Source organism: Bos mutus, chromosome 2 (assembly GCF_027580195.1).
Source record: "Bos mutus isolate GX-2022 chromosome 2, NWIPB_WYAK_1.1, whole genome shotgun sequence".
NCBI lineage: Eukaryota > Metazoa > Chordata > Mammalia > Artiodactyla > Bovidae > Bos > Bos mutus.
The window spans coordinates 110,231,401-110,503,876 of record NC_091618.1 but is presented as its reverse complement, the minus strand read 5'-3'; the positions used below and the strand labels follow the sequence as shown (position 1 = coordinate 110,503,876).

At 41.5% G+C, this 272,476-nt stretch overlaps 3 protein-coding genes and 1 pseudogene across 15 annotated transcripts; all 4 read right to left on the bottom strand.

Annotated features, from left to right (window-relative positions):
• Positions 1–50,593: 50,593 nt before the first annotated feature.
• GORASP2 (golgi reassembly stacking protein 2) lies at positions 50,594–84,061 on the bottom strand. Of its 2 annotated transcripts, none has more exons than XM_070358287.1 (10): positions 83,803–84,061; positions 69,939–70,019; positions 68,256–68,459; positions 67,486–67,572; positions 66,479–66,609; positions 61,920–62,052; positions 60,129–60,252; positions 56,692–56,778; positions 53,481–53,591; positions 50,594–51,916 (listed from the first exon to the last, which is right to left on the bottom strand). In XM_070358287.1, the coding sequence occupies exons 1-10, from the start codon at positions 83,863–83,865 to the stop codon at positions 51,570–51,572; spliced, it is 1,368 nt and encodes a 455-aa protein (XP_070214388.1). In that variant the 5' UTR covers positions 83,866–84,061; the 3' UTR covers positions 50,594–51,569. The 2 variants fall into 2 exon arrangements, with proteins under 2 accessions (XP_070214388.1, XP_070214380.1); XM_070358279.1 differs by lacking the exon at positions 83,803–84,061 and adding an exon at positions 83,264–83,467.
• LOC102276596 (small integral membrane protein 10-like protein 1) lies at positions 53,706–56,685 on the bottom strand (annotated as a pseudogene).
• A 48,763-nt stretch (positions 84,062–132,824) lies between the features above and the next one.
• GAD1 (glutamate decarboxylase 1) lies at positions 132,825–168,927 on the bottom strand. 2 transcript variants are annotated; one of them, XM_005887585.3, is made up of 16 exons: positions 168,822–168,927; positions 165,502–165,564; positions 159,116–159,274; positions 157,538–157,780; positions 154,386–154,476; positions 147,528–147,640; positions 146,062–146,177; positions 145,898–145,977; positions 145,619–145,673; positions 143,939–144,055; positions 142,696–142,760; positions 139,619–139,697; positions 138,378–138,527; positions 135,940–136,047; positions 134,404–134,493; positions 132,825–132,998 (listed from the first exon to the last, which is right to left on the bottom strand). In XM_005887585.3, exons 1-16 carry the CDS (start codon positions 168,901–168,903, stop codon positions 132,825–132,827), a joined length of 1,785 nt encoding a protein of 594 aa, XP_005887647.1. In that variant the 5' UTR covers positions 168,904–168,927. The 2 variants fall into 2 exon arrangements, with proteins under 2 accessions (XP_005887647.1, XP_005887648.2); XM_005887586.2 differs by lacking the exons at positions 132,825–132,998; positions 134,404–134,493; positions 135,940–136,047; ... (6 more) ...; positions 146,062–146,177; positions 147,528–147,640 and adding an exon at positions 149,052–149,088 and having other exon boundaries at positions 168,822–168,903.
• A 15,378-nt stretch (positions 168,928–184,305) lies between these two features.
• LOC102271300 (glutamate-rich protein 2) lies at positions 184,306–266,183 on the bottom strand. 11 transcript variants are annotated; one of them, XM_070358246.1, is made up of 9 exons: positions 227,878–227,915; positions 212,369–212,399; positions 211,715–211,763; positions 211,454–211,490; positions 203,647–203,795; positions 199,572–199,756; positions 195,321–195,378; positions 188,745–188,816; positions 184,306–188,117 (listed from the first exon to the last, which is right to left on the bottom strand). In XM_070358246.1, exons 4-9 carry the CDS (start codon positions 211,480–211,482, stop codon positions 187,999–188,001), a joined length of 612 nt encoding a protein of 203 aa, XP_070214347.1. In that variant the 5' UTR covers positions 211,483–211,490; positions 211,715–211,763; positions 212,369–212,399; positions 227,878–227,915; the 3' UTR covers positions 184,306–187,998. The 11 variants fall into 11 exon arrangements, with proteins under 11 accessions (XP_070214347.1, XP_070214340.1, XP_070214363.1 ...); XM_070358234.1 differs by lacking the exon at positions 211,715–211,763 and having other exon boundaries at positions 184,311–187,356; positions 187,969–188,117; positions 227,878–228,179; XM_070358239.1 differs by lacking the exons at positions 211,715–211,763; positions 227,878–227,915 and adding an exon at positions 265,215–266,095.
• Between the last annotated feature and the right edge of the window lie 6,293 nt (positions 266,184–272,476).

Sequence of the window (272,476 nt, the reverse complement as noted above, 5' to 3'; positions counted from 1 at the left end):
ATGCAGGGCTAGATGAGTTACAAGCTGGACTCAAAACAGGTGGGAGAAACATCAACAACCTTAGATATGTGGATGACACCACTCTAATGGCAGAAAGTGAAGAGGAACTAAAGAACCTCTTGATGAGGGTGAAGAAGGAGAGTGAAAAAGCCAGCTTAAAACTAAAACTTAAAAAAAAAAATAAGATCATGGCATCTGGTCCCATTACTTCATGGCAAGTAGAAGGGGAAAAGTTGGAAGTGGTGAAAGATTTCCTCTTCATGGGCTCTAATATCACTGAAGATGATGACTGCAGCCATGAACTCAGAAGATGATTGCTTCTCAGCAGGAAAGCTATGACAAACATAGAGTGTGTGTTGAAAAGGAGAGACATCACTCTGCCGATAAAGGTCCACAGAGTCAAGGTTATGGTCCTTCCAGTGGTCACGTATGGTTGTGAGACCTGGACCATAAAGAAAGCAGAGCGCCAAAGTTTTGATGCCTTTGAACTGTGGTGCTGGAGAAGACTCCTGAGAGTCCCTAGGACAGCAAGATTAAACCAGTCAGTGTTAAAGGAAATCAACCATGAATACTCATTGGAAGGACTGATGCTGAAGCTGAAGTTCCAGTATTTTGGTCACCTGAGGCAAACAGTGACTCATTGGAAAAGTACCTGACACTGGGAAAGACTGAGGGCAGAAGAGAAGAGGGCATCAGAGGGTGAGATGGCTGGATGGCATGATCTATGCAATGGACATGAACTTGGGCAAACTCTGGAAGATGGTAAGGGACAGGGAGGCCTGGCATGCTGCAGTCCATAGGGGCGCAGAGAGTCTGACACGACTGGGTGACTGAAAAACATAATTAAAAAAAAAAAAACTCCAGAAACTGGGCAAAGAAGAAATCTTCCTAAACATAACAAAGGCCACATATGACAAACCCACAGATAATATCATACTCAAAAATGAAAAGTGAAAGTATTTCTTCTCAGATCAATTCAGTTCAGTTGCTCAGTCATGTTCAACTCTTTGTGACCTCATGGACTGCAGCATGCCAGGCTTCCCTGTCCATCAACAACTCCTGGAGCTTACTTAAACTCATGTCCATTGAGTCAGTGATGACATCCAATTATCTCATCCTCTGTCGTCGCCTTCTCCTCCCGCCTTCAATCTAGGTAAGTGATCACATCATCGTGGTTGTCTGGGTCATGAAGACCTTTTTTGTATAGTTCTTCTTGTGTATTCTTTCCACCTCTTCTTATTATCTTCTGCTTCTGTTAGGTCCATACCATTTCCGTCCTTTATTGTGCCCATCTTTGCATGGAACTTTCCCTTGGTATCTCTAATTTTCTTGAAGAGATCTCTAGTCTGTCCCATTCTATTGTATTCCTCTATTTCTTTGCACTGATCACTGAGGAAGGCTTTCTAATCTCTCCTTGCTATTCTTTGAAACTCAGCATTCAAATGGGTATATTTTTCCTTTCCTCCTTTGCCTTTAGCGTCTCTTCTTTTCTCAGCTATTTGTAAGGCTTCCTCAGACAGCCATTTTGCCTTTCTGCATTTCTTTTCCTTGGGGCTGGTCTTGATCACTGCCTCCTGTACAATGTCACGAACCTCCGTCCATAGTTCTTCAGGCACTCTATCAGATCTAATCCCTTGAATCTATTTGTCACTTCCACTGTACAATCATAAGGGATTTGATTTAGGTCATACCTGAATGGTCTAGTGGTTTTCCTTACTTTCTTCAATTTAAGTCTGAATTTGGCAATAAGGAGTTGATGATCTGAGCCACAGTCAGCTCCTGGTCTTATTTTTGCTGACTGTATAGAGCTTTTCCATCTTTGGCTACAAAGAATACAATCAGTCTGATTTCGGTATTGACCCATCTGGTGATGTCCATGTGTAGAGTCTTCTCTTGCATTGTTGGAAGAGGGTGTTTGCTGTAACCAGTGCATTCTCCTGGCAAAACTCTGTTAGCCCTTGCCCTGCTTCATTTTGTACTCCAAGGCCAAACTTGCCTGTTACTCCAGGTATCTCTTGACTTCCTACTTTTGCATTCCAGTCCCCTAAATGAAAAGGACATCTTTTTTCAGTTTGCTCTAGAAGTTCTTGTAAGTCTTCATAAAACCATTCAACTTCAGCTTCTTCAGCATTACTGGTTGGGGCATAGACTTGGATTACTGTGATACTGAATGGTTTGCCTTGGAAACAAACAGAGATCATTCTGTCATTTTTGAGATTGCAGTCAAGTACTGCATTTCAGACTCTCTTGTTGACTATGAGGGCTACTCCATTTCTTCTAAGGGATTCTTGCCCACAGTAGTAGATACAATGGTCATCTGAGTTAAATTCACCCAGTCCAGTCCATTTTAGTTCATTGATTCCTAAAATGTCGATGTTCACTCTTGCCATCTCCTGTTTGACCACTTGTAATTTACCTTGATTCACGGACCTAACATTCCAGGTTAGGAGGTACAGGTCAGCAGCATCAGACTTTACTTCCATCACCTGTCACATCCACAACTGGGTGTTGTTTTGCTTTGGCTCTGTCTCTATTATTTCTGGAGTTATTTCTCCACTGTTCGCCATATTGGAGAACATACCAGCATATTATGCACCTACCAACCTGGGGAGTTCATCTTTTAGTGTCTTATCTTTTTGCCTTTTCATACTGTTCATGGGGCTCTCAAGGCAAGAATACTGAAGTGGTTTGCCATGCCCTTCTCCAGTGGACCACGTTTTGTCAGAACTCTCCACCATAACCCATCCATCTTGGGTGGCCCTACATGGGATGGCTCACAGTTTCATTGAGTTAGACAAGGCTGTGATCCATGTGATCAGTTTGATTAGTTTTCTGTGACTGTGGTTTTCAGTCTGTCTGCCCTCTGATGGATAAGGATAAGAGGCTTATGGAAGATTCTGATGGGAGAGACTGACTGAGGGGGAAACTGGGTCTTGTTCTGATGGGCGGGGCCATGCTCAGTAAATCTTTAATCCAATTTTCTGTTGATGGGCAGGGCTGTACTCCCTTCCTGTTGTTTGACCTGAGGCCAAAATATGGTGTAAGTAATGAAGATAATGGTGATCTCCTTTCAAAAGGTCCCATGCATGCACTGCTTCACTCAGTGCCCCAGACCCTGCAGCAGGCCACCGCTGACCCATGCCTCCGCTGGAGACTCCTGGACACTCATGGCAAGTCTGGGTCAGGCTCTTGTAGGGTCACTGCTCCTTTCTCCTGGGTCCTGGTGTGCACAAGGTTCTCTTTGTGCCCTCTAAGAGTCTGTTTCCCAAATCCTGTGTAAGTTCTGTAGGCTCTATGGTGGGGTTAATGGTGACCTCCTCCAAGAGGGCTTATGCCATACCCAGGTCTGCTGTACCCAGAGACCCAGCAGCAGGCCACTGCTGACCTGTACTTCCGCAGGAGATACTCTAACACTCAAAGGCAGGTCTGGCTCAGTCTCTGTGGGGTCTAGGATCAGGAACAAGACAAATGTCCAATCTTGCCACTTTTATTCAACATCATCTTGGAAGTCCTAGCGATAGCAATCAAAGAAATAGAAGGAATCCAAATTGGAAATAGAGAAGTGAAACTGTCACTGTTTGCAGAAGACATGATACTATACATAGAAAATTTTAAAGATGTCATCAGAAAACTACCAGAGATAATCAATGCATTTGGTAAAGTTGAAGGGTACAGAATTAATGTACAGAAATCTCTTGCATTCCTATACACTAAAAATAAAAGATCAGAAAGAGAAATTAAGGAAACAATCCCATATGCCATAGCCAAAAAAGAAAAATAATAAAATAACTTAAGAATAAACCCATCTAAGAAGGGAAAGGACCTGTACTCAGAAAATTATAAAACACTGATGAAAGAAATCAATGATGATGCAAACAGAAGAGATATCATGTTCTTAGACTGAAAGAATCAACACTGGGAAAATGACTATACTATCCAAAGCAATCTACATATTCAATGTAATTCCTATCAAATTATCAATGCAGTCTTTACAAAATTAGAACAAAATTTATTTATAATGTGTATAGAAACACAAAAACCCTGAATAGCAAAAGCAACCTTGAGGAAGAAAGATGAAGCTGGAAGAATTAGGCTCTCTGGCTTCAAACTATACAACAAAGCTAAAGTGATCAAGACAGTATGGTATTGGTACAAAAACATCATTGGTACAGAATATAAATCCCAGAGATAAACCCACACGCCTATAGTCACCTTATCTTTGACAAAGAAGGCAAAAATATACAATGGAGAAACGACGGTTTATTTAATAAGCGGTGCTGGGAAAACTTGGACTGACTGAGCTTTTCACTTTCATGCATTGGAGAAGGAAGCAGCAACCCACTCCAGTGTTCTTGCCTGGAGAATCCCAGGGATGGGGGAGCCTGGTGGGCTGCCGTCTATGGGGTTGCACAGAGTCAGACATGACTGAAGCGACTTAGCAGCAGCAGCAGCAGCAGCTAGGAAAACTGGACAGCTACATGTAAAAAAATGAAATTAGAACAAAACCTAACATCATACACAAGAATAAACTCAAAATGGATTAAAGACCTAAGTGTAAGACCAGACACTGGAAAACTCTTAGAGGAAAACATAGGCAGAATATTCTTTGACATAAACTGAAGCAATAATTTTTTTTTCACTCATCAACTAGAGTAATGAAAATAAAAAAATAAACAAATGGGATCTTATTAAATTTAAAAGCTTTTGCAGAGCAAAAGATACCATCAACAACATGAAAAGCCAACCCTGAGAATGGGAGAAAATATTTGCAAATAAAAAAAGGATAAAAGATTAATTTCCAAAATATACAAACAGCTCAATGCATCTCAATATAAAACAAAAACAACCTACTCAAAAAATGGGTGGAAGATCTGGACATTTCTCCAAACAAGATACACAGATGGCCAAGAGGTACATGAAAAGATGCTCAACATCACTAATCATTAAGCAAATGCAAATCAAAATTACAATAAGTATCATTCTCAAAGTCAGAATGGACATCATTAAAAATCTATGAAAAATAAATGCTGTAGAGGGTGTGGAGAAAAGGGAACCCTCTTGCACAAATGTATGGAACATAAATTGGTACAGCCGCTGTGTAAAACAGTACAGAGGTTCCTTTAAAACCTGAAAATAGAACTACCATATGACCCAGCATTCCCACATTTGGGCATATATCCTGAGAAACTCGTAATTCAAAAAGACAGGAGCACCCCACAGTTCACTGCAGCACAATTCCGGTTATAGCCAGGACGTGGAAGCAACCTAAATGTCTGTTGACAGATGAATGAAAAAATACAAGGCATATATACACAATATCTTACTCAACCATAAAAAGGAATGAAACTGTATTTTTATGTTTCTACAAATTTTTATGCTTCTTCTATTTTTATGTCTCTACAAATTTGTAGAGACAGAAATGGACTCAGAGTCTGTCATAGAAATCCTGAGGTAAGTCAGAAATAGAAAAACAAACATCATATATTAATGCATATATGTGGACTCTGGAAAATGGTACAGATAAGCCTATTTTCAAGGCAGGAGTGTAGATGCAGACATACACAATGACATGTGGACACGAGGGAGCTGGGGTGGGATGAACTGAAGATTGGGACTGGCAGACACTAGCATGTGTAAAACAGATAGCTAGTGGGAAACTGCTATAGCAGAGAGGGCTCAGCTCAGCGCTTTGTGGTGGCCGAGATAGGTGAGATGGAGGTGGGTTGGACGAGGTCCAAGAGAAAAGGGATGTATAAATAAATATACAAGTGGCTGATTCATTTTGTTGTACAACAGAAATCAGTACAACACTGGAAAGCAACTATACCCCAATTTAAAATATAATCATCTCACTAGATACAGAAAGAGTGACTGATGATATGACATGCATTTATGATAAAAACTCTAGAGAAAGAGGCAAAGAGGGAACCTTCCTCAATACAATAGAGGCCATACATGACAGGCCACAGCTAACATCATATTCAACAGCAAAAAGGTTGAAAGCATTTCCTCTCAAGGAAGAAGACAAGAATGCATACTCTTACCACTTTCATTCAACTTAGTCTTGGAAGTCCTAGCCACAATAATCAAAGAAAAAGAAATAAAGGAATTCACATTGGAAAAGTAAAACTGTCACTGTTTGCAGATGACAGGAGACTACAGGATGGCGATATATATTATACTGTATATGACTAGGATGTTAGAAAATTCTAAAGATGATACCAGAAAGCCACTGATGGGCAGTGTGTGTTTCTCGACCTCATGGACTGTATGTAGCCTGTCAGGCTCCTCTGTCCATGGAATTCTCCAGCCTAGAATACTGCAGTGGGTAGCATTCCCTTCTCCAGGGGATCTTCCTGACCCATCTCTGGGGGATCTACCCTGCCCTTCTCTGAAGGATCTACCCAACCCATGGATCAAACTAGGGTCTCCTGCATTGCAGACAGATTCTTTATGACTGAGCCACCAGGGAAGCCTGAAAACCACTAGAGTTCATCAATAAATTTGGTAAAGTTACAGGAGAGAAAATTAACACACAGAAACCTGTTACACATCTATATACTAATAACGAAACATCTATACACTAATAACGAATGATCAAAAGGAAGAAATGAAGGAAATAATTCATTGACCATTGCAGCAAAAAGAATAAAATACTTAGGAATAAACCTACATACTTAAGGTGGCAAAAAGACCTATACTCTGAAAACTTTAAGACACTGATGAAAGAATTTGATGATACAAACAGATGGAAAGACAGATCAAGTTCATGGATTGGAAGAATCAATGTTATCAAAATGAATATACTACTCAACGCAATCTACATATTCAATGCAATTCTTATTGAATTATCAATGGCATTTTTCACAGAAAACAAAAAGTTTATAAATTGTATGGAAACACAAAAGACACCAAATAGACAAAGCACTCCTGAGAAAAAAAATGGAGCTGGAGGAATCCATGGCATTAAACTAATACAAAGCTACAGTAATCCAACAGTATGGAACTCACACAAAAATAGACATATAGATCAAATGTGACAGGACAGAAAACCCAGAGATAAACTCACACCCCTAAGATCAATTAACTACAACAAAGGAAGCAAGAATATACAATGTAGAAAAGATAGTCTCTACAAGAAGTGGTGCTCAGAAGACTGGACAGTTGTATATAAAACAACAAAAATAGAAAACTAAGAAACACCTTACACAAAAGTAAAGTTGAAATGGACCAAAGACCTAAATATAATGCTAGATACTATAAAACTCCTGGAGGAAAACATAGTCAGAACACTATTCCATGAACTGCAGCAATATCTTTTTGAATCCACCTCATTTTGCATAGCAAATGAAACCATAAACAAGATAAAAAGACAAGGCTCAGAATAGAAGAAAATATTTGCAACCGAAATGACTGACAAGGGATTAATTTCCAAAATATTCAAACAGTTCATGAAACTCAGTATTCAAAAAAATCAAACAACCCAATCAAAAAAAATGGGCAAAAGATCTATATAGACATATCTCTAAAGACGAAGTACAGATGGCCAAAAAACACATGAAAAGATGCTCAGCATTACTAATTACTACATAAAATGCAAATCAAATCTATTACAATTATCACCTTACACTAGTCAAAATGGCCAGTATCAAAAAGCTTACCAATAATAAAAGCAGGAGAAAAGTGAACCCTCTTGAACAGTGGGTGGGAATAAAAATTGCGACAGCCACTGTGGAGAACAGTATAGACGTTCCTTTGAAAACAGAAAATACAGCTATCATATGACCCAGCAATCCAACTACTGCATATATAACCTGAGAAAATCATGATTCAAAAAGACACAAGCACCCACAAAGGTCACTGTAGCAGTATTTACAACAGCCAGGATGGAAGCAACCTAAATGTCCATTGACAGGCAAAGGCATGAAAAACATGTGGTACATATATAAAAAATGATATATTACTCACCCAGCACCAGTGCTAAAGAACCTGTCAATGTAGAAGATGCATGAGATGCGGATTCAATCCCTGGGTCGGGAAGATCCCCTGGAGGAGGGCATTGCAATCCATTTCAGTATTCTTGCCTAAAGAATCCCATGGACTGAGGACCCTGGTGGGATACAGTTCATAGGGTCACAAAGAGTTGGACATGAGAGAAGCGATTTAGCATACACGCGAGGAGGAATGAAACTAGGTCATATGCAGAGATGTGGAAGGACCTAGAGTCTGGTATACATAGTAAAGTAACTCAAAAAGATAAAGACAAATATATATCACACATATGTGTGGATTCTAAAAAAATGGCACAGATAAACTTATTTCCAAGGCAGGGATAGCAATGCAGACCTAGACAATGGATATTTGGACATGAGGCTGGGAAGGAGGGTGGGGTGAACTCAAAGACTGGGATTGACATACAGTACCATTGGTGAAATAAACAGCTAGTGTGAACTGCTATGGCAAAGGGAGCTCAGCTCAATGGCCTGTCATGACCTAGATCAGTGGGATGGAGGGGCTTTGAAGGGTGGCCCACGAGGAAGGGGATATACATATACATATAGCTGATTCATTTCATTGTATAACAGAAACCAGTACAACATCATCAAGCAACTTTATCCCAACTTTAAAAAAAAAATTGTTGGGAATAGATACAGAAAGAACTCTTGACTACATTTCACATTCATTTATGATAAAAACTCTCAAGAAAGGGGGAAGGAGAAACCTTCCTCAGCATAATAAAGGCCATATATGAAAAACCCAAAGATAACATCAACTCAATGGTGAAAAGCTGAAAGCATCTCCCATATGATCAGGAACAAGACAGGAATGTTGACTCTTACCATTTTTATTCAACATAGTATTGAAATTCTAGTCACACTAATCAATGTAAAAGAAATAGAATTCAAACTGTAAAAGAAGTAAAACAGTCCCTGTTTGCAGATAACAAAATGCTATATGTAGAAACTCCTAAGGGTGCTACCAGAAAATCACTAGACGTCATCAATAAATTTGATAAGGTTGTAGGAGAGAAAATACACAGAAATCTGTTGCACATCTATACATGAATAACAACAGATCAAATGGAGAAATTAAAGAAACAACTCACTTATCATTGCATAAAAAAGAATAAAATACCAACGAATAAACCTATGTAGGAAGGGAAAAACCTATACTCTGAAAACGATAAGACACAGATGAAAGAACTTGAAGACAACACAGATGTATGGAAAGAGATCATATTCTTGGATTTCAAGATTCAATACTGTCAAAATGACTACTACATAAGGCAGTCAACATGTTCAGTTCAATTGCTACTGAATTACCAATGTCATTTTTTACAGAATTAAAGCATTTTAAAATTTTTATGGAAATACAGAAGATCAGAAAAAGTCAAAACAATCTGGAGAAAGAAAAATGGAGCTGGAAGAATCAGGCTCCCTGGCTTCAAACTATACTACAAAGCCACAGTAATCAAACAGTATGGTACAGGCACAAAAATAGACATATAGATCAAATGGGACAGGATAGAAAACCCAGAGATAAACCCACACCCCTATGATCAATTAATCTACAACAAAGGAGGCAAGAATATACAATGGAGAAAAGATACTCTCTTCAAAAGGTAGTGCCCAGAAGACTGGAGAGCTACATGTAAAAGAATGAAATTAGAACACTAACAAACACCATATGCAAAAGTAAACTCAAAATGAATTAAAAACTAGAATTATTGCTAGACACCATAAAACTCTCAAAAACATAGGCAGAACTCTTTGATATAAACTTCAGCAGTATCTTTTTGATCTACCTCCTACAGTAATAAAATTAAAACAAAAATAGACAAATGGGACTTATTGTTCTGTCACTCAATCATGTATCTTTGCGACCCCCATGGATTGCAGCATGCTAGGCTTCCATCCTTCATTATCTCCCAGAGTTTGCTCAAACTCATGTTCATTGAGTCGGTAATGCCATCCAATCATCTTGCCCTCTGTCGTCCCCTTTTCCTCCTGCCTTCCATCTTCCCCAGCATCAGGGTCTTTTCCAATCAGTCAACTCTTTACATCAGGTGGGCAAAGTATTGGAGCTTAAACTTCAGCATCAGTCCTTGCAATGAATATTCAAGGTTGATTTCCTTTATGACTGACTGGTTTAATCTCCTGGCAGTCCAAGGACTCTCAAGGGTCTTCAATAACACAGTTCAGAAGCATCAGTTCTTCAGTGCTCAGCCTTCTTTATGGTCCAACTCTCACATCCATACATGACTACTGGAAAAACCATAGCTTTGACTAGATGGACCTTTGTTGGCAAAGTAACGTCTCTGCTTTTTAATATGCTGCCTAGGTTGGTCATAGCTTTCCTTTTCTTAAGGAGCAAGCATCTCTTAATTTCATGGCTGCAGTCACCATCTGCCGTGACTTTGGAGCCCAAGAAAATAAAATCTGTCACTGTTTCCACTGTTTCCCCATCTATATGCCATTAAGTAATGGGACCAGATGCCATGATCTTTGTTTTTTGAATGTTGAGTTTTAAGTCAGCTTTTTCACTCTCTTCTTTTACCTTCATCAAAGAGGCGCTTTAGTTCCTCTTTGCTTTCTGCCCTAAGGGTGGAATCGTCTGCATATCTGAGGTGATTGGTATTTCTCTGGGCAATCTTGATTCTAACTTGTGCTTCATCCAGTCCAGCATTTCGCATAATGTACTCTGCATAAAAGTTAAACAACAGAGTGAGAATATGTAGCCTTGACATATTCCTTTCCCCATTTTGAACCAGTCTATTGTTCCATGCTTGGTTCTGTAGCTTCTTGACCTGCATACAGGTTTCTCAGGAGGCAAGAAGGTGGTCTGATATTCCCATCTCTTTAAGAATTTTCCACAGTTTGTTGTGATCCACACAGTCAAAGGCTTTAGCGTAGTCAACGAAGCAGATGTTTTTCTGGAATTTTCCTGTTTTTTCTATGATCCATCAGATGTTGGCAATTTGATTGCTGGTTCCCCTGCCTTTTCTAAATCCAGCTTGAACATCTGGAAGTTCTAGGTTCACATACTGTTGAAGCCTAGCTTGGAGGATTTTGAGCATGACTTTGTTAGCACGTGAAATGAGTGCAATTGTGCAACAGTTTGAACATTCTTTGGCACTGCCCTTCTTTGGGATTGGAGTGAAAACTGGCTTTTTCCAGTCTTGTGGCCACTGCTAAGTTTTCCAAATTTGCTGGCATATTGAATGCAGCACTTTCACAGCATCATCTTTCAGGATTTGAAACAGTTCAGCTGGAATTGCATCATCTCCACTAGCTTTGTTTTTAGCGATATTTCCTAAGGCCCACTGGATGTCACACTCCAGGATGTCTGGCTCTAGGTGAGTGATCACACCATCACAATTACATGGTCATTAAGAGCTTTTGTAACGGGAACTAATTAAATGTTAAAGTTTCTGCATAGCCCAGGAACCATAAACAAGACAAAAGACAACCCTCAAAGTAGGAAAAGTATCACCAAATGAAGTGACAACAAGGGATTAATCTCCAAAATATACAAACAGCTCATATAGCTCAGTATCAAAAAAAACTGAACAGTCCGATCAAAAAAATTGGCAGAATATCTACATAGACATTTTTCAAAGAATGTACAGATATCCAGAAACATCTGAAAAGATGGTCAACATTACTAATATTAGAGAAATGCAAATCAAACCTACAGTACAATCATCACTTCACACAGGTTAGAATGGCCATCATAAAAATTCCACAATAGCAAATGCAGGAGAGGGTGTAGAGAAAAGAGAACCCTCTTGGACTGTAGGTGAGAATGTAAATTGGTACAGCCACTGTGAAGAACAGTATGGATGTTCCCTTAAAAACTGAAAATACAATTATCATATAAACCAGTAATCCCACTATTGGTCATATAACCTGAGAAAATAATAATTCAAAAAGACACATACACCCTCAATGTTCACTACAGGAGTATTTACAACTGCCAGGACAAGGAAGAAACCTAAAAGTTCACTGAGAGATAAATGGATAAGGAAGATGTGGTACATACATATAATGGTATATTACCCACCCATAAAAATGAAACAAAATTGGGTCATTTGTAGAGATGTGGATGGACCTAGACCTAAAATATAGAGGGAAGTCAAGAAACAGAAAAACAAATATTGGTTATTAATGGATATATATGGTCTCTAGAAAAATGGTACAGATAAACCTATTTCCAGGGCAGGAATAGAGATGGAAACCTAGACAATGGATATGCGGGTAGAGGACAGGGGTTTGGCAGGGTGTGTGGAATGAATTAGAAGACTGGGACTGACATATACTTCCATGTGTAAAATAAAGAGCTAGTGGGAATCTGCTATAACACAGTGAGCTCACCTCAGTCCTCTGCGGTGACCCAGGTAGGTGAGCTGGAGGGTGGATGGAGAGAGGTCCAAGAGGGAGGGAATTCATAGAGCTGATTCACTCTGTTACACAACAGAAAGCACTACAACACATAAAGCAACTGTGCACCAATGAAGAAATATATGATCTCAACAGATGCATAATAAGCTTTTTACTAGACTTCACACCCATTTATGATAGAAACTCTCCAGAAAGGGGTAGAGAGGAAAGCTTCATCAACATTATAATGGCCATATACTGAAAAACCCATAGCTAACATCATACTCAATGGTGAAAAGCTGAAATCAAGAACAAGACAAGAATGTCTACTGTCACAACTTTTATTCAACATAATCCTGGAAGTCCTAATCACAGTAATCAAATTAAAAGAAATAAAGGAATTCAAATTGTGTAAGAAGAAGTAAAACTGTCACTGTTTGCAGTTGACCAGATACGATACACAGAAAATCCTAAGGATGCTACCAGAACATCACTAGAACTCATTAATAAATTGATAAGGTTATAGAAGAGAAAATTAATACATAAAAACCTGCTGCACTTCAAAAGACTAATATCAAAAGATGAAAAAGAAAGTAAGGAAAAAACTTATTTTATTCACCATTGCATCAAAAGAATAAAACACCTAGGAGCACACCTACATCAGTAGGCAAAAAATCTGTACTCTGAAAAGTATAAGACACTAATGAAAGGATTTGAAGATGACACAAATAGATGATCTTCTTGGATTAGAAGAATCAAAGTTGTCAAAATGACTATACTATCCAAGATAATCTACATATTCAATGCAATTTCTATTGAATTACCAATGGCATTTTTCACAGAACTGGAACAAAATTTTCAAAACTTGTATAAAAACACAAAAGACCGAAAATTGCCAAAGACATTCTGAGCAAGAAATATGGAGCTGGAGAAATCAGGCAGCCTGGCATCAAACAAATACAGAGTTACAATAATCTAAACAGTACAGAACTGGCACAAAAATAGACACACAGGTGAAATGGGACAGGACAGAAAAACCGGAGAACCACCCAAATCCCTGTGATAAATCAGCCTACAACAGAGGAGGCAACAATATACAATGGAAAAAAAAGTCTCTTCAAGAAGTGGTGCTCAGAAGACTGAACACCTAACATGTAAAACAAGGAAATTAGAAAACAAACAAAAATAAACTTGAAGTGGATAAAGACCTAAGTGTAATGCTGGACACTATAAAAATTTAGAGCAAAACATAAGCAGAACACTCTTTGACATAAACTCCAACAATACCTTTGTCAGCAGCATCTTTTTCAGCTGTTCTCCAGCTGTAAAGAACAATGTTGCATAGGAACCTGGAATGTTAGGTCCATGAATCAAGGCAAATTACAAGCGGTCAAACAGGAGATGGCAAAGTGAACATCGACATTTTAGGAATCAATGAACTAAAATGGACTGGAATGGGTGAATTTAACTCAGATGACCATTGTATCTACTACTGTGGGCAAGAATCCCTTAGAAGAACTGGAGTAGCCCTCGTGGTCAACAAGAGAGTCCGAAATGCAGTACTTGGATGCAATCTCAAAAACGACAGAATGATCTCTGTTCGTTTCCAAGGCAAACCATTCAATATCATAGCAATCCAACTCTATGCCCCAACCAGTAATGCTGAAGAAGCTGAAGTTGAACTGTTCTATGAAGACTTACAAGACCTTCTAGAAGTAACACTGAAAAAAGATGTCCTTTTCATCATAGGGGACTGGAATGCAAAAGTAGGAAGTCAAGAGATACCTGGAGTAACAGGCAAGTTTGGCCTTGGAATACAAAATGAAGCAGGGCAAAGGCTAACAGAGTTTTGCCAGGAGAATGCACTGGTCACAGCAAACACCATCTTCCAACAACACAAGAGAAGACTCTACACATGACATCACCAGATGGGGCAATACCGAAATCAGACTGATTGTATTCTTTGCAGCCAAAGATAGAGAAGCTCGATACAGTCAGCAAAAATAAGACCAGGAGCTGATTGTGGCTCAGATCATGAACTCCTTATTGCAAATTCAGACTTAAACTGAAGAAAGTAGGGAAAACCACTAGACCATTCAGGTATGACCTAAATCAAATCCCTTACGATTGTACAGTGGAAATGACAAATAGATTCAAGGGATTAGATCTGATAGAGTGCCTGAAGAACTATAGACGGAGGTTTGTGACACTGTACAGGAGGCAGTGATCAAGACCATCCCTAAGGAAAAGAAATGCAGAAAGGCAAAATGGTTGTCTGAGGAGGCCTTACAAATAGCTGAGAAAAGAAGAGAAGCTAAAGGCAAAGGAGAAAAGGAAAGATATACCCATTTGAATGCTGAGTTTCAAAGAATAGCAAGGAGAGATTAGAAAGCCTTCCTCAGTGATCAGTGCAAAGAAACAGAGGAAAATAATAGAATGGGAAAGACTAGAGATCTCTTCAAGAAAATTAGAGATGCCAAGGTAACATTTCATGCAAAGATGGACTCGATAAAGTACAAAAATGGTATGGACCTAACAGAAGCAGAAGAGATTAAGAAGAGGTAGCACAAATACACAGAAGAACTATACAAAAAAGATCTCATGACCCAGACAACCGTGATGGTGTGACCACTCACCTAGAGCCAGACATCCTGGAAAACGAAGTCAAGTGAGCCTTAGGAAGCATCACTACAAACAAAGCAGGTGGAGGTGATGAAATTCCAGTTGAGCTATTTCAAACCCTAAAAGATGATGCTGTGCAAGTGCTGCACTCAGTATGCCAGCAAAACCCAATAGTGGCCACAGGACTAGAAAAGGTCAGTGTTCATTCCAATCCCAAAGAAAGGCAATGCCAAAGAATGCTCAAACTACTGCACAATTGCACTCATTTCACACGCTAGCAAAGTAATGCTCAAAATTCTCCAAGCTAGGCTTCGACAGTATGTGAACCATGAACTTCCAGATGTTCAAGCTGGATTTAGAAAAGGCAGAGGAACCAGAGATCAAATTGCCAACATCTGTTGGATCATAGAAAAAGCAGTTTTTCTATGATAGAGAGTTTCAGAAAAACATCTACTTCTGCTTTACTGACTACGCCAATGCCTTTGACTGTGTGGATCACAACAAACTCTAGAAGATTCTTAAAGAGATGGGAATGCCAGACCACCTTACCTACCTCTTGAGAAATCTGTATGGAGGTCAAGAAGCAACAGTTACAACTGGACATGGAACAACAGATTAGTTCCAACCTGGGAAAGGCTGTATATTGTCACCCTTCTTATTTAACTTATATGCAGAATAGATCATGCGAAATGCTGGGCTGGATGAAGCACAAGCTGGAATCAAGATTGGTGGGAGAAATATCAATAACCTCACATACCCAGATGACACCACCCCTATGGCAAAAAGCAAAGAAGAACTAAAGAGCCTCTTGATGAAAGTGAAAGAGGAGAGTGAAAAAGTTGGCTTAAAATTCAACATTCAAAAACTAAGATCATGGCATCTGGTCTCATCACTTCATGGCAAATAGATGGGGAAACAATGGAAACAGGGAGAGACTTTATTTTCTCGGGCTCAAAAATTATTGCAGATGGTGACTGCAGCCATGAAATTAAAAATGCTTACTCCTTGGAAGAAAAGCTATAACCAACCTAGACAGCATATTAAAAAGCAGACATTACTTTGTCAACAAAGGTCCATCAGTCAAAGTGATGGTTTTTCCAGTAGTCATGTATGGAGGTGAGAGTCAGACTATAAAGAAAACTAAGCACTGAAGAATTGATGTATTTGAACTGTGGTGTGGGAGAAGACCCTTGAAAGTCTCTTGGACTGCAAGGAGATCAAACCAGTCTATCCTAATGAAATTAGTCCTGAATATTCATTAGAAGGACTGATAAACTCCAATACTTTGGCCACCTGATGCAAAGAATTGACTCATTGAAAAAGACCCTGATGCTGGGAAAGATAGAAGGCAGGAGGTGAAGGGGATGACAGAGGACCAGATGGTTGGATGACATCACTGACTTGATGGACATGAGTTTGAGTAAGCTCTGGGAATCGGTGATTGGACAGGGAAGCCTGGCATGCTGCAGTCCATGGGGTTGCAAAGAGTTGGGCACAACTGAGTGACTGAACTGAACAGAATTATCTTTTTAGATCCATCTCCTACAGTAATGAAAATAAAAAGAAAAATAAACACATTGGACCTAATAAACTTAAAAGCTTTTGCATAGCAAAGAAAATAAAAAAACAAGATGAAAAGACAACCCTTAGAATAGGGAAGAGTATTTGCAACTGAAGTGATCAACAAGGGATTAGTCTCCAAAATACACATACAGTTTCTGGCTTACTAGCCAAAAAAAAATCAAACAACCCTATCAAAAATATGGCATAAGAATTATACAGACATTTATTTCTCTAATATGAAATTCAGATGATGAAGAAACATGTGAAAAGATGCTCTACATCATTAAATATTAGAGATAGTCAAATCAAATCTACAATACAATTATCAATTCACAGTGGTTAAAATGGACATCACCAAAAAGTCCAAAAACAACAAATGCAGGAGAGGGTGTGGAGAAAACAGGACCTTCTAGGATTACTGGAGGGCATAGAAATTGGTATTGCCACTGTTGAGGTTTCCTTAAAACTGGAAATACAACTATCATATGACCCAGCAATCCAACTATTGCTCATATAATGTGAGAAAACCATAATGCAAAAAGATAATGTACCCACAGTTTTCACTGCAGCATTACTTACAAAGCTGAGACAAGGAAGCAAATATCCATCAATATATGAATGGATAAAGATGTGATCATATATACAATGGAATATTACTCAGCCATAAAAAGGAACTAAACTGGGTCATTTGTAGACAGCTGGAGGGATCTAAAATCTGGCAAACAGAATGAAAAAAGTCAGAAAGAGAAAAGCAAATGCCGTGTATTAATTCAAATACATGGACTCTAGAAAAATGGTACAAATTTCCAATGGTACTCTATTTCCACATCAGGAATAGAGATGCAGACCTAGAGAAAGGATATGTAGATACTGGGCAGGGGGGTGGGATTAACTAGAAAATTGGGATTGACATACACTACCAATAGTAAAATAAATAGCTAGTGGGAACCTGCTGCAGCTCAGGAAGTCCAGCTCAGTGCTCTGTGGTAACCTAGATCAGTGGGATCCAGGGGGTGCTGGAGAGAGTTACAAGAGGGAGGAGATATGTGTATACATATAGCTGATTAGCTGGTGGCTCAGATGGTAAAGAATCTGCCTGCAATGTAGGAGATCCAGTTTTGATCCATGGGTGGGGAAGATCCTCTGCAGAAGAGAAGGGCAACCCACTCCAGTACTCTTGCCTAGAGAATTCCATGAACAGAGGAGCCTGGCAGGCTACAGTCCTGGGGTTGCAAAGAGTCAGACATGACCAAGTAACTAACGCTTTCACGTATTTTCACTTTCATGGCTGATTCACTTCATTGTACAACAGAAACCAATACAACATTGGAAAGCAACTGTACCCTAATTGAAAAAAAATGATAATCTCATTAGATACATAAAGACCTTCTACTAGACTTTACACCATTTATGATGGAAACTCTCCAGAAAGAGGTACAGAGGGCACCTTCTTCAACATATTAAAGGTCACATATAACAAACCCATAGCTAACATCATACTCAATGGTGAAAAACTGAAGTCATTTCCTCTAAGATGAGGAACAAGACTAGAAGATCATATCTTACCACATATTCAACATAGCAATCAAGGAAAAGAAATACAGAAATTCCACTGGAAAAGAAAAACTGACACTGTTTGCAGTTGACAGGATACTATACATAGAAAATCCTAAAGATGCAACCGGATAACCACTAGAACTCACCAATAAATTTGATAAGGTTGTAGGAGAGAAAATTAATACACAGAAATCTGCTGCACTTCCACAGACTAATATCAAAGGACTAAAAGGAGGAATTAAGAAACAATTCATTTACCACTGCATTAAAAAGAATAAAATAATTAGGAACAAACCTATCTAAGGAGGCAAAAGACCTGTACTCTGAAAACTCTAAGACACTGATGAAAGAATCTGAAGATGACACAATGGAAGGGTAGATCATGTTTTTGGATGGGAGCAATCAACGCTGTTAAAATGACTATACCACCAATACAATCTACATACTCATGCAAATCCTACTGAATTACCAATGGCATTTTTCACAGAATTCTAACAAAAGCTGTATAAATTTGTATGGAAACACAAAAAACACCAAATAGACAAAGTAATTTGAGAGGAAAAAAATGGAGCTAAAGGAATCAGGGTCCCTGGCTTCAAACTAATACAAAGCTATAGTAATCAGAGATACACCCATCTGAATGCAGAGCTCCAAAGAATAGAAAAAAGAGAAGGGAAAGAGACACGTGTACCCCAATGTTCATCGCAGCAGTTTATAATAGCCAGGACATGGAAGCAACCTAGATGTCCATCAGCAGATGAATGGATAAGAAAGCTGTGGTACATATACACAATGAAGTATTACTCAGCCATTAAAAAGAATACATTTGAATCAGTTCTAATGAGGTGGATGAAACTGGAGCCTATTATACAGAGTGAAGTAAGCCAGAAGGAAAAACATAATTACAGTATACTAACGCATATATATGGAATTTAGAAAGATGGTAACAATAACCCGGTGTACGAGACAGCAAAAGAGACACTGATGTATAGAACAGTCTTATGGACTCTGTGGGAGAGGGAGAGGGTGGGAAGATTTGGGAGAATGGCATTGAAACATGTAAAATATCATGTAAGAAACGAGTTGCCAGTCCAGGTTCGATGCACGATACTGGATGCTTGGGGCTAGTGCACTGGGACGACCCAGAGGGATGGTATGGGGAGGGAGGAGGGAGGAGGGTTCAGGATGGGGAACACATGTATACCTGTGGTGGATTCATTTTGATATTTGGCAAAACTAATACAATTATGTAAAGTTTAAAAATAAAATAAAATTAGAAAAAAAAGAAAGTCTTTTTAAGGGAACAATGCAAAGAAATAGAGAAAAACAATAGAGTGGGAAAGACAAGACATCTCTTTGAGAAAACAAGGGATACCAGAGGATGAGATGGTTGGGTGACATCACCAACTCACTCAATGGGCATGAGTTTGAGCAAGACCTGGGAGATGGTGAAGGACAGGGAAGCCTGGCATGCTGCAGTCTATGGCGTTGCAAAGAGTTGGACACAACTGAGTGACTGTAACCCTTATGGCAGAAAGTGAAGAGGACGTAAAAAGCCTCTTGATGAAAGTGAAAGACGAGAGTGAAAAAGTTGGCTTAAAGCTCAACATTCAGAAAACTAAGATCATGGCATCTGGTCCCATCACTTCATGGGAAATAGATGGGGAAACAGTGTCAGACTTTATTTTTGGCGGCTCCAAAATCACTACAGATATTTCAGCCATGAAATTAAAAGACGCTTACTCCTTGGAAGGAAAGTTATGACCAACCTAGACAGCATATTAAAAAGCAGAGACATTACTTTGCCAACAAACGTCCGTCTAGTCAAGGCAATGGTTTTTCCAGTAGTCATGTATGGATGTGACAGTTGGACTATAAAGAAAGCTGAGTGCCGAAGAATTGATGCTTTTGAACTGTGGTGTTGGAGAAGACTCTTGAGAGTCCCTTGGACTGCAAGGAGATCCAACCAGTCCATCCTAAAGGAGATCAGTCCTGGGTGTTCACTGGAAGGATTGATGTTGAAGCTGAAACTCCAATACTTTGCCCACCTCGTGTGAAGAGTTGACTCATCGGAAAAGACCCTGATGCTGGGAGGGATTGGGGGCAGGAGAAGAGGTGACAGAGGATGAGATGGCTGGATGGCATCACTGACTCGATGGACATGAGTTTGGGTGAACTCCAGGAGTTGGTGATGGACAGGAAGGCCTGGCGTGCTGCAATTCATGGGCTCACAAAGAGTCGGACACGACTGAGCAACTGAACTGAACTGAGTGACTGAACAACAATAATAAAAGGGAATATTTCATGCAAAGATGGGCCAAATAAAGGACAGAAACAGTAAGGACCTAACAGAAGCAGAAGAGATTAAGAAGAGGTGGCAAGAATACACAGAAGACCTGTTTAAAAAAAAAAGTCTTAATGACCCGGATAACCACGATGGTGAGGTCACAAACCTAGAGCCAGACATCCTGGAGTGTGAAGTCAAGTGGGCCTCAGAAATCATTACTACAAACAAAGTTAGTGGAGGTGATGGAATTCAGATGAGATATTTAAAATCCTAAGAGATTAGGCTGTTAAAGTGCTGCACTCGATACGCTAGCAAATCTAGAAAACAGCAGTGTCCACAGGACTGGAAAAGCTCAAATTTCATTCCAATCCCAAGAAGGGCAATGCCAAAGAATGTTCAAACTATCCTACAATTACATTCATTTACATGCTAGCAAGCTTATGCTCAAAATCCTTCTAGTCAGGCTTCAACAGTATGTGAACTGAGAACTTTCAAATGTACAAACTCGATTTAGAAAAGTCAGAGGAACCAGAGATCAAACTGCCAACATCCATTGGATCAGAGAGACAGTAAGAGAATTCCAGGAAAACATCACTTCTGCTTCACTGACTATGCTAAATCCTTTTGACTGTGTAGATCACAACAGACTGTGAAAATGTTTCCAAAAGATGGGAATACCAAACCACTTTTCCTGCCTCCTCAGAAATCTGTATGCAGATTGAGAAGCAACAGTTAGAACTGGACATGGAATAATGGACTGGTTCCAAATTGGGAAAGGAGTACATCAAGGCTGTATACTGTCACCCTGTTTAATTAACTTATATGCAGAGCATATCATGTGAAATGCTGGGCTGGATGAATCACAAGATTGGCTGGTGAAACATCAATAACTTCAGATATTCAGATGACACCACCCTAATGGCAGAAAGCCAAGAGGAACTAAAGAGCCTGTTGATGAAGGTGAAAGAGCAAGTGAAAAAGCTGGCTTAAAACTCAACTTTCAAAATACTAAGACCATGGCATTGGGTCCTGTCACTTCATACAAATAGATGGGGAAAAAGTGGAAATAGTGGCCAATTTTATTTTCTTGGGCTCCAAAATCACTGCAGACAGGTATGCATCCATGAAATTAAAATACGCTTGCTCCTTGGAAGAAAAGCCATGACACACCTAGACAGCATATTAAAAAGCAGAGACATCACTGTGCCAACAATGGTCTGTATAGGCAAAGCTATGGTTTTTCCAGTAATCATGTTTGGATGTGAGTGAAAGTGAAACTCACTCAGTTGTGTCCGACCCTTTGCAACCTCATCAACTATACAGTCCATGGAATTCTCCAGGCCAGAATACTAGAGGGGGTAGCCTTTCCCTTCTCCAGGGGATCTTCCCAATCCAGGGATCGAACCCAGGTCTCCCACACTGCAGGCAGATTCTTTATCAGCTAAGCTATAGAGGAAGCCCAAGAATACTGGAGTGGGTAGCCTAATCCTTCTCCAGCAGATCATCCTGACCCAGGAATCGAACCAGGGTCTCCTACATTGCATGCGGATTCTTTACCAACTGAGCTATGTGGTTGGACTATAAGGAAGGTCGAGTGCCTAAAAATTGATGTTTGCAAACTGTGGCACTGGAGGAGTCTCTTGAGAATCACGTAGACAGCAAGGAGATCAAACCAGTCTATCCTAAAGGAAATCAACCCTGAATATTCATTGGAAGGACTGATGCTGAAACTCCAATACTTTGGCCACCTGATACGAAGAGCTGACTCATTGGAAAAGACCCTGATGCTGGGAAAGATTGAGGACAGGAGAAGAAGGGGGCCACAGATGATGAGATGGCTGCATGGCATCATCGACTCAGTGGACATGAGTTAGAGCTAAACTTAGGAGATAGTAAAGGACAGGGAAGCCTGGCATGCTGTAGTCCATGGGGCTGCAAAGAGTTGGACATGACTGAGTGACTGAACAACAAAACAACAGTAATCAAAACAGCATGGTATTGGTACAAAAACAGATATGTATCAAATGGGACAGGATAGAAAACCTTGAAATAAACCCACACCCCTGTGATCAATTAACCTGCAACAAAAGAAGCAAGAATATACAATGGAGAAAGGACAGTCTCTTCAAGAAGAAATGCTCAGAAGACTGGACAACTATATATTAAATAATGAAAATGGAATACTATCAAACACTATACACAAAAGTAAACTCAGGATGGATTAAAGACAAAAATGTGATGCTAGACACTATAAAATGCTTAGAGGAAAACGGAAAGAACATTCTTTGACATAAACTGCAGCAATATGTTTTTGGATCCATCTCCTATAGTACTGAAAAAAATAAATAAATAAACAAAAGGGGCCTAATTAAACTTAAAAGTTTTTGCACAGCAAAGGAAACCATAAACAAGACAAAGAGACAACCCTCAGAATAGGAGAAAGTTTTAGCAACTGAAGCAACCAACAAGGGATTCGTTTCCAAAACACACAGTTTACGTAGCTCAGGATTCAAAAAATCACACCCAATAAAACGGACAGAAGACGTATCTTTATAAACATTTCACTAAAGACAAAGTACAGATGACCAAAAAACATATGAAAAGATGCTCAACATCACTAATTATTACAGAAATGCAAGTCAAACCTACAGTACAATTATCACCTCACACCAGTCAGAATGCACATCATCAAAAATCTAAAAACAATAAAAGCAGGAGAGGACATGGAGAAAGGTAAACTCTCTTAGACTGTGGGTGGGAATAAAAATTGCTAAAGCCACTGTGGAGAACAGTATAGAGAGGGTCCTGTGAAAACTGAAAATACAACTATCATATTACTCAGTAATCCAAGCACCACACACATAATCTGAGAAAACCATGATTCAGCAAGACGCGTGCAGCTGCAAAGCCACTGCGGCAATATTTACAACAGCCAAGACATGAAGCAACCTAGATGCACATCGACAGATGAACAAATACAGAAGATGCGCCCATATCTATAATGGCATGTTACCCGTAAAAATGAACGAAACTGCGTCATATGCAGAGATTTGGCCCGACAGTCTAGCATACATAGTAAAGTAAGTCCAAAAGAGAAAATCAAGTATCGTATATTCACACATAGGACTCTAGAAAAACAGTACAGATAAATTTATTTCCAAGGCAGGAATAGAAATGCAAACCTAGAGAGTGGATATTTGGACATGAGGCTGGGAATGAGGGTGGGATGAATTGGAAGATTAGGACTGACATACACTGCTGCTGCTGCTAAGTCACTTCAGTCATGTCCGCCTGTGTGTGACCCCATGGACAGCAACACACTAGGCTTCTCTGACCACAGGATTCTCCAGGCAAGAATACTGGAATGGGTTGCCATTTCCTTCTCCATGACATACATTACCACGTGTAAAATAAATAGCTAGTGGATTCCTGCTGTAGCACAGGGAGCTCAGCTCAGTGCATGTTATGACCTAGATTGGCGAGATGGAGGGGCACTGGAGGATGGTCCATGAGGGAGGGAATATATTGTACATACAGCTGATCCACTTTGTTGTATAACAGAAACCGATACATTGTCAAGCAACTTTACTCCAATTAAAAAAAAAACACACACATAATCTTGGCAATAGATATAAAAATAACTTTTGACTAAATTTCACACTTATTTATGATAAAAAAAAACTCTCATGATAGGGGGATAGAGAAAATCTTCCTCAACATAATAAAGGCCTTATATGAAAAACCCGAAGATAACATCAACCCAATGGTGAAAAGCTGAAAACACTTCCTATAAGATCAGGATCAAGACAAGAATGTCTACTTTACCACTTTTATTCAACATAGTATTGGAAGTCCTATTCACAGCAATCAATGTAAAAGAAATAAATTCAAATTCTAAAAAAAGAAACAAAACAGTCACTGTTTGCAGGTGGCAGAATCCAATAAGTAGAAAAACTTACAGATGCTACCAGAAAATCACTAGACTCAACAATAAATTTGATAAGGTTGCAGTAGAGAAAATTAATACACAGAAATCTGTTGCATTTCTAGAGACTAACATAAAAAGATCAAAAAGAGAAATTAAGGAAACATCTCATTTACCACTGCATCAGAAAGAATAAAATACTAGAATAAATCTTCCCAGGGAGGCAAAAGAGCTATACTCTGAAAACCATAAGACACTGATGAAATAACTTGATGATACAAACACATGGAAAGATAGATCACATTCCTGAATTGGAAGACTCAATATTACTAAAATGACTATACTAACCAAGGCAACCTACATGTTCAGCGCAATTACTATTGAATTACCAATGACATTCTTTACAGAACTAGAACAAAAAATTTAAAAATTTGTTTGGAAACACAAAAGATGCCCAATAACCAAAGAAATTCAGAGAAAGAAAAATGGAGCTACAGGAAATCAGGCTCCTTGGCTTCAAACTATACTACAAAGCTACAGAAGTCAAAACAGTATGGTATTGGCATCAAATAGACATATAGATGGAATAGGATAGGAAACCCAGAGATAAACTCACAGCACTATAATCAATTAGCCTAGAACAAAGAGGGCAAGAATATACAATGGAGAAAAGACAGCCTCTTCAAAAAGTGGTGCTCAGAAGACCACACAACTACATATAAAGATTGAAACTAGAACAGTACAAAACACCATACACAAAAGTAAACTCAAAAAGGATTAAAGACCTAAATATAATGCTGCTGCTGTTCAGTTGCCCAGTCATCTCCAACTCTTTGTGACTCCATGGACTGTAGCACACCAGGCCTCCCTGTCCCTCACTATCTCCCGAAGTTTGCCCAAGTTCATGTCCATTGCATTGGTGATGTGCAAATATAATGCTAGAGATTATAAAATTGTCAGAGGAAAACAGGCAGGATACTGTCTGACATAAACTCCAGCAATATCTTTTGGATCTACCTCCTACAGTAATGAAATTAAAATAAACACAGACAAATGGGACCCAATTAAAATTAAAAGCTGTGGCACAGTGCAGGAACTATAAACAAGACAAAAAGACAACCCTCAGGTCAGGATCAGTTCAGTTCAGTTCAGTCACTCAGTTGTGTCTGACTCTTTGCAACCCCATGAATCGCAGCATGCCAGGCCTCCCTGTCCACCACCAACTCCCGGAGTTTACTCAAACTCATGTCCATTGAGTTGGTGATGCCATCCAGGCATCTCATCCTCTGTCGTCCCCTTCTCCTCCTGCCCCCAATCCTTCCCAGAATCAGAGTCTTTTCCAATGAGTCAACTCTTCACATGAGGTGGCCAAAGTACTGGAGTTTCACCTTTAGCACCAGTCCTTCCAATGATCAGGATAAATATTACCAAAAGAAGTGACTGACAAGGGATTAATCTCCAAAATATAAAAACATTTCACGTAGCTCAATATTCAAAAAAATCAAACAACCAAATCAAAAAAAGGGGCAGATGACATATCTCCAAAGACAATGTACAGATGGCCAGAAAACGTCTGAAAAGATGCTTAACATCACTAATATTAGAGATGCAAATTGAACCTACAGTACAATTTTTACTTCGCACTTGTTAAAATGGCCAACATCAAAATTCCACAAAAATAAATGCTGGAGAGGGTGAAGAGAAAAAAGAACCCTCTTGAACTTTTGGAAATGTAAAATGGTATAGGCACTGTGGAGAATAGCAAGGAAGTTCCCTTAAAAACTGAAAATACAATTATCATATAACCCAGTAATCCCACGACTGGTCACATATCCTGAGAAAATGATAATTCAAAAAGACACATACATCTCCAATGTACACTGCAGGACAAATGAGTAACAACAGTCAGGATAAGTAAGCAACCTAAATGTTCACTGACAGATGAATGGATAAAGTAATCGTGGTACATATATACAATGGTATATTACCCATAAAAAGGAACAAAACAGGGTCATTTGTAGAGATGTGGATGGATCTAGAGTCTGAAATACAGAGAGAAGTCAGAAAAAGAAAACCAAATGTCATATATTAATAGATATATGTAGTCTCCAGAAAAATGGTACAGATAAACCTATTTCCAAGCAGGAACAGAGACAGAGACCTAGAGAATGGATATGTGGACCCAGGGCAGGGGGTTGGAAAGGTGGGGTAGAATGAATTGGAAGACTGGGATTGACATATACTATAGTATGCAAAATAAGTATCTAGTGGGAACCTGCTATAGCAGAGATCTTAGCTCAGTGCTTTGCAGTGACCCGGGTGGGTGAGATGGAGGGTGCTTGAGGAAGGTCCAAAAGGGAAGGTATATACGTACACATATAGCCGATTCACTTTGTTATACAACAAAAACCAATACAACATAGTAAAGCAACTGGACTCCAAATAAAAAATTTTATGATCACGAGATATATAATAAGCTTTTTACCAGACTCTACATCCATATATGATACAAACTCTCCAGAAAGGGGTAAAGAGGGATGCCTCATCAATATAATAATGGCCATATATGAAAAACCCATAAATAACATCATATTCAATGGTGAAAAGCTGAAAGCATTTCCTCTAAAATCAAAAACAACCCAAAAATGTCTACTCTTACCACATTTATACAACATAATCTTGGAAATCCTAACCACAGTAATCAAAGTAAGAGAAATAAAGGAATTCAAATTGTAAAAGAAAAATTGTCACTGTTTGCAGCTGACCAGACACTATACATAGAAAATCCTAAAGATGAAAGCAGAAAACCACTAGAGCTCATCAATAAATCTGATAAGGTTGCAGGAAAGAAAATTAAAGCATAGAAATCTGCTGCACTTCAGTTGACTAATATCAAAAGATCAAAAGGAGGAATTAAAGAAATAACTCATTTACCATTGCATCAAAAAGCATAAAACAACAAGGAGTAAACACCTACCTAAGGAGGCAAAACACCTGTACTCTGAAAAGTATAAAATACTAATTAAAGAATGTGAAGATGACAGAAATAGATGGAAAAACAATCTTCTAGATTGGAAAAATCAATGTTGTCAAAATGACTATAGTATCCAAGGCAATCTACATATTCAGTGTAATTCCTATTGGATTACCAATGGCATTTTTTACAAAACTAGAACAAAATTTTTATAATTTGTATGAGAACACGAAAGACCCTGTAGTGCTAAAGCAATCCTAAGAAAAATTTGAGCTGGATGAATCAGGCACCTTGGCATCAAACTAATACAAAGCTATAGTAATTAAAACAGTATGGTACTGGTGTATGTGTGTATATATATCTCAAATACGACAGGATAGAAAACCCAGAGATAAACCCACATCCCTATGATCAATTAACCTACAACAAAAGAGGCAAGAATACACAATGGAGAAGAGAGTCTTTTCAAGAAATGGTGCTCAGAAGACTGGACAGCCATATATAAAACAATGAAATTAGCAAACCACCAAACACCACACACAAAAGTAAACTAAAACTGGTTTAAAGGCCTAACTGTAATACTAGACACTAAAAATCTATTAAAGGAAAACATAGGCAGAATACTCGGAGATAAACTGCAGCAATATCTTCTTGATCCATCTCCTACAGTAATGAAAATAAAAACAAACAAATGGGATCTAATTAAACGCTTTTTCATAACAAAGGAAACCATAAACAAGAAGAAAAGACAACCTTCATAACAGGAGAAAATATATGCAAACGAAACGACCGACAAGGGTTTAATCTCTGAAATATATAAACACTTCATGTAGCACAGTATCCAAAAAAAAAGGAACAACCCAGTAAAAAAGGGCAGAAGATAATATACTGATGGCCAAAAAAACACCTGGAAAGATGCTCGACATCACTAATTATTAGGAAATGCAAATCAAAACTACAGTACAATTACTATCTCACACAAGTCAGAATTCAGTTCAGTTCAGTTGCTCAGTCATGTCCGACTCTTTGCGACCCCATGGACTGTAGCACGCCAGGCCTCCCTGTCCATCACCAACTCCCAGAGTCCACCCAAACCCATGTCCATTGAGTCAGTGATGCCATCCAGCCATCTCATCCTCTGTCACCCGCTTCTCCTCCTGCCCTCAATCTTTCCCAGCATCAGGGTCTTTTCCAATGAGTCAGCTCTTCGCATCAGGTGGCGAAAGTAATGGAGTTTTAGCTTCAACATCAGTCCTTCCAATGAACACCCAGGACTGATCTCCTTTAGGATGGACTGGTTGGATCTCCTTGCAGTCCAAGGGACTCTCAAGAGTCTTCTCCAACACCACAGTTCAGAAGCATCAATTCTTCGGTGCTCAGCTTTCTTTATAGTCCAACTCTCACATCCATACATGACCACTGGAAAAAACGTAGCCTTGACTAGACAGACCTTTGTTGGCAAAGTAACGTCTCTGCTTTTTAATATGCTGTCTAGGTTGGTCATAACTTTCCTTCCAAGGAGTAAGCGTCTTTTAATTTCATGGCTGCATTCACCATCTGCAGTGATTTTTGGAGCCCCCAGAAATAAAGTCTGTCACTGTTTCCCCATCTATTTGCCATGAAGTGATGGGGACTGGATGCCATGATCTTAATTTTCTGAATGTTGAGCTTTAAGCCAACTTTTTCACTCTCCTCTTTCACTTTTCATCAACAGGCTCTTTAGTTCTTCTTCACTTTCTGCCATAAGGGTGGTATCATCTGCATATCTGAGGTTATTGATATTTCTCCCAGCAATCTTGATTCCAGCTTGTGCTTCCTCCAGCCCAGGATTTCTCACGATGTACTCTACATATAAGTTAAATAAGTAGTGTGACAATATACAGCCTTGATGTACTCCTTTTCCTATTTGGAATCAGTCTGTTGTTCCATGTCCAGTTCTAACTGTTGCTTCCTGACCTGCATATAGGTTTCTCAAGAGGCAGGTCAGGTGGTCTGGTATTCCCATCACTTTGGCCATCATCAAAACCTCTACAAACAGTAAATGCTGGAGAGGGTAAGGAGAAAAGGCAAACCTCCTTCTCTTTTTAAAAATTACTTTATTTTAATTGGAGACTAATTACAATATTGTGGTGGGTTTTGCCATACATCGACATGAATCAGCCATGGGTGTACATGTGTCCCACCATCCTGAACCCCCCTACCACTTCCCTCCCCAGCCCGCCCCTCTGGGTTGTCCCAGAGCACCAGCTTTGAGTGACCCACTTCATGCATGGAACCTGCACCGGTCATCCATTTTACATACGGTAATATGCATGTTTCAATGCTATTCTGTCAAATCATCCCACCCTTGCCTTCTCCCACATAGTCCAAAAGTCTGTTCTTTACATCTGTATCTCTTTTGCTGTCTTGCATATAGGGTCATTATTACCATCTTTCTAAATTCCATATATATATGTGTTAATATACTGTATTGGTATTTCTCTTTCTGGCTTACTTCTCTGTATAATAGGCTGCAGTTTCATCCACCTCATTAGAACTGATTCAAATGTGTTCTTTTTGATAGCTGAGTAATATTCCATTGTGTATATGTACCACCACTTACCCATTCAACTGCCGATGGACATAAGTTGCTTCTGTGTCCTGGCTATTGTAAACAGTGCTGCAGTGAACATTGGGGTGCATGTCTCTTTCAATTCTGGTTTCCTTAGTGTGTATGCCCAGCAGTGGGATTGCTGGGTTGTATGGCAGTTCTATTTCCAGTTTTTTAAGGAATCTCCACTCTGTTCTCCATAGTGACTGTACTAGTTTGCATTCCTACCAACAGTGTAAGAGGGTTCCCTTTTCTCCACACCCTCTCCAGCATTTATTGTTTGTAGACTTTTTAATTAAATTTATTTATTTTAGTTAGAGGCTAATTACAATATTGTATTGGTTTTGCCATACATCAACATGAATCCTCCACGGGTGTACACGTGTTCCCAATCCTGAACTCCCCTCCCACCTCCCTCCCTATACCATCCCTCTGGGCCATCCCAGGGCACCAGCCCCAAGCTTCCTGTATCCTGCATCAAACCTGGACTGGTGATTCATTTCTTATATGATATTATACATGTTTCAATGCCATTCTCCCAAATCATCCCACCCTCGCCCTCTCCCACAGAGTCCAAAAGACTGTTCTATACATCTGTGTCTCTTTTGCTGTCTCCCATACAGGGTTATCATTACCATCTTTCTAAATTCCATATATATGCGTTAGTATACTGTATTGGTGTTTTTCTTTCTGGCTTACTTCACTCTGTATAATCAGCTCCAGTTTAATCCACCTCATTAGAACTGATTCAAATGAATTCTTTTTAATGGCTGAGTAATACTCCATTGTGTATATGTACCACAGCTTTCTTATCCATTCATCTGCTGATGGACATCTAGGTTGTTTCCATGTCCTGGCTATTATAAACAGTGCTGCGATGAACACTGGGGTACACGTGTCTCTTTCAATTCTGGTTTTCTCAGTGTGTATGCCCAGCAGTGGGATTGCTGGGTCATAAGGCAGTTCTATTTCCAGTTTTTTAAGGAATCTCCACACTGTTCTCCATAGTGGCTGTACTAGTTCGCATTCCCACCAACAGTGTAAGAGGGTTCTCTTTTCTCCACAACCTCTCCAGCATTTATTGCTTGTAGACTTTTTGATGGTAGCCATTCTGACTAGTGTGAGATGGTACCTCATTGTGGTTCTGATTTGCATTTCTCTGATAATGAGTGATGCTGAGCATCTTTTCATGTGTTTGTTAGCCATCTGTATGTCTTCTCTAGAGAAATGTCTGTTTAGTTCTTTGGCCAACTTTTTGATTGGGCCATTTATTTTTCTGGTATTGAGCTGCTTGTATATTTTGGAAATCAATTCTTTGTCAGTTGTTTCATTTGCTATTATTTTCTCCTGTTCTGAAGGCTGCCTTTTCACCTTGGTTATAGTTTCCTTCGCTGTGCAAAACTTTTACTTTTAATTACGTCCCATTTGTTTATTTTTGCTTTTATTTCCTTTACTCTGGGAGGTGGGTCATAGAGGATCCTGCTGTGATTTATGTCACAGAGTGTTCTGCCTATGTTTTCCTCTAGGAGTTTTATAGTTTCTGGTCTTACATTTAGATCTGTAATCCATTTTGAGCTTATTTGTGTGTGTGGTGTTAGAAAGTGTTCTAGTTTCATTCTTTTACAAATGGCGACCAGTCGTCCCAGCACCACTTGTTAAAGAGATTATCTTTTCTCCATTGTATATTATTGCCTCCTTTGTCAAAGATAAGTTGTCCATAGGTGCATGGATTCATCTCTAGGCTTTATATATTGTTCAATTGATCTATATTTCTGTCTTTGTGCCAGTACTATACTGTCTTAATGACTGTAGTGTTGTACTATAGTCTGAATTCAGGCAGGTTGATTCCTCTAGTTTCATTCTTCTTTCTCAAGATTGCTTTGCCTATTCGAGGTTTTTTGTGTTTCCATACAAATAGTGAAATTATTTGTTCTAGTTTTGTGAAAAATACCATTGGTAGCTTAATAGGGACTGCACTGAATCTATAGATTGCTTTGGGTAGTATACTAATTTTCACTATATTGATTCTTCTGATCCATGAACACAGTATATTTCTCCATCTATTTGTGTCATCTTTGATATCTTTCATCAGTGTTTCATAGTTTTCTATATATAGGTCTTTTGTTTATTTAGGTAAATTCATTCCTAAGTATTTTATTCTTTTCATTGCAATGGTGAATGGGATTGTTTCCTTAATTTCTCTTTCTGTTTTCTCATTGTTAGTGTATAGGAATTCAAGGGATTTATCCGTGTTAATTTTATATCCTGCAACTTCACTATATTCACTGATTATCTCTAGTAATTTTCTGGTGGTGTCTTTAGGATTTTCTATGTAGAGGATCATGTCCAAGGCAAACCTCTTGGACCATTGGTGGGATTTAAATTGGTACAGCCCCTGTGGAGAACAGTATAAATATTGAAAATTTAACTGCCATATGACCCAGAAATGCCACCACTGCACACATAACCTGAAAAAACAATTCAAAATGACACATGCATGCCCCCACCCCAATGGTCACTGCAGCACTATTTATAATAGCCAGGACATGGAAGCAACCTAAATGTCCATTGAGAGATGAATGGATAAAGAAGATACAGTACATATATACAATGGAACATTACTTAGCCATAAGAAGGAACAAAACTGGTTCACTGTAGAATCTGGCAGACAGAGTGAACTATGTCAGAAAGAGAAAAACAAATATTGAATATTAACATATGTATGTGGACTCTAGGAAAGTAGCACAGATAAACCTATTTCCAAGGCAAGAACAGAGATACAGAAGTGGTTACTGGAAATGTGGACATGGGGATGAGGGTGGAAAGGGGGTTGGGATTAACTGAAAGATTGGGATTGACATATACTACCATGTGTAAAATAAATCACTAGTAGGAATCTGATACAGCACAGAAGTTCAGTTCAGTGCTCTGTGGTGACCTAAATCAGTGAGATGGAAGGGGCTGGAGGAAGGTCCAAGAGGGAGGTGATATATGTACACATATGGCTGATTGACTTCCTTGTACAACAGAAACCAATACAACATTGTAAGGCAACAGTACCCCAGTTAAAAAAACCAAACACACACATGATCATCTCAGTAGACACAAAGATTTTTTTTTTTTTACCAGACTTCACATCTATTTATGATAAAAACTCTCCAGAAGGGGACAAAGACAGAAACTTGCTCAACATAATAAAGGCTATATATGAAAAACCTAGAGCTAACACCATACTGAAAGCATTTCCTCTAAGATCAGGAACAAGATGAGAACGTCTATTCTTATCACTTTTCAACATAGTCTTGGAAGTCTAACTATTGCAATCAAAGGAAAAGAAATAAAGAAATTCAAATTGGAAGAGAAGTAAACCTCTCACTGTTCTCAGATGACATGATACTATACATAGAAAACCCTAAAGATGCTATCAGAAAACCACTGGAGCTCTTCAATAAATTTGGTAAGGTTACAGGTGAGAAAATGAACATACAGAAATCTGCTGCACTTCTATATGCTAATAACAAAATATCAAAGGGAGAAATTAAGGAAATAACTCTTTAACCATTTCATCAAAAAGAATAAAATGCCTAGAAATAAACCTACCTAAGAAGGCAAATCAAGACTGCAAATCAAGATTGCCAGGAGAAATATCAATAACCTCAGATATGCAGATGACACCACTCTTATGGCAGAAAATGAAGAACTAAAGAGCCTCTTGATGAAAAGTGAAAGAGGACAGTGAAAAAGTTGGCTTAAGGCTCAATATTTAGAAAACGAAGATCATGGCATCTGGTCCCATCACTTCATGGCAAATAGATGGGGAAATAGTGGCAGACTTTATTTTTTGGGCTCCAAAAATCACTGCATATGGTGACTGCAGCGTGAAATTAAAAGACGCTTGCTCCTTGGAAGAAAAGTTATGACCAACGGAGACAGCATATTAAAAAGCAGAGACATTGCTTTGCCAACAAAGGTCCGTCTAGTCAAGGCTATGGTTTTTCCAGTGGTCATGTATGGATGTGAGAGTTGGACTATAAAGAAAGCTGAGTGCTGAAGAATTGATGCTTTTGAACTGTGGTGCTGGAGAAGACTCTTGAAAGTCCCTTGGACTGCAAGGAGATCCAACCAGTCTAACCTAAAGGATATCAGTCCTGAGTGTTCATTGGAAGGACTGATGTTGAAGCTGAAACTTCAATACTTTCGCCACCTGATGGGAAGAGCTGACTCATTCAAAAAGACCCTGATGCTGGGAAAGATTGAAGGCCGGAAGAGAAGGTGACGACAGAAGATGAGATGGTTGGATGGCATCACTGACTCAATGGACATGAGTTTGAGTAAACTCTGGGAGTTGGTGATGGACAGGGTGGCCTGGTGTGCTGTAGTCCATGGGATCACAAAGAGTCAGACATGACTGAGCAACTGAACTGAACTGAAGAAGGCAAAAGACTCATACTCTGAAAACTATAAGATTCTGATTAAAGAATTTGAAGATGAAGAAATAGGTGGAAAGACACATCATGTTCTTGAATTAGAAAAATCAATTTTGTCAAAATGACTATACTACTCAAGCTGCTGCTAAGTAGCTTCAGTCGTGTCCAACTCTGTGAGACCCCATAGACGGCAGCCCACCAGGCTCCCCCATCCCTGGGATTCTCCAGGCAAGAACACTGGAGTGGGTAGCCATTTCCTCCTCTAATGCATGAAAGTGAAAAGTGAAAGTGAAGTCACTCAGTCGTGTCCGATTCCTAGTGACCCCATGGACCACAGCCCACCAGGCTCCTCTGTCCATGGGATTTTCCAGGCAAGTACTGGAGTGGGTTGCCATTGCCTTCTCCATACTACTCAAGATAACCTACATATTCAATGCAATTTCTATTGAATTAACAATGGCATTTTTCAAAGAACTAGAATATTTTAAAATTTTGGAATGGAATGGAACAGAAATTCAAAAGACCCCAAACTGCAAAAGCAATCCTGAGAAAGAAAAATGGAGCTGGAGGAATCAGGCTCTCTGGCTTTAAACTCTATTACAAAGCTACAATAATCAAACAGTATGGTACTGGCACAAAAATAGACATATGGATCAATGTGACAACATAGTAATCCCAGAGATAAACCTACACACCTATGATCAGTTCATCTTCAACAAAGGAGGCAAGAATATACAATGGAGAAAAGACAGTCTTTTCAATAAATGGTGCTCAGAAAACTGGACACATACATGTAAAAGAATGAAATTAGAATACTACCAAACACTATACAGAAAAGTAAACTCCAAATGGATTAAAGACCTAAATGTAATGCTTTGGCAGTACATAACTCTTAGAATAAAACATTGGCTGAAGATTCTTTGACATAAACTGCAGCAATATCTTTTTGGATCCACCCCCTACAGCAATGGAACTAAAAACAAACATAAACAAATAGAACCTAATTAAAGTTAAAAGCTTTTGCACAGCAAAGGAAACCATAAGCAAGATCAAAGACAACCCTCAGAACAGTAGGAAGTATTTTCAAATAAAGCAACTGACAAGGGAATAAACAGTTCATGTAGCTCAGTATCCAAAAAAAGCATTAAATCCAAACTAAAAATGGACAGAAGACCTATACAGACACTTCTCCAAAGACAACATACAGATGGCCAGTAAACACATAAATAGATGCTCAATACTGCCTATTATTAGAGACATGCAAATCAAAACTACAACAAGGTATCACCTCACAACAGTCAGAATGGCCATCATCAAAAAGAAAAAAAATCTACAAACAATAAATGTTGGCCAGGGTGTGGAGAAAAGAGAAACATCTTGCACTGTTGGTGGGAATGAAAACTGGTAGAGCCACTGTGGAGAACAGTACAATGGTTCCTTTAAAAATCAAGAATAGAACTACTATATGACCCAGAAATTCCAATGCTGGGCATATATTCTACAAAAACCACAATTCTAAAGACATCTGCACTCCAGTGTTCACTGTAGCACTATTTACAATAGCCAGGACATGGAAGTAACCTAAATGTCCATCGACAGATGAATGGATAAAGATGTTGTGTGCGGGTGTTGTATGCTCAGTCATGTCTGACTGTAGCCTGCCAAGCTCCTCCGTCCATGGCACTTTTCAGGCAAGAATACTGATGGATGGATAAAGAAGATGTGGTACACACATAAAATGGAATATTACTTGGCCACAACATGTGGAACAACATGGCTGGACCTAGAGATTCACACTAAGTGAAGTAAATTAGAGAAAAACAAATAATATGATACATATCAGGTGATAGATATGATATCACTTATATGTGAAAGCTGAAAAAGATACGAATGAACTTATTTACTAAGCAGAAACAAGACTCAGTTCACAAACAAACTTATGGTTATCAATGGGGAAAGGTGTGGCAGGAAAAATCAGGAGTTTGTGATTAACATACACACTGCTATATATAAAATAGACAGTCAACAATGACCTACTGTATACCATAGGGAACTCTACTCAATATAGTATAATAAGCTATATGGGAAAAGAATTTGAAAAAGATGGATATATGGATATGAATAACTGAATCACTATGCTGTACACCTGAAGCTAACACAATCTTGTAAATCAACTGCTAAGTCGCTTCAGCTGTGTCCGACTCTGTGCGACACCATAGACGGCAGCCCACCAGGCTCGCCCATCCCTGGGATTCTCCAGGCAAGAACACTGAAGTGGCTTGCCATTTCCTTCTCCAATGTATGAAAGTGAAACATGAAACTGAAGTCGCTCAGTTGTGCCCAACTCTTAGCGACCCCATGGACTGCAGCCTACCAGGTTCCTCCATCCATGGGATTTTCCAGGCAAGAGTACTGGAGTGGATTGCCATTGCCTTCTCCGGTAAATTAACTAGACTCTAATAAAATATAAAAAACCTTATGATCGTCTCAATACACATAAAAAACATTTGATAAAATACAATTTCCACTTATGATTAAAAAATCTCAACAAAGTGGCTTTCAGGGAACATATTTCAACATAATAAAGGCCATATATGAGAAGTCCATGGCTAACGTCATGCTCAACAGTGAAAACCTGAAAGCTTTTCCTCTAAAATTAGGCATAAGACAAGGATGCCCACTCTCACCACTTACTCAATGTAATTTTGGAAGGCCTAGGCTGAGCATTTAGCCAAGAAAAATAAAAGGCAGCTAAATTGAAAAGGAAGAAAACTCCCACTATTTGCAGATGACAGGATATATAGAAACCCCAAAGACTTCACAAAAACAAAATTGTTAGAATTACAAATTCAGTAAACTTACAGGATATGAAAACAATAAGCAAAAGTCTACTGTTTCTATTCAATAATAACAAACTATCAAAAAGAGAAATTAAGGAAACAAAACCATTTACAGTTGCATCAGAAAGAATAAAACATCTAGGAATAAATTTAACCAAAGAAATTAAAAACATGTACAGAAATCTACTTAAGACATTGATGAAAGAAACTGAAGGCGGCACAAATAAATGGAAAGATATTCCACATTCATGGACTGAAAGAATAGAGTTGAAATGTCCATACTATTCAAAGCAATCTAAAGATTCAATGAATCCCTATCAAAATTTCAATGGTATTTTTCATTAAAATAGAGGAAAAAAATCCTAAAATTCATATGGAAACAGAAAAGCCCCAGAGAACCAAAGCCATCTTGAGAAAGAACAAAGCTTAAGTCTTCATACTTTGTGACTCTAAGCTATATTTCAAAGCTCTAGTAATCAAAACAGTATGGCATTAGCATAAAACACACACCATAACAGAATATGGAGCCCATAAATAACCCCATGCATATATGATCAATTTATTTATGACAAAGGAGCCAGGAATATACAATGGGGAAAGAGTCATCTCTTCAATATATGATGTAGGGAAAACTAGACAGCCACACACACAAGAATGAAACTGGACCACTAATTTAGATCTTACACAAAAAGTAATTCAAAATGGATGACAGCCTTGAACATGCTTGAAATCATAAAACTCTCAGAAATAAACAGGTGATAAGCTTCTCAGCATAGGTCTTGGTGAGGACCTTTCTGTACTTGACAACACAAGTGAACAAGTGGGACTACATGTAATGAAAAAGCTCCTGCACAGCAAAGGAAACCATGAACAAAGCGAAAAGACAACCTACCAAGTGGGGAAAATATCTGCAGATGTCATATACCTCATTAGGGGTTAGTATCCAAAATATACAAAGAACTCAAAACTCAGCAGAAAAAAAAAATCCAGTTTAAAAAAAAATGTACAAATGATCTGAATAGACTTTTTTTTTCCCAAGGAAAACATTCAGATGGCCAACAAGTACATGAAAAGGTGCTCAACATCCCTAATCATTGGGAAAAGGAAATCAGAACTGCAGTATGACCTCATACCTCTAGAGTGTCAATTACAAAAAGACAGTAAGTGTGTCGGTGAGATGTAGAGAAGAGGAAACCTTCATGCCTGTTGGCGGGATTGCAAATTGGTGCAGCCACTATAGAAAACAGCATGGAGGTTCCTCCAAAAGTTAAAAAATTACTCTACTGTTATGATCCAGCAACTGTGCTTCTAGATATTTATCCAAAGGACATGAAAACACTAACTGGAAAAGGTATTTGCACCAAGATGTTTATTGCAGCATTATTTACAATACGTAAGACACAGAAGCAACCCAACTGAATGAAAGGATAAAGAAAATGTGATACATATATCTGTAACTGAATATTATGCAGCCATAAAAAGAATAATATCTTGCCAACTGCAACAAATAGATGGACCTTAGGGAATTATGGTTAACGAACTATTAATTGGAGAAGGAAATGGCAACCCACTCCAGTGTTCTTGGCTGGCAAATCCCATGGACAGAGGAGCCTGGTAGGCTGCAGTCCACGGGGTCGCTAGGAGTTGGACACGACTGAGCGACTTCACTTTGACTTTTCACTTTCATGCATTGGAGAAGGAAATGGCAACCCACTCCAATGTTCTTGCCTGGAGAATCCCAGGGACAGGGGAGCCTGGTGGGCTGCCGTCCATGGAGTCACACAGAGTCGGACACGACTGAAGCGACTTAGCAGCAGCATCAGCAGAACTATTAATAAGGCAGACAGAGAAAGACAAACACTGTATGACTTCATTTATGCACAGAATCTAAACCAATGAAGAAAAAACCATGCTCATAGATACTGAGAACTGGTGGTTGCCAAAGGTGTCTGGGTAAGGAGTGAATGAAGGTGTGAAGAGGGTCGAAATGTGTAAGTTTCAGTTTTTAAAAAAAATAAGGGGAGGTGACACCACAGCATGATGATTACAGCTGATACTATTGCATATCTGAAAGCTGCTAAGAGAGTACCTCTTGAAAGTTCTCATCAGAAGAAAAAAATTTCTAACTATGGTGTCAGATGTTAGCTAGACACTGGTGGTCACTCTGCAATATGTACAAATATGGAATCATTGTATTGTACATTTGTAACTAATATATCAACTGAATCTTAAATATTACCTTGCCCCAATTTTCATCTTCATATAAAGTCAAAGTGTCATATATTCTTTTCTTTAAGGCAAAAATGTTGCTTGGAAAAATCAGACAAGTTAACATATCTAGTTGGTTTCAGTCATGAGTGAATTCAAGTAAGTCAAACAAGGATTTGCAGCTTGTATCATTTACAAGGTATTTTAAATAAGTTATTTTTCTCTTTTATTTGTTAAATTGTGGAAATATGGTAACACATTTACAGGAGACTTGGAAAATACAAAACAAAGTTACATATAGTTCCACTACAATTATTTTAATGAAGTTTAGTTGGACTTTCATTATCCAACTCTCAAAAATTAATAGAATGATAGAAAAACAGGAAGATACAGTGGATACAGCAGAAGACCTAAAAGGCACAATGAACCAATTTAACACAATTAAGATTTATACAATCTTTACATAACAGCAGGATACAAATTCAAGTTCCCACAGACTTAAGCAAGGTGACACTGTAAACATAAAATAAAGTGAAACATTTAAAAAATATGTTTGATATTAATTTCTCATTTAAATGCTTTCTTCTCTGCAATTACCCTTTGTTTTTTCAGTCTTAACATTGGTGAGGCTTTCAATGGCTAAGCCAAAGATCTCTCTTGCTAAAAGTCACATTGCACTTGAAAATATGTGGATTATTTTCAAATATCTTTTTATATTGATTAAGAACATAATTCCACAGTGATAAGAGAACAGACTCTGTATGATTTCAAAACCTTTAGACCATAAAAATTTTATACCATGAAAAGATATCTCTCAAATGATATAAACCACTACATGAGAATCCCATCCTTTACAAATGCTTTTTGAGTATTTAGAAAATAACACAATTCAGTTCAGTTGATCAGTTGTGTCTGACTCTTTGCGACCCCATGAATCGCAGCATGCCAGGCCTCCCTGTCCATCATCAACTCCCGGAGTTTACTCAGACTCACGTCCATCGAGTCGGTGATGCCATCCAGCCATCTCATCCTCTGTTGTCCCCTTCTCCTCCTGCCCCCAATCCCTCCCAGCATCAGAGTCTTTTCCAGTGAGTCAACTCTTCGCATGAGGTGGCCAAAGTACTGGAGTTTCAGCTTTAGCATCATTCCTTCCAAAGAAATCCCAGGACTGATCTCCTTTAGGATGGACTGGTTGGATCTCCTTGCAGTCCAAGGGACTCTCAGGAGTCTTCTCCAACACCACAGTTCAGAAGCATCAGGGATGCTGCAAAATGGGTTCTTATCTAGCCTAGTCTAGAAATTCCTCAAAGACCTTTCTAATTCATTCAATAAGAATTTACAGAGCATACAGTGCATGTCAGACACTCTGGAGTCTGACAATACGGAAGAAAGCAAAGTGTCCTTCTGGAGCACAGAATCCAACAGAGGAAACACACTAGATCACACACACAAAAGTGCAACTCCATTGTGGTAAGATAATGTGATAAATGCTACTGAAAAAAATAAAAAGAAGTATGTAAAAAAGTCAAAGTCTATGCTACTCTAGTATAAAATAACTAAAATAACACTTTAAAAACTCTTCACTTTGGAGATGAAATACTGTGACAGAGTCATACCCCCCAAATTATCAAATGTACCAAAGCATACTTTGAGCTGAAAGCTGAGAATATTGACAATAATAGCTGGCAATACTCTGGGTGTTTAGGGAATTCTAATCTGAAGCAGCTCATAGATATAATGATATCCATTCTCCCTGACTCTTCACAAGAGAAACTTCTAAACAAATCTTAGTTGTGAAAAATTGGAAATCACTTAAGACAAAAATCTTTCCTGGTAATTCTCCAAAAAGGTACTCAAATAATTTGAGTCATTTTTATTACAAGTATGAACTTAAATCCCTCCATGATTATGTTATTGATACTTTTGCCAATATTCATCTGCTGCTGCTGCTGCTAAGTTGCTTCAGTTGTGTCCGACTCTGTGTGACCCCATAGATGGCAGCCCATCAGGCTCCACCATCCCTGGGATTCTCCAGGCAAGAACACTGGAGTGGGTGGCCATTTCCTTCTCCAATGCATGAAAGTGAAAAGTGAAAGTGAAGTCTCTCAGTCACGTCCGACTCTTAGCGACCCCATGGACTGCAGCCTACCAGGCTCCTCCATCCATGGGATTTTCCAGGCAAGAGTACTGGAGTGGGGTGCCATTGCCATCTAATGCATTTCTTTCCAGACACCACTCCATTCTCCTAAGCTAACAAAGAGCTACCAGTTTCTCACATGTACAGATACTTCAAGGTTTTTATTTTTCTCAGTGTTAAGACGTTTTATGAATTCTCCCAACCTGTTATAAGCAAAAGAATAAACCTCTGAGTATCACCTTCTGAAAGTGAGAATCCCATCAGACTTTCTTTAGATTTAATTCCTTCCCATAACTTACTGTTTCCTCTTGAGCAAAGAGCGAAGTCCCCTATTTTTCAGACAAGAATACTGGAGTGGGTTGCCATTTCCTTCTCCAGGGGATCTTCCTGACCCAGGAATCAAACCTGCGTCTCCTGCAGCTCCTGCATGGGCAGGTGGACTCTTTACAACTGAGCCACCTGGGAAGCCCCAATCATAAATCAAAACCAACCCACTGTTTTGAACTCTGCACCCCGCCCCCCATTAGACAGGAAATGAGAGACCACAGAACCTGTGACCTGGGTGTCAGGGCAGTGGAGAGCAGCTTCGCCCTTCTGTCGCCCTCGGCCACTAGAATAGCACACCTCCACCAGACCCTCCGCTTGTCCCCACTGGCAGCTCTCCCCCCGGAAGCAGGGAGGACTGTGGTCTTCACTGTAACCCCCATTCTGTTATTCCTCCAGGAAGGCGTGCCCTCACCTCACATTCCTGTTGAGGGTACCGGCCTGGGGTGGGTGCCCTCTGCTGCTCGTCCTGCTCTAATGTTCACCGCATGGACTCGCTCTCATCTGGGACCCGCAGCCAGACTCCGAGCTACATGAGGACACATCTTGATGGTAGCTCATTCAGCAGAGGTCAGGTGCCTGCTGTGAGCCAGTGATGTGCTAGGTGTTCCAGAGGCGATTGAACCAGATAGGGCGATTAAACCCTGCCACCAGTGTGCGACAACAGATGGTACAACCTCAGAGGCGGCCTCCCCGCCTCAAATGTCACACTGCTGCAGCACTTTCTCACAGGAATCATCCCCTCCACGTGCATTCACCCTCCAGTCTGCAGGGGTGGAAAGATGCCAGGACCCAGAGAGAGCAGCTGCCCAGGCATGTGGCTCCCCTCTAGTCCCAGAAGCTCCTCCAGGAGCCCGGGGTTAAATGGCCACCGATTGACTAGGCTGCTTCTAACTGGGTTCTTATCTCAACTAAGAGCCCTGATGACTACACTGTCTCATTGTTGACAAAATCACTGGCATTTTAAATTTGGATAAAAATGAGGGTACCGTTAGCTCTGGTGTGAGCTAAGAGCATCCCCTCTGTGCCAGCAGGGACCTTGAGTTTGCCCCCTCTACCCCAGCTCCCCTGCTGCCTCAAAAGGCTGGGAGCTGCCCCACCCACTCCATCCCCTCACCGCACAGATTGTGGCCCGGCTGGAAGAACAAATGAAAGATTCCTATTTTTGAGGCAGGAGGTAGATGCCCCCTGCCCCGACTCCAGAATAAGCAACTGGAGTTCATCTGTGGACAAACTCCAAAATATCAGTAGCATGACAATCAAGAGAGGATGTTGGGCCTTGCCCAGATAAGAAACCACATATTTTTCATTCTTGAAGTCCAGGAAACCTTCCCAACTAGAAAGCTCCTTGGAGGTCAGAAGGGGAATGGTGCGAAGTCTACCCGTAGGCCTTGAGATGCACACCCAGGCACCCATGGGAGGATCCTGAGATACACCAAATACCGGCTCAGAACCAGGCAAATCCGGATGACTGGCCAAAGGAAACCCAGAAGAAATGCCCCACAAAAGTGAATCAAACCACCTGAGGGAGCAGCTCTGAGTCCACCTGTGCAACTATCCACACATACTGTACTCTTTTTCCTTTTAATAAATACTGTCTTTGTAGGAATTGTTTTCTGCAAAGCAAAGGGGCTAGGACCTTATCACTGACCAGCGGTCTAGCGGTTAGGAGTCGGCTCTCACTGCCACGACTCAACCTCAGTCTCTGGCACGGAACTGAAGCCTTGCCTTTAGCCACTACAGGCCAAGACAACACAAGATTATTTCTGCCTGGGTACCAGGCCCAGCTTTCTACCATCTCTACAACTGTGAGCCTGAGGGAGAGTCATTAACCTCTCCGGATTTCAGGCTTTATCTGTAACATGAGGAACTGAGGAAGACGATCTCTGAGCCTCCCTGCCCAGGCTCTGGGCCATAGGCATACTGGTATTTTGTTTTTTAGGCACGCAGGGCTGAAAAGCACTGGTGGGGAACTGCTTTTCTGTGCCCAGGTGTAGAGGGTTGCCTTGCCTGGAGAGGGACTACAGAAGATGAAGATGCCTCACCCCGCTGGGCTTTCACCAGACCTCCACAAACCAGGAGACAGTGAGGGGACGCCCCAGCCGCTGGAGAGCAGGCGCTGGGGGTGGGAATGGGGTGGACTGGGAGGCAGGAGGCCCGGGCAGCACAGCACTTCTCTGGGCTTGAGTCTCTCTGTGGATAAGACGAAGTCTTAGTTTTCCCCTAGGCGGTGCAGCTCTGGGGGAGTTGGGGACCCTTTCCTCAGAGATGCCACCCACACCTTTCTCTCCTGCTCAGAGGGCAGCAACCAGCAGTTCCATCCCAATTTTTCGTTTTTAACTCTATGTTCCGCATATTTCATTTTTAAAAAGCTTGCTAAAAGGTAAGATTTTTAAACCTCTGATCCTTGTTAAGGGGCAAACTATTTACTTCCTTGCAAAAACAAAACAGCTTTTATCGACTCCCCAGTAATGTAGCCTGAACTCCTGGGTTCCCCAGGCCCTTTCTGCAGCCCCACCCGCACCTGCCGCCACTCCAGACATCGCCCTTCCCATTCCAGCCACCCGGCGCGACGTGCGGTTCCAGAACACCCTGAGTGCCACCTACCTTCACGTCACTGCGGGTGCTGCTGCCTCTGACGAAGCAGGCTTCCACTTGGCCCGGAGCTTCTCTCCTTCCTCCAAGGCGCAGAAGCACCTCCCCAGAAGCCAGCTCAGGCCTCGGTCTGCGGAGCTCCCGCCTGTGCGTGCTCCTTGTGCCTTATACACGCATCTCATTGCTCGTTGTCAGCAGCGTGGGGAGGGGGAGGCTTTTGAATTCAGACCACCTGGGCCCAACCTGGCTGCTCCACGAGGTGTGCCCGGGGCCTGTGAGGCAGGAACGTGTGCCTTCACAGAGTTCTGGGACGGATGAGCGGAGGCTTGTTGGACAAGGGGTTCACTCACTACCAGAGAGCCAGGCTCTAACCTCAGGGCGGGGAGCCTGGGGTTGGGGGTCGAGGGTAAGGGAGGATGTGTCTGGGAATGATGGAAGCAAGACCCGCCCCCACCCCCCAATCAGGATCTCGACTTTATGATGTTTTTGGAAGTTCACAGGGGTTCACTGTCACCTGTAGGGCTTTTCATTTCTATCTTAACAAGCCTCAGGCTGATGTATTTACTTTAAAATTGTGTTGCAAAGGGACTCCTTTTGGTGAATGCACCCAGGCTTTTCTGCATCCCTACCTAGCTACCTGTGCGGTGGAAGGGAAGTAAGGGACTAAGTCCCAGCTAGCCCTTTTCCAAAGGAAAAAAAACACGTCCCCACCCTCGCGGCCGCTCCTGCGACGTCCCAGCCCCGCCCAAGGGCCCTGCGAGGTTGGCCCGGAGACCCCGCGGCCTCCGACGGGGCGCGGCTTTCCCAGGCTCGCTGCGCCACCTGGTGGCCGCGGCGCGCGCTGCCGGCCGGGCTCCGGCTCCACGTGGCCTTGGAGACAACAGAAGTTACTGGACGAAAGTCAGTTTTGGGTTCTACGGCTCCTAATCGGTGTGTGGTAACAGAACTGAGACGTGGGAGGAGACAGACCTACAGCAGTCAGCTCCTATCCTAAAGCTTCCACTGTGTGAACTGGAAGTTACTTATTTGGTAAATGGAGATATCAGTACCACCTACTGGGAGGCCAGGGAAGATTGAAGAAAAAATTGCCCTGCTTGACACCTGCTGTCAACTCAGTACTTCTCTTTAACTTGATTCCTTTTTGTCAATAAAGTTGATAAAGGAAGCTACTTTAGCCTCATCCTACAAAGCAGATCTATTTTTTCAACACATGTTAAAATAAATATATAGGTAATAAAATTAGAAAACAAAAATGTCTTCCATGTACATTTGGCAACACCAGTCCATGGGATCAAGCCCAGAACCTGTGCTGCCCAGGGCCCCTCTTCTCTCTCTCTTCTGCCTCCTCCATGTCTACTGTCACCCCTCATCTGTCCTCTCCAGAAGACCCCCAGCTGGTGGGGTTTTCACCTCAGGTGACCCCATTTGCCTAGTAGAGATCTGAATTTGGAAAAATATATTTCACTATCTCTGAGGCTACATGCCCTTTTTATTTCTGGTCATTCCAGGAAAAGAAAAACAAAAACTTTGCAGAGACCAAGTTTGGCTTTGTTTATTAAAATCAGACTGAGCTCCGAGCCCCTCAATTTAGGCAATAGGAACCTGTTTCTCATTTTTATTCAGCTCCGCAACTAAAGACAGATGGAATTTGCTCTCACATTTATGTTCTCCACCACCCCAAAGCACACAGGTTGTTCAGTTGCTGATCTCAAATTAAACAATGTTAGAACTGCGAATAGTTCATGTACCTGACCGCTAACGTGATTTCCGGAGATCTAAATGCCAGAAGGGAGCCCTAGAGACGATGTGAACTCTTGCCATCGTGTCTGTGCTCAGTAGAGCTGTCTGAACCACACACGGACATTTCTGGCCAAACTGATTTACAAACACAAAATAATGTTGCAGATCATCAAAGTACAGGTCTACTAAAGCAAACATCACTAATAATTCTCACCTAGGGCCAGTGTTAGGGATTTCTTAGCAGGGAGCTTTTAAATGCCACTGGACAAGGCCAGCACCTTCCCCTCCCCCAGGCTAGGCAGTCCTGGCTCTTTTAAGTCCCATTTGTCCTTTACATGAAAAATAACCGTTGTTTTTGTTGACTGAAAAGTAATTCAAATACATTTTTAAAAATTATGCTGATATAAAAGTGCATAAGAAATGAGAAGTCCCCTCACCCGAGCCACTCTAATGCAGGCGTTCCCTGAAGATGCTTCCCCCACACACCCAACCTCAGGTGAACATTACTTGTTCCAGTCTCACACCGGGCCAGAGTGGCCAGAGCTGGACTCTAAGTGGCTTCCCTCTCACCGGGATTCGAGGCCACGGCATGGAGGGCAAGGAAGCCACTTGGGAATTCAGGCAGGGCCTCTCTTTACATACTCCTTGGTCCCTAAAAAAAGAGAACTGATGACATAATTCAATAGATTTGGTTGTCAAGGTAAATTCAACTAATGGGTTTTTGTCCCAGACTTGGCTTCTGGGAGAGGCTGGGGAAACCCAAATCCCTGTCATCATCTTGGTCACGGTCCAGAGACCTATTTCTCCCCAAGGTTTAGAGTTTAAGTGACTGCTTCAAATTCTGTCAACCTTAGCAACCATTTCACCATGATTCATGGGTCGAAAATAATGAAGTCCATGAAAATTCTTGTTTTCTGATCCTGGGTTCCCTACGTTCTGGACCCTCCAGCTTTTTGAAGCCCAGGCTTCCCACCCATCTCCACCAGGACAATACTTAATACATTGTGACTTCACATGCCTGTGGACCAGGCAAGTGGCAGAAACCAGCAGGCCAGGTGGCAACCTGGTGGTGTCGGCTCAAGGGGGCTTGCTTCCTTGTGGGGCTGAGGACCTAGCGTTGCCAGATAATGGGAAAGAGAAACCAGACATCTGGACTTCTGTGAAATTTTCTGGTTTGGGAATGTTGGCAATTAATTCACATTTAAAAAGGTACAGGGTGGCTCAAGGGTGTCTGCAGGAACTCAGTTTGCTACCTCTTGTTCCCTGGGTAGACTACCCTACAGAGGGCTTGGGACAGGGCTGGCTCAGCTCCCCGTTACAGTATTCACCCCACACGCCGGGGCCTGTTCCCATCCAGGAGTGCCAGGAAACATGGTGCAACCTTAACTCTGATAACACGAAGTCCCCGGGCCCACACGACGGCATGTGCTCTTGTTGTTTGCGCTGGCAAAGATGGCTGGCCAGAGGGCACTGTGCTTGTGTAACTCCCCGACCAGGCAGCTTTTCCTACACTGGTCAGTCCTGAACTGCTCTTTAATGGACAAGAACTCTGTCCCCAGCCCCATCCCTGAGAACATCTCTCCGTCCCTCTCCAGCTCCCAGAGCGCTGCAAGCCAGGAAGCAGTTTCACCTACCATTCCGCTGGCCTGTGGCTTTGGTGTTATTTCCCCATTCTTGTAGTTACTGGCTCATATGCAAGGAGCTTATAGAGGAACACACTTGGTTAGCAAGACCAGAAACTGTTCTTCCAAGATCCACTGCAAATGGTATCATTGATAAAAGACCCCTTTTCCAACGTGTGCACTTTGCTAGGTGGTGAAAATGTCTCAGTAGACAACGGACTTTCTATTGCCTTATTTCCCTTGGACTGCGAGGAAATCCAACCAGTCCATCTTAAAGGAGATTGGTCCTGTGTGTTCACTGCAAGGACTGATGCTGAAGCTGAAACTCCAATACTTTGGCCACCTGATGCGAAGAGCTGACTCATTTGAAAAAACCCTGATGCTGGGAAAGATTGAAGGCAGAAGGGAACGACAGAGGGTGAGATGGTTGGATGGCATCACCAACTTGATGGACATGGGTTTGGGTCGACTCCGGGAGTTGGTAATGGACAGGGAGGCCTGGTGTGCTGTGGTTCATGGGGTCGCAGAATCTGACACAACTGAGCGACTAAACTGAACTGATTGCCTTATTACTTCAGGTTACAGACCAGCCTGTCTCAATGATCACCTAGGATATGGTTCAGGGCCTGCTGCTAACTGGAGCTGGGCAGGGGCAGGTACAGTGAAGGAGACAAATGTCAGTGTGTAGTGATTCTCATCCCCTGGAAAGCTTTTCAGAACTCAGGGGCCCAGGAATCCATACTCTGAGAGGTGGTTCTAATTTGACCCCCTTGCTGGGTGGTCAGATAATTAAACAGGAGGCCTTTACCCTCAGGCCCAGGCAGAGCCATTTTACTTCAGCCTCACAAATGGGGAAGGTCTTTTTCAGTTTTTAGGAAATGATCTAAAGCTGACTGTTCTAAAGCAAGCAAATTTAGTAAGGGACTAAGCATAAAACAGGAACACAAGAAAGATACAGTCATCATCACAGCCTTACTGCCAGCTACCAACACGGCCTTCAGATGACACTGCCTCCTCAGTCTCCTCTGTCCGCTCATTTCAGGGCTGGCCGCCCCTCCATCCTCCACTACTAGAGAGGCTTCCTCAAATGCAGATGAGCTTGTCCTCAAGGAAATCCCCCAGTGACTCCTGTTTTTAAGACAAAGCCCCAACCCCCTAGGCTGGCACTCAGGACCCAGCCCCCGTGTGCTCCACTCCTCACCGTTCTTCTAGCCTCAAATGCTCTCTGCCCCTCCTTTGCCTGCACGGTTCTTCAAGTCACGTCCTCTCTCAGAAATCTCCCTGCTCCTGCCCAGCACCCTGGTAGAGTGCCTCCATCGAATCTTCAGCAAACGGTGGCACTGTGTGGGGGATGCGCATGGGGCCTCACTAGTCACTGCTTCCTCCTCAGTTCCTGCAGCACAGCCTTCACGCTTCAGCCTTTCAGCCATGTTACTCCACAATAGCCTGAAGAATGTAAGCCAAGGTGCTGCGTGAAATCTCTGAACTGTCCCCCAAAGAAGGGGGCTGGCCCTTTTCTTCTGGCTAGAAGGAGGAGGGGATGGCAGGGGTTCTGGCTGCCATCTGGGCCCATGTGATGACCGTGGAAATGAAAACCACGCTAAGCAGCACTACAGGACTGGAGCTGCAGTCTCTGACGTTACCAAAGGTCGGTCCTGCCTCAGCCTGACCATCTCCAACTCTGAACGAGAGCAATGGTCCTGGTGGTCCAGTAGTTAAGAATCTGCCTTCCAATGCAGGGGACATGGATTTGATCCCTGGTTGGGGAATTAAAATCCCACAGGGCAGCTAAGCCTCTGTGCCTCAACAGGAGACGCTTCCATGCTGCAACTGGAGAGAAGCACCCCGCTCACCCCCCTGCAACTAGAGAAAGACCATGCACCCTAACAAAGAACAACAAAAAAAAACACCAACAAAACCAACCATGGAAGAGAAGACAGACTTTGCTTAAGCCACTGTATTTTGAGAGTTGTTCTGATAACCGAGCCTATTCGAACCAGCATTCTCTGTTCTCCCCATTTCTGCCTCATGCCTCACACCCTGAGTGACCCAGGGGTTCAAAGATGATTCGACTGTCATCCTCACTGAGGGCTCATCTCAAGTGCCCAGAGGACTGACCGAGACACCATCCCCTCTAAAAGGTCACGGTGAGTGGTCTCATGGTAGCGACTCTCTTTCACATCTGTGTTTCTGGCCCCTGAAATAGAATACGCGGTGTAAAAAAAACACCCACAGCTGAAGGAAGAAGAGAATATCTAAAATAAGTGTTTTCCATCTCAGGAAGGCCCGATGAGCCTGTCTGGGCCAAGTCTGTGCCCATCTTCCAGGTGAACACTGAGAGTCCCCCTCTCCCCAAAGCTCAGTGTGCTTCCTGTGCTTAGAGACCCTGTCCTGGGAAGATGGTCCAGGGCTGCTGCCATCCTCAGATGACCTCACAAGAGTTCAGAATCGCTGCTCTGGAAAAACTACAGTTAAAAAATTTGTCTTTAAAGCTCAAAAATTACTTACTTGCTTCCCATTAAGGTAGCTCCTTAACATTTTTAAAACACAGGAATATCTTTTAAAAATAACAACTTGCTCAACTTTACCTGAGCTGGAGCCTTCTTTTGTCATTTACTGGAAATATAAACCTGGCCCTGGAGATGGATCTATCCTAAAAACTGGTGGTCACTGATAACTCTAGTTTCCAGGTGGGTTTTAGCAGCCCTGTTCTACTCGCTGCTCCTTGGCAACATTCATGCCAGTGCCAGGTCAATAACTGACGAATCGCTTTCATCTTATTTAAGAAGCAGAGACATAATATGCATTTAATTTCATTCAATAAATCAATGCCACATAACTTAACCATCTCTTAGAAAATTTAGGAGAAAGCAAAGGTCAGACATGGAATTACATGAATGCATTGTGATGCACTGGAGATTAATGACTGCGCCATGGCAATCAGGAGTTGTAATTTAAATGTACCACAAGAAGAAAAGCAAAAGTACTGTAATTTATTGCTGTGTCTATGCTTCCCAGTACAGCTGTAATATTGTAAGCAGCTACAAAGTGCCACCTTCTGGTTTAAAACTGTGTAACATCTCCTTTATTTCTTTTTAAATGCCATTTTTTAGTGGATGTATAAAGCAACAGCAGCAGTTATAAAATGTTGTCTGAGTACTTCTGAGAGCTCAAAACAAAGATCTGTGTATAGGCTGAATAAAAAGATGTTCAATTAATAGTGCACATTGTGTTAACTTTAATTAACATCTTCTGTTGGAATTTTCGTGTAAACCTTAATAGAGATGTGACTCACAGAGACCAAAAGTAAAATATCTTTTCGTTTCACGGCTTAGTGAGGTGGTCTGCATTCTTGCAAATGATTTACAAAATACAAGAAATGTTGCGAGTGGGTATTAGGCATAAAATATTACATTTCCTTACAGAAGGAGCAGCAGGAAGACAGGGAGCCTAGAGAACACCCTGTCACCACCTTTCCCAAAGAGCTACACCCCCAAGAATGGCAGTGGAAACCTGGCAGCAAGCCACCCTTACAATTCTTTTTGGTTGTTTTAAAATACAAGCACTTCCTGACGTTTCCCTCCCCGGCCTGTGAGCCGCACTCCCACTTGGCAGAATACAAGCCCACATCCTCTTGCTGAGTTTTCCCTTAGAATTATTTACAGGATGCCTACAGAAACGGTACAAACTAGTAAGAAATTAAAGAGAGTTTGCATTTCCAGACACGCTCCTGTGGTGAAACAAGCACACCACGCCAATTCTGAAGACCGGTCCAAAGCTAAGGTGACTCAGAAGCAGATGCATCTGTAACCGTAACCGCTGAGATGGGCTTCTCGCTGGCTGTGGCGGAGTCGCTGACTCTGTCCTCCACCGTGGCCGGGGCCTTGGGAGGGGGGGGTGTCACGTCCACAGTGAGTGCGGAGGCGGTGTCTGCCCGTGCAGTGGTCGGGACGGGGTCGGAGGGTGGGCTGCTGGCAGGTGGGACAGAGGACAGCAGGTCTGCGGAGCCTGCTGCGGGAGAGACCTCTGGAACCAGAGGGAATGACGGGAGGAACTCGGACGGCATGGGGAGAGGTGCAAGGCCTGGTAAATTTCGGGGAGGCAGGGAAGGAAGAGGTGGCAAACCTAGGACAAAAAGGCAGAGATCACACATCCTCCCGGCACAGAAGGGCAACAGCCACAGTCACACAATCATCTGCATTTGCCTTTCACTAAGGAAATGGAAGCTGAGGAGCAACAACACAAATCACCACCTCTGATTATCCTTGGCTGGAGGCTCGGACAGAGTTAAATATTCACCACAGGACCAGCTGGCCAGAGGAAAGGTTCCTTCATGTGACTCAGCCCAGCTCAGGGAAGAAATGATTCTCCCAGCCAGGATGGACAGGAACCCATCTGCCTGCAAGGCAACACACGGAGTGCTGAGCAGAACTCTGCTCTTCAAGCAAACTGTAGGTTGACTCTCAGCTGCACTCTGGACAGACAAGAGGAACAGGAGACACCGGGGCCAGGCCTGAAGCCTGAAGTACTCGGCCTTTTTTCAAGCCCTCTGATTGATAACTATTTATAGTATACTTGGTAGAGTTAAGAATTTTAAAATGCAGAATGAAGGGAGACTATTATATCTTCAAGAAACAAAAGGAAGGCAGGTTGTAAAACAGGTTTTGGGCAACCTGTGGCCCAGTCTGTCAACCTGGGGAAAGGGCAAAGCCGAAAGTCTAAGAATACAGGGCTACCCCCCCAAAAAGACAAAGGGAATGCTAAGACAGTAACATTAGCCTGAATTTACTGACTTCATTTGTTTTTTAACCCATTGTGCCAAAAAGCAAAAAACAGGTTAATGAGGACAAGTAATGAATAAATACAGATGATAAGTGTTACAACAGGGGCTGTTATGATCTAAACAGAAACATGACAATGTATACCATGATGTAATAAGATCATTCACTGACATCACTGATGGGCCCAATTCTTGAGAACAGCAATGAAAAGTCAACCCTGATGTGTGGCCATCTCAAAGCTAAAACTACTCTGGGTAATCATTAACCAGAAAAGCAGACTCGTGGGGACACTCTGCCGCTTCAGTTTCATCAGTGCATAAAATCTGACTGTAACTACTTTGAATATCTGTGAACTTAACTACTTGTAGCTAAAACTTTGCAGTTTTTATTATAAAAACATTAATAATGAATATTTCTATAAAGCAATTATCCTTCAATTTAAAAAATGAAGAATATTTATCAAGTAGCAAGCGCAGCAAGCCCAGCCAGCCTGAGCCACGCAAAACACAGGAACCACCAGTCCCTGGATGGCAGCTGCCCAAAATACAGGGAGAATCACAGGGAGTTCATTCACTGCCACCGGGCGAACTGCACACCTCCCATCCCACTCAGCTCAGCGAGGCCATACCGCTGCTCTTTATTTCTACAACTGGCCTTTACAGAGCCTGAGCTGTCAGGGGCAGGAGGGAGAGGAAGGGAGGGACAGGCAGCCAGGCAGAGGAGCATCACAAAGACATTTCTCCTCTTCTTTTTCAACCCTTTTAAATAAAAAAGATTAATTTATATCTGAAGCAGCTGAAGTTTGTTAAAGAATCTGCCCTTGCAAGAAAAAGACTGAAATAGAGGACTGCCTTTCCTGGATAAAACTTTTTATTAGACAGAGTCCTATGGCAAGATGGGCAACATACCCGGGTTCACGAGTTCTGGTAAGCTGACGCCTGGCACGACAGGCGGGGTGGGTAGGTTGAGATTGGGGAGGACAGGCAGGCTCGGGAGACCGGCTGGTAAAGGCATCAGACCTGAAGAGAAGGCAGAGAACAAAAGATAAAGTGCCAACGATAAACCCTTGCATATTGAAAAAAATACCACCCACTTCGAAGTGAAAATACCAGAAGTCCACTTACCCTGTGGCAGTTTTGTACCATAACTACAGTAACAACAATAACAAAAACCTCTCCCCAGTGAAGCATCTTTCTGTACCTAAGTGATTACATGGCTAAGCGAGTAAGGGTTAAAACAAACCTCTGAACCCAAGGGCAAGAATGATGCCGGCCCAAGTGTCTTAGAGAAGAAGCTGATTTATCTCAGCAAATATGGGACTGATTTTCTTTGATGGTTGAGGTTTACACTCTCTCAGCCTTTTTTTTTTCCTTTTCCCTTTTTATTTTTTTTTATCCATTGGGTATGTTTATTCTCATTTAATAGGTTTGAGAAAACAGGGATTTAGGCAGACTGTTGGGCTCATCTGGACCACAAAATTAGTTTGTATTTTAACAGAGGTGTGTCTGATATACACATACACACAGGGCTAAGAAAAAAACACTGTTACTGTTAGACCAGTAGTAAAACACAGCAATTCTCCACTTTTTCTCTGCCCATCCCTGATTTTCCTTCACCAGAGACTACCAATTTTAACTCTTCAGCTATTTGTTACTGTACTTCTTTCTAAGTGACAAGTTATACTGCTTTTTTTTTAAACCGACATTTCTGTATCAGATCTTGATGTATTCTCCATTACATATATACTCCTTTCCAATTCTGCTAGGGTTACCTAATAATTTGTTATTATTTGTATTCAGTGTTTACATAAATATGACTGACTTTATATGATGACTAACATTATTCACAGTTGACTTAATGCAGTGTAACTTCTGAAAACTTTTCTTTTTCCTGAGGCTCATAATTGCCTCAATTTTGCTTCCTTAATTAGAAAAAAAATATGCAGACCACTAATTCGTCTCCAGACTCTCTAACACCTAAAAACCTCTTGACCCTATATTTATAAATACATGACAATGTATCCATTTTCCTTTCTAAGACATTCCACCTGAACTATCATCTTTAGGCATTTCTTGTTGACCTCATGCTGTTCTCCCTTCTTCTCTGTTATATGGTTATATTTTAGAACTTTATCATCACTCTTTAAGTAAAATAAAATGACCTCTTCCCCCATCGACAACAGACTCTACCTGTCGACTTCCCACTTTAAAAGACACCATTACTTTTCCAGGCACCCGCCCTGCCATCCTACCTTGTAAATTGCACTTTTATGCCATCAAGGCTGATAATATTGACACTCAACTCTGTAACCGTAATTAAGCATTCTCTTAAAAAGATGAAAACCATAAACAGCATTTCCATTATGATTATTTAAATGTTATTCAATAAACCACCAAGCTTTGTGCTATGATTGATTTCTTTTTTTTTTGGCTCCAAGATTCTGAACCACAATGCGAATTAGAGCGACACTGAAATTGAGTCCACCTTCTTACACTCCAACCCTCGGTCAAAACCCTGCAGTATTTTACATTGTTTGGTTATCTGAAGGATGTGTTCCTCTTACAACGTTGTTTTTTTTTTTTTCACTTAAAGTTTCTGATCGTCATAGTTTTCTGTTGTGGAATGAAGAGATGTTTGCCTTCCACTGCATATCCTTAAGATCTTCAGCTTCTGACTGATCCTGTTTATAATCCAGTCTCATCTTCCCGAAATTTACTATTTATGAACACGGACCATGAGCTTGTACATTTCTGTCCTGAAAGTTTTGACAGCCTTCCCTTGTTATAATACATCCTGTTCGTCCCGTTTTTAAGGATGCACAGCTTCTTAAATATTGTAGTGGGTCTTCACTGAAGTTCTCGGTTCCCGGAATCGTGTATTTCCTCTTCCTACACTCAGGAGGTCTCGGTGCCAGTTCAGGGGATCGGAGGAGAGCAGACGGCGGAGAGGCCAGAGCGCAGCGGTGGAGGGAGACCAAGCACTCTCGCGAGAGAGCGGGACTGCTCGCCCCAAGCTCCATGGTGCCGCGGCGCCTCCTGGGAGTCGGCCATAATGCAGGCCCGGAACGCGGGCGGCATCCCCAGGGCTCTAAAAATGTACCTGCAAGCGGATGTTGAGAACGACGGAGCCCGCAATGTAGAAATACGGGAAGTTCATGCGCAGCTGCCAGGCCAGCTCGGAAGAAGGCGAGCAGGGTGCGGGAAAGCCCCTTGCAGAAGACCCCGTACGAGCTGGGGGTCACGGCCGGGCTCGAGGCCCTGAGGGCCAAAGATGACGGAGCCGCTGTGGTGGCCATGGACGCGATGTTGCCGCTAGCCCGGTGCGGTGCCTGGAACTGAGGGTGACCGCAGACCCCGCGGACCCCCAACTGATGGCGATGACCTGGAGGGGCCGGGGGCTTAGCGGCCTCCGGGCTAGCACTCCCGCCTCACGCAGACCCCTTTTCCCTTTTTAATTTCGGACTCACAGTTGCTAATAGAGAATCCCTATGTATGTTTGTCACTCAAATTTCTCAAATATTAACATTTTATCACACTTGCTTTATCATTTTGTGTGTGTTCACATTTGGTTAATGGCTTAGTATGTCTGTGTAACAGCATCTTTAGCCATACAATTAAAGGCTATCAGAAGCCAACTATACTTGATTACTGAAATAATATCTGATCCCTACCTGAGAGATAAAAGGACTTGGTCTTCACTGGGAACAATAAGCGAAATAAACAAAAATCTCACCTAACATTAGAGTTACTGAGGACCCAAGCAAGGAGTGCTCGTCTCTAAGATACAATGTCCTATTCATTAAGCACTGACCAGAATGCCCTAAGTAAGGAAGTGCTGATGAATGGAACATCTACACACTCCTTATTCTGGCCTCAGGCTGCTTGGACGCAAAGAGGATGGTGGGCTAGGTTTAAGGAGCCCAGGGCTCAGCAGCTGACTAGCTGGTGACTGCAGCTCATTGCCAATTGCTCTCACTTATCATGAACTTACAGTAGAGATAAAATGAGAATGAAACAAGTAAAAAGTCACCACATAGGGATAAATTTTTTTCATTGTTTCTAAGATGTAAAATACCAGTAAAGCTATTATTATGTTACATGTATGTCTCCTGCGGCTTACCTGGTAATGTAGTAGTTGGGTTCATTGGCGGCATAGATGTGAGGGACTGGTTTACTTGTGGTGGCAATAATGGTACCGTTGGTACACCTAAAATAAAAGCACAGCCTTTGAAACATTTCAGTTGATAAAGAACGAGCAGACCATCGTGGACAGTCTTCAGTCCCTTCCCTCCCACCACGGTCAGGTCTTCCCTCAGTGAGACTTCATTTAGTCAGCTGGTCTCTAGCTGTGTCACTCCACAGCTCATCCACCTGTTCTGCCCTCTGCTCTTTGCAAGGGCTGTTAGTAGAGCATGGGCCAAGGGGGCGGGGGGCTCTTTACAGAGCCCACCCCAGCTAAGTAACACCAGGTATGAGTTTCACCCCTGAGAAGGGCTGGATTGGAAAACTTTTGGAATTTTGGAAATGAGATACAAAGATTCCAGTCAATCTTTACTGGGCTCCTGACCTAAAAGGTCATGTAACCCTATATGCCCCATGAAACAGTGAATGCTGGTCTGTGAGAGAGAATGATGTAGATAGCCTGAAAGAGACAAGAGCATGTGGAGCTCCAGAGATGGGGAGAATGACCTTCCTGAACCTCCGTTTCCTTCTGGCCTTGGTTCTGTGACATGCCTTTGAAGCCTAGTACATTTCCATTTCTACTGATGTTAGCTTGAGGAGTTTATGTTCTTTATATTCAAGTACCTCTTAGGATACCACCTAATAAAGGCTATCTATTAACGCTTACCAGCTACTCAAGTGCGAAGTTTCACTGATATCCAAACAACAGTAATACTGCACATGGATTTTGATTTTGTCTTACAGAGATCTGCTTAAAGCCAGAATGAACTGTGCCTAAAAGTATGAAGCAACTATTTTCAGACAGTTTTATAAATTTAGTTAGTCACATATTTACTTTTCTGCGGAAACTGGAGGCATGAAAAATCCGAAGGGAGTTCTTTGTTTTATTTGATTCTCAAAGGTGTTGGATGGTTGGTTGGTATGTTTAAGTCTTTCAAGTTTGGGGGCAGGGTGGGCACCTGTTATATGTCAAGACATTGTTCTAGGCACCAAGGAACTTACAGAATAAAGAAAATAAAAAAATCACTACCCCCAGTAAATTTACATTCTGATGAAGTGCAGAAAAAGAAAGGGAGACAGGAAGTGTGAGGAGGTCATATCGATTAATGCCATTTCAAAATGATATATTCATTTTCTGAAAATCCAAATTTTTCAAATCCACAGTGAAGTTTTTTTTAAAAAACACATACTTTTATGTTTCTACAGTTACTGTTTGGGCTACTTTTCAGCAATATAATCAAAGCAAAGATTGAAAAATAAATACCTAACAAAAAGTGGTTTCTCATGTCACAATGCTAAATTTACTTACTCAAAGTGAAAATGCTGATTTCTTTCAATCTCCTTTAGGAATTTCTGATTTATTGATACCTCTTTTACTATTCAATAACCCATTTCTCTACAATGTAATAAGACCAGGAATCTCAGTACATGTGCTTATAAGACAACACAAGTGTAACTGTCATGTATGAGGGCAGATTTAAAATAGAAACTGCAACTTGAAGACACATCAGCTATCTCCTGAAGCCAGAAGCGCTCTCATGCGCACTGGAACCTCACTGTAAAGCCAGGTGAGAGCCATCAGACACAGACTTGGTTGCCGCCTTGGGAAGTCTATTCAAGAATAAACTAAAGGACCATTTCTTATATCTGATGGGATATAAGTGAAAAAACTCAATCTCACAAAAAGGACTCAAACATTACTTGATGAAATAAACTTTAAAATCTCTTCCAGATATATCTATGACATGATACTGATGACATTAATATTTAATTTCATTTAGGAAATATTCTAAAACTAGACTGTGGTGATACCTGCACAACTCCATAAATTTACTAAAAATCATTGAGTTCTATACTTTCAGTAAGTAAATTTTATAGTACACAAATTATACCTTGATAAAGCTGGGAAAAAATTCAGCAAAGAGTAGGGGGTAGGGATGAATGTCATCATACTGATAATTGGTGAAGGTGGGTGGTGGGGGTCTGTTGTACTTCTCTTTAAACAAATGAATATCTGTATTTATTAACATTCATCTATTTTTGAGTATGTTTCAACTTTTTAATTTTTTATAAAAAATAAAAATTCCAAACTTATCTTGGAAAACAAAGACTCTGAAAAGATTTGGGATTTCAACTGAGGGGACAAGCTCTAGGGACCATTGTTGACCTTAACTGCATCTTGATGGGTGGTTTTACGTCCATTTCAGAACAGAGTGGAATATGAGCAGATCTGGAGACAAATATTAAACAAAAGAGCTCAAGAATAAACGGATACTATAAAATAAAATGAAACCATGGCAGTGTTTTATCCACTTATTCAACACTGATTGAGTATACAATATACTCTTGGTATGATGAAGATATTTAAAAAAAGGAAAGGGAAAAATAAACTATGTCAACGTACCAAGTTAAGAACTGTATCATGTGACCAAGCAATTCTAATTTCTGGGTATATAATCAAGAAAAATGAAAACATATGTCTATGCAAAAACTTGTACACAAATGTTCATAGCTGCATTATTCAATAATAGCCAAAAAGCAGAAACCACCCAAATGTCCATCAACAAAATGTGGCATACCCATGCAATGGAACATTATTTAAACATAAAAAGATAAAGCATTAACATATGCTGTGACATCAATGAACTTGGAAAACAGAACACTATTCAAGGTAAAAGAAGCCACAGAGAAAGGTCACAGACGACCACACAAATTTTATGAACTATTTAGACTAGAAGGAGAAAGTAGATTAGCAAGTGCCTAGGCCTTGGGGGACTGGGGGAAACAAGTGACTGCGTACAGGATTTCCCTTGGGGCAGTGAAATGTTCTAAGCTAAGGTGATGGTTGCAAAACTCTGCAAATATATTCAAAACCCCACTAAATTGTACAGTTTGAAATGGGTAAACTACATGCTATGTGAATTACATCTCAATAAAGTTGTTGAAAAAAACCTAAAACATGCAAAAATGGAGTATAGCAGGTAGAACAAGGAGTACAGAAAAAGAAGAGACAGGAACATGTCCCCTGAGCAAGACTGAGCCCCTAGGAAGGGAATGGTAAACTGCTCACTTTTGTATCCCCAGGGTACACTAGTTAGGGGATATGCAATCGTCTGCTGAGTAAATAGAGCAATTAAACAGAATTTAAAGGTAGAACACGGAGAAGTCCAAGGTCTAAAACTGGCTGAGAAGAGGTTTAAACGCATGTGATAATTTAGTACCCACCAGCTTTCAGACAGGGCCTGTCAATGCACAGCATGGTTACAGTTTTCAAAGCCCACTGGAATTAATTTTTAAAATTCTACAGCTTGAGGCAGAAAAGAATATCATGTAAAACAAAGCAGACTGAAAACAGAAATCTTATTTTCTGCATACCTGTACTGAGAACATTACTGACAGCTGGTGGAGTTGAACTAATAGAAAGTCCAGACAGACTCTGTTCAATTTCTGTAGTTCCTGGTGGTGACAAAGACGGGGGATTAACTGAGGACAGCTGGACCTTCCAAAAAATAGAAAGAAAAAAGGAAAATTACTCAAGTTTACTTAAAATATACATATTGGCTCTCACTGGTCCTACTGATACTTTTTTGATCATGTACAAACCGTCAAAAGTTTTCACCTGGCACTTTGGCTTTCAGATACTCCTTCGTAATTTTGAAAGGCGCCGAGGATGTCACGCTGTAGACATCTCCCCATCCTGTCACTTCTGGTCTCTTAACACATAGCATCTAGCCTGTCACACACACTGTTTTAGCCACTTCAACACCAGGAGATTCTTTCTTCTCCTTCCTAGCCAAAATGATTACACTCAACCCTTAAAACACCACTTTTTTCTTCTTCTCTGATTTCTCAGCCAGATTTTAAATTTTCATTGTTCATGGAAGAAGTCAGCTGAAGTCTTAATACCATGAATGATTCCTCAGAAATTTCGTATGATGTCTAACGTCATGAGTCCCCCTTATCTTTTCTCATCAATGAATGAATGTGGGAACTAGATCTCTACCTTCGGGAGCATGGGGTAGGGGTATGAATGAATCTATATGGACTCTACAAACGGGTAGATGGGTGATTTTCAGATTTCACCCCTGAATCCTCCGTCTTCCTCCAGCTCCAGTGTCCTCCAGCACTTTTCAACACGACCTGTATTACGGTCCTTCTCCCCAGCTGCCATTTCACCATCTGGTTTCCTGACTGCCTGTGGAGCTTTACGGGGCAGAGAGCACTGACTGGGGCGGCATGTATGATGGTAGGAGTCTGAATATGTAACGACACTGGCTCTGGCCGTGAGCCAAGGGGTGGGGTGAGGAGAGGTTACACATTCCCACGGCTCCTTTTCACTTCCTCTAGAATTAGGGATGGCCCAACCATAAACCATAAAATGACAGCAGCCCTTTCTTTACAACCACAGCATCTTCTTTCTGATTGTTTGGTTTTTATTTAGTCATGCAGGCAAGAGTTAACTGTCCTGTAAGGCCTGCACAGGAAACATTTTAAAAGCCCCTAAGCCTGTACAAATACCTCTCGTACTCCTTAAATAGCCTTACGTTGATCATGTAATTGCTCCCATCCCCCTAGCTCTCCTTGCGTTCTCAATCAGGTCTCTTGAAATCGTAAGCACCACCTGTCATCACTGTATCCCGCAGCAGTCACCCTCTCTCACCAGCAGGTCGGCATCTGCATCCCTGCCCCAGCCCAGGACATGTTTGTTCACTCCTCCCCTCACCCGACTTCTCCGCAGTTCCTCACACAGCTGCCTGAGCCCGCTTTCCTGACGCTCTGCTTTCTCCCTTTGGGCGTCTCCTGACCATCCTTTGCTAAATCTCCTGTCTCTGTCTGTCCATTTAAATACTAGGAACAGTCAGGATTCCAGCCTTGTTCCTCTAACCCACCCAAGCCCAGTCCGTTGTTTGTTTTTTTTTTTGAATCAATGTCCATTGGGTAAATTACCCTCTCTATGTTGATGATTCCCAAATCTGTATCTCTAGCCCTGCCCTCTTTCCTGAAATCTAGAATCAGAGGATACCCATCTAGGTATCCTACAAGAACTTCAAATCCTACACGTCAGTATTTAACTCATCTGCCCAGTTTCAGTAAGTGCTATCACCACACACATCAACTCATCTCGGTGGAAAGTTATGACATAACCAGGCAGTAAAGTTACCTTACCTCTGTAAACCCATCTTTAAGAGGAGTAATCGGTGTACCGGTCATCTGTCCTGGAAGAGAAATTTTCTTTCCTTCTTCAAATGGGCGTGTAGGTATACGATGCAAATAACCATATCCAATGCCACATCCTAGGCTGAGAAAATAATTTTTTCTTTGAAGTTATTGTTATCAATCACAGCTTATGTTTCTTTAAGGTTTTGAAACAAAAAAACACATCTCCATTCTTTTAAATACTATCTCTTATCAGAGGTCTCATCTGACCACCCTTTATGAAAAGCACGCTTCCCTCTACCACAGAAACTAACTTTACTCTCCTTTATTTCCCTTCAAGTATTTATCTCTATCCAGCACACTGTATATTTATTTTCTGTCTCCCCCAGTAAAATGTTAAAGGGGCAGAGACCTTGTTATGTTTACTGTCTTAACGGTTCCTGGAACATGGCAGACACTTACTGATTATTTGCTGAATGAATGACATAGTCTTTCTATTCAAGAGCTCCAAACACTCGTGCATGCTAATGACATTCACACATCCCATAGGTCTACTTTAGAACCAACACACATCAATCCAAATGAATCCAGATTTCTTCTAATTCAGCACCCTAAGGCTGCCAGTGACATTTTTCTAACTAGATACAATCACAGTGCTTCTTTCCAATCCACTGATTCCCCCAATTCTTGCTTCCCTTTTCCCTTTGGAGAACTCCTCCCCAGTCACTGTGCAATGCTGGTGGGACCGTCGTCAATCAGCGCCTGTCCTGCCCCAAATTAGGCGTGTCTCATGACCAGAGCCAGGCCAATCTACCCATCTTGCTCAGGACCGCAAACCTTAGGAGTGACAGAAAAAACAAATGGCTATATCCCTTCACTAGAATACAGATGAAACTGCCAATTAGTTCTTCCTTTCTAAGGCCCTATTTAAGACTTTTCACAACTAGGTTTCAACTTATGTTTCCATCACAGTTGCTTATACTTTCCCAAGTACTTGTTCTGAGTAGGACATGTACAGATACCTCTGTGCCTATCCCATTAAGACATCTATTATTTCCATGGCTACTACCACCACCACCAAAAGCTGAGAGAGAAAGCAGTTTCTTATCTGAATCTGATTCCATAACAGTGCTTCACATTACAAAACTACTTGTTTCCTCACTTTGTCTCCCTTATACCATCAAGCTGCAATTTTTACTCAACTGGATCTCAGACTGATTTCGAAGAAAGAAAGATGAAATATACCGATCAATAAAAGCCTTTCAGAGGTAGATGCATTTAAAAACATTTAAAATGCATTTAAAATTTACTTATCAATCAAAAGAACTAAGTGGTGGTAGAGAAGGCACTTGAGGCAAGAGGGAGGCCCTCCAAAAATTTAAAGACAGCCGAAGAATGAAGCTAAGAAAAATTCTGTGCTGTAGTGAATGCAACATGGTCAGCCTCTGAGGAAGGAATGAAAACCAGAGACACACATATACCAAATGGTGGCAGACTGAGGAAGGAAGTGTATATGGGCCTGTCCTAAAGCTGATCAACGGCACAAAACCATGTCAAAAGGAGAAATGTCTTCCACAGAAAAAGAGAAACTGCTAGTCTAGAAAAGAAGGGTGCCAAGAACAAGCATGTAGCAGTATTTAGTCAGCATAACTAAAAATAAACAAACTAGTAATGTTTTTTGTTGTTGAACTTCATCTACAATCTCTTGCTTAGGACACGATTTCATGCACACCAAGCAAGGTGGAGGTAGTAATGGGATCTAAGAATTCTAACTGGAGAGGAGGCATTTTTCTATCATAAACTGAAAATCCACCATTTATAAATACAGAAGTTTATTTGCAAATTTAGTTTATATGATACAGTCCCTCTAGAATGAAATCAATTTGGAATACCTTGAGAAGATCACCTTTCTGACAAACCTGGACATTGGAACACCGTAACTTGATCAAGTATGGGCCCCAGACAGGCCAGATTCTCTGTTCCATTTTCTTAAATTGCAGTAAGTCAGCATTCTGGTGGCGGAATACATTCAGCTGGAGAATCTCAGGTTTGTGGGTTAGGGTACTGTGAGCAAATGGAGGCCTTCTCTGTCTGCATCAACTAAGGTCATCCTTTACCTGGCAAGTACTACAACTTTTACAAAACACTGAAGAAGTTGCCAAATCCTAGCCTTTCTTATAAATCTAGCTTATGCTCAACAACTCCTCAAATTTAAAAAGGTTCTTAGAACTTTCGAAATAATGAAAAATTTGTACAATTTAAACAATAAAAGACCTACAGATATAATATTAAGTAGGAATGCTGTGCTTTGACTTTTTGAAATTAGGAAACTGACTTGAAGAAAAGTCCCAGAAAACTGATTTTATAAAATTTGCTTTTCTGTTTGGCTTGACCCTCTTCTAAACTGCTTTTTGCTGTTTCAATTTTGTCTACATTTTAGTGGAAATTGGTCTGTTCATTTCTGAAAGCCAACAGTTTCCTCCAAGTGCTAAGAAATTTTCCCAGCAGCTAGAGAAAGTTACACTGTATTGTCCCACTGCTGAGGAGAGACCTGGGAAAATAAAACTGAAAACTATTTTACTAAAATAACAAAATGAAAAAGTTGGTTTGTGCTTCAGTTCAGTTCAGTTGCTCAGTCGTGTCCGACTCTTTGCGACCCCATGAATTGCAGCACACCAGGCCTCCCTGTCCATCACCAACTCCTGGAGTTTACTTAAACTCATGTCCATCGAGTCGGTGATGCCATCCAGCCATCTCATCCTCTGTCGTCCCCTTCTCCTCCTGCCCCCAATCCCTCCCAGTCTTTTCCAATGAGTCAGCTCTTCACATGAGGTGGCCAAAGTACTGGAGTTTCAGCTTTAGCATCATTCCTTCCAAAGAACACCCAGGACTGATCTCCTTTAGGATGGACTGGTTGGATCTCCTTGCAGTCCAAGGGACTCTCAAGAGTCTTCTCTAACAACACAGTTCAAAAGCATCAATTCTTCGGCGCTCAGCTTTCTTCACAGTCCAACTCTCACATCCATACATGTCCACTGGGAAAACCATAGCCTTGACTAGATGGACCTTTGTTGGCAAAATAATGTCTCTGCTTTTGAAGATGCTATCTAGGTTGGTCATAACTTTCCTTTCAAGGAGTAAGCATCTTTTAATTTCATGGCTGCAATCACCATCTGCAGTGATTTTGGAGCCCAAAAAAATAAAATCTGACACTGTTTCCACCGTTTCCCCATCTATTTCCCATGAAATGATGGGATTAGATGCCATGATCTTCGTTTTCTGAATGCTGAGCTTTAAGCCAACTTTTTCACTCTCCGCTTTCACTTTCATCAAGAGGCTCTTTAGTTCTTTGTCACTTTCTTCCATAAGGGTGGTGTCATCTGCATATCTGAGGTTATTGATATTTCTCCCGGCAATCTGGATTCCAGCTTGTGCTTCTTCCAGCCCAGTGTTTCTCATGATGTACTCTGCATATAAGGTAAATAAGCAGGGTGACAATACACAGCCTTGACGTACTCCTTTTCCTATTTGGAGCCAGTCTGTTGTTCCATGTCCAGTTCTAACTGTTGCTTCCTGACCTGCATATAGGTTTCTCAAGAGGCAGGTCAGGTGGTCTGGTATTCCCATCTCTTTCAGAATTTTCCACAGTTTATTGTGATCCGCACAGTCAAAGGCTTTGGCATAGTCAATAAAGCAGAAATAGATCTTTTTCTGGAATTCTGTTGCTTTTTCCATGATCCAGTGGATGTTGGCAATTTGATCTCTGGTTCCTCTGCCTTTTCTAAAACCAGCTTGAGCATCTGGAAGTTCACGGTTCATGTACTGCTGAAGCCTGGCTTGGAGAATTTTGAGCATTACTTTACTAGTGTGTGAGATGAGTGCAACTGTACGGTAGTTTGAGCATTCTCTGGCATTGCCTTTCTTTGGGATTGGAGTGAACACTGACCTTTTCCAGTCCTGTGGCCACTGTTGAGTTTTCCAAATTTGCTCACATGCTGAATGTAGTACTTTCACAGCATCATCTTTCAGGATTTGAAATAGCTCAACTGGATTCCATCACCTCCACTAGCTTTGTTCATAGTGATGCTTTCTAAGGCCCACTTGACTTCACATTCTAATATGTCTGGCTCTAGGTGAGTGATCACACCATCATGATTATATGGGTTGTGAGATCTTTTTTGTACAGTTCTTCTGTGTATTATTGCCACCTCTTCTTAATATCTTCTTCTTCTGTTAGGTCCATACCATTTCTGTCCTTTATGGAGCCCATCTTTGCATGAAATGTCCCCTTGGCATCTCTAATTTTCTTGAAGAGATCTCTAGTCTTTCCTATTCTGTGCTTATGAGTTAAAAAAAAAAAAAAAGGACTAGAGTTTGTGTACCATGCTCACTAAATTGTGCTTTAAAAAAATGAATTATTGGATCCAACATTCTAGGTTGGCTCTTTCCTTTTCTCGAGAAGTTTTACTATAAACCAGTAACTTATTTCAAACTAAAAACAATGCTTACAACATATCTGACTGGTAAATTTAAGCAGTTGTAACTTAGTCTAAAAAAAGTGACCTTACCTGCCTTCTCCACCCCATGCAGAATTTGGTGTAATAATCACTTCTCGACAGTTATCAGTGTCTGTATTATACACATAAAGTTTCAATGGTTTTGCTTCATGTGTTTCAATAAGGCTGAACAGATCTTCAGACTGCAAAAGCATTACAGAAGAAAAATGTTTTTGTTCCTGAATTTTTGAATAAGTAGGTCTCAAATAGTAGATATCAAACCTAGTTAATATTTAAAACAAACACACACACACTTAAAAGAACAACAACAAACTCAAACTCAAACTCAAACAACAGACTCAAACGTTCATCCCTGCAATGTGGGCTCAGAGGACACTCCACAAAGTCGGCAAATTAGAATTATCTGGGGAATTTTAAAACTGCTGACGCCCAGGCCATACCCCGGAACAGAACCTCGGGGTGGGACCCAGGGGATTCCACTGTGCACCCAAGAGTAAAAAAAAAAAAAAAAAGAACAACAACAACAAAACACACACAAAAACCAGATCCTGGGCCCCGCCCCTAGGCATAAAAAGCATTTCTTAAATCAGTATTATTAATGCCTACCTATACAATGCAAGGCCTCATGTTCAGTTCTGTAAGACCTAGTCAGTAATTGAGTAAAAGTTTTCCACACCCAAATTCAACATATTCTGCTTTCTTCCTATTATTAAGAGCTGGTTATCTGGGCACCTTTTTTTCCTGTCATTTGTAATTGAGTAATACATATTTCCATTAGCTAACAGACAAGGAAAAGGATCCAACTAATAGAGCTAAGCCAATTTTGCTACCTTAGAAAAAGAGAAAATGAAATCAATAATCAAAATGAGGATTTAATTTAATCTTGAGGTACAAGAGACATCTTCCATATTTCTGTTTAACACCCTGGAGCATAAGCTATCTTGATTAGCAAAGACCTAAATTTCAACTCTGAATGTAAAGTATGCAAATATACTTGAATTTATACATTAATGAGAAAATGTTAAATTATTTTTAGTATTAATAAACAAATTAATTACCTCATTCATGACTGTATCTGCTCCAATGATATAATCACTGTGAGGTCTAAGACCAGCCAGTGCTGCAGGAGAATTTGATTCCACTTCCTAGGATGAAGTGGAATAAAAACTGTTGTTATTGTTTAGTCACTAGGTCTTGTTCAACTCTTTTATGACCCCATGGACTGTAGCCGGACAGGCTCCTTTGTCCATGAGATTTGCTAGGCATGAATACTGGAGTGGGTTGCCATTTCCTCTTCCAGGGGATCTCCCTGACCCAGGGACCGAACCCATGTCCCCAGCATTGGCAGGAGGGTTCTTTATTGCTGAGCCACTAGCGAAACTTCCCCATTAAATTACTGTATATAAAATAACCTTCCAAACTGTATAGTTCAGTCCTTCATTAGAGTAATTTAAACTCTGTATTTGTCTTATTAGAGACAATGTCAGATCAGAAGCTATAGGATACACCTATTTAAATCTCCCAAACATAAAAAAAACCAACAATATTTTTATAAATATTTAAAATATTTCTGCAGCTATTTGCTTTAATTTAACTTCTTCTAATGGATAAATCATTAGAAAAAAATTTTAGGCATTATATTTGCTTTTCTTTCTCAAGCTGTTTTTCTTTTTTATTAAGACATATTTTAAAAGCAATTTTGATTTTCAGAAACTAAAAGTAGCCTAATAATAATAGCCCTACAGTCTCCCAAATTGGAAACAACCACTATTAAAACACCTTTCTACACTGTTTCTTAAACTGCTAACAGCTCACAGTTGATACATACCAACACATGCCAAACGTTTTCATTTGCCCCATCAAAGCTGCAGAAACGAATGCTGACTCCCAACAAGCCCTGGCCACCCCACATGTTACTTGGTGTAACTGAGGTCTCTCGCAGCTCCAGTGTTTTACTACTGTAGATAAGCATCTTCACAGGTTTTTCAACATTTGCTTTCAGTAGATCTTTAAGAGTATCATTGTCTTTATTCTGTAAACACAGAAATTTTTCTTAATAAATAAAAATCTAATGCTAATTAGCTTAAGCATACAATGGCCCTATTGGAGAAATAATAACTAATGTAAATAAAATATTCAATAAGTAGAGGTTTCATTAACACTCAAATATTCCTCAAAGTAAAAGAATGTCAAGAAATTAGGAACTTATGTTAGTGTAACCGAGTAGGACTCTACAGGGCCTCTGGACAGGCCTTCCTCCATATCCTCTGCTGTAGCTCCTCTCTCAAGTACCCAGATTATAGGATCTCATGCATATTTCCTAAGTTTTTCAGATGCTAAAAACTACCACCAAAAGCAAGAAACAACGACTTGAAGATTATAAGCAGGTAGCCACAGACCTTCAACCACCAACCAATCAGGGAACTGTGCATGAGTTGACCACAACCCTGGGATACCCCTCCCTCACCTTGACTTCAAAAATGCTTTGCTGAAACCCTTCAGGGAGTCTGGGTTTTTCTGAGCAGGAACCACCAGTTTTCCTTGCTTGGTCCTGGAATAAACCTTTCTTTGCTGTACACTCTTAACATTTCGGTGTTGTTTGGCCTCACTGTGTGTCAGGCCCACAAACTTGTGCTCAGTAACATTAGCAACAGCTTCTGACTTTTTTCTAATAGAATTATGGAATTTGCAGCCCAGCATTATTTGAAATGATCCAGGGCTTCAACGATAAAAAACTCTAAATACTCCACAAGAAGACATATTACTAACAGAGTTGGAGTGACTGATTTTAAAATCTAAAACATTGCTGGAGTTAAAGTTTAATTTTGGACTTTACTCCTCACATATACACTTAGTACAAACTGGTAGGAAATAGTATGTTAAATATTTCACTATGTAAATGAATAAAGGCCATTGTGTAAGAGATGTCAGTAAGTAATGAACAAAAACTTAGACTGTTGTGAAAAACCAACCAAATAGAATCTACTGTCATAAGAATCTACTGAAATTATAATACAGTTTCCTTCCTATTGGACTTTCCTACATGTAAACTAAAGCAACTTTTAAAACTGGTTTTAAGTCTGCACTTTTGGAACACATCTCTGTCTAGTTTTATAACACTATTTCTATATGAGGGGACTGAGTGACAAGAAAATTGGCAAGTTATTTGAGAATGAGTCTTTACTAAATCATTTGTCAATAACCTACAAAAGTCTGACATTTTTGAAAAAGCAACAAAATCACATCTTTCTGCTTAAAAAATAAATAAATAGAAGTCTCCAGTGTCTTTCTTCCTCCCCCTAAACTAATCACTGGAGTGTGAGGTGTAGTATTCTATCAATATATTTGACATTCTCACCTTTACTAACACATGGTTATTTTATTGATATCATACTCTATGTACTGTTTGTAACTAATGAATAAATAAATATCCATCTCAGATAATCTGAAAAACTCTATTTTCAAAAGATGACAAAATATCATAGGTGAAACTACAAAAAGCTGAACTTACTAATCTTGAACCATTAATAGAAACAATAAAATCAAAGAATGGCTCCAGTCCAGCTCTATGTCCTGGGGAATTTTCTTGTACCTGTGAAAACAAAAATGAAAAATGCAAAGCTTAATTATGAATTAAAAGCTAAAGTTTAATATCTATCACTTCAGTTAAAACAGATTAATCTCATTTAAGAGAAAATATAGGTACTCAGTAGTTTTCTCATTTCTCTTATCTTCCAGATAATGTCTCTGCAGCTCCCTAAATTCTACTCATTCTTTAAACTCATCTCATGTATGAGGTTTTCCCTCTGGTTCTATTTCACATACTTTCCACTTTTTAGGGGGTGGGAGGAGACAATGCTCCCAGCATTTAGCACACGACATAGCAGACAGTTAATCATCACAACCAAGTGGCAAATTCAAATTAATTTATTCTATTTATCGCATGACTACTACTAGCAAGGTACCATTTGGTTACAAAACTAATGTAGGAACACAGCTACTGTTAGGAAAACATTTATCTGCTGAGTAACAGGCAAGAAGAAGGGGAGACAGAGGACACAAGGACCTCTAATAACTAATACGAAAGCCAACAGGTTGAGAGTCACACGCACAAAGTTCTAAGGGAGAGATTAAATCTGAGTGAAGAAGTTTCCTAGGGAAAAAAATGACATTTGAATTGTGCTTTAAAAGGAGGGTAGAACTAAGGAAGGATAAGGGGGATGAGAAAAAACACCTGAAAGCTGAAAGAACAATATGAGTAAAAACCCAAAAGAAGAATGAAAAATGAGTATACTGTAAGCTAGCTGGAGACAACAAGGTGGGAGGGGACAGAAATGAACTATGTGCAACATTCTGTGCGAATCAGCAGTTTTCAGGCTTTCATCAGATTCTTAAAGGGTGTCTCCATGACCCAAATAAAGTGTTAAAACAATGGATTTTTGCAATTCTTTTATTTTACAGGTGAAGAAATCATTTTAGGACTTGCCTATGGACGGAGGAGCCTGGTAGGTTGCAGTCCATGCGGTCGCAAAGAGTCGGACACGACTAAGCGACTTCACTTTCCCTTTTCACTTTCATGCATTGGAGAAGGAAATGGCAACCCACTCCAGTGTTCTTGCCTGGAGAATCCCAGGGACAGGGGAGCCTGGTGGGCTGCCGTCTATGGGGTCGCACAGGGTCGGACATGACTGAAGCGACTTAGCAGCAGCAGCAGCAGCAGCAGCATGGTCTCAAAGTAGGGAAATGGTAGGGATGAAATTCAAAAGTTTATCTTATTAACCATTAGTCCAGTAAGAAGGATGGAAAGAAAGAATGGAGCTAGACTTACAGAGGATTTTACTTGGAAGATTAAGATTTACCTAGCTTCTCAACAACTCAAATGTTTAGCATCTCAAATTTGAAATGCATTAAAATAAACTATTAAACTTCCTAAATCCGCAATAACACAAATATCAGGAGCTAGTAATGGCAGTGATATGACAAAAGAGCAAAAACTTAATAGAAACAATTTTGCATTTCCTCTAAAATATTTTCAAAGTGTTTTAAGAATTTTTATTCTGCTTGATGTTACTAAATACTGTCAAAACTATCCCATGAAGAGAGTTTGCATTGATATTTGTAGGCTGATCCTCTGTAATAGCCCAGTTTTAATAATCAATTCTGAGGCTAATGCAAATAAAAGATTCACATCCATCCACACACAAATCGGCAGCTATTCACAGTAACAAATCATATGAATACTTTCAAAACAGAACCCAAGTTGTTCCCAGAATATGTTCTTCTAATACCAGACTTCACAAATGAGACTTAATCTTGAACTGATGATACATTCATTATTTTTGAATTAATACTACCTTTTATTCATTTAAAGCCAAATTATACTATTATTGCCTCCAAAGAAGTAAAAACTAGATTTTCTTCATTTGTCATAGTAAGGAATAGTTATAAAAATGGCTCAATGTTTAACTTACTAAAACTGATCTTGCTTTAAGTAAAATTTCCTGCAAATGTGGGACTAAAACCATTTTTGTAAATTAAACAAGTTAAATATCAAAAAGATTTATTATTTAAAGGTGTTGGTTCTAATAATCAGTACATACCTGCTAATTTTCTTTATACCCTTTTCTTAAATGGGGCTTATTTTATATTCCATATTTTATCAAGCAAAATGTCTAGAACCCAAAATGGCACACAGATTTCTCCTTAAATGGCAACTCAAAAAGGGAAAGGGTGGCTGCCTAGAGCTGCTATAAGAACCGAGAGGTTGAGTCACAGCTAGCTGGCAAAAGGTCACGATCCTCTAGGTGTAAAATGCCTGTCTGTTAGGTTCCTATCATTTAGGTGTGAAATGCCTGAGGTGTGAAAAGAAGATAGCTACTGTAGACCCTAGAAGCCCCCTCAGAGAGGAATTTCTCATGTAACAGGGTCCACATCTAATCAAATAATTCTCTGATTCAGAGTGTTTCCAAATTACCACTTTTTTTTTTTTTTAAAGAAACCAAATAGTCCGTTGATCAATTTCAGACTTCTCCGCTGAGGCTGCCAACAGTTTACCTTTACCAATACCTTTGTAATGTCATCAGCCTAGAAAGGTGATCCCACACACTGATTCTTATCATGCCACCCTCTAAGTATCAAGTTTTACCACTATCTGTTTGAAACAGAAAGTCTCCAATACCATTAGGATTATTCTTCCCCAGAATTCAAAAGATTCAATAGCTAAATTTGGATTCTAACATAAATAAACCAAGATAATCCTTTCTCTAGTTTTCATTTTCATCTACGACAAACATCAATCTGTTTCTAATGGACCTTGAAATTAATATCTTTCCTAAATTTATTTACATTGTTAGTACCAGTACAACTCTGGCAATGAGGTATTTTACTTAACTATGGCTAGGAAGCCAGCAGAGGGAGCCCTAGAAAATGCTCTCTTTGACCCTGTTTAAAGCAGAACTTCCTACATTTTATAGCATGGAAAATAAACTCTACAACACCGCAAATTAAACATCCACACAGGCAAGTTTCTCTGGCAATATTATCCACTGATGAGACTCTTTCAGGCATCTAATCTCTCAAGCATTAGATTATCACTCCACTACCTTGTCCCCTGTGAGAGATCTCTTGACTGTTGATTCATCGCCAGCTTCCTGAACCATCTTAATTACAAAAGAAAAAAGAAAAGAAAAAATACATATACCTGGCTCCATGGGCTAAATATCATGGGCCAAATATCATGCAAGTTTAAGATGGATAAATTAAATCTGAAAGTTTAATAATTAAGATTTTACATGACTTTGAAAAAATGTACAGTGAAAAGATAAAAGAGTTTTAGAACAAAAACCCTCTTGATTTTGAGTCATGGTTTGCCTACTTAATAGCTTTTTGAGCTGGGAAAAGTTTACCATCCTGGGTCTCAATTTCCTCATTTGCAAGGAAGAGAGAACAACATCTACTTTGGAAGAATAATGTAGAGATTGAGTGAGTTTAACTTCATGAAATGCCTAGTGAAGTCTCTGACATATGATAAGAGTCATACAAATCATAAGTTCAACTTCCTATCTCCACAAACTACCACCTGAGGGCAAATTTTTCTAAGCTATTAATTCCTGGACACTGCATTATTTTTCTGGCTATGTACTAATTCTCTCACTCCTTAAAAAAAAAAATAAAAAGAGGAAAAGACACAGAACATTAGTTAGCTAAGAGGAGACAAATCATCTTCTTAATGTTGTCTCTCAAAACTCAAATCCGTATGGATAGCAGATCTAAACATAAAAGGTAAAACAAAGAAGCTTTTAGAGAAAAACAAGAGAACATCTTTTGGATCATCAAGTATGAAGACTTCTTAAACCGAACACAAAAAGCTAACCATAATTTTTTTTTAAACTTGACAAACTTTACTGAAACTATGAACTTCTGCTCATCAAAGACACAATTAAGAGAGTGAAAAGATATGCTATGTATTCAACAAAGGAATTGCATTTAGAACAAATCCCAAACTACTACAAATCAAAAAGGAAGAGTGAAACCACAATAAGACACCACATCACGTTCACAAAAACTGCTAAAGTAAAAAGACAGTAACAAGGATTGGTAAGGATGTAGAGCAACTAGAATCCTCACACACTGATGGTAGAAATGTAAAATGGTGCAGCCTCTGTGGAAAACAGTTTTGCAGATCCTCAAAATGTTAAATACAGACTTATTGCGTGACCTAGCATTTTCATTTCTACGTATATAACCAGGAGAAATAAACATGTCTGTGTAAAAACCTGCACACAAATTTCATATCTGTGCTATTCATAATAGCCAGAAAGTGACAATAAGCCAAATGTCCTTCAACTGATGAATGAATAAACTAAATGTGGTACTTACAGAATGGAATATGATTTGGCAATAAAAAGAAATTAAGTATTAACACATGCTAAGACATGAGTGAACCTTGAAAACACTGTGCTAAGTGAAAGAAGCTAGTCACAAAGATCATATAATATGTAATTCCATTTATAAGAAATGTCCAGAATAGGCAAATCCACAGAAAGGAGATTACTAGTGACCAGGGGATGGGAGCAGGGGGAACAGAGAGCAGCTGCTAATGGGTATGGAGTTTCTTTCTGGGGTGATAAAAAGGTCCTGAATGAAGATACTAATGATGGTTGCACAACTCTGTGAATATACTAAACAACCACTGTACTGTAAAGTTTAAAACGTGATTTTAAAGGTATGTAAATTATAAGCTCAATAAATCTGTTTAATAAAGAAGACAGACAACTTAAAGAAATGGAGAAAAGGTTTTAGCAGATACTAAACAAAAGAACAATGGACTGGTTCAAAATTGGGAAAGGAGTACATCAAGGCTGTATATTGTCACCCTGCTTATTTAACTTACATGCAAAGTACATCATGCAAAATGCCCGGCCAGATTAATCACAACCTGGAATCAAGACAGCCAGGAGAAATAACAACTTCAGATATGCAGATGATACCACTTTAATGGTAGAAAGTGAAGAGGGAACTCTCATCTCTTTGTGAAGGTGAAAGAGGAGAGTAAAAAAGCTGGCTTAAAACTCAACATTCAAAAAACGAAGATCACAGCATCTGGTCCTATCACTTCATGGCAAACAGGTGGGGAGAATGTGGAAACAGTGTCAGATTTCATTTTCTTGGGCTCAAAATCACTGCAGATGGTGACTGCAGCCATGAAATTAAAAGACGCTTGCTCCTTGGAAGAAAAGTTATGGCCAACCCAGACAGCATATTAAAAAGCAGAGACATTACTTTGCCAACAAAGGTCCAACGACTCAAGGCTATGGTTTTTCCAGTAGTCATGTATGGATGTGAGAGTTGGACTATAAGGAAAGCTGAGCGCCGAAGAATTGATGCTTTTGAACTGTGGTGCTGGAGAAGACTCTTGAGAGTCCCTTGGACTGCAAGGAGATCCAACCAGTCCATCCTAAAGGAAATCAGTCCTGAACATTCATTGGAAGGACTGATGTTGAAGCTGAAACTTCAATACTTTGGCCACCTAATGCAAAGAACTGACTAATTTGAAAAGACCCTGATGCTGGGAGGGATTGGGGGCAGGAGGAGAAGGGGACAACAGAGGATGAGATGGTTGGATGGCACCACCGACTCAATGGACGTGACTTTGAGTAAACTCCGGGAGTTGGTGATGGACAGGGAGGCCTGGCGTGCTGTAGTCCATGGGGTCGCAAAGAGTAGGACGCGACTGAGCAACTGAACTGAACTGAACTGAAGGGTGTGACCAGAAAGGGAAAGAATGCTGGTTACATGAGTGTGTTGTTTCTGAAAAATTCATCAAGCAGTACACTTACGTATAAAAAGTCTTAAGATATGGTCCTTCTATCCAAAAAGTAGAAATGAAATCACAATCTTAAGCACATACACCTAACACCTCACCTACAAGGGACACAGTTTGAAAGCCAGCAATTAAGTCTAAAAGGACTGAGCCCAATGTAAAGGCCACAAAGTAACTTGCTCTAACACTCATTCTTTTTAACAACATAAAAAGAAACACTTCTCCATAAGCACTCTAGAAAAAACAGCTACAATAAGCAACATGGCATTTGCTACACATTTTATACTCTTCCAAGAAGCAAAACGTGAGTTTATGACAGAAACTGCATAGTGAAGGGGCAGCCATCTCTACTACATAAAAATAAATTAGCACCAGTGATTGGAAGCTGGATTCTGAATCACCAACTATACATAAATAATCCCTAATGTGGATTCACTCAATCACTACAGGCAGTTTCAGTGGATTCTGAGATCGATTTAGTGAATCATGACAGAACTGACAAATGTCAAAATAGAGAAGTACCCAAAACTCATGCCTTAGTAAGGGTCACCCCAGGAAGAGTCTGTACCCATTAAACAGCCGCTCCTCATCGCCCCAGACCCTGGTAACCACTATCCTAGTTCTTGTTTCTATGGATTTGCCTATTCCGGACATCTCATATAAAATCATTCAACATGTGATCTTTGTGACTGACTTCTTTGTGTACAGACCTAATCGTTCCACACTGGGTTGATTTCCAGTGAGGTATTCATCTCTTTACTTTGCACTTCCATCTAAAGGATCAGAACTAATACCTTAAAGCAAGGAAAGGAAACCACACACTACTTTCTGAACCCAGGATATTACCAGACGAGCTGTTTTATAAGCTTATATGCAAAGATATCCAAGCTTCTGGCTGGTATACAGGAGATGTGGGTTCGATCCCTGCATCAGGAAGATCCCCTGGAAGAGGGCATGGCAACCCCCACTCCAGTATTCTTGCCTGGAGAATTCCACGGCCAAAGGAGCCTGGTGGGCTGCAGTCCATGGGGTTGCAAGGAGTCAGACACGACTCAAGTGACTGAGCACCCATGCATGCACTCACAATTGTGTGGTAAATAATTTTGAAACAGACTAGAAGAGTTCAAGGCTCACCTGTTAAAATATTTCTTCTCACATGCTCTACCAAAATAACTCAAAAGATATTGCTCTCCTGATTCTGACCCTATAACTTGTAACATATAGAGCAATTGGAAATAAAATTCAGATAACTAAATGAAGTAAAAACCCATCACTATATAATAGCTTTCTAGAATAGATCTGTAGGTTAGAAAAACGATATTAAAAGAAATCAGTCTGCTCCAAAAGAAACTAAAACTCTGACAACATGCCACCTCCTTTTATACTCTTCAAATACCAACTCAGGTACTTGTCTCTTAGGGAAAGAAAACTTGCTTTGTGACCTCAGGCAATAATCTCTCCTGTTCCTTTTCTTTAGCTGTACAGTGAGGAGGCTGACTAGATAGTTTTTAAGATCTAATGACTCAGCAAGAAAGAAATCTCTTGCTAAGCTATCTACTGATTCTATAGTGTAGATCAAACTCAACAAGATCGTTTTAAATCATATAGACTTTTAGTCATTTTAGTTCACGTGTTCAGTAACAAAAATGGCAAAGCAATGAAAAGAACACTGGCACTCATCTGTCTTTTAACATACAGATATAAAATTTCCTCCAGAACGAGGGTCTTCAAAAATTAAGCACATTTATAAAAGAATGGGTCAGATCTGATCCAAAACTTAGAACAGCATTAAAGTACATGGTTAGGTACACGGACAAAAGTAGCTGCTGAGTGACTAAGTGGAAATACTATTTAAAATGTTTACAAGTTTAACAGTATTGTCACTACAGTAGTGGTTCTCAATGGGTGACAAAATACTGTAAATGCTCATAAAGGCACCAGCTAACATTTATTGAGTTTTAATCACATTCCAGACCCTATGTTAAGTGCTTTACATGGAATATGCCATTTAATCTCAAATTAACCAATGAGGTGGTGGACGGCACAGTTTTAATAAACAATGTGCTCAATGTTTTTCCAAAGTATTTTCATATACACTATTTGATGTGGTTTTTAGTTTTTTAAAAAAGGCATTACTACTGGAGGAGGCATTCCTACTCTCCCCACTTTTCAGATAAAAAGAACAAAGCTCAAAGAAGTTCAACGATTTGTCCAAGGAAAAACAATGAATTGGTGGAATGACACTAGAATCTAGTGATTCATGAGGGTGGTTTCAATGGTCGGTTAGGATAGTTTCTCAATGTATCCATCCATGTCCACAAGGTTCCTTGTTGCCGAAAATGGGCTTAAATGCCTTCTCACTAGTGCTTAAAAAAAACAAACACAAGCAAAACCCAAAGAACCCCAGCACCATTCTCTTCATGCTGTAGTAAATTTATATGCAATGTCAAAAGGAAGTACAGTCTCCCAAAGTAAGTCCTTTAGCTTTGCATATATTGTGTAGAAAAAAATGATCTTACTTGATAATCTACAGCTCGCAAGGCAAGCTACAGTCAGATTCTAAAGCACATGTCAAATCTTTATGGATATTTTCTACTTAGATTGTTACCTGATATTTTACTAGTGTTATCAAGCAATATAATTAACCATTTTGGTAGAATATTAAAGCCAACAAAATGAATATACTGATGTTAGTGGTTTTTCTAAGTTCAATTCTTATGAAAACTTCACGGTAATTATTTAAAAGCCCTGTCAATATTTGACCCAGAAAGCCACTAAAGCCAGTTCTGTGTACTTTACTACTTAATGTCCAGAGCCAGAAACCATAATCACCCACCAAGAATAGGTCTCTCCAAACGAGGATCCTTAAGTCCATATGTAAGAATACTCTTCATCATAAAAAATATATAAGGGTATACAAACAACATGACGGTATTAATTTGTTTGAGGCTTTTTAATATTGGAAAAAGTTTATGTTCAATGATACTGACAACTCCTAAAAGTGTCCTAAGGTTCACCTACACTGTATTTCTTATAATGAACAAAACACTCCTGTGTGCCTGTGCTCAGTCACTCAGTTGTGTCTGACTCTCTGTGGCCCCATAAACTGCAGCCCGCCAGGCTCCTCTGGCCATGGAATTTCCCAGGCAGGAATACTGGAGTGGGCTGCCATTTCCTTCTTCAGAGGATCTTCCTGACCCAGGATCGAACCAGCATCTCTTATGTCAGGTTCCTTACCACTAGCGTCACCAAAGCTTAAGTAAAACATTCAGGGAGGAGCCAAGATGACAGAGGAGTAGGACGGGGAGAACACTTTCTCCCCCACAAATTCATCAAAAGAGCATTTAAATGTAGAGTAAATTCCACAAAACAACTCCTGAATGCCGGCAGAGGACATCAGGCACCCAGAAAAGCAACCCAACTCTTCGAAAGGAGATAGGAAAAAATATAAAAGTCAAGTAAAACATTCGTAATAAATGAAGTATTCTGATTCTACATTTGAAAGCAAAATATGTTTATGAAACAATTCATAGCCTTTTACTAGCAGAGGTCAATTTGGGGAGCAGGTTAAAATCTTTAAATGGTGCTTATAAAACTTTTTTCATTATAAGATCATATTTGGAAAATATCAAATAACCCACTGTTTTCTTTTTGCACCCATTGTTTTTAGAGTGAGTGAAAAGAGAAGGGGCTAATAGTGAGATTTTTATGTTTTTCAAATGGGGGTATGAGTTAAAAAAGTTAAATACCGTGTTAGAATAAAAAAAATTATGACTATGAAATAATGGGATTTCATTTTCTCAAAATAAGAATGAAGTTGAAATCTTGCAGGATGTAATGTAGATTACTTAGGTACCATTAAGAAAGAGCACATCTATATAACAGTAGATATGGTCTTGGTATTGTTTTCTATAGAAATAATTTCACTTACTGTCCCTTTATCCTCTAAGGAGAATACCTAATACTGCCTAGTATCCAGCAAATGGCTCAGAAGATAGAGGCCTGTTATTACACTGGAGCCGCAATTCATCTCAATGGCCTTTCCTTCAAAACTTCCATCATCTCAAAATCTCTCTCGGAGGAAATTATAAGGAATAGTGAACATGACATTTTCCATGTCCCCATACTGTTGTGAACATCGGCTCCAGAATGTCCTCAGATATCCCCCATTTCAAAGAGCATGAAGTGCAGAGTAGAATTAATTTGAATATTTTAATTTAGAAACATCTTACAAGGGGCACCCATAAGGCAACTCCAAAAATTCTGAAAATGGCCTTGACGGTTTCACTTGATAACAGAAAATCTAGGCAAGAATTCTCTATTAAATACAGTTACTTCAACTGTAGTAACTTCTAACAAGGCTGAGAAGTCCTGGCTAACATTTCTCCTGCTTTATGTTAGGATTAGAGAATGGGAATAAAAGTGGTATGCATGGTGAACACAGAATCAGACCCAATCCATATGGAAATCCAAAATATAATGTTATTTTTCTTTTCTTTTTCTTTTGGGCTTACCACGCGGCTTATGGAGTCTGCCAGGAAATTTCCTATAACGGTATTTTTAAAAGGAAGCTTCTCACCAAATTTTAAAATCTTATACTAGTAGTCCACTTTAAAAAATAATTTTTATAACTATATTTTTAAAAAATATATAAATATTTCAGTCACTGTGAACATGTTGGGAAAATAAAAGAATAAAAATGTTGCCATCCACCAATTATCCTTTTAATATCCTGGCTTTTTAGCTTTCCATTTTCCTGGGCACTTGAATGTATATGCACATACACATACATGAAGGCACATCTATGAACTCACAGTGTTTTGAAACATAGTTTTCACTGAATGCATAGCATTCCAATTTGCAGTTAGGCCCTAATTTATTTAACAGTTCCTCAGCTGTTGGATAAGTTGTAAAGCTAACATCCTATGATAACTTTTGGCCATACTGTAATATACTTAAATATGTTAAATTACTCAAAATCTTTGTGAAACATGGCTAAGGGGCAATGTTAGTCACAGGAAAAAAAAAAAGGATGGGAAAAAATTTTAACAGTAGTTACCTTTAGATGGTAAGATTACAGGTAATTGAGGTTCTTTGTTAAACTTTTTGAACTTATCCAAATGATTTCTAATAAACATGCTGATAATCAGAAAACAATGTAGCAATTTACTAAAATGGAGACCAATGTTTATATAACTAGACATTAGAATTCACTAATATGGGGAAATACAATTCAGTGAAGATAAAAGGTAGCATTTAAGGTTGTAGATAAATACCTGTAACAACAAAAGACTAGAAAAACTAAGTGTCTAACACCAGGGGGTGGTGCTTAACCAAACTATATTACAACAGATTCACTAAGGGGCTAAGAGAAAGTGAGAAGCCAATCTCTGTGTGCTGCTACAGAAAGACAGAGACGATGCTCTTCCACATTAAGAAGACCAGGATGTTTAACAGTATGTATCATGTGATTCCAACAGTTATAAAAGAAAACAGAGTTACAAGTTGGGGATGGGGTGTTGATTGTTTTACATGCATAAAGCACTTTTGAAAGGATACATAAACTGTATCGGTCACTTCTAGGTTAAGTATGGAGAGTTGGGTATGTAATACGATCACAACATGAAAATGTGCATTAATACATAAAAGATAAAAAGTAAATTATTCATAGCAGAAAATCTGGAATCACTTCAAAGTTGTCTCCTAAGTACTTTTTTAAAGCAGAATCTAACAACAGATCTAGAAAAATAATGGAAAAAACAGAAAGTTCAATCTATGAATTGTAGGAATACAATTTAAAAATAACATAATAACTAGCAATGGATATGTGTGCACTATAAACTGGTATTTCAAAACACACTTACACAAGTTTTTATCACTAGCAAGGAAACAGCCAAAGAATTACTAAAGAAAACTAGCTTTTAATTAAACCATTCTAGAACTTATTAAACATGGGTGATTTTATTCCATGATTATCCTGTCATATTTACTCTGGTTTACAAGCTCACTAATCCAGAGACAGAATATACAACCACAATTTAGGCAATAACAAATGGAAATAAGATTTTTATATGTTGAGATTTAACATAGTACTTTCCTCCTCTAAAAACAAAGATAAAGAAACCAATTACAGAATAGGGCAGAGTGGGTTAGGAACTCTGAAACATTTAAAAAAATTCTAAAGTAGATGATCATTACTATTTTTAAAGCTCCCTCTAATAAAACTCAAATGAAAGAAGAATTACTTCATCTTTTGCAACATTTATGCTCCAGATGTGGACTGGAAACTAAGGTTGTCCTTACTAATTCTAAAAACCATATTTATAGATTAATAATATCTGCAGTACTGAATACGAATGCTGATTTACTGAGGTGCACCTATGTAAAAAAAAAAGAAGAAAAAAAAAAAATACTCCAACTTGTTTAGCATCCCACAGTCATTAACAGAAGTCACCGAACTGGAATCCTTTTGATGTGTACAGCTTTCATACAGACTTTTAAGATTCATTAATACTGTGCTTTACCTAGAACACGTTATCATAAAAATATCATGAATCCCCAAAGATTCACGGCCACAATCAGCTCGTAATACTGGATAACAAACCCCACAGCAGAGAGCTGGGAATCAAACCAGAGAATACAAAGAAAAATACTGCCACTAACTTTCACTTCACATCTGGGATCTGACAATTCTCCTTCCATTTCCCCCATCAGTGTGGCACCTGGGGATTGGCTTAGCTAAAGGGAACAGGAAGGTATTATGATTTATATATAGATTCCCCTTATTTTCTGGGAAAATTATCCTTTCCACACACCCAGAGTGTGGCTTCAAGAGGAATTTTTAGCAGAATGGAGGGACAACTAGCTGTGATAATCCTGAAGATCAGAGAGGTGACCGATCACAGCCCCATTAAGCAGATGTCTGGTAATTTAGTTTAAGAGATGTTCTCTCACCTGAAACATGGGACCCAAGGCAGAAGATGAGAGCAGCAATAGGAAGTGCACTTTCCCACTTTCAGTAAAAACGCTCTTGTGAGAAGCTGAGGAACTAGTATCTATTTACACTCTATTATGTCCTGAAATAGCACCATGGATCGGGGCCACTTTGTTAACAGTCCATCATGTTATCACTCACGCAGGTGTCACAGCACACAACCAACACTGCCACTTCCTTGAGGAAAGGACTTCCAATTCCTTGAGGAAAGGATCAGCTCTGTACAACCCAGGCTGTTCATAGCTGGGCCTGAGCAAACGCCTTTCGAAATACTGTTTCTCTGCATCCTGGTGACTGCACTTGCTTTCCTTTACTTACCTGGATTTTTTTAAGTTCCTTTCCATTACCTTTTACACTGTGGATCTAAATCTTAAAATCCACTGAGCAGCCTTAGGAAAAAGGAGAACGGAAGTTGCCCCCGCCAGGAAATGTGGAAAAGGAGGGTTGGGAAGGTCAACAGCGGCACAGGAGACAGAGAAATCCAGTGAAATTCAAGTAGGTTTAAGTCCGTTAAACCTACTTCTAGGCAATTCGTTTCGTTGCCTAACTGGCTTTTCCGGACATCCAGGCAGCGCCGAAGTGAATTAACTCGAGCCGTCTCAGCCCCCGCCTCTAGTCTGCGGGTTCCAGGTTTCCTTTTCTTGGAAAATTCAAATGCTACCTTCACCATCACCTCTTTTGCAGACTTTGCTCCTCCCACCCCCTCCCCGAGCCTTCCCTAACTTTGAGAGCTAAAATAAAGGGGAGGGGGCTGAGAAGGCCGCGAAGAGAAAAAGGAGTCAGGGTTGCCCTCTCGCCTGGGCCACCCCCGGCCAAGTCGCCTGCTGCCTCCTCGGTTTCTAGCCCGTCCTCCCAAAGCGGCGGACCCCGGGCGCTCCAGGGAGGCAGGATACGAGCGGCCTCCCGAGCCGGCCTTGTCCAACGATGCGCCCTAGACCGCCGCTCCTTCGCGGGGTCGGGCCTGGCTGCCCCGGGAAGAAGTCCGTCGGGGCCTCCGCCTCCCCACGGCCGGGCCCCGCCTCCCGCCCGCGGCCCCCGGGCCGCTGTCGAAGCCCTTACCCGCAGGACGTGGTAGCCTTCTGTGCCCCCGCCTGGGATCTCGACGCTCTGCGAGGAGCCCATGGCGGCGGGCGATCAGTGTGATCGGGCTGGGTTCCGCGCTGCTCCCCGCCCCCCGCGCGCCGTCCGCTCCGCTCCTCCGCGTAGCACTTGGGACGTGGCACTCACTGCCTCCGGAGAGCCGGGCCGCACTGCCCGCTGGGAGATGGTCACCGCGGCAGCCAGGGCCGCTGCGACGCCGCAGACAGCGCCACCTGCCGCGAGTCACCGGGAGGGGTCTGAGGCGCCACGCGGGCCAGGAAGGAGGGAAGCCTGGAGCGGAGGGCGGGGTGAGGCCTACTTATGCTCGCGAGAGAGCAGAAATACGGTTCATCCGGCCTTGGTACCTTGCTACGGGTCCCTTGGCTTGACAAGATTCATCTAGACGCGTTCCCGCTGTTCCTGAAGAACGGTTGCTCGACTGTAGCTCCCCCTGGTGGCCAGAGGCCGGAAAGGGGCTCCTGCTGAAAAGAATAGCTGCTGCTACTGCTAAGTCACTTCAGTCATGTCCGACTGTGTGTGACCCCATAGACAGCAGCCCACCAGGCTCCCCCGTCCCTGGGATTCTCCAGGCAAGAATACTGGAGTGGGTTGCCATTTCCTTCTCCAATGCATGAAAGTGAAAAGTGAAAGTGAAGTCGCTCAGTCGTATCCGACTCTTAGCGACCCCATGGACTGCAGCCTACCAGGCTCCTACGTCCATGGGATTTTCCAGGCAAGAGTACTGGAATGGGTTGCTATTGCCTTCTCCGAAAAGAATAGGCCCGATGCAAACACAAGGAGCTCCCTATTCTCGGGGTTTCTAAACTTGTATGTAGGTCACGTCTCCGGGTTATACAGAGGATCCTGGTAGTGGCTCTCCGTGAGTGGACTACCGCGTCCGCTTAGCTCAGCTCAGTTTTATAAAGGAGAATGTTCCCTTTATAAAACACCTGTCCTAGAGAGTCATGGAGGACCCGTCAAAGTTCTCTTTTTGTTTTTTGCCTTCCCTCATTGTGAAAATAAGATCAGTTGGTCACAACCTGAGCGATGCCAGTGTGGGAAATCCAGTTGGATGACCTTGGCGTTGCACTGCCGACTGAGTTCCCCATTCCACTTCCTTTAGGTTGTTGTAGTCACACTTTTCCTATTCTGTTCCTCCTTTTATCCCTTCCCCCCGCCCCAAATCCCCAGTTACTGCCCACGGGCCAATTTGACCATCAGCGACGAAAGATCAACCAAGTATCAGAACAAATGTATTCTAATATGAAGCAACGTTAAGTACCCATGAAGTATTCCAGCTCAAAAGGTTTACTTGCTCCTCTCACGCCTTTAGTTAGATGTTCCTGTTTCTGTTTACAGGAATATAAAGAATAGAAGAACAAGTAAAATGACTTCACAAGGAAGGAAGCACGCAAAAAAAAAGAAAGAAAGAAAGAAAAAAAGAAACTGGCTATTCTCTAGAACAGCTAGCCAGTTCTTTTCATCAAGTCAGAATAATAAGAAAGAGTTTAGACTTCCCTGAGGGTCCACTGGTTAAGAATCCACCTGCCAATGCAGAGGACATGGGTTCCATCCCTGGTCCAGGAAGATTCCACATGCCTTCGGGCAATTAAGCCCATGTGCCACAACTACCAAAGCCCCATGACCTACAGCCCATGCTCCGCAAGGAGAGAAGCCACTGTAATGATAAGCCTGTGCACTGCAGCTAGAGAGTAGCCCGTTTCCAGCAACTAGAGAAAGCCTTCACACAGCAATGAAGACCCAGCACAGCCAAAACAAATTAATAAATTTTTTTAAAAAAAAGAAAGGGTTTATACTGGGTTAAGAGATATGAAGGAAATAACCAGGACATGCAGTGAAAGGTGCTGAGTTGGAGAAATCTGCTGTAAAAGACATTTTGGGCTTAATTGGGAAAATGTGAATACTGTTTGAAGAAAAGCATTTACTGTCATGGAAAAGTGGAAATTATTGACTGAAAAAAACAGGTTATAAGACAGAATATGCCTATAAACAATATGAAACATTTTTGTAAATAAAATACATGTTAATATATAATATCCATATAAAATTGTGGCATGATACCAACCAAGGGTAAGAGTGGTGATCTCTGGGCAGTGACAGAGATGTTTTCTTTTTTGTTTTGGCCAGTTTTACATTCTAAAATGCTCGTAGATTGCTTTTGTAACAAAAGTATTTCAAATAGAAAAACAAAATATTTCTTTCTTTGCTGTCAATAGACCAATACCAGGTTTTTAGGAAACCAGTACATACACAAAGAAATGAAATCTCCAGTTATTAGGCTCCTCAAGGACAGGAAAGCTAGTCAAGTCAGCTCTGTGTTCCTAATATTCAGCAGAGTGTTTGTCAGCTAATTCAGCAAATTAATGAAACTAATGCAAAGGAGTAAGTATAAGAACTATATTTGATGATTATTTTCTTGTTCTGCTTGGCAATTATAATCCTCTTCGTGGTGAGGTCGTAAGTTATTGCTATGTTCAACGGTCAAAATTTTTGTTTCCCAGATGTCCAGCATGAAGCCATGGTTCGTGGAGACCCAAGGTAGCCCATGAGCAAATTCCACCCTTCCTTAAAGCTGTAATATGTCTCAGCACTACGAGTGACTACCTGCTATTTCCCATACAGACCATTTAGTGTTTTACCTTCTTGACTTTATTGAAGCTCATCCATACATCTGAGATGCTGTTTTCCACATTTTCTATTTCAAAAAATTCTAACTAATTCCTTAAGACCCATCTCAAATGTCACTTATTTACCCTTAAATTCAGTATGACTCTCTCCGTGCTCTGAGTTCCTGGAGTAATTACTCCCTTCATTTCTGGTAGCATCATAACACGACCCCGCTATCTTCCACCATTTATAGTCTATTCACTCAGACTGCAGATCATATTTTTCCCTTTTAGATTCCCAGTTCTTGTTTGAGCGTTGGGAACATGGTAGTAATGTTCATTGATTTGAATGTGTGTGATGAAGAGTTTCCAAACCTTTCCTTTTCAGGATCAATTAATAAGTTACCTCTGCTCTTCCTGTTTGTGCCTCATCAAACCCTGTGTTATTTCTTTAGTGGCAACTGGTAGACGGTGAAGTGCAAGGCTCACCCAATTTGGACCTGAGAATATGTGATAACCGTTGCTCCTATTTTCCTAGTGCCATTCATTTTCCTCTTTTACTTGGGGAAATATGTTGAGAGGGCAGAGAATAAAATCCCAAGGATGTTGCCAAAGCTAATATAAATTGATGTCATGATGGAAGGGAACACTTGGGAGATTATTGTCCAAATCAGTCTCAATTGAAGTAGGAATCTGCTGCAGGCAAGTTGGTATTTTGAAACATCACAGGCAACAGAAAAATAAAGCCCAACAAAAGCAAATATCTATAGACTAAAAGAAATCAAATAAGATGAAATCTATTTTTCTGGAAGAAAAAGCATCTGAGATACAATTTGTATGTCTATTCTGGATTTCATTAATTCTGAGTTTCCATAAATAAGCAGTTCATGATAGAAGGGTTATTTGTGACATATTGGCTAGTACAGCCTAATATTTTTGCCTCCAGACTATTCTGGGAAAGGTTGGCTCCTAGGGCATTTGGAGGGCAACCACTCTGCATAGTCAAATAGCAGGGCCTCCATCTCTAACCCTTTCCTGACCTGGATTGTTTTGTTCAGGAGGGGTCATGTTATATGCCTTAGAACCCCAGTCATAGCTAACTGGAGTAGAGAGGACCCCCTGACTTTTCAGCAACCAATACCTACACTAACCAATAACCTGTGGGGTGGCTATTAAGAAAAGCTCTGCCTCCACACACCCTACCCCAAAAAACAAACAACAATTGATGGTGACTAGCTAGGTCAATAGATTTTCTCTTTGGGCACTGGGAGCTGAGAAATATAAGCAGAGACCTTCTCTCAATATATGCTTATTTGCATATTAGAATGTAAACTCCATGAGGTCTTTGCCTTTGACAGTTTCAAAGAACACTGGTCAGGGACCTCCCAGTGGTCCAGGGGATGAGACTCCACACTCTCAATGCAGGAGGCCTAAGTTTGATCCCTGGTCAGGGAACCATATCCCATGTGCTGCAACTAATACTCCGAGTGCCACAACTAAAGATTCTGCATGCTGAAGTGAAGATGATAGTCCACATGCCACAACTAAGACCCAGTGCAGCAAAAAAAAAAAAAAAAAAGGGCATTAGTCAGGTACTTTGCAAAATATACATGCATTTGGGTGTCTCTAATGTTTTCTTTTTTTTTTTCTAATGTTTTCTTGAGCAAACTCCAGGAGACAGTGGAAGACATGGAACCGGAAGTGCTATAGTCCATGGGGCCACAAAGAGGCTCACACAGCTTAGCGACTGAACAACAATAATGTTTTTTTCATGATTAGACTTGGTTTATGGAATTTGGGGAGCAAGGCCAAGAGGTGAAGTGTGCCCTTTTAATTACATCATATCATTACATCATTGCATCATTCACTATAGCATGACATTACTGGTGATGTTAACTTTGATCCCTTTGTTAAGATGCTATCTGCCTTAAGAGTGAAGTTACTGTTTTTCCCTTTCCCCTGGAAGCAAGTTACTAAGTCTAGCTTACCCTTCAGTTCCACCTCCTAGATGGGGGAATATACAGAAATAATTTGGAATTCTTCTGTAAGAAATTTTGCCTTTTCTCTCCTATTTATTTATTTAATCATTTTACTTATATAAAATGATTAGGCTCATGTACATTTATTATTTGACTATAATCCAGTACCACGTTATTCAATGCTGGTAGGAAAGCAAAGTGGTGTATTTTGTTGTTCAAATTGTTTCAGCTTTGCTAATTGGGACTGCTTTTGGGTTGGCCTCTGTATCCCTTTGACAGGCTTTTGTGTGTGTGTTAAAATACAAATAACCTAAAATTTACCATCTTCAGCATTTCTAAGTGTGAACCTTAGTGGTATCAAGTACAGTCACATTGTTGTGCAGCCATTCTTTTGTTATTTGAGCATTTCTGTACTTTATGGCTCAAAGTGCTTTATGGCTTTATGGCTACAAAATGCTCCAGGCTTATCTTGTATTGTTCCTGTTTCAGTCCTAGTCTCAGCCATTCCTCCAAGGAGCTCTGATGCCTTTAAGTGGAAAATGGTATTTAGAAACTAAGATGTTGGTGCTGGGTATGCTGTTTGCTATTGAGGTGTCACCACTCTGATCTCCTCAGCAGACAGACCCAGAAAACATGTCACTATATACTGATCTAAGTATATACACATATTTATAACATTTCTGTATTTATCTGTGCATATTAAACTAACTATGAGTTCACACTGTCTCCAACTCGAATTGAGCACTACAGGATTCATTCTGGCATCTGCCCTATGTTTATTTGTAACTTCTGTCCCTGACAGCGAGAAGCCTATCTCCTATTACCTATCATTTATTTACTCTTTACTCACTTTTTCAACTCTTTACTCACTTTTTCAACTTGAGTACATACACAAGGTAGGTTCATAACTGTTAACATGGACTCCTGTGAGAAACTATTTATCGACTACAGTATTGTATTTACATACAGTTTTTTATCTTTTGCTTTACAGTTTCCAGTCAGAACACCATTTCCCAAAGTAGGTCAGCTCCTCTGCCCCCTGACCCCCTTCAACAAAGTGAAGATATATGGTAATCTTCACCTGTGCAATACAGTTAGATTCATTAGTCCCAGGCTGGGACCCTGGATCCATCAGGATTTTCTTTTCATTTGCACACAGTATAATTTGTTCTTTGTGATGTGTATTTCTATGAATTTTCACAAATGTGTGTATCCAACACCCTAATACCATATAGAACACTTCTATCACTTTAAAACTTCCCTTACATGACCCCTTTGTGATAAGCCATTCCCCCTTGGCAACCATTAATATGTTTTCCATCCTTACAGTTTTGCACTTCCCAGAATGGCATATGAATGGAATTACACAATATCTAGACTGTTGGGTCTAGTTTCATTCATTTAGAAAGATGCATTTAAGGGGACTTCCCTGGTGGTCCACTGGCTAAGATTCCATGCTCCCAATGCAAGGGGTGAGCACTGAATCCCTAGTCGGGGAACTAGATCCCACATGCTTCCCAGCTGGGCTTCCCAGCTGGGGCTAGTGGTAAAGAACCCACCTACCAATGCAGGAAACATAAGAGAAGTGGGTTCGATCCTTGGGTCAGGCAGATTCCCTGGAGGAGGGCATGGCGACCCACTCCAGTATTCTTGCCTGGAGAATCCCTTGGACAGAGGAGCCTTGCAGGCTACAGTCTACAGTCTTGCAAAGAGGTGGACACAACTGAAGCAACTTAGCACATATGCATGCTGTAATTAAGAGTCTGCATGCTGTAACTGAGAGCTTGTATGATGCAACTAAAGATCCCACATGCCACAAATAAGAAAGACTTGGTGCAGCCAAATAAACACATAAAAAATTTTTTTTAAAAGAAAAACTCATTTAATATTCATGCATGTAGCCTACTCCTTTTAATGATAGTATTTCATTGTATGGATGTACCATCATTCATTTTTCCATTTACCTGTCAAGAAACATTTTGGTTGGTTTCAGATTTTGGTGAGTATCAAAAAGCTGTTATGAACATTCATACGTAGGTTTTCTGTGAATACAAAATTTTAATTCACTTGAGGAAACACCTAGGAATTGATTTACTGGGTTGCATGGTAAATTTTTGTTTAACTTTATAAAAAACTGCCATATTGTTTTCCAAAATGTCTGCATTCCCACCAGCAGTGAATGTGCATTCCTATTGCTCTGCATTCATACCAGCATTTGGTATTGTCCACTTTGGGATTTTAACCATTCTCTTAGGTATATCGTGGTATCTGATTGTGGTTTTCACTAGCATTTCTCTAATGACAAATGCAACTGAACATCTTTCCATATACTTATATGCCACCCATATCTCTTTCTTGTCAAAGTGTTCAGATATTTTATCCATTTTTACATTGGGTTATTTATTTTCTTATCATTGAGCTTGAAGTGTTCTTTTGTCTTTTGGATTTGAAACCTTACAAAATATGTGACTTACACCCAGATTTGACTTGTCTTTTCATTCTCTTAACAGTTGTCTGTAAAAAAAAAAGGCAAACATTTTTAATTTTACAAAGTCCAGTTTATCCTTTTTTTCCACAGAGTTTGCTTTCAACATGGAAATGCAAGGTCACACAGACTTTCTCCTGTTTTCTTCTTGAAGTTTTATAGTTTTCCACCTTATAGTTAGGTTGATGATGCATTGTAAGTTAATTTTTGTATAAGGTGTGTGTTGAGGCTTATTTCTTTTGCTTAGGAATGTTCAATTGTCCCAGAACCATGTGTTAAAAAGAGAATCCTTTCTCCATCGAATTGTCTTTGCACCTTTGTCAAAGAAGAAACTTTAGAGCTGGATCTGATCTTCCCAGCAAACAATTTCAATAATAAGGCCCCAAATGAACTAAAGCTCTTGTATTTCTTTCACATTTCATCATCTTTTTATCACCACAAGTATTTTAAACTAATACCTCTATTACTTGAGATAACCTGCATATGTATGTGTGTGTGTGTGTTTTAACAGATAAATGAACTCGCTTAAAGCTTTCCCAGGTTACTTCTTTCAACTGTCTCCTCCATCTGAGTCCTTCTAGTAATTTTATGGGTGTCTAATTTTAGGGAATGAGTCCTTTGGTTAATTTTTACTTGTGGGCTCTTTGAAGATGAAAGGTGCTGGTAGGGCCAGTAATTAGTTCAATAAGAACAATATTGACCTCCTGATATCTGCCTTTCTTGCCAACATATACATGAAAAGGTACTCAACATCATTAATCATTAGAGAAATAGAAATCAAACTACAATGGGGTATAACCTCACACCAGTCAGAACGGTCATCATTAAAAAGTCTACAAACAATAAACACTAGAGAGGGGATGGAGAAAAGGGGACACTCCTACACCGTTTGTGGGAATGTAAATTGGTACAGCTACTATGGAGAACAGTAGGGAGATTCCTCAAAAAAATTAAAATAAAGTTGCCATATGATCCAGAAATTCCACTCCTGGAGGAAACTCTAATTCAAAAAGATATATGCATCCCTGTGTCTATAGCATCCCTCTTCACAATAGCTACGACATGGAAGCAACCTAAATGGCCATCAATAGAAGAATGGATGAAGAAACATGCAAAGACTACTACTTAACTACAAAAAGGCATGAAATAGTGCCACCTGCAGCAGCATGGATGGACCTAGATATTACCACACTGAGTGAAGTGAGTCAGAGAAAGACAAACATCGTATGTTATTGCTTATATGTGAAATCTAAAAATGATATAAGTGAACTTATTTATGAAATAGTAAGACTCATGGACATAGAAATTTGAAATAGATAAACAAGAACCTACTGTATAGCAAACTATATTCAATATCTTGTAATAAACTATAATGGAAAATAATCTGAAAAAGAATAATGTGTGTGTGTGTATGTATAGATATATATATATATATAGATATATATATATATATATATATATATATAGGATAGAGTCACTTTACTGTACACTTGACCTAACACAATGTTGTAAATTAACCATACTTCAATAAAAAAACTATTAAAAAAGCCAACAAACTTGCTGTACCATTTAACACTTCCAAAAAAGAAGTGATTACTAGCGGTATCTTACTCCTGGTTTAAATAGAAATGTATTTAATAATTTATTACTTAACATGATGTTTGCTTTCAGTTTTTGCTAACTAATCTTTCTAATGTTAAGATGGAATCTTCATAAGCCCGCTTTACTTCAAGGTTTTGTTAGGAAAAACTGCTGAATGTCAGCTTATATCAAATGCCTTTGGACATAATTCCACTTAATCCACGTTTTTTCTCATTTAACTTGTTATGGTTATAGGTTTTTTTTTTTAAATGTTGAAACATTTTACATTTCTGAAATAAGTAGTTTTTGGATATTGTATTATTTTTCACCATGCTACTGTATTCCATTTGTATTTTATTTATTTAGAAATTTAAAATCTATTCCTATAACTGAAATTGCTCTGTAGTTTTTTCTCTATTTATCAAGCCCTGTGCCTCTATAGCCTCTATAATTCTATCATAGAGCTTATTACCCTGATGCAAATTGTTTATCTAATTGTGTATGTGTCAACAAGTAGAGAGCAGGGACCAGGTCATATTCGATTTTCTGTTCTTTGTGTCAAGCATGATGCCTGGGACATGGTAGAGTCGCAATGAATCTGTGTTGAATGAAGGACGCAACGGTTTTTGGAAATATTTTCCTTTCATCTAATTGGTTCAGACAGTAAAAAATCTGCCTGCAATGCAGGAGCTGCAGGAGATGTAAATTCAATCCCTGGGTTGGAAAGATGCCCTGGAGGAGGGCATGGCAACCCACTCCAGTATTCTTGCCTGGAGAACCCCATGGACAGAGGAGCCTGGTGGGCTACAGTCCACGGGGTCACAAAGAGTGGGACGTGACTGAAGCGACTTAGCACATGATGGTTGTTAGCCATATATTATCTTTATATCTCTTTTTATCAATGCTATGTTTCTATCTTCAATTATTTGCTTACAGAAATACCATTAGGGAATGTAATACTGCAGTTAAAATGAATAACCCAGAGCCATGCGTATGGATATAGATGCACCTCAAAAGTATCAAGTTAAACAGAAAAGCAAGGATATGTACAGCGGGTCACTATCTACACAAAGGTTTTAAGATTGAAACAATATTGTGCACTTATGCTATTGAGTCTCAACCCCATCCCAGTTCTTCTATGCACCCTTATGTATGGCAAAGGGCTAGAAACCTGTGAACTATTAATACATGTCGCAGGTTCCCTTATCTACTGGCTCCTAGTTAGGTTGTGCAGGAGATTAGAAAACTGAAGGGAAACACAGTTTTCCTTTCCGTTCCTGGCAGTGCTTCCAGCCCTGGTGGCAGTAGCAGTAATAAGAGGTGGCTGAAAATAAGCATTTCAGTCACATCAGCGGCTGTACTAGTAGCAGTAGTGCCAACTTGTAGCATCCCTACAGGGAAAGCCAAGTAAGCAAACACACTGAGGTCATTTTCCTCTTCTGCCCTACTTCCTGCCAGCACTTTCCACCTGCCAAAACCAACCGGAAATCAGAGGTGAAAAGAATCCAGTGAGGCAGTCTGTACAGTTCAGCTTTCTGAGCTCAAAGAAAGGTACAGAATTGACTTGGAAGGGCGAATGGATGAAACTGGTCATAGCCTCCTCATCCTGTTTACATCTTCAGCCCTTCCTGAACCAATTCGCAGTATTAAATCTCCCTTGTGTCTAATACATAGAGTGGTTTCTGTTTTCCTGACTGCACAATGACTGATTGAGTATAGTTTATGGATATACAGATATGTAGCAAAGGAACAATAACTTGCACGGGAATGATAAACTCTTTGTTCAAGATAATGGCTCCCTCTAGATGGAAGAGAACAGAATGGAACAGGGGACAAGTACATAGGCATCATTTTCCTTATCTGAAATATTTAACTTCTTAAGCTGGAAAGTGAATATATGGATATTTTGTTGTTCTCTATGTTTGTTATATGATTCTCTATTTTTTCATATGCCAGACTATTTTAGTCATCCTCACAATTATCCATATGTTTATATATATATATATGTTCTTATATGGGCTTCTTTGACAGCTCAGTTGGTAAAGAATCTGCCTGCAATGCAGGGGACCCTGGTTTGATTCCTGGGTTGGGAAGATCCCCTGGAGAAGGGATAGGCTACCCACTCCAGTATTCTTGGGCTTCCCTTGTGGCTCAGCTGGTAAAGTGTTTATATATATTTATATATACATATTTTTATACATGTGTTTATATATATATCCAAACACATATGTATGTATGAACAAATGAATGAATGAAAATGAATGAGACCTGACTCTGAATTCTGTCAGTTATCTGAACTAAGTTAAGCTTCTTAAGTTCTCTCAGACTTTGCATCCTCACCCCTAGAATAAAGAATAAAGATAATAGTGTTTACCTTTCAAGACTATTGTGATGATTAAGTGGCATAATATGCAAAATGTCCCAGCATAGTGCCAAGAACATGGCCATAGTTTCCTTCCTCCTGAAACTTCAGGAAGAATAAGGACTTGACTTTGTGATAAACTTTAACTTCCAACAGTTGTGCTGTGTCTCAAGGAGGTGACTTGCTTTCTTTTATTTCTTTTTAAAACCCTTTAATGTTTCTTCTCTGAAGAAACAGAGTGATAGCTGTTCAGTGTAGAAAGTTTGAAAAATATAGAAACATACAGAGATGAAAATTAAAATACCATGGTAGTTCTTTCCCTCCTAAGTGCTTAAAAATTAGAACAACACTGTATAGGTCTCTGACAGTTCTTTAACTTCACAACACAAGGGAAACATTTTCCAGTCTCATATATTCTATGGTATCACTTCTGCTGGCTGTATAATATTCAGGTGGCTGGGATGGCTGGGTTTTTCTAATACTTCACAACTAAAATTACCACTGTAATAAACTTCTTTGTTGATAAGTCTTTGCCCACATTTCTTATTATTTCCTTGGACAAAATATTTGTGGGAATCTTGAAAGTTATGACCAACCTAGATAGCATATTGAAAAGCAGAGACATTACTTTGCCAACAAAGGTCCATCTACTCAAGGCTATGGTTTTTCCAGTGGTCATGTATGGATGCGAGAGTTGAAGTGTGATGAAAGCTGAGCGCTGAAGAATTGATGCTTTTGAACTGTGGTGTTGGAGAAGACTCTTGAGAGTCCCTTGGACTGCAAGGAGATCCAACCAGTCCATTCTAAAGGAGATCAGTCCTGCGTGTTCCTTGGAAGGAATGATGCTAAAGCTGAAACTCCAGTACTTCGGCCACCTCATGTGAAGAGTTAACTCATTGGAAAAGACTCTGATGCTGGGAGGGATTGGGGGCAGGAGGAGAACGGGACGACCCAGGGTGAGATGGCTGGATGCATCACCGACTCGATGGACATGAGTTTGAGTGAACTCTGGGAGTTGGTGATGGACAGGGAGGCCTGGTGTGCTGCAATTCATGGGGTCGCAAAGAGTCGGACACGACTGAGCGACTGAACTGAACTGAACTGGTCATACTGCATGTACATTTGATGGCATCTTATGCCTTTGGCTATCTCGCTTTCAAGAAAGATTGTACAAAAGAAAGAAAGTCTGTGCCAACTGATACGGCCTTTAGTAGTGTTGGAGTGTGCCACTTTACCACATCGGGAAGTTACTTTAAGAGAGAAATTAGACCAGGCATAGATTTAATAGAGGAATCTTCTACAATTGATTCTAACTAGTTTGCTGTTTAAAAAATAACAGCAAAGAGCCACATCTTCACAGAGCAGAGAACTTCCATAGGCCACTGAAATCCGGCACTAACAGGATGCTGTGCAGAGGGATTCCAGTGATGCTTTTAAGGGTTAACTTCTATTTGGAAACAACTAAACATTGACATAAGCTAAAGGTGGTTTGGGATCCCACTGACCTGCGGGTCCACTAAATGTGACTGATAGTGATATACTACTTGGAAAACAAGCCAAGTAGTCCATTCCTAGGTGAGGGCTGACACTTGGGTTTCCTGGGTCTTGAACATTCAGTTTCTAACTTTTCTCTCCGTCCGGATTGAAGGTCTTAGACCCACTCTAAACTGGTTAAATGGGGGGAAAAAAGGAAGATAGCAAAAAAAATTACAGCTAATAAGAGCTTTCATTCTTTGTTAATTAATTTCTGCTACTCTAACCCTCTGGCACCTGCCAGCCTCGGTGTATTGGAGCCAGTGATTTTCAAAAATAATTAGTTAACGAGCTGCTCTCTGTGACAGGATGCTGAAAACTTCACAGCCTCCCAGCCATAATTAGTAGCACACACAAAGTGGGAAAGTGTCACTTGCTGATAAACAGAATATCCTCATCTTGTTGACACAAGAATCCTGCCCATATGTGAAAGTGATGCTCTATTGAGTCAAAGAAGATGTATGACTAGGTTTACAAAATGGAAGTAAATTGAAGAACAAGTACCAATCTTGGAAATGATGTCCCTAGGCTAAAATCAGACCTCTGCTCAAAAGTCCCAAAATCATTGTGTTAAAATGTTGGTAAGGATTCATGGCAAAGTGTCAGGCAACCTTAGAGAGTCAGTCATTACAGCCAAAGTAGGGCATTGACTTTCCATCCTTTGATAATGATAATAAAAAGGAATTATGGGGAGTCAAACACTAAATTGGCAGCCACTCTCTCTGAGTTCAGATTGGGCAGGATTTTTCAGCATGGATTTCTTAAAGGAGATACAAATGAAGTCTGGAAATGGCTTAGTGGCTGTGAGGAAGTAAAATCACATATAAATGTGGGGTTTCCCTCAAGGGACCTTCATTCTATTTTAAGATGAATTTAAGTGATAAAAAGTCAAATGTGTTTTTTTCATTTTAATGTTTATAAATTTATTGTAAGTCATATTTAACCATTTGACTAGCAATCAAAACCTTCATTTTATATTTATAACAATAGTGTATGTTTTATTTCAAAATAATGCTTTTAGGTTTAAAAAAATGAGACCGAGTGTGAAAATTAATGAAATAGGAATTTAGGTGGAATGTGGTTCTGCCTCAAATTGAAAATTTGGAACGTTGGGGAAATTTTCAACATAACTATCTTCAGTTCAGTTCAGTTCAGTCTCTCAGTCGAGTCCGACTCTTTGCGACCCCATCAATCTCAGCACTCCAGGCCTCCCTGTCATCACCAACTCCCGGAGTTCACTCAGACTCACGTCCATCGAGTCAGTGATGCCATCCAGCCATCTCATCCTCTGTCGTCCCCTTCTCCGCCTGCCCCCAATCCCTCCCAGCATCAGGGTCTTTTCAAATGAGTCAGTTTTTTGCATCAGGTGGCAAAAGTATTGGAGTTTCAGCTTCAGCATCAGTCCTTCCAATGAATATTCAGGACTAATTTCCTTTAGGATGGACTAGTTGGATCTCCTTGCAGTCCAAGGGACTCTCAAGAGTCTTCTCCAACACCACAGTTCAAAAGCATCAATTCTTCAGTAGTCAGCTTTCTTTATAGTCCAACTCTCGGATCCATACATGACTACTGGAAAAACCATAGCCTTGACTAGATGGACTTTTGTTGGCAAAGTAATGTCTCTGTTTTTAAATATGCTGTCTAGGTTGGTCATAGCTTTTCTTCCAAGGAGCAAGCATCTTTTTATTTCATGGCTGCAGTCACCATCTGCAGTCATTTTGAAACTCCAGAAAATAAAGTATGTCACTGTTTCAATTGTTTCCCCATCTATTTGCCATGAAGTGATGAGACTGGATGCCATGATCTTAGTTTTTTGAATGTTGAATTTTAAGCCGACTTTTTCACTCTCCTCTTTCAATTTCATCAAGAGGCTCTTTAGTTCTTCGCTTTCTGCTATAAGGGTGGTGTCATCTGCATATCTGAAGTTATTGATAATTCTCCCGGCAATCCTGATTCCAGCTTGTGCTTCTTCCAGCCCAGCGTTTCTCATGATGTACTCTGCATATAAGTTAAATAAGCAGGGTGACAATACACAGCCTTGACATACTCCTTTTCCTATTTGGAGCCAGTCTGTTGTTCCATGTCCAGTTCTAACTGTTGCTTCCTGACCTGCATATAGGTTTCTCAAGAGGCAGGTCAGGTGGTCTGGTATTCCCATCTCTTTCAAAATTTTCCACAGTTTATTGTGATCCACACAGTCAAAGGCTTTGGCATAGTCAATAAAGCAGAAATAGATGTTTTTCTGGAACTCTCTTGCTTTTTCAGTGATCCAATGGATGTTGGCAATTTGATCTTTGGTTCCTCTGCCTTTTCTAAATCCAGCTTGAATATCTGGAAGTTCTCAGTTCACATACTGTTGAAGGCTGGCTTGGAGAATTTTGAGCATTACTTTGCTAGCGTGTGAGATGAGTGCAATTGTGCGGTAGTTTGAGCATTCTTTGGCATTGCCTTTCTTTGGAATTGGAATGAAAACTGACCCTTTCCAGTTCTGTGGCCACTGCTGAGTTTTCCAAATTTGCTGGCATATTGACTGCAGCACTTTCACAGCATCATCTTTCAGGATTTGAAATAGCTCAACTGGATTCTATCACCTCCACTAACTTTGTTCCTAGTGATGCTTCCTAAGGCCCGCTTGACTTCTCATTCCAGGATGTCTGGCTCTAGGTGAGTGATCACACCATCATGATTATCTGGGTCATGAAGATCTTTTTTGTATAGTTCTTCTGTGTATCCTTACCACCTCTTCTTAATATCTTCTGCTTCTGTTAGGTCCATACCATTTCTGTCCTTTATTGAGCCTATCTTTGCATGAAATGTTCCCTTGGTATCTCTAATTTTCTTGAAGAGATCTCTAGTTTTTCCCATTCTATTGTTTTCCTCTATTTCTTTGCATTGATCACTGAGGAAGACTTTCTTATCTCTCCTTGCTACTCTTTGGAACTCTGTATTGAAATGAGTATATCTTTCCTTTTCTCCTTTGCCTTTCTCTTCTCTTCTTTTCTCAGCTATTTGTAAGGCCTTCTCAGACAACCATTTGCCTTTTTGCATTTCTTTTTCTTGGGGATGGTCTTGATCATTGCCTCCTGTACAATGTCATGAACATCTGTCCATAGTTCTTCAGGCATTCTATCAGATCTAATCCCTTGAATCTATTTATCACTTTCACTGTATAATCGTAAAGGATTTGATTTAGGTAATAACTGAATGGTCTAGTGGTTTTCCCTACTTTCTTCAATTTAAGTCTGAATTTGGCAATAAGGAATTCATGGTCTGTGCCACAGTTAGCTCCTGGTCTTGGTATTGCTGACTATATAGAGTTTCTTCATCTTTGGCTGCAAAGAATATAATCAATCTGATTTTGGTATTGACCAGAGTCTTCTCTTGTGTTGTGGGAAGAAGGTGTTTGCTATGACCAGTGTGTTCTCTTTGCAAAACTGTGTTAGCCTTTGACCTGCTTTGTTTTGTACTCTAAGGCCAAACAGAGAATGTTGCTAACTAAACTATGGCCCTTGCTTTCCTAGCACTTAGAATTTGTTTTGTATTCAGTGAAAGCTCTCTTTTATTCTCCCTAGGTGCAATTTTAAAAATCATATATTACAGTACTCTGTTTCTGTGCCTTTCCATTTATACAGTAACTTTTAATCTAAATCATACTGTAATCTATTTGAAGGCATTTGAACAACGATAAATTTCATGTCTTATGGTACTGACAATGTACGTAAGTCAATTAAAGAGACAGCTGAGCTCTTCTGACCACGTTTGCTCACAAAAAGGCAACGGCAAAGCTTTCTAGCTGCATCGACTTCAGAAGCACAAAAAGGTTAAAAAAATAATGCTCGCCTTAGAATCTGTGACATACAATAACACCTTTTAAAGGTCAGTAGGAATTGTTTCTTTTCTTGTGCCCCAGGCCTTTTTTTTTCCCCCAAGAGCAGATATCACCAACAAAGGTGAGGTAATTTAGAAAGTCTTAAAGGAAATAGCAAGTTGGCTATCAGAGCCCTGTGACCCTTCACAGATGCACCAGGTCCTGACTGGCCCCAGCCTAGCTGGCGCAGCAGCGGGATTTCACACAGCGACGCATCACACAATTCTGATGTACGTGCAAAATCCCCAGCCACCTCGAGGGCAGAGTTTACGTAAGATTCACCTCTGTGGCTTCATCACTCACATCATACCTTGCACAAAACAAGTAATAGATGAATCATAGTTGACAGGACAATTAGTTGTAGACAATTTACAATCTCCTTTCTCAATGAAATACTGATCTTTCAGTAGTGATAGTCTTTAATAAATGCTCACTATGAGGAGTACTACGAAGGTATACTATAAGCCAGGGCACTATTCTAACTGCTTTACATTTGTCAGCTAAGTTACGAACAACCCCAAGGTAGATCCTGTCATTATTCCTATTTTATATATGGGGAAACTGAGGCACAGAGCAGTCAATTAACTTTCCCAGGATCACACACCCGTGAGATGTCAGAGCTATATTTGAACCCAGGCAATTTGATGTAGCATTCATGCACCAAGCCATTATAGTTTATTACCTCTACCATATAACACAGAAGAGCTATAATAAAAGAATAAAAATGCATATGATTGTCTAAATCCACAGCTACTCAGTAAATGTACAAAGCAAACCATGCTCCCTGGCTTCTCAATAAACATTTGTTTATTGGTATTCAAAGAGTGAGGCAAGAAGAAGTACCCTACAGTGTGTTAAAATGAACAACAACAAAACCCACGCTGGCAGCAAATGTGTTGGAGAGGGAAGGAAGACTGATCCTAAAGCTTTGACCATGAAATTGAGGCAAAATGTCAAACCAAAACAAAAAGTTTCAGGCTCTCCAAAATTCACTGACAAGGGAGTGCTTACATGAGCTCACCAAGGGTTAAGTCCAAGCCTGATCCTGTCCCCACAGCCCTGAGACAATGTTTAGAGAACTACAGCCGTGATTTACCTTGAACTGAAATCAAGTATTATGAAATCTCAAGTTAGGCATCTGGATTCTGGCAGGCGGTGGTGAATACTATGTTAGGGAAGTTAATTAAACTGAGGAATTGACTTTTTCTTTTTTTAAGAAATGGCCATTGGGTGTTAATCTGCTGTAAAGAAGAAAGCAGGAAGCCAAGGGAATCCATAAAAGAGCTTTGCCCTGTAAGCACAGTTGCCTCACCTCTGACCTCCATAACTGAGAACGATTTTGGCTCCTGCAATACTCTCTGTGAAGTTAGCAGCTTGAATCACTGTCACCAGCAAATGAGTTTTCTCTACCGAGAATGAATTCTCCTGAACTGCTGAAACAAAGGTCTATGTTCCTGAAAGGCAATTATTTATTTGGAAGATGGCTAGAGATACTGCAAAATCTGTTCCCCACCCCCACCTCCTGGCCTGGAAGGTGCTTGCTGTGGCATTCAGCCGCTGGCCCTGGTGGTTCAATGGTAAAAAAATCCACCTGCTAATGCAGGCGATGTGGGTTCAATCCCTGGGACTGGAAGATCCCCATGGAGGAGCAAATGGCAACCAACTTAAAAAACTCCATGGGTAGAAGAGCCTGGCGGGTTACAGTCCACAGAGTCACAGTCAGAAACAACCGACAACACACACACCCCTATATAGAATAAAACACACAGAAAGGAAGAACTGGCCTGGCAAGTGACAAGCCCAGGGTGAAAGGTGAAACCTGCCTTATAAACACAGGGACACATGAAATGTGGGACTTATTTATTGTACTGCTGCTGCTGCTAAGTCGCTTCAGTCGTGGCCGACTCTGTGCGACCCCATAGACGGTAGCCCACCAGGCTCCCCCGTCCCTGGCATTCTCCAGGCAAGAACACTGGAGTGGGTTGCCACTTCCTTCTCCACTACTCCATACCTTTGAGATACTCCGTGTAACTGAATTATTGTTTTTTTTTTTTTTGCACCAGGTATTTGGGGGCAGGCAAGAAAGAGGGACTGAACTGTACTGATTTTGAAATCTGAGTCCGCCATAGTGAATTACTGAACAGCTGCCACAAGGAGTATCCACAAGTTTCCATCTCTCTCATGTCAGTAGTCTGGAGATTTCACATTAAAAAGTTATAATGCACATCACTGTAAAAACCAATAGATGTTCCACAACCACTGCTAATACTATTTCTATCACCAGTCAGCACAAACTCTTGATAAGTTTGCCTTTTGCGAAAACATATTCCCCTCTGGCAAGTTGGCTGGGAATGGCAACCCACTCCAGTAATTCTTGCCTGGAGGATGCCATGGACAGAGAAGCCTGGCGAGCTACTTTCCATGGGGTCGCAAAGAGTCAGACACGACTGAGCAACCAACACTATACTAAGGGTAATATCACTTCCTCTGGCTCCAAGGAAACCATTGAAAGCATTGTTGCAAATCCTCCTGGCATCTCCAGGTCCTGTCTAATCACCTGGTTTTATACAAACAACATATCCTTTGGAGAAGGGGTCCCTCTCCATCCATTTCAGACCCTATTTCATTTACTGTTCTGATTATGGGTCCTATTTCAAACAAAATACTCCTAGTTTGCTGAATGCTGAAAATGGAATGCTTTTGAAGAAACAAAGACCAAACAGTTACATAAGTAATGATAGTTCTGCTGGACACTTATCTATTTTGGCAAGGGCAGTCCCTGGCTCAAAGGAAATGCTCAACAAACATTTATCAGATGACAAAAGCAGAAATGTATGGTGGATCTCAGTGATGCAGCTGGATACTTTGGAGACACCCAACCCCACGCCATTACTCATTGTTTCTTCTGATGACTTTTTCGCAAAGATGGCTCCTGAACTGCTCTGGGTCTTCCAGTGCCCTGACCCTGCTGTGACAGCCCAGGTTCCATTAGACACCTGGAAAACTGCTTCAGTTTCCCCCACATTTTTAGGGGCATTATTTGTGTATGCCCTCTCTGTGTTCTGGTGCGGGCTACCCAGTGGGTAAGAGCACAGGATGAGGTTTTGGGGAGCACAGGGGCCTATCCATTAGCTCCAAACCTCCCATGGTGACTCCCTCCTCTTCACCCCTTCACCTGTCATGTCTTATCCATCTGTCATGTTAAGGGGGCAGCAGTTATGCCTATGCATAAGAGAGTCCAGAGACAGTCTCAAGGGGAAAATGGACAAAGGACACAGAAAGGTTTCTAGGGAAAACACACAAATGTCCAAGAAAAATACACAAAAAGAGCAGATCCTATTGTTTATCAAAGAATGCTAAATTACCAGTAATAGGATGTACCTATGAAAGACAAGGGCTTCCCAGGTGGCGTTAGCGGTAAAGAACCCGCCTGCCTACACAGGAGACATAAGTGGTGTGGGTTCGATCCCTGGGTGGGGAAGATCCCCTGGAGAAGGGAATGGCAACCCACTCCAGTATTCTTTCCTGGAGAATCCCATGGACAGAGGAGCCAGGTGGGCTATAGTCCATAGGATTGCAAAGAGTTGGAACGACTAAAGCAACTTAAGCACAGCACAGCACAGCATGAAAGACAAAAAGTAAACAGAATGAGGGAAAGTGAATTCTTACTGTTTGAGGTATGTAAATTTATACAATTTACTAGAGGATAATTTTATGTATAAAATGTATAATGTATTTTATGTATAAAAATCCCTAAAAAGAAGTTTACTCTTAAACTCAGGGGTTTCACTCCTAGGAAATTTCCTAAGGAAAAAGAAATGAGACAAAGTGTATATCCATGGATGTTCAACACAACAGTATTTACAGTAGCAAAAAATGGGAATTTGGTTAAAATTTGCTACTTTTTTAGAATACTATGTGATCATTACCATATAAATATATATGTGTATATATTTGAGAAGTAAAGATGTTTTAAATATTGTCTTCAGTGAAAAAGTAGACCACTGATCAGATGTGATCTATCTGATCTAGACCACAGATCAGATTTTGCAAATATATTTCTAACATATTTATGCTTAGATAAAAGTCTATTAGCATATATACAAAATATTAAGAGTGGTGAGAATATGGAAGATTTACAGTTTAATCTTTCTGCTAATGTGTATGTGTTCTTTCTGGCAAAATATATACATTAATTAGTATTTAAATACTATTTAATTAAGAAACAGTGCTATTTAAGTAAGAAAAATAATTGGTCATGTGCAGTGAAAAAAAAATAGATGTTTTCATTTATAAAATAAATGAACATAAATAAAAATAAAATCTACTATAAAATACTATAAAATTAGTTTTTTAAATTAATTTTTATTGAAGGATAATTGCTTTACAGAATTTTGCTATTTTCTGTCAAACCTTGACATAAATCAGCCATGAGTATACATATATCCCCTCCCTTTTAAAGCTTGCTCCCATCTCCCTCCCCACCCAAGCCCCTCTAGGTTGATACAGAGCCCCTGTTTGAATTTCCTGAGCCATACAGAAAATTCCCGTTGGCTATCTATTTTACATATGGTAATATACATTTCCGTGTTCCTCTTTCCATGCATCTCACCCTCTCCTCCCCTCTCCCCGTGTCCATAGTCTATTCTCTATGTCTGTTTCTCCACTGCTGCCCTGTAAGTAACAGTATTTTAAAGCTGAAAGCTTTCTTAAATTTTCTTTTCTTATTTTACAAGTAAGTGGACTGAGGCCCTGCGATGTTAACTGACTTGCTCGAAAGTGAGGGGCAAGTCAGAGTGAGGGGCTGAAAAGGAAAAACCTACCCAATTTTCTGTCTCAGGAAAAACCCAGTTCTCCCCTACTCTTGTGTCTTTCTTTACTCTCCTGCCAATTTTCCCTGGTGGCTCAGGTGGTAAAGCGTCTAGCTATAATGCAGGTAGACCCAGGTTCAATCCCTGGGTCAGGAATATCCCCTGGAGAAGGAAATGATAACCCACTCCAGTACTCTTGCCTGGAAAAATCCCATGGACGGACGAGCCTGGCAGGCTACAGTCCATGGGGTTGCAATGAGTTGGACATGACTGAGCGACTTCACTTTCTTTCTTTTTTTTCTTACTCTTACACAGAACACTTCACTTCTGGTCCCCAAATTTGCGGAAGTTTTCCCCCACACCAAGCAATTCTCTGCAATGTGAGCCAGGAGTCCAGCAACTTAACCAAATTCTGAAACTATCCGCTGGAAACAGCATCAGTTCCCACTGGTTTTTAAGGGTGTGGTCCTGCGAGCCTGCTGCCACCCCACCTATCAACTGCAAGTAGTAGGTCCCCGGTTATTCACAACTTCTGTCCAGTTTGCCTACAAGTAAGTGGTTCCCATAACCCTCTCCTCAGCTTTGGTTAATTTGCTAGAGGCCCTCACAGAACTCAGGGAAACATGTTTACCATTTTCTTAAAGGAGATGATAAAGGATACAGTAGAATAGCCGGATGAAGAGATACATAAGTGTGGGGACTGGGGGGTTCCCACACACAGGAGTCTGTATCCCCATGGAGCTGCAGTGCATCAACTCTTTATGCGGATATGTTCACCAACCTGGAAACTCTATGAACTCGGTAGCATCATCACATAGGCATCCCTTTTGCTTCTCAAGAGAATGGGAGTGGGGGCTGATAATTCCAGGCTTCTAATCATGGCTTGGTCTGTCTAATAACCAGCATTCATCCAGGAGCCTATCCAGAGCTGCCTCACTGGAACAAAAGACACTCCTATTACCCAGGAAATTATAACGGTTTCAGGAGTACTGTGTCAGGAACCAGGGGCAGAGACCAACATAAATATTTCTTACTATACATCACAATATCACAGGGGCAGAGTTGGTCAGAATTTGAACCCGGGGCAGCAGCTTACTGCTCTTTTTAAAGCGACACGGGACCTCTGAAGGGGGCCCACTGCCACAGGAGGGCTGTGTGGCTTATGCAGCCGGGTCTGTGGGCACAGCCATTCACTGGCGCTCAGTAGATCTTGAAAATGACCCAGACCACAGCCTACTGAACAGCTGAAAGAAAACTCTCAGAGCATGAAAAAATGCCCCACCAGTCTGCCTGACAAGCTGTATTTTCCCATGCGGCAGATGAAATTCTCTCCAGAAAAATGCTGTACTATAAAGGACTCCTTTCTCTGAGGTGTCAGTGACATCTTTCATAGAGAATGCTCAAAGGTGATGAACTAGACAGCAAGAATAATTAAGCAAGCTCCTCAGCCACGAGGAGACTAAATGGACCAGTTTCCATTCAATGCAGGTTGGAACCAATGAATAGATCAGCCAAGATCAATAAAAGAAAAAAAGTAATTAGAGATTCTCAATGAGGTGTGTTGCCCTTGCCATGAGGTTAGTTCTCGAGGTGACATCGAGAGGCCTCACTAATTCAACTTTGGGATCGGGGTGACACTTTGAATTGATCCCTACATCTTCACATCTTTATATCTATATAGGGGGTAATTAGCCTACATGTGGCAGAGCTCTTAGGTGGTGCAGCCTCCCCTTGTCCCTCCACCCAGCCTCTTTCTATTACTCCCAGCCTCCCTTAAGCTTCCTCCAGGGACTTGGACCAGAATCCAGTCAGATTTAAAATCATCTTCTTCTGGTCAGGCAAAGGGCCATCTTAACATCTTTGCACTGGCTAGAGGAATATTTCAGCTCAATAACAATAAAATCTACTGAGTTGATCTGGCAGCTATATATTTTTCCTGAACTGGTCTTCTGTGCTTTTTCCTTGAATTGATCATTTTTCCTTGCTAGCCAAGGGACCTTGGGCTAGGAGGGCTCAAGGATGCCTGGGGAATTTATCCACATGGTGAACCCTACTTGCATTAGTTTGGATTAGATTAGGCTGCATATACAGAAGAATATGCATAGTATCTGGCTTAAATTGAGAACAGTTTCTCATCAGTGGTTCTCTATCCTGGCTCTACCTGACTGTTATCTGGGGGGCTTAAAACTACTGATGCTTGAACTTCAGCCACAGAGATTCTGATTCTGCAGGCCCTGGGTGTTAGATTTTTTAAAAAAAACAACCCACTATATTCAATTGCTTTTAACCTTGGTGACACATTAGAATTACCTGGGGGTGCTTAAAAAAGAAATGCCCTGCTGAGCTGATTCAATTGGCCTGTGGAGGGGCTCAAGCATGGGTAGTTTTAAAGCTATCTTGGGTGACCCTTATGTGCAGCCAGGGTTGAACTCCACTGACCTAGACACTCTGAGCCTGAATGACCTGACCCGGAGAAGTGCAAGAGTATTGAAAACACAAATGAAATCACTGAACCCCTCTGACCATCTTTAAGGAACTGTGAAGAATGTTTTGGAGGAATATTAGGGATGGTTTTGGAAAGGTCTGAGATGAGCAAATATGATTCCATTTTTCAAAAAGTCAAAAAAAAAAAGATGCTCTAATCTGTAGTCCTGGCATTTTGGCATTAAGCCTCAACAATATTTCTTTCTATTAAAATTATGGTTTATTGGAAGGTTCCAATATGTGCTTACACAGGTTCAGCAAGAAAATGATGCACCAAACTAATTCCTTATTGCAAAAGGGCTGCCTGATTTTCAGACAAAGGGTGTGTGTGTATGAGTTCATTAAATTTTAAAAGGCATATGGCAAAAGTGTGTGTGTGTGTGTTAAGGTAAGGATCCTCAGGTATGGAAGATCCATGTTTCTCAAGCTTTGTTGTGCAGTGAACTCCCTGAGGATCTTGCTAAAACACAGATTCTGAAGGTCTGGAGTGGCCTGAGAATCTGCATTTTCACGGGCTCCACTGTGGTGTCCAAGTCCTGACTCTACTTTTTAAGCAGCAAGGGTGCAGACTGCGAAATAGTATACTTTGTGGGTTAGTAAGCAATTAAATAACTGTCTCAAAAGAAGATTGGCCAATGGGTCATTGTCATTATGGGGGGAGTTTTCTGTGGTTAGGATCTTGTTTTATTTAAGAATATTAACAGTGGCTTAGACTTGGCTCAGATGGTAAAGCGTCTGCCTACAATGCAGGAGACCTGGGTTTGATCCCTGGGTCGGGAAGATCCCCTGAAGAAGGAAATGGCAACCCACTCCAGTATTCTTGTCTGGAAAATCCCATGGATGGAGGAGCCTGGTAGGGTACAGTCCATGGGGTTGCAAAGAGTTGGACTCGACTGAGCAACTTCACTTTTAGACATTTATAGGATGCTTATCAAATTTTCTAATGATATGAAACGAGAGAGCTAATGACTGAAGCCAAATAGCTTTAAACAGGGTCTTTTTCTCTGACCCAGCAAGGAGAGATGGCTCATATCACATTCTTTTAGAACCTACTTTCTGACTGGCCATATAACTAACTAGATAAGTGATCGTAGGCAAATCATTTACTCTCTTGGCTCCCAGTCTCCTCTGTAAAATGAATGCGATTATTAGTTTGAATTCTGTAACTTGCATGTGACAGGAAATTCAGCTCAAACTACAGTAGTCTCTCATCTCTGAGGGATATTAACACATTCCAAGAACCCCAGTGCATGCCTGAAACCACAGATAGTACCCAATCCTATATACAATACTATGTATTTCCCTATGTACACACACCAGTGATAAAGTTTAATTTATAAATTAGGTAGAGAGATTAATAACTAAATAAAAATAGAGCAATTACAATGATATACTGTAATAAAAGCTATGCAAATATGGTCTCTAAATATCTTACTGTATTAATTTAATGCCTTTCCCATTTTAACAACATTTATCATGCATGATGGCCATAACTTTTGCAATCTGAGGTATAACAGCAAAACCGCCTACATTTTTTCTCCCTTGTCATGATTTCATGGAGAAAAGGTTGGTTTTTACCTAGATCTTAGCAGCCTTAGCATATAATAATTTTTCTTCTTTCCTTATGAAGTGGATAATTTTCACCTTTTCACTTGAAGCACTTTGCAGGCTTTTCTTTGGCAGATCCAAACTGCTAGTATTACTACCCTTGTGCTTGGGAACTTATAAGTAAGTAAAATAAGAGTGACCTGAACATAGACACAGTGAAAACAAAGATGGCTAAGTGGCTACTGAGCAGGATACGCTGGAGAAAGGGAGAATTCCCACCCCAGGCAGATGGAGCAAGACAGCATGACTTCATCATACTACTCAGAAAGGCACACAACTTAAACCTTATGAATTGTTTATTTCTTGACTTTTCCATTTAATATTTTCAGACTGAGGTTGAACATGGGTAACTGAAACTGCAGACAGAGAAACTGTGGATAATGGAGTGGGGGTATGGTAGTTTGAGGGGAAAAAAGGAAAAAAGGCTTCTTTGGGCATAGTTAGATCCAGTAGGTCAAACTGTATTATTAAGGTTCTCCCTCCTTGTCTCCTTCTTCTTCCATCTCTGTGCTCTACAGCAGCTGTCCCCAACCTTTCTGGCACCAGGGATCAGTTTCATGGAAGACAATTTTTCCATGGATGGGGAGGGGGATGGTTTTGGAATGGTTCAAGTGCATTACATTCATTGCACATTTTATTATTATTATTGCATCAGCTCCACCTTAGATTATCAGACATTAGATCCCAGATGTTGGGGACCCCTGTTCTACAGGACCACCCTTGTCTTCAGCCCTGCAGTCTTTCTCATGCCATGGGGAAGAGGGCATCTGGCAGCCTCAGGGTTTGTTAGTTTAACAGGACATATCTATCAGAGAAAGGACTCTGAGTGGTCCTGCGGGGGTCGCTTATCCACCTCTGCACCAATCACTGAGGACAGGCTAGAATAGATTCAGTCACAACTGTATATTCACCTCTGAGGATGAAGGGACAGGTCACCAGAAGGGACACCCCAGTCCTGCACTGACTAGAAAAGGGTAGGTTTCCCCAAAGAAATGATGCTGAGTGACTCAACACATCCAGGTAGATAGCCAGCACATCCTCACAACTAAACCTCACAGAATGATGAGGGCACAGTTCTTCATAATACAGTGCTGTCAAACTGACATGAGATGAGTGAGGTTAGATATCCCTGGCCTCCAAAGTCCCATTTTGCTAGACACTAAACTGTGCTTGTGTAACACATCCTCCACTATCAGGATTTTTCTTTCTGGAGAAAATTCCCTGAATTCCAAAGATTGATGGGGTAGATATTTAGGCTGTTGGGTGACCCTCAAATCACACTTTTCCTCTTGAGAGGCAGGTCTTGGTGGAGAAATGACATTGAAGAAGGCCTGCCCACCCCTCACCCTTCTGGAAGAACACTTGCCCACAGCCTGCGGAGGACCCTGCCCCCAGCCCCTGATGGCCCCAGATGCCTCCGTGTGGAGATGATCCACTGCTCCCTGATTGGCATAACTTGGCTTGAAAATATGATCTGAATTCTCACACAAACTGTCTGGAAAACTAGAGCTGAAATGTCAGTGAGCTGTGGGTGCTGTGGTATTTGCTCCTGTAGAAATGAGGTACAGGCTGAGCCTTGTAGAACTTACGGAAACAGAGGAAGTTGGCTGAGAATGAAAAAGACAGACAGAGGAAGCATGAGACCAGTGGTCTTGGGAAAGTGGGGGGTAGAGAAAGACAGAGGATGAGGGGTAGCTGTGGCTATCTATTCATCCGCATACTCTATGGGGTCTGCCCATGAAGCGGCCACGCTTTTTGAGGTCATCCGTGTCCTCCTCGGGCTTAGGCCCTGCTGTATGTCCTGGCTGAAAGTGAAAGTGCTAGTCACTCAGCCATGTTCGACTCTTGGGACCCCATGAACTGTAGCCTGCCAGGCTCTTCTGTCCATGGGATTCTCCAGGTGAGAATACTGGAGTGGGTTGCCATTTCCTTCTCCAGGGGATCTTCCCAACCCAGGGATGGAACCAGGCAGATTCTTTACCATCTGAGCCACCAACTACTTGTGACGAAAAGCCACCTTACCTGTGGGTGACCCTAAAGATACTTACTGAAGCTGTAAATATCCTATTAGGTAAATAAGAGACATGAGATGGGAGTCTGTGGGCCAGTGCTATTGGCACTACTGAGTCTGAGAACACAGGAGAGTGAGGCCCCTGGGGAGGCTCTGCGTGACCTGGCCGGGAGGGGCTGGAATGAGAGGGACGAGGGAAGAGCGCCCTCCGGTGGCCTCAGGGAGCAAAGCAGGAGAGGGAAGAGCTAGGGAGCCTCATGCCAGGTGCAGAAATCGAGATCATTCTGACACTGGGATGAGCGTCAGACCTGTTGCTCTGAAAATGGCTGGAAAGCCAGATTTGCTGAGTCTATGGCAGAAAGAGGGAGCTGCCAGAGCATCCTGTCAGAGCTGGTGCTTTTGATTCTCAGAAAGAATCTTGCCAGTCTGTCCAATGCTTTTTATCTGTTTGGCCTCTGACAAGTAACTCCTTGGGCTTGTGGGCCCTCTTAGGTGATATCTACCTATCCTAAAGATATCTTGGGAGAGAGAAAATTTAAAAAACAGCCTGGATAGGGCATTTGGCTTTTTGAAAACAAGGAAACAGAATCTGGGTCCCCTGGCCCAGGGTTTATCTGTTGGGCCACTAGTAAGGCCTCCTTGTGGTGGTTTAGTTGCTAAGTCGTGTCTGACTCTTGCGACCCCATGGGTCACCAGGGTCCTCTGTCCATGGAATTCTCCGGGCAAGAATACTGGAGTGGGTTGGCATTTCCTTCTCTAGTCATAGTTAATGGAACCCATTTCACTTACAGTATTTATTTCACAAATACTGCTGAGAGTCTACTGTGTGCTTGGCCCTCTTACAGTGGAAAGACAAATATCAACAAGAAAACTCCAAATCAAATAAACACATAAGTTATAGTAAACATCTATGAACACAGAGAACAGAATATTGTGAGGGAATGGGATAGAAGGATAGTTTGGATAAGGTCTCAGTAAGGTTTCTTGGAGGCATTGTCATTTAAGCTAAGACCTAAAAGATGAGAAAGTGTTTTTGTGCGAAGAGGACTTCAGGCAATGGAAATACTAGGGTGAAGGTTGTAAGGAGGATATGTGGTTAGAGCACAGAAAGCAAGGTCAGCAGGGGCCAGAAAAGAGGTTTGAGAGGGATCCCAAATAGTGTGGGGCCTTGAAGGCTGCTGCATACAATTTACCCCAACCTTACTGGCTTAAAACAATAAACACTCACATCCTTACGGTTTCTGTGGGTCAAAGATTTGGAAGAAGCTTAGCTGGACAGTTCTGGCTAGGGAATCTCATGAGTTTTTATTTGAAGCATTGGCCAAGAATTGACTGGGACTAGAAGATCCACTTCCAAAGTGGCTCACTTAGATGGCAGGTGAGAAGAGCTAGTTGAGAGTGGGAGGCCTCAGTGCCTCTCAATTTGAGCCCCTCCATGAGCTGCTTGAGTGTCCTCAAGACTTGGCTCCTGGATCCTCCAGAGTGATCGAGACGCAAGACAGCAAAGTGGCAAGGCCCTGTGTGACTTGGTTTCGGAAGTCTTACACTCTCCATTCCACCCCATTCTCTCTGTTAGAAGTGAGTCACTATTTTGCAGCCCACATTTCAGGGGAGGAAATTTATCCTTCACCATGAGAAGGGAGGAGTAGCAAAGAAGTCGTGGATGCATTTTTAAAAGTACCACCTACACTATGATAAGAGGCCAGCTGAAGCAGAACTTAGGGCTTTGTTATAAGGCTGCAGGGGGAGTTCATGGAACCCTAGGGAAGTGAAGCAGAGCATCAGCCAGAGATGAGCTCAAGGGTTGGGACGCCCTGTTCACTTCATTCCCCTTTCTCTTCAGATTGGCTTTCCTGCTTCCGTTGTCCACAAGGTGGCAGGTAGCATGCACTTCCCACCCCAGCCCCTGCTCTTGAGATTGCAAAACATACACAGACCAACTAAGTGCTCAGGCTGAGTTCCAAATTCCTGGGACAGAGATCTGGATTGGTCTGACTTTGGTTAGATGCTCCCCTCAGGCCCAGGCAGCTGTGACAGATAGTGGGGAACTTGTAGTATAAACACGGCTGCCAGTACTCAGCTCTGTGAAAGGGGGTGAAGGAGTTTCCTGAGAGAAGGAGAGCTGGGTGGCACCCTAGTAGTGTGAAGCCTCAGCCTTTCTGTCATGTCATCCCACACAGGCAGGAGATTTTCTACAGACAGTGTTTCCTTCAACTGGAGCCTTCTAAAAGTAGATGAGTTTGATCACAAGAATTTTGAAAGGTATAATAGCTCTTGCTCATTAAAAAGGCCCCCCAAAAGGACTCATGAGGCATTTTATTGGGTACTTTTGGAGAATGTTAAATAAAATGGTTTAGTCATCAAACAGTTGGAGTTAATCAGTTGAATAAAAAATGTAAGAGGGCTGTTTCAGTGAGCTAGCTAGTATAAGTCTTATTAAAACTAGAAATGGGAGCCAATACCAGTAGCCACACAGCACATGAACAAAAATTGTAATAGATGTACTAAAGTGGTTCCCAGGGCAACCTATCAGTGAAAGGCAGGAGCTTTTATTTTGGAATAGCTGCTGTGGAAAATGAGGGCACCAAAGACTCAACCTGAATGCTGTCACTGGGGTGTTTTCAGGCAGGAACTTCCATTCTTCCAGCAGGGAAGTGAGGATGGTGGGCAGTTTCACTGGCTATACCAGAGTTGCAAAAAAGTAACTTGACATCAGATTTCAGAAGCTATGTGACTTCACCCTGATTGAGGTACTTGAAGATTGGGAGAGAATCTTTTATTCACTCCCTAGAAGTAAATTTTACAGGACAATTATCACTAGTAAAGATAGCACAGGGCCTGGCACCAGAGACGATCATAAAAGCAAGCTTTGCTCAGATGTGCCCTGAAGGTATAAAGGTGAGAGGAGTGGGAAGGCAGGAAAGAAAGTGAATGGGACTGAAAGCAAGCTTTGAATCCCTAACACTTCAACCCAGAGCCAGTTTTGGATGAGAAAAATGTTTTCCTGCATAAAAAATGTCTGGGAACAAAATAAACAACAAGGTCCTACTGTATAGCATAGGGAACTATTTTCAATATCTTATAATAACCTATCATGGGAAATAGTCTAAAAAAGAATAAATACATATGTGTATAACTGAGTCTTTTTGTTGTACATATGAAATACTGCAAATCAGCTACATGTCAATCAAAAAATGGAAAAAATATATACAATAAAAATATATTATATCCCAAATAAAAAATGAGGAAAGTCTACTACAGCTTGGTTTTAAAGGAGAAAAAACAGAGGAAAAATACTGGCTTTGGGTACTTACAAGCTAAAAATCTTTTAATGGGCTTCATCTATAGAAAGTCAGGATTTCTGAGATGTGGGCCGTAGTAATACATTCCGGTCCAGGTCAGATGACTGAAAGGAAATGGTGGTAGGTGTGGGCTCCATATTCAAGGAGCTGTGAAGGGAGGATAGAGCCAGGTTTGTTTCGGGTGAGGTAAGGGAAGCTGACACATTAATTGAGTCTTGGTGGCCTATTGTGCTTTCACACGATAAACAAAATCTCAGAAATCTTCCCTTTAATTTCACTGATTGTCTAATGCCATTCAAGAGTCAAGGCAATGCATCTAATTAAGTGTGCTTGTATAGGCAGGTGTTCCCATTAGAGAAATAAAGAACAATGCAAGAGCGTGTTAATTTTCACAGCCAACGATATTGGCCCACATTATTGGACGGTTATTATAGTTTGCTATCTATTTATGTGTTGGTTACTTTTTTTTTTAATGACACCATCAAGTATAATTATCAAGTAATCTTCAGGGCATAAAAGGAGCTTCATTCAACTTCTCAGTAATAACAGTCATTACTGTACTCTTCAAAAACAATTGGCTAGTTACTTTCAGCTTCCAAAAGGCTCCCAAATCTGAAAACTGCAAATTACATCATAATGATTACTGAGGTTCTGCGGTAACTTCTGTTATAATTTCAGTGTAATTGGTAGAGCACAAACGACTATGAATTATGTCACATATACAACCTATTTACAGGGAATTCCCATAATTATTTGTGGAATGAATAAAGGAGAGCTTAAACTGAATGTTAATTTTAATAAAAATCACTTTTAGACTTCATTTTCATTTGAATGGATCCATCTGTTTCAAGGTACTAGCAAGGAGCAAAGTAAAAATGAAAACTTCAAAACTACAACTATTTGTTGTTTCCCACCTTCTCAAACCTCATGCTGAAAGTCCATGAATGAAACAAGAGACATTGATCCAGTATCATTTTCCAGGGCAGGGGGTTATCGAAGACATCAACAGATGTCCATTTAGAATATTAGGACAACAACAACAACATCAACAAAAACAACCCAATCAGAAAACAGGCAGAAGGTCTTAAGAGACATTTTTCCAAAGTAGACACACAGATGGCCAGTAGGCACATGGAAAGATGCTCAACATCACTATTATTAGAAAAACGCAGATCAAAACTACAGTGAGGTACCACCTCACACCAGTCAGAATGGCCACCATTAACATCTATAAATAATAAATGCTGGAGAGGGTGTGGAGAAAAGGGATCTCGCCTACACTGTTGGTGGGAATGTAAATTTGGGCAGCCACTATGGACAACAGTGTGAAGGTTCCTCAGAAAACTAAAAACAGAAAGACCATATGGTCCAGCAATCCCACTACCGGGAATACAGCTGGACAAACTGTTATAAAAGATAGAAGCACCCCTATGAGAGTTCCAGAGAAAACATCTGTTTCTGCTTTCTTGACTATGCCAAAGCCTTTGACTATGTGGATCACCACAAACTGTGGAAAATTCTGAAAGAGATGGGAATACCAGACCACCTGACCTGCCTCTTGAGAAATCTGTATGCAGGAACCAGCCATGCAACAACAGACTGGTTTCAAATAGGAAAAGGAGTACGTCAAGGCTGTATACTGTCACCCTGCTTATTGAACTTATATGTAGAGTACATCATGAGAAACACCAGGCTGGATGAAGCACAAGCTGGAATCAAGATTGCCGGGAGAAATATCAATAACCTCAGATATGCAGATGATACCACCCTTATGGCAGAAAGTGAGGAACTAAAAAGCCTCTTGATGAAAGTGAAAGAGGAGAGTAAAAAAGTTGGCTTAAAACTTAACATTCAGAAAACCAGGATCACGGCATCTGGTCCAATCACTTCATGGGAAATAGGGAAACAGTGGAAACAGTGGCAGACTTTATTTTTGGGGCTCCAAAATCACTGCAGATGGTGACTGCAGCCATGAAATTAAAAGACGCTTGCTTCTTGGAAGAAAAGCAATGACCAACCTAGACAGCATATTAAAAAGCAGAGACATTACTTTGCCAACAAAGGTCCATCTCGTCAAAGCTATGGTTTTTCCAGTAGTTATGTATGGGTGTGAGAGTTGGACCATAAAGAAAGCTGAGCGTCGAAGAATTGATGCTTTTGAACTGTGGTGTTAGAGAAGACTCTTGAGAGTCCTTTGGACTGCAAGGAGATCCAACCAGTCCATCCTAAAGGAGATCAGTCCTGAGTATTCACTGGAAGGACTGATGTTGAAGCTGAAACTCCAATACTTTGGCCACCTGATGTGAAGAACTGACTCATTTGAAAAGACCCTGATGCTGGGAAAGATTGAAGGTGGGAGGAGAAGGGGACGACAGAGGATGAGATGGTTGGTGGCATCACCGACTCGATGGACATGAGTTTGAGTGAACTCTGGGAGTTGGTGATGGACAGGGAGGCCTGGCGTGCTGCAGTCCATGGGGTCGCAAGGAGTCGGACATGACTGAGCAACTGGACTGAACTGAATGTTCATAGCAGCGCTACTCACAAAGCCAAAACATAAAAACAACCTAAATGTCCATCAACAGATGAATGGATAATAAAGATGAGGTACATATATACAACAGAATACTACTCAGCCATAAAGAACAAAATGTCATTTGCAGCAACATGGATGCAACTAGAGATCATCATACTGATGAAATAAGTTAGAAAAACACAAATACTACATGATATCACTTATATGTGGAACCTAAAACATTGCACAAATGAGCCAACTACAAAATGAAGGGGTGGGAAAGGGAGAGTCTGGGAGTTTGGGATTAGCAGACGCAAACTATTACATATAAGATGGATAAACAGTGAGGTCCTACAGTAATTGCCTTGGGAGGCTGAACAAATCATAATATCCTTTTTTTTGAGGTATAATAGATTTACAGTGTTGTGCCAATCTCTGCTATATAGCAAAGTGACTCAGTTATATACATATATTCTTTTTTTAATATTCTTTTCCATTATGGTTTCAGACAGGATACTTAATACACTCTCCTGTGCTATACAATAGGATAGTTACTTAAATATCCTGTGATAAACCACAGTAGTAAAGAATATTAAAAAAGAATGTCTATATGTCTATAACTGAGTCACTCTGCTATACAACAGAGATTGGCAAATGTTATGAATCAAGTATACTTTAAAAAAAAAAGAATATTAGGACTTGTTCAGTCTCCCAAGGCAAAATAAGTAAAAACATAAATATACAAATGGCACCTAACAAACTTACAAGGTTTTGCACAGCAAGGGAAACCTTAAAACAAAACGAAAAACCCCAAAACGAAAGGTCAGCCTATAAAATGGTCAGCCTTGCAGACGATGTGTACAAGGGTTTAATTTCCAAAATATACAAACAGCATACACAACTCAACAACAGAAAAACAAATAACCAAACTGAAAAATGGGCAGAAGACCTAAATAGACATTTCTCCGAAGAAGAAATACAAATGGCTAATAGGCACAAGAAAAGATGCTCAATATCACTATTATGATCCAGCAACCCCACTCCTTTTTCCTGTGAACCAGTTAGAAGAGAACTCTGAGGCTACCAGAGAGGGTAATTATATGGAAGGAGCCTGGGATTCTGAGTTACCATGTAGAAAGCTGCCTACTACACATCATGTAGAATTGTAATATGAAAGAGAAATAATTAACACAGCACTGTAAGTCAGCCACACATCATAAAATTTTTTTTTACAGAAAGAGGAATAAGTATTCTTTGTGTTAAGTAACTGAAATTGAGAGTTATCTGTTACAGCAGTTAGCGATACCTTGTGTGTGCTTAGTCACTCAGTTGTGTCTGACTCTTTGCGATCCCATGGACTGTCGCCTGCCAGGCTCCTCTGTCCATACGGATTCTCCAGGCAAGAATACTGGAGTGGGTTGCCATGCCCTCTTCCAGGGCATCTTCCCAACCCAGGGATTGAACCAGGCCTCCCGCATTACAGACAGATTCTTTACTGGCTGAGCCACGGGGGAAAGCTGTACATCAGGGTCCCCCTTCCTGATCTGCACTGGCTGCCTGTGGGTAGACTATATCACTGTTTAGCAATATCTGGTTTCCTTCCCCAAGGAAGGATTATACTTTCCACCCCCTTGATTCCGGCCATGTGACCTGCTTTGGCCACTGAAATGCAAATACAACTGATATGCTTAATACGCAGATGGAAACTTTTTAAAAATCAAAGCATGATTTATCACCACAAAGGAAAAGATTACCAGCTGGCTTGAATCTATTCTCCTTCTGGGGATACCAACATGTAGCAGGGGGCAATTCAAAGAAATTATTCCTTATTAGTGTGCTATACACACCTCCTAATGGCAGATAATGGAGAGTCTTCATGTATAGAATGTTATTAACAAGAGGTACTTGGTCTGTTTGGTTGCTTATCATCAACAAATCTGGAATATATGCATTCATGGGGCATGGCCCAGTGGAAAACTGTCTATCAGCTATGTCATGACTGGAGTATAAGTTGGAGATATTTCTTAGTTGAAAGGCTCCTTTTTCCCAAGTGGTGCCCTTCTTAAAACCTAGATTTAGATTTTAAATCTAAACAAGAATATCCTCTAACCCAGAAAGAAAGGGAGAACTGTAGTGATAGTCCCAAATTCCTCCATGTTCACTTATATCTTAGAATCGCCTGTATCTTTTGAATTATTAATACATTTTAGTATCATGTAGGATCAATGATCCCTCTATGTTTGATCTGACAATTCAATCCCTTGTATTATGTCAGCCATTTTCTTGCTTTTGTTTCATTTTTTGTTTTGCAGTGACCAGCAATGCTATAAAATAAGTGACTACCCCTTCAACCTCTCCTGGATTGAGGACAACATAACATGACATGTTATGGACAGGGAGTGTGATCAGGAAACAAGCCCATGTTCCTCCCTCTGTTCCATGTTCTTTTAAGCCACTAATAATGTGGGTGTTATTCCTTAAGGTAGCATAACCTAACCTATCTTGACTGTCCTAGGATCAAGCACCTGGTCCTGGACAGCTCAGGGTTGGAACAACATGCTTAGATCCACATCTTCATCAAGATAGTCTAGACAGGACTGTCCCTGAGAAGGGGATTTGGGCAGGTAGATGTAGATCATGTTTACTGCTGCCTTACTGCCACTTTATTTCTGACCACTGGCCCTCTCCAAAGTCCTTTGCAATAAGACTGAGTAGATGTATTAGTTAGGATTCTTTTGATTGTGAGCACCAGAAACTCAATTCAAATGAAACTGGACCACTATCTTAGACCATACCCAAAAATTAACTCAAAATGGAATTTTAAAAAATGGAATCAATACTCAAATATAAGACCAGAAACCATGAAACTCCTGGATGAAAATATAGGTGGCAAACTCTTTGACACTGGTTTGGTGAGGATTTTTGGGATCTGACACCAAAAGCAAAGGCAACAAAATATTTGGGAAAATAAGTAAATGGGACTATATCAAACTAGAAGCTTCTGTGCAATAAAGGGAACCATCAACAAAGTGAACAAGAACCCTACTGAGTGGGAGAAAATATTTGCAAATAATATATCCGATAAGGAATTAATATCCAAAAAATATAAAGAAGGCATACAACTCAAGTGCAGAAAAGCAAGCAATTCAATTAAAAAATGGGCAGAAAATCTGAATAGACATTTTTCCAAAGAAGATACACAGATGATCAGTTAACACATGAAAATACCCTTAACATCACTCATCATCAGGGAAATGCAAATCAAGATCACAATGAGCTATTGCCTCATACCTGTTAGAATGGTTTTCATCAGAGATAAAAGTAACAAGTATTGGTGGGGAAATGACAAAAAGGGAACTCTTGTGTACTACTGGTGGGAATGTAAATAAAATGTAAATAGTGGCTGCACGCCACTATGGAAGGCAGCATGGAGGTTCCTCAAAAATTTAAAAATACAACTACCATATGATCCAGCAATTCCACTTCTGAGTATTTACCTGAAGAAAATAAAACTAACTCAAAAAGATAAATACACTCCCATGTTCATTGCAGCATTACAACAGCCAAGACATGGAAGCAACTTACATGTCCATTGATGGATGAGTGGATAAAGAAAATGTGATATATATACACACACACATATACTATATATATATAATAGACTATTATTTAGCAATAAAAAAGAAAATCTTACCATCTGCAACTACATGGATGGACATTATGCAACATGAGGGCACTATGCTAAGTGAAGTCAGTTAGAGAAAGACAAACATCATATTATCTCACTTATATGTGGACTCTAAAAAGCAAAAACAAAAATTCCTAACCTCACAGCTGCAGAGGACAGATTGGTGGTTGCTAGAGTTGGGGGTTGGGGAGTGAGAAAAATGGGTAAATGGGGTCACAAGTACAAACTTCCAGTTCTAGAAAAGTCATGAGGATATAACGTACAACATGGCAACTATAGTTAATAATACTGTGCTATTTGCAAGCTGCTAAGCGAGTAGATCTTAAAAGTCCTTATCAGTTTTTTTAAACTATCTATGATGATGCAAGTTAACTAAACGTATTGCAGTGATCGTTTCACAATAAATCCAAATTTTGAATCATTACGTTGTACACCTGAAACTAATATGTCGTATGTCAACTACAACTCAGGAAAAAGACACCTCAATTCACACTGGTTGAAACGTTCCTTAAGCCCATGCTCCTACGGGCCCCAGAAGTTCTCTCCAGGCCCAGGATGCACACGCAGTGGTATAAACTACAGAATGGGCCAGAGAACTGACGGTCCCTGGCTAGAATGAATCTCTTCACTGTATTTCTGCTGGCTGGTGCCACTGCCTTGAATAACAATGACCTTCTAAATGTCAGATCTCTGTCTTGAGGACCAATGAGTTCCAACCTGCCTCAGCAGGCACCCCAGGTTCCGGACCCTCAGCTTCCTGCTGCCCACAGCTAGCTGTAAGCCCTGGCCAGTCTTCAGCCTCTCTGGCTCCCAAGTCCTGTCTTGAGTCTGGCAGCCACCGAGGCCCCTGTGTCTACCCCAGCTCTCAGGGCTCTCTGGCTCTCTCGGGCCACTTTCTGCTAGCCTGAATCATCTGCTGCCTCTACCCAAGTAAGGGGCAGCTTTTGAGAGGCGAACACACCATTTACACCTCTGGATTTCGTAGGTGAAGCAAGGTAAACAGGAAATATCAAACCTGGGCTGGCCACGGTTGCCGGCTGAGTGCGAGTCTGCCATTTGCCCACTAGGTAGCGTCTACTGAGCTTGAGGCGAGAAGGAGAGCTTTTCTGTTAAACAGCACAAAGGAAGTGTTCTTTTGCTTTTCTTTTTTTCCACCACCACCATCGCCACCTCCAACCTAAAAATAACATTAACACAAGGCACCTTTCTACGTCTGCCTTCCGGGAGGACTCAGCTTCTCTGACTGCCCGGACTAGATTAACGCAAGAAGGCTGTTCTTTTATTAAGCCTGAAACGACTGCCCAATCAGTTTCGTTCTCTATTAGGTTGTAATTGGAGCCAGCTGAGCACCCGTAACCCTCACCCCGTCCCATTCCTTCCTTTCACCTTATTTTCTCCAAGGCTCAGGACTAAGTTTAGCCACAGATGTTACTTTTTAAATCTCTTCTCTCCCTCCAACCTTTCTTCCCCCACCCACCCCTCCCCCTTCTTTCTTGTCCCTTCTCTCCAGATATTTTGTTGTTTTCCTTCCAGGAAAGGGCAGGGCAGCTCGCCTACTCTCAGGAGAAAATACGATTCTTGGTACTTATTCTGCCATTATTGTAAATTAGTGGTGAACATTTTTGACAATCTTAACTCTGGGGTAAAACACGAACCCGCTTTATTTATCTTCCAATCTCTAGCCCCACAAACTGAAACTTTCTCACTATGTAGGGGGTCCTTGGCAATAGTTTAGATTCTGTTACTTCCTTGTCATTCTTGATTATTAAGACAATCCAGCTTTTCAAAGCTGTCCTCTCCCACTTTGGTGGCCTACCTGGAGGCTCACCGATCTGAGTGGGAGGGGCAGAGCAGAGAACCGCTGGTTCCTCTTCCTTTTGCCCTCTCCTCGGGTTCCATCCCTGGGTCTGGAAGATCTCCTGGAGGAGGAAATGGCAACCCACTCCAGTATTCTTGCCTGGGAACTCCCATGGACAGAGAACCCTGGCGGGTTACAGTCCATAGCGTCTCAAGAGTCAGACACGACTGAGTGACCAAACAGCAGCAGCAGTGTGGAGGAGCTTGCATCTCCTCTGGAAGGCCTCTTCCCTGTCAACCTCCAGGCTCCTACTGCTCCGGGGTGTTGGGTCTCAGCTCACAACCCTGCATCCCTTCCTCTCTGGAAAGGTGGTGGGCTTGGATGAACATAGTCTAAGCTTTCACATGGGGCCTCTGTTCCCTCTGTTGTGCCAAGGCCAAGATTGCTTAGACTTCTCACATGTTACTTCGCTGGTAGAGTTCTTGTTGACTAGAGCTTCATCACCTCACCTGTCAGCCTGTCCCGGGTCAAAAGGCCATCCCTGTAGCCAGGAGTGTACACTGATTGGCCACACTTAACTCAGAAGACCAGCTCTGGAATCAGAGGGTGGGCTTGTTTCTCCAATTACCTGGGGCAAGAATGAAGAAAGGATATTCTCTCAAAGCAAAATTGGAATGTTATGATCAGAAGAAGCAAGATTAGATGTCCGACAGGTAAAAACACAGATGTCCACTATGGACACTGAGGGAATCAGAAGGAGTTTTGAAGTGGTTTTATTGGAATAGTAAAGCAAACTTTGTATTATAAGAAATTCTAACCTTCAACCAAAAATAAAGTGAAATTCCCTTTGTTAAATTGCTTTGCGTCATTTGGTCAGATTAAAGGATTCTAAGATTCTTGCAGGTAAATTTGATGCATGTATCTAGTTTCTTTTATCTGTGAGACAACAGAATCCCCATCATGCCTAGAAGAAGGGTCCCTTGATGTGACGGGAACATTTCCTGTTTAACAAAGTCTGCCTTATCTAAGAGTTACCTTTTTCAGCTTCAAGGCAGCAAATAGCTTAAATAACTATGCTTTCAAACCAGCCTCACAAATGATGTCCAGGAACCAAAGTTAGAGAGTCTATTCTCAGAGAGGGGTTATTAATAAGCTTCAATAAAGAAAAGTTCAAACACATGCAGATCAAGGAGAAAGAAAATGCCACAAATGGAAGGTCTGGGATGTAAAAGGAATCATGCCTAGGGGGCTGGTAAACACGCAGGTGTATCTAAGCAAACATCGATTGAATACAACTATTAATAATGTATAAATTATAAAGTTAAAAAAGAGATCTAAAATACTGGATAACAATGGTATATGTATCAGGAAGAGGATGATCAGAGCAAAAGTATCTAAGGTTCTTTTGTAATTCATGAGAAGGGTAAAATTATTAACTTTTGAAGTGACACGCATGCCAATATCTTTAGGGTAGACATAGGGAGTATAATTTATGAGCAGTTATACTCTCATAAGTTAAAACTGAAAAATAACAGAAACAAAAAACAAACCTCAATCCAAATCTTTTACAAAAAAAGAGAAAAAAGAACAGAAAAGGTGAAACAAATGGATAGCACAAAATAAGGTGGTAGAATTAAATCTAAATATTCACTAATCACAATCAATAAAATCTTTCAGTTAAAAGACAAAGCTGCTCAGATGGAAAAGGTGTTGAAACCTAGCTGTTTATATGAGACACATCTAAAACATAAGGACACAGAAATATTATAGTTCAAAGAAGAGAAAATATATATTAGGCAAAGACTAAAGAGTGCAGTGTATCTGTATTAATATCAGACAAATAGATGAAAAGGAAAAAAAAAAGTGTGTCACTGCATAATAATAAAAGTTTTAGATCACCAGAAAAATATGACAATTAGAAATTTGTTTATATCCAATAACAGAGCATAAGTGAAACTACAAGGAAAAATAGACAAATACAATATATTTAGAATTGGATGATAACATTATTGTGTGCCAAAGCTTATAGTATATAGATGAGAGAGGATGCTTGTGGGAAAATATATATCCTTAGATGCTTCCATTAGAAAAGAACAAAAGCACAGAATTTGAGAAGTTAGAAAAACAAACAGCAGATAAACCTTAAAAAAGTAGAAGAAAGGAAGTAATAAACACAGAAGCGGAAATTAATGATGTAAAAAGCAGTTAAATGATTGAGAGTATTGACCAAAACAAATATTTTTCTGAACAGCTTAATGAAACTGACAAACTTCTGCTAAGATTAATCAATTAAAAACAAAGAAGATACAAATTACTCCTCTGGGGAAAAATGGAGACTATAAGTATAGATGCAACATATTTTTTAAAAAAGAAAATATCGTGGACAACTTTATAATAACTTGAAAACTTCAAAATATGTATAAATTCCTGAAAAAAATGCAACTTGCAAAAATAGACACAAGAAGATATGGAAAACTTTAGTATTTTATGAATAATAACACAAACTGAATATTCATTTATTATAGAAACTCTTAGCAAACTAGGAATAAAAGGAAACTTCTTTAACCCAATAAAGTGTATCTTAAACTTCTTTAACCCAATAAACAAAGCTATCATTATCCATAGATGGTATATTTCTGTATTTGGAAAACACTGAAGAACCAAAATTATGTTTCAATAAAGAAACATAAAACTTCATGGTGTCTGCTGAAAACATTCCCTCCGACATCTGGAATAAGGCAAGATGCCTGCTACCAACCCTTTATTTCCTCATTGTACTAGATATTCTGGCAGTGTAGTATACCAAAGGAAAGGGGGGAAAGGTATGAGGGTCAAAAGGATCAAAAGTATAAGGATCAAAAAGGAATAAACAGTCAGGAAGAGGAAGATAATATTATATATTAACATGTGTGTACGGAATCTAGAAAGATGGGTACTGATGAGCTTATTTCTGCAGGGCAACAATGGAGACATGAACAGAGAGAACAGACTGGGGACACAGTGGGGGAAGGACAGAGTGGGAGCAATTGAGAGAATAGCGCAAAAACATGTACATTGCCATATGTAAAAGAGATGGCAAGTGGGAATTTGCTGTGTGACAGAGGAAGCTCAACCCAGTGTTCTGTGACAATCTAGAGGGGTGGGATGGAGTGGGAGATGGGAGGGAGATTCAGGAGGAAGGGGACATGTGGAGACCCGTCGCTGATTCATGTTGATGTATGGCAGAGGCCAACACAATATTGTAAAGCAATTATCCTCCAATAAAAAAAAAAAAGAGAGAGGAATAAAAGGAATAAACAAAGCTCTCATTATCCATAGATGGTATATTTCTGTATTTGGAAAACACTGAAGAACCAAAATTAATTGACTTTTAGAAAGTTTTCTGGAGGCAAAATCATTACTGAGGAGTTACATTTCTATACATCAGCAACAATGAGTTAGAAAATGTAGTTTTAAAAAGATGCCATTAAAATAACTATAATATAAAGCACATAGGAATAAATCTATCAAAAGCTGTGCATGTCCATTATGAAACTTTACTGAAAGACATTAAAGCTGACCTAGTTAAATGGAGATATAAACTTTGTTTAAGGTTATTATATTCAATATTGAAAATATGTTAATATTCTTAAAATTGATTCACAGATTCAATGAAACTCCAATGAAAATCCCAACAAGACATTTTGGTGGAACTTGATGAATTAATTCTAAATTTATATGGAAGAGAAAAGGGCTAATAATAGCTCTTTCACTCTTGAGGAAGAGCTAAATACAAAAATCAATTCTAGGTGGATTGAAGACTTAAATGTGAAAGGTATAAAGCCATAAAACTTAGAAGTCAATATATACATGAGAATATCTTTATGACTTTGGTATAGGGAAGAATTTCTTAAAGAAGACAGACAAAAAAACAAAAACTAAAGAAATATGTTGCTAAATCCAACTACATTAAATGCATGTTTTCAAAAAAAGACCATTAGTTAAGTGAAAAGTCAAGCCCCAAATTAGGAGAAGATATTTATTAAACATACAATCAAAAGGAATTAGTGACTGGAATACATAGAAAGCTTCTAAAGACTATATGAGAAAGGCCAACATTTAAATTTAAAATTGGACAAAGAGTGTGATTTAGGCATTTCAAAGAAGAGAGAACACAAATGGTTCATAAAATGTGAAAAGATACCAACCTCATTGGTAATTAGGGAAGGACAAATTAAAACCACAAGGAGATACAATTTCATACCCACTAGACTGGCGAAAAATGTAGGCAAGTGATGGTGAGGTATGGACAATGTGCGCTGCTGGTGCAAGTGCAACTTGGTTTGCCCACTCTGCTTTACTCAGTTAAGTTCAACAAGTATCCTATGATCCAGCAATTTCACCTCTAAGCATTAAGCCTTAGAAAAGATTTTGCACATGAACACCAGGAAACAAGTGCAAGGAATGCTCCTTGTGGAAAATAGTATGGCGGTTCCTCAAAAAACTAAAAGTAGAGTTGCCATATGATCCTTCGATCTTACTCTTGGGCTATATCCAGAGAAAACTATGATTCAAAAAGATACATGCTCCGCAATGTTCACAGCAGCCCTATTCACAATAGCCAAGACACAGAAACAACCTAAACATCCATCAACAGAGGAATGGATAAGCAAAATATATCAAAGTCTATATATAAACAAAGGATATACAATAAACAGAGTATATATATTTTTATATATATATATACACACCATATTTTGTTTATATATAAATATAAATATATCTATATATACACACACACAATAGAATACTACTCACCCATAAAAAGAATGAAAAAATACCATTTGCTAACATGGATGGACCTAGAGATAATCATGCGAAGTGAAGTAAGTCAGAAAGAGAAAGACAAATACATAAAATACCACTTATATGTGGAACCTTAAATATGACACAGATGAACTTATGTATAAAACAGAAACAGTCTCACAGACACAGAGAACAGATTTGTGTTGCCAAGGGGAAGGAGATTGAGGGGAGTGTGGAGTGGGAGGTTGGGGTTGACAGATACAAACTATTAGATATAGAATGGATAAATGACAAGGTCCTACTGTGTAGCATAGGGATCTATATTCAATATCCTGTGATAAGCCATAATGACAAAGAATATGCATATATGCATATATATGTATATACATATATACACATACATATATATACATACATATATATGTATATGGACATACGTGTGTCACTTTGCTGTACAGTAGAAATTAATACAACATTGTAAATCAACTATTCATCAATAATTTTTTTTTAAAACTGAAGAAAAAACAAAAACAAGACTACCCATAGCAACATTGTCCCTAAAGGCAAAAACTGGGGGAAAAATCATATACTACCCTCCTAGAAGAAATAAACCAACTTAAGTATATTCATACCAGTGAAACAGCATTACAACCATAAAAATGAATGGATTATCACATCATCAAAAGTGAATCTCAAAAACATGAGGCTGCCACACAAGGCTGTGCTTGCAGGCTGTGGAGTAGGCTCAGTAGGTGCTAGAATCTATTATGTGCGCCACATGCCAAGCTGAACACAGTCGCACAGGGAAGTCTATCCCTGAAGGAAGGAGTGCCTTTAGGCTCTGTATGGGTGAGCATGGCCCTACAAAATCATAATGTTGAACAGATGGATAAGTCATAAGTGTATATATTCTGTAATATTTCATTTATATATAGTGCAAAGCCAAGTAAAACTAAACAATAATGATTTATATATATATATATTAAAACTATATAGAAAAACAAGAGAGTGATTAACACAGAGTTCAGAATAATGAATCTAGTTCTTGGGGAAAGGAGAGCATCTAGTTATGGAAGAGTTCATTATGGAGTTGGAGAGCTCTTAAGGTTCTGATGATGTTCTATTTCCTGGGCTGAGCAGGGAATACTCAAGTATTTTGTGATAGTCGTTCTTTATCCTGTATGTGTATATTTTAAAAGCTCTCCTTATGTAACCCACATAATTGATTTTAAATAAAAGAGATTCCACCGAAGAGTACTATCTAGAGACGGGGTACCAATATAAGGTCTGGACAGGGTGGATGGCCAAGGACCCAGGGCTGAGAGGCTGAGTCCTAAGTGGTTACAGGAGAGACTTTGATGCCTCATGGGCGATGAGGTGGAAGGACTCCAGTGGGATCTTTCAAAAGTGCCCCATAAAAAAGCAAATTAAAACCAAAGCAAGATACCACTATTAGTGTAAAAACAATACAAAACATAATGTCAGTACAAAAACCTGTACACAAATATTCATAGTGAAAGTGAAAGTGAAGTCGCTCAGTCGTGTCCGACTCTTTGCAACCCCATGGACTGTAGCCTGCCAGGCTCTTCCATCCATGGAATTTTCCAGGCAAGAGTACTAGAGTGGGTTGCCATTTCCTTCTCCAGGGGATCTTCCCAACCCAAGGATTGAACCCGGGTCTCCCGCATTGCAGGCAGATGCTTTACCATCTGAGCCAAACCGCAAAGCCTAGTATTATTTATAATAGTCAAAAAGTGGAAACAACCCTAATGTCTGTTAACTGATGAAGAGATAAAAAAAAAAAAGTAGTGTATCTGTGTGATAGGATATTATTCAGCAATAAAAGGAAAGAAGTAATGATGAATGCTATATCATGGATAAACCTTGAAAACACCTGAAGTCACATTTGGTCACAAAAGACTACACATACTGTGTGATTTCACTTATATGTGATGTCTAGAATAGACAAAAAGCCAGGTAGTGGAGTCCAGTGGCTGGAGAGGATACGTATATAGGAATGAGGAATGTCTGCTGATGGGTATGAGGTTTCTTTGTGGGATGATTAAAATGTTCTAAATTTGACTGGAGTGATGGCTTTAGAGCTGTGTGAATAGTTTACAAGCCAGGGAATTATATACTTTAAAATGAGTGAATTACATGGCATATGAATTACATTTCAATAAAGCTGTAGCAACAACAAAAGAATGGTTAAAATTTTAAAAAATCAACACCACCAGATGTCAGCAAAATATAGAGCAACTAGAAAATTTCTACAATGCTAGTGAGAATACAAAATGGTACAGCCACTTTGGAACTAGTTACCTCATAAACATACTCTTGCCATAGGATTAAGCAATCCTACACCTAGTTATTTACCCAAGTTAAATGATAACCTATGTTCACACAAAAATCTGTACCCTCCTGTTTATAGTGGCTTTATTTTAATTGCCCCAGGCTGCAAACAACCCAAATTTCCTTATATGAGAGAACAGATAAACTGTACATTCATACAAATGGAATACTACGCAGTACTAAAAGGAATGAACAAATGATACCGACAACAACATGGATGAATTCCAAATGCATGACGTTAAGAGAAAGAAGCCAGACCCAAAGGTTACATATTATATGATTCTATTTACAAAATGGGAGAAACAAAATTCTGCTGCTGCTGCTGCTGCTAAGTCACTTCAGTCGTGTCCGACTCTGTGAGACCCCATAGATGGCAGCCCACCAGGCTCCTCCGTCCCTGGGGTTCTCCAGGCAAGAACACTGGAGTGGGTTGCCATTTCCTTCTCCAATGCATGAAAATGAAGTGAAAGTGAAGTCGCTCAGTCATGTCCGACTCTTAGCGACGCCATGGACTGTAGCCTACCAGGCTCCTCCGTCCATGGGATTTTCCAGGCAAGAGTGCTGGAGTGGGGTGCCATGGCCGTCTCTGAAACAAAACTCTAGACACAGACAAATCAGAGGTTGCCAAGAATTAGGGGTTGAGAAGGTGCTGCTCACAAAAGGATGTGGGACAATGTATGGGTGTGATGGAACTGTTCTAGGTATTGTGATAGTTACATTATTGAATGGGTTTGTCAAAATTCATATTACACTATAAAGAGTGAATCTTACAGTATCTTAATTATATCTTAATTTAAAAATTTCTTCTCAAAATATTGTCCCATGAGAAAAAAAATGTCATAGACCAGGGGCCTGGAGGCCAACTGACAATTTAACAATTATCTAAAATTGTGCCTTTGTTACTCTGACCCCTTCTCTCCCTAGATCTGACTGTAGATGGGAAAATACAGTAGCTGAAAAGAGTAAAAAAAGAAGTTGACTGTATCTTGACCATCAGCCTTGCCACCCTGGACACACAAGGTACCCACCACCCCCAGTGGATTGCAGCCTGAAACAGTACCAGCAGGATCAAGGGAGGAACTCTATACTGGATACCAATTTGAGGTCCTGCTTATTACACAGAGTTGGACATTCAGTTTCTAAAATGAGGCTGTTCTGTGCCTGAGAGGCCAGGAAAGCTATGTGATTAGCCTGAACTCAAATAGAGGCATGGAAACAATCAACCCCTCCTTCAGAGGGGATCTGAAGGAACAGTTAGAGGAAAAAAGTGACTTTAAGATCACTTTCCTATGGAGTCTAGTTTGTTTAATACAATGGTTACTTGTGCAATTGATATGCTATTAAAAATGACATTTAATCCCTACAAGCGCCAGATAGGGAACTCCTTGTATTCCAAATGAATGAGATGGTATTATCATGGCTTAACAGAATATTCATAGAGAATGGTCTCTATTTCATAATGACCCAGCACCAAAATATATTTCTTGAGGAAGTGAACTGGGCCCACTGTACAAGCATAAGCAGCTGGAAGGCACAATTCTGTGCTCTTAGAGGTATTCAGATACTGTAGATACCAAGTGGTGGAAGATGCCCATGAGAAGCAAAATTTTTCAGCCATGCACACTTCTGCAATCCTAGTTCTAGAACAGTGCCTGTAACAGAAAAATAAAAATTTGAATGAATGAATGGAACTCCAAGATACAGATAGGAAAATGAAAAATAGGAATGATTTTTCTTTTTCCGAGTGTGAACCACAAATTTTATTTAATTAGAATCCCAATGATTTTTAGATAAGGGGCTTGGGAATCTTAAGACTGTGGATTGAGTCCCAACCTAATTAAGGTATTGACCATCACCTGAAGTCAGCTGGTGAGCATTAATGGGCTATGGTGATCCCAGCAACCATAACTGGAAACCTCTCTTTTCTGCATGAAACACATACTGAAAGAAAAATTTGTTCAAATTCTCCACAGAGAATATTTTTATTTATTTATAGTCTTCTTGCATACTCTAAAATGCACAGTGTGAATTTCCTTTCTTCAAAAACAGTTGTGAGCCTGGTCAGATTGAGATCTTCAGAGTCTTCGGAAACATTGCCTTAGGTTTGCGCTAAGGGAGTCACAGAGATTGGTCATGAACTACTACAAAATTACAGAAGACCTAGTTATTATCCAACAGTTACTAGAAAAGCATAGAGAACACCCAACATACAGCCAGACAGAGTAATAGAAGAGCAGATGCTATGTAAGTCTCGGGATTTCCATATATAGGATGTTATGTACAGTATCAGAATTCTTTTATAGATGGTAAAGTTATGCTTAAATCATTATTTTAAGGGCACTCTAATATAATACAAGTCTTACTAATTTCAGTCTTTTCTCTTTGGCTCACAAGTGCACGAAAATACCATAAACAATTTTCAGAACTTACTGCATTAATATATAAATAAGATACATTACAAATGAGAAGAAAATACAAGACACCTCTTTAACATGGTAAATCTCTGAATATAAATAAGCAAATATTTCATTTACCTACAAACAGTCATTGAGATCATTACATATATTCTTCCCCTCCCCCTCCTAAGGACAAACAACAGAAATATGCACAACCTACACAAATTAAACTCGAAATATACAGCAATAGCACACCTGGAACAACGACTCTGCTACTGTTTCCCCCTAACAGGATCCTAACGGGGAGGGCGGGACGCTTGTCACCCAGTGGCTCTTTTTCTCATCCATCATGACTTCAGACGGGAGAAATACTGACGGTGAGGTCGCCTGCCAACAGCATCTTCCTTGGTCCCCAACACACAGCATTTTGAAAAAAACATCTTTTCTGGGGCGGCTGGGCAAGCTGGTTTGCGGCATGTTTGGCCCCTCAGTTACTGAGGAAGAAGGTAAAATGGATTCTCTTGGAGCGGGAGACATGCTGTGATCTATTACCACACTCACTAGACAGACGTGTATTTATAGAGAGAGGTATATATAACTGTACATATATACTGTGTTCCTAATGTGCAACTTTTGAAAAAGAACATTATTTCCGGCTAACTCTAATAAGCTTAAGGAAGGTTTTAACAGTATTCTTCAAGATATTCTGTTTTCCCTCAATGAAATGGCCTATGTGTTTCAGCAACGTATAGAGGTTTGTTCTAGAGTGCGGAGGGGAAAGGGAAGTCCCAGAAACTGATGTACTGTGGGTGGCAGTTACAGATCCTGGCCCAGCCTCTCTATCTCCTCAATGAGGAAGTCAATATCAGATTGGGTAGCGGCTGGGTTGGAGATGACCATCCGGAAGAAGTTGGCCTTGTCCCCCTGAGGCTGGTAGCCAACCATGGTTGTGCCAGATTCCATCATCAGGGCTTTGATCTTTGGGGCCACCTTGTAAGGGAAAACACAAGACAAAACTCAAGGTCGATACGAACACCATGCTCTTTTTCATAATACAACCCATTTCTTAGTTGCAAAAAAAGAGCAACCTGCTTTTCATCATGTATTTACACTCACACAAAGGCAAAGAAGTATTTTACACCCAAGTTTCTTCAATGGCTAGTATCTAATGACTAATTTTTAAATTGACATAAACAGTTGATTTATAAAACTGTGATAGTTTCAGGTGGACAGAAAAGTGATTCAGGTATACACACACACACGTTATTTTTCAGACTCTTCTTCATTATAGATTATTACAAGCTATTGAATATAGCTCCCTGTGCTATACAGCCGGATCTTGTGTTTATTTTATATATAGTAGTGTGTATCTGCTAATCCTAAACTCCTCGTTTGTCTTTTCCGCCTACCCTCTTTCCTCTCTGGTAACCATAAGTTTGTTTTTTATGCTTGTGAGTCTGCTTCTATTTTGTAAGTTCATTTATATAATTTTTTAGATTCCACATATAAGTGATATCATGGGATATTTGCCTTTCTCTGTTTGACTTACCTCACTTAGTATGATAATCTCTAGGTTCATCCATGTGGCTGCAAATGGCATTATTTTATTCTTTTCATAGCTAACTTTCATACCGTTCTCCATAGTGGCTGCACCAATTTACATTTCCACAAACAGTATAGGAAGATTCCCTTTTGTTCACACCCTCTCCAGCACTTATTATTTGTAGGTTTTTTGATGATGGCCACTAATGACTATTTAAGTCTACCCAATCATACGTTCCTACAGAAAGCATTGTGCAACTGAATTTCAAAAGTCAGACACAGGACAATGATAATAAAGTCAAAAAAACAAAAATGAAAAATTCACAGGGGCAACAATACAAATTAAGACTTCCATACAGTAATCCAGCACCTGGAATATTGTCTGGCACATGAACTCTGCTCACCAAATATCTGTTGAATGATTAGATGAGTGAAATAGTACATAAGTTAAATACAAACAACTATAAGTAACATATAAACTAGATATAGAAACCAGTAACTAGAATGAATCAGCATTAGAGTTGACTCAAACTTAGTAAAAGATATTTTAATAGACATGGTTTGGTATGGAAGTTTCAAGGAATATGTATATTATTCAACTGCACAGCACATAACCCCTCTGATGACAAACACCAACCTAATGCAGGGATGCAGTCCCTAGAAATTCCCACTGCATCTGAACCACAGTGGGGACAATTCAGACCCAAGGAGAAGAATATAACAAGATGTCTCTGTATCATCCCAAACCTTTAGCTTTCATTTCTTTCTGTTCAGACAGACCCCTAGAATGAGGATGTTCTGACCAGCCAGAGAAACTGCAGAGGGTTAGAAGAGACAAGGAGAGATTCCATACCCTGTGTAGCTTTTCCCGTCGTTCGGGGCTATCTGGAACACCCCTGAGGCTTTGTGGAATATACCAGAAACAGACGTTCGTATGCTCAGGCTGTAGCGATTTTCACAAACAAGCATGCAAAAAACAAAACAGAAAATTAAGAGAACTTGAGAGAAAGCTGTTCTAACTCCCCACCCCATCCCTCAAAAAGGCTTCATGTTACTTCTATACTTGGGAGAACAAAGCCCGGTTTATCCCATCATATCTGGGAAGAGAGCTATTTCCCATAACCAATTTTCTCGATGATTAAAGTTACCCACCTTTGAACACCGAAATATTAAAAAAAAAAACTACATTTGGATCATTTCAATAAAGGGTATTATCCATCTTGCCATCTTGTAGTGCCTCATATATAGAAGATGCTCACAGCATTGTTAATTTTTTTGGTCCTGAATGTTTTGACTTTATTCTATCAATACTAAACCTTCTCCTGATTACTCAGGATTATCATAATGAACATTGATACTGGTTCTAAAATGTAAGACAGGGCTTACTGAGATGTACTGGATTGTTCAGTGGTCCTTCCCTAAGGACCCTCATGCTTTTTGAGTCCTTCTGCATTCTTGCTACAGTTTTCCAGTTTCCTTCCTAATTGCTGTCTGCCATCACTGTGCCTACCTTTCATGGGTTGGAGACATCACATTCGTCTTAACCTGCTAGTGGAACATTTAAAATAGTGTAAGTGATGAGTGTGAGGCCCCAGAGGTGAAACGCACGAGCACTGTATGATGGATTTGAACAGCTTAGGGCTCTTTCTTGTTCACTTGGCGACTCTCCAGAGTGTTACAAGTAGTTTAGGTGCCTGATAAATAGACTGACTTGAATGCAGGCAGTGTTTTATTACACTGGATTATGAGTGTAATTCCTTCTATTCAGCACTGGCTCCTATTCCAGCTTTCTTTATTCAGCTGTGAGCTCCAATAGGGGAGAGATGGTACCTGTTTTGGTCACTACTCTACAACCAAGCTCCCAGTCTGGGGCAAGACACACAACAGGCACTCAGCCAACAGCAGAATAACAAGCACCTGACTGCGTGCAGTGTGGATCTGAACTCAGGGCAGAGACCATTTTATCTTGCTCTCCTCATAACGAATCTATGTAAAGTACAACTTCATTTTAGGACCAGTCTTGGGAGACAAGGGTCTGGGATCAGTATACCCATCCCACAAGCTTCTTGGAACTGAAGAACACTTTCTCACGGAGGTACAACACCACAATAAGTTCCAAGAATGATACAGGATTCAGACCTGCCAAGGAAAGCCCTCTGGTCTATGAAGGACTGGCTGAGAACTACACCTTTCTGGAAGAGGCGAAGGGGAAAAGTTGTCCCAATGCTACTGGAAGAAACATTTGTGAACACAGAGGGAAGTAAACGAGAGTGCATAGAATGAAAATTCAGAAGCAGCTTCTGGTAATGTGGGACACTACAGCTTCAGAAGCTTCCCTCTGTAATCTTCCCTCAATAGATATTTGATATAGCTAGTCCAGACAGCTTACCTCACCATCAAAAACCATCTCAAATTCTTCTCTGTTTTTAATCTTGGCATAGAGGTATTCAGCCAGTTCCAAGCATTTGTTGATCTGATTTTCAAAGCCCACTGTACCCTGTTTTTTAAAAAAAAAGAAAAGAAAAAAAGAAAGAAAGTCATATTTGTTGGTGAGAATTTGCATTTCCCTGTGATGGCATTGAGAGGGCTTTGCTGTCTTTATCTATCAGAAATATACAGAAGAGTATTCTTGGAGATGGTTAGCAAGAACCATCTCATTGAATGTGTGTGGCTTTCTCACAGCTCTGTATGTGATAACATGTGCCAAATCTCTTTTGAAGGCATTCTAGTCTCTGGGCAGTTATCCTCAACAGGGCTTTTAGATTCTTGCTAGTAATTCACAGCCTGAGCCTGAAGCCCATTTTTGGTTTGCCTTAGGCTGCTGCCACCCAAACTGTCGTCTATGGACATACACTGTAACCAGTTCACGATGAGATGAGTTGAGAAACTGAGATTAAGCAATAAGAAACTTCTATGGCCGTTTGACAGAGTAATTTTACGTCTACTGAATCTCATTTTTAAAATTGATGTTTACATGTGTTCCCCCTCCTGAACCCTCCTCCCTGCTCCCTCACCAGGATCCCACCTTGGTAACCAATTCACTGTGAGCCAAACTTCCGGGAACACATGTATACCTGTGGCGGATTCATTTTGATATATGGCAAAACCAATACAATATTGTAAAGTTAAAAAATAAAATAAAATAAAAATTACTTCATGAAAACATAGACACTAAAAGGTTAAAAACTGATCAACACACCACTCAATAAAATTTTCATAACTTGTTTATAAAAAAATAAAATAAAACTGATGTTTATATTTCATATGGCTTTCTATTTCATTTTTCTAGCAATTCATCTTTATTGTATTGGTCTATGACAGGTTAAAGAAAAACCTAACTGGTTCTTCAGAGAGTTGGAGAAATAGTACTTTGGAACCTACCTTCCCCAGAAGGAAGTCCCGACCAAACACATCCCCCTCACTCCCAGACAGGCTCCCCTCCACATAACATCGTATTACCCCTTTGTGGTGACAGGCAGGCAGGCAGAAGGGGAAGCAGTGGTCTTAGGACATGCCCTGAGACGGCAGTAGCTCCAAGTATTGACAGACTGACTGAGCTTGAGTTTCCAGAGCTAGCGTGGCTGATTAGTGACAGCAGCGCGGGGGGTGTTGAGTGGGTCGGCGTCAACAAGGAGAGCAGATGCACAAGGCTTGTGGGTTGCTAATGCACCTGGGCCAAGCCAACACTGGCAAAGCAGCAGTCATCACAGAGCACGTGCCTGGGCCAGTCTGCCTTCCTCTTGGGAATGAAGCCCACACCAGGATCCCACCTTGGTAACCGAGTCACTGTGAGCCAAACTTCCGGCAGATGGTTCAAGGGGTTATTGTTAGGCAAAACCAAGGCACAAATTACTGAGACAGGCCATGTGGTTATTATATTTCTGAATCATAGGGCTCTTTCTTTTCCTACAATTCATGGCTATTTATATGCTTAAAATACCTGTGATTACTTTGTGGTAGAAATCAAATTCAGACTATTTCTATATCAAGACAAAATGACTTGGTGAGGAAAAACACTAATAATCCATCAAATCCTTCCTACAGAAGAACATTTAACTAGATGTTTGGCTGGAAAACTTTGTTGTTTTGGTATCAGTAGACCTAATCTTGAAACTTACTAAAATTAATTTACAGTAGATAAAGAAAAATGATGGTGGTGATCTAAAGCTGTGAAATCAAAATTGCCTTTACTTGACTACATAAAAATACTTTTGAAACAAATAGTCACATAGTATTCCTTTTCCTCATCCAAAATTTGAGGGAAATTCCAAATGCTTGCTTTTTTTCTTCTAGACATAGAAAAGCAGCCGTAAAGACTGATGAATACAGACACAGCATGCTTCGGTTTAGGATTTCTTAGAATCAAGTATGCATTTTCTAGAAGAGGGTATGAAATAGGTTGTTATTTATATAGAACTTAAAACTGGCATATACATCCCATCATTCGTGACCTCATAAAACAACTCAGGGTTCTGCACAGAAAAATGCAATAATTTTATCTTTATCTCTTTCTCAACATCTGCACTAATAATTTCAGTATCCCTAAGAACTGCTGTGGAAGCCCTTGGCAAAATTTTTAGTGCTTATAAGAGAAAGTTAAAGAAAATGTCATGCTAATTCAAATTGAGACTGAATGGAAAGAGAGAGAATTTGACATAAGGGATAAAGTTATTTCATTCACCAGCAAAGAAAATACAGTTAACTCAATTATCTAGATATTGATTACACACATAATGAATTATCTGTGATACAGCTTTGCCTCTCTTTTGCCAGCCAGCCTGTGCACATTACACTTCTGCTCTATTTGCTGAAGGCCACTCTTCATACCTTTGCTTTCCACATCAGCCAGAACTTGAAGATGTCTACGTGGCGGCCGCACTGAATGGCCTTGTCCCCAGTGTCATAGGAGACATCATACTGCTTGTCCGGCTGGAAGAGGTATCCCGCACACATCTGGTTGCATCCTTGGAGGATACCCTGCCATGAAAATCAACACATGGAAATCTGTATTCTCAGGACAGAAGTGTGGATGGCTTGGAAACAAGGCATGCTGGACTTGGGGTCACATACGACCTTTCTTCTAATATCTCATGAGGACTTGCACTTGTCCTGATGTCCTTCTCTAAAACCACCATTGGAAAAACCGTTGCCCCTTCTCCTCTGTCACTCTACTTGGAAAACTATCTTTTGTCTCAGATGCCAACCATGAGGGCCCACCCTATTGTCCCTCTAAGGGGCATTTGGAAATGTGTGTGACTGTTTCGGGTTATTTCACAGACTGGGAAGTGCTATGGCATTCAGTTGGCAGGAGTTGGGGATATAAACTTCCTATAGAGGGTGGGACGGTCTCATGTGTAGAAGAATCTTCCTTCCCAAAGTGCCCCCTAAAAGGTGTTCCAGTCCATTCCCAGATCATCTATGAAGTTAACAGGCACTCTACTTAGGAGTGGAGTAAGGAGCATCTGCATTTGTGGCTGCCACAGGACAGAGACAGGCTTTGTGAACGCTTCAGTGTGCAAAAGTTTTCCTGAAGGAACAAAACTCTCCAGGGCAGGGTTCCATTATTAGATTCTTAAAGAAGAGAACAGGCTACTAACTCACAGCTTTTTGGTCAACGTTCCTTGTTGCCCTGAGTTGACATTTGTAGTTGTGGTTCTGAGTAATTTGTTTCAGCTCTTGGGGCCACAGACTCACGCTCAGAACCTGAAGTATGTCCCCACCACCTCTTTTCATCCTAAGGTGAGAGGCGGCAGCTCAGCCAATCACTCTCACTTTTGAGAGAAGGAATGTGGGATGAAATAATGCCCTTGTGGTTTCCTCCACTGGCAGGGCCTTGAGCACTGAACAAGGAAGAAGGAATAGTGCAGCAGAGCAAGAGCCAAGGGAAGGTGCTGGGTTAGCTGAAGCCTAATAGACACAGGAGGGAAACAATAGCTGTGGCAGGCCTAGCCAGGCTGTCAGCCTTGTGAGTTCCTCAACAGGTACTGTAAGAAGACCTCCAAGCGTTCCCCTTCTCATGCCTTCTAAAAGGTGTGCAGGCCACTAGCTCATCTCTAGGAAGGACAGACCTTTTCTTTTACAAGAATGGCAGAGCACTGCAGCAGCACACCCATCATCTTGTGAGGGTTCCAGGTGACAGAGTTGGCCCTGAAAGAAGCATATGACACTCTGAGGAGAAGGTGCAGGGGTCAACAAGTGGCAACTGTCCGCTTGAGGAAACCATCACCCCCCACAACTCAAGTCAATGCACGTTTTCAATGCCCAGTCCCCTAAACTGACCTCATACTGGAGTGCATAGCCTTTCCCTTCTCTAGGGGATCTTCCCAACCCAGGGATCAAACCCAGGTCTTCTGCATTGCAGGCAGATTCTTTACCAGCTGAGCCACAAGGGAAGCCCCCTAAACTGATCAATAAGTGGTAAATAAATACTTTGTGGGCAGACTCAGAGTACTAAGTAGCAGACTGCCTCTTCTAAAAAACTGCTATTAATACTAGCTAACATTTATGAAGAGCATTTATTATGTTTCCTGTATACCAAGAGCATTACAGGCATTTTAACAGTGTGGTGTCATGGTTATGAACTCAAGCTTTGAAGCCAGATTACCCAGGTCTGAAACCTGGCTCTGACATTTGCTGGTTTGGGGAAGTTACACAACTCCTTTGTGCCTCAGTTTTCCTGACTGTAAAGTGGGGAGAATAACATCTACCACAACGAATTGAATAAAGTTAGTAAAATGAGTTAGTAGATACAGTGCTAATAACCATGCCTGAAATACTTAATTCTTACAACAACCCTATCATATAACGACTACTGCCACCTCTATTTTAGATGCAGAGAGTGAGGCACAAGAGGGTTCAATATATCACCCAAAGTCACACAGCTGGGAAGTGTTGGAGTCAAGATTCAAATTCAGGGAGTCTAACTGTCAGTCTACTGTTCATAACCTCTCTACTAGACTGCCTGCCTCTAGGCAACAGATTCAGGTTCTTTCTGCCTTCCTTTTCTTATAAATCGGACTGGTGATGCTGACCTACTTGCTTATAAGGTAGTATGAAGGCTGACACACAAAAGCAAGGATCAGCTGGACAATTCTGGACTTGGACTACTTAGTAGCATTGTTTAAATGCTAAATAAACATAATCTTGCCTGTTTAGTCTGCAGTGGTAGTTTAACAAGCATGGTCTCCTAGCAACCGCATCACTCCGTCAGACACAATTAAATGGTTAAGGAGCGCACTAGCTAGGACATTATAGAAACAAACAAGTGTAATGTATGACGATTAAAACTTGGGTAACTCCTTCCCAATGGCCTAGCCCACAGCTGGGCTCTGTGCTTTAATACCTGTGAAGAATGTTTTCCCCAGACATAGCAATTGGCTTGGAATTACACTGCCTCTGCTCTCCCCGGAGCTAAATTCCTGCTGAGAATTTTTAACCTCTTCATCTTGCTTAGATCCAATAGAGGGAAAACAATTTAGTGTATACTTGACTATGGAGTCTATACTGTTGTTCAAAGAGAGGAAAGGCTTGAAGTACCTTCCACCACATGAATAAAGAAAATCTTTATGAAAGAGACTTATGAAAAGTTGTAAGTTGACTCAATGTTATCTCATTAAAAAGCATCAGCATCAAGCCATATTTTACAAGGTAGTGAATTTAATCCATTTTCTCACAGTTATCATGCACTGAACCATTAAACAATTATACATAGATCTCACAAAATATCTGACATTTTTTTTGAATGTCCTAAGGGACTGACGTAAATCATTCTTCGGTGCTACAAGTGGAAAGTAGTAACATATGATGTAGATTCAGTTTCTTTCAGAAGACATACGTGCTTTAAAATGTTAGAAAAGGAAAAGTCTAGTGCAAAATGTTTCAAGTTTTCGCTTGACTCACAGATGGAAAATGGAAATTGCCTGAGAAATTTAAAGTACAGTTGGACCGGCCCATCTACATATAAGATCTTGTCCTCCAAGTTAAGGCTCATATAACTATGCTTCAGCAAGTTACGCTTCATCCACTCACTCAGATATTGGCCCCTCCAAGCTGAAAGGCAGGGGGTGAGGCACAGGAGAGGTAAGAACACTTGGCCCCCTGGAGCGCCTCCCTGACGTCTGCTGCCGGTCCGCCTCTCCACCCTCATCTGCTCTTGCTGCTCTCTCATTGCTCCAGCCACAGTGGCCTCGATGATGGTCCTTCCTCCAGCTTGCCATGAACATCCTTCTTCAGGGCCTTTGTATTTGCCCTTCCCACCACCTGGAACATTCTTCCTGTATTTGTCTTTCTATCTCCATTTATCCCAGAATCTGCTGAAACGCTACCACCCTAGAAGGGCCTCTGACTATCCTGTATAAAATACCACACCTTGGCAGATGAAACATCTCCTTGTTTATGTCCAGTCCACTGGACAGTAAGATTCGGGAGGGGAAATCTTTTCATTGACACCACCTTCCATATCTTGCCTTATTTTTTTTTTAATGTGCCAGGTACACATTTTTAGAAGAGTGCCTGGTGGTTGGGCTGAAGACAGGTACCTGGTTCATGACAGGTGCTCAGTAAATAGTTGCTGAACGAATCATTGAATCTATGTGAGTTCATTCCAGATCAACATTTAGGAGTTAGGTCAAAATCATATTTGGCTTAGAACACCCACTGAATGTGAATGGTAAACAAGAAAATAAGTAAGTAAGGCATGCTGAGTGTCCTGCCCTATCCTCAGTTTAGTGGGAAATGTAAGCTTAGTGAGAAAGAAGAATGAACTAAATCAGCACCTCTTCATGTGCCCTCAACAAACTCTCATTTAGCCTCCAAATGCCCACCCTGGTAAGTCTCTCTTCTCTCCTGCTCAGGCACCTTGCAATCAGTCTGCTGTTGAGCTTATCACAGGGTGTGGTAACTCTTTGTTTGTCTTTCTCTTTTACTAAACTGTGAGCTCACTGAGGCGAAAACTCATTTGACTAGGAAATCCATCATCTTTGATTCCCCAGTGCCTGGCATACAGTAAGTGCTCAATCAGTGCCTGCTGAACAAAAGTGAGCTTCAATAGAATAAGATGTTGGGAATCAGGGCAGACACATCAGTGGACCCAGCACACCATGTGCTGCATGGCCTGGATGGAGGAGGCCCTGTGCTCAGCCCTTACCTCTCGATGCCACTGAGCTTATGGCGGTGCTTCTGGGACATGAGCAGCCCGCCACCCCAGGCAGCCTGTGAGGACAGAGAAAAGAGAGGGAAAGGGACCCTGAGCAACACTGATGAGTCTGAGCCCGGTCACACCACACCTCTAGCAAAACATGATGAGAATGTAAATGGTGAAAAACATGAGCTCCTCTGACAAACAGAACCCACACAGACTGTTCCACCAAGGGCAATTGTACTTATTCATCATTTATCACATCTTCTTCAAAAGTTCCTCCAGATTAATGTCAGGGTCGCCATGCAAGTAATACAGATAAATGGGGCTGAGCCTGTGGAGCTGAGATCCAAGACCTAAAGTGCTCTAGAAAGCCAGGGACACTTGAGATGACCCCCTGGGGGGCTCTGGGAGCAGGAACACACAGGACTAGAGGTTGCCATCTGAGTCTACCCAGAGTAGAACTCTAAGGGCTTCTGAAAACCTTGGAAGGCAGCAGCCCTGGTGGGCTTGGATTTTCCGCAACTGCTCCTTCAAGAGCAGGACATTTTTGCGGGTTCCCTGATGCATGTTGATCAAATAGCCTGGGACACCATGTGACATAAGAACAGACTTTGTAATCACTTGTCCAATATCAGGGCAGATAATCCCATTGTCCACTTGTAAGAAGTTAAACCCATGAGAGAATGGAGAGAGAGAGAGAAAAAAAAAAAACACAGTCACACATGTGAAAATCTACCTCTTATGCTCCTAGGAAATGGAACAAAATCTCTTAATTGATACCACCTTCCATATACAGCCTTATTTTTCCTACATGTACCAGATATGCCTGTCTTTTCTTTTCGTTCCTTCCTTTCTTTTTAAGAAAAGTGTCATAGATGGTTGGACTGAAGGCAGACAGCTGAGTGTCCATATTCAGATTCATGGCCAATTTCTACACATTGTATCTTACATTTTTTTCCCCTTTGAAATCAGTTGTATTTTACTCTACAGCCATTTGTTCAGAAGCTTTCTGGGAAAGTGATAGAGTTGAACTTGTAGGTTGAACCATAGAAGACAGAAATTGGCCAGGAAGGACTGAATAAGCCCAGGGCACCGACAGGCCTGGGTGTACGCCTGTCATGAACAGCCTGCTGGGGACAAAAGAAATGTGGTGGGGAGAGAGGCTATGGGAGAAGCTAGAGGAAAATCATAAAGCAGAGCTGCTTCTACCCCTCTAAGGGCCCAGGCCACTCTGAGTTACAGCACTTACATCGACATGCAGCCAAAGGTTGTATTTCTCACATATATCTGCAATCTCCTGTATCGGATCAAAAGCGCCATAAACAGTGGTGCCAGCAGTTGCATTGACGTAGAGAGGGACGTAACCCTATAAGAAGGACAGGCTGATTAGTCTTTCTAACCTCCCTCCTTTCCACACAACGAACTGCAGTAGCATTCATTTCCAACAGAGATCAGCTAAGCTGGTGTGTATCTGATACTATATGTGGGACTACTCTCCGTTGGTGCATTCACTCATTCCTTCATTTATTCAACCAATATTTTTAGTGACATTCATGTGCCAGGCCCTGCTGAGGATGCTGGGAACACAGCAGTGAGCACAAAAGACAAAGACTTCTGTCTTCGTGGAGTCTGCACTTTAATGGTGAGTGACTGACAATTAACAAATTTAAATAAGAAAAATAAATAGTATGTTTAAGAGTGACAAGTTCTATGGCAAACAATAAAGCAAGAAAAAGTCACAATAAATGTCTGGAGTGATGGCGGGTATCTGAATGCCATCTGGACAATACTACATTTTAGAACCTGTGCTGTTCTAAGTGTATTGATGTAATAATAGTATGGAAGCATTGTTTGGTTATTGAAAACAGATCTATGCACTATTTCCTTAAGGATAGATACAGTAAAATTTTGGTGTGAACAAGAAATAAATGAGAAAGCAGAGTAATAGAGCTCAGACAGGCTTGGGAAAGTCTGTGAATCCTAGGAGATCCTCCTCTCCCTTTGCTCAGTCCTCGCGACATTTCTATTTCCTCTGCTGCTGCTGCTGCTGCTGCTGCTAAGTCACTTCAGTCGTGTCCGACTCTGTGTGACCCCATAGATGGCAGCCCACCAGGCTCCCCCATCCCTGGGATTCTCCAGGCAAGAACACTGGAGTGGATTGCCATTTCCTTCTCCAGTGCATGAAAGTGAAAAGTGAAAGTGAAGTCGCTCAGTCGTGTCCGACTCTTCGCGACCCCATGGACTGGAGCCTGCCAGGCTCCTCCATCCATGGGATTTTCCAGACAAGAGTACTGGAGTGGGGTGCCATCACCTTCTCCGAATGCCTCTGCTGAGACCCAGGCAAACAACCACAGTTAGAGAAAGAGGTACAAGAATGTAACCAAAACAACTAAGAGTTGGTAAATGGCCTGACAGCTGCCTGGCAGTGCCTAGTGATATATCTGTTCTGTGTGATTTTTCTGTTTAATAGAACTTATTGAGGCTGAATTCACCAATTATCATGGGCCATCTGCCAGAGCATGGAAGCAATTTGCTAAATAGAATCCTAACCTTAAATAATATTTGTTAAAATGAGATTACACCTAACAAATAGCATGTAAAAAAACCTCAATTAGGCTGTATCTTTGTGAGACTTGGATAATGGATTTATTGAAGTACATCAAACTAATCATTTTGCACAATGAATATAGAACCAGTGGATTAATGACTGAATTTCTCATTTTTCAAAATTAAAAAATTGATACTTTGTAGACACAGCTTTAAAGCCAAGTCATCACACAGGCTAAAAATAAGCAAACATCTGAGAAAAGAATTTTAGAAACACAATAAAATTATCTCATATCATCAAAGACTTTTATTGTCAGAGGCAGAAAGATTATTTTTAAAAATCTGTATTCACCAGTATTTAGATACATCATAGAGTACATACCTTTTGCTTGGCTTCAAGAATTTTTGTCTCTAAATCAGCTGGAATTATCTTCCCCCTGTAATTATAATAAAAGGAGAGAAATTAAAATGAAGAATCAATGAGATTGCACATGGAAAAAAACTTCAGCAGCAGCAAAAAGTAATTTAATCGGATATTTTCAACAGACCATTAGCAGCTTGGCACACTGTACTGAGTCAGTTCTTAAGCACAATAAAACAAATTTAACAGATGAGCACATTTAATACATCAAGAAGCTAATATTCACTCTCCCCTGCCTACCTTTCATTGCACTTTATCAAAATCACATTGTCGGTTCCAAAGCCAAGTGCAGCCCCAGCTTTCTTTATGGAATAGTGACTCTGCAACAAACAGAAGCCGGACATTAGATGTTAGAGAGTTCCTTGGAAAACACCACAGTCCATGAGCAAGTGCACCCAACTCACGTGTTCTGAGGTGAAGAGGACAAGCTTGGGCACAGCCGCCATACCCTTGGTCTTAACTTCCGGGAAGTACTTGAAGCGAGCAGCCATGATGCTGTACATGTTGGATATGGCTCCCCCTATCGTCAAGAAGACACAGTAGGAGCTGTTGGGACGCCCTCGTTACTGTTTTTAACAACAAAGGCTGATGTGGTATCTTAAGAGACAAGGGAAGTCAGAAAGGGGAAGGAAAATATCCTGATAGGTTTTGCTGGCTTCCCTATTGCCAGAGCTTCCCTCTGGTCCCTTTGCCTGGAAATACAAATAATCACATTCATTAACAAAGCCATGAAGGCAATTTGGCTGCAGATGATTCATTTACTCTGGTGCCCGTCCCACCTGAAGCCTAGACAGCAATGTAAGAGATGGCAGCAGCAGCGGCTGCAGAGATAGTTGAGTTACAACCTTCCTGCTCCTACATTCTGCTCAGACTATTTACTGGACAAAGATGAATCTTTTCTCTGAGCCAGAAAGACAGAGAAAGAGAGAGTAACAGAGCCTATGGAAGCAGTGACACTGCCTGGGTACCGTCTTGAAAGAACAGCCCAACTGAGTTATTGAGTCATTTAGGAGAACTCCAAGTGTATTAAAATAAGACCAAACTCATATTTACTTAAGTCAAGATGCAAGGAGAACTGAGCTCATCAGGTATGTCTGGACAACAAACGATGAGCCATGTTTGCATTAGTTACCTATTATTAAATGGCAAATTCTGTGGATGAATTGCCTGGACAATTGCAATTTTTATTTCTCTTCTTTTCCTCATAGTGGCTCAGATGGTAGAGAATCTGCCTGCAATGCAGGAGACCCAGGTTCAGTTCCTGAGTCAGGAAGATTTCCCTGGAGAAGGGAATGGCAATCCACTCCAGTACTCTTGCCTGGAAAATTCCATGGACAGAGGAGCCTGGCAGGCTACAGTCCATGGGGTCGCAAACAGCCGGACACGACTGAGTGACTAAGCACAAGCACAGCATATACAATCACGCTGTCTCTGACACCGCTCCAAACTCCCTCCTACTTATAAAATTATCTGTCCTTGTTTTAAAGATTCTTATTGTATCTATACTGAACTACAGATTTAAAGTAAATATACTATTTTGGCCAAAATTGATCAAGCCACTGATAATCTTGATTCCCTAATCCCCAGCTTAATCAAACTGCTGTCATCAGACCAGAGTTGTTTAGCACGGTTTAGACACAGCCTTTGTCAGTTTGTACAGGTTTAGAACAGCCTTTGGTTGGTTAGAACACAAAGAATGTAGTGTTCTTGCTAGCCTTTGCTCTGACAAAGAAGGCAGAACTATTGAAAAATCATATTTTTCAGGTCATTGTTCTCCTACAAACTCACTTTGTGTTTAGTGTTCTCAAAGATCCTAAGGATCCATACTGCAAACCTTGAGGAGAGTCTGGAAAAGAGAACAGAAACCTACCAGGAGAAAATATCCCATCACCATCTTTACTTGACCATCCAACTATCTCTCTCATCTTCTTAAGTGTAATTTGCTCCATGAGGACAAACACTGGTGCAATTTCGTATGTAAACCTGGAAAGGTGGTGAAAAAAAAAATGAAAATAAAGAAGTCAAATCACTTATTTGGAGAACACAGATCACTGGTTTAGTTTTGTACTTGGGTTTGAAAAAAAGATGTTCAAAACCACTAAAACAATTCATTTCCTAGTAGGGTATTGAGTCACTAATCACAAAATATCAGAAACCAGCCTGGGTTACTGAGAGTGGTGGTGGAAATACCTGCTCTGTGATTCTTTAGCAACAAAATAGACTTTCATCTGAAAGGAATGTCTTAGGTGTGGTCCACCCAGAGAAATAGAAGGAAATAAAATGACTTTTCTGGGTTCCTTTCACTTCTAAGAGCATAGGATGATGGAAATGCTAATTGAAAAAATATTCTAAGTTCTGTATAAAATCTGTTTGCAACATTTTTTAAAAAGAGACTGCCAATTTCATACTTGTAGAATCTATAAAACCCAGAACCAAAGTTTATCTTTTAAGAACAATGTAAACATCCGAAAGCTAACCATGAAGCTAATTGGAAATATTGACCATATTTTAAAGATCTCAATATAATTATCTACATAGTTTTTTACTGATGATCCCTAAGGACAGTTAGGTTTCTATAACTCTCTGAAGTCAATACCTGTCAAGAATAATTACAAGTGATGATTTCTAATGACTAATTACCAAAACACCAAGAAGAATGTCAACTGGCACACAGCTGACTGAGGGCATCAGATATACTGGTAGGTTAGCTTTGACTTCTTATTTAAAGGTAGAAAGCCATGCTCTTCTCAAAGCAATTCAAACACAAGCACAGTGTAGTGAGTAGTCATTGAAACAAGATCATGGTACCAAGGCATAGGGCTTAAAAGAAATCAAAGAAGGTCAGTCTGTAGAAAATTAAGCCAGAAAAAAAAAAAGATATTTACTGTGAGGCTTTTTGTCTTTCTTCTTTTTGCTTGGCCTTCTTAAGCATTGGAGTTTGTGGGCTCAGCTCAGGCCATGCTCCCTGAAGAGAGATTCCTAGATTGACTCAGCCAAATGATAAGGGGATATTTTATCCCTGGTTAGGGTATTCAGGCTGAATGCCAATGCTGAGGACTAATGAGAATTTTTGCTAGCTTAATGATTTAGAAAAGCTGTTTGCAAGAATGAGATAGCAATGGTTGTACAAAGACACAGGTGAAGATGCTAAGTTTTAAACATGGAGAAAAATTAAACAATCCAATTAATCACATGGTGGTAAAAGAGGACAAAAAGATCCTGCAGGATTCTCAGGGTATATCTCTTGGAGGAAGAATTCTGTTTTCAAAAAGAATATGTCTGTTTTCCTTGGGAGGACCCTTGAAATTTAGGAGGAAGACCCTTGGAAATCATGTGTTCAGTTACCATCACCTCTGGAGGTCACAATCATGCTTTGGTTCTGCTCTGAGCCCCATCACCGTAGCAACCAACACTCCCTCATGTCTGATGGCCTGATAAAGGAAGAAGAAGAGAAGGATTCCTGATTTAGCCTGTGCTGCTGAGTGTACCAAGGGGCAAACTCATGATGTGGTTCTATCCATTCTTGAACAAATGCGTTATAAACAGTGCCACCAATTGTTGGCAAAAATGTATGCATGGTAAAGAGGTACTGGTGGCCAGCTGTGTGCTGGAGTCTCAGAGTACCAAATGAGAAGGCTCTCTAGGGTAAGGCAAGGAATCAGTGGAATCATATACCATAATATCAGAACCTTGTCAAGGACTGGATGAAAGCTGGACCAGAACCAAGTCAGTGCAGGAACCACAGGGGGAAGGGAGAAAGGATGGTGTGGAAGACCAGAGGGTTGGTCCACTTCATGATTTGAATCAATTTAGGCCCCAGATTTGCATGAACTAGTCTTACCAGGAATATGACCATTACTCTCAGGATCAGGAGGAAGAATCTAGAGAGTTCGATCATGAGACCATCTGATCTCATCAACCTCAGGTTCCTTATTTATGCCAGGTTCCTTTTTTATTCCAAAAGCTTTAGTTCTGTTCAATAACTAGCTAATGAATGAATGACTATTCTCTGCCAAGTGGCTTTTTATATACTGAGGAGACAAAGTTGTCACAAGACACCATTCCCAGTCTTGAGGAAGAAGTTTACTAGGATGAATCCAGCATCTTGGCCTTAGCTTCATCCTATTTGACAGCCCTTGCCTGGGTCTGAAGGACTAGTTTAACCCCACAGCTAACACCGAAACTTACTCTGATTCATGATCTTAGTCCTGACATCCCCTCCTGGAAGCTGGTAGCTTGCCCCATGGTTGTCGATCCTCAGCCAGGCCTGTCACATGGGCTGACATGGCGTCCCCATTCTTGACACTCCCTCTGAACTTGCTTTCTCATCCGGGCCATGTTTACAACTGGGAGTTTGCTTGCACCCAAAGCCTCAGAGAAGACTGTGAAGTTCAGCCTAGAGCAGTGGTTCTTAACTGAGATCATGGATACTCTTAGGACTTCCAGGAAAGCTACAGTCCCTCTCTCCAGGAAGGCAACGAGGATACACACATCACTGTGTATACACTTGGAAGAGACTCTGCTCTTGCAGCCAGGACTCCAGGTTTGGTAACCCTTTCCGTAAATGACAGATGAAAGTGGATAAAGTCAAGAGATCAAAGGTCAAATATGGATTCAGAAGAAGCTGGTTAGGTGCCAAAGTCATAGTACAGGATGATATTTCAGAATCAGGGGATAAGAAGCTAAACCTGCCAAAAGCTCTAGGTTGAAGCATAAGAACACAGGACACAGGATTCAAAGTAAGGATTTAAAAACAGTATGATTTTGACATTCAGGAGTGACACTAAAGGAGAGTTTCTATATTCTGAGTAGGGGAGTGAGTCAGCCTGTTTTAGTAGTTCAACTCACCTTCCCAGTGGGTTTAACTCTGAACCAAGGCAAACTGATTGTTAAGCTGATTTTCTCTGGTGGCAGAATCTGCCAGTTGCTAACCAATATAAAAATTTCCCTTACTTCATTCAATTTTATCTGGGGTTGCAATTCATTCAGATCAAAGACTATTTTCTATCTTCTCTAGGTGTGACCATGGGATTAAGTTCTGGCTAAAGAGATGCTATGAGAAATGTCATATGGAGCTTCTGAGAAGGTTCTTGGAAGGAAAGAGTGTGTTTCCCTTTTGCCCTTCCTCCCTCTTTTCTTTCTTTCCTTCCTTTGTCCTTCCTTCCTCTGCCTGCACTCCTTTATGAGATCTAGAGCATATAAGTGATGGCTAGAACTCCACTAGCTAGCTTGCACCATGAAGGTGAGGATACTGAAGATGAGAGCCACATGCCTCAGTATGGATCAGAAAGGCACAAGGACGCTGCATCTTGGTGACTGCTAAGACAGGAACTATTTTAATGAGAGGAAGAAATAATTTTCTATGTTGACTCACTAACTTGACACTCCTCTTAGATTTTATCCTCCTTTTGGATAGAGTGGTTACCTTAAAAGTGGTTACACACCTGAGGGGGAGCTTAGTGAGCTCCTCTGATGTTCAGAGATGATGAGAGACAGAAAGAAAAGAGCTGGAAGGTTGAAGGGAGGAGGGGTTGCAGATGTGGAACAGTGACCTGTGGGGTGGCTGCCTTTCCTGGGTGTGTGCATTGTAACTTGTATGCAATGGGCACTTAACCCTGGCATCCTGGTTAGTCTTCAGAACTACTCTGTAAGATGGATATAATTCTTCTTCATTTTTTTTTTCTGAAGAAGAAACTGAGGTTCAGAGAAATTCAGTGAGTTGTTCCAAGATCTCATGTTTAGGGTGTTTTCCAGCCTGAATTCCAAGTCCTTTACATCAGAGCTGCTTTTCTATGACAAACGAGGAACTACTCACTACAGGCTCCTTTGTAACAACCTGCCTACTAGTATAAAGTGACGGATAACCCGCACAGAAAATTCCATCTGTGTAATTTTTATGAAAATAAAGTGCTAGAGACTTGAAATCATAACCTCATAACAAAGGGCTGTGATAGATCTTGCCACTGGGATTATGTATTGTCATCAGGTCCTTGAAGGCAGGCTGTTGTTTACACCCGGGCACTGCTCTACCTGCACAGTTGTGACCAGTGGCCATGTTTTGGAAGAAAAGAGCTGTATATGCTGTGGCCAACTACACACTGGTGATGTTTTCTCTGAATCTTCACTGAGTCCTTTGCTTGGAAGAATATATCTCCAAGCTGAATGCACAGGAAGGTGTGAAAGCATAAACATGAATGTTCCTTCTGTTCTAACCATCAGGTGCCTTATACTTTGTCACCGGGATGGAAACATTGGATGGTTCTTTTAAAGAGACTATACTGAGGAATGTAGTTATTATTCTGTATTTCCAGTGCCACCCAAACTCAATGAATATTGCAGATCAAAAAATGAGTATATCCCTAATTAAATCCTACTCAGTCAGAAAAGACCTTTTTGCCATTCTTTCCTAAACTTATTTTGAACACTGTTCCCAGTTGGAGAAGGTACTGTCACAAGGGAGCCAATTTCTACACAAGCTCCTGACAGTGCTGCCACATTTCATGGTCTTCCAGGGGAACTGGCTTAGAACAATTTCTAGATAATAGTTATTACTTCTTCAGACAATGCCTTGTCTTGAGAACTGACAGAAACGATTTCACAATTGTAAATAACCTTTGCGATCGATCTGTTGGAATCGGATCATATTTTATAAATATCCACTGTTCAGTACAGCTGCAATTACTATGTGCCATTTAGTTGGACTGGCCTTGACCTCAGATGGCTGGGCAATATTTTAGCATTTCATGGCTGAGCTAAGGAAAGAGTAAGGGACTTTGATTTTATGAACACATACCAAAAAAAAAAAAAAAAAGAATTTGTGAGATCGCCTTGGTTAAAGGAAAGCCTTTTAGGAGAATATGTGGTCCTAAATGGTTCAACAGGGTGAATTTCTTTTATTTACCTTGAGATTGAGCTATATATATATATATTAGGAGATCACAGCCAAGAGGCCTACAGAACACACATTTAAAGACACTGAGAAAATTCGGTGCTTATATATAATTAAGGGTCCTTGGGCCTTAATGTGTATATACCTTTTACTCTATTTTTCTCATTTATTTTCTAAATACTTAAGTTTCTTTTAAAAAGCTAAACTTTCTAATTAAAATAATTCCTTACTGTGAGATGTTCAATTAAGCATTAGCATCTTTTTCAAGTTATAATTAATATATTATGATGTCTATGTTTGCTGATATGTTTTTTTATCTCACAAACCACAAAGATTATAAAGACTGGAAGAGGAGGTTTTGTTGAGGAGATCATACAGGTGATTGTATCTTTGACCCGAATTCCTCCCAGTTCTCCAGAGCCTCAGTGATCCAACACGGACAATCCATGAAGTTAAACTTGATTTACAAGCAGGGAGCAGGAAAACCATTTTGCTTTTCAATCAATTTAATCTTTTATGCCTTTTAGCACTAATGGCCTTGGTTATCACATTTGCTTTTTAAATTTTGTCATTGTTTTAAATGAATAAACAAAGAAGGAATCCTTAATTAATAGAAATTTTTCTGAATGTAGTTAAGTATTTTGAGTCACATCATTAAACAGCTTTGGAACACACACAAATCAATATAAGTTTAAAATGCCCTTTCAGGCTTTGTGGCTGGTAGTAGTTTATTTAAGAAAAATAGAATACCTAGAACTTTAATAACTTACATTCTATCTTGATGTCAAATGAAATTTATCTTTTTAAATAATACCACTCTTTAAGCTAAATTTAATTTTCAAGCCTACTTTACCACAAACTTAAAAAGTAGATAGTTATTTTCCAAATATTTCTAGTGACTAAAATCCATATAACTCTTATAAAGTCACTTAAAAATTGTTGCAATAACCATATTATTTCCCTCTGGATACTTTCATAGAATGTAGTACCATTGTCTGGATATACAGAGAGTGGTAAACATTATCATAAAGTTAAAGAAAAGACAGTACTCAGTAGGTTATGATGACTTTCCATCAACTAGTAGTCTGTCCTTGTCTTCAGAGAGGGCATGTGCATGTAAGAATAAACTGTAGGGTGATTACCAGAAGAGTACCCAAATATTACTTGCACACACACCCCTCATACCCACCAGGACTTTAGATCAGTTTCAAATAAATTTACAAGAACTTAGAAGCAAAGGCTTTGGAAGACTTTGGCTTTGCCTACTTAAATAAATATGAAAAAAATTTCACATTCAGAAAAACAATCAATTATTTTGAAAGGAACATATAATTCCTTTCAAAGCAATATATAATTCCTTTCAAAGGACTATCACTACATGAATTGTTTTAGAATTTCTGGTTCAGCATAGGCTGATCAAATTGGTTTGTGGCTTTACAGTCCCCTTTAATTTTGAAGAAAATATGACTTAAATGATAAGGAGCAATATCCTTGGGTGGGAAAATGGACCAAGATTGTACCCCAAAACATGACTTCTTTAAACATATCACTAAGAAATGCTAAGTCTTTTAACATGAAGTTTCACACTAAACTTTAAAAGTTAGAGTTATTACTTCTTATGACCATGTTCTTATTAAACTGCATTATTCAATTAAAATATAGTTTATCAACCATCCATCATTAATTCAGAACTGTGATAAACCTAAGATTTTAAGAGAAAAGACGACGAAGGCAAATGTCATAAAAATTTTTATAGAACCATTGGAATTGGACTTTTACCCCAACAAGCCATATTCAGACAACATGGTTGCTTACATGAAAATAATATGTGGGACTTACATATTGGTATTGGCAGTTGATGTCAGCCACTCGCCAGCTAAACCAATGATATCCAATCCTGTGGAGAGCTGGTTGAAAAATCGTGGATGACCTAAAGAGGTGAGTAACAGACAAGTATCAAGGCATACTCAGATTTTTCACTCTGTCTTCAATTCAAAAGTTCCACTCCACTATGCCACAGTGATGGGACCTCCATCCCAATGGCCTAATAGGGTTGCCCAAGAATACTGAAGGAAGGGGAGGTTGACCCACACTTTATCAACATTTAGCACTGAAGATGGCTCTCAAACTCATGTTTCTAAAGCATAATGCTTTTAAATTAAAAATCCAATGTCATAAAAAGAAAAATCTGTCCAGTATCTTATTTGTTGATTTCCAGATGAGCTCTGCTGCTGTGTTTTTAAAAAAAAAAAAAAAAAAAACAAATCTGGATGTGGTGGTCAAATTTTTCTCCATAAATATTTCAATTTTTAATTTAACATCTCAAGCTTTTAATACCCAAGTCAAGGTATACTCATGGAGAAGAAGAGGCTGCAGGCCTCAGAGGGGGCCTGTGCCTGTGCAGAGCTGATGCCAGCTCTGTGGCTGGTGCCAAGGCATGCCATCACTCTCTGGGCCTCTGTGTCAGTCCAAAATGATGTCAGGCACTGGTGTATTTTGCCCACATATAGTTGGATGACTGTTAAACTACATATGTTGCTGAGGTGACCTGGCATCTGCTCTGTGAAACAGGGGCAGACACAGCCTCATTCATTCACTGACTTGTTGGTAGAATAATTTACATTATTATATAACTTAAAAGCCATTTTCAACCCACCACATGCTTTATCAGGCTTTGTTCTCGCCAACGGCAAATTCAGGATTATTGCCAAATTTTGGCCAATTTGGTGTTCATGGGAAAACTCAACCCCACACAGCAGGTTTGGCTGTCATGAAGGAGCCATTGCAATAGATTACCTAGGGGTGTCTGACAGAGAACTGGTGTTAGAAAGATGTGCTGACTGCTGTGTTTCCAGCAGAAATTGCTTGTGCTTCTGAAATAACTGTCAGAGAGCTAATGTTGGAATGTTCCTGATCTGAGTCCTTCTCTTTGAAAGTCTGCCCTTCCCTCCATGTGACGAGGACTCATTCAGAACATCTGGACTAGGACTTCTTATAGCAGAATATACCAATCTCTGCACTCCAAGAGTCCTTGAAAAATAATACTGATCTTTAGAGAAAATAAAAGAAGCATAAATAGTAAGCTTAGTGTAAGTTCAAGGCCAGATTCCAGACATTCATGTAAATTACTCTAAATAGCTTAAACTAGTTCATTTTGTTCTACTTATGTCAGTGCCAACAAAATCTGTATCTCCTACAACATAACTAATTTTGTTGAAGTCCATATAAATAAGTGTGTGTGTGTACATATGTATATATTTAATACTCACTTGAAAATAAATATTTCATTTTAATACAGGTTTGAATCATAAATAAATGCAATCACACCAGTTGACAATATATCCAAATCATGTTGCATAGCAAAGACAAAAGATGGACACAGACTAACAAATGCCTTCAGACAAAAGAGAAACAATATCCAGGAACAGATTAGCCATCAGACCAAGGCGAGATATAACTGAACTGACAAACACACTCTTCTTTAAAAATCAAACGCAGACTTTGTAATATAATTGAGTCTTGGCCATTTTGCAGTTATTCAAGGAAGCTACCCTTATAACCAGTGGTGTTGGCAGACTTCAAAAGCTGTTTGGGAATTCTTTGGCAAGCCTCGTTATTTCATTATAACCCTTGTTTTTAACATCCAGTAGTCTTACTCAGCTCTATTACCACACCCTCCCCAGTCATATCTTCAAATGACTAGGAAGAGTGAGCAAGATAATAAAGGGGAGAGAGAGAGAGAACAAGATGCTATCAGTCATGGCCCCGGGGACTTCCCTGTGGTGACAACTATGCCACGGACTGCCAATTCCTGTCCATCTGTTTGCCCAAGAGCTCAGGAAAGCCAGGATGCAGTGGGGAAAGACGGTAGGAAGAAGAAACCACTGCTTGATTCCTAGGCTTAGAAAGAGCCAGACAGAGATCCTCAAAGTCTTTGAACTTGAGGTACTTTGGCCAGGATTACCAAGTAGAGAGAGCTCCTATAACACAGAAAGGAGGAAAGAGGGTATCCTCCAGGGCTCCCCACTGGAGACAGCATTTGGTGCCTCAGAACCTCTAAACTCCACAGGATGGAACAGAATGAGAAGAGTGTCTAAGTGTGTGACCATGGGGCCTGGAAAATAGAAGGTGCGGTGAGTTGAACTGTGTCCCGTAAAAGACACGTTCAAGTGTTAACCCCTGATTCCTGTGACTCCATTTGGAAATAGGGTCTTTGTGGATGTAAACAAGTTAAGATGGGGCCACACTGGATTGGGGAAGCCCCTAATCCAAAGAAGACAGAAATCTGGACACACACATGGAAAATGTCATGTGAAGGTGAAAGCAAAGACTGAGTGATGCATCTACAAGACAAGGAATGCCAGGGAATTCCCACAACTGGATGCTGGAAGAGGTAAGGATGGATCCCACTCAAGAGTCTTCAGGGATAGCATGGCCCTGCAGACACCTGGATCTTGAACTTCTAGCCTTCAGAATGTGAACCTTCAGAACTGTGAGAAAACATAAATTTCTGTTGTCTTAAGTTACCCAGTTTGTAGCAGCCATAGGAAACTAGTATAGAAAGAAAAGGAAGTGGGCCCAATACTCCCCAGTTTCAGGGACAGGCAAGCGTAAGATTCATCAGAAATGAGGCAGGGATGAAAACAGAAGAGAGAAAAGAAGTGAGGGATGGACCATTCTGCTCTCTTTAGGTTGGGAAGAACCTAAAATCAACAATGAAACTCTATATAGAACTTGACACAGCACCATGTATCTGTATCCTTTAAGTCTATTTTTACAACAATAAATAATGATGGGCTTTTACAACAATAAATAATAATAAGGCCAGGGTTGGGCCTTCCCCCAACTGCTGGTGCCTCTGGAGGTTCTGTGGTCAGGGAGTACTTTGCTGCTTCCTTCACCAGGGTCTGTGTTTCTTCATCCTGACCACTGGCAAAGGTCTGCCGCAGGGCAAAGGTGCTTCTGCAGGTCCACTTGGCCCCCAACATTACCTGTGCGGACCCCATATTTCAGGGTGTCTCTGCAGTCAACCAGGATCTGCTCCAGGGACTCGGGGTGGTCAGAGAGTTCCAAGTTGAAGCCCTCCATGCCTTCCAGCAGCTGGTGGGGGTGGTGGAAGTCCAGCACTTTGGTGGAGCGATCGAACGTCTTCCGGACATAGTTGAGGAGTATGTCCACCACCTCCAACAGGAATTGCACAGTTTGCTCCTCCCCGTTCTTAGCCGGAAGCAGATCTGAGGGGGAAAAGTCAATGAGTGGTTATCACCTGACTCCTATCTGGATTCCCTCAGCTTAGAAATCCCTAATATCCATGGTATCTTTATATAGGCCTAATTTCCTTCCAGGATACATATGTGCATTATCTGTTGTACCATCTTTGCAGAAAAATGTACATAATCGCATACACAGAAGTGTTGCTTATACTCCCTGGGAGTTCACAGACTTTCTGACAGTTAATATGCTCATAAATAGAAAGCTTTGAGAAGCCATGAGCAGCCTACCACTGCTCAATACCACTGTTATTCATTTGGGCACCTGTCAGGCATGTGATGTACAGGGCTTCTGTCTTGCTGCCCTAGAACCAGGTATGTCTCTGTACATCTGGCTCAGACACTGGGCTTTTGGTTTGGTGTTATTATGATGTGCTTGATCTATTGCTGATGGAAGGTGAGGCTTCTGTGGGTAGAGGCTGAGGACTCCCTGAAGACGGTGGTTCTTTATGTCCTTGGACTGAAAACTAGAACTGGAAGATGAAGCTTAGGAGGGTGGGAGAGGGAACTCCTGCCTGTCTCTTGACCTTATCCTTTGCAGCTCGGCCTTTGGGATGCCAGGACATGATTCTGTGTTCCAACTTTTGTTAGGCAGAGTCAGACAGGCAAGGCAGCCACGGACAAAAGCTGAAGTTGTCAGTCACAGCTCAAGAACAGACTGGCTGTAATGATGTTCTTTGTCTGTTCTTCAGATTACCCCTCTCATATTTTGTTAGTCTTGTTTACTCTTCCTGTTTGGCCTCCACGGCTTGTGGGGAGCTCATGGAAGGGTGTGGTGATGGGTTTACCTTTGAGCTCATCGAGAAAGACTGGGAAAGCACCTGCTGAGACTGTTGTAGGGGCAGCAATAGTGACTGAAAGATCTTCAAAAGAAAAACGAGCTTTAGGACAGCAATTTGGTCATGAGGCCCAGTTACACAGCTCTCCACAGGGTGATTTTGTTGTTGTAGTGGCCACTACTCTTGGAGCATAAACGCTATTAAGAGAATCATTGGATTTTCTTATATGTAAGCTTGTTCTGGATTTTCAGATTCTATGAATCTACATTTGTCCCTGCAAGTATCTTTAGAGTTGATTGTTTTACTGATTATCCTCATCCAGCTTTCAAAGGATGGCGACCTGGACAGTATGGAAGGAGGGAGAATATTCTAATCAGATGTTGGGAAAGCAGTTTTATGATGCTTCAGAGGGAATAATAACTTCTTTTGGTAAGATCAGCAAAAGTTCAGGAGAAAGTAAAGAAACTCCAATAAGGAGCCTACTGGCTAGCGCTGGGGCTGGGGTGGGGGTGGGGAGTACCTCGGGCGAACAGGTTGGAGAAGTCTGTCTCTGTGCGGCGGAAGCGGCCATCCTTGTCACTGTTTTCACAGGAAAGCAGGTTCTTGGAGGACTGCCTCTCCTTGAAGGCGCTCACAAGCCTGCTCTTCTCTTCCAGGCTGTTGGTCCTCTGCAAGAAGCCTGTAGCACAAGAAGCTGGGTCAGAGGAAGGGCAGCGAACTCCCAGCCTCACAGGATTAGCTGCCGGCCCAGGTTGACTCTCCAAGCAGGATCCTCGCATCCCCTGAGAAGAAGCCACGTGTCTGTGTTTTCAATGTAAGGGCCCTGGCACTGCTCGCCTTCAGGCGGGGAGGGGGCAGTGTCAAGTGTCATCAGTGGTACAGACCCAGTCATGCAAGAGAGAAAAACAGTAAGTGAAGCCCATTCTCCTCTCTGAACATGACAGTGAATGCAGAATTAAGTCAATTGGACAGCTTCCACTCCAGTAACCAGCCCCAGGATGGGGTTTTAAGGGAAGGGATGCAAACAGAGAGGATGCTGCCAGTACTGGGTTTACGGGCTGTGCAGCCAGAGGGAGGAGGAGGTGAGGACCAGCACTGAGCACTGGGGAAGGTGCTTTCCTTGGGTACACCAGGTAAATGCTACCAGGGTTGAATATAAGTTTAATTTTTTGACCCAAACCTGAAGTACAGCTTTCCCTGTTCCCTCCCCTCTTAAATAAAGGTATTGGATAAAGAGACAAGAAAGCCTAAAATTTTATGTCTGGTGACATTTAATTCTATAAATACGTATTGAGCACCTATTGTGGAAAAGGACTTAAGCTAAGCATTTAGGATGGTGGACAAATAAAGATAAATGAGAGAGATCCCCTCTTCTCCAGGAGCTTACAGTTTGGCAGCTGGTGACCAACAATGTAATACATTGAGAAGAACTCCATGGAGATGAACTCTGAGTCCAGGGGGGAGTCAAAGCCCTCCCCTCTGCCTCTCAGAAGGGATGGAAGTCTCTCCTGTTTGAGGAGAGCAGTGCAAACATTAGCAGCGGCAAACCCAGAAGCAGGCTGAACTGAAAGGGCTGGAGACTCTGCCAGCCAAGAGCACTATTTCCTCCCTCAGTACCTCCACCCATCCCTGCTTCTGTTCCTTCCCTCATCTCCTTCAACTCAGTCTCAATCTTAGTCAGAAATACAACACCCTGAAAAGAGGAAGAAAGTTCTAAGTTTCTTGGTGACCCCAAAGCTGTATTTGTAGATTCCAAGATCCTTGGGGAGCCACAAATGTCACAAGGCAAGCTTGGAGGAAAGTCCCAAGAGGTTGGAAGAGAGGCAAGTTATTCTGGGAAATTCAGCTTTACTTCCCCAGGACTGTAATTCAGTGGTGAGGGGTGGAGGAAGGAGGAATGCAGGGGGAAGGCGGGGGTGATTAGAATCCTCCCACATGCAGGAGCAGGGTCTATTTTTGGAGGGAAGACTAGAAAGGCAGAGGTACCAGGACTTCAACTGTTCCCAGCACTTTTTAAAAGTATCACTAAAGCTCCAAAGGACATCAGAAGGCTGGGGATACCCTATAATAGAGCTCCACACTTAGATATGAAGATAGGGGTTGCATCTTCTCCCTCACCTCTTCTCCTACTTTGAGTTCCTCCTTCGAACCCTTAGAGTCCTAAACCAGAAGCCCTCATTCACTTACCAGAGGGGTGCAGGATCACCTGGCTCCTGGGTAAGACTGCTCCCCTACGCCCAGAACTGGCAGCTGTGGAATCTCTCAGGCTGAAAAGACCATGTCCAGGTGCTCTAATGGAGATGAGGTCCCGCCTTGCTGAACTCCCGCTCTCCAGGTCTCTGACTTCTGGTTGGCTCTGACTCACTCCCTGGAAAAGTCTCTGCCTTGAAACCCCTGAGCATCTCCTTTCCTCTGGGAAAGGACCAGGACCTGCATTTGGGCTTTGGGGATTATCTCCCAAGGATTTCTTGACACAGGCATTCCCAGAGGTGTCCTAATAGGAATGGAAGATGACAATTACAACGCAACTTTAAACCTGCATCCCATTCCTGAACCACACTTCCTGGAGTGCACTAGGAACTAGTGTGTTCTATACATCTTGTAATTATCTCATGCATAGCACAACTTATACTACATTATGAAGGTGAAAGTCACTCAGTCGTGTCCGGCTCTTTGTGACCCCATGGATTGTAGCCTGCCAGGCTCCTCTGTCCATGGAATGCTCCAGGCCAGAATACTGAAGTGGGTAGACATTCCCTTCTCCAGGGGATCCTCCCAACTCACGGACTGAACCCAGGTCTCCTGCATTGCAGGCGGATTCTTTACCATCTGAGCCAATACTACATTATAATCCATGATAAAAGCCATTAATTTGCTAATGTAAACATTTAATGGATATGATTTGCACAATAACACTTCTTTGGGAAGGTATATGTTTTCTAAAGTATTGGGAGCCTCAAAAAAAGGTCAATAGCCCCAGCCTCTCTGGGCTCTGAGAGGTTCTGGAAGGAACTGTATGCTTCTCCAAGGATGATGAGGTGGTGGACAATGTCCTCAAGGACACTGAGGTTAGTGCTTTGACAACCTCCCTGGCTAGCAAGTGGTCTTAGAAGCAGAGGCCCCTGAGACTGATGCAGACTGTACTCCCTTTTGCTCTATATCTCAGCTATAAGGACCTGGTTTCCCTGGTGGCTCAGACTGTAGGTAAAGAATCTGCCTGCAATGCAGGAGACCTGGGTTTGATCCCTGGGTTGGGAAGATCCCTGGAGAAGGGAATACCCACTCCAGTATTGTGGCCTGGAGAATTCCATGGACTGTATAGTCTACAGGGTTACAAAGAGTCAGACACAACTGAACGATTTTCACTCACTTTAAGCCTGTGAACAACTGGTCACTTAACAGTCTTAGGAGGCAAAGAGGTGCTACAACCTGATCAAAGCTGACCGCAGCTTCGGCTCTCTTCCACTTGCCTCAGTGGGGCCTCTCTGGGCTCTGCTGCTGGTTCCTCACAGCCGACCCCACACTCAAAGGCCTAATCAGCCCCATGAGTTGGGGGAAGTGTGAGGAATTAGAAAGCACTGGGTTCAAGCTGGTTGTTTCCAAGTGGGGCTTTGAACTGAGCCTGGCATAAGGCTTACCTGGCCAAGGGAGCAAGTGAGGCCTGAAGCCCAAGCCCATGCTGTCACCCATCAAGCTATAGCATGGAATTGCATCTCCCTAGAGGAAGGGGTCAGAGAAGGCAATGGCACCCCACTCCAGTACTCCTGCCTGGAAAATCCCATGGATGGAGGAGCCTGGTAGGCTGCAGTCCATGGGGTCGCTAAGAGTAGGACATGACTGAGCGACTTCACTTTCACTTTTCACTTTCATGCATTGGAGAAGGGAATGGCAACCCACTCCAGTGTTCTTGCCTGGAGAATCCCAGGGACGGGGGAGCCTGGTGGGCTGCCGTCTATGGGGTCACACAGAGTCGGACACGACTGAAGTGACTTAGCAGCAGTAAATCAGAGAACGGGGTTCTTTTCCTGACTTTTCTGGAATATGAGTACCCTGCCAGATCTCTCCTCTACCTCAAACACTTTTTTTTTAGTTTCAAGAAACGTAAGCATAGAGAATTCGAAATCTATGTTTAAAAGCTGGTGACTGACACAAAATAAGACACACACGTAAACACACTGCACGGGGCTAAATAAAACAGCTCAGGGGCTGTAACTGGGAGCCAGTTTGGGAGCTCTGCATAAAGAAGTGGTTGAGCCCCAAGGACTCACCAGTAAGTCAGCAGAGCACAGTAACAGAATTCAGGGCTCCCTGTATCTCCTTCTATTTAGGTCACACCATCGTACCTATAACCACCCTGCTCTCCACCTCTTGGCAAGTCCTGGGGTTTCTCCTGGCTGACTGCTCTCCCAGGTGATTCTGCCTCCAGAACTAAGGGTCCCACCAGTGAGACCAAGGGCCTTCCTAGCAGCTTTGTTTTTCTGGTTGGGGATGGGGATAGGAGAGTGAAAGAGGTTGAATCTTGGCAAGGCACTGAAACGTTTAATAGGGGTTACCCAGGGCAATGGATTTGGAAATGAGAAAATGACCATTAGTCCCCTCAACCATCTTAAGGTGAAAGGTCAAACCAACCTGGATAGTGTCAGGCCAAGAGGGCACCTTACAAGCCCACAAAGGCCTGGGATGAAAGCGGGGTGGGTATCTGTGTGTGGAGGAGGGGACCGGCTGTGGATTCAGGTCAAAACCAAAGACTGCACTTTGCCTCCGGGAGCTAGACTAAAATGGAAAGCCCAAGCTGGCTCAAAGTACGGAAAAACAAATCCTCTCGGTGTTGCCTTTCAGAATCCAACTTATTGTAAAGCCTTCTAGCCTGTGGCCCCCAAAGCTTGCATACTAGCAGAAGCCAGTTTCCCGTGGGCAAACTGCCAGCCCTCTCCTGTTACAGGGGTTGCAACTTTCTTGAAATTAGTGTTGGGGAGGAGGGTAAAAACAGAAGAAACTCCCCGAGGATGCTAGCCCCCAAATTCCGCCAGAGCTCCTCTTCCGAGGAAGTTAATGCAAGCCTCTACTTCCCAGTTCGCGGACCCCAGTTCCGGGACACCTAATCCCGGATCCAGGGATGCTCCTGCCCCTCTACCCTTTCGGGGCACTTCGGGTGTGTCTCCCGAAGCGGCGTTTAGATTTTTTTTTCTCCCAGACTCCGAAGGGCTGTAGTCGGGGCAACAGGGGGCACCGCCCGGGACCGAGGCCAGGAAGCTAGGACCAGGATGGACGAGGGCCGCCCTCCAGGCAAAGCTTGCATCGCGGGGAAAGCAGCTCTCGGCCCCAGCCGCCCGCACCCCGCCCTCGACCGTGGCGGGCGCCCAGGGCCCGCTCAGTTCTGCTTGCCCAGCTGCATGACAATGACGGCTGACGAAGCCAAGCGCCGCGGCCGCCGAAGGGACCTGGCGCGAAACGGGCTATTAAGTCGGGAATGGCGGCGGGGGGAGGGGGTTATTTATAGAACAAAGCTCGGCCGCCGCCTGGTGCCCCCGCGCGGGGACGCGGCCCCAGGACTCGCGTGCAGGGGAGAGGGCCAAAGCCAAGGCTGGGCTTTCCCCGCAGAACGCCTAGGTCCTGGAGTTGAGCAACCCTTCCTCGCCGTAATTGCTGCTCCTAGGATCAAGGGGACGAAGCCCCAGAATCGCAGGGAGGGCGCCGCGCGGTCAGGCAGGGGAAAGTGGGTTTCTCCCAGAAACTGCTAAATAAGTCTTCTTGCTCAGGCCACCAACTGCCGCCGCCCTGGGGCCCCAGGATGCAGGGCCCCAGGAAGATCTGTCCCAGAGGCCACGGGCTCGCCGGCTTGCTCGCGGGGCTGGGTGGGCGCACGCGCCCACGCCTGCGCCGCTGCTATCTCCCGAGCGCAGCAGCTGAGCGACTGCCTTTTAATAAGCCCCTCGTTAATCTTCCCCCGCCTCTCCTGCCCCTGCCCGGGGACGTCCGTATTTTCTGGGCCCGATAAGGCTAGAGATTTTAGACGGTGAAATGTAGCAAGGAAAGCAAGTCCTCATTGTTCAGCCGGAGCCACTCAGCTGTGTCCCTTCGAACAAATCTTTTTTTCCTTAAAAAAAAAAAAAAATCACACCCCATTGGGCGTTTTCATTTCGGATCCTCACGTCTCTGGAGAGCTGTTCTTTCCTCCCCTCCAGCTCCCAGATCTATTGTTCCTTCCTTTCTGACGAATCGTGCCCGACACCCCCTCTTTCCCTCTTGCGGCCCCACGCCCCCTTGGCCCCCTTTCCCTTCCCTCTCCCTTCAAGGGCAAGCTCCGCAAAACCTCTAGCTTGCACTGCCCGCACTTCCTCCAGGCAGGCCACCTAGGGCTGCTGGCAATCCTTTCTTTTGGTCTCCAAGGCCTCAAAGAACGCAATCTGAATCCGTTTTGACATCTCGGGGCAAAAATGTCCAGCCGAGAAGCCCACTTTCAACCCGCAATGGTGGAGGCGGAACAGGTACGACGCGTTAGCCACCGTCTTAGCCGTGTATCTCGTCTTAGGCCTGCTCTCCAGGAAAGCCAGACCTTTTTACTCCACCTTCGCGACACACAGGCCGAGCGCTCCAGTCAGAACTGCCCCAGCGCGGGGCACGAAGAGCGAGCGAGGCTGTAGTGCTGGGGCGCTGTGCTCGTCCCCAGCCAGGGGAGCCCCGACCCCTGGACCCTATCGGAAAAGATCCCTTGGGAACAGGTCAGAAGAGGGCAGATGAAGGTCAAGAGCCGCAGAGGAGCGTCTCCGCCTGGCGTCGGGGCTGTAGACACTTCCGAAAACATTCAGAAGCCAGGATTCCCTTCCGCTTACATCCCACTCTCCCAAACCCGCCAAGCCAGCTCGCCTCGAAGCCCTTTGGGGCCCAGCGGGCCCTTTCACTCACCGCAGATCTTCAGCCCCAGTTTTCTGGTGCATCCATGGGCCACGCCGCACCAGGTGTCATACGCTAGAAAGCAAGAGACGTGCGTTCAGTGAGGCTCGGACAGTCTGGGACCCGGTCGAAGGCAAAGGTGTTCTGGGGAGGGTGGGGGCAAGTCTTTGCCAGTGCGCCTCATTAAATAGCTCTTTCCCCAACGAGCTGAGTCTGACCTTTGGGCTGACAGGGAGACTCGTGCCCTCAGAGAACCCACCACAGTCCCTTTCCGATTCTACTTCAGATAGGGAACAGTGTCTCTGAGAGGCCGCGCGCCCCGCGCTCTGCTGGGCCTCCAAGCGACCCCAGCCATTCAAGTCGGGTGGCCGCCGAGGGGTCGCGGAGTGGGACAGGGCTGGCTCCTCAGTTGGCCAGCACCCACCCGCAGGCCCTGTCCCTTGGTCTCTGCCCGAAGGGCGACCACAGCAGCCAGGAAAGGGAACACAAGAGACATCTGGGACCAACGCGTCTCATAATTTCTTGGCGGGTCTCCAGCCGAGTGGCAGCTTAAAATAAACTGGCATGAAATGGGGTCGCGGAAGAGTTCAGGAATTAATTGGGTGAAAAATAGTATTTGACTAGATGATCGGGCTCGCTTGGCTGCTCTTCAGTGGGACTGGGGAGTCAGTAAGACAATAGTGCGCCTGGGGTCTTCATCCCTGCCCCCTCTTCCTAACCTGCCCCTCATTAACCCTTCCCTCCGGCATCTCTAGAAGTAAAGGGAATCAGACACTTTTTCTCGAGGTCTAAATCGGGGACTCAGGAGCTGCCGTATTCTCAGACTCCTCAGTGTCTAGCCTGCCTTCAGGATTCAACTTCCATCTAGGAGTGCAGGGGTGCCTGAGGAGCCCGCGTGCGACCTGGTGTGGTGGGCCTAGCGAGAAATTCTCAGATTCCTCATAGCAAGGCGTCTCTAGTTCCTCCCATCCCCCACCCCATCCTGGCCGGTGCCTTCAGCCCCGGACGAATGTTGGCTGCGATAAGGAGAATGACATCCATTAAACCCGAGGCACAACAGAGCCTCAGCGGGGAGAGGAACTAGCCCAACGTCAGAGAGACAGCGTGTCAGAGAGACAGCGTGTCACAGATGGAGTTCCTGCAACAGACAGTAAATCAGTGCGAAAGCTAAACCCCAGTAACAGCACCTTTAAGGTAAAGTGCTATTTCCACCCGGTGCAGTGCTTTCACTGTAAACGTCATCCCACCTAATCCTCATAATCTTATGAAGCAAGAGGAGTGTTAATCTAAGACTCATTTTCACAAATAGTAACAGTGAGGCTCAGAGAGGTGAGGAGAGTTTTCCAAGGTCACTCAGCTATGGCTTGGAGTTCAGACCCATTGCACTGCCTTTTAGAGTTGGGGATTACAGTGAAAGAAAGGGAGTGAGATGGGAAGAGGAAGTGAGAGAGCCCCTTTGATGTAGGGAAGACTGAGTGGTCTAGGGCAAAGAGGCGGGGTCGCTGCAGTAAGAGGTTGTGTAAAATTGTGTGAATTAAGCAAAGCCACTTCCCAGGAGACCTTGGAGGGGCAGAGAAGCGGAGCCAGCTGGGCAGGCAAGAGTGGGTAGAGAGCCAGGTGAGTGAGTGCAGCCTGGGATGCTCACCGCAGCTGGGCTGTTGGGGCGGGAAACAAGACAGGTGCTTCTCAGAACCTGTGTTTCAGGATCTTCCCTCTGCCTTGGCGAATTCCCGAATTCCGGGCGTGACCTCCAGGCCACAAATGAATTCAGGTCAGTGCCTCTACTGGGTCTGGACCTAGGTTTGGGCACATGGGCTCCACTGGGGGCTGCCTCTGGGAAGTAGGGGCGTGATGGGGGTGCAGGACTCGAGGGTGGATGAACACTATGGATACCCACCCTTGCCAAGGCAGCAGAAAAGGGGCGGGAAATGTGGAGAGAACTGGAAAAGAAATCCATCTGTGCCTCAGCAACAGACAAAGGCACTCAGGCCTCCGAGCAGCTCTGGTGGCCAGTGTGCAGCTCATGAGCCACCAAGGCTGGCGGCTCTCTTGAGTCTCTCTTTATTGTGTGGGTAATTGTAGCTTCCCTGGGGGTGGGGCATCGGAGCTGCAAAGGGAACTGGAAAGCAGTCTAAAAATTTAAGAGGAGGTCTTCTGCCAAGAAGCCAAGGGCAGCACCTATGGGTAGGATAAAGGGCTTACCTGACCACTCCCTCCTCCGCCCCCTGCCAACCTTCCTTGTTGAGAACAATTGATGTTTTCTCAAGCTTATAGAAAGTGCCATAAAAGCGAAGCAATGAGCCCTCTTTCCAACCACAGTACCACCCTTAAGCCCCCTTTTTATACAAAAATTTGGGGGCCCTTACTCTCTGGAGCTGATAGATTTGGAGGGAGACCATTTCAATCTAAAGTGGAAAACGGAAAACAATTTCTCCATCTTCCCACCTCTACAAAGAGGTAGGAAATCAATCCGAATTATGCCCAGATTCTACAAATGGGTTGAAGAGCCACGCCGAGCTAGGGATGGGGAAACATAAATCTTCCCACCACCTTTTATCTCGTTCCCCCTTTCACTCTTTGGGAGGTGTCCACTGCTGACAGGTCTCCTGGCCCGGAAAAAAGAGAGGGCTGCTCTGTCCTTCTTCCCTGGCAAACCTTCTGGGCTCCTCCTTGTTCCCCACTTCTTGCCACTCAGAATGTGGCCCACTTTTTTTTTTTTTTTTTTTTGGTCTTTGAAATGTAATTAATTGTCTAAAATGTAGAGGCTTAATCTCAGAACGTTTTATGCTCCTTTTTCGCCACTGGCTTCTCCCTCACTCGTCAATAGCTCGACGCAAATTTGGAGCAATTAGGGACCCCGAGTTTTCTAAAAGCTACAATTAACGTCGAAATTTCCGCTGATTATAGACTTCCAGGGGGAAAGACGGAGGGGGAGGGGTCAGATCTCGGCTCAACGAAATCTGGAGATAGAAAACTCTATTCCCGCTGAGTCTCCCAGCTCCTCACATCTCCCCGTGCACCGACCCCGGTCGTCTCACCTAGCAAAGAAACCACACACAACACAACACAACACAAACAACACTCTCACCGCGCGTCCTTCACCCGTAGCGAAAGATCGCCGCCGCTCCGACCCTGTGTGGTTCCCACTCTCTTAGCGCCCTGGAATCACCTAGCATCCCTGGCAGTCGAACGACCTCTGGTTGAGACCTGGGTCAGGGCCCCATTTCTTTCTAGCCTCCATCATCTCCGCGCTCCCCCTTCCCTTTACGCCAGCGCAGACTCCTCAGGTCCAGCGCCCCCATCATTTGATAGGAAACTAGAGCAGGACCTACTTGTGGGGCGCAGGTTGGTAGTATTGGGGTCCGCTCCCGCGTTCGAGGAGGTTGCGGACGAAGAAGGGGTCGAAGACGCCATCAGCTCGGTCGTCCCGAGGCCTCTGCTGTCCGGGGTCCTCGGCCGGTCGGGCACTAGAAAAGGCTGCAAAGAGATTCGAGAGCTGTATGGGGAGGGCTTCCGGGGTCCAGGAGCGCGAGAGGCGATTGAGCGGGCGGGGGCGCGGACGCTCCCGCTTAAGTCTGGGCTAGGGAGAGGCGAAAGGAAGGGCAGCTGGCGGGCTGGGTTGGGGAGCGCCAGGCTGGGGACTGGGGGAGGAGGAGACGTGCACGCGAGCTCTGGGATTCGGGCGCTCGCAACGTAGCCCCGGGCTCCTCTCCAGTCTGGCGGCGCGGTGGCGCGACCTGGAGCGCAGCGCTGAGACTAGGGGAACCCAAGGCCAGTGCAGGTCGCGCGGGTTCGGGCGGCTGGGCTAGGAGGGCTAGGGAGACTCAGTGCGCGATTTTCCAGCCCAGCCGTGACAAGCCGTATTGGGTCTCAGCAGCCGGCTGGCGGGCAGGCGGGAGGGGCGCGGGGCGGGTGGGGGGGCTGGTGAGCAGGAGGAGGGCGCACAGGGCGGGCACGTCTGGTTCGGTGTCTGGTTCCCGTTGTTGTGTCTGGCTAATTCCCTAAAAAGAAGGAGGCTAACTGCTCCAGGGAACGGGGACTTTGGTGAGACAAGGTGAGAGGAGAAAAAGGGGTTTGTGTTTTCACGGTCTCCCTCGGATTTGGCTGGGGAAGATATACAGTCACCTTGTACTCCAGACAGCCAGAAAGCAGCGAGTCGGAACCTCGCTCGTCTCCCTCTTGCCCCACCCGCTTTAAGCCATTTCGAAGCCAAGAACCGGGCTCCATTCTTGTTTCTGTATTTCCCCTCCACCCCGGATTTCTCGCTGTACAGACCTGGGGAGGGTGAGGGAGGCAAGAAAGGGGAATATCACCGGGGAAACCAACTTGTGCCCAGCGGGCGGGAGGCGGCAGATAAGGATAGGTGCGCGGCGTCCCTTCTCCGCGCTCAGCATTGGTGCGATGGCTTCCGAAGGCCAGGGAACAGAGAGAGTGCGGGCAAAGCTGGGTAGATACAAGAGCCTGCAGAGTAGCGCCCGCAGGCCACCGCCTCCACACTCTCCATAGGACCCCCACACCTAGCCCCGCGCGCGCACTCGCACAGCAACGTAGGCAGCTGGGAGACAGCGGTTTCTGGGGAAGTAACAGGTTACCACTCTGAGTCGCGCCTTCGGCTGCTGCTGGCCAGGAGCCCGTTGGTGAGACCGGTGCTCGCAGCCGGGAAGCGGAGGAGAAAATCGCTCTCTCTCCACTTCTGCGTGAGCCTCAGCCTCTGTGCGTCCTCGGGGCATGAATCTCGCTGATGGGGATAGGATGATTGTGAAGGCTGAGGTCTCTGCATCGCGCAGGAACCGGGAGCTAAGACTGGGGCGGGCGGGAAGCTCTCGGTTCAGGAGGGTATAGACGACAGACTCTGGGGGTGGGGGTTGGCCATGAAACCGCGGCTGAACAGGACCCAGCTGAACAATCACAACTGGGCACTGGGAAGGTCCCGGCGGTTGCGCGCTTACCCACCTAGGCTGGGAGACAGCAAGCCGCGCGCTCCTGCCGCTCTTCTGCGTAGCGCCCAGCGATCTGCCCGGCTCGGCCCGGCTCTGCCTCAGGCGTAATCTGCCCGGCGTCACCTCCAGATGCAGCCTCTCTTTTGCTAGCACCGTCCCGCACGCGAGCTCCTGGAAGAGAGGAGAGCGATCCGAAGAGACGGCTGCTTGGCTTTGGGGGAGGCGGAGGCGGAGTGGGGAGGCGGGGACCGGCTCAGCAGGGGAATCACGAGGCCGCTGCTCGCGGGGGCAGCTCGTGGGCAGAGCCGTGGGGCTCCTTGCAGGTGCCTGACCGCCTCTGGAGCTTTATAGGGCGATTATAAACCCAGATCACGGGTTTGCACCCGGAAAAAAAGAAAAGAAAAAGCCCTATGAGTAATCCAGAACGTACTCAACACGCTCTGTTTTTTGAGCTAGGCAGAGGGTCGGGTAAGGAGAAGGAAAAGAGAAATTCTGTGAAGAATTCTGCCTCGCTGAGTGCTTCTCCCTCCCTTTCCTCTCCCCCATTACCATATCCTCGAGAAGACAAGAGCTGTAGCTTTGCCTCTGTTACTTGCCCCGCGGCTCCCCCAGCTTTCTGATGCCTCCGTGAGCGGAAACCTCTCCCTGGGTCATGTCCTTGCTGGCTCTCTACTGAGCCAGGTTCGTTGTAAAAGCAAAGGACGCAGAGATGAGGAGAGAACTCGCAGACCCGTAGAGGACTCCATCTCTTTTTCACTTCAGTTTTCTCATCCTGCTCGGAGCTTCCCCAAGTACTCCACCGGCGCATACTACCGAGTGCCTCCGTAGAGAAAAGGGTCCGATTTCCAACCCACTATACGCTCCCCCCTAGCTTCTGTTCCCTTGGTGATGGGGAAAGGAGTCCTCCTGATTGATCACATCTGAAGGTTAATAACACGCACGAGCGCCGCTCCACACACAAGGGGAACCCGAGCATAGAGGTGGCCCGGGGCTGGGCTGGGGGAAGCGGACCGGCCATCTCTGCCCAGGCCCGCACCCCTCCACTCTCCCTTCGTCTCACGCTGTTTAAGGATTCTCTTTTTGCAATATTTAGACGGATTGAACAAACTGCCGCGTTCCGAAGCCCCTCGCGGTATAAGGCGTTCACGGAAAAATTTCCACCAGATGGCGCCAGGCGGCCAGAGACCGAGAGGCCCTGTGCTGGCCGGGTCTTTCCTTGCGCCCCAGGGTCAACACCTGGAGGGGCTGGCGTGGCTGTTTTTCTCCCGCCTTTTCAAGCCAACCCTCAGGCACCCTCCTCTCTAATTTATGGTGTCCTCTTTTCTCCACCCCAGTTTCTTTTTCTTTAGGGCAAAACTGAGTTGATCATTGTGTCTGGGTGACACAGTGTAACCAGTGATTTCTTTCCTCGTTTTCACAGTGATTTTGTTGTTGCGATGCTGCAGGCAGGGGTTATTTATGGACACTTCTTCGACCTTGCTAGTCCACCGGAATCCTGATTCTTCTCTGAATGTCTTATTGCCTTTCACCATTACACAGTGGGAATGCTGAAAATCTTACAAAGCACTGAAAATTCCATAAGGGAGACGGAAGATTCCGCCCTTCCGCCTGGGAAGATACAGTCCGATTTAGTAAGAGGGTTCTCGTTGTGAGGTTTGAAATAACCGCGTTGCCCTTGATACTAAAGAAAATACTGTCGCCCTCTCTCAATCTTACAGTAAGACCTCGGGCACTTTTTAAAAACGGAAGAGCATGCAGAAAGGCAGGCGTAGGTCACTGCAACTCTGGGTCCCAGAGCTCAGGACTGGGCAGGTGGGCGTGCCCACTCCGCGCAGAAAAAAACCCTCCAAACCGTGCACCGCGCAGCATCTCTGCCACGCTTGAAAAACGCAGTTTACTAAGAAAAAAGGCTCGGAATTCCACCCATGCCCGCTCCTCAGCTCTCCCTAAGAGAAATGGTTGTGCCAATCAAGGACCCAGGTGCTAGTGATAAATCATTCGAGATGGGCTGGGGCTAGGAGGCCAGCAGGAGGAGGCTCCTCTCAGGGTGTGCTGTACCAGGAAGACGCCTGCTCACCTTCTGTCCCTTCCACCTTCTCCCAAGACCCGAGATTCCCCAGAAAGGAAGATTTGTTTACCTTCACCTGTGGCATCAGACACTTCCAACCACTCCCTCTTCTGATTTCTGTGTTCAAAACTCTCACCTCTAAGGTTTTAGCCAATAAAATATTCTCGCCAGAGAAAGAAATCTACAGGACTGTGTATAGCAAATTAAAGCTGAGTCCGTCCAGCTGCACGGATATCCCTTTCTCCTTTATATAGAGGGAAGGGAGGAATGAAGGGTCCTGCTTGTCCTTAATTTTAAAAAGTTTAATATGATATTAGTAAGTAATATGTTAAATGTTTATTAATCACATGCTTGGTGTCAGGCTCTGTTTTCAGGGAACTTACACTGTCTTGGCAACTTATATTATCCCTGCATTCATGAACATTCCAGTTAGGAGGGGAGAGAAACAGTCTTGGGGACTTCATGGGTTTAGTTTGGTTTCCAATTACCTTCCATTCCAACCCAGGCTCTTGGGCTCAGCGGAGATGGTAAAGAACTGAGGGTCCAGAATCCCACAGTTTCAGCACAGCGAGTTCGGACGTAGGGCACGGCTCTTTCAGCACCAAGGACAGAGCCCACGGTTTGGAAGCTGAAGCCTCCAGTTCGTCGGCTTAGGTCGCCAGTATCTAGCAAACCCGCCTCCCTCGCACCATCCGCCTCCAGGCAGTAAATGCAGGGTTTGTTTTCCCCTTTTGGGGCGGGGTGGTGGTGGTGGTGGTGGAGTACCTCGCCCCCTACTTGCCTCCCCAGTAAGAATATGCAAGGAGGGTGATTGTGGTTGTCTTTTGGCTCTTCAGAATATTTGGGATCTATATTTTTGTTTATATTTTTCCACTCTTCTTTTTATCTTTTATTACTCCCGGGGGAAGATGCTTTGGATGATGGGGGTGGTAAAAAGATATCCTCTCTAGGGACTCGAACCGGTGGTGAGGGGTGGCCGGGAAGGGAGTGGTATCCGCCCAGCTGTTTCGTTTGCTTTTGATCTAAGGTTTAGCACTTTGAAGAAATGGGAACAAGATGCCCAGAGGCAGAAAAAAAGAGGCGGCGAGTGCGACCCCTCTGTTCTCTCTCTTCCGGGCGTGGAGGAGTAGCCGGGCTGCAGCTCCGGCTACTCGATTGTGTCTTCAGAAGTCAACTTTCCTTTGGGTCAAGGATGCCTGGGGCTTGGGAACATGACCCTCCGCCCACAGTGCCCCTTCTCTGGGAGGTTTAAAGATACTCCAAGTGGATTTGGAGCCAAACCTTTGGGCAAAGGAAAAAAAGGAGTGGGTGAAGTAAGGAGTGGAAGGGGCACCCGAATGGGCTGCGGGGGAGATTTTTATGCGTAAAATATGGTCCACGTCAAGGTGAGTAAATATGAAACGTCAATCTCTTTTTTTGACGCATTTAGCTTTTTTAGCCTTCAGAAAAGGTAATTTTGGAGCCCCATTGTGAATTCATTTTTGCTCGTTAAGGTCTATTTTAAGCATCTAATTTATGACCAAAAAAGAGGGGGGAAAATAGCAGTGCTCACCGTTTAAACGTCTGTCTCCCGAGACGAGGGCTGTGGAAGGCGTTGTTAACCGTACACTCAGCTTTTCTTAAGTGGGAGCGAGTTCGGTGTGATTGTGTTCTTTAAAGATAGTTCATTCTGGACTTTCCTTGGGAACCATAGCTAAATCGACACCCCTACCCACAACAGGCACCCCTGGAAGACACTCACACTCACCCCTGAAAGACAGGAAGGGGTTAAAAATTGTGGCAAGCGAGAGAGAATTCCAGCCGGAATTGAACGCAGCCAAGAGGACTCCGGAAATTACAACCTTTTCTTCTGAAGAACAGTGGTGAGTTCCTCAAATAATGGTCACATGGTCCCTTCCCTCTCGATCACATGGTCCCTTTCTGAAGGTGAAAATATTCTAATAATAAAGAAATTAATCAAAGAGGATAGAGTAATTTGTATTTGGGCAAATCTTGTGCACATTTTAAGACGCCCTATTCTCGCTATTTCCAACACGACGACGACGGAGGGACCACCAGATGGCGACAGACTACTATTTCTGACAGGGGACAACGGATTCCACAAGAGAGCAGTACTTGAGGGAAAACTGCTGCTGGCAGGCCTTTTCCAGTTCACACTCACACTCTGCCATATTTCACAAAGCAGGGTCTTTTTTTTCTTTTTCTTTTTAATGCTTAGAGAGGCTGCCGGAAGTGGCCAGAAACATTCAGAATCTTTGTCCCTTTGGTGAAAGAGAGTCCCTTTGGTGAAAGAGAAGTGGATGTAAAGTATCTGATTCTTTCCCACAAAACTGCTCTGTAAAGGTAGCCTCAGGACAGAAACTCTGGTATTAGGCAAGGTGTTTCACTGTGAAACAGGACACCAAGGAAGTAACAGTCCTCAACTGCAATTCTGACAGAGCTTCGAAAATGTATCTGTTTTCAATTCTCTTAACAGAAACTTGGAGAAGGCAATGGCAACCCACTCCAGTACTCTTGCTTGGAAAATCCCATGGATGGAGGAGCCTAGTGGGCTGCCGTCTATGGGGTCGCACAGAGTCTGACACGACTGAAGTGACTTAGCAGCAGCAGCAGCAAATGAATGGGATGCAAGGAAGATGATTTCCTGTATGTTTTTTTTAGTGAAACAGTATGTAATAGCAATACAGCTGAGGCTTGAAGGACCACTGGGGGCTGGGGTGGCCCTCCTCACAGTGGAAATCCACATGTAACTTACAGTCCCCATATACAGAATTTCTCAACATCCATGGTTCCTTTGTATCCTAGATTGCATTCACACTTTCAACCAACCTGGAATTGTGTAGTACTATAGTATTTATTAGGAGAAGGCAATGGCACCCCACTCCACTACTCTTGCCTGGAAAAGCCCATGGGCGGAGGAGCCTGGTAGGCTGCAGTCCATGGGGTTGCGAAGAGTCAGACATGACTGAAGCGACTTAGCAGCAGCATAGTATTTATTATTGAAAAAATTCTCATCTAAGTGGACACTCACAGTTCAAATCTGTGTCATACAACCAGGTCAACCATATATATATATATTTTTTTTCAATGTAAAACCTCTTGAACTATTTAGAATAACAGGTATTTAGCCCTTGTTTTCAGAATTAGGTGCCTAGGACCACTGCTTCTGAGAGGTTCTTTCCAGAAGGTTCTGACTTACTTGTGGAGAATCTGATAACTTAAAACTCTATTCTTGATCAGATTCCTTCCCTATCTGGCCTAATCCTGAGTCAGTTACTCAGGGAAGAAAACAGAACCTTAACAGATGGGGTTCATCATTGCTGTTCTAGCTCAGTTTCTTTCTTGTTAACAAGAGCTCACACCTAAGGTTCTCAGCTGTGTCAGCTGCAAATCAATGCCTTGGGAGCTCCTTCTTTCTATCTTTCTCTTGGGTGCACAGCTGATTTCTTGTTTTCTCTGCCTCTGGGTAAGTCAGGGATCCTTTAGATCTACAAGAAGGTAAAATCTCAAAAAGCCCCTAAATATGCAGATTAAATGATAATCAGTATCTTTTCACTGGGGCTATAAGCACATTGTCTCAACTACATAGCTAGGGATAAACCACATACATGCATTGGAGCATGGGAAGACTTTAACTGGTAAAACGTTTCTTCTTCTCTAAATTTGAACTGGATACTCTTCACCCCCACTCCTTCCTGCCCATCCCCACCAACTTTGATAAGGACTTGGCCATGTAAGTTGCTTTGGACACAGGAATGGAGCTGAACTGCAGATCCATGAGTTAATGTGTGATGCATCATTTCTGTGGAAGTAACTGACAAATACAGCATTGACCAGGGAGAACCAAGGTTGGACACAGAGAATGGCCTTGGTATTGGCTGCCTAGGCTTACTTATTGTGTGTGGGCCCTGTGCATGTGCATGTTTGGTCGTGTTGAACTCTTTGAGACTCTATGGACTGTAACCCAACAGGCTTCTCTGTCCATGGAATTTTCCAGGCAAGAATACCAGAGTGGATTGCCAATTCCTATTCCAGGGGATCTCCCTGACCCAGGGATCGAACCTACAACTCTTACATCTCCTGCACTGATGAATTCTTTACTAGTGGAAAGCCCAGGCTGGGTCCAGTGTGGCCTACTTAGTGGTGGTGCTGGAAGGGGGTGGGGTCCCAGTCTGACCTACTTCTAGTGGTGGTGGTGGAAGAGGGTAGGGGCATGTTAGAGACCTCTATCTGTCTCCCTCTCAGTGTCTTTCTCTCACTTTAGAATCATGACTATAGAAATAGTTAGAGATGAAAAATCTATCTCATGGCAATTATGTGATATGTTCATTGTCTGAACTCTCATTTAATCATCACCCAAGATCCTCTTACTTTGTAGACGAGGAAACTGAAGTCCAGATAAGTTTCAGGGTTTCCCAGAGCACACACTTAACTGAGAACCAGACTGGAAACTGTTCTTTCTTCAGTCTCAGTTCCCTGCACACGGCTCAGCAAGACCTTCTGGCTCTCCCACCTAACAACCGTTTGACCTTGGAAAATCACTTAATCTCTTTGGATTCCCATAATGGGATGGGTGGGGTATCAGATGAGACCAGATAAGACTTCATTCATCTGAAATAATTAATTAGTAGTGTTTGTTTCATGATTCCTCTCATGGGGGAATTTTCTGTTGTGAATGCTATGAACTCGAGGAACTTTTGAGCCAAGGCAGTGTTACAGGAAGAAAAGCAAAAACTTTAAAGATATTCAGACTTGAATTCAAATCTGAATTCTATTAGCTATTATTTAAATGCTCTCAGTCTAAATTTTCTCATCAGTAAAATGGGAGCTAATCTTAGCTTTTGGGCTGTCCTGTTTGATGTCCATAAAACCCATGTTCACAAGTTCAGTGGTGCCCAAGTTTATGGCTTTCAGTGTATGTCAATTCTTGCTCCTATTCCTTCCCCTTAGTTCAGCAGTGATTTTGATCCATTTAAATATTTTCTCCTTGGAGGCTAAGCCTAATATGTGTTTTATTTCGTTGCCCAGTTCAGTAGAGCTTCACCATCCCTTAACATGGACTTGAGGCCTTCCTCTTTAGTAGTTTAGATAATCTACACAGTTTTGATTCTTAGAGGAGAAAACTTTCTGATGGAACATTCAGACTCAGCAGAGAAGGGGTGAAAGGGAGCCAGTTTTGTGCTGAAGTCTTCACTCTGCCCTGGGGATTCTGGCTTTCTTGTTATTTCTTGAACACTTCCGGCATGTTCCCGCCTCAGGGACTTTGCAATGAATATTCCTCTGCTTGGAAAACTCTTTCCCCATGTTCCATAGGATTTTCCCTTCTCATTCTGGTCTTTGCTCAAATGTTCAAAAATTTTCTTGATGCCCTTCCTTTATCCTTCTATTTTAAAATTACAGATCTCCCCTAGTCTTGGCACTCCCTATTCTTATTTTTTTCCTATAGCACTTTTTTTTTTTAAACTACTTCACATAGTGTATATTTTACTTATGTATTGCTTCTTTCTTCTCACTAAAACAAAAGCTTTGTGAGAGCAGGGACTTCTTTTTACACCAATGTATCCCCAGAACAGAATGGTTCCTGGACACTATAACCACCCCATGCATATTTGGCTGGTTTTTATATTTTGTGCAGCTGAATAGACAATATATTCCTACGATCTTCAGGTGGCCATCTGGAAGGCAGCTAGCGCCTACAGAATGAATATAGGCAGTTGTTTTGCATCACTTTCTTCATCTGGATTTACATAAGGAGGTGAGAAGAAAAAGTAGACAAGGATGAAAATAAGTCCCTCAAAGTCAGAACCACTTAGGAGACTTCATCTAGCCTATGAAGGAGCAGCCAGTATACGAACCACTGTTTTAACAGGTGACAAAAGATGACTCAATTTAGCAAGTTTCAGTTTTGAGTCAAGTTTCTCAAAAGTATAATTGTAAGTTCATTTAGTACATAGGATTTTTAACATTTTTCCTTTTATTTTCTTGCACTGGTGGGATGTGAGCTAAGGGAAGGTGGCTATAGGCTGATGATGTCGTCTGCTGATTTAAGTATTCTGCTCTACGTTTGGCTCAGTTCTTCAATTGCCATCAGGAATAAACTGAATTTGGTGCCTGTTATGATGGGGAAGAATCTTTTCTCCTATCACACTGTCCAGTGGTAGACAGGGAACTGTGAAATTTATCTTCTTTACAGAATGATTGTTTTCAAGTAATCCTTTTCACGGCAAGACATTCAGAATAATTTTTCTTTGAGGGGAAGATACATTTAGGGACCTAGGGGCATGAAATACCAAAAGCCTTGTTACAGAGTAGAAGGCAAGCCAAGTGTTCAAAAAAGGCAGGAAAGGGCTCAGGAAAGTTAACCAACTATTAAAACTTTTTTTTTGTAGTTACACAACAATAGGAACTACACAATCAATTCAAAGAAAACAAGGGCTTTTTTAGGCTCAGTTCAGTTCAGTCGCTCAGTTGTGTCTGACTCTTTGTGACCCCGTGGACTGCAGCATGCCAAGCCTCCCTGTCCATCACCAACTCCTGGAGTCCACCCAAACTCATGTCCATTGAGTCAGTGATGCCATCCAGCCATCTCATCCTCTGTCGTCCCCTTCTCCTCCTGCCCTCAATCTTCCCCAGCATCACAGTCTTTTCCAATGAGTCAGCTCTTTGCATCAGGTGGCCAAAATATTGGAGTTTCAGCTTCAACATCAGTTCTTCCAATGAACACCCAGGACTGATCTCCTTTAGGATGGACTGGTTGGATCTCCTTGCAGTCCAAGGGACTCTCAGGAGTCTTCTCCAACACCACAGTTCAGAAGCATCAATTCTTCAGCGCTCAGCTTTCTTTATAGTCCAACTCTCACATCCATACATGACCACTGGAAAAACCATAGCCTTGACTAGATGGACCTTTGTTGGCAAAGTAATGTCTCTGCTTTTAAATATACTGTCTAGGCTGGTCATAACTTTCCTTCTAAGGAGTAAGCATCTTTTAATTTCATGGCTGCAGTCACCATCTGCAGCAATCTTGGAGCCCAGAAAAATAAAGTCTGCCACGGTTTCCCCATCTATTTGCCATGAAGTGATGGGACCGGATGCCATGATCTTAGTTTTCTGAATGTTGAGCTTTAAGCCAACTTTTTCACTCTCTTCTTTCACTTTCATCAAGAGGCTCTTTAGTTCTCCTTCACTTTCTGCCATAAGGGTGATGTCATCTGCATATCTACTGATGATTATTTGCAATGATCTCTTTATCCAACAGCATAAGAATAAGCCAGTTTGTGAGTGTTCTAAGTGGTTAATGTTCTATGAAGATCAGCATTTCTGTCTCAGTTGACATCTTTTCTGAACTTAAAGACCTACTGATTTACTTGTTAGTGTTGATCCTTATTGGGCTTCCCAGGTGATGCAGTGATAAAGAATCCACCTATCAATGGAGATGTGGGTTTGACCCCTGGGTCAGGGAGATCCCCTGGAGTATAAAATGGCAACCGGCTCCAGTATTCTTGCCTGGAAAACTCCATGGAAAGAGGACTCTGGCAGGCAACAGTCCATGGGGTCGCATAGAGTCAGACATGACTGAGCGACTGAGCGCACACACACACACACACACACACACACACACACACACTGATCCTAATGGGAAGCTTCTAGCACACCAAGACGTGTACTAAGGCCTGCTAAAATGCCTCACATACAATAGGCAATTCATGAATATTGCTTTGTTTCTTCTCTTCCTTGTGTAAACTTTTCTGTTCCTAAGGTCAGTTTTACTTTTTCTTGGTCTTTTTTATTTGTTTGAAGTATAGTTCATTTACAATGTTTTGCTAGTCTCTGCTGTATAGCGCAGTGACTCTTATACATATATATTCATTCTTTCCTTAATATTCCTCTCCATTATGGTTTATCCCAAGAGATTAGATATAGTTTGGTATGCTATATAGTGGCAACTTGTTGTTTATTCTAACTTCCTTTTTAAGTTTCTTTTTAAAGAAAAGCAAAACATTGTAAATAAGCTATATTTTTTCCCTTAAAGTAATATATGCTTGTTAAAAAAAAGTATATGACTTTATAGCAGACAAAAATGAAAAAAATCTCATGACACAAATGCAATCACGGTTAACATTTTCATTAACTTTTTCCCCCCAGGTTTTGTCCTACCTCATGTATAGGCTTAATTTAAAAGTTTTTTTTAAACTTTTAATTTTATATTGGGGTGTGTGTGTGTGTGTGTGTGTTAGTCGCTCAGTCGTGTCCAACTCTTTGCGACCCCACGGACTGTAGCCCACCAGGCTTCTCTGTCCTTGGAATTCTCCAGGCAAGAACACTGGAGTGGATTGCCATTCCCTTCTCCAGAGGAACTTCGCAACCCAGGGATTAAACCCTGGTGTCCTGAATCACAGGCAGGTTATTTACCATTTGAGCTACAGGGAAGTCCTAATTTTATAATGGAGTATAGCCAATTAACAATGTTGTGATAGTTTCAGGTGGACAGCAAAGGAACTCAGCCATACATATATATGTATCCATTCTCCCCCAAACTCCCCTTCCATCCGGGCTGCCACATGACATTGAGCCGAGTTCCCTATGCTATACAGTAGGACCTTGGTGGCTATCCATTTTAAATACAACAGTGTGTAATGTAGGTCCCAAACTTCCTAGCTATCCCTTCCTCTCTTCCTTTCCCCTGGCAATCATAAGTTTGTTCTCTAAGTCTGTGAGTCTGTTTGTTTTACGAATAAGTCCATTTGCATCATCTTTTTAGATTCTGCACATATAAAAAAACTTTTAGTATAGAATATTTATTTGTACATACACGTTCACAGCAACATTATTCACAATAGCCAAAAGGTGGAAGCAATCTAACTGTCCATCAATGGATGAGTGAATAAATGAAATGTGATATGTACACACAATGGAATAGTATTTAGCCATAAGGAGGGATCAGGTATTGAAAGATGCTAGGGCATGGAAGAACCTTGAAGACATTATGCTCAGTGAGACAAGTCAGTCACAAAGGGACAGATACTGTAGGATTCCACTTACTTGTGGTACCTGCTGCTAAGTAGAGTAGTCAAATTAATAGAAAGGAGAACAGTGGTTGCCAGGGGCTGAGGGTAGAGGGGGATGGGGAGTTACTGTCTAGTGGGTACAAGTTTCATTCTGAGAAGACGTAAAAGTCCTTGAGATGGATGCTGGTAATGATTTTACAGTATCAAAATACTAATGTTACTGAATTATATACTTTAAAATGGTTAAACTGGTAAATTGTATATTTTACCAATAAGAAAGACTTCAGTTATAAGTGACACATGCCCATGAAAAAAATTAAAATGCATACATTGAAAAGTAAAATTCTTCTTACTTACCTCCCCTCCTCACTTACACAACGCAGAGATAACCATTCTAGCTGCTTTCGTATTTCTGCTTTTCACTTACCTGCACCTGTAACTGGAACAAGGATCTGCCAGTTCCTCTTCCTGCTTTGGGTGGCCATGACCCACTGGGGACCTGATGGTAACTTAGAGAGTCCAGTTAGGCTTACAATCCTAGAGGATGTCATTGTTGTCATTATACTTGCTATGCGTCGCAGATACATACAGTAGGGTGCTCTTGGCTGCAAAGTAATAGAAAGTAAGAAACAAACTACAGTAAGACAATTTATTGTTTTACACAGGATATTCAGAGGTAGGGAAAGGACTAAACCAGAGTTGACTGTCACTAAAAATGTCATCAAGGACTAGTTTCTTCTTTTCTCTCCTCCACTATCCTTAGCATTGGCTTCAGCATAAAGCCTCCCATGGTTCTAAGTTGCTGCAAGTATCTGTGAAGGCTCTATGCTTTCTTGTCTCATGTTATTAGCAGAGACTGGCTGAGTTCTGTCCATGTCTAGTAATAACCAGCAGTAAAGGGATATTGGTCAAAGGGTACAAAGTTTCAATTATGCAAGATGAATAAGTTCTAGACATCTAAAGTACATCATGGTGACAATAGTTAACGTTACTTATTATACACAGGCCTACCTTATTTTATTGTGCTTCACAGATATTGCATTTTTTACAAACTGAAGCTTTGTGGCAATCCTGTAGCAAGTAAGTCTTTCGGGGCCATCTTTCCAACAGCATTTACTCACTTTGTGTCTCTGTGTCACAGTTTGATAATTTTTGCAATATTTCAAACTCCACCAGCAAGAAGGATTATGACTTGCTGAAGGCTCAGATGATGGTTAGCATTTTTTAGCAATATTTTAAATTAAGGTATGCATATTATTTTTTATACAGTGTTACTGCACACTTGATAGACTACAGTATAGTGGTAAATATAACTTTTATATGCACTGGGAATAAAAAACTTCACATGCCTCAATCACATTAATGTGATATTAGCTTTATTGCGGATGTCTGGAACTGAACTCAAAATATCTCTGAGGTATGCCCATACTCGAAATTTGCTAAGAGGATAGATCTTGAATCTCCTCAACATACACACACACACACACACACAAAGTAACTACGTAGAGGTGATAGATATGTTAATTCACTTGATTGTGGTGGTCATTTCACAATGTATATCAAGTTGTACCTGTTAAATACATATAAAGTATAATTTTTATGTGACCTTTCAAAGCTGTTGCAAACAAACTAGTAGCAAGTGGGATGGAAGTACCATAATTAGCTTAGATGTATCACCTAGGTTGAAAAGGATGGAGGGGAAATCAACCAGTGCCTGCTCTAGGCTGTCTCCTGATGCAAAAGGGTACATTTGAACAAGGCTACTGTTAGGGAAATTAAATAGTCTTGTTTAGGCTTCAGAGACAATGTAGGACAGGCCTCTGACCGTGCTTCTAACCTGCCTGGACACTGCCCTGAGTGACCTGCCTGCCTGCTGTGAGTATAAGATTTACAGCACCATATATAAGATAGGGGACAATCTTGAGATTGTGGAGCCCTTGCAGGAGCTCTGGCCAACCAAGCCCCAGGCTTAACATTCCAAGTTTTATAAGACAAACGGCATTAATATGAAAAGAGCTGAAATTTGCTCACAGACTGATGATGGTATCAGTTTGCCTCCTGAAATTATAAGTGGGAACCCTGAACTGCAATCTTTGAAGTCTTACCCACAGAGCAGATGCACTGCCTGGGAACTTCTGCCAACTGGGACTCTGGATGTGCTGTGACATGGGACTTCCCAGCACTGTTTGAGTCTGGATGTTGGTCAAAACCCAGTTTGGTGATATATCCTCTGCTGTTTCTAGTTCTCTTTTCTTTTAATGTTAGTATATTGAAAGTAAGCTAGATAATTCTCTAATAAATATTGGCATTATTCATTTGTATAGAACAAGTGGCTTATTCTTTTAACAAATCCTTTGAACCTGAGATGAAAGTGAAAACTTTTGGCACAACAGCTACCCAAGCCCATCTCATGTCCCAGTGTTTCACTTCACAAGCCTCTCCAACTTTGGCACACCCACCCCACCCCCGCCCAGCATTATAACTTACATCCCATGTTAGCTGGGTAGTTTATTAGGAAACCCAATCAGAGAGACCTCTGTCCTCCTCAGACTGGTCTTGGAGGCCACGTCTCACCTGCCTCTTATGAGTTCTCAATACCTCCCAATATAGGACATTTGCCCAGAACCCCAAAACATTTCAAGTGGATCCAGGCTTTCCTTCACATCTGGCATCATGAGCCCTGGTCACATGCTCCCCACTGCCCACCCCCACCTGTCCAAGATCAATATTCCAGGCAAATAATCAAAATCACATATACCTTACATTAACCAAGGGAAAAAACACACTTCAGTTAAAGGGAATGTAGGTTATCACCTTGTATAATATATAGTTGATCCTTGAACATCATGGGGGAATAGGGTGCTGACTGACTATGCAGTCAAAAATCCGAGTATAACTAATAATTGGCCCTCTGGATCTGTGGTTTGGCATCCACAAATTCAACCAACTGCAGATTGTGTAGTACTGTAGTATTTATTACTGAAAAAGTTCACATATAGTAGACCCCACACAGTCCCAATCCATGTTGTTCGAGGGTCAGTTGTATAAGGAGATGCAGGAGAATTGAAGGCTATATGAAGAAAGGAGAGGCCATTCTGACTCCACATTTGGATGCTGGGGCAGTTGTCCAGATGGAAGCTACTGCCACACACTAACGTTATGTCATATGCATTCTCCACAGCATTAGATGGTCTTTACTTCATTAGTTATTCCCCTTTCTTCAATCTGTCCCTCTCTACTGGAATCTTAGGGAGCAAAGTACAGTGGAGGGTAGGGCATTAGAGTAAAATGGTCAGGATTTGGAATACTTGATGCCCTTCCTTTCCAACCCACTCCAGTCTGTTCTCTGTGCTTCATAATTCTTTTCTTTTTTTAAAATGGAGATCCTTAGGAAGAAGAAACACATTTCACATCAAGATTGAGGACATATACACAAAAACTCTGAATGAAAAATCTCACAAAACTGTAATTCCCATATACTCTTTTGCAATGTGTGCTATTTTATGTATTTAAGAAACCCAGCTATTTTTTACTCATTATAGTGATTTCATAACTGACCGATGAATCATCACCTGTAGTTTGAGAACATGTTTTTCTATCTGGCTACTAGAATGCTCTTTCCAAAATACAGTCATTATTTTCTTTAAAATCCCTCAATGGCCTCCCACTACTTTAACGATAAAGTTCAAACTTTAACATGGCTTGGAAGATCCTCCATTCCCCAGCCCCTTTATTACTATAGCTTCATCTGTCTTGGCTCTAACTGGTCCGTTTTCCTTCTGCAATCCAACCATGCCTACTTGCTCTCCGGACTCAGATGTGTCTACTAATAGAACGCTCTTCCCCACATCCTCTCCTTGTAGCTAATTTCTCCTCATTCTATCTTCTTAGCTTAGACTCCACATCCCTATGAATGCTTTCCCTGGACACCTGGCCCGGTTTAGGTGCCCCTCCTGTGTTCTCCCTTAGCACCCTGGCCTTCCTCAATGGCAGTGTCTGTCACCCTGCCAGTACTGTTTAAAAGCAGGGACCAGGTTTTGTTCTCCATAGGCTTTCAGTAAATATTGATTGAATAAATAAATGAAATTATCTTATTGGGTTCCCATCTTAAGTCCATTGAGTAGATATTCTCATACATTTGCAGGCTGTTGAATGTTTGGGTTCCTTCCCACCACTGTAATGTTCTGAAGAAGGCACAGGTCTGGACCTGAACTGTCTTCACAGACACCGCTTGTGTGCTGATTCACCTACAGTTTAGCTGTGTGTGAAGCAACAGGAAACACTGGGTTCAAGATTCACTAGATCTCTCATACTGAAACACAACCTGCATCTCATAGTCTTGATTTCCTCATCTGAATTCCAGTACCCCAGTTAACATTTACCCTTGGATACACCCAGCATCCCAAATTCAATTTGTGTAACCAAAAGGGAAAATATAGTAACATGCTCTTAGGACTGAGAAGCCAGTAAATTAAATATATAAAATGCTTATATAAAATAATACAAAAAATACTTTGCAGATTATGTTTAGCTATTATATTATATTATCTAGCTACCACGTTCAGATGTGCATGCCAACACCCTGAATTACACTGGGTAAGGAGTGCAAGTAGGATGAAGACTATGGATAAAGGGTACATATCCATAAATACGGATTATTCTGCATGATCCAACTTCGAAAATTCTTAGATTTAAGCTATAATATGACCTATGGTATCATGGCTTTTTATTCAGAGAGCTTCTTCCTCAGAACCTTCCTGGCCTTTAAAAAGAAAACTAAAATTTTACCAGTGTAATTCATTTCATCTGCAATATCAGTTTTAGGATATTTAAAAAACTTCTTATGGGGGGGGACTCCAAAGTCAGGTAAGTGGCATTAGATTGACATATGCTTAGTTGGTCAGTCATGTCCGACTCTTTGCGACCCCTGGGACTGTAGCCTGTCAGGCTCCTCTGTCCATGGAATTCTCCAGGCAAGAATACTGGAGTGGGTTGCCACGCCCTCCTCCAGGGGATTCGAACCCAGGTCTCCTGCATTGCAGGCGGATTCTTTACTGTCTGAGCCACCAGGGAAGCCCTGATCGACATATGGTGGTGGTTATAGGAGGAATAACAAACAACTTACAAATGAAAAGAACAAGCAGCTCTTGCGGTCTCTGTCAGCCAGCCCTGCAGTGCTATCCAACTAGTTACGCAACTAGATGATTATACATACCTGTCTTTACTTCTTTCAGACAGTTCTATAAAAATGGTGCAGCAGGATTTCTTCCTCTGAATGTTAGCATGCTACAAAATGCCCAAAGAATGAATTATGTTTCAAGCATTTTGGATATGACATGATATTGTGCTGATATAAGAATAAAAACTCAAACTGCCTAACCCCAAATCAGATTGGCACACTCAAAACAAATTATTTAGGAATATTTTTCTCATTTTTACCTCAGTTACCTTATAACCTAGTTTGAAGGTGGCAGAAATTCATTAAGGAATACAGAATCAGAAAAATAATGTAACAGATACAGAAAAGTGTAATAAAGTCTTACAAATGTTTTAAGAAAGAATATAAACATTGTCCTTAACTTTCAGTTCATTCATTCCCTTGGTATACACATCGCATATTTTCCAGGCACCTGTCCAGTTGCTAGTGATATAATGGTAAAAAGACAAAGTCCTGCTTATGTGGAGGTTACATTTTCTGACAAGCAGGGAAAAGATAAAAAGAACAAGTTGGGGGAGGGATAAATTGGAAGTTTGGGATTGACATATATACACACTACTATATTTAAAATTGATAACCAACAAAAACCTACTGTATAAGCACAGGGAACTCCGCTCAATACTCTGTAATAACCTAAATGGGAAAAGAATTAAAAAATAAATAGGTATATGAATCTGAATAACTGAATCACTTTGCTGTACACCTAAAACAACATTGCAAATCAAATATACTCTAGTATAAAATAAAATAAAAACTTAAAAAAAAAAGTAAATAAGAATTTCAGGTACTGATACATGCTGTAAAGAACATGAAATAAGTGATGTAAATAAAAGTGCCTGGACATGGTAGGGACTAAGAGTATGCTTTTGGAGCCATAATGTTCATATAAAAATTGAGGCTCTACTGATCAACAGGGATATAATGCTGGGCAAATGACTCACCCTCTATGTGCCTCAGTTTTCTCATCTGTCAAATGGGGACAATGATATTGTTATTCGCATGGTTTTGTTGGATTCAATAAATTAATGTGTATACAACAGTACCTGGCACATTGTTTGTGCTTTTAAGTGTTTTCAATGACTATTTCCCTTTCTGAGTAGCTCACGTTGAGTTGAAATCTAACTATTAAGAAGAAGCTCAAGCTAATACAGATAAATTAAAGGAACTCTATGCCAAATAAAGAACCATTAGACTGAAATGCAGCTCTCTTCTTTATATTTCCACCGTACACAGTAATGAACATACATGAAGACTGAACTACAGCAGCAACTGTCGTCACCCATCTTCACACTCATCAGAGCTTTCTTCACTTGGGTCCTCTGTGCTCTCTCCTTCACTCTCACTATTGTCTTCTTCACTCTCGTCATCATCTTCCTCGAGATTCTGTGCTTTCTCTGCCACAGAAAGGAAGAGACTTGTTTAAAATATTTCTTAATATGTCTACCCTGAAACATCATAATCCTCCTTGTTTCCCCCTCCATCAAGAAGTACATAGTTTTAGAATGTGACAACTGAGCGGAGGGTCAAAGCAGTGGTACACAGAACATATTTTTACTAGCATAAAGATGTTTGTGGATTAAAACTATATTTAAAACATTGGTATAATTTTTTTTTTTTTTTACTACTGTCAACTTCTGAAATAGAATAAGAGTAAAGTGAGATTCAGGGTAATGTAGAGGGTACAGACTTTGCTGGGAACCGTGGGATAATCCTTTCAGTTCCTGGGGTACTGTTCCCTCTTCAGCAGGAACTGTTCCCTCTGGGGACTCTGTCAGTGCCCAATACTGTCTGCCCAGGGAGCCTGCTCTGTTTGGGCAGTTCCACCCCACAGAGGAAATGGAGTCAGCTTGACCATCTATAGAGGAAAAGCCGGTTTCATGAAACCATCTGAGATAATCATTTCGCCTTTTCTTAACCACTTCCTGAGGAGGTATTTTGCCAGTTTCCTGGGATAATGGATTTTTAAATAGTGACTGATCATGATTCTATGAGAAAGCAGGAATTTCAATTTTTAAATTTACCCATCAGCAGCATTTCTTCAATCAGTGAGAAAAACTCCTTGGCCTCAGGATTTTCTGGTTCATAGATTAGGACTGCAAATGGACAACAGAATGTGTGTTATTAACATTCTAAGTGTTTCAGCAAACAGCCTCTTGAGTGTGAGATTGAAACTGTCTATCAGTTAAGTGAAAATGCACAAAGCAAAAACACCAACAATTATATCACAGGAACATCTAAGTGCAAACAGAGAAAATGCTCTACTTATCTTAGGTACTTTGCAAGGGAAATAATCCTCATTATATTTTCTACCACCTGTCCAAAAAAATGCAATCTCCATCACTATGAGACATCCCTCAAAGGCGTTAGCCATGCTGTTTCTTGACTATAATCATTCCCCAAACAAGGTACAAATCCTGTAATACATGGAGACTTTGCCAATGACACCCAGTCATCACCTACTGAACAGTATTCTCACCACTTCATCGGATCCATTGTTTTTAAGTGCTATTTATTCCTTTTTGCTGATCCTTTATGTGAATGTGTCATCTTTCCTTTGGACTAAATCAATAGAAATTTTTAGGCCTGTTGGTCTAATGTACCAATGTCTTAGAAGCCAGAAAGCTTTATACCTTTTGTTTCAGAGTTTTCTAGACTAGTTAACTTATTTTTTCAGATCCTGCTCTACAGATCTCTCTCTGCTGTCTTCTTACCTGCCTTCAGGCGTATTCATAATTCTGCATTATCCATTGAGTGCTGTGACTTCTGTGTAATATCTTGGTGGCCCCCAGGGGGCACCGAAACATCAAGTGTGCTATTCGCCTGGCTAAAAGTGAGACTTGTGGGATGGTTCAACTGGGCCCCAGTGGCTCAGAGGACCTCACCCCATATGACTTCCATCCTGACACACTAAACCAATGTCTTTATTTTCTAATCCACTAACATAACAATGTACCATCAATCTGGGTCAGCATGAGTGTGTGCCTGCTCAGAATCTGCTTTTAAGGATTCTATGGGTATTTATACATCTTTTAAGGCTTTAATAAAAGTGACTTTTTACACATTTTAACTTGAACTAAAACATGCTTATCATTAGCAGTCTAAATCTTTCTCTGAGGTTAAGCCTCCTCCTAGAGCAGAGTTTCTCCAACTTGCTCTTTGAGACACTAGTTTCTTAAGATGTTAATATGTATGTGGGAAACTAGGTTAAATGAAGTTAATCAAAGCTTACAGTAAGGAGCAACTGCAGGATTTTACATAGCCATTAACATGCTCAGAATTAGCATGTATCTTACAGAGAAGAGAATATGGTTTCCCTAATTTGTTATTCCCATGGAATCCTTCTTGGTGAAATATTTATTAAGCAATCTTGAACTAATATTCCCTGGAACACAACTTAGAAAATTTCATGCTGGAGTTAGGATTATTCCTTGGGAATGGAGTATGAGATCAGCTATTTTCATGGTTTAACAAAAACTGCTGGCAGCTGTCAATTTTCAGAGGGAAAGTATCTGCTTTGAAATTCAGCCCTACAATATCCATACCAGTGGTGGTGGGTTAGTTGCTAAGTCATGTCCAACTCTTGTGATCCCAACTCTTGTGATCAATAACAAACACTACTGATCACATTAGGATATCTGATGAATAAAGGAGATAATACAGACAAAGTACTTAGTTTAGTTCTTGCTGCATGGTAAGTACTGAATAAATGTTGACTATCAGTTTTCCTGGAGTGACTCTGGGCCTAGACAAAGGCTTGGTTCCTTCCTAAGCGTGCAGCCGACGCTTCCTTCTAGCTGAAGGGCTGGGGCAGGGTGCTGGGGCTGGGGGTGGGGCAAGCTCTGAGTTCCACGGGGCTCTAGGGCCCTCAGATGGCAGGTGATTTTAGGGTAGACAAGACGCTGGTCTTGTTCACTGTTGCAGCTCTAAGAGAGTACTTGACAGAGCGGGAGACCTCAAAACATTAAAAAAAACAATGGAATAAATGAATATAGATGACTGGGTAGGAAGCAGTCTTTTATGCCTTGATAAAATTATACCCCAAGAAAGGGTGATTTAGTTTACTCACAAAGAAATAGAAAACTTTACAGAAACTCTCTTCTGTATCTGAAGCTACGTCTGTTTTTGTGTTAGATGCATAATGATGAGAACCATTTTGGTTTTCAGGCCATTATTCTTAAACATTTACAATTATTATAATTGATGAAATAGGTCTTCCAGGCTTACACGTTATTTTTGTAGAATCTCAGACTGCCTGTGAGCAAAAGCATTGGCACCCTGAGATGACTCGGCTGCAAGTAAAGAGACCAAGAAATGGGAAGACTGACAGAAAATCTCTCAGTCAGTCATGAGATGAACTAAGAAAAGTACCTGGTATTCCTGACTTTCAGTCTCATTTAAAAACCACTTTTACAAGCCTTCACCAGAAAAAGTTTTAGAAGAGCAGATAAAAAAGAAACCATTTACACCTGGGATGCAGGGTGGGAAGCCCTGCACCCAAGTAAAGATACAAACGAGCACACCTTGATTGGACGGCAAGGAAATATACCAGGAACTGGAGGCTATTCAAGAGAGCGAATTTGTAAGACACCTCTGAAGGGACAAAGATGTATTATTTCATATAAATTAGTTGCCTTAGATACAAATAAAAATATATATTGGTCAATTTATAGGAGACATTTCAATCCGATTGATTCATAAAAGCACCTCTTTTTCAAGTCTCCACCTGCTTGACCAGAAATATAAACTTATTATTCAAATGAAGAAATGGAAATATAGCAAGAAATCACAGGCTCTCAAGTCAGACTTGGGATATAGCTTTACCACTGGGAAGCTGTGTGACTTTGGGTAAATCAATTCTCCAGGCTACCTTCACTTTCCTCATTAGTAAAATAGGGTTAATCCTATCTGCTCCACATAACTGCTATAAGAATTAAAAACTGTATGCAAGAATGTTCCCATAGTAGGTGCTCAATACATATATATATAAATACATAAAAAGTAAATACATTATGTTTACATGAGTAAATTTATAAATATATAGGTATATATATAGAGAAAAAAGGTGGATTGTTCTGTGGAAAAGTTAGAAGATGGGGGAACAAAAGAGACAAAAGAATATCTATTGCTGTAGAGAACAGACTTGTTACCAAGGGGGAGGAGGGTGAGGGAGGGATAGGATGGGAGTTTGGGGTTAGTAGATGCAAACTATTATATATAAAATGGATAAACAACAAAGTCCTAGTGTATAGCACAGGGGACAATATTCAACATCCTGTGATAAATTTTAGAAAATAATATCTATGCTGTAAGAATTTATAGATAATATTTTTGGGCGCATGCTAGATGAAAAAAAATTGTTCTATTGCTTTGAACACAGAGAGGGACTTTAGGCAGCCCTCAGCCAGCGTTCCTACTGGCATCAAAGAAATAGCACTTTGTTTTCCCTGAGACAGTCTACAACTCTGCCTTCTGCCTTCAATCTGCCTGGCTTTGCAAAACCTGGGCTTCTCTCATTTCACATCCTTGACTGGCAATCTGTGTCAGGGGTAGCCAATCTTACTTTGCACTCCCTGTGCTCTACCCCCATTCTCTGGGCCCTTTTGCCCACATTTCCCTCTTCTTCCTCTTGGGAGCAATTCTTTTTCATCTGGCTCCCTGGAAAATGGTGCCTGTCTTAGGACCCTCCATCCATCCTTTCCTAGAATTTAACCCTCAGTTGTAGAGGCACCACTATTTGCCATGGGTAGAAAAGAGTAAACAGTATTACTGGATGAGTCAGTCAGTAAGGGTGCAGACCACACCAAACCACGTCTGATGTCAACCCCAGAAGGGTTTAGAGCACTTTAGAAGGTGTGGTCTGATTTCTGCTTTCTCTCCAGCTCCCAGCATAATGTCTGGTACAGAGTTAGTGCTCAATGTATATTGGCTGGAAGAAAGGAAGGGAGGGAGTTTTTAAAGGAATATAATCCCATTAAGGTAGATCAGTTTGAATTTTTTCATCCTTATTTACCTGGCACCTAATGAGTGTGCATTGCCTTTTATTGAGGCCCACAAGCATTTTATTGAGCACCTGCTGTTTACAGTGCGGGGCTAACAGCCAAGACTCACTGACAAATGTGGTGATGTCAGTGTCTATATTTTGTAAGCTTTAGCCAGAGGCTTTTCTAAAATAACTGATAGGTATAAAAACAAAAATAATATATACATTTTCTATATATAATTAGACTCCACAAGAAAAACTCACGAGAATTGGGAGCTAGAGCTAGAGCATCACTCCTTTCTGTATCGGCCACACAGAGAAGAAAGGCAGTTGTGGGAAAAGGAGGCTTGGGTTCCAGCTCCAGCTGTGTCACTTGCTCCCTGAGCAGGGCTACACATGCTGCTTAACCTTCTCTCTGCTTCTGTTTCATTACTTATAAAAAGGGAGGACTGGACATGATTCTCTAAGGATTCCTTCTGATTGGAAATTCTATGTTTGTGGGCCACCAAAAATAGTTTTGATCAAACTATTTTATTTGATAGTTCTAAAGGTCAAAAGTGCTTGAAAGGATTATGATTCTCTAAGGATTCCTTCTGATTGGAAATTCTATGTTTGTGGGCCACCAAAAATAGTTTTGATCAAACTATTTTATTTGATAGTTCTAAAGGTCAAAAGTGCTTGAAAGGATTAAACAAGGCAAATTATTCTGGATATAAAATAGGTAGTGTTAATGTATTCAAGAAATCGATTTTAAAAATTAGCTTAGTACTTAGGAAGTACTGTATCCACAGTGGGGACTCTGTGAGGCAAGGAAGAGTAGACCCCACGTCCCTACACCACATTGTCACTAAAAGATTTCAACCATAAAACAGGTCTACAATAGTTAATATTTCAAGACCTGTCATTAATAAAGTTTAATAGTAGAATTGGCATTTTCTCCTTTAAGACTAATGAAGAGAAAAAGATGGGTAAAATAGTTGAAAAGACTATGGATTTTGACAGAGACCTGGAATCTAACCACTAGTTGGACTTTCTAAAATTGGAAAATGAAATCCTTGAAGTGAAGAATTCACTGTATAGTTTTAACAGCACACTGGACACAGCAAAAGATAGGATAAATTAACTCAAAAACAGGTCAACAGAAAATATACAAGCTAAAGCATAGGAATAAAAGGAAATGGAAAAAACAGAGTATAAGACACATGTGGGACACCAAGGAAAAAAATCTAATTTGTGTGTAACTGGAGACCCAGGAATAGAAGAGAGGGAGAGAATATGGCAGAAGTAATTTTTGAAAATTAATGGCCAAGAAATCCTCAAAGCTGATGAAAACATCAACCCACAGAGTTAAGAAACTCAGCAAATCTCCCAAACTTCTCTTTGCTTAAATACAAACAAAAACCACCACCATTTTGAACATCGAATCAAACTACTAAAACTCAGATAGAAAAGTAAGGTTGTTCATATCATTTATCAACTCAAAAGTATCTGGTGGTTTCTCTGCTCACTCAGAGAGAAAGCCAAGGTCCTTAAGCTGTGGTAAGATGCTCTGCAGTCTGCACGGTCCCTGACCTGTAAGCTCTCTGACCTCATCTCCTATCACACGTCCCCTGGCTTAATCTGCTCCGGTTCTGCTGCCTTTCTTGCTGTTCCCAGTCAGGTACACTCATCTATTGGATATTTGCTATTAGTCCTGCCTGGAATACACTTTCTTCAGATGACAGGACTCATTTCCACAACTTTTTCACGGGTTTGCTCTAGTCTTCCAGTGAGCCTTGCTGGACTGTCTTACTTAAAACTGCTTTGCTTCCTCCCAGTACTTTCTACTCCTTCTTCCCTTTTCCTCCATAGCACCTGTTATCTATGACATGCTAATTATATGTTTGTTGTCTGACACTAGATTAAGTGTGGGATTATTGGCCCAGTGCCTAAATAGCAGCACTGGCACACAATTTTTTAAATTTTTATTAAGGTTTCCCCAGTGGCTCAGTGGTAAAGAATCCACTTGCAATTCAGAAACACAGGAGACGTGGGTTCGATCCCTGGGTCAGGAAGATCCCCTGGAGGAGGAAATGGCAACCCACTACAGTATTCGCGCCTGAAAAATTCCACGGACAGAGGAGCCTGGCAGGTAGGTAACTCAAATATTTGTGGAATAACTGCATGCTAAGGAAGGCTTGTGAAGTCACTTTAGTCGTGTCCGACTCTTTGTGACTCCATGGACTGTAACCCACCAGGCTCCTCCGTCCATGGGTTACAGTCCATGGGGTCTCAGAGTTGGACACGACTGAGCGGCTTCACTTCTTCACTTCTAAGGAAGGCTTTTTTTTACTACATGACACTTCTTTGAAACTAAAGGCATATGTTACTAACCCATTGTCATGAAGCTAATGATGTTGACATACCTTCTAATGGCGTCCTTGTCAGTTTATCCCACGCAAAGTTACTCTGGAATTCTAATTTAAATTAGTCCTTATACCAGTTTTTACTATCAAGGATTCGCCAAGACACTATGAGGGAATTCACTAGCTGTATGGTAACCAAACCATCTTATATATTAGGGAATGTATTTAGAAACAAAGAGAAGACTGGGAAAAGAGAATTATTTTGTACTTACTCATCTGACATAATTTTTTTGCCAAATGGTAGTCGTGGCCCATTTCTGCTCTCAGGAACTGGAAAACATTAAGAAATTCTTCAGCTATGCAGTTTTACAGAGAATTTAAATGTCAGTTATAAACTCCCTAGAAAATATTCTATTAATGATTAACTATTTTGCTTTTAACTTTTACACATGTTTTTCCAGGAGTGAGTCTGTAATCAGTCAGTGAAGAATATTTAAGCACTTCTAGTGGCAGGGCCACAGAGTAAGCATCTCACCTCTGTTTTACTGCAGCCACACTGTGCACACACTACCGAACAATCTGAGAACACTCAGGTTGATTCAACTGGCAAAGCCACGAACACTTTAATCACTTCAATATCCCTTAGGTTCAGATACAGTTTTTATTTGTGAACTTAGTCCATAATTATATGACAATACAATTATGTATTTTCAATATTTTCCAATATTGATTGCTCTTATCCCATCTGTTTTTCCTTTTACTATTTTATTGTATTTTTTTTGTTATAAAGTAACATATTAAAATTTTTTTTTAAATTGAAGGATAATTGCTTTACAGAATTTTGTGGTTTTTCTGTCATACATCAACAAGAATCAGCCATAGGTACATCCATGTTCCCTCCCTCCCAGACCTCCCTCCCATCTCCCTCCCTCCCCCACCCTTCAGCCTGTCACAGAGCCCCTGTTTGAGTTTCCTGAGTCATAGAGCAAATTCCCATTGGCTATCTGTTTTACATATACTATTGTACATTTCTATGTTACTCTCTCAATACATCTCCCCTTCGCCCTCCTCTCCTCCCACCTTGTCCATAGGTCTGTTCTCTATGTCTATTTCTCCACTGCTACCCTGAAAATAAATTCATCAGTGCCATCTCTTCAGATTCCATATGTATGTGTCAGTATACAACATTTATATTTCTCTGACTTCTTCACTCTGTATAACGGGCTCTAGTTTTGTCCACCTCATTAGAACATATTCAAATGTGTTCTTTTTATGGCTGAGTAGTATTCCATTGTGTGTATGTACCACAGCTTCATTATCCATTCATCTGCTGATGGACATCTAGGTTGCTTCCATGTTCTAGCTACTGTAAATAGTGCTGCAGTGAACACTGGGGTACATGTGTCTTTTTCAGTTTTTATTTCCTCAAGGTATAAGCCTAGGAGTGGGATTGCTGGGTCATACGGTGGTTTTATTCCCAGCTTTTTTAAGGAGTCTCTCCATACCGTCTTCCATAGTGGCTGTATCAGTTTACATTCCCACCAGCAATGCAAGAGTGTTCCCTTTTCTCCACACCCTCTCCAGCATTTATTATTTGTAGACTTTTTTGATGATGGCCATTCTGACTGGCATGAGGTAGGTTCTCACTGTAGTTTTGATTTTGATTTCTCTGATAATGAGTGATGTTGAGCATCTTTTCATGTGCTTGTTAGCCATCTGTATATCTTCTTTGGAGAAATGTCTCTTTGGGTCCCTTTCCCACTTTGGTTGTTTGCTTTTCTGGTATTGAGTTGTATAAGCTGCTTATATATTTTGGAAATTAATTCTTTATCAGTTGTTTCCCTTGCTAGCATTTTCTCCCATTCTGAGGGTTGTCTTTTCACCTTGTTTGTGGTTTCCTTTGCTGTGCAAAAGCTTTTAAGTTTAATTAGGTTCCACTTGTTTATTTTTGTTTTTATTTCCATTACTCTAGAAGGTGGGTCATAGAAGATCTTGCTTTATGTCATTGAGTGTTCTATGTTCTTTGTTCTATGTTCATTGAGTGTCTGCCTATGTTCTTCTCTAACAGTTTAATAGTTTCTGGTCTCACATTTAGGTCTAACCCATTTTGAGTTTATCTTTGTGTATGGCGTTTGTTAGTGACGTAATTTCATTCTTTTGCATGGAGCTGTCCAGTTTTCCCAGCACCACTTATTGAAGAGGCTGTTTTTGCCACATTGTATATTCTTGCCTCCTTTGTCAAAAATAAGGTACCCATAGGTGTGTGTGTGTTTATCTCTGGAATCTCTATCTCATTCCATTGGTCTGTATTTCTGTTTTTGTAACACATATTTTTCTATGTGTTATAAATTTTTTCCTTATTAATTGGGGTATAGTTGCTTTACAATGTTAATTTCTGCTATACAACAAACCGAATCAGTTATAGGTATACATATGTCCTCTTCCTCTTGGACCTCCCTCCACCTCTTCATCCCATCCCTCTAGGTCACCATAGAGCACCAAGCTGAGCTCTGTGTGGTATACAGTAGGTTCCCACTAGCCATCTATCTCATGCGTGGTAGTATGTACATGTCAATTCCAGCCTCCCAATTCATCCCAACCCTCTTTCCTCACCCTGTGCCCACATGTCCATTCTCTGCATCTGCGTCTCTATTCCTGCCCTGCAAATAGGTTCATTTGTTGTATGTAGGAAATTTAAAATGCTAAATAAACACATCCTGTCCCCAGTTAAACAGCATCTGTATTTTTACCATCCAGAGAATTTTTTTCTAGATAATTTTAGTTATTTTTGGGGCTGTGCTGGGTCTTTGTTGCTCCACGAGCTTTTCTCTGGTTGTAGTGAATGGAGGCTACTGTCTAGCTGCAGTGTGCAGGCTTCTCATTGCGATCGCTCCTCTTGTTGGCTGGTCACAGGCTCTAGAGAGCGCAGGCTTCAGTAGTTGTGGCGTGTGGGCTAAGTAATTGCGGCCCATGGACTCTAGAGCACAGGCTCAATAGCTGTGGGGCACGGGCTTAGTTGCTCTATGGCATGTGGGGTCTTCCTGGACCAGGGACTGAACCTGTGTCTCCTGCAATAGCAGGTGGCTTCCTTATCACTGAGCCACCAGGGAAGCCTACAGAGATGTTCGTTTTAAACATCTCCATGTACATCATTTTAGTTTTTTTTTCCATAAAGGAACACATATATACTTACAAAAACTAAGATTATTCAGTAACTTTAAAAAAAATATACCACATATCATGATCATCCTCTCCCCATGGAATTAAACATTATTACATATTTTTTACTTACTTAGGCTCCACAATTGACCAATCTTCCATTATTATTTGGATAGCTTTTTTTAAAAAAAGAACAGTACACTTGGGGGACTGTTCTTGCTTATATGTGACATTCTGAACCATTTGCATGTACACTAGGCTAACATGTAGGAATTCATTTGGTAAACAAATCAAGAAGGCAATCCTGGCATAGGAAACAGCATTGGCAAAACATAGGAAACAGCAAAAGCATGGAGGCCTGAAACGTCACATGTAAAAATTGCTCACAAATGTTTACTGATAATTCTATGGAGAACAAGACAGTTTTACTCACATGTTGTGGTATCAGTCTAACTTTTATTAATATCACACAACTTCATGTATACAGTAAGAACTTCATAACAGTGCATTTTCACTTCCCCCCTTCTCATCCTTTGTATTATCGTTGTCACGTTTTACTTGTACATAGTGGGTCCCTCGCTTATCTGGGCTATAATTATACATGTGTTAGACCACCCAACAGTCTCCCCAAAGTCTCTGATGTTCCTTTTTTTCCCTATGTATTTTGAGAAATTTCTAAGGCTATGTGTTCAAGTTCATGGTTTCTTCTCTGTTGTTACACTCGGTTAAGTCCATCTCCCTCCACTCCCTCTCCCTTCTTACACCCTCGGTATGTGTGTGATACACACATCCAGTGCTATTTCCTACGCCAGGAGTGCCATTTTGTTTACCAAATGAGTTCCTACATGTCCCTCTTCCTTTAAGTTTCTAAGATTCCGTTCTTGTCTCTTCCTCTTAATCCTTCCTTTACCTCCTTGTTTCTCCTGCTTCATTTCTCAATTAGTCCCTTTATCCTCCCTGTTCCCAGAGAATTTTATGAACATCTCTACTGGCAATATTATAAATTGCATTAGATAACATAATAAGTGTTTGTTAGTTCTCAAGGGTAAAGACATGTCTTTCTTATCTATCTCTAAATATCCCAAGTAACTAGCATGGTACCCAGTAAGTAGAAAGTTTTTCTAAAAGAGGTCCTTGAAGAGTTTTATGCCGAAACTTCTCTTATTCCTGTTTCTGACTTTACCAGAATAATCTGAGTCACTGCCAGAATATTCTCTCATCTCTACCCTCATCATAGTAACAAAGATGAGTAACCAGGTAAGCATCTGTGTGTGGGCAAGGATATTTTAACTATTTTTTTAGTCTTCAAGGCTATATACTATTTAGCTACTTTAATATTTTTGAGTTATAGAAGCAAAACTTACTTCTGTCATTAACTCTAACGGGGCATGAGTATCCTTATTCGGGTTGCTGTCTTCCTCCTTATCTTCATCACTGGTATCCTCACCATCATCATCTGTTGATTCAGATAACTTATCATTGATATCCTCAGGGCAATGTTCATTATTTTTCTCCTGCTCTGCAATGACTACATTTTTGCTCATTTCACCTAAAACAATATACATAATTTAGTAAATTGCAACGTATTCATGAATTTATAATGGTCACTCCTAAATTACAATGTAGCAGGTGCTCATGTTACCATGTGTTCTCCTGTCCTGGACTTTTTTTTTTCATGACTAAACAGCACTGCAATAAACTTACCTGATTTCCATTTCCCAAAAAAAGGTAATAAAACTGCTGAGTGAAAGAGGAAAAAATACAAACTGATAATACTGAGCTGATGTTAATGTTAATTGTTTGGTGATTGAAACTGTAATAAATGGAAACAGTTTTGTTTATAAAGAATATAATTTCAAGAAAAAATTAATTCTCTTTTATCCATAGAAATATATTTCTTAAATTGTTCTTATAGGAATATAAATGTAAAATAAAGACTAAAAGTAAGACTAGAGAGGCTGAAAAGTAATTCTTCTTAGGCAGATAGTCACTGTGCAGATACTTGAGAATAAAATTGTCCCTCTCCCTGGACACACACACATACACACACTAATTAGATATATGTGAAGTATTCTAGATATGACCAGAGGTTATATAACATTATTAATGGTTTTTCTTAATGTCAAGTCATAGATGACTGAAAAATAAAACATAAGCACTACTTTGACTACCCATTCAATGTGTGGCACTATACTGAGCCCCACGAACACTAAAATGGACAGTCACTGATCTCAGGGTACTCACTCACACTCTAACTGGGGAGTCAGAAACATAATGGATAACTGTAAAACTATATGGCAGTCCAGTGATAAAGATGTATACCAGGTACATGAGAGAACACAGGAAGAGAGCAGAGACCCATTCTGGTCTGAATGGATCAGTTTTTCCAAGGAGAGAGGACAGCATGAACCAGTACAAAAAGAATGCGTGCAGAGCAACACTTTGATGTGTTTATTATGGGTCAAAGTTGAGGCTGAAATGGTGACAGATGTGGCCAGAGGGGTACAAGCTGGATAATAGATTCTTGCGGGCCAGTAGTCTTGGAATTAGAACTTTAAGAATGAAGGGGCTAGTCATAAAAGGTTTAAGTAGGGAAACAAGTATGATCAATTTTTAATTTCTAGAACTCTTGGAGGGCAAGGTAGAAACTGTATTTGGGGGCAGACCAAAAAAATAAAGACAAAAAGAGCAGAGGGAGAGGTGGCTAGAAAAAAAAAAACAACCACCTTTAAAAAGTCCAGGTAACATTCTGGAAGGGGAGTGAGATGGGGAAACCATAACATCTTTCAGTCTTCTGTCATAACCCTCAGAAAGGCTGTGACAAAATGAAACACCTTCACATTTTCTCAAGGCTTATAGGTGTCAGAGATGTTTGAAGATTCCAGGATTCGGTATAGATTCACAGCAGTAACTTTACTGAATAAAACTGTGGAAGAGGAAACTTGCGGATTCCCACCTCTTACTTTGTTTCCTTATTTTGCATTCAGAGGCCCTATGGGCGGTTAAAAACCAGCTGTAAATGAATTCTAATAATGGGAATTTTCTAAGCAGGTTTTAGACTGCATTTACTGACAACTCACAATAGCACTTGCTGTTTGACTACAAATATGCCAAAAGACAGCAAAAACTAGAAAATATTATTCTCAGGAACAAAAGCCAAAAACGGACACGATGGTTGTGTATATAAGTGTGTATGTCTTGCTCTTCATCTAAATTGGGGAGACAATCTTACATATTGGTTAAGAAGAAAATCTGTTTCCTGAAGTTCATTAACTAATTAAATTGTGCTTTTTCTTAGAAAATACATGTTGACTTAGGGTAAAGGATCATGAGATCTCTACCCTTTAAATCAACAGTTGCTTGTATATGAAGGGTTACTGGAGTACTTATACTATTTCTGGAGAAGGCAATGGCACCCCACTCCAGTACTCCTGCCTGGAAAATCCCATGGACGGAGGAGCCTGTTAGGCTGCAATCCATGGGGTCGCTAAGAGTCAGACCCGGCTGAGCGACTTCACTTTCACTTTTCACTTTCATGCACTGGAGAAGGAAATGGCAACCCACTCCAGTGTTCTTGCCTGGAGAATCCCAGGGACGGGGGAGCCTGGTGGGCTGCCGTCTATGGGGTCGCATAGAGTTGGACACGACTGAAGTGACTTAGCATAGCATATACTGTTTTTGCTCATTTTCTATAAGTTGAAATATTTGAAAAGAAAACATTTTTTAAAAAGTCCAGGTGAAAAAGATGGTTGATAGTACACTGTTAAAACAGGGATAAAGGAGGAGAGATATTAGAGAAATATTTAAGAGGTAAAATCTCCATGGCAGACGTTTTGCAAATTTTAGTAATTCTTATAACACTGTATCCATTTTGCCATATGAAAGTAAGCTATACTATTTACTTAGTATCTTTTTTTAATCGACCTTTTTAACTTAGAAATCTTGCTAGATCATAACAATTATCGGGGGAACTTCCCTGGCTGTTCAGTGGTTAAGATTCCATACTGCCAATGCAGAGGGCACAGGCTGGAACCCTGGTCAGAAAACTAAGATCCTACATGTCATGCAGTATGACCAAAAGATAACAAGCAAATAAAAAATTTTACAAATGTACCCCAAATTGACAGAGGTATTAATAAAAGACATAACAATCACAGCAAATATTATATCAGTACTCTTCTGAATACTACATATTAAATTATATAATTCTGTCAACATCTCAATGAGGTGTGTACTGTTTTTATCCCATTTGTAGATGAAACTGAGAGACAGGAGACAGGTTAAATAACTCACCCAACTTAACACCACTAATTAAGGTAGATCTGGGAGTCAGTTTGGCTCCAGAGTCCACATCCTTAACCACGTTCTTATTTTTTTTCTAATACACATTAAAATATACTACTATTGTAAAAAGTTTACCCTGTGTTTCCTAAAATTATCTCTTTGGGAAACACTATTGAGCTTGCCAACTCTTTTGCTCTGTAGATGAATTTCACAGTTTCAACCTGAACTTGTGCTACATCATCCCCTGCTTTTAGAATTCTGAGTGTGTGGGAAGTCTTGTGAGATGTCTTCTTTGATGGGAGTGTGGCCATGAGCTACTTTAAACATGTAGAAACACTGATCTTGGAAGAAAATAAGGAAATCCAGGAAAGGTTGACAGAAGACAATGTTAAGAAAAATCAGGCTTTCCCCTCTCCAAAGAAAAAGTTGGGAAAACTTCTCATTCTAAGCAAAAGATAACGTCCTCAAAAGAGATACCCAGAGTGTGATGCCTGGGCTATTCAGGCCATCTACCTGTTTCCTTTACAGTCTCCGTCGGCTCACAATCACTCTAACCTTACAGCGTGTACCCAGCCAATTCACGGACTCAACACGCTGGTGTCATCAGAGGTGGTCATAATAGGGAATTAAGAACTTCATGTGATGTCACAGGGACTCATTGAATTCACAAACACTGAGGATCATGAGAGGCTCCCTGATCCCCAGATGGAAGGTAGTCCTCCCGCTGCCATTTACGTTACAGTGCCCAGCCCGATCTGTCTTTGTCTTGTTTGTATTATTATTATTTAATAGTTGGCTATCTATGTGAACCTTATAGGGGCAAGCGTCTTTCCTATTTGATAACTATTGTACCCACAGCTTCTAAACAAGTGTCTGGCACTCAGTAAACCACTGTTGAATGACCGGAACTTGTTATTGCTTTCATAGGTATTTCAATCCATTCTAAACTTTAATATTTTATAGTTATCATTTTATGTATTATATACCCCTGGATCACACCTGACTGCATATCAGAATCATCCCATACATGAGTTTGAAAAATTACTGATTCCTAAGACTTGCCCCAGACTTACAAGTTGTCAACATCCCAAAGGTCCTAAAGAAGGAAGGCTGAAATAGAAGCTACGGTTACTCAAATAAAATAAATGTTATTACCTGTGCTTGCTTTTAAGAAGGAAGATGACCATAGCTTAGATTGTAGATTTGTTTCTATTTGTTTGTTTGAAATACTCTTTGAAGATATTCTATTTTTAGTGTTATTTGAAGAGATTTTATTTTCAATATTTTTTGAAGAGACTTCCTTCCTAGATGTTAAAGTATATAGTTAAAAAATACTTTTCTAGGTTACAATTCTGTTAAAGGTTCTATATGGGTTCATATACAAACACACATTTAATATAAAAATACAGTATATCAATAATAGCTAAAATGCAATATCTTCTTTGTGGAAAAGCATTAAAAATAAGTTTTACTAATGTTTAAAATTCTGTTTCTACCAGCCATTTGTCATTGTGTAATGATTCTTAGAATCTTTTCAGAGTTAACATAGAACATATAAGCAATCCATTATATGAATGTCCCTGGCATATCATTATGATATGGTGAAATAAAACTATTTAAGGAATACTAGGCTTTGGGTTTTTTTTTTCAAGTCAGTTCTCACCACTGTTAAATGCTAATATTAACCCTTTGAGTCTGATGCTAATATTAACCCTTGCTCACAATATGAAGTAGCCTGTTTTTTTTATTAAGTGACTAAAATAAAGATGGGTTAATTTTCTCTTTTAGCCTTTAAGCCTGAAACCTTACGTCAACAGATAATGTATTGAGACAGGATTTTTGTGTGGTACACTGACAGGTACCCATGCTGGTGGAAAAACAACCTCATGTTCATTTTTTGTGGTCTTAAGATCATTTTAGTATGTCTCCTTTACTGAGTTTAAAAAATTCAACTTTAGTTTGCATGACCAGATATAAAAAGATGTAAAGTATTATTTTTTCCCCTAAAGTTATGATGGCTCTGTTTTATCCCCATTGAAATATGACTCTATAACATTAGTATTCAAGTTTGTGGTTTTGTACAGTGATTTAGCAAATAGGCTGAACAGCTTCTTACATTCCTAATACTATGGAGGGAATGGAAGCTTTACATTCCCAGTATATGCTGCTAGAGCAAAACCCCTCTCTGGTGATGAAAAATGCACAGCAAAGAAGATTTACAGTTGTTCTTCTTCTGCCCTCCTTGATTTTCTAATTGTGAAAGGAGACATCAAAGAAGAAACGCTACATGTGAAAAGTTGAGAAGTCACTTAAGTATTCAGTTTCTAGCATGATAGAATCCTATTATGCCAAAGGTCACCACAAATGATTACTAGAATTCATATGCTTTAATATCTATTCCTTTTATCTATGAAAGGAGGGCTTTTATCTAGATTAGATATACTGTCTTTTTATTATTACAGAATTTCATTGAATTTAAGAGCATCTATTTCTTTTTTAAAAAAGATTAAACTATAGTTGGTTTACAATACTGTTAGTTTCAGGTGTACACCAAAGTGGTTCAGTTAATATATGTGTGTGTAAATATATATATATTTTTCATATTTTTTCCATTAAAGTTTATTATAGGATATTGAATATAGTTCCTTGTGCTATACAGTAAATCTCTGCTGTTTATCTGTTTTATATATAGTAGTGTTTATCTGTTAATCCCACACTCCTCCATCTACCCCTTCCCTCTTTCCCCCTTTGGCAACTGTAAATTCGTTTCCTATGTCTCTGAGTTTGTTTCTGTTTAGTAAATACGTCCATTTGTATTATATTTTAGATTTCACATATAAGTGATCTCATATGATATTTGTCTTTATGTCTGATTTACTTCACTTAGTATGGTGATCTCTAGGTTCAGCCAAAGATACCACCTATTTATTATAAGACATACTAATATTTAAGAAAGAAAAAGCATTGCCAGTATAAGATGCCATCAACTGTAAGAAATGTTACAATATGAAGAAAATATGCATGCTTCAGAATCTATGAAATATTGTACTTATATATTCACTAAGTTACATCCCTAAAGAGGGGAATTTAGCTAATCTAGTGCTGGATATTTGAATAGTATGAAATGCCTTTAATGATTTTAATGACAGAACATGGAGGAAGCCTGAAGATAAAAAGGATATTACTATTTGAAAGCAGTGAACATCCCATAAAAACACATATGAGAAGGGGCCAAATGATCAACGGTAAAATATGAATTCCTCTTTTGCTCACTTTCTGATATACAGTGTTCCTTATACACAGTTTCAAAGAAGAGGCCCAAACTCCAACCTCCTCTTCAACTATAGTCTGTTGACTTCATCTGAGAAAGTGACTTATGGCAACAGTGCCTCTAACCAATTAACATAAACAGATAACCAGAATACTCTAAAAGATCTGTTTTCTTTATATACAGTTACAGTTTAGGAAAGATTAAAATTATTACTTTTTGGAAGATGGAAAGTACTTAATTTAGTATCTACTAAGGTTAGACAGTCAAGTTAAATATCCCACTGGAACGTATTTATGCTAGAGGGCAGATAATCCAGGTTTTACAATTAATTCGTTATGTTAAGTACATTAAATGTCCTCAAGTTTCTACTGAATTAATAATTCTTTAAAGTTCACATTTTAAACTTTGTTTTAAAATTATTTATATTTATCAAATTATTTATATTTATATTCAGAGTGCCTGAAGAACTATGGACAGACGTTCATGACATTGTACAGGACACAATGATCAAGACCATCCCCAAGAAAAAGAAATGCAAAAAGGCAAAATGGTTGTCTGAGAAAGCCTTACAAATAGCTAAGAAAAGAAGAGAAGCAAAGGCAAAGGAGAAAAGGAAAGATATACCCATTTCAATGCAGAGTTCCAAAGAACAGAGATTAGAGAGCCTTCCTCAGTGATCAGTGCAAAGAAATAGAGGAAAACAATAGAACGGGAAAGACTAGAGATCTCTTCAAGAAAATCAGAGATACTAAAGGAACATTTCATGCAAAGATGGGCACAATAAAGTACAGAATGGTATGGACCTAACAGAAGCAGAAGATATTAAGAAAAGGTGGCAACAATACACAGAAGAACTATAAAAAAAGATCTTTATGACCCAGAGAATCACGATGGTGTGATCACTGACCTAGAGCAAGACATCCTGGAATGTGAAGTCAAGCGGGCCTTAGAAAGCATCACTACGAACAAAGCTAGTGGAGGTGATGGAATTTCAGTTGAGCTATTTCAAATCCTGAAAGATGATGCTGTTAAAGTGCTGCACTCAATATGCCAGCAAATCTGGAAAACTCAGCAGTGGCCACAGGACTGGAAAAGGTCAGTTTTCATTCCAATCCCAAAGAAAGCCAATGCCAAAGAATGCTCAAACTACCGCACAATTGCACTCATCGCACACGCTAGTAAAGTAATGCTCAAAATTCTCCAAGCCAGGCTTCAGCAATATGTGAACCGTGAACTTCCAGATGTTCAAGCTGGTTTTAGAAAAGGCAGAGGAACCAGAGATCAAATTGCCAACATCCGCTGGATGATGGAAAAAGCAAGAGAGTTCCACAAAAACATCTATTTCTGCTTTCTTGACTATGCCAAAGCCTTTGACTGTGTGGATCACAACAAACTGTGGAAAATTCTTCAAGAGAGGGGAATACCAGACCACCTGACCTGCCTCCTGAGAAATCTGTATGCAGGTCAAGAAGCAACAGTAGAACTGGACATGGAACAACAGACTGGTTGGTTCCAAATTGGGAAAGGAGTACGTCAAGGCTGTATATTGTCACTCTATTATTTAACTTATGTGCAGAGTACATCATGCGAAATGCTGGGCTGGATGAAGCACAAGCTGGAATCAAGATTGCTGGGAGAAATATCAATAACCTCAGATATGCAGATGACACCACCCTTATGGCAGAAAGTGAAGAACTAAATAGCCTCTTGATGAAAGTGAAAGAGGAGAGTGGAAAAGTTGGGTTAAAGATCAACATTCAGAAAACTAAGATCATAGCATCTGGTTCCATCACTTCATGGCAAATAGACAGGGAAACAGTGACAGACTTTTTTTGAGCTCCAAAATCACTGCAGATGGTGACTGCAGTCTTGAAATTAAAAGATGCTTGCTCCTTGGGAAAAAAGTTATGACCAACCTAGACAGCACATTAAAAAGCAGAGACATTCCTTTGCCAACAAAGGTCCATCTAGTCAAAGCTATGGTTTTTCCAGTAGTCATGTATGGATATGAGAGTTGGACTATAAAGAAAGCTGAGTGCTGAAGAATTGATGCTTTTGAACTGTGGTGTTGGAGAAGACTCTTGAGAGTTCCTTGGACTGCAAGGAGAGCCAACTAGTCCATCCTAAAGGAAATCAGTCCTGAATATTTATTGGAGGGACTGATGCTGAAGCTGAAACTCCAATACTTTGGCCACCTGATGTGAAGAGCTGACTCATTTGAAAAGACCCTGATGCTTGGAAGGATTGAAGGTGGGAGGAGAAGGGGACGACAGAGGATGAGATGGTTGGATAGCATCACTGACTCAATGGACATGAGTTTGGGTGGACTCCAGGAGTTGGTGAAGGACAGGGAGGCCTGGTGTGCTGCAGTCCATGGGGTCGCAAAGAGTCAGACATGACTGACTGAAATGAACTGAATTGATATTTATCAAACATGAGCCTAAAAACAAAATTAATTTAAACTTACTTTTCTGAGACTGTCTTTGCTATATTTAGAGAGACTTGCAAAAGTCAGTGAAGTATAAATTTTGCTTGCCAATATTGGTCTGTGTCTAAAGAGGCATTTACTTAAAGAGTAAAAATGGGAATAAAAATTGTGTCATACATTTTATAAAAGATAAAATATGATTATGGAATAACCTATAGATACTATTTTATCAACCTCAAAGACTTGAGTTCTGTGAGATTCCTTTAGCCATTTTCCCAACACATCTATGAACTTGAAAGCTTGACCAAATAACCCAGCAGATCGAAGGTCCAACATCTATAAGACTTTATCCAGCATTAAAGATACACTTTACTTTTACTGCTGAAAATGGTTTGTTAATTAAGTGCCGTTTGTTGGGTAGACAAAATCTCTGACACATGGGATCCATGAGGAAAAAAGGAAATGAGTTATTTGGCCTTTGTGTACAGATAACTGTGAAACTCCTGGTTTATGAAAGTTCATACACTGCTTGTGGCTCAGATTAGAATGAAGAATCAATCAGAAAATCAAGGCAAAGAACTGGTGGGGAAAGAAAATGCCAAGATTTCCCTAATCCAACCTGGATAGAACCTTTCAGGAAATTCCACTTGCCAGTCAGACCGTGAAACTAGAAGGAGGGTGGGGAGTAGAATGCAGGCTACGCTGAGAAAATCCATCAATTCTGTGGGTCAGTCACACTGTTGCTCAGCAAAGGCCCCCCATGGTTTTCTGTGTTCCTACTTGATCTTTTACTTTTTTTTTCTGCCAGAACTGGCTCTGTTTACCTTCAACTCTCGGTGAGACTGGGCTTCCCTTGTGGCTCAGATGGTAAAGAATCTGCTTGGGTGAGGTAGCTGAGTTACAAAGCCATGCACTTATGAAGCTTACTGGCTATCGACCTATCCCTCCTTCTGCTGCTGCTAAGTCACTTCAGCCACGTCCGACTGTGTGTGACCCCACAGACGGCAGCCCACCAGGCTTCCCCATCCCTGGGATTCTCCAGGCAAGAACACTGGAGTGGGTTGCCATTTCCTTCTCCAATGCATGAAAGTGAAAAGTGAAAGTGAAGTCGCTCAGTCGTGTCCGACCCTCAGCGACCCCACGGACTGCAGTCTACCAGGCTCCTCCATCCATGGGATTTTCCAGGCAGGCGTACTGGAGTGGGGTACCATTGCCTTCTCCATCCCTCCTTCTACTACCCTACTCCAAATAATAACCAAACCAAACCCAAACTCTTCTCTACAAGTGAAGTGAACAGAACATGATCATGCTGCTCTTGCAAAAAGTAGTTTGATAACCAGATGCAATTATTAATGAGATCAAGAGAACCGGCAGCCACTTAGGCTTTCCGGGTGGCACAGCACTATAGAATCCTCCTGGCAATGCAGGAGATGTGGGTTTGATCCCTGGGTCGGGAAGATCCCCTTGAGTAGGAAATGGCAACCCACTCCAGAATTCTTGCCTGAAAAATTCTAGGACAGGAGCCTGGTGGGCTCCAGTCCATGGGGCTGCAAAGAGTCAGACACAACTGAGCACACGTGCATGCTGCTTTTCTATCTTGGCCCAGATTGCATCTGATTTACCCCTGGGGTTTAACTACCTCAGGATATGGGTTACCCCCTTGCTCCAGTTCCAGCATTGCTTATTACAGTCTATGAATGAACACTGGGGTTCATAGACACGATATTTATTTTCATTAATAGCTACTAACTCTCATTATTAAAAAGTTATATCATATTTCCCTCAAAGACTACTAACATTTTCTTAGATTTTTTATTTAAATATTTTCAGCCATGTTAATAGGATACATAATATATAATTACATTTAGATTAATATAGTTAATGGGGCATTTACCTTTTCCTTGTTGTCTATAACATTTACTCTGAGACAAGCACAGATTCTGTCATTGATCTGTAATTTATTACCTTCTCTTTAATATAAAAACACGTATTTACTACACAATTTGCAAAAGTCAAAGTGAATCCTAATTTTAATTTTCAGCTTTGACAGTATATAAGTTAAAACATATGTTGTATAAGGTATATTTTTCTCAGCCAATAATATTCAGAATACTTCAAAATAATTTTGATTTGAATAGAATTCTACTAGAAGTGCACTACCAATTTGTCAATAATTGAACCCTATGAATGTGTTTTATGATCAACTTTCAAAATGCAATTTTTCATGGAATAAATAATTGATTTTTTTTTCAGTAGATAGATGATTATGTCAGGAAGGACTCTGATGGTTTACCAGAATCAGTGCCTTGAACAAAACAGGTACTTAATATTTAGCTACTAAATTGAAACTGGACTACGATTCTTTCAACACTAATCTCTTCAACTAGTTGGGGTGATTATTTTCCTTATTTAGTAGTAATTGTTCTTCTCATAGTAAATAAAAATCTGATTTTAAGGTAAATATTCCTTTTTTTTTTTTTGCAAATAAGGCAACTGACAAGGCTTTATTGCCAAAATGTACAAACATTTTGTACAACTTAACAGTAAAAAAACAAAAACAATCCAATCAAGCATTTGCCCTGGAGACCTAGTCTTTGCACAGGTTCTTTGAAGGATAGGATATTAGTAGCAGTGTTTTATTTTATTATTTTTTTTAATTTTATTTTATTTTTAAACTTTACATAATTGTATTAGTTTTGCCAAATATCGAAATGAATCCACCACAGGTATACATGTGTTCCCCATCCTGAACCCTCCTCCCTCCTCCCTCCCCATACCATCCCTCTGGGTCGTCCCAGTGCACTAGCCCCAAGCATCCAGTATCGTGTATCGAACCTAGACTGGCAACTCGTTTCTCACATGATATTTTACATGTTTCAATGTCATTCTCCCAAATCTTCCCACCCTCTCCCTTTAAATATTCCTTTAAAATGATATTCTCAAAGAAACAAGCAAGTATCAAAGTGAAACAAGAATGAGCAATGAAAGTTATATAAGTAAAATTCAGAATACTTGGCGTTTAAGCAGTTGAGAAGTAGGTTTGAATATTATCTATACCCCTACATTTTTTATCAAAATTCATTTTTCATTTTAAATGTCCTCTTATCTAAGAAACAGTTGCTTTGACTGAAGCAAAAGCTAAGTGCTAATCCATGCATTTCTGGCCTTTCAAATTTAATTGGGTGACAAATGATTGCATTATCTACTTCTAATTGCTTAAAAGGCATGATATATCAGATGCTCAACGAGAGACATCTTCTTACTCTGACATTCCTTCATTTGGTTCAATCATCACTTTTTCTGAAAGAGAAGAAAAAAAACTCAACCCAGTATTTTATCAATAGTGATGTTCTTAATAGAAATTCCTGACTGGTAAATATTTAGCATTGTTTGAGTGACAGGCAGTATAACAAAGGATTTAATTGCTAACTCAAGCACACTCAACCATTCCTATAGACTATCTTCTTAATATTTAGGACAAAAGGGTGATCAAATATATTCTTTTAAAGTAATAAATCATTTACCCTTTGGATCAAACACTAGCAATCTCCCATTCTGTCTATCTTTTGGTGCCTATGAGAGAAGCAGAAATAAAAACTAGCATTATCAATATTATTTTAGCTTGAGGTACTTGAATAATTTATTCACAGCCTTTATATGAACATTTTTATTATCTAGGCTAAAATATAGGGGGCTTCCTGATAGCTCAGTTGGTAAAGAATCCACCTGCAATGCAGGAGACCCCCGTTAGATTCCTGGGTTGGGAAGATCCATCTGCTGGAGAAGGGATAGGCTACCCACTCCAGTATTCTTGGGCTTCCCTTGTGGCTCAGCTGGTAAAGAATCTACCTGCAATGCGGGAAACCTGGGTTTGATCCCTGGGTTGGGAAGATCTCTTGGAGAAGGGAAAGGCTACCCACTCCAGTATTCTGGTAAAGAATCTGCCTGCAATGTGGGAAACCTGGGTTTGATTCCTGGGTTGGGAAGATCTCCTGGAGAAGGGAAAGGCTACCCACTCCAGTATTCTGGCCTGGGTTGCAAAGAGTAAGACATGACTAACTGACTTTCACTATCAGGCTAAAATATAATTTTATACTGAGGTCAATTATTCCAAAACTATATAAATTGATGGTAAGAAAGAACTAAAGCATCCTAAAAATTACTTTATATTCTCTTACCTTTACAGCATCTGTCCTGTCTAGATGATTCCTGCAAAAAACCAAAATATTTACTTTGTAAGTCTTTAAACATTTTTATAAACTTGGAATATAAATAAAACAGAATGCACAACTTAGTCTGTCAGCAGGGCAGTAAGCATGTGTTCTGGTATTGTTTTTAGTAGCATTATTTTCATACTAAGTGAAAAACATTATTCCTCTGGATTATGAAATCTGATTTTAAAAAAGCATAAAGAAATTAAAGCTTCCTCTTCCCATTTCACCTTGAAGAGAAGTGAAAATTGCTCAGTCATGTCTGACTCTTTGCAACCCCATGGACTATACAATCCATGGAATTCTCCAGGCCAGAATACTGGAGTAGGTTCCTTTCTCCAGGGGATCTTCCCAACACATGGATTGAACCCAGGTCTCCAGCATTGTAGGCAGATTCTTTTTTTTTTTAATTAATTTTATTTTATTTTTAAGCCTTACATAATTGTATTAGTTTTGCCAAACATCAAAATGAATCCACCACAGGTATACACGTGCTCCCCATCCTGAACCCTCCTCCCTCCCCCCTCCCCATACCACCCCCCTGGGCCGTCCCAGCGCACCAGCCCCAAGCATCCAGCATTGTGCACTGAACCTGGACTGGCATCTCGTTTCATACATGACATTTCACATGTTTCAATGCCATTCTCCCAAATCTTCCCACCCTCTCCCTCTCCCACAGAGTCCATAAGACTGTTCTATACATCAGTGTCTCTTTTGCTGTCTCGTATACAGGGTTATCGTTACCATCTTTCTAAATTCCATATATATGCGTTAGTATACTGTATTGGTGTTTTTCCTTCTGGCTTACTTCACTCTGTATAATAGGCTCCAGTTTCATCCACCTCATTAGAACTGATTCAAATGTATTCTTTTTAATGGCTGAGTAATACTCCATTGTGTATATGTACCACAGCTTTCTTATCCATTCATCTGCTGATGGACATCTAGGTTGCTTCCATGTCCTGGCTATTATAAACAGTGCTGCGATGAACATTGGGGTACACATGTCTCTTTCCCTTCTGGTTTCCTCAGTGTGTATGCCCAGCAGTGGGATTGTTGGATCATAAGGCAGTTCTACTTCCAGTTTTTTAAGGAATCTCCACACTGTTCTCCATAGTGGCTGTACTAGTTTGCATTCCCACCAACAGTGTAAGAGAGTTCCCTTTTCTCCACACCCTCTCCAGCATTTATTATTTGTAGACTTTTGGATCGCAGCCATTCTGACTGGTGTGAAATGGTACCTCATAGTGGTTTTGATTTGCATTTCTCTGATAATGAGTGATGTTGAGCATCTTTTCATGTGTTTGTTAGCCATCTGTATGTCTTCTTTGGAGAAATGTCTATTTAGATCTTTGGCCCATTTTTTGATTGGGTCATTTATTTTTCTGGAGTTGAGCTGTAGGAGTTGCTTGTATATTTTGAGATTAGTTGTTTGTCAGTTGCTTCATTTGCTATTACTTTCTCCCATTCTGAAGGCTGTCTTTTCACCTTGCTAATAGTTTCCTTTGATGTGCAGAAGCTTTTAAGGTTAATTAGGTCCCATTTGTTTATTTTTGCTTTTATTTCCAATATTCTGGGAGGTGGGTCATAGAGGATCCTGCTGTGATGTATGTCAGAGAGTGTTTTGCCTATGTTCTCCTCTAGGAGTTTTATAGTTTCTGGTCTTACGTTGAGATCTTTAATCCATTTTGAGTTTATTTTTGTATATGGTGTTAGAAAGTGTTCTAGTTTCATTCTTTTACAAGTGGTTGACCAGATTTCCCAGCACCACTTGTTAAAGAGATTGTCTTTAATCCACTGTATATTCTTGCCTCCTTTGTCAAAGATAAGGTGTCCATATGTGCGTGGATTTATCTCTGGGCTTTCTATTTTGTTCCATTGATCTATATTTCTGTCTTTGTGCCAGTACCATACTGTCTTGATAACTGTGGCTTTGTAGTAGAGCCTGAAGTCAGGTAGGTTGATTCCTCCAGTTCCATTTTTTTCTCAAGATCGCTTTGGCTATTCGAGGTTTTTTGTATTTCCATACAAATTGTGAAATTATTTGTTCTAGCTCTGTGAAGAATACTGTTGGTAGCTTGATAGGGATTGCATTGAATCTATAAATTGCTTTGGGTAGTATACTCATTTTCACTATATTGATTCTTCCAATCCATGCACATGGTATATTTCTCCATCTATTAGTGTCCTCTTTGATTTCTTTCACCAGTGTTTTATAGTTTTCTATATATAGGTCTTTAGTTTCTTTAGGTAGATATATTCCTAAGTATTTTATTCTTTTCGTTGCAATGGTGAATGGAATTGTTTCCTTAATTTCTCTTTCTGTTTTCTCATTATTAGTGTATAGGAATGCAAGGGATTTCTGTGTGTTGATTTTATATCCTGCAACTTTACTATAGTCATTGATTAGTTCTAGTAATTTTCTGGTGGAGTCTTTAGGGTTTTCTATGTAGAGGATCATGTCATCTGCAAATCGTGAGAGTTTCACTCCTTCTTTTCCAATTTGGATTCCTTTTATTTCTTTTTCTGCTCTGATTGCTGTGGCCAAAACTTCCAAAACTATGTTGAACAGTAATGGTGAAAGTGGGCACCCTTGTCTTGTTCCTGACTTTAGAGGAAATGCTTTCAATTTTTCACCATTGAGGATAATGTTTGCTGTGGGTTTGTCATATATAGCTTTTATTATGTTGAGGTATGTTCCTTCTATTCCTGCTTTCTGGAGAGTTTTTATCATAAATGGGTGTTGAATTTTGTCAAAGGCTTTCTCTGCATCTATTGAGATAATCATATGGTTTTTGTTTTTCAATTTGTTAATGTGGTGTATTACATTGATTGATTTGTGGATATTGAAGAATCCTTGCATCCCTGGGATAAAGCCCACTTGGTCATGGTGTATGATCTTTTTAATGTGTTGTTGGATTCTGATTGCTAGAATTTTGTTTAGGATTTTTGCATCTATGTTCATCAGTGATATTGGCCTGTAGTTTTCTTTTTTGTGGGATCTTTGTCAGGTTTTGGTATTAGGGTGATGGTGGCCTCATAGAATGAGTTTGGAAGTTTACCTTCCTCTGCAATTTTCTGGAAGAGTTTGAGCAGGATAGGTGTTAGCTCTTCTCTAAATTTTTGGTAGAATTCAGCTGTGAAGCCGTCTGGACCTGGGCTTTTGTTTGCTGGAAGATTTTTGATTACAGTTTCAATTTCCGTGCTTGTGATGGGTCTGTTAAGGTTTTCTATTTCTTCCTGGTCGAGTTTTGGAAAGTTGTACTTTTCTAAGAATTTGTCCATTTCTTCCTCGTTGTCCATTTTATTGGCATATAATTGTTGATAATAGTCTCTTATGATCCTTTGTATTTCTGTGTTGTCTGTTGTGATCTCTCCATTTTCGTTTCTAATTTTATTGATTTGATTTTTCTCCTTTGTTTCTTGATGAGTCTGGCTAATGGTTTGTCAATTTTATTTATCCTTTCAAAGAACCAGCTTTTGGTTTTGTTGATTTTTGCTATGGTCTCTTTTGTTTCTTTTGCATTTATTTCTGCTCTAATTTTTAAGATTTCTTTCCTTCTACTAACCCTGGGGCTCTTCATTTCTTCCTTTTCTAGTTGCTTTAGGTGTAGAGTTAGGTTATTTATTTGACTTTTTTCTTGTTTCTTGAGGTGTGCCTGTATTGCTATGAACTTTCCCCTTAGGACTGCTTTTACTGTGTCCCACAGGTTTTGGGTTGTTGTGTTTTCATTTTCATTCATTTCTATGCAAATTTTGATTTCCTTTTTGATTTCTTCTGTGATTTGTTGGTTATTCAGCAGCGTGTTGTTCAGCCTCCATATGTTGGAATTTTTAATAGTTTTTCTCCTGTAATTGAGATCTAATCTTACTGCATTGTGGTCAGAAAAGATGCTTGGAATGATTTCTATTTTTTTGAATTTACCAACGCTAGCTTTATGGCCCAGGATGTGATCTATCCTGGAGAAGGTTCCATGTGCGCTTGAGAAAAAGGTGAAATTCATTGTTTTGGGATGAAATGTCCTATAGATATCAATTAGGTCTAACTGGTCCATTGTATCATTTAAAGTTTGTGTTTCCTTGTTAATTTTCTGTTTAGTTGATCTATCCATAGGTGTGAGTGGGGTATTAAAAAGTCTCCACTATTATTGTGTTATTGTTAATTTCTCCTTTCATACTTGTTAGCATTTGTCTTACATACTGCGGTGCTCCTGTGTTGGGTGCATATATATTTATAATTGTTATATCTTCTTCTTGGATTGATCCTTTGATCATTATGTAGTGACCTTCTTTGTCTCTTTTCACAGCCTTTGTTTTAAAGTCTATTTTATCTGATATGAGTATTGCTACTCCTGCTTTCTTTTGGTCCCTATTTGCATGGAAAAATCTTTTCCAGCCCTTCACTTTCAGTCTGTATGTGTCCCCTGTTTTGAGGTGGGTCTCCTGTAGACAACATATGTAGGGTCTTGTTTTTGTATCCATTCAGCCAGTCTTTGTCTTTTGGTTGGGGCATTCAACCCATTTACGTTTAAGGTAATTACTGATAAGTATGATCCCGTTGCCATTTACTTTATTGTTTGGGGTTGAATTTATACACCATTTTTGTGTTTCCTGTCTAGAGAATATCCTTTAGTATTTGTTGGAGAGCTGGTTTGGTGGTGCAGAATTCTCTCAGCTTTTGCTTGTCTGAGAAGCTTTTGATTTCTCCTTCATACTTGAATGAAATCCTTGCTGGGTACAATAATCTGGGCTGTAGGTTATTTTCTTTCATCATTTTAAGTATGTCTTGCCATTCCCTCCTGGCTTGAAGAGTTTCTATTGAAAGATCAGCTGTTATCCTTATGGGAATTCCCTTGTGTGTTATTTGTTGTTTTTCCCTTGCTGCTTTTAATATTTGTTCTTTGTGTTTGATCTTTGTTAACTTGATTAATATGTGTCTTGGGGTGTTTCGCCTTGGGTTTATCCTGTTTGGGATTCTCTGGGTTTCTTGGACTTGGGTGATTATTTCCTTCCCCAGTTTAGGGAAGTTTTCAACTATTATCTCCTCAAGTATTTTCTCATGGTCTTTCTTTTTGTCTTCTTCTGGAACCCCTATGATTCAAATGTTGTAGCATTTAATATTGTCCTGGAGGTCTCTGAGATTGTCCTCATTTCTTTTAATTCGTTTTTCTTTTATTCTCTCTGATTCATTTATTTCTACCATCTATCTTCTAATTCACTAATCCTATCTTCTGCCTCTGTTATTCTACTATTTGTTGCCTCCAGAGTGTTTTTAATTTCATTTATTGCATTATTCATTATATATTGACTCTTTTTTATTTCTTCTAGGTCCTTGTTAAACCTTTCTTGCATCTTCTCAATCCTTGTCTCCAAGCTATTTATCTGTGATTCCATTTTAATTTCAAGATTTTGGATCAATTTCACTATCATTATTCGGAATTCTTTATCAGGTAGATTCCCTATCTCTTCCTCTTTTGTTTGGTTTGGTGGGCATTTATCCTGTTCCTTTATCTGCTGGCTATTCCTCTGTCTCTTCATCTTGTTTAAATTGCTGAGTTTGGGGTGTCCTTTCTGTATTCTGGCAGTTTGTGGAGTTCTCTTTATTGTGGCTTTTCCTCGCTGTGTGTGGGTTTGTACAGGTGGCTTGTCAAGGTTTCCTGGTTAGGGAAGCTTGTGTCGGTGTTCTGATGGGTGGAGCTGTATTTCTTCTCTTTGTTCAGTCGCGCTGTGGGGAGGGAGGGAGGGATGCTGCAAACAAATAACACTGGCGTGCGCTCCCAGTGCCTCAGCCACACTGGGTCTGCCCCGCCACGGCGCGCGTGTAGCCTCCCTGCCCACACTGCTCGGGCTCTAGGTTGTTCCGCCGGGAACAATCCGAGGCTGGCCCTGGGTTGCATGTACCTCCCAGGTCCAAGCCGCTCAGGTTCAGGCACTCGGGTAGTCCTCAGAGGCACAGACTCAGTTGGGCCTGAGTTTTGTGCTCTTCCCAGGTCCGAGCAGCTCAAGTGATGAGGTGTTTGGCGGCGCCAATGCTGCGACTTATCGCCTCCCGCCACTCGGTTATCTGGGTGTAAACCGCGCACCTTCTCAGGCAGATGTTAACCGCCCAGACCCCAAGAAGTTTTAGTTAGCAAAGAAGCCTGCTTACAGTTTTATAGATAATGTCTCTCTGGGGCTGCGATTGCCCCCTTCCGGCTCTGGCTGCCTGTCACCGGAGGGGGAAGGTCTGCAGCCGGCTATCTCTGTTCAATTCTTTGTTCCGTGTGCGGGCCTGGCAGTGTCTTACGTTGGGGCTGGCTTTTCGCGTGGTAGATATCCCACAGTCTGGTTTGCTAGCCCAAATTATTTCGCTCAGATAGTGCTCAGGGTATTCAGGCCAGATTCTTACTCTAAGCGATGCAGCCCGCGCTGCGCCTCCCTGTCCAGCCCCCGCTTGCTAATGGCGCGTGCAGGCATCTGCGCTGCTTCTCCGCTGGGGGAGTTACCGTAGGACTCGCAATCTTCGAGTTTTAGTTGTTTATTTATTTTTTCTTCCTGTTATGTTGCCCTCTGTGCTTCCAAAGCTCGGCACAGATTCGGCAGTGAGAAGGTTTCCTGGTGTTTGGAAACTTCTCTCTTTTTAAGACTCCCTTCCCGGGACGGAACTCCGTCCCTCCCTCTTTTGTCTCTTTTTTTGTCTTTTATATTTTTTCCTACCTCCTTTCGAAGAGTTGGATTGCTTTTCTGGGTGCCTGATGTCCTCTGTCGGCATTCAGAAGTTGTTTTGTGGAATTTACTCGACGTTTAAATGCTCTTTTGATGAATTTGTGGGGGAGAAAGTGTTCTCCCTGTCCTACTCCTCCGCCATCTTGGCTCCTCCCCCCCGCCCCCCCGCCGTAGGCAGATTCTTTACCAGCTGAGCCACAAGGGAAGCCCAAGAATACTGGAGTGGGTAGTCTATCCCTTCTCCAGTGGATCTTTCCGACCCAGGAATCAAACCCGGGTCTCCTGCGTTGCAGGCGGATTCTTTACCAACTGAGCTATCCGGGAAGCCCTGGAGTTTATGTAAAAAAGAGCTATAGGGATAATTTTGCAAGTTAGAAAACTGATGTACTAAATTAGCCTCTAATTATGTTACCTTTTTGGTTTTATGTAACTCGGACTCTAGATCTGGATCCAAATATGGTTATGATACAGCAAGTTAAGGGTATCACTTTCCTACTCAGCTGACCCCAGAAACCACAAATTCAGTGTGGCATGTGTTTACAACGCTGCTTTCATTTCCCCCTTTAACAAAGAAAAACAACATGTGAACCAAACTACCTGCCACACTCTAGTTCATCTGTGTTATGAAAAACACCTTTATAGATGTATATTAGCCAAAACAAGAAGTTTTTCAATGATATCTCAAGATGCAGTATTTTTAGTAAAATATTTCAAAAAACACATTTAGAAATAAACCTTTGATTTTTTCCAAAGATACAGTTTAAAATATAATTCTTACCTGATAAAAGTTCCCTTATGAGTTTACCAATACTTACAAGTTACAATGTTTTCTCTTGGAATGTTTTATCTTTTTAAAATTAGCCTATGTAGACTGATTTTCCTATAACTTAGGTCTTTATATATCTGAATAAATTTCATTCTAATTGTAAAGAGAAAAATCAACTTTTAAGTTTTTTTTAAATTCACTTGCCCTTTCCTCCCCAACAGTCCCTATATTCCAAGCCAGGCTTTAAAAATTATCAATAGTAATATCTAGGGATTTCTGGAACATAAAATTCAGGACCAAAACTGTAGACAATAAAAAGAGAAGCTTCATTATTTTGCATTAAGTTTTTCTCTTTTTAAATGTGTCTTAAATTCTGTGGACAGAGGAGCCTGGCAGGCTACAGTCCACCAGGTTGCAAAGAATCGACATGACTGAACAAGCACTACTACTGCTGTTCCATCTCTGACAGCTTTCAAGACAGATCCCCGCACAACAGGCAGATGTCACCCCTACTGATTGCTAAGCTTACCTGAAGCTCCACCTTCAGTCTGGAGTGGCCACCCAGGAATACACTGGGAGGCCCTTCAAGTTGCTAAACGGACTCTCCCGTGCACGTCCTAGGGTCTTTGTTCATCTACAGAACGGTACAGCATCTGTGTGCAGGGGGCATTCCCTCAAACACTAGGGTGCCACTAAAGACGCCGTGGGTAAAAAGGATGAAGGACGCCTGATACAAAATGGAGTCAGGAAGCCACACAGTGGGGTCCTCGTGCATTCCCACTGGTCTCAGTATTCACTATCAGCAGGGAGAAAGAAGATTCCCACACACCTTAGCAACAGCAAACTCCCCACCACTTGGTGCCAACAAGAAACCGCCACAACTCTGAATTCTCATTCTCCTCCAGTGAGCTTTGGTTCAAAACAACCCTCCCAGCTCCCTCCCAGAACCTAATAAAAGCCAGCCTCCAAAAAAACATACAAGCACCCCAATATTCACTGCAGTACTATGGCCAGGACATGGAAGCAACTTAAATGTCCACCAACAGGGGAATGGACAAAGAAGATATGCTACATATATACAATGGAATATTAGTCATAAAAGAGAATAAAACCATGCCATTGGTTAGCAACATGGATGGATCTAGAGATTACCATATTGAGTAAAGTAAGTCAGACATGGAAAGACAAATATATAATACACTTATAAGAGATATCTAAAAAAAAAGAGGGTACAAATGAGCTTATTTATAAAACAGAAGTAGAGTGACAAATGTAGCAAACAAACTTATGGTTACCAAGAGATAATGGAGGGAGGGATAAACTGGGAGATTGGGACTGACCTATATATACTACTATATATACATAGATAACTAATAAGAATCTGCTATATAGCATATGGAATTCTCAATACTCTAACACCCCTTATGAGAAAAGAATCTAAACAAGAGTGGATACATGTATGTATATAACTGATTCAATTTGCTGCACACCTGAGAGCAACACAACATTGTAAATAAACTATACTTCAATAAAAAATTGTTTTAAATGGGCAGAAGACCTAAATAGGCATTTCTCCAATGAAGACATACAGATGACCAATGGGCACATGAAAAGATGCTTAAAATCACTAATTATTCGAGAAATACAAATCAAAACCACAATGTGGTTCCACTTCACACTGGTCAGAATGGCTCTCATGAAAAAATCTATAAATAATAAGTGCTGGAGACAGTGTGAAGAAAAAGGAACCCTCCTACACTGTGGTGGGGATGTAAACTGGTGCAGGCACTATGGAAAACAGTATGGAGGGGCCTTAAAAAACCTAAAAATAGAGTTACCATATGATTCAGCATTTCCCATGATGTACTCTGCATATAAGTTAAATAAACAGGGTGACAATATACAGCCTTGACAAACTCCTTCTCCTATTTGGAACCAGTCTGTTGTTCCATGTCCAGTTCTAACTGTTGCTTCCTGACCTGCATACAAATTTCTCAAGAGGAGAGTGAAAAAGTTGGCTTAAAGCTCAACATTCAGAAAATGAAGATCATGGCATCTGGTCCCACCACTTCATGGGAAATAGATGGGGAAACAGTGGAAACAGTGTCAGACTTTATTTTTCTGGGCTCCAAAATCACTGCAGATGGTGACTGCAGCCATGAAATTATAAGATGCTTACTCTTTGGAAGGAAAGTTATGACCAATCTAGATAGCATGTTCAACAGCAGAGACATTACTTTGCCAACAAAGGTTCGTCTAGTCAAGGCTATGGTTTTTCCTGTGGTCATGTATGGATGTGAGAGTTGGACTGTGAAGAAGGCTGAGCACCGAAGAATTGATGCTTTTGAACTGTGGTGTTGGAGAAGACTCTTGAGAGTCCCTTGGACTGCAAGGAGATCCAACCAGTCCATTCTGAAGGAGATCAACCCTGGGATTTCTTTGGAAGGAATGATGCTAAAGCTGAAACTCCAGTACTCTGGCCACCTCATGCGAACAGTTGACTCACTGGAAAAGACTCTGATGCTGGGAGGGATTGGGGGCAGGAGGAGAAGGGGACAACAGAGAATGAGATGGCTGGATGGCATTACTGACTCGATGGACGTGAGTCTGAGTGAACTCCAGGAGTTGGTGATGGACAGGGAGGCCTGGCGTCCTGCAATTCATGGGGTCGCAAAGAGTCAGACACGACTGAGCAACTGATCTGATCTGATCTGATGATCCAGCAGTCCCACTCCTGGGTATATATCAAGAAAAAAACTCTAATTTAAAAAGATACATGAACTCCAATGTTCACAGAAGCACTATTTACAAAAACCAAGACATGGAAGCAATTGAAATGTTTATCAACAGATGAACAGATAAAGAAGATGTGCTACATATATACAATGGAGTATTACCACTCAGTCATAAAAAATGAAATAATGTCATTTGCGGCAACATGGATGGACAAAGAGATAATCATACTAAGTGAAGTCAGTCAGACAAAGACATATCATATGCTATCACTTATATGTGGACTCTAAATACATGATAAAAGTGAACTTATTTACAAAACAGAAAGAGACTCACAGACATAGAAAACAAACATGGCTACCAAAGGGGAAAGCAGGGGGTAGGATAAATTAGGAGTTTGGCATTAGCAGATACAAACTTCTATTCATAAAATAAACAATAAAGCCCTACTCTAGCATAGGGAACTATGTGCAGTATTTTATAATAAACCATAATGAAGCAGAATATGAAAAAGTATACTGTATGTACATGTATGTGTGTGTATATATATCTGAGTCACTTTGCTGACACCAGAAACTAACACGACATTGTAAGTTAACTATACGTCAATTAAAAAAAAAAAAAGTTGGGCTCTTGAGTAAAGACACTGGGTCCATATTCCATTCTGCCGCTTCCCAGGTAAGCCTGGGTGAGTTAAAACTTCTGTAGGCCTCAGTGTCTCCATCTGTAAAGCGGGGGTCACAGCGGTGCCAACTTCATTGGCTCATTATAAGCATTAAGTAGGATGATCTGGGAAAGGGGTTTAGTACAGAGGCCGGCACCTAGGAGGGACATGGTAGAAACAACTTGATGTTTTATCCAAAGGAAAAACAGAGATGATGTCTTAAGGGGCTGATTAAGATTGCTTAGGGAAACAAAAAGCAGGCTTTGCTGTGATTGAGACAAGCAGGCTAGCTCTAAGGACTTTTAATTAATCAATCACATAAGCCCTAAAGTAATGATACTTGCTTAGAAAGATCACTGACTCCAGGGAAAAAGCAGAGTAATTGAGAACACAGGTAAAGTTAGAGCAGAGACTGATAATTTGTCAGAAAAAGGTACAGCCATCACATAAGTATGTATTTTTCAAATGTACTTAATGTCTCTTAGCTGTATGAGCCTGAACTCCCAGTTGCAAGTTCCAGAAACCATGCTCAAGGTAGCTTAGGCACAAACAGGGAAGCCCTGGCTCGTAGAATCCAGGAGTTGAATACACAAGCTGTGTGGAGTCAGGACACAGTGGCTACAGCTGTCGTCACGAGAGTGTGGCGCTTAAAGTGGGGACTTTCCCTTGCTCATCTCTCCTTCTCCTTTCACATGGGTCTTATTCTTCTCTCTCTCAATGTAGACAGATTTTCTACACATGATGCAAAACATAGCTCCCAGCAATTCTTAGGTTTTATCAGATACAGCCCTAGCTTTTAAGGAAAAATTGACTGTCAACAACCAAAACCCCAGTCAACAACTCAGTTAATTCAGCCAGTTTTTTGGGCTACAAAGAACAGATAAATTTAAGCCATTTAAGAAAAAAATGTACTAGTACTTAACGTACTCCATGTCACAGAAATTGGTCCTTGGTAAATATTAACATTTATTAAATGAATAGAAAAAGAAGAAATGTAACAAGTGAAGTGAAAGTGAAAGTCGCTCAGTCATGTCCAACTCTTTGTGACCCCATGGAATATACATGGGGTCCGTGGAGTTCTCCAGGCCAAAATACTAGAGTGGGTACCTTTTCCCATCTCCAGGGGATCTTTCCAACCCAGGGATTGAACCTAGATCTCCCACATTGTTGATGGATTCTTTACTAGCTGAGCCACAAGGGAAGCCCAAGAATACTGGAATGGGTATAGCCTATCCCTTCTCCAGAGGATCTTCCTGACCCAAGAATCGAACCGGGATCCCCTGCAATGCAGGTGGATTCTTTACCAACTGAGCTATCAGGGAAGCAACGACAAAGTAAAGGAAAAGAACATATTAAACTAGAGCTTTGCAATATGGTAGCCACTCACTATATGTGGCAACTGAGCACTTAAAACTGATTAGTTAGATTTGAGATATGTACATCAGATTATAAAGACTTAGTACTGGACTTCTTTGGTGGTAAAGTGGATAAGAATCCATCTGCCAATGCAGGAGACATAGTTTTCATCCTTGGTCTGAAAAGAGTTCACATGCCACGAAGCAACTGAGCTCATGCGCCACAACTAGAGTCCACGCCCTAGAGCCTGAGAGCTGCAGCTACTGAAGCCCTCGTGCCTAGAGCCTACGCTCTGCAGCAAGCGAGGCCACCGCAGTGAGAAGCCCATCTACTGCAAGTAAAGAAAGCCTGCGGGCACCAATGACGGTCCAGCACAATGAAAAATAAATAATAAGAAAACCTTAAAAAGACTTAGTACCAAAAAAAGGTAAAACATCTCATATTTCATTATAATAAAAAATTGAAAGATAAATATTTTCTTCATCCTACATGTGTAGTTATTTCATCCTTTTGTGCTATTTGTTTTTATAAATTACCTTTTATTTGAACAGGCAAAGGGAGAGTTACAGGTAGACAGCTACATGCTCAGGCCCTGAAATTGTGAGAAGAGACAGCTAATTAAGCACCATCCTCGAGGATGGATGGGTTTCCTTGTGCTTTGGGCTTCCCTTGTGGCTCAGCTGGTAGAGAATCCGCCTGCAACGTGGGAGACCTGGGCTTGATTCCTGGGTTGGAAAGATCTTCTGGAGAAGGGAAAGGCTACCTACTCCAGTATTCTGGCCTGGAGAATTCCATGGACTATACAGTCCATGGGGTCGAAGACGAACACGACTCAGTGACTTTCACTTCCATCCTAGAGGAGCTTAATGGGGAAAGCGGGCAGGGAGGCTAATATTTCACTGCAAAGTCTCAAGTGTGTATAAAATGATTTCAGTGATCATCTTTCACTTACATTCATATTTAAAGGTGACTACCTATAAATTTTATATATTACCTTTACAGCATAATACAGTGCGAGGAATTCAGACTCTGGAGTCAGACTGCCTATGTTCAAATCCCAGCAAATGGTGTGATCTTGAGCAAGTTCCTTAATCCCTGTATGATTCACTCTCCTCAAGTGTAAAATGACAAAAATACTGAAAGGGACAGGGTGATTAAATAGTTAATCCCATTAGGGGATTGTAAATAAAGAAGTATGGGAGATTCCTGTAAATTAATGATCACTCAAGAAAGTAGGTTTGCTTAGCAACAAAACCATGCAACAGAAGCATGAGACATGTCCCAAAACAATAAAACAATGGTGGAATGAGACCCACATTCTGCCCAGTGAGCTCAGCAAGTGAATGAGTCCTAGGACACATTCTTCTGCATGCAGAGGAAACAAAAATATAAGGAAAAGGTGACATAATAAAATGATGATTATGAGATATGCCATATGTTAGTATAGGTGGTGCTAGAGGTAAGGCAATGGCACCCCACTCCAGTACTCTTGCCTGGAAAATCCCATGGGCAGAGGAGTCTAGTGGGCTGCAGTCCATGGGGTCGCTAAGAGTCAGACAGGACTGAGCGACTTCACTTTCACTTTTCACTTTCATACATTGGAGAAAGAAATGGAAACCCACTCCAGCGTTCTTGCCTGGAGAATCCCAGGGATGGGGGAACCTGGTGGGCTGCCGTCTATGGGGTCGCACAGAGTAGGACACGACTGAAGTGACTTAGCACAGCACACCACTTTTTGCTCATTTCCACTGCATCATGACAATCCCAATTTGACCACATGGGGACAAAAAAACTCCCCTGCCAGATGTGGAGGAGGAACTGATGCTGGAAACCTGATGTCTACCCAAGAATGAAGAAGAAAGTGGTCATCTTTCCCTCCCTACTTTTCCTTTGACTATAAAACTGTAGACTACTTAGCTCTGGCTCTGGTGCCCTCTCCAACTTGTCACCCTCAGAAGCATCCTATTCTAATAAGTCACTTCTTATCTATTACTTTGTCTCTTGCTGAATTCTTTGTGTTGAGACATAAAAAACTGGAGTTCCTTGAAGCCTCCAAAATGCCACCCCGCAGTTTCAGTACTACCTGCTTTACAGAGTACTTCAAGGATTAATATAAACAGCTCACAGTACTAACCACTCCAACTCTTCCTCCTCCCAGACAGCCCTGAAGCTGAACTCTGACTTAGAGTTCTAAGTGCACAACTGAGCCTGGACAGGGCAATGAAGGGGGAGAAAACGTTGCAGATTGAGCCCAAATGGTGGGGTGGGGTGGGGTGTGTGTGTGTGTGTGTGTGTGTGTGTGTGTGGTGGGTAGTGGAAGTTCTGGAATTCTGGAATGATGCAGCTGAGTCCCTACAAAGGTGTTGGAATTCAGCTTTGGTAAACCCAACACTTAAAGAGCAGTGCTGTTGTTTTCCTGAGAGTTAAGACAAAACTTCAAATACAAAAAAAAAAAAAAAAATTAACATGGAGGATTTGGGGATCATTTGTATTTAGTTTTAGGAGAATGAAACAAATCAAAAGACACTTTCAGTGTCTTTCTCTATTTTTAAAAAGCAACTTTCAGGACTCTCTTCGGGGTAAAAACATACTCGTCCATTTCACTTATGCCCTCTGGGAAGTCAGACAATTTATAATTACGCCAGGTATTAATTTAAAACGCTACCGGGGCACAGTGTAGTTTGAACAGGAGCTCGATTTTGGAAGTTTCAAGTCAATTTGATTATCTCACAGAAGAAGGAAGACTGGATCTTAGAAGTGATCCATTGTCCAAACCTATCATTTTGCAGAAGATGAAAATAAGGTCCGGGGAGGTTAAATGATTTGCTCAAATTCCAAAGAAATTTCTTCATGGCTAAGCAAGTAGTCTAGCGAGTAATGAAGTATTAATCACAAGCCAGCTGAGTCCCTGCTCCTCCTATTTATTGGCCATTTAGCTGTCTTCCCCCCACCTCCGCCTCGCCCCACAAAAGTTAGAGGAAAAAAAAGAGGGGCGGGTGCCTGAGGACCGAGGGAAGGAGCCAGAAGCCCTGGGATGGAACGCGGCTATTTTCATTGTTTTTTGGGGGGTAAGCAGGGGAGGGAGTTGGCATGTGCGAATCGGCAGGTCAGAGAATGGTGGTGTAGATGCGCCTGTCAGAACCGCTTAGCTATCACACCCACAGGGACACAAATATCCCTTCCTCAGCGCCGAACTACAGCCAGAGGAAGACGCCAAAGTACGAGGTGCACCTCCGGTCGCGCGGCCCCTACCTTCTCGTGCGCTGCCTGGGCTGTGGTGGGGCGCCAGAGCCCGAACCTGGAGCGGTCAGAGAAGTTGGCGGGTTCAAGCGCCCGGCCTGAGGGAGTCCGAGGTAAGAACTGGGTCAGGTTGCTCGCAGAGATGGGGAGACGGCGACCGTGCTCGGTGCGGCGCCTCTTACCCGCCTGTGGCCCCCTCACGCGGAGCATCGGAAGGGTTGACATAGAAAGCTAACCCAGCTCCTGCTTCGCTCGGTGTTGGGCGCGTGGAGCAGTAGTCGTCGCGTCGCCATGGAGACGAGACGGCGCGCTAGCGCGTGCGCGGTTGGAGCAGAGTAAGCTGAGAAGGGGCAAGGGGTAAGGGGCGGGGCGAACCTTGGGCAGGGCTGACGGGGCGGGGCAGGGCTGAGGGGGCGTGAAGGGGGCGGAGCGGGATCCAGGAGTCTAGGAACTTGGGCAGCCCACGTGCCAGGGAGCCACGGGGTCGGAGTCCTACGGAGTGCATACACTGTCCGACGCTTCCCTCATAGCTCAGTCGGTAAACTATCTGTCTGCAATACAGGAGACCCGGGTTCAATTAATGGGTCTGGAAGAGCCCCAGGAGAAGGAAATGGCAACCCACTCCAGTATTCCTGCCTGGAGAATCCCACTGACAGAGGAGCCTGACAGGCTACAGTCTATGGGGTCGCCAAGAGTCGGACACGTCTTAGCGACTAAATCACCACCAGTCTGACACATTCATTTGAGAGTCCTCACGTTCACCAGTTACCCTGAGAAGGGCAGATTGGAGGGGGATTGATTTCCTTGTCCACATCTGATCATGTTTTTGGTGAGGAGAGGGGAAAAGGCTAGGTGGCCACCTTTGTGTTTTAAACCTGTGGAGTAAAAGATGAGTTGGGAGAGAGGGTTGTCCCTGGATGTGGATGAACAAATGTCCCCTGCAGGATTTCGTCCCCTAACCTAAGATCGCCCTGAGAAGATTATGGGTTTCCTGGCATGGCGGGGGGGCGATCTCTGGAATGCGTTTCCCTACATCAGGTGCTACTGCTGCTGCTAAGTCGCTTCAGTCATGTCCGACTCCATAGACGGCAGCCCACCAGGCTCCCCCGTCCCTGGGATTCTCCAGGCAAGAACACTGGAGTGGGTTGCCATTTCCTTCTCCAGTGCATGAAAGTGAAAAGTGAAAGTGAAGTCCCTCAGTCGTGTCCGACTCTTCGCGACCCCATGGACTGCAGCCTACCAGGCTCCTCGGTCCATGGGATTTTCCAGGCAAGAGTACTTACTGGAGTGGGGTGCCATTGCCTTCTCCGAAGTAGCCATATGATATGAGGTATAATCGCTATTTAACCTCTTAGGTGCTCTCAAGGAATATGTGCCTTGGTAGAAGTTTGTCAGCTTCAAATGACAAAGTATATAAAGTTCTGACATGTAGACAGGCTTAAAAATGGTAAATTTTATAATTATATTTATATAAAATGGAGCCAGGTGGACCATTTCAGGAACTGAGTGTATATAGAGATTCTGTTATTTTAAAATTCTCTTAATCATTTGTTCATATTCATTCTAAACCTCCTTGGAGCCTAGGATGGTAGGAAAGAGGTAAAGGGAAAAGACCAGAAATGGAAGTTTCAGAATGGAAGTTTTTTAAAGAACTCAATTAAGTCATTGACAGATATACTCCTAGTTTAAAAGGACATAGCAAACCACTCTCTCCTCTATTTTAGGAGCACCCTTATGTCTTAAGTTTGGTTGAAGACTTTTTGTTCAGTAAAGGCAAAGGAAAATTCATTATACTTCTTGATCAATACCTTTTAAAACATTAGTTTTGATGAATTTTTCTTACTACTGATACATGGGTAATGTCTAACTGGCTATTCCCATCGTCCTGCCCCGAGGAAATGGAAGAAACCCCCAAATCTAACTGATTACTCTTCCTACCCCTCTTCCCTGCAACAGAAGAGTCCATTTGTTGAAAAAAGTGTTTTCAGTATTTATTGTTCCTGAAAGAAGGGGCAAAAATGGTTTAATGATCTTGGAGAATAAAAATATTTCCTCCACATGAAGGAGTAAACAGACAGGACTTCTACTTTGAGCCCCAGAGTCTTCAAGTACAAAGTGGGGATGATCAAAGTACTTGCTCAGAACAGGACCTGAGAGAAAATAGGCCCCTGACACAGAGCATGGCACATGACAATTGATCAGTAACACTTAGCTATCATTATTACTCCTCCTACACTATGTATCTGAATAAAAGTCCTTGCATCCAGAATAGCTATAAAAATTAAAGATTAGATAAAGTGCCTGGTCCAGGGCCTGTTTGAACCCATGTTGGTTATTCTATTTCTCCCTGATGAAAAGAAAAATTACACTTCATCTTTGTGTGAATAACTTTAGGAATAATCCACCTAAAATATTTTTCTTTTCTAGAAATTTTGCATCTACACGAGGTGATAGATGTTCACTAAAAATATTATGGTAATCATTTCATCATGTATGTAAGTCAAATCATTATGTTGTACACCTTAAACTTATACAGTGCTGTATTCAATTATATCTCAATAAAATTGGAAGGAAAAAAAAAAAAAGAAATTGTGGCAAGAAAGAGGCCCTGTCCCTCAATATCCTGTGATTAGATGTCACCACTGGTATACAATTTCTACAGGTTGTGGCCTTCTGTGTAACTGTTCCTCAAACACTAAGTGAATTTGGCCAGTTCTGGGGCCCTAGAACTTTGAATACTTTGGAGCTTCAAAGTAGCCATTATGTAGGTATCCGCTTATGACCAAGTGTGGATATAAGTGGTATGAAAGTGAAAGTTGTTCAGTCATGTCCAACTCTTTGTGACCTCACAGACTGTAGCCCACCAGGCACCCCTGTTCATGAGATTTTCCAGGCAAGAATACTGGAGTGGGTTGCCATTTCCTCCTCCAGGAAATAAAAGGAGGGTAAGCTATAAAAGGGGCTTCCCTGATGGCTCAAGTGATAAAAAAAAAAAATCTGCCTGCAGTGCAGGAGACACAGGAGATGCAGTTGGATCCTTGGGTCCCTGGAGGAGGAAATGGCAACCCACTGCAATAGTCTTGCTTGGAGAATTCCATGGACAGAGAAGCCCATCCCATGGCGTTGCAAAGAGTTGAACATGACTCAGTGCGTGTGCACACTCGAGCTACAAAAAGACAGAAAGAAATGAATTAACTCACCTATCTCTCTAACTTTTGTACAGAATTTATTTTTGGTGTTAAAAGTGGAGCACAGTTTAGCTCTGACGGTGCATTCAGGCCACTGAATAAATTATAAAAATATGTATCTAGTGATGGTTTATTCTAACAAAGTGAAGGGGGAAAGCCAAATACGCTTATAGAAACACTGAATCTCCCAACAACTATCTTTTATTCAACTCCACAGTTTTTAATGGTTAATTTTTGTATCACATGTCTAATTGTTAGCAGAGCATGATGAAAAATGTTTAACATTTAGTGTTTTTCTGATTATAAAAGTAATACATGCTCATGACAATTTGCAACATAAAGAGAAACACAAAGAAAAACCAACTTAGTCAATAATTTTACTTTTCCTTCTAGCCTTTTGTGTGCATGTATATATTTACTTTATAAAACTTGTATTAGATAGTGTATACACTGTTAGCATCCCTCTTTGCTTAACACTCTCTCTAATGTCTATTTCCCCAATCTTAATAAGTCTTCAAAAACATTTTCAGTGGTCATATGTTATATAATATGTACAAGCCACAATTTATTTGTAATTTACTCCTTCTTTCAAGAATAATTATTGAGTATTTACTTTATATTAGACACTATGCTAGGCATAAGATTTAAGTGATGAACAGTGACTATAAAAATAAGGTTTTGATGAACATCTTTGTAAATAGGTCTTTAATGGCATCTTTCATTCTTAGACTGAATTCCTAGGATTATGAAAACATAACTTCAAAAACCAATTTTCCAGCTTCAAAGGCAAACTTAAGGAATAAAATTCTGAACTGTAAAATATTAACTTTTTGGAAAATTACCAACAACAGAATTAATATTTATTTTATGCAATGTGTGAACTTACCCAGAAGATGCTTTCTTGTTAGTGTCTGTGAAACATCAAGGGTATTTGAAGTGTATTGACTTTGGCTTTTCCCTCTAATTCTTTGCAGGATTTGCAGGTTTTCTCAACAGTGTGAGATTGTTTGAAGTATATGCAAATTGCCCTACTTCCTCCTCTCAGAGTTAAAATGTTAACTATTTTATTTCCAGCTTTCCTCTTGTAAACATAAGGCTTTTCCGCATTTCTTTCTTTTGCCTTCCGGTGTGAAACATTTTGTATCTTTACACTTTTTAACCTGAAGGCAGATTTCTTTTTCCTAACCCCAAGTTATAACATAAACATTCCTATAAGACACTAGATTTAACATATTTTATAGTTAATTTTGGCCAAGAAATATCATGTAAGTTAACCAATGTTTTTAGGGAACTTCATGAGAGATTATTAAGGGTAATACTCCCCCAAACACACACACACCCTACTATTCTTTGATGATTACATGTTCATACATAAGGATGAAATGTATGAAATTGCCACTTGTGGATTAAAAATGGTCAACCAACTTCATATAGTTCTGTTTGTATAAACATTTCATTAACTAGTTTATTATAGTCAACTTTCTCCAAATAGTGAACTTTCTGATTATCATATTAAGGATAGCCTTTATTATTATACAAGATTGTGTTTGCTTTGATTTTCATAAATGTTGGAATCCAGTCAGGAGAGTGCCATAAAATGTTTGTTTATTATTGCAGAGACAGTAGAGGGAGCCTGGAGCCAAAACACTGTTATTTTAGGTCTCATGTAAATGATGATTATCTTCCAATTCTTCATGTGTGGATGAATTTAAATATGAGTAAATATGTGAAATAACAATCTTTTCTTTTTTAAAGGCTGGTTGTACTTAATCACTTTAATAAGATGGGAAGGGGAAGACTGGCCATCAGTTCAGGCTAGACTCCATCAGAGTGGATCCAACCTGAATCCCACTGCTCTCTGCTCTTCTCTGAGTCACTCTGGAGACAGCACACGGCCACACTGACAAATCTGTGCTCCACAGATTTCCCTCTTTCAACCCCTAATGTGGATCATCCCATTACCATGGGCATTATATCCTGATTCTTCTTCTTCTTCCTTTTTTAATTTGGCTGAGCTGCAAGACATGTAGGATCTTAGTTCCTAGATCAGGGATTAAAACCCTGCCCTTTGAAGTGAAAGCATGGAGTCCTAACCACTGGACCCCCAGGGAAGTCTCTCCTGACTCTTCTTTAGTCCATCAGAATTTCCAAATGCGTTACCATCTCCAATTGTTTGTATTAATTTAAGGTGTTTGTTTCCTCCAGACATATAAGGAGGCACTTTGATCCTGTTTTCAACTTACATCCTTCTAGGAAGGTTTGTAATAAATGACCAATCCTTTCACAGAACAGGAAACTTCATTAGCCTTAAAGACATTGTCTCTTGCTGACCTCTCCTCAACTATCTTTATCCTGAATCAAATCTTTTGTTAATTCCACCCCCTACCCTGGTGTTACAGAAGGGTCCCCAAGGTAATTGGTGGTGACATCATTATTCTTCACTGTAGGTAGTCTACAGTGGGCTCCAAGTCCCTGGGGTAAGATGAGTCCCTAAATCTAGAGGTAAGAGGAAGACCCTCTCTATTGTAAAACCTTATGGGAATCTACAGAACTTAGAACCAATTTGCTGTGGCAGGGTTTCATATACTGGTGTTAGGCGAAATTCTTTTGATGTGTTAATAACATCCAGAGAAAAAAGCATTCTCTGGGTAATTAGTTTAATGAGATGGTGGGTTTTTTTGGTTTTTATTTTGGTTTTTTTTTGCTTTTTTTTTTTTTTTGCATAAGGTAGGAAGTCTCGGATGGAGATTTTATCAGTCTAATATACTCTGTCAGTCTCTCAGAGGGAAATTTCAAATGTATAGTCTTTTTCAAATTTTTTTAACAGGAAATTTCACTTATTTTCTAGCATCATTTGAGAATTCTTAGAATATTAGATAATTCCTTTATGATCTGGAAAATAGCTCCAAGTTAGAAAAAAAATGCCTTGTCCCTCCCCAGCTTAATTAAGAGTCAGCTAGCCTAAAATTCTAATGGAAAAAGCAAACAAATCTGTGAATTTTAACCAACTATATGTCAAGAGAAAGGGTGATATGGTAAAAACTAAATAAAAGTAGAAGAACTTGTCATTAAAGTTGGAAAAGCAAATGTTGGAAAAAATATCCCATTATGGTATAACCCTGTCTTTTCAAACTACTTCTTTTCTCTCATTTAATAAGCAAGCTTAAGGCAAATAGCCTTAAAACAAACTAAAATGAATAAAAAGCAAAATACTTGGTCCTCGAAAGTGCCCTCTTTCCCTCTCCTCTGTGTGATTCTCTTTACCCACTGGCATCCACCTTCTAATTTTCAGCCATTGCCTAGTGTTGCTCAAACTGCTCTAGCAAATGGTGCCACATTCAAGGGGGGACTTTCTGGTTCCTGCCTTACTAGAGCAGAGGCTGCACTTGACACAGTCACTTCTCATCCCTTTTTTGAAACACTAGTACTTTCGCTCTCATACACTTCTTTCTCCTAGTTCTCCTAATCCATGGACTTCTTTGTATTTCTACCAGTGTGGATCCTCTAAAACCCTTGATATGCCCCAAGATCCTGCCCCCATCCCACTCCACATCCTCTCCCTGGGGAACCTCATCCACATTAATGGTCCTACCACCTACACGCTGACTAGCCCTAAACTTTCCACTGGGCTTGAGGCTCGTGTAATCTAACTTTGTGCTGGACAGACGCATCTAAATACCCTACAGGCATTTCAAAGTCTGTCTATACCTGAACTTATCGATTTTTCCTCTGTCCTAAATGTCACTGAGTGACCATGACCTTCATGTCATTAAATCCAACAGGAATTTTTCATTTCATCTTATTTGACCTTTCAGCCATATTTGACACTATTGATATTCCCTCATTCACCAGATACCTCTTGGTTTCTGTGGGTCTACTCCTTGTTGCTGTGACCCTATACCTTCCTGATTTTCATCCTATCTCTCCAGGTACCACTTTTTTTTTCCTTTTTCTTTTCTTTTTGACCACTTTTATTTCTCTACCTGAAATTTAAATATTAGAGTTACTCCAGATTCATTTCTGGGCTCTTGCATCAGCGAGTGGTCTATTGCTGCATAACTTCAAAATTTAGTGATGTAAACCTAAAAAATATTTTAGTTGTTCATGATTCTATAGGTGAGCAAATTGAGAGGCTTGGCTGAGGGGTTCTGATGTTCTTGGCTGTGGTCACTCATGCAGTGATAGTCACGTGAGAGCAAACTCAGGCCTGGCTGATCTAATATGAACTTATGTGCATGTGTGTTGGTTAGCAATGGCTATTGGCTGAGCCTCCTTCTCATCATTTATCCTCAAGAAGGCTTAATCTAGACTTCCTAACATGGCAGCTTCAAGGGCAAGAGTGGAAGCTGCAAGGCCTCTTGATATCTAGATTCTGATTCTCCCAACATTACATTTCTTGTTTCCTGTTGGTTCAAGGAAGTCACAAGGCTGGTTCAGGCTTTAGAGATCTGGAAAAATAAATTCCACCTCTTAATGGGAGGCAACATCACATAAAGTCATGCAAACCCAGATGAGAGGAATATGCACCCCCTTTTTTTTTTTATAACAATATACTCCAATCTCCTTCTTACTCTGTATTACAATCTCTGTATTCATTTCCTAACAGAGCTCATCCATTCATTTGGCTCATTGCCCATGGATATCACCATCAACACCCTAATATGTACGTCCTTCTCAGACCTTACCTCTAAACTGGTATAGCATATGCCTCCTTGATCTCTTCACTTGATATATCAATGATACTTCAAGCTCAGTAGCACTAAAAATATAGTAATAATTTTCCTCCAGAAATGTTTTCCTACTTCAGTGCTTCCTATCTTAGTGAGTATTAACAAGGGGACTTCCTTGGTAGTCCAGTGGTTAAGAATCTGCTTGTCAGTGCAAGGGACATAAGTTTGATCCCTGGTCTGGGAAAATACCACATGCCAAGGAGCAACTAAGCCTGTGTGCCACAACTACTGAGCCCATGCTCTAGAGCCCACATGCTGCAACTGTTGGGCTTGCTTGCCATAGCTTCTGAAAGCCCATGCTCCCAGAGCCCGTGCTCTGCAACAAGAGAAGACCTCTCAATGCAATTAGACAGTAGCCCATGTGTAGCAATGAAGATCTAGTACAGCCAAAAATAAATACATAAATAAAAATTTCACCCATTTAAAAAAAACATTAGCAAGAGGCCTGGACAAATCTTTCTTTTTCATTCCCCATTTCTATTCCATAACCAAGTTAAGTCACGTCATTTTGAATATCTCTTTACACCATGTACTTTTCTCCAGGTCCACTTCTACCACTTTAGACCACACTTTAGACCAAGCTGCCACTACCCTTTACTTGAATCTGGTCTTAGACAGTATGACAAGGCAGGAGCTAAAATCTACATAAAAATGGATTGCTACACAGTCTAGTAGTGCATTGTGATTACATTTCCTTTCCTGAACAGTCTAGTTTCTTTCTTTTTATTCTGTTGTTCATTATCTGCCTGTATCACATCTTTGAATTCTCAAAACTACTTGCTTGGTTAAATCCATAACCCTGGTTAAATCCAGTTCTCTACCTTCTTCCTGCCGGTATCAGCCCAGCAGACTGTGGCTAGTGGAAAACACATGACTAGTTTCATTTTAAATTCATTATGGTTAACCTCAAGGGGGTCCTGAGTGTTGCCCTTACCATCATGCCACATGCCACATGTCCATCTGTTCTCCTCTCCTGCACCAGTGGTCTTCAAACTGTGGTTGCTTTCAAGAGGAAAACAGTTAAGGGAATTGGCTCCTGGATCCTTAACATCTGTCTGGACTCTTTGCTAAAATGTTTCTGCTTCTCCTCTCACTTTACAAAAAAAAGGCATACCCCTCACCCATCTTAAATCTCAGAAGTGACTGCCATGCTGTACAAGCCTTCTGGACCAAGTCAAAAGGGCAGTTGCTTTTTGTGATGGATCAAGTCCTCCTGAACATGGACTGTCTGTCTACCTCTGTTCTAAGTATATTCGGTTAAAGTGAAACCAACATTAGAAATGGGGTGTTCAGCCACACTGAAATGGTTTCAGTTGTGATACATCATAGAGTGGGGTGGTGTAAGTGATGACAGGTTTTGACCTAGTCTCCTCCACCCCCGGACTATTGTCAAGGTCACAAAGCATTCTTGGGGGACTCTAGGAGAACAAAGAGGATTGGTGAAAAATACTGGATGCTAAAAATGGCTTTTAAAATGTATTTAATATTGGCAAATATTTTTAGCTATTCTCAGTATTCATCCTTAGGGCCATGCTATTAGCTAGAAAGAAAAGAATCTGAACAGCAAATCAGTGTAAGTTAATAACGCTGATTCTTTACAGTGTAACCAGAATGATTTCTGGGACTACTAATTTTTAATAGATGCATTAGATAAAGGCTACAGATGAAACTTTTATGTGATATCCTTCAGATTGGGTGAACATTATTAAATAATGTAGTTAGTATCTATTTTATTAAATCATATCATGAAATATTGATTTCAGTTACAGTTAATCCTCATCTTCTAAAATGTTAAATATTGTCTGCTGCTGCTGCTAAGTCGCTTCAGTCATGTCTGACTCTGTGCGACCCCATAAACAGCAGCCCACCAGGCTCCCCCATCCCTGGGATTCTCCAGGCAAGAACACTGGAGTAGGCTGCAATTTGTCTACCTCCTATTAAAATAATGGTTGCTGGATTCAAATTTTTTTTCTAGCTGGGTATGCATTTCAATTTCATTAAACAAATAGGAAAAATGTAATTATGAAGTCTAAGGAAGTGAGGTTATTTCTAATTTTTATTTGAAATTTTTATTAAATTATTCTCAAAGGCAGAATGTTAGAGATCAATATATAAATATAGATGCTATTATTTAAATAAACAATAATAAGACTAGTTACCAATGGCAATTAGAAGTGATTAATAGCAGGCTAATTAAATAATATGTAGAAAAATGTAACAATATTTTAATAGTTCTTTTCCTTTGATATAGCACTTTATCTTTTTAAAAAACTCTATATTGGATATTTAAATTGTATAGTCTATGTTATTGTATATTCTTAAGATCTATAAATATATTTTAAAAGGAGAACATAAATACAAAGTACTAATTAAACAGATATTATCTGTTTTTAATGAACAGTAACAATGACATGTTTTCTTCTGTCTCATGATATAGTAGGTTATTTTTAATCTCCCTGTTTTCTTTTCCAGTAACATTTCTCTGAACTTCCTGTGGCCTTTAAGACATCCATTTTTTCTTTTATGTAGTGGTAAAACTGGATATAGTCAAATGTAAATTCATTCTGACTTGCAGCTCAGCTATTATCAAGTCCACATTATATATATTTATAGGCTGAATAGGATTTGCCAAGATTTACATTTGCACTCTCTGCTGAACCTACGGACAGGTGAGCAAACTCTAGTGTTTATGTGGACAAGATAGCAACAATCGTTTGTTTTGTGTTTTCTACAGTTTTATTAAAATCATAGAAATCAAGAAAATGATTTGAAACTCCATTTTCAAATGCAAATACCTAAGAGTGGATAAACTCTTTTTTTTTATTGCTATTATTTGACTCCTTTCTGTATAGTGTAGAAAGCATGATCACAGGTAAGATTTGACAGAAGGGACTCAACATGGTAAGCGGCTGATTGGGCTGATTAATGTCTCCCTAAAAGTCATGTCCACCTGGACCTGTGACTGAGACCTTATTTGAAAATAGGGTCAAGTTAAAAAGAGGTCATACTGGGGGTGGTGGTCCTCAATCCAATATGGCTAGTGTTCTTTTTAAATTTTTTTTTGACTTTTTAATACTGTCTACAAGAGATTATTTATTTATTTAAAAAAGTATTCTATTTCTTTTGGCTGCACTCCACAGCATGTAAAATCTAAGATTGAACCCGGTCCCCCTGCACAGGAAGTTCAGCATTTTAACCACTGGACCACTAGGAGAGTCTCTGTGACTGGTGTTCTTATAAGAAGGAAATTTGCACATAGACACAGAGAGAGAGAGAGAGGGAAGATGGCCATGGGGAGATGCAGGCAGAAACTGGAATGATGAAGCTACAAGCCAAGGAATGCCAAGGGTCACGAGAGCCACCAGAAACTGAGTGAGGCATAAAACAGATTCGTCCCTAGAACCTCAGAGGCAGCATGGTCCTGCTGACACCTCGATTTCAGACTTTCAGTCTCCAGAACCATGAAGAATGATTTTTTGCTTGTTTGTTTTAAACTACCTGGTTTGTGGGACATTGTTATTGCAGCCCTAGCAACATAATAGAGGCTAGCATACTTGTTCTCAAATTTCCCCACAGGACATTTTAGTTCCAACCTACGAATCAGTAAATGGTACTCTACTCAGTTCCACAGAGCCATAAAGGGAATGATATAATAACGCGTGATGGCCGTGTGGTATGCCCAAACTAATTCTGTGCTCACTGTTTTCCACTGAACATTGGAGTCTTTGGGAGACAACAGAACTGTTTGATTAATTCAGAGGGATTTCTCTGTCTAATCCCAGACTCATGGGCTTCAGTCTCCGTATGTCTCTCCCATCTCCTCCTCTGCCCTGTCCAATCCCAGACGCCTTTCTGCATACTGTACAGCATGCTCTGCTTTGGCTATTTCCCTCCCTAGTCTAGTTGTATGTGTCTTTCCTTCTATCATTAAAAGAACCCAGCCACTTAGCCCCTTGTTTCAGTGGTATCCGGGTCAATGCCAGTGATATTGCAGTTGTTCCCGTCTTCAGGATCTGAACTTTCAAAAACATTGTCACAATATTCACAACATTAAAAATTACGGGGCAAGGAGAGGGTGGGACAAATTGAGAAAGTAGCACTGACATGTATACACTGCTGCTAAGTCACTTCAATTGTGTCCGACTCTGTGCGACCCCATAGATGGCAGCCCACCAGGCACCGCCATCCCTGGGATTCTCCAGGCAAGAACACTGGAGTGGGCTGCCATTTCCTTCTCCAATGCATGAAAGTGAAAAGTGAAAGTGAAGTCGCTCAGTCGTGTCTGACTCCTAGCGACCCCATGGACCACAGCCCACCAGGCTCCTCCATCCATGGGATTCTCCAGGCAAGAGTACTAGAGTGGGGTGCCATTGCCTTTTCCGATGTATACACTATCATGTATAAAATAGATACCTAGCAGGAAGTGGCTGTGTGACACAGGGAGCCCAGGGTGCTCTTTGACAAACTAGAGGGGCGGACGGGTGGGTGGGGGAAGAGTTTCAAGAGGGAGGGGACATGTATATATAACTATGACTGATTTGTGTTGATGTACGACAGAGATCACAACGTAGTAAAGCAATTATCCCCCAATAAAAACAACTTAAATTAGCACCATCTCTGCTACAAGGGATTGACTCCATTTTAATGTTTGACTACCATCAGCTTTAGATCTCATCCTCCCTCTACCCCTCTGCCCTACAAGCAGCTAGCAAAGCCGGAGTGCTCTCTCCTTTGGTGCTGGCAGGAGATTAGAGACACACAAGCCCCTTCCCGTACAGAGAACCCTCACCCCACCCCTATCCCCTCACCACAATAAAAACCCCACCCCTATCCCCTCACCACAATAAAAACCCCACCCGTCCCCTCACCACAATAAAAACCCCACCCCTATCTCCTCACCACAATAAAAACCCCACCCCCTCCCCTTACCACAATAAAAACCCCAAGCCAGTATTATGTCTTCTGTACCAGCTCTCTCAAAGCATTCTAGACCTGCTTGAAAGGCCTGCCCTGCCCTGCCCTCCCCAGAGACCTTAGTGATATGAATAATCTTTTCACAGCCTCTTGCTGTGTGCATCAATATCAACATCTGACTGAACCAAATTTGGGGATGGTGATCTAGCCTGATTATTCAAGGTGGCCTCTGTAAATCTTAATTCAAAGCACCACAGTTAATTCATCAGTTCAGTTCAGTTCAGTCGCTCAGTCATGTCCGACTCCTTGTGACCCCATGAATCGCAGCACGCCAGGCCTCCCTGTCCATCACCAACTCCCGGAGTTCACTCAGACTCACATCCATCGAGTCAGTGATGCCATCCAGCTATCTCATCCTCTGTCATCCCCTTTTCCTCCTGACCCCAGTCCCTCCCAGCATCAGGGTCTTTTCCAATGAGTCAACTCTTCGCATCAGGTGGCCAAAGTACTGGAGTTTCAGCTTTAGCATCATTCCTTCCAAAGAAATCCCAGGGCTGATCTCCTTCAGAATGGACCGGTTGGATCTCCTTGCAGTCCAAGGGACTCTCAAGAGTCTTCAACACCACAGTTCAAAAGCCTCAATTCTTGGGCGCTCAGCTTTCTTCACAGTCCAACTCTCACATCCATACATGACCACTGGAAAAACAATAGCCTCGACTAGACGGACTGGCCAAGTCAAACACAGACTGTCAATGCCTCAGTGCCATGATCACACACACTTTTATTTCACACTTAACTTACATCGCTCGAAATGAGGCAGCAATGCGTGATCCATTATTGTGAACCACAAATTGTGGTTGCCAACATCAGCGGTGAGGGGAAGATCAGTGACAGCGACTAAGGGCAGTTAGTTTATATTGTATCCATTTAACTCTATTAACAGCCTGGTTTTCAGTCCCTATATTTTGGCCACAGATTTTCTGTAACTTTTAGCCAAATGCATTCCTAACTGGTAGGATTATTTACTCATCATTATTCTCTCCATTTTCAGACATAATTCCCTGGGATCCTCTTTATGGCTCAGACAACAAAGACAGCTATTGAACATTTGTGTTAGTTAACTAAGTAAAGAAGATTTATGCAATTCTTCCTTGGGCCTAAAATTCTCCCAATTTAACTTTACCTCACTGTGATCATAGATTTGGTAATTTTAAAACTTAAATATATTAATCTTCTTCCATCTGGGTCAAGAGAGGAAAATGAAAATAAAACTTCCTAAGGCAAAGTAGGAGGAGATCAGCCCTGGGATTTCTTTGGAAGGAATGATGGTAAAGCTGAAACTCCAGTACTTTGGCCACCTCATGCGAAGAGTTGACTCATTGGAAAAGACTCTGATGCTGGGAGGGATTGGGGGCAGGAGGAGAAGGGGACGACAGAGGATGAGATGGCTGGATGGCATCACTGACTCGATGGACTTGAGTTTGAATGAACTCTGGGAGTTGGTAATGGACAGGGAGGCCTGGCGTGCTTGATTCATGGGGTCGCAAGGAGTCGGACACGACTGAGTGACTGAACTGAACTGAACTGAAGGCAAAATAAGTAACTTCAAATTTAAAATAGTAAAATAAACACAAGGTTTCTTTTTCCATTGTTTTCATTCACTCAGTCTGTCAACCATTTATTTGAAAGTCTTTGACATGACACACACTGATTCTGAGGTTGCAGTAGCCCCACCCCATGATTCTGCACTCATCACTGAAATCTAGAACTTTTTGCATTCTTGGGAGGGGCTTTCTAGGACACAAGATTTTCAGTTCTAAAACTGGGACCATTTCAATGAGAGACCTTAAACAAGAACTGCTTGGTTGAACACCATCTAATAACTGGCCAGCAGAAATAATCAGACATGATAATTATTCTTATTGTTTTAAGACACTAAGTTTTGGGGTGATTTGTTATGCAGTGATAGAGAACTAAAACAGCAACTCAAACTGCCTACGTTGGGTCCCTGACCTTTTCCCTCAAACCTGTTCTTTTCATAGTCTTCCCTTCTCCTAATATGACAGCTCCTTTCCTTGGCTCCCTTTTTTCCCCTCTCACATCCAACTATTCAACAATCGCCTTGGTTTTACCTTCAAAATATATTGAGTCTGACCACTTCTCCTATCCTTCACTACTTCCATCCTACCACTGTTATCTCTTGCTTAGATGATTTCAATCATCTCCTGACTAGTTTCTCTACTTCCTCCCTTGCCTCTTTCAGTCTCTTTCCAACACAATATCCAGAGTGATTCTGTTAAAATGTACATGAGATCCTGTCACTCCATTGCTCAAAACTCTCTCAAGGTTTCCCATCTCTCCTATGATAAAAGCCAAAGTCCTTGCTGTGACTCACACAGCCCCACATGACCTACTCCCCGTCTCTTCTTTCATTATTCCTCTCTAAGTCTCCCTCTTGGTCAGTCTGCTCCAGCCACATGAGCTTCCTTGCTCTTGTGCAAACACAATAAGAACATTCATGTCGTAGGGCTACGGGACATTCTGTCCCCTTTGCCTAGAATGTTGTTCTTTTCGCCAAGATGGTCATTTGTTTGGTTCCCTTGCTCTCTGGAGGCTGCCTTCTCACTGAGAAGGGCCCCAAGGCCCTCCCTGCTCAGAGCACCTAAAATTTCAGCCTTCCAGGCTCCTCCTACTCTCCTTCCTTGCTTTATTTCCCTTAGAGTACTTTTCATTATCCGCCATACCATACTTTCTACATATTTACTTTGGTTATTGTTTGTCTCCCCACTGAAACGAAAGCTACATGAAGGCAAGGATTTCTGTTATGTTCACTGTGTTATCCTCAGAGCCTAGAGAACAGGACCTGGGACACAGCAAACTTTCAAGAAACTTATTGTTCAATGGATCGTCATCATAGTATACGCACTGTATATACCAATACTACACACAATATATACATGCATGGCTTTTCAAATATAGAAGCAGCACTTAGGAAGATAACAGAAGACAATCATGATTACAGAAGAGAATGCAAGTGCTATCAACCTTAAGGATGTGAGAGTGTGATGCAGCAGTTTGGAGATGAAAGGAGAAGTACAAAGAAGGGAAGGGATGCCAGTATCTTCATCCTGCAAAATATCAGAGACAAAGAGGTACTCTATCTGGTGGTTGGAAAAAGAAGTAAAGTCATGAGCACCAAATTGAGAATCAGAAGCAGAACTAAAAGAACTAAGAACAATGAATTCTTTATAGGAACATGGGATATGCAAGTGATGATGTTAAGTCATCGCTGATGAGTCACTTGGCCTGATTTCCCTAGAACACAGAGCCTGAGGCAAAGCTTAAGGGCTAATCTTTTATTAGGAGGTACAACCCCTGGCCTGAGAGTTAGAAGGAAGACAAGACAGGGAAGGATTGGCAGCAAGTACAATGAGCTACTGCATTGGTGAATGATGAGTTACTGCACTGATGAATGATAAGTTACTACATTGATGAATGATGAGTTACTGCATTGGCCACTGCTTCATAAAGTGCCATGAATAACCATAGCTGGTTCCTCAGCTGGTGACCACTCAGTCATAAAGAAGCTCTTCAGGCAGGCTGGTTGGTAATGTTGTGCCTGGAACAATCCATCAGAGGGAGAAGGGTAGAGAAATCGTACCTACAATCTGCCTTTGCTTTCTCTCTTCCACTGGTTGGAATCTGCTGCCTGGAGAGTTGACTCTCCCACGCATGCAGGCTGTGTCACTGGCCCCTGTAGGAGTCACTGGGGAAGCAGATCTGTGCATGTGGCCTGATGGCCTCCAGGGGTGGAAACAGCTCAGACTCAGCTGGTGACCACTGGGACGGCCTGGGCGGGGTGAGCTGAGATTGGGAGGAAGGTAAGGCTGAAGAAATCTGAGTAAATCCATATGATATATCTGATATAGTGCCCCAATCTGATAAATCAAGAGACACAGATACAAGCATTTTTTTTGGAGATAAGAAGGAAACTATCAGAAGAATAAAATCAGCAAAGAGTTAAAGTGGTTGCCTCTGGGACAGGGAAGAGGTTGGACAGTAGAATGTTGGTTATTATCATTATTAGCTTTTCTAGACAATTGTTTCATGCATGAATTACATTGACAAAAATTATTTTTTAATATCTCACAAACTCGGTTTTATTACTCCCTTTTCCCAAATTCTTCAATCATATTCCATTGCTTCTAGGACAGTTAAATGTGTTGAACAAACTTATTTCCAAAGGAAATATTGGTTCTCAGACACTGCAGGTTAATATTCTTGCTATCTGTATCATCTAAATTTCTTCTACTATGAATGTACTATTCAAATTCCAGGGTTTTGTACTAATCCTGCCATAGACACAGCATTTAAAGGAAAAAAAGTGCAACTGCCCATGTTGAGTTTCGGAGATTTCAGTTCTGAATTAAAGTCCCTGACTCTCAGGGGCCTGCAGGCCTCTCCAGCTCACTGTACACTGTGCCTTCCTGCTTTCCACTCAAGCCATATTGGCCACCTTTTTGTTTCGTGGACCCCCCACTCTTCTTCCTCAGAGCTTTTGCATCAGAATGCTCCCTTCACTGACCACGACCCCCTCCCACCCCATCCCTCGACACATCTACTTCAGTCTTTACACTGAGCTTCAGGTATCCACATATCACCTACGTGATATTTGCCTTTTTTAGGTAATGCCAACTGTAGCACGCCAGGTTCCTGTCCATGGGATTTCCCAGGCAAGAACACTTGCCTGGAGTGGGTTGCCATTTCCTTCTCCAGGAGCTCTTCCAGACCCAGGGATTGAACCCGTGTCTCCTGTGTCTCCTGCATTGCAGGCAGATCTTTTACCACTAGTGCCACCTGGGAAGCTGGCATTTTAATCACCACCTTCCCTTAAACTGATACTTTGTTAAACATAAAGACATTTATTTTACAAGGAAACTTCAACTGCCAACAAAATGGGAAACCAATATCATCTGTCATAAATTGCAAAACTGTAAAATAAATATATAATGAGGATAATAATGTATTTCTCTATCACTCAGTTCAGTTCAGTTCAGTCACTCAGTTGTGTCCGACTCTTTGTGACCCCATGAATCGCAGCACACCAGGCCTCCCTGTCCATCACAAACTCCTGGACTTGACTCAGACTCACGTCCATCGAGTCAGTGATGCCATCCAGCTATCTCATCCTCTGTCGTCCCCCTCTCCTCCTGCCCCCAATCCCTCTCAGCATCAGAGTCTTTTCCAATTAGTTAGCTCTTTGCATGAGGTGGCCAAAGTACTGGAGTTTTAGCTTTAGCATCATTGCCTCCAAAGAAATCCCAGGGCTGATCTCCTTCAGAATTGACTGGTTGGATCTCCTTGCAGTCCAAGGGACTCTCAAGAGTCTTCTCCAACACCACAGTTCAAAAGCATCAATTCTTCAGCGCTCAGCCTTCTTCACAGTCCAACTCTCACATCCATACATGACCACAGGAAAAACCATAGCCTTGACTAGACGAACCTTTGTTGACAAAGAAATATCTCTGCTTTTTAATTTGCTATCTAATGGTCCATAGAACATGCTTTGCAACATGCTTTGCAACACCCTAGACTAGTTACTTGACTTTTTCTTCCTCATCTTTGAGTTATTAGTTTAAATATTCCTTCCCCACCCTTCCAGCACCCCCCCGCCCTCCCCGCCCCTCCCCCCGCCCCCGGGGAAATCTAACAAGCTCCTGTGCTGTGCATCTTCCAGGCCATTGCTACATAACATTTAAGAGCCTACAATACCTGTGGTTATCTACCTGTGGGATTGTTTTTAAATGGCTGCTTCTCCCACTGGACTTAAGCTTCGTGAGAATAAAACGTGTGTCAATTTTGCTCACCTCACATCTCCCTTATGTCTCCAGTGTGGAACCCATTGTTAACGCTTTAAAAAGACGTATGGGATGAATAAATCAGTACCTGTATGAGATTATCACTTGACATCAACCAACTTCCTGTTTGTTTTCATGCTCGCCAATCCATATTCTAATTGCGTGTCTCCAAATTCTTTCCGAAAGGAAGAAGAGGGTGGCCTGGGGTGGCAAGTCAGAGTTACCAAAAATGCTACAAAAGCATCTCCTACCCTGTGTGTCCTTGTGCAGAGCGACTTTGTCACCCTCCCATTACGAGATGAGTTTAATTCCCTCCCCTTGAATCTAGGTTAGACTTAGTGACTCACCTGAACCAGCACACGTGACTTCCAAGGCGGGTCAGAAAAGGCTTGCAGCTTTCACCTCTTTCTCTCAGCTCACTCACTCCTGGCTGCGCCTCTCGGGACAAGCCGTCACAGAGCCCAGCCAATGGCTATAAAGAGCTGGGAAGAGCCCAGCCAATGGCTGTAAAGAGCTGCGAAGAGCCCAGCCAATGGCTGTGAAGAGCTGTGAAGAGCCCAGCCAATGGTCGTGAAGAGCCCAAGCCAATTGGCTGCCAGACTCAGCTGAGCCCGATCTTCAAGTACCAGGGCTCGGTCGTCAGGACGGTGAGTGAGGCAGCCTCTAGAAGCGTCCCACCCCCAACCATCGAAGTTTCCCAGGTGAGGCCCCAGATGTTGTGGATGGGAGCCAAGCCATCCTTATATACCCTGTCTGAATTCCTGACCCACTGAATCTGTGAGCATAGTAAGATAACTGTTGTTTTATGCCATTAAGTTTTGGGGTGGTTTTTACGCAGCAGTAGATAATGAGAATAGAGTTTGGTACCTGAAAGTGGGATTCTCCCAAAACAAACCCCCAAACCACAACCCACTGGCTTTTGACTGGGAAGCTGGAAGAAGCTTGTGGAAACAAAGGAAAACCAATAAAATGAGAACAAGCAAAGGCTACTTATTCAAAACTTGAAAGGAGTCAGCCACCACCATTTGCATTTTGGGACACAGTCAAAGGCAGAGGAGTGGGACAGTTTGTAGTGGAAAAAGGGGGAAAACTTCAACTATGCCCTGGTTGGAGGCTGTTGGCATGGAGATATACTGTACACAGACTAATTAGAAGTGGAAAATCCTATGTGATTGGTTAGGATGAACATTTGGCTTTCACTGGTTGGTCCTAAATTGGAAGCAGGGATAAAAATTAGGGAAGCTGAAGTTATTAATCAAGTTCTGGTCATTTTGGGCCAAATGTTGCAAGAGATAGCTATTTACTTTTCTATAGTCTGTCTTATAGCAGGCTGGATTTCTGGGCTGGTTGCTGCTGCTGCTGCTGCTAAGTCATTTCAGTCGTGTCCAACTCTGTGCGACCCCATAGATGGCAGCCCACCAGGCTCCCCCGTCCCTGGGATTCTCCAGGCAAGAACGCTGGATTGGGTTGCCATTTCCTTCTCCAATGCATGAAAGTGAAGTTGCTCAGTCGTGTCTGACTCTGCAACCCCATGGACTGCAGCCCACCAGGCTCCTCCGTCCATGGGAGTTTCCAGGCAAGAGTGCTGGAGTGGGTTGCCATTGCTTCTCTGGGCTGGTTGCTATAGTTAATAGGTTAGTTTCCTAGGCTGGCTGCTGCAGATTGTGGGTGAGAATTTTTATGTATTATCCGGCCCTTATCTGTTTGTATATTCAGTCTCTCAGTGTCTTGAGAGGTTTGTTAATGAAATCTGGATGAACCTTGAGAAGACTGTCAGTGAAAGCTAGAGAGATGAGGAGGAAATTGTTATTGGAAGGTGGAAAAAAGATGACCCTGCTAAGTTGTAGCAAGAAGTTTAGCAACATTATCACCTGTGATTAACATGAAAAATAGAAGATATAGCAAATGAACTAGTGGATCTGGCTAAGGAGATTTCCTGAAAGAATGCTGAAAGTGTCAACTGGTTTCTTTCACTTACTGATGACAAAATATAGCTATGCTTAATTTTGCAACAACATTTAGAGGAAGTATAAAGAGCTCCAGGCAGCCTTTCTAAGCAGCAAAGCATCCTCAGAGTTAGGAAAGGCCCTCAGTGTAAAGGTCAAATCAAGGGTGCAATCAGGAAAACAGTGTCTCAGAGTATAGAGGAAGCCAACAGTGTGACTTTATTTTTTTAAAGGCCTCGGGAAGATGTAAGATGGTGCCTCATGAACCATTTCAGACCGATAGATAATAGGCCTTTAAAGGACCTTAAGACTAGAAGACTCGTGTCTTTGGTCCACAAGTCTTCAGACTGCAAGGAACTGCAGTGACGAGACTGTGCCCACGAAAGACAGAGACACCTGAGAAACCGCTGTGCGGATCTCAGAACTGAAATCCTAAATCACAATGGACAGTTGTATTTTTCCCCTTAAAGATTGTATCTGAGGCAGTTTAATATTAAAATCATTAGTATTCAAAGAGGACATTTTCAATCACAGATGTAGACTGTATAGAGAGTGGCATTAAATTGTAGGGTTTATGCAGCACATGTGTCTTCTCAGTAGTGGTACTTTAGATGGATACAAAGTGAGGAAAATATAAACAAGGACACAATTTACAGAGGAAATCAAATAGACCTTATGAATAAACAGTACAGAAACTCTGATTTTTAAACCCTGAGCTGGGAAGGTACCTGGGATTGTTTAAACTCAAGTATAGAAGCTGGCCATTAGCCCTGCTCCAGTGAGGAGCTGGAAGTAAAATGAAATTAAGTTTAAACGTAGTAAAACTGTTGGTTTTCAGTCTATGTGTTTCTGTTTTTGTCTGTTTTCTAGAAAGCTTTCCCATTTCTAAGAGAAAGAGATGGTGGTGGTTTAGTCGCTAAATCGTGTCCGACTCTTATGACCCCTTGGACTGTAGCCCACCAGGCTCCTCTGTCCATGGGATTCTCCAGGCAAGAACACTGGAGTGGGTTGCCATTTCCTTCTCCAGGGGATCTTCCCAACCCAGGAATTGAACCCATCTCTCCTGCATTGCAGGCAAATTCTTTCCTGACTGAGCTTAACCCACAGATGGAAGGATTGTAGCTAAGAGGCGAACTTACATGATCAAGTCAAGGACGGCCTATTTTAATCACAGTCCTGTTTGTGGATTATGAATCTTTTCAGAATGCAACTAAGTTCTGTATCCACTGTCCAGGGGAAAATAAAGGTACAGAAAGAACTTGGTATACAGTACCCATTCATGGACCCCCATGTCCATGAATCTCTTGGCCAAATATATTAGGATAAATACAAACGACAGAATTCCATAAAGCAGTTAATGAACTTCATGTTCTATACTTTGAAATGGAAAAAGAAATATCTAAAGGGTTCAAGAAGTAGACCATAGCTGCATTTAAGTAATATAATCCTATTTATAAAAAAAGCAAACATTTATATTATATATAAAACAACAGTAACAGATTTTTTTATTCTAAGTTATTTAACTTATATTATCAAATTTAATCCCCCTGCCTCAACAACCCTATAGAGCTTACCAGGTGGCACTAGTGATAAAGAATCTACCTGCCAATGCAGGAAAGTGAGTGAGTGAGTGAAGTCGCTCAGTCGTGTCCGACTCTTTGCGACCCCATGGACTGCAGCCTACAGGCTCCTCTGTCCATGGGATTCTCCAGGCAAGAATACTGGAGTGAGTTGCCATTTCCTTCTCCAGGGGATCTTCCCGACCCAGGGATTGAACCCAGATCTCTCGCATTGTAGACAGATGCTTTACCATCTGTGCCACCAGGGAAGTCCAAAAATTTTTGACTTTTAATTGTAAACTTTTCCTTAATAGCCAAAGCAGATTTCACCGTTAATAACGTCAGTGTTTCTCTAGGCCAATGCAGGAAACACAGGTTCAATCCCAGGGTTGGTGAGATCCCCTAGAGAAGGAAATGGCAACCCATTCCAGTATTCTTGCCTAGAAAATTACAAGGACAAAGGAGCCTGGTGGGCTAGAGCGCAGAGGGTTGCAAAGACTCAGACACGACTGAGCATGTACGCATGCCCAACAACCCTATAAATTAGGTACTATCATTATATCTATTTTGCAAATGAGGAAACCAAGTCTTGGGGAATTAAGTAGTTTTCCTGAAATTATATAGCTAGGTATGGGTACAGGCAGTTTCCAAACCCAGAAGGAGACACACACACACTCAAGCTAGAAGCTACATAGGTTAGGAACCTCTGGCATATTTAGCATCAAGGTCAGGGCCGGGAATGGTGCAGGAGATCAATAAAGATGTGTTGACTGAATGAAAGAACCGAAATATTAACAGTGGTTATCTATGAAGGGAAAGGATAAAGTGGCCCTTTTATTTTCTGCTCTGTTTTTTATTTGGATTTCTATGAGTATGTTGGTGAAACATTGTTAGTGTTTAATAAATAGCTATGTGCATCTTTATATTTTCCATCCCTCGTGCATACAGGTGTGTTTGTGAGACTAACTCTCACCAAAGGGAAGCAGGTAGAGATAATGTGTCTCCTTTAGTCTGAGGCAGATATGAGACAAGGATGACTGGGGACCATTCTTCAGGTTGGAGACTATGAGCTATCTAGCACTGCAGATAGAGGCTGCAGCTTTGTCTCCCTGTGTGATCTTGTAGGGTAAAGGAAGATGAATTTCAGGTTATTGTTTATGACTCCCTGAATTATCTTGTTGGTTTATTTGTCTATTGTATCTTTACTGCCCTACTAGAATATCAGTCTCCTAAGAGGAGAAAGCTTATCCATCCTGTTCACTGCTCTGTCTCTGACTGCCACATGAGAAAAGCCCTATAAATAGTGGAATAAATGAATCATTGAATGACTAAAGTCCTCTGGGTACCCAAGCATGGGCAAAGCTGGAAAGCAGTGATGGAGTTTTCCATAGCAACAGCCTAAGAGAATACCCTTTTGGGGGTGAGAACTCATTTTGAGGACTCCAGCAGACATAGGCTAGGAGGAGCTGGTAAGGTGACACCATGTGACATCTTTTAAAGTGATGTAATTCACAACTGCCACAGGAAGACTCAGCAGGAGCACTGCTAATGCCTGCCCCTGGAAGCACCATGTGATCCGTCAGGATACTGGTTATGGTTTAGTTACTGTAACAGACAGCAAATAACAATGGCTTAAACAAGATGGTTTATTTCTCTCTTAGAAGTCTAGCAGGTAGGCAGCCCAGGAAAGTTGGGCTGTTCTGCTTCAAGTGATGGTCTTCGGACTCCTATTCCTTCTGTTTTTTTATTTTTCCAAGGTCTTTTAGGATGTTGCCCTTATCTACATGACTGACCTGGAAGCCCACCACATATGCATTCCAGCCTCAGAAAGGGGTAAAGAGGAAGGGGAGGACATGCAGCTTTCTTTTGAGGATGTTACTGAGAGTGGCATATATCACTCAGGCTCACATTCCATTGGTGGGAACTTAGTCATGTGGCTACACCTGACTACAAGGGAGGCTGTGATATGTCATCTCTAGATAGAGAGTCATATGCCTCCCTAAAACCTGGGCATTACTATAAGGAAGAAAGGAACGATGCATGCTGGGGGATAATTAGCAATCTCTCACCAGTGAGGAGGCATCACAGCTGATGCTGAGAAACTCTTTGTCCAAACCTTAATGGTCTATATATGTGACTCCATTATTTTTTTTATTATGTTTGACAAGCTGTGTCACAAGATATGATAGTCATCCTCTAAAATGGCCTCCAGGGATTCCCACCTCCTGGTATTCAAATCCTTATATAACCCCTTTCTCTTGAGTAGCCTTCTTCAAGTGAACAGAATATTGATAGGCTGTACTTCTACTTCTTGAGGAGATTACAAAAGATTTACTTCCATCTTCCTAGCATATTTTTTTTTAATTGCCTTCCCAGCTTGCATGTTTTGATGAAGGAAGTGGCCATGTTGGAGGGACTCATGTATTAAGAAACCGTGGGTCGTCTCCAGAATATAGCCAACAAAGAACCGAGGCCCTCAGTCCAACACCCCACAGAGAACTGAGTCCTGCCAGTAGTCACTTAAGTCTGGCAGTGTATCATTCCCTGGGCCAGCCTTCAGATGAGGCCCTGGTCCTGGCCAACACCTTGATTGCAGTCTTATGAGAGACCCTAAGCAGAGGCTACAACTAAGCTCTGCCTAGACTCCTGGTGCTCAGAATCTGTGAGATAATGTGTGTTGTTTCAAGCCTTTCAGACTGTGGTATTTGTTATGCAACAAAAGGTAACGAATACAGAGGAATCTTTGCCAAGACTGTTGCCAAATGCCCTGGATCTAGCCTCTCAGGACTGCCATGCCTGTTTCTTCTGAGGTATGGTCCGTCTGTATTCCTGTGGTGCTGGAGAAGATTCTTGAGAGTCCCTTAGGCAGTATGGGGATCAAACCAGTCAATCCTAAAGGAAATCAACCCTGAATATTCATTGGAAGGACTGAAGCTGAAGCTGAAGCTCCAACTTTGGCCACCTGATGTGAAGAACTGACCCATTGGAAAAGACCCTGATGCTGAGAAAGACTGAAGGCAGGAGGAGAAGGGGACGACAGGATGAGATGGTTGGATGGCATCACCGACTCAATGGACATGAGTTTGCACAAACTCTGGGAGATGGTGAAGGACAGGGAAGCCTGGTGTACTGCAGTCCATGGGGTCACAGAGCGTCGGACATGATGGAGCAGCTGAATAAGACAAGATACCTTTTCCTCCTGAGGTATGGTCTTCCCATATCATCAGTCCCTCAGTCCTCCACATGACGTACATAACTATCAGCTCTTTTCCATCAGAGAGGCTCTCCTTTTCTGCTCAGCTCTGGCTTCCTCTACTCCCTACCCTTCTAGTTTTTTCTGTTTCCTTTGAATAGTCACTTAGCACAACCTTCTATATGAACTTAGATTTTGATAACAGTAGTCAGAAAGATGCAAGGGGTTGACTGCTAAGGCACGGGAAGTTAAGATTGTCTCAGAGAAGGCAGGAGACCCAGGATACTGGGAAGGGCAGAGGGAGCCAGTTAGAAGCCTCTGACAACTACCACCCTACCTCTGCCCAAACAGCTCAGGGTAGAGAGAGATCCTGGTGTCATCCCTGAGTCTTCTCCCACTCTTCATGATCCTTAACTCTGTCCTCCTTTTCTAGGCTGCTGGGTTTCCATTGAGTATACTTACTCATTAATGTATCATAGATAACCGTTGCTCCATTTGATCAGACATGCCCTCACCTATCTCCTCTGATAAATGAGAAGGTCAAACTGGATGATTTCAAAGTTCTCCTCCAACTCCAACGTGCTAAAATCTCTCTAAGTACCGGTTGGGGGGATTTATCTGGTCACAGAGTGCACCCTTGATCTTTCAAGGTTCTGGGGAACTCCTTGGGAACATGCCATAGTCAGCATCAACCTAGCTTTCTGTTGTCATTCACTAAGTGTTCTCCTAAAGTACCCCAAATCAGTGATGGACAGTTCAGGTTTGGAGGCAGAGAAAGAGGCTCATTCACTGGAAAAAACTTTGAAGCTATTCTCATTTATGTTACAAGCTTCCCTTGAACTTACAATTCATAACATCTTTCTATAATTCCAAAGGTCAGAAATAAAATGTTTTTCAAAGAAATGCTTTGGTTTGAGAAACAGACCTGAGATGAGCCAAGAAAGATTTGGTGGAGAAGGAGAAGATGGGCTGAGGAGGATAGCAGAGAAGTCAGAGGAATTGAAGACTCTGGGTTTAGATAAATATCTAGGGATTCCCTGGTGGCTCAGAGGTTAAAGCATCTGCCTGCAATGCGGGAGACCTGGGTTCTCTCCCTGGGTTGGGAAGATCCTCTGGAGAAGGAAATGGCAACCCACTCCAGTATTCTTGCCTGGAGAATCCCATGGACGGATGAGCCTGGTGGGCTATACAGTTCACGGGGTCACAAAGAGTCGGACATGACTGAGCGAATAGTCTCTACATAAATATCTACAATTTCCTAAATTTTGGCCTCCATTGAGAAGCCCTAGGGCTCTGCACTTGCTTTAAAAAGGCTTTTTTTTTTTTTAAGTAAAACAAAGGCTTGAAGCAACTGTGCTTGTGTTTTAGAAATGCCATCTTTGCATTTCTGCAGCATGGAATGTACCTGTATTTTCCACTCATAGTGGTATAATTTATACATGCCCTATTATAATTAGTTATTAATCATCCAATGACACTAGAAAACAAAACTGCTTATTTAGCTGAGTATTCCTTTGAAGGAAACAGATGTTGTTAAAAGTCATTGTCCCACGTGTGGAGGAAAATTCCACTAACATATGGAATATGATTGGTGATTCAAAAATGTAAATCTTCTGTGTGTATTCAAATACTATGATAAAAGGACAATTGTCTACATAACTGTATACCATGCACAAAAGAATCACTCTACATACAATTAAGACTATTGCTGTCTTTTCATCAGGAGTTAGAAGATTGTCAATTGAGTCTCTCGACTGGGTGAGGGATTTCAGCCAAGTGGCCTGTCCATTCTCTATTTCCCCAGAATAGCTTGTGAGTGGTAGGCTTGAATTTGCTTATTTCCATAGATTAATCTTATGCATTATTAAAGGTACAGTCTTCTAAACTGAAGTGAAGTAGCTCAGTCGTGTCAGACTCTGTGACTTCTAAACTGCTGCTGCTGCTGCTAAGTCGCTTCAGCCTTGTCTGACTCTGTGCGACCCCATAAACGGCAGCCCACCAGGCAAGAACACTGGAGTGGGTTGCCATTTCCTTCTCCAATGCATGAAAGTGAAAAGTGAAAGTGAAGTCGCTCAGTCGTGCCTGACTCTTAGCAACCCCATGGACTGGAGCCTATCAGGCTCCTCCGTCCATGGGATTTTCCAGGCAAGAGTACTGGAGTGGGGTGCCATTGCCTTCTCCAGACTTCTAAACTAGTGGTTCTCAAAGTTTAGCGTGCATTGCAATCACCTGCAGGACTTATTAAAACACATTTTTCTGGGTCCTTTCCCCAGAGTTTCTGATTTAGTTAACTTGGAACTGGACCCAAGAATCTGCATTTCTAACAAGTTCCCAAGTGATGCCAATGTTGCTGGTCTGGGGACCACACTGTCTTGAACTCTCAGCTCTATGTAAAAACCGAAATGATTTCCGAATGCTACAAGTGGAGTTTGTGGACTGTTTGTGAAAGCAGAAATATTTAAGGCATAAAATAATTTAATATTGTTTTACCTGCAGTAATTTAATTTATCTTTCCTTTGTGTTGTAATAGGAGGTTCATTAATTGCTTTTTACTTAGGCCTTGTATTACATTCATTTGTGTACATGTCTTATCTCCTTTATGATTGTGAGCTCTTTGAAGGATTGTGTTCATCTTTGAATCCTCAACGAACCTTAGTCATCAAATAAAAGGTGAATTGAATTTAGTTATGTATACATGTTTTGAATTTGTTTTGCCTGAGTTTTCTGCATCTAGTATTATAAATAACAAATAATGATTTAATTATGCAGCTCATATTCTTAATTATATATATCAACATAACTGACTTCAAGGGTATGATGTCTTTAAATTTAGTTCGGTCAAAGCTTGTAAATCTAAATAGTTATATTAACATAATTATTGAAAAGTTGCTTTTACTTTTCAGTTCTGTCACTGTACTATGAAATTTCCATACATATAAACAGGACTTGGCGATGTGCATTATGGTACAGCATTTATGAAGACTGACACCCCCAGAAATGTTATTGTCAAAAACCAACATTAAGAGCATGGAAATACATTCTGATAATACTCTGCAGAGAGGCTAACTGATTTACCCCAAATTACTTTGCTCCTCTTCAATGCCTTTAACTATATATTTTCAAAACCTGGATTTCTGAAAGCAGTTGCCAGAATCCCAGGAATACCCATACTACTGTTGTATCTTTAGTAGCCTTAATAAAATGTATTTGGATTTTTTAGTTTACAGATTTTAGATTTGAAGCATTTCAGCTTGAGAAGAGCCTGTAAAGATCCTCCAACTTCAACTTGTTGAGGTCCACGTCTCCCTGACTGCCTACTTATACTCAGCTTAGGTTTAAAAAGAAGAAACCATTAAAGAGAAGAACCAACCTGGGGTAAGGAAGGCACTTTCCAGGGGTCCATTCTAACTGAGAAAGTGATCAAGCCTTTTCCTTCAGCTTCTACACAGTGACCCTATTTCCACCCCTTTAGGAATGTCCTGTCTAAACAGGATCTTCCAAATGTCTGTTATACCCCATGGTCCTGTTATTCCCTCTGATCTGCTTCCCTTTCCCCCACTTCAAGATCTCCATGCTACAGAAGCAAGGGGGCAGCTGCAGCCCCGCACCCAGCTTCCAGCTCCTAGCTGCTCAGGATGGGCGGGCCTGCTGTTCACAAGCCTGAATAACGACTCATGAAGGAGTACTTTCTCCTTAGAAAACTCAGCAACCTTCTATTCCAAACCCAGACTCAGTATAAAACTGTCACCACAATGACTTTTCTTGGCAGTTGTCTGTGGTACTATGGAGAGATGACATGAACTTCATCAAGGATCAAACAGAGGAGAATAAAGACTTTGAGAGAAAATGAAGTCTGCATTAAATATAAGAACATTAACAAGGAATAAAAACAGCCAAATGCTTATAGGTCCTTAGCTCAATAAATAAAGAGCTGTGTTTATAAATTTAGGTAATCGTCTTTTTAATGCTTTTTACTAATTAAAATTTATCCAACTGGGTATTAACTCAAACCATAATCCTCTACCATATTTGACAATTTTACTCTCAATTGTGACGGAAATACTTTTTCATCAATTGGAAGTAAAATGATGTTCACAAATCCACAGTAAACAGCAGTCATATACTGCAAAAATAAAACGTGATTTGAATCTATAAACAGAACTCTAAATTTCACTCACTCACATGTAAAATTTAGACCAAGGAATATAAATGTCTATTAAAAAGACAATAGGTTTTAAATAACTAGAGTTTAGAACCCTTCAAGTCCTGCATAATAGAGAACAAAATAAAATAATAGGCATAAATACACCAAGAAAAGGAAGAAAGACATATGACACAAAATGAGTTTCCATGCTAGAGATGGACACAGATATATCAAAGACATGTGGCAACCACAAGCAGAGACATACAGAATATAAGAATAAAACTTGCAAAGGCAGAAATAAGAGAAATAAGCTTTCATGGTACCTTACATAGAGTTTTAGGAAATTGCTACTGAACACTTTTCAAATTAAGACACGTTTTCCCAACTGTAAGCATAAATGAGGATTTACCTTTGATACTTGCCTTGTGAATTGGCTGAAATTAAGCTGAAGGCTAGATGTTTTTCACCCATGTTTCAGATTATGCTAAACACAAAATCATTAGAAAGCAACCACGCAACTGAACAGTTTAACATTTTTTAACCTTGTATTAAACATTTTTAATACACTTTTTAACCTTATATTAAAAAATCAGGTGACATCTAGATATAGCCTTAGACCTCAGAAAATTTTAGTATATTTTTGATGTTACGGTTTTGGCAAATAATGAAAAAATAGTTTTGCTATAAAACAAACTTTCATGTTACAGTAGGCAGACCAAATATCATGCTGAAACAACTTTTTGAGAACTGAAACCCTGCAGATTTTTCATATACGGACTTTCCCAACTTACGCTAGCTCGACACACAATATTTTGATTTTCTGATGGTGTGAAAGTGATACACATTCAGCAGATACCAAACTTCAGATTTTGATCTTTTCCTGGACTAGCAATACGCTGTAGGATGTTCCTGTGATGCTGGGCCGGGCAGTGAGCCACAGTTACCAGAGAGCCACACAGTCACCAGAGTAAACGAACAAAACGCAATCACCCTGTACCTATACAACCATTCTGCTGTTCACTTCAGTACAGGATTGAATAAACTGCATGAGACAATCAACACCGTATTATAAAATAGCCTTTGTGCTACATGATTTTGCCCAGTTGTAAGTACTCTGAGCATGTTTAAGGTAGCCTAAGCTAAGCTAGGTTAGGTGTATTCAACGCAATTTCAATTTATGATATTTTCAACTCATGATGAGTTTATAGGGAGGTAACCTCATTGTAAGTCAAGGAAGATCTGTATCCAACTAGGAACTTGATTTATTTCCCTGAATTGAATTTTGGTATTAGGTAGACAATCAAAATATATTAGTTAATATACTTTATTATGTGTTGTGCAGAAACTACTGCAGTTCACATGCATGGGTTGAATTATGAATTAAGTGTCAAATACCCTGTTAGGGATTATGCTTCAGCATAATTACTAAAGACATGGAAGGAGAAGTATATAAAATCTAGAAAGGGAAGTCATCAAAATGTCAGCATGAAAATGAATACTATACCAATCATCACATGCAAATCTTCAATTGATAAAAAACTGTTAACAGTGAAACTGTAAAACTATTTTTAAAAAGTTTAAGATTGTCCATAACTGTTTGATTACCTCTTTGCTGAACAATATCACTTATTCATTATAGAAAGGACCATTATATAAGTTACAGTGTCCATAAATTAATTTGAACAATGCAGACTCTTTAAAAACAATTGAGGAGCAATTAACACAAGGATCTTTATGCAAAAATGTGCTGAGTCTGAACAACAGAGAAAAATTTACTGTTTACACATATATTGAATGCTACATGAATCAGGTTACCATTATAGTGGCCCAATAATGAAACCTGTCATTTTGGTGTATTAATCCAAATCTATGTCTCATTACCAACATTCACCTTTCTATGGAGATGTTTTCCTTATCCGTTCCTAGTTTATTAAACTATTTTGGCACATGTTTTCATTTCAAAGCTGCCCTTGATCTCATACTCTTTTAAGTTCCCCATTACACATTAGTATGACTTGCTTTGAGTGGCCCTCAATTTGGTACATTAGCAAAGCATAATTACATTTACCATAAAACAAAGCCTAAGGTTTGAATTTGATTCCCCAATCGACGGTTTTCTAGTGAGATAGTGTTAGTTTATATAACTAGTCATGATTTAACGTGGTGAGCCAACACAAATAAAAGTAGTTCGCAATTTCTGAGCTCTGAACAACTTAGTAGGTGTTAATGTAGGCAAGTGACCGCTTTAGTGACATTCTGTGAAACTCTCACAGTAGACCCAAAACAAATGGGAAAGATGCTGCTTTAAACTGAATACCTACAGTCTAGAAGTATTAGAATAGAAATCGAGGGCAAATTGTGGTGAAAAACTGCCTTTTCTACAAATACTGTTTGACACAGGTTTCTGCCAGAAGCAATCTCATCAATATTAATTTTTCAAATAGGTATGTGTTATTAGGTTGACTTAAAGGAAAATAAAGCAACATATACAACACAGTGAAAAGACTAATACAATGCTGAATAATGCAGTTGTATTTTCTTTAACATAATTTACTTTCATTACCAAAACTATTCCAAGTTAGTGGTCAGCTAAAGGTAAATTTGCACAATTATCCCTCAAGAAAAGCAGAAAACTATAGAGTTGTTAACAAGTTCAGAAACATGTAACTCCAAATTACCTAAATTAGTAATAACTCAGTTTCTCCATGTTCTCATGTTTTCAAATAGTTCATTTATCAACTGTGTTAAATGTGACATGACTTAATCATGTCACACTTACTTTAGAATTTTCTGAAATATCTTTATATTATATTTGCATGCTACTAAAACAGTTGCTTAAAAAATGTCTATTGACACTTGAAGCCATCATTAACATAGTTTCTTCAATCGGTTTTTAAAACTCAGTTGAATTGGGTTCTGGGGTCTTTAAGTAAAGCCTTGAATCCAGTTGGTGGATTCAACTGGATTCAAACTTTCTTTTTGGATGATGGCTAAGTTCCACATAAAAAATAAATTTTAGTTTACATTAACAGTAATTTGCTTCTGAACTTTTAAATTTGAATTTCATTAAAATTTCTGCTAAGTGTGCTTAATTTACATAATTCACGCATATTTTCTTGCATACTGATGTATTTTAAAATAATTTTTGGAAGTCCTAAGTGGTTAATATCATAGTAGGTTGCAGTTCAATGAAACAAATAAAGCATGCAGCAGCAGTTCACATTTTAACAGCTTACATAATCTAATACATTTCTTCACTGTCCAATTTGTATTTCTGAGAATTTATTAGCTTATTTTTCAGTATAAACATGAAATGCTTTCCTACACTTGGATAATAATATCACATTATTGTGACTTCCTGGCTTCTACTTGAATAATGGCATAGAATTTTTTTCTAAAGTAATTGAAACAGATTTGCACTGAGAGGAAGGAACAGTCTTTCAGCTGTACCAAGTTGATCTAGAGCCTGTACTTTTACCAAGCTTTTAAAATTTGCAGGTTCAATTAAGTAAAAACAGAAGAAAGTGATCTTTCATCAGATGACTTCATTCTACTTTTTAAAATTATAAATATTGTATTTTTATATAAATTCCATATATATTTTACCTTTCTCTTCACCATCACAAAGTTATAAGAAAACTGTCTTCAACACCTTATCTGTTTAGAGACTAAATTTCATACATTTTACCTTTTTTTTCTTAATGACAAAGTTAAAGTTATAAGGAAACTTTATCTTCAACACTTCATCTGTTTGAATGCTAAACAATCATAGCTGTCAATAAGCTAGTAGATTCACTACAGTATTGTCAGTTGTATTTCTTTACCAAGGGCATTCTCTTCCACATAAGAGAATCATTTCAAGCCTAAAGGAAGCCCTTGGTGTTTTTACTCTCTAACAAGGATTCCTCTTTTCCTACCATCTGCCAAAAAACCTTTTGGGCTCTGAAGTCAATCTCAGGGCATGGTTCAGGTGTGAGAGTTTCTGTACTTCTTCCTAGAAATGATTCTCAAGAATCTTGATGTAGATTAAGATCACACATTAGATGTATATTAGTGTTACTGTGCAGCATCTTTATTACTATCACTTGCAAACGTCATAGCCTTGAGAATTTAGGCAGCTCAAACTGCCCTTCCCAGGTAAAGAATTCCAATCTGTCATTAAATAATCCCCAAATCCCTAACAAGAGTAACTGGTTCTAAGACCTATTCCCATAATGATTTTAGTAGTTATTACCTTGTCCCAAATTACAAAGTAAAAAATGCTATTTCTTAGGAGTGTAAAAGTAATTTTCATCTCAATTATGTTGCTGGTTGAGTTGTACTTAATACATTAGTTCTCGGGGCACAACCCTCCTGCTTTTCAAGAACTTACCCCTAAGTTTGACTTCAAACAAAAGGCAAGGTAACACAGTGTGTTAACTGTGAAATCCTATCAATTTATATACACCTCTACTACCATGAAAAAAAACTAGTCCCATGGAAATTTGGCATTAATGATACCAGTCAATTTAACACTGACAAAATTGAGAACAATTTCTGTTCTTTGCTAGTTCTAAGTCAGAAATTGAGGTTTCAGTTTCAGGTTAAAAACTCAAACAGTTGTAAACTTCACATTTAAATTTTCACATTTTAGAGACAGGTGAAAAACCTAGAGATGAGTATTCCTGGCTCCTCCCTGAGAAAAATCTTAGTCTACTGCAGTGGTTGAAAAAATAAAGTCCCAAGACACAAAAGGGAGCTAAACTTCCAGGCCTAGGGAGAAATCCCAAAGTGGCTGTTGTGAAACAATACTGGTATGATTTCCACGGCAAAAGAATTAAGAGAACAAGCAAGACAAAGTTGTGTATCATGACGGGGCTGAAATACAGAGAGGCGGTTCTTTCCGGAGCAAAGACCCATCTGAAAAAGGGCCCCCAGTTACTCTGTAACTGTCCAGAATCTCATCTTGAACAGATCCTTGAGTTACTAGCACTTCTGCAGACCGCAGCATGGCCGGCTGCCAGGAGGAAGCCCAGTTTACCTGTGAACTCTGAGAGTACCAACAACCAGAAAGACACAGGCAATTCACCAGATAAAAAGATCGCGTACTATATGTACAGCAGGTATCAACTTTTAAAAGAAGCCCGACAGTCTCCGGTCAAGTCCTAAGGCCGCGCGAGAAACTCAAGGTGTGATGGGAAAATCTTACCCTAACCTCTTAACCACAAAACTGACCCTGCCCTCCTACTTTCCGCATCTTTGCGCCCAACTTACGTGCCCAGAACCTTCCAAACCAAAGAAGCCTCGGACATAGGCAGCCCACAGGAGCCTTCAAATTCCTGGCGAAACCTGACCGCTTTGTAAAGCCTCCCGGAAGAAGAAAAGATCAAGTGAGACCGGCTCAGCGGGGTCTTGCCGAGGTGACCCCGGAGTTAACGTATTTATTTTCACGCTGCAACTGCTGATTGCTTTACAGAGACAATTCATGCTGTAGCTCTGCATGGAGCTGAGGACAAAAGTAACATTTTAATTAATATTATAATTATTAAGAAAGCTATTAAATAACCTGTACAGAGCCCGGCCCAAGTCCTAGCAAAAAACTCTGAGCACGATTTCAAATCTCTCAAGGTCCTTCCGTTTTGATTTCAGTAGCGTCTGCTATACACAAAGGTCAGCCCAGGATGGGTCCCCCTAAATTCAGGTCTCCCAGACTGGGGGAAAATGGTTCAGAGCCTCTTTTTCCTGGCGCCGAGCTCTCAACTCTACCACCCCTGCTCCTCCTGGATACAGGGTCCCGTCCACAGGCCGGCCAGGGAGCTGGAGGCCTGGCGTCGCCCTGGGAGGCAGGCAAGCAGGAAGAGGCAAGTGCCTCTCTTAGGTCTCCCTTTGGCCGGCTGCCCACAGGCCACCCGCCTCCCCGCACCCGAACCTCCCCGAAGAGGTGCTGGGTAGGGAGCCCGAGGCAGGAGAGGTCTCGATTAGCCCCTAGATGGGCTTACAGGTCCCGCGGGTCCTCCCGCTTTACTCCGGCCTCAGCAACTTTGAGCTTCTTATTCTGGTGCGTCTTAACGTGCTTCGCGAGGTGGTCGCTGCGCATGAAGCGCTTGCCGCACTCGGGGCAGGCGAAGCGCTTCTCGCCCGTGTGAGTCCGCAGATGCCGCTGCAGCTCGTCCGAGCGCGTGAAGCTTTTACCGCAGAAGAGCCAGTTGCACACAAAGGGCCGCTCGCCCGTGTGCCAGCGCAGGTGCGCCTTCAGGTGCGACGTTTTGCCGTACACCTTGCCGCAGCCCGGCACGTGGCACACGTGCTGCTTCTTCTTGCCCGGCTCTGCCTCCGGGGCGCCGCCCGCCGCTTGGCAGTTGGGGCAGCGGCAGCGGCGGCACCTCCTGGCCGTGGCCGCCAGGGGGGCCTTGGTTTGCAGCAGCGCAGCGATTTGGCTCTGGTACTGCGCGAAGTCCGACGGGCCCAACACCAGGCCCCGCTGCAGCGCGGCGGCGGCAGCTGCAGCGGCGGCCGCCGTAGCGGGGAAGCGCGGCGCGTGGGGGCCCCCGGCGCAGGGGCCAGAGAGGCTGCCCCCTGGAACCCCCGAGGTTCCCGGACCGCTGCCGGCCTGCGGGATACTCCACCACGGGAGGTCGTCGGGGGCCGAGTTGGGGGACAGCTGGCGGCACGTGGGCGGCGGTGGCGGCGGCGGCGGGGGCAGCAAGTTGGAGTAGCCGGGGGGCAGCGCGGCCTGGGCCGCGTAGGGCACGTAGGCGGGCGCGCAGCTGGCGGGCAGCGCCGCCATGCTCGAGGGCAGCATCTTGACCGGCGAGAACTCGTAGGGGTACGAGGGGTCGGCAGGGGGTGTAAGCGGCAGCTCGTGCGCCGCCCCGAAGGACGGCTGCAGGTGCGATTTCTGTGGTGTCAGCCCCAGGCTGGGGTGCGGGGGCGGCAGTGCGCCGGGCGAGTGCGCTGGCATGTCAGCGGTCCACGGGTGAAAGAGCCTGGAGGGCGAGCCCAGCGCGGGGTCGTAGGACACTTGCAGGAAATCCGGGGGCGCCGTGGCGCCCGGCTGGCCGATACGGCTACAGGTGGCGGCTAGCAGCGCCAGGGGCGAATGCTTGCCCAGGTCCGGGGAGGCGCTGGGGGTGCGGTCCTGCATAGGCGGCGGCAGGGGAGGGCGGAGAAGAGACAAAAGGTTAAGCGCTCCAAGCGCGGTCTCCGGGTCGGCCCGCCTCCCGCACGCCGGCTGTAATACCGCCGCCCCTCCCCTGTCCCGGCAGTCCCTGCCCTGGCCGCCGCACCCTGCGCACGCACCCACCAGTTAGGGGAAACTTTTGGTGCCCTCGCTACCTGGATGCAGAAAGCGCGAGCGCTTCCTGTTAAACTACTTGGTGCAGAGAGTCGCTATCCAGTCTCAAAGGAAGCAGGCACAAAGTAGGAGGGGAGCGATCCGACGGGCCACTCCCGACTCCGCGGTCAGAAAGGGTCTGGAAACACCCACAGCCCGGCTGCTCATCTACCTTCCCTCCCATCTTTTAAGCTCTCATTTCCACTCTACTCTCGCGCTCCTCCTCCGCCCGCCCCAGGAGGGCCCAGCGCTGTGAGCTGGGGCCGGTTTTCAGCCAGAGGCGCACCTCCGAACAACCCCCGCATACGCGCGTCCCTCCCCGCAGAGGCCACACTCTTGACACCAAGGTTGGGTGTGAAGTTGGTACGGGCACCCCTATGTCTCACTTCATTGGCACCCACCTAGCGGGATTCTCTTTGAAATTCAGGAGGCACAGAGTACCAGGAAAGATCCAGACACGGCCCTTCCCACCTTTCCCTCGCCCGCCTCCAAGCCCAGCCCTGACCTGTAGGAAGGCCTGTAGCGAGTCGTTCCGGAGGACGGCCACGGCGGCCATGGCTACGGCTTGCGGGCCGCTGGCTGCGGAGCAGGGCGCTGCTGAGGCATGGAGACCAGAGGGCGAGGACGAAGGGCCGCCTAGCGTCCCTTCCTGGCGCCCGCCCTGCGCGCTGGGGCCCTCCCTGCCCGCGCCCCTCGCCGCACCCCGCTCGCTCGCCCCGCGCGCGGTCTGAGCGCTTCAGGATCACCTCCAAGAATTTGATAAGGACTTTGCTGGGCCGCCAGCCAGTCAGAGGGAAGATTTATGGCTTTGAAGTTTGCCGCTACCCAATCATCAAAGAATAGCGGCTCTTTCAGAAGCGAAAGCAAATCCTTTGAATCCACAAAGCTCCTATGGTGTGTTTGTTGGTCTGGATAAAAGAACTGATTATTAGGGGGGATGGGAAGGGAGGAGATAAAGGCGGGACAATTAATGAAGTAATCACTATGTGGGAAATGTATATACACAAATAATTGGATTTTCCTGATCAAAGGGGGCCTTGCCGCCTGGAGACCCGCGCTTGGGTTGCTTGAGACACTCGATCCCCCTCTTTCCCCTACTCCCTTGCAATTAAAGATTTGCACCGAGGCAGCGCCCAAAGTGACAAAGTGTCTTTGTTATCTCCAGAGAAATCTGCCTTCGGCTTCCAGGCGCGGGACTTGGAGACGAAGATGAGGGTAATTCTCTTCTCCCAACGTACTTACACACCCTACAGCCGGACAGCAAACGCAGAGGCCCGAGCACATCCTCACTCCTAGCACACCTTGGACCCGAGGGAGTTCCCGGGGCTGGGCACCGGAAGCCCCGCGCCCCGCTGCCGCGTGCTCCCGCCTCCATCTCCAAACGGGCGGCAGCCGAGAGGCCGGCAGCTCTGTGACCCTGGGCGGGGCCGGGCGGCCGCCCAGGGCGCTGGATAGTAGCGCACACGCTCCAGTGCCTCCCGCCTCTCTTGCGACGTTCCTCCTGACGATCTGGAAGTTCTCCGGCCACAACTTTTGCAAATAGTGAGCCTGGGAAAAACCCAAGCCGTGATTACCGCCAAAGCTAAGCTTGGCAGGACACCCAGGACAACCCGAGGGAAAAATATCTGCTATCTCGCTTTTCTCTCTCTGGGCAGGGCCCTGACCTCTATGAGGCCCCACTGAAACCCCCAGAGATACTAGAAATCCCCACCGCTGCGCTAAGGCCCACCAGGCGAGTGCGCCCTCTTGCAAGCTGCACACACCTGCAAGGAACTACCGGGAGAAAACAGTAACGCGCGGGGGAGGAAGCCTGTAGATGCTGTCTTTGAGCAAACCAGAGGTTGTACGAGGGTGGCTCTCTAACTGGAAAGAAAAGTCCATAAAAACTGTTGTTCCTGTCACCTTTGTAAAGAAAAAGTTCTTCAGTCTCGGGACACGCTTCCTTGGGCTCAGGAAAACGCTCCCCACAGTGTATACTCCCCCAAACCTTCGCTGCCAGCCATTGCCCGGCCCAGGAGGGACAGCTGGCCATCTGCCTGCCTCCGGCCCAGGGAGCGTCCTGCGGGGGCCGTCCGGACACCCAGATCTCATCCGGTAGGGCAGGCGGGGCTCCGCGGTGTCTTTACCGCGTTGGAAGGCATTAGAGGCCGGGAATAGCCGCTGAGGCCTCCCGCCGGCGGCCAAGGTCCGTGTGACCGCTCAGCAGAGTGGGCCTCCTGGGCTGGGCCTACTCCGCTCCGCGTACAACCTCCGGGTACACCGCTTCCTCTCTGAGAGGCCACAGACCGTGCAGGGATCCTCTGAACCATCTTGCATCCAGCCTTCCTGGGTACGGTTCTCCCGGTACCGCAGGAGACTTACATGAGAAGTCGGATGAGGTGGTCCAACTTGCCTTGCGGCGCCAGCGGTTAGCCCAACCAACACCAACTTCTGATTCGGAGTCTGGGCCGTGTATTGGTGCCCTCTGCCCTCACATTGTATGCTGTGTGCTTAGTCGCTCACCTGTGTCTGACTCTTTGCGACCCCATGGACTGTAGCCCACCAGGCTCCTCTGTCCATGGGGATTCTCCAGGCAAGAATATTGGAGTGGGTTGCCATGTCCTCCTCCAGGGGATCCTCCCAACCCAGGGATCAAACCCAGGTCTTCAGCACTGCAGGCGGAGTCTTTACCGTCTGAGCCACGGGAAAGCCCAATACCAGGCCATCCTCCATGCCCAAAGCCAGCAAATAGAAACATCTTGCTGAAGAGGAATGGGCTGAATGCAGCCCAAATACTATGTTTGAGCACTTTGCAAGCCCTGTCCTTGCATGCCCATCTTCTTTCCAACAAGGTGCCACCCAAGATCGGTGAGCAGTGACTGCACAGCTCGGCTGACACAGTCTGACTGCTGAAGAGGTGGTCCCAGTGCCCTGGGGGCCAGCAAAGAGAGGGGACTTAGTGTTTTGCTCCCGAGTCCGGGCAGACCTACATCTTTCCACAGGAGACCAGAAATCAATTACCTGCGAAACCTGGGACAGGAAGGAGCCCTTTCCCGCATACATGTCAGAGGCCAGGGAGTCCTACAGTGCACACTCATGCAGGCACCTTTCCGCACTGTGGAAGCAGACCTGGTCCCTTAGTGTGCTTCCTTTTGAGCTACTGTAAACTCTTCGACCTCCACTATGGATGCCTGGGGGGAGTGCCGCCCAGGCTGGGACAAGCAAGCTAGAGGCATTCTTATTTGCCAAATCTGATTGCTATTTAAACAAAAAGGCTGCTGCTGCTGCTGCTGCTAAGTTGCTTCAGTCGTGTCCGACTCTGTGCGACCCCATAGACAGCAGCCCACCAGGCTCTGCCATCCCTGGGATTCTCCAGGCAAGAATACTGGAGTGGGTTGCCATTTCCTTCTCCATTGCGTGAAAGTGAAAAGTGAAAGTGAAGTCGCTCAGTCACGACCAACTCCTAGAGACCCCATGGACTGCAGCCTACCAGGCTCCTCCATCCATGGGATTTTCTAGGCAAGAGTATGGAGTGGCTTGCCATTGCCTTCTCCAAACAAAGGCTAGAAAACCCAATTCACATCTCCATAGTTGTTACAGAAGAGAACCTTTTCTCCAAGATACCCCATTAGCCAATAAACCTCCATCAATGGCCAGCAGGGAGAGAGTACTGACTTGGTGTTAATAGCTCCAACTCTGAAACTCTGAAGGCAGATTTCAAGATGCCACTTTTCAGTTGGTGACATTGGCCAGCAAGTTACTCAACTGCCTTGTACTTCGGTTTCCCAGTTTGTAAAATGGGGGTTATAGAACTGTTCACCATGTAGAGTCTTCATAGGCTTCAAAGAGGTAAATATATTCAAAGTCTTTAGGATACTGTGGATGCACAGTAGACCCTCCCGTGACTGAAGTCCTGGCTCTGGGCCTCCCCTCCATTTGTGAAAACCCTCGGGGATTCCAGCCCTCCCAGGCGCAAGCTGAAGTTTGGAGAGAGACTTTTACAAAGTGCTGTTTATCCGCTCTACCTTTGCACTCGGGGCTCCTGAAAAACTTATTCTTAATGAAGTAATGTTCGGTGCGTCCATTAAAAATGCAATGCCGGGAGATCAAAGTACAATATTTATTTTAGAAATTTGTTGCAATCACCAAGAGATACAGGTATCAAGGCCAAATGTCAGTTCCGTTACACAAAGCCCCGCACCCGGGAAGAGCGTGTGGCTGCTCTGCCATAATGTAAAGAGACATCAAAGACCAAGCGCGCGGCAGAAGTGCGCAGACGGGAGGAGGGAGTGAGCCCGGGAGGGCCCGGCGAGCCCCAGACGGCTCGGGGGCTGCGGGGGCGGGGGTCAGTTCAAAGAAGTATCCGCTGGGGCTCGAGTTCGCAGGAGGGAAGATTTAATGGGCTTTCCTTTGTTGGTGGGTGTGTTTGTGCATGGAGGACCCAGGAACTCCTCTGTGGTCCTCCCGCCCGAGGGCGGAGGCGGGGGTGCGGGGCAGGGGTGGGAAGCGGTGAATGGGGAGCAAACTTTAACCGCGGCGCGGGGCGGGGAGGTTGAATACTAGCCTCGGGGCGGCGCCTGGCGCAGTGGAGCGGCTCTCGCAGCAGCTCTCCAAGCAGCAGGGTTCCCAGGCTGCGAAGTTTGCCTGGCGGTTTCTTCGAGGGAGGGCGGCGAGCGCTGACTGGGTGCCACCTGCGAGGAGAGGCGGGTAGGTGAACCCGCACAGGCATCCCTGCTATGGACGGACCTGCTGTGCTCGCTCCGGAAACTACTACAGAAAAACGTGTTTACTGAGAGCTCTGGGGTTGCAACTTCGTGATGGGCCTGGTACCTCTCAGGCATTTTCTTTCAGCAAAGGGGACCCATGCCCCTGGGATCAATCCAACAGGTCTCCCATCTTCGGTTGACTTTTTAAAAAATCTATACATAATTTAGGTCATTTCAACAAATTCTTAATTCACTGGCTCTATAGAGCAGGGTGTTGTTTGACTGCCCAGTCTCGCCCCACTCTGCGAAAAGCTTTAACCTTGCAAGATTCTGCATTCACCTAGTTAATACAGTACCAATCGTTGGTTTATTAAAGGTGCTGGGAGGGGAGAGAAGGCAGAATTTTCCTGGTGGTAGTAGAGCAGAGTCGCAGGAGGATGCCTGTGCGTTTTCTTCAGCCATCTACAACCAAGCATTCTTAGAGCAGTTACTCGGCAGCCTTTTGAAGTCCTGCTAGAGCAGAAAGCTGCTATTGTTGTTTTCAACTCTCAACAGAAAAGGGATCAAACTTTGCCCCTTCAATTTGAAAGTTTTTTTTTTTTTAATGGTTGGTGGGTGGGTGGGGGTTTCAATCTGACACACTCTAAGTTAACTTTGAGGATTTGGAGAACTTCTGCAGTTTAAACTGCAGACCAAATCACAGATGCCCTAATACTTGTGTCTGAAACAGGGCCTGGATCATTATTACAGCCAAGATGATTCAGTAACAAGGAATTACAATTCTAGGAATCTTTGGAAAACACAAGCTTAGTTTGAAAGTGTCTTGAACTGGAGACCTTGAATTAACTTTAAGCTTAAGTTTCAGTGGGCTTCCTGATAGCTCAGTTGGTAAAGAATCCACCTGCAATGCAGGAGACCCTGGTTTGGTTTCTGGGTTGGGAATATCCCCTGGAGAAGCCATAGGCTATCCACTCCAGTATTCTTGGGCTTCCATTGTGGCTCAGCTGGTAAAGAATCTGCCTGCAATGTGGGAGACCTGGATTCGATCTCTGGGTTGGGAAGATCCCCTGGAGAAGGGAAAGGCTACGCACTCCAGTATTCTGGCCTGGAGAATTCCATGAACTGTGAAGTCCCTAGGGTCACAACGAGTCAGACAGGACTGAGTGAATTTCACTTTCATTTTAAGCTTCAAATTTGGATCAGTATGTAATGGATGGATAAGTGGAATTCTAAATCTGGGAGGGATAATTTATCTCATCCAGTTAGACTCCTCCATTTGATGGCAGAAGGAAACAAGAGTTGCATAAGTGTGTCATGCCCGTACAGCGCTGTGAACTTCAGTAGATGCTTATTGGTGTTGGGTGGTAGAGTAGAATTGTGTGTAACAGTGTCATCTGCCTAGTGGTTGGTGCTACAGAACACACAAATGCAGTAGGGACTCAAAGGAGAGCACTACTGAGGGCTGGAGTAGTTAAGGGAGGCTTATTAGGGAGCTGGCATTTGAAGGAGACTTTAAGGACCTATGGAATTTTAATTCATAGAGAGGGTAAAGTACAGCAATGAAAGAGAACTCCCCTTAGGGGAGAAGCTGAATAACCATGAAAGATGAAATTCTACATCTTGGATTTGCTAGTGTAAACACAGTGGAGCCAGGTTAGAGAATTAAGGAATAGAGTTTGGCCCAGATGCTATATGTAGTAGGGCTTTAGTGTAGACTTCTTAGCAGGGGAATTACATAAATTCAATTCATTTATTAAATTTCCTGCTTTAGGAGGGTTGGCTTGCTGAGCACTTGGAGGGATAAATGCAGATGCAGTTATCTAAGTGTGAGATGGTAAAGCTGTAATCTGGGAACTAGTGTGGGTAGTGAAAGGATGACAAACATTTTAAAGGGAAAAAAAGCAAAACTTGATTGACAGGTTGGAATAAGATGAAACAAAGGGAAAAATAAAGATCCCTCTCTTGACAAATGGTGCTGGGAGAACTGGATGTCCACATGTAAAAGAATGATGTTGGCCATTTTATTTACATCACACATAAAAAGTAAATGGATCATAGATCTAAATACAAGAGTTGAAGTATAAAAGTCATAGAAGAAAACATAGGATTAAGGCCTCATGACCTTGGGTTAGGCAACACCTTCTTAGATACACCAAAAGTATAAGTGGCAAAAGAAAAATAAATTGGACTTTGTAAAAATTTATAACTTTGTGCTTCAAAGAATACTATCAAAACTGAAAAAACTCATAGAATAGGAGAAAACATTTACTGATGATGCATCTAATAAGAGACTTGTATCCATAATGTATAAAGAAATCTTACAACTCAACAATAGAAAACTAACACACTTTTTCAAAAGGCAAAGTATCTGAATAGACTTTTCTCCAAAGTAGATATGCAAAAGGAAAATAAGCACATGAAAAGACGCTCAACAGCATTAGCCATCACTGAAATACAAGTCATTATTTGGCTTTCACAACAGCCAAAAGGTAGAAACAGCTCACATGTGTGTCAATTGATGAATGGATATACAAAACGTGTTACATTTATATGATGGAATATTATTCAGCTGTAAAAAGTCCGAAATACTGACACCTGTTACAACATGAATGAACTTTGAAAAGATTATATTATGTGGAAGAAACCAGTCACAAAAGATCATTTATAGTATGTTTCCATTTATATGAAATGTCTAGACTAGACAAATCCAGAGACAGAAAATATATTAGTGGTTGCCAGGCTCCGCGGGGTGGTGGGTAGGAAGAGGAGGGAATGATTGTTCTTGGACTGCTTTTTTCTTTTGGTGGGGGTGAAATATTCTAAGATTGTGGTGATGGTTGCACAACTCTGTGAATATACTAGAAACCACTTTAAATGGATGAATGGTATGATACATGGTTATATTTCAATAAAGCTGGTAAAAATTCAAAAGGAACTGAAAGCTTAGCCTGTGAAGCAGTAAGAATGGTTCAGTTGCTGATGAAAATGGGAGATTAAGGAAGACAGACAGACTGGTAGTACTGAATTCAGTTTGGGGCTGTTGAGTCTAAACTGTGAACTGGATGTTTGGGGGAAATGCTTG

What these genes read in the sequence shown, in the direction of transcription:
- GORASP2 (XM_070358279.1), bottom strand. Translation starts at nt 83,413, where the DNA reads ATGGTGAAGGTAGCATTTGAATTTTCCAAGAAAAGGAAACCTGGAACC. An exon ending in CAGATACAGTCATGAATGAG is followed by an intron (nt 66,610 to 67,485) that starts GTAATTAATTTG and finishes ATGCTTTTGCAG; the next exon opens with TCTGAAGATCTGTTCAGCCT. An exon ending in ACCAGAACTCGTGAACCCGG is followed by an intron (nt 51,917 to 53,480) that starts GTATGTTGCCCA and finishes TTTTTGTCCTAG; the next exon opens with GTTTGCCACCTCTTCCTTCC.
- GAD1 (XM_005887585.3), bottom strand. Translation starts at nt 168,903, where the DNA reads ATGGCGTCTTCGACCCCTTCTTCGTCCGCAACCTCCTCGAACGCGGGA. An exon ending in TTGATAAAGTGCAATGAAAG is followed by an intron (nt 145,674 to 145,897) that starts GTAGGCAGGGGA and finishes TTATAATTACAG; the next exon opens with GGGGAAGATAATTCCAGCTG. An exon ending in ACCTTTGGCTGCATGTCGAT is followed by an intron (nt 142,761 to 143,938) that starts GTAAGTGCTGTA and finishes CTGTCCTCACAG; the next exon opens with GCTGCCTGGGGTGGCGGGCT.
- LOC102271300 (XM_070358222.1), bottom strand. Translation starts at nt 265,265, where the DNA reads ATGGCCGCCGTGGCCGTCCTCCGGAACGACTCGCTACAGGCCTTCCTA. An exon ending in CGCTACAGGCCTTCCTACAG is followed by an intron (nt 264,515 to 265,214) that starts GTCAGGGCTGGG and finishes CCGCCTATGCAG; the next exon opens with GACCGCACCCCCAGCGCCTC.